We start from the raw sequence: 288,358 nt of genomic DNA on the forward strand, positions 1-288,358 counted from the left end.
GGTCCGTTTGCAGTGGGGTCTGCCTCACGGGACGGGACCACGATGAAGGACATGCTTTACTCCGGGGTGTACAACTCGACCTGCCACAGCTCAGAATCCTTTTTCTTGAACCCAACCAAATTAGACCACCATTTTACGCTGTTTATATTAGATCCTGCTATTGCACTAATATATCCTGGAAGCTAACTAATTAAGTGCCTTTTGATTTGAATGAAGTGAGAACAGTTAAAGAGGCTAATTCTAATTTGCTTTTAAAGTTAATGGAGCCGTGAACTGGTGGGAAGCAAAGGGGATGAAGGGGGAGCTTGGCAGGGGCAGCGAGCCCGAGACCGCCACATGCCCCCAAATTAGGCTGCCCTCTTCACCAGGGAGGAGCACTTGTTAATTGTGAACCACTCATAAATCCGCCTTGACTTAAGTGCTTAAACGCCAGGAATAAGGGAATGAAAAACAATTTAAATCATGTTATGCAGCAAGCCACTGAATAATGTATTTTTGTCCTGTTCAGTGCTTTGCATTAATCAAGGCCCCGTATTTGGTCCGTCACCTTCAAATAACAGAGAGAAACACGCATGGGTCGTAGCGTCTTTATGATTCGTTGTTTCTCAGCAGTAAACTGGGCATTTGCTTCGAGAGTCGTTTTTCCTTTTCAATGACAGCTAGCAATTTATTATTGTTTCTTGGGGGCTTTGAGTATTGATTCTGCTAAAAATGTGGTTATCTTAGAATGTTATCATGAATTTCAAGGAAATGTCCTTTAAGGAAATCCAAATCATATCTTAAAAAGAAAAGAAATCAGTAGTTACGAATTATCGTATTTTCAAGGATATGGCATTGTTATTTTACCCTTTGGGCACTATTAAAATCTATGTGAACAAAATACCCAAACTTTCACTTTGGTATATTTGGTGTACTTTTATGACATTTTTTTCTGTAATATATTATATTGGAGTGACTCTAGTCATCTACTCCTGCTCTCACAGAGAAAATGAATGAGCTTCTCAGAGAAAATCTGCAGTTTTGAGTGGAACTGTCTCAACCTGGCGGATGTAAAACAACTCCCTGAGTGTGATGAATGACTGTTGATTTTCCTGTATGATCAGAAATGACTGCATCTGAGAATCATCGACATTACCGCTGGAAGGAGCCATGAGGATCTCCCAGTCCAACCTCCTCATTCTTCACAGAGGGTGTCACTGAGGCCCAGGGGGAAAAGTCTGGGGCTGGGGTCCATTTCTGACTCCACTTACAGGGAAGTACAGAGACGTTAGCTAGGTTCCATCACTGGCAGGTTGCAGACTAAACGTTCAGAAGAAAGGAAAATTGCTGAATAAGTTTTAAAAAGTATTCTCAATGCATGGTTGAGCTGGCAAAAAAGTACAAATAGTAAGAAAGACAAAAATGATAAGAAAGCATGAGTTTAGAGGGGCATGCAGTGCAGGGGTACTTTCTGTCCCATGGAATCTGCCAATCCTGGGGCCGAGGTCCTGGCTGGAAGATCCATCTACAGAGACTGGATCTGATCAGGGAGGGGACGTGCACAGCTGGACGTGCATCAACTGGGTAACTACAAAAGATGGCAACCCCAGTGTGCTGGTTTGAATGTATTATGTCCCGCAGAAAATGCCATGTTCTTTGATGCAATCTTGTGGGGAGACATATTAGTGAGGATTAAGTTGGAACGTTTGGATTAGGTGGTTTGCATGGAAATGTGCCCCACCCAACTGTGGGTGATGACTCTAATTGGATAATTTCCATGGAGGTGTTACCCCACCCATTCAGGGTGGGTCTAAATTAAATCACTGGAGCCATATAAATGAGCTGACAAACAGAAGGAACTCAGTGCAGCTGAGAGTGACATTCTGAAGAGGAGCTACAGCCAAGAGAGACACTTTGAAGAATGCACAAAACCTGAGAGAGATGCTGCAGATGAGAGACTGTTTGAAGACAGCCATTGAAGGCAGACTCTTGCTTTGGAGAAGCTAAGAGAGGACAAGCACCCCAAGAGCAACTAAGAGTGACATTTTTGAGGAACTGAAGCCTAGAGAGGAATGTCCTGGGAGAAAGCCATTTTTTAAACCAGAACTTGGAGAAGATGCCAGAAAACCAAGAGGTTTTCCGGACACCACTGGCCATCCTCCAGTGAAGGTACCCGATTGCTGATGTGTTACCTTGGACACTTTATGGCCTTAAGACTGTAACTGTGTAACCAAATAAACCCCCTTTATAAAAGCCGATCCATTTCTTGTGTTTTGCATTCTGGCAGCATTAGCAAACTAGAACACTCAGTAATAGGATGAAATAGGAAAACAAGACCACATGAAGGGTGAGAGCTAAAAAACTCACATATCTCAAATTTGGCTCTAAATGCTGGGGAAAATCACACAACTCCTCTGAAGAGTCCTCATGAGAACTCACACCCAGCTTGGGGACAGGAAAGCCACTTGGGGACAGGAAAGCCCTACCTGAAAATGTATTCCAAGGAATCACATGTTGACAGTGTCCCCGAGGATCGAGCAGAAGCAAACCCACTTCCTCTCTGGAACTAAATCTCATGCTTTCTTGTAATTGAAGTTCCAAGGAAGTAAACAAAGGATGGAATAAACCTCCATGAGTGAGACAGCAGAGAATAAATGGGGAAAACATACCTATGGAGCCCTTGGATATTGTATCAGCTGTGCCTGGTGGTTCTGGATATGATCATTATGTTTATTAAAATAAAGATATTAAAGCATGATTGACTAAGCCAATACAAAAAAGAGATACAAGCAGGACTTCCATGAATGAAAAATATAGAGCTTGAAGTTAAAATTCAGTGGAGGCAATGAACAATGGAAAAAGAAATTAAGAAAGCAATCGCATTTGCAATAACATAAAAAAATACTGAAGTATAATTTAATAAGATAAGTACAAAACTGTTTCGGTTTGCCAGTGCTGCCATAATGCAAAATACCAGAAATGGATTGGCGTTTATAAAGGGGGTATATTTGGTTACAAAGTTACAGCCTTAAGGCCATGAAAATGTCCAAACGAAGGCATCAGCAGTAGGCTACCCTCACGAAGGAACACCGATGGTGTCTGGAAAATCTGTTAGCTGGGAAGGCACGTGGCTGGCATCTGTCGCTCTTAGCTGCAGCTGCTCTGAGGTACTTCTGTCTTTGGGCTTCTTAATAGGACTCCAGTGATTAAATCAAGACCCACCCTGAATGGGCAGGGTCCATATCTCCTTGGAAATAATCCAGTCAAACATTTCGCTCAGGGCTGATTGAGTCACATCTCCATGGAAACACTCAATCAAAGGATTCCAACCTAATCAACACTAATACATCTGCCCCCACAAGATTGTGTTAAAGAACATGGCATTTTGGGTGACATAATACATCCAAACCGGCACACCATTCAATCAGGAAAGAATATCCTTTCCCATAAATGGTGATAGGAGGGCTGGATATCTGCATGCACAAGAATGAGGTTGGGCCCCCACCTCACACCATATACAAAAATCAATTCAAAATGGCCAAAGACCTCCATATCAGAGCTGACACTATAAAACTCTTAGGAGAAAACAGTGATAAAATATTCATGAACTTGGTTTAAGCAATGATTTCTTAGCTATGACACCAAAAGCACAAGCAACCAAAGAAAAAAAGAGATAAATTGAACTTCATCAAAATTAAAAACTTTTGTGTTTTAAAGGACCCCATCAAAAAGTGAAAAGACATTCTATAGAATGGGAAAAAAATTGCTAATCATTTATCTGATAAAAGACCTGTGTCTAGAATATATAAAGAACACTTACAACTTGATAATACAGGAAAACTCAATTTAAAACTGGCCAAAGTATTTCAATAGACATTTTTTAAAGGAAGATAATACAAACAGCCAATAAACACACAAAAAGATGTTCAACATTTATTAGCCAAGAGGGAAATGGAAGTCAAAATCACAAGATGTTTTCCGTTCAATAAGATGGCTATTTAAAAAATGGGCAACAATAAGTGTTGACAGGCAGATTGAGGATGAAGATCAGAATTCGAGGCACACCAAACGGCGGTTAGTTTCCCACATTTCCTCCCGTATCCTCCAGCCTGAACACAACGCAGCTGGAGCACGGATTTGGGCCTGAAGCTCAGACAGAGAAGCTCCAGAAGGAGACTCCTCTTCCTCCTTGAGGAGCAGGAAAGCAAACTTCTAAAGCTCCGAGAGCGTGGCTCCCTCGCACTGAGGCCCCAGGCTGACGGCGGGGAGGTGCACACGTGGATTGACGCGAATGGCGCTGCAGGGCTTTGAGAACTGAGCTGACTCTGGAACCCACCACAGAGGCAGCTGAAAGCTGTGGCCTGAGCCTAACCAGGTCTGTCTACTAAAACAGAAATGTCATCGTTCTCCATAGGATTTGCATGAGGCCCAGAGTCTCACAACTCTGTATTTAAAATATCCAGCATATAAGCCAAAATTACTTGCACCAAACAGATTATATTTCTAAGTGTGGCACAAGGAGCTCTGAAACTTGGAGCCAGAAGCTCCAGGATCTGTGGAGGAGAGTGTTAGGGTAAGATGACAGCTTTAGCTGTTGGGGACAGAGCACTGAACATCCAAGGAACCACCTGCAGCATGTGGCTTCGTAAGTGCAAATGTCCCCTAAGAGCTCGCTGCGGAGCCACGCAGCGCAGGGGCCTGGAGCCGGGCCGGAATTTAGAGAGTTCCACGGCGGCCCAACAGCCAGTGGCCATTCTCAGGGGCAGAATCTCAGTGCTTACTCCAGAAACAACACTTCCATCCGCTCTCAGGACGTCCTCGTCTCTATGAGGGTCTCCACACGGTCGGTGAACACATCGTCTGGCTGCATTTTTAGAACTGAGGGAAAAGCCTCTGGTCGACGGTCCATTCAGAAACGCCTGGGCACGCACTGCGGTACCAGCTACTAGAAGGCGAGTGATGTGGATCCCGAAATCTGTGTTGCCGTGGAGGAGTCAGGGAGCAAGTGGGAAGATCGTGTGGATCACGAGGCATGTCTGGGGGTCCCCGGGCAGGGGGGTACAGGGGGCGCCTGGGAAGCACACGTTGCCCCCAGGACCAGCAGCCCCTCCCCAACCCCGCCACGGGCTCGTTAGTCTGGGAGATGCCCGAGCCGCGGGCTGGGGGCAAGTGTGTGCCTGAAATGCAGCAGGTGAGGCGTCTGTGCTTCTGTGTGTCTGTCCATGTGTGTGTTTCTGTGTGTGTATCTATGTTTGTGTGTGCGTGTCGGGGTGTGTGGGTTTCTGTGTGTGTATCTGTGTGTCTGTGTTTGTGTGTGTGTCTGTGTTTCTGTGTTCATGTGTGTATTTCTCTGTGTATGTGCAAGCGTGTGTGTGTTTTGTCCCCTACAGACACATCTCCAGCCCTGTGGGGTCACGGGCGTTGGGGGTGCCGGGATCCCCCACAGAAACCTCCGTGTTCTGTGCTCAGCATCCCTGGCTTCTGCCCTGGAAACGGGGTCCCTGCTTTTCAACTTGGCCACCACCCGGCAAGCTGCCCCTGGCTGGAGGGAGGCGGCTGTCAGCCCTCACCCCTAGGGACCCCCGTGAGTGGGCCCGGCTTTCCGGGAAGGGGGAGCCCAGGGCTCGGAGGGTGGCTGTGCCCCTGGTCACATGGCAGACATGCCCGGCGGGGCGCTCTCGGATCCGGGAGTTTCTCAGGAGACGTGCGTCGACCCTAGATGACCCCGGGTTCTCAGGGGATCGGATTTTTAAGGGAACATGGTTGCATTTGAACGCCGTCCCCTGGAACTGCACCCCGTGCTGTGTCCTGCACAAGCGTTTCCCGCACAGGACGAATCCAGCCCCACGGCCCGGACGCTGTTGCTGTCCCTCTCCTGCTGGCCGGGACGCACAGGCCACCGCACACGGACACCACCCAGGGCCACCGCGCAGGGCCACTGCAGGGCGCTCCCAGGAGAGGGCTGGCGGGACGCCTCGGCTGCCCGCGCGGCCGCTGTGGGCAGGGGTCCCGAGAGGTGGGTGCCCCAGCCCCCCGGAGGGCTCCGTCCCAGCGGGGATCTGCGCGGTCTGGGACACGGCCCCGCTCGGGGGCTCCGGGAGGAGCGGGCGCAGCCCCCGAGAGACGCCGCCCGCAGCGGTGGGCACGGCCGCAGGGAGGGGCGCGGACCCCCGGCCCCGGAACCAGCCCCGAAGGCCCTCGGCGGGGTGGGCGGCCGGGCCGGCTGAGCCCCGGGCGTCGGGCAGGTCGGGGCCTTAACCGGCCTTAGAGCGCGCCGCGGCCTCCGGACCACGAGCCCGGGGAGGGGAGCAGCTCATCCGCAAAGCCGGTTCTCAGGAGGCGCTGTTTTTCCCTACCCTTTTAATGATTGTTTGGGATTGGCAAATTCTACCACATGATTTGATTTTTATTAAAACCATGTGGCAACCAGAGATCACGCAGGGGGAAATAATATAGTTTTAATCAACATTTTCATTTCTTCTAATTACAGGTATATCAGTGTCACTCTAATTTAAACTAATGACGTGTTAACAGCCCTGGGCGGTCAGCAGTGGGGAAGCTACTTCTGCTCCTTTCCTGGACCCCGATGCCCTGGGGGCAGGTGGGGGCTTCTGGGGGTGGGGGCTTCCCAGGGTTGGGGGCTTCTGGGGTGGGGGCACTGACAGCCCCGGAGCCCCAAGGGGCAGCCATCTGGCAGCCTAAGTAAGCCTCTGTCTTAGGTTTAGAAACCGCAGCTGCGTCTCCTCACTTCGGATGTGCCTAGCTTGGGCACGTCTCACCCAGTGCCCCCCCACCCACCTTTATTAGTAAACGCGTTTGTGTGCCCAGCTGCATCCACATGTGAACATGTATTTTATTTATAAATTTAAAAATCATAAACATGACAAAAAGACAACATTTAAAGGGTGAGATAAAAACAAACGCAGTTTCTCTCCCACCTTCTTCCTGCACCTCGCTGCCCTGTCTTGCACGTTTCCCGGCGAGCAGCCCCCCGTCTGGAGACCACTGTTAGGTTCGGAGCCACTCAAGAAGCCACACAACACAGCGTGTCAAAGTTTAAGTATAAAGTTTAAGATTTATTAGAGGAAGAAAGCAGGTGGGAGCCAGCAGCAAAGAAGAAAAAGATAATGGCTCCCTCCCGCTCTCTATCTGACAGCAGCATTTTTTAATGAAAAAAGGAACCCACTTTGGGTAGGGTGTCTGCTGGGATGTTCTGTGCCTCGACTGGGTGAGTGCCTGTCTAGTTTTGGGCTGATTGGTTGCTAGAATTCTGAGACAATATTCTTTTTAGGAGAGCAGCTGCGTTTCTAGCTGGGGAGAGCAGGCCTTCTTGGTTGTTCTCTTACGGGCATCTCTGACCTCACCTTACCCGCCTTTGAGGCACTACTGTGGCTGGAACGGCCTTGAACAGCCTTGAACAGCCTCATTCTTTAGTTTATGGGGCACCTGTTTTCTATGAGATAAGCTGTGGGGCCCCTGGGTTAGAAACCCCTTCTACATGTTAGTTTCTTCTTCTGGGATCTAACCACCCACTTGGAGGCCCGGCGTGGACCCGTGCACACCTGGGGGAGGTGCAGCACCTGTGCAGGTTCCCCGTGACCAGCCTCTCCAGAGCCTCGGTGCCTCGGTTGGCGTGATGGACGCCCAGCAGCGAGGGCCCTTCCACGCTTCTTACCCCAAAACCGCGTCCTTGAAGCCAAGCACATGACCAGACAAGGCCAGGGTGCCGGGAAGCTGCTCCTGAGACGGGGTGACCTGATTTCCCGGCTGCCTTGTCTCTTGGCAGTGCACACCTCGCAGCCTCAGGGGCCCACAAACAGGCATCTCCAGAGCTGTGGGAGTAGGGACCGGGGTTCCCGTGGCCTTCTAACGTGGGGAAAGCTCAGTCAGGTTCTCGTGTTCTCCCAGAGGCCGGTGAAGGGGATGGCAAGGGGCCAGCCGGCTTGGCTACTCCCCCAGCCTGACAACTGGGCATTTGAGCGCCGGCCAAGCCCCAGCCGTGCAGCTGTGCAATAACATACTTCTGGACTCAACTCCTGTGGCAACCCGTGGCCTGAACAAAACAGGCCTGAGATCCTTGGTGCACAGCAGTCTGCATGACCTAGGCAGCTAAATGTTTAACCTATTGTCTTTCTAAGCCAGTAAAGAGAAAAAGGGTAAATTGACCTTAAAATGTAACTTTATGCAACCAGGCAGGAGGTGAGAGGCTCTTAGCCTCACAAAAAGAGCAAAATGTAATTGTTCAAGTGTCATTCTAGTCCTTCCTGCACCACCCCCCAGTTCAGAGTGACCTGTTCCTGCATCTATGCTCCCCCCACCTTTAGGAGGGCCTTTGTCTTAAACCCTTACAAAAGGGCTTGCTGTTCTCTGAATCACACAGCCGATTTTCCCTGCGAAAGCGGTACCTGCCTGGTGAGAGAAAAGCTGCGGGACACTGATTACGTGCTTCAACTTGGCGGGCCTGGGCTGGGGGACCTGATCAGCCCCTGGGGAGGGTGGTGGGCACGGGCGACAGCGCCCTCCGCAGCCCCCCGGGCCTGGGAAAGTGAGGCCGGAGGCAGGCCCCATTTCCTCACCCAAAATACCACTGTTAGGGGAGGCTTGCCGGAGGGAACCGCCTTTTCCCCACCCCCTTGTCTTGCCTGGACACTCCCCGTTGCCAGTGCAACTCCCATTACCACCAGTGCGCATACATTGTTGCCAGACACCGTTACCGGAGCAACTCTCGCCCCTTTTCAATCAACCTCTGCGCCCTCTCAGAACCAATCCAAGCCTTTAACCTCTACAGCTACCCCGCCCTCTAAACACCCGATATAAGCTTGTACTCTCCCCTAATAAACTCTCTTGGCTTCTTCACCCTAAAAGAACCGTGTCCCGCCTGTTCCTTTCTCGCCGCCCTCCATACTTTGCACGCCTACGCCGGGGACCGGGCCCAGTCCCCCGCCTCGCCCTCGCCTCCGGGAAAGAGCCCCCGCCGCCGGTACCCTCCAAGCAATCCTGAGAGCCTAGGATTTAGCAACCGGCCGCCACCTCCCCCCTCCAGACGAGTCAACTGCGACCGCAAAAAGCCATTTGAATTCTGCCTCCCTGTGAGTAAGCCCCAAATAAAGTTCATGTTTCAGCAAATGCTGGGCGCTCTCTTTGGTCTTTTGACTGGTGAAGCCCCCTCGGGCTGTGACAACTCCTGAAAAAGCAGACACACCTGGGAGGGTGTCCCTCCCAAAAGCTAACTGTTGTGTGCTCAAAGATAGTGTCCCCCACATGCCCTCTGCCGCCCCCAGCTGCACCCCCTCTGCTGTCCCCCAGGCTGCAGCCCCTCTGCCGTCCCCCCAGCTGCACCTCCCTGCTGGCCGCCTGGGCTCTGCCAGCCTTCCTGGTCTTGGGTCACTTGCTACTCTTGTCCAACAAGGAGTTCTGGGTAACGGCACCATCAGTAAAGGGGGTGTTTGTGTTCCAGGATTAAGATTCAGATGACGATTGAGGAGCTGGAAGGCTTGACCTTGACTGACCTTGCTCTCAGAGGGACGCAGAGTTCTGCAACGTGCACCGTGGTTTGGGCAGGGGATCGGAGGTTGTGATATTTGCCCGGCTCACCCACGTCACTCCACGTACCGGCAACTTCCCTGTTCTAAGCATTCGTTACAGCCTGAGATCTACTACATTAGGTGGACAGAAACCATCTTAAAGTCATTAATTGGGAAAACTGTTTGGATGTGGTTCTTCGTCTCCAGGGCAGCTGTAACCAAGTATCACACACCAGATGGCTTTAAAATAAGCAGAGACGTGTCCTCTCACAGCTCCAGAGGTGTCACTGGCCGCCTCTTCCCGCCCTTTCCGGCCCCGGTGGCCCTGGCCATCCTCGATGTCCTTGGCCTGCAGATGCAGCACCGTCTCCGCTCCACGTGCACCTCAGCTTCTCCGTGTGTCTGTGGGTCTGCGTGTCCTTCCCTCACACATCAGGACCCCGTCGTGGGGTCAGGGGCACCCTCCTCCAGTGTGGCCCAAAGCCCCCATTTCCAAATAGGGCCTGTTCACAGGCCCGGGCCAGGGCCCCGACACGTTCACCCCGAAACAGGTGTCCCAGGAAAGAGGACACGGAAGGTCTGCCCGACGTGGGAGGCCACATCTCTACATATGAACAACACATTGTTACGGGGGAAAGATCCACTCTTCGGGAATTTTATTTTTCTGACTGAAAGTTACCTCAGTGGTGGTGAATTCACTCACAATCCTCGCTTTGTCCTAATAACAAACACTTTCACACCCAAGATCTTTCTTTTTAAAGATACTCCTTTTTGGAGGTGAAATGATTTTGCTAAGTTTCACTTCATCCAAAACGTGTGAGGCCCTGAAATGTACAACAAACGTGCGTCACACAGGACGTGGACTCCACCCTCCCCTTAGCGTTATTTATAGTTTTGGGTTTTCTCCCTAAAGAATAATCATCATTCATTAGTTTAAGTAGGAGCCCGCGTGGGTCCTGTTCCAGAAGAAGGTTTCCCAGCCGACACTCCAGACGCCTGGAAACTCGGCCGTGGCCACCTGCGTCCGTCACTGATGCGAGGGGGTCTCTCTCCTGAAGGTGGGGTGCTCGCAGCAGCCTGCCCTGCGGCTCTGCGTCTGCCTTGGAGAGCTCCGTGGGCCCAGAGCGCTGTTTACAGGAAGGTTTTTAGTAATCATGCAAATAATGAAACTGTAGATTAAAAGCAATGATGGACAAATAGAGGCCTAAACTCCCAGACAGCAGTGCTCGATCAGGCGGAACAGACAACAGTGAGGCCGGGGCCGGGGGTCGGGGGGACCCTGCGCAGTCTGAGGACCCGGCCTGGCGCACCGCGGACAACAGCGCGGCCGCCTCCCGCTGCCGGAGTCGGGAGAGCCTTGTGCGCCCGGCCCGACGGCCGCGTCCACGGGCGGGACCTCGCTGAGCGCCGCGGGTGGGCTCGGTGCAGCCGCTTTTCAACGTCCTTAACTGAGAAACGGACTGGGAGCTGCAGCCCGCGGCGCCCACCTGGGGTTTGGGGGTTTGGGGCTCAGTCTCCTCCTGGCGGGGGCGAGAGCAAAGCCCCTTCTTGGGGCCAGCGGCGGGTCTGAGGGCGCCTGGGCGCAGAGGCCTCTCCTTCCTATGTGGTCCTTTTTCTCCTGGGGCCTCGTCAGAACTCCCGGTGCGCTCGGAGCCCCTCGGGCGCCCCCGCCCCCTCTCCTCGGCTCTGACGCCCCCGGGCAGGTGGGCAGCTAAGCGGGGTGACGGACACCCTCGGGATCCCGGGCCGAGGTCCGTGTCGCCTGCCCTTGGGGTGTGGGGCCCCGATCTTTCCGCGCAAGGCGCGGGCCCCGGGGCGGAGAGCACCCCAAGGGGGCTGGGGCCGGGCGGTGGGGAGCTCCTGGCGTCTGGGAACACGGTTGCCGGAAGGCCCGCGATAGCGTTGTTCCCAGAGCTCCCCGCAGGCGGGTCCCGTCGAGGGGCCTGGGGACCAAGCGGAGCCCCGGCTGGAGCGGGGGTGTGGGGGCTGCTGGGGTCCAGGACGGTGGAGAGACCACGGATGGAGCCGCCGGGGTCCCCACGTGCCCCTGGGCCGGCGGCGACACAGGCGGCTTGCGAGAAGCGCATCGTGGGCCCTGCCCCGACCCCGGACCCCAGCCTGGGGGCCCCGGCGGCCCCGGGTTTTAACAGCCTCTCTGCGCCCTGACTTTCCAAACTGGGAGAGCCGCCCGCCGAGCCTCAGGCCCGGATCCCGGCTGCAGGGCTGCGCTCGAACCCGCCAGCGCCTCCCGGAGCTTTCCTTGGAAAGTCCGACCCTGCAGTCCCCGCCGTGACTGTCCATCGGCAGCTCAGGCCCGGGCGGCTCAGGTTTACAGGCTTCCCGGGAGTCTCGGGCCCCGGGGTGTCGGGCCGTCGGAGACAGGCGCTGACCTCCGCCTCAGCACCGGGGCCGGACGTGCGCCTCGGGGGAGCGGGAGCCGGGCCCTGGGTCAGCGGGTCTGCGCCAGGAGACGCCAGGGACGCGCGCCCGGGAGGTGGCGAGGCCCTGACACCGCATCGTGTTTCGCCGGGAGGAGCCCCTGGCGCCGGCTGCAGGCCCCTCCCGAGCCCCGGGGGACGTGCAGAGCTGAATCAAGAATGACGTGAGGTTGGTCAAAGCGAAACGAAAGACTCAGGAGCTCCTTGCTGACATCCATTTTAACACACTGGTATTTGTAAACCAAACCGCGCCCCTCCCGGGCAGAGGCGATGGAAACGCAGGGCCCCGGGGGTCTGCGCTGCTCTGGCGGCTCCACGCAGCCACCAGCCCGACGCCAAAGCACCCGATAAGGGGACACTTTAAAAACACAAACGTTAACCACCAAGATAGATAAAACTGCCTACTTTTATGGAAAGAGGATTTTCATTTGTTATCTGGAACTGGTGAGGTCGTCACTTTTATCATTTAATGCTAAGGAAACAGTTTTCATGCATTTGTGTGCATGAATGTATTCAACTATGCATTTGCCCTTAAGGATTCTTCTCTTTACATAAAGAAATACAAGTATGAGACCTTATACATTTGAGAGTTGGTTATTTTTCCAGCATTAGAAATAAGGTGCTAGACAGAGCTTTGTCTTACCCATGAGGTCGCGTCCCGCTGCCCGAAAGGACGCGGCTCCCAGACCTGCTGGGTCTCCCTCTGGCTTTTCCCACCGGCCCCGAGGACGCCGGGACCGGAGCAGCCCGGGCTCGGTGCTGCCACATGTTTCCCGTTTGGTCTTCGTGACAAGCCCTGGACGAGGTGGGGCAGGGGCCGAAATCCTCCTTCCCGGGAGAGCAGGTGGCGTCCTGGGCGGGGGCTCCACGGGGGGCTCCAGCGCTGGCTCTCGGCCTCCCGACACTAACCGTGAGCTGCTCCCGGGCAAACGCGGCCACACTTCGTCTCCTCTGGGTGGTCGCGGGGCTGGAATTACTCGTCTGTAATCGAGATGCGTGTGAAGCCCGACAGGCTTACGTGGTTAATGGAAGATTTTAAAAACCGCTTGAACCAAGTAATTAGGTGGCAAGAAGGCAGGATTCTGGAAATGGGCTGGCTTTTACAACGGGGATTTATTGGTTTAAAATTTATGGTTCTAAGACTGAGCACATGCCCAGTTAAGGACGATACCCGGCGTCTGCAGACAGGCTGCCGCGCCCGGGTTCCTCTGCCCCCTGGGAGGCACACGGCCCCCGGTGCCTGGTCCCCTCTCCCGGGTCTCGTTGCTTCAGCTCCTGGTTCCCGTGGCTCCTCTCTGAGCGTCTGTGGGTCCTCTCTGAGCTTCTCCGGGGCTTTTCTCTCCAAGCTCTCTGGTGTTTCTCTGAGCCCTCTGGCTTTTTTCTGTCCTTTATCCTCCCATAAAGGACTCCAGTAAAAGGATGAAGACCCAGCTTGAATGGGCTGGGTCACATCTCAATGAAACAACCTAACCCAAAGGGCCCACCCACAGCAGGTCTGCACCCACAGCAATGGGTCAAAAGAACACGGCCTTCTCTGGGGCACCGAATGGCTCCAAACCAGCACGGGGGAAAGGAGAAGGCTTGTGAAACCAGCTTTCGTGGTGTCCGTCCTCCTTCTAAGCACTGCTCAAAGCTGGCTCTGGTTCAAATTTCTACAGTTAGCAAATGAGTGTTGTGGCTGCATTTTGGAAAGGCTATTGACATTCTGCTGGGCATACAGTAAAGAATAAAGAAGCACATTAGTTATGCCCACTCCCAATTAACCTCTCTCCCTTATTCTTTTGTTTTCTGGGGTCCATGTATATTCAGAGCTGCAGGAAGTTGCCCTCACTTTGGTGAGCCTGTGGCTGGGTTAAGCTCTGCAGCCCAGGACTGAAGAAATTAACCCCCACCCCACTCCCCCAAACAGTGGACTTTGGGGTCCTTGGGACCCTGCAGGCAAGAGGGCTCTGTGTGCAGGGGTAGAGCTTGGCTGTGGTCAGGTTGGGGTGAGGCAGGGAGGGGAGCAGCTTCCCCCCACTGTCTCTGCACCTGACTGTGAGGGTCGGCGCTGAGTGACCGGTCTGGGCCTGCTGCTTCCGGCCACGTGGAAAAGGGTCACAGCTCTCGGCCTGTTTGCTCTCGGGCAGTGATGGGCTGAGGTGGCGGCGTGTGGGCAGAGCTGGCCTGCAGTCTCTCTGGACCACCCGCCTCTCTCCTCAGCCACAGGGGAAGACGGCCTGTGATCTGAGGGGTCCCTAGGGGCAGTGGGGGAGCCCAGCATGGGGTGCTGGTTGTGCCCCCCGGGATGGCGTGGGGTCAGCCGGGCAGCACCTCCCACCAGCGTCATGCTCCCGAGAGCAGGCAGCTGGGGCAGTGGCTGATTCTGGGGCAAATGAGCAACTCAGGGGGCCCTTCGAGTGTTCCTGAAGGTGCACTCTGGAAATGGCTGCCCTTCTGCTGACATGGACAGACAGACAACTCACGGTCCTGTGCTGAAGCCTGAATGCTGGGGGTCTGTGCCGTGCTTGGGAAGCAGGGTCTCTGCTGGTGGGCATGTTGGCGATGAGGGGGCTTGGCTGCTGCTCTGCTGAGGCTGGGGCTGCCCCTTCCAGCTGCCAGGTGTGGCACGTGGCTGAGGTGCCCTCAGGCCCGTTCCTGCAGGTGGAGCAGGTGCAGTTCCACGAATTCTGCACAGCTCCTGGTTCCACACGGGATGGGACGGGTGTGCTAGTGTGCGGAGGGCACGAGGAGAGGAGGCTGCTGAAGGTGCCAAGTCCTGCTGCGACTCTAGGGGCACATGCACCGGACGGGGGGCTTTTCACATTTCTCTACTAACCCAGAGACTTGAAGGCCATGCAGACCTGTGTACAGAGCCAACTCCACAGTTCTGTAGCTAAGGGAATGAGAGGCAGAAATTAAAAATTCCCTACAGGAGTTCAACAGCTCCCTGCAGGAGCTGGCAGAAGAAAGAAGCACTGAACTTGAAGATAAGATAATTGAAATCATTCCATCCAAGGAGCCGAAAGAAGCAAGAATGAAGAAAAGTGACCAGAGCCTGAGGAGCCTGTGGGACATCATCAGTGCACCAGTATATGTACTGTGGGAGCCCCAGAAGGAGAAGACAGATAGAAAGGAGCAGAGAGAAAATTCAAAGGAAGAATGGCTGAAAACTTCCCAAATTTAACAAAAGACATGGATGTATAGGTCTAAGATGCTCAACAAACTCCAAACGGGATAAACCCAAATAGACCCACACCACAATTTATTATAATTTGACTGTCAAATCCATAGATTGAGAATTCTGAAAGCTGCAAGAGAAAAGCAACGTATCACATACAAGGGAGGCTCAATAAGACTAAGTTCCAATTTCTTATGGGAAACCATGGAGGCAATAAAATGTGGGATGACATATTTAAAGTGCTGAAAGCAAAAAAGTTGCCAACCAAGAATTCTATATCCAGCAAAACCATCTTTCAAAAATGAGGGAGAGATGAAGACATTCCCAGGCAAATGAAATCTGAGAGTGTTTGTCTCCATTAACCAACCCTACAAGAGATGCTAAAGGGAGTTTTGCAGGTTTCAGGGAAAGGACAAAGGCAATAGATCAAAGCCACATGAAGATATAAAGATCTCTGGTAAGCATAAATATAAATGCTAGTACTTTTGTGTTTTGGTTTTGTAACTCCACTTTTTACTTCCTACAGGATCTAAAAGGCAAATGCACAAAATGTAATGATTGATCAGTGGTTTTGGACTCATAATGTAAAAGCACATGATTTGTGACAAGAACTACATAAAGGTAGGGGGACAAAGGGGCACAGGGACATAGTTTGTGTATGCTATTGTAGTTAAGTTGTCATTAAAAAATGAAACTGTTATTGATTTAGGATGTTAACTTTAAGCTCCAAGGTAACTCAAGTAAAATATTGGAGAATATGCAGGCTCATAGAGACAGAAGTTAGAGTCCAGGTTTCCCAGAGCAGGGGCAGGGAAATGGGGAGTTAATGCGTGGGAGGTGGAGGGTTTCTGTTTGGGGCGATGGGAAGGTTTTAGTGATGGAGGTGGGGAGGGCACCACGATAGTCACTCTATTGAATGGTGTGCTCGGGAAGGGCTGAGGTGGGCAAGTTTGTCATAAATATGTTCCCACAATAAAAGAAAAAGAAAGAGCAACTCAAGAGACAATGACAGTTAAATGCAATACATGATCCTGGGTGGGATCTAGCAAGGGAGCAGAGAAGGCTCAGAGGGACATTATCAGGGCACAAGAAAAACTTGGAATATAGACCATAAGCTTTACTTCAGCAGTAAATTTCTTGAACTGGATAAATGCACTTAAAGTGGTCACATAAGGGAATGTCCTTGTTCTTAGGAAACTTACATGAAGTATTAAAAGTTCAAGGATCATGAGGTATACATGCACAGCCTACACGCAAGCATTCAGAGAATGGATAAATAGACGGATAGGCAGAAAGAATGATACAGCAAGAGGGGCAAAAAGTTAGTTTGATGGTACTGGGCATCTGGTTTGTATTATTTTTGTAACTGACCTGTAAATTTGAATGTATTTCAAAATAAAGTGTTAAAAAAAAATGGGCCCATTGGGCATGGCCATTTGGTGTAGGGGTGGGGGGCCAATGGGCCGGGGTCCGGAGGCCGGAGGGGGCTGGCCTGGTGGGGGGGTGGGGTGCAGCTGCACTTCCTGCCGGGCGACTGTGTGCGGCTTCCCACCGCCAGCTCTGCCCCCCCAGGCTGCTGCCCGCTGACCTCTTTCTACATCCAGACTTTCCTGAGCTGGGGACTGGAATCCTACGGTCACGACACCACAGGGGGCTTTTTTCACTTAGATTAGCTGCTGTGTTTAAAAAATTGCTCTGGTTTAAGAAATTTAGTTTACGATAATCATAATTAATAGGTGATCTTACAAGTGGAGAGAAAGCTGGTGTTTCTTAGGAAACTGTCACTGACTATTCATTTCTTCTAATGATTTTTAGTATCCAGGTTAGGAAAAACTCTCCTCGTCAGCAAAAGTCACTTTGTCCTCTGCTCCCCCCCCCCCCGCCCACCCCTTGCCCACCCTGGGAGCCAAGGACCCGCCTTGGGGAAGGGAAGCTAGAGTGCCCGGCCTCGTCACCCCTCACCCCGCTGTGCTCGCCTCTTCTCAGAGGAGGGTCCCCGACTAACGAGAACCAAAGACAATAAACGAAATAAGACCTAAGTGATTCTCTGCAAAGCCTCTCACATTTGACTTGTTCCTAGTTAATTAAACAGAGTAGGAAACACAGCTACAAGGACAGCCCAGCAAGTGTTATAACAAACTTTTAGAAACTGGGAAGTTTCCCATATGGCCAGAACTATGAACGCCTCCAAGTGAATATTAGTCCATTTAAAATAAAGAACAATTTTATTTTTATGGGAAAATACCTAAAGAAATGTCAGCAGCTACTGAATATTTATGGCAGAGATACAGATATATTGAAATTTAGTGAAAACTTTTGCCTGCCTGTGTTTATGTACATAGATAGGTGAAAGCTCTTGAAGTTTGGCCTCCTGGCAGCAAAGAGCAGCGACGCGCCCCTCGTGGGAGGCGTGTGCCCGGCGCGGGGGTCGCGGGCTGGGTGCGCGGGGGAGGAAGGCCTTGGGGGGGTGACGAAACGGTTATTGCGGGGGGCCTGGAAACGGACGCTGCGCGGCTCTGGAGGGGTGGTGGCATTTTCCAGTCTGGGAAGGGGGGGTCTCCAGGCCTGGAGGAAAGCCCGAGGCTTGGCGGCCGAGGGCTGGGAGGAGGTGGCGGCGGGCCAGGAGTGAGGGGTCTGCGGTGCCAGGGGGCGCCGCCTGGTCCGCGGGCGCCTTGGGCCGTGGGGCGGAGGCGCCGCGTCCTGGGGCCGGGCTGGGGGTTAGGGGGGCGCTGGGGGCACCGGGGGCGGGTGGGGCGGCCGAGGTGCGAACCTGCGCGCTTCCTGCCCCACCCCCAGCCCGTGGTGTTGCCGCAGAAACAGACGGACAGACGGACGTCAGTGCGCGCCGGGCCTTGTCTTGTCGGTGTTTTGTTTCCAGTTTTCCGAGCGGAGTCGGAGCCCCTGGCGCCACGCGACACCTGCTAATGGAGGAAAGCGCGGGCGTCGCGGGCTCCGTGGGCGCGCGGCGGGGCCGTGTCCGTCCGTCCATCCGAGACGGCCCTTCGCGGGCCGGGTGAGGGGGTCGGCGCCCTGAGCCCCCGGTGAGGCGAGGGCGGGATTCTGGGGGCGCCTCGGAGGCCCGGGCAGGGGGCGGGCCTGGGGAGTGGGGGGCGCCCCGCGAGAGGGGGTGCAGGGCGGGCGCAGCCGGGACGGGAAGGGACGCGAGCAGCGTTTGGGGCGGTCGGTTCCTCCAGCTCTTCCTGGGAGAGCCGGGGAGGGGCGGGACCTCTGCGCCCCGTGGCAGAGCGCTGGGCCGCCCGAGGAGCGGGGCGTTGACGCGGAGCGCCGAGGACGTCGGACCTGCGGTTCCCGCGCGGGCAGCGCCCTCGGGGGCACCCTGCTCTCCGGGAGCCGCGGGCACCGCGCACCGTCGTGGGCGCCTCCGCTCGCCCGCAGGCCGACGCGGCGCAGGGGGAGGGCCGCGCTCAGGGCCGTCCTCGCACAGGGAAACCCAGGCTCAGGGCCGCGGGCACAGCGCCCTCGGGAGGCCGTTCCGGGCCGGCCGAGCAGACGGCGCACTCGGCGTTCCCGGGGCTCTGTCGGCCGGTGGGCGACGACCCCTCCCGGGCCCCGTGGCTGCCTCCCGGCACCAGCTGTCCGCAAAGAGAGGCCTGGGCCCCTGCGCGCCTCGTCCGGTCCCAGGACAACTGGAAGAGGGAGAGGTTGAACTCAGGACAGGAACCAAGGCCGAACCACCTGTCGGCGTGGAGGCGCTCCGGGCTCTCCCGCACTCTTACGGGGCCCTGGCAGGGCACCGGGAGCGCCGTGCAGCACGCCCTGCCCCCCACCCCCCAGGGTCCCCTCACAGCCTCCCTCTTTGGACCAGCGGTTTGCTTGGCGGAGGGTGGGTGCTTGGGGGTAGGGAGGCTGGGGAGAGACCACCCCTTTGGGGGCCTTGGGAACTGTGGGGCGTTTTCAGCTCTCTGAGCCTGTGGCCTCAGCATCTGCACACTGAGTACATTTTCATTGTAAATCACTTCCATTTTCCATCTCTGGTGTATTAGGACGTTATATTAATTTTTAAAAATGAAATCCTAGGCAAGTTCTACCACCTGCCGGCTCCAGGCCGGGTCCCCACGGGGGGCATCCCCGTGCCTATGGCCAGGTCCCGGGGGTCAGGCCGGCAGCACCCAGTGGCGTTAGAGGGAGGGGCCCCCAGTCCTGCTGGAAGGGCCTGGGGAGCCCTGCCTGGCCTGAGGGCGCCGGGGTTCGCTTTCCAGAGCACGAGCTGCCGGACCCCCGTGTGCCCTGGCCACAGAGCCCTGTCGCCAACCCGGGGACAGACCTGAGAGCTCAATCCCTGCCTGGTCGCCCTTCCGCTCGGACGAAGGCTGCTGCTGGACCATGTTGGTAACTGAAACAAGGTGAACAGGCCAACGGTTAGCGTATTTACGCCAGAACACTGACGTTGAACAAATGAAGACAACTTGAAAACATTAAAATGACTGAGAGGTTTTTTCTTCCTTAAAGGATGTGTTTTACCCAAGCAATATTGGAAAGCTTTTGTTGTAGTGCCTTTGGAAGAGCGCTTTTATACAAGAACTGAAACCCATCTAAGGGCTCAGTGAGCACAGAGAACCAGAACCTTCCCGAGCTCCCGGTGGAGGCACAGGCCCTTGTCTCTGACCAGGGCCGCGCGGAGAACACAGCCCTCACCGCCCGTCTTTTATCTGCCACTTTGTGCTCCCACTTTCTGATGAGAAGCCAGCCCCCTCTGTGACAGGATGGGTATCACCCCCGGGCTGGTGCTCTGCCCACTCCTGCCCGAGACCGTGTTTTCCAGGCCACACGCCTCTCCGAGGCCCAGTGCTGCCCGCTAGGCGGACTGAGGTCCTTTGAAGATGCCTGCTCCCCGCCGTCCCTGGACAGACAGGGCAGCCCACTGGGCACCAGTGAGGGGCTCTCCCAGCCCAGCTGCGCCAGAAGGCCTGGGGGTCCCCCACCCCCACAGAGTTACCAGATACTTGACTTGTCCTTCCCTTTGCAACTGTAGGACTCTGCTTTATCATTTGCTTAGGTTAAACTACTGGGTTAATTCCACAATTCAGAGAAAAAACAAATTTTCCAGGAAAAGGGGTTGTTTGGCTTCAGGAGGGATTATTTTATTTTGCCCAATCAGAGCCCTTCACGTAAAGACACATTCATAGGCATCTATATGAACATTTCCAGAAACATTAACTTATAATACATTTTTAAAAATACCAGCTTAAGGGTATTTACAAAAATATTTCATTACCTAATTTTAACCTTTTCCTGTGACAACAGTCTGTAAAGTACAGGGATGCAAAATAACTACAAAGTTACACTGCTAGTGTTTGCAAAGGGTGCTTTTGTTTTAAATGAAACCGTACACAGCAATGGGTCTGTCACCACGATTAGTCTATACACCCAGGTGGTCCCTGGGACTGAGCACGCCGAACCCCTGGGAGGTGGGCCCCCGGGCCTCCGAGGTGCGTTTTCGGGGAGGCGGGCTGCTCTCTGTTGAGCAGGGGTCACGTCCAAGTACCAGTCCCACTTACTTACAGAAAAAACATTTAAAACATGCTTTTCCCTCCTTGCAGTCCTTTCTACTGATGATATGCTGAGTCGTCCTCCGTTGAAGCGAAGTTTAGGCAACACAAAGCAAATAGCAAAAGTGTAATTATGAAACTCCGAGACAGGGTTCCATCGCCATTAGCCTATCTCCATTTTACACGCCTGAGCCAAACAATCCACCAGAGTAATACTGATTTATTTACATCTCACACACTATAAAATTTCAGTAATTCTAACCATGAGTTTCACTGTGAAATACCAGCAAAGCTGAGATTCACGATTTTCCTGCCAGAGTCAAGTAAGCGAGCACTTACACGGAGCCCTGGTGCTGTGCCCGGTGAACGGGACCCTGTGAGCGACGTGGAGAGTGACGCTGCGCCCTGCTGGCTGGGGAGATGCTGAAGTAATGAAGTAACTGAATTTCGCTGAGAGAGGTAAGCCAAGGCTTCCTTTTTTTTTTGGCAACTATTTTCTGCTCACAGAACCTTAACCACCTCGTGTGGCAGCAGTGAGGTCACCAGTGCTCACAGGAAACAGTCCCCGCGGCACTGCACGAGGTGACCGAGCGGGGACAGTGCAGTCAACAGCATGTGCGCAGCACCCACACACGCTCTCAAACGAGAAAATTCTCTGCGGCCTGAATTTCAATCCAAGAGAATAAACCACCCAAAAGGGAAAAGAAAGAGGAGGCCGGGGCCCAGGAGTGTCCTTGTCCAAAGTAAACACAGAGTAAAAAGTCTGGGAGCACTGACCCAGTATCAAATAAGAAACAAGTTCTTTAAACTACAAAATAAAATCCTCCACTGACAAAAATACATCAACTCTTTCTGTTTTTGGGAATTTATTTTAAAAAAAGGTAGAAGAGAATACCTGGAAAACTATTTAAGTGCCCGTCTTTTTAAAGCACTAGTTAACGGGCGTCCGACAGCACGCTGCAGCACTGACGGAGGTCTGGCAATTATGTTGTGGGCAATTTCCCACCAAATAAAAGTAATGTTTGAAAATGCTCAATAGAGTTTTTTTTTGTCTGTTTTCCTTTGTTTTTTTTAAACCATAGCAACAATATCTTTCCTGCCACATGTAAAGAATTGATGATGTATGATTTTAATTGTATCTCGATATGAGATACTGATATTTCTTATTATAAGCATAAAACATAACTTTTTGTATGGATAATATACATACTTTTTAAGTACTCTGACTTAAACTTAAGTTCACCATTTTAAAAATTAAAGAATACATTTATAAAAATTCCACTTTAAAAGTAAAGGTATTTCTCTAGCAGTGTGTAAAAATATAACGTTACATCTGGTCTCAAAACAAATCTAAAGGTGTTGCAATAATTTAGGACCAAGAACACTGGCACACACAGCAAACGAATTGACTACTTTTTCATCCTTGAAAACTATGTAAAACCCTGGGAAAGGTTTTAAAACCATGCTCAATTTATCTCAGTGTCACTGCCAGCACACTTATGATTTAGGTATGTTTCGTACAGATGTATCACTTGATTTGAACTGAGAGATGTGGCCTTAAATGATAAAAAGTTTTCATTACTTAAAAAGTGCAGAAAAATTCAAGTTTAAAAGTTCAGTGCTCTTTATTTTGCAAAAACAAACAAAATCCCTAAAATTAAAATGTAAAATAAATCTTTGCCACAAAAAAACCTACCTTTGGATGCAGCTCCTCTCATAGCACAAAAAATGCCTTGAGCCAAGTGTACCCAGAACCAGGCCTCAGGCCATGCTCAGGGGCTCCCTGCACAAAGCCCCATCCTCAGGTGCTCACCCGCTTCTGAACAAAGGAGCCAACACTTTCAGACTTGTCTGAAAAACTTCAGAAGAATTAACAAGTCCTAAGCAAAAGAAAAACTTCTTCCTTTACTGTAAAGCACTGCACTTAAACCGTAATACGTGACACACAACAACTTTGACAAGTTAGCAGCATTTTTCACTTCCATGAAAAAAATCAAATTAAGTTAGTAATAACTCACTTGTATCTACAATCATTTTTTGCAAACATTTTATATAATTGAATTGCAAATCAATGTGATTACAATGATACAAAACTCAAAGGGACAGAATGTGTCAACATTAACATGGAATTTCAAATACTTCCCAAAGCAAATGCATACGGTATTCTAGTACGGAAAGTGAAATGGACTGGGTATGTGGTACGTACAAGGAACCACTTCCTGTTGACAGACTGTCAATCAATGGACACTTCAATGACTTGACAGTCAACAACAAATGGAGCGGAGGAACTGTAATTTTCTTATATATTTTCTTAAACTCCATCATCCTTTCTTGGCTTGCTGGTGACTATTACTTTTGCATATAAAAAGGAAAAAAAAAACAGAGCTGTCATCTCCCCAGTTATAATAAATTCCCTGGGTTGGTTATTACTGCAGCCTGTCTTGCAACGACAGACTCAATGAAGTGTAACTAGGAGAAGCTACTTTCTAGACTCAAAAAACACCTCAGGCTTTCTAATCCTAGTGAGCTTCTAGTTTGCTGTGCATGATCTGTAGATTATTTAAAAGTGAAGTAAAATTACACAAACATCCAAATTTCTTATAAAACCCATCTCAGGCAAATGTATCTATTCTACTTGAAAAATAATCACAAGATTGGCTCATTTTATAAACAACAGATAAAATGAGAGTAATGATAAAATTGAAAGCAATTAACACAAAATAACAACATAGCAAATTAGATAACTGGAGCTAACATGGCCTTCCTCGTGGATGGGGTACTTTACTTCAGGCTTCCTGACTTCTTCAAATCCCTAACTGTTGGCTTTATTGATGTTATTCATACAACTGAACCTTCAGACATGGCCTGATACTTCCTGTGACCCATCACTGTAAAATGGGTGTATTTGATACAAATCAAGCAATTTGTGAACTGCTGGATGTTCTTCATACAGATGGCAACTAAAACAAGCTACTCATCAGTCCTTCCTGCAAATTAAAAAACTGTGAACATGCCTGTACTTCTAAAATTTCTTTTGGTTTGATGAATTATCTCCTTCACATACATTTAGTCGTTTCCCAATGATATTTTAAGTCAAAGTTAATGTAAACTTTCATATCCAGCAGTGACTGTTATACAAAGTAAACAGTGAGCTTCACTAACGGACAGATCAGAGAATCGAAGCAGACGCAGAGCTCTGCAAACACCCACCTGGGCATGTGGAACGGCAGCCTCGCCGCATTCGCTCTCAGCGTGTGCTCTGGTTATTTCTTAACAAAGGCAGAGAACAGGTAAGTTCCGTTCCGCCGACGCTCTGCTGCCCACCGCCTGGCGGGGGTCTCCCGGCTCTGCAGCGCTCTCTGGGCACCGGCTGGCACAGGGACACAGGCCGGGTAGGGTTCCTTCCGCCTGGCTTTCCAAGACCCTGACGGGACGTGCATCTTTTACAGAAAGGATTTTGCAGGTCGTCAGACTAGACTGGGGACGACGGACAAGGGACCTGCCACTCCCCACGCGGCAGACGATGCGAGGACGGAACTGGCCCACGGTGCGGGAGCTGCCGCCACGGGCGAGAAACGGCAGTTCAGCAGGGAGCTGAGCCTTCTAGGGAAGGAAGGAAACTTTTTTCTTTCTTTCTTTCTTTTTTTTTTTTTTAACAATTTTAATTAAATAATGCAAAGGTACACTGGGTTAAACATTTTATAAAAATTCAAGCATAAATGAAAAACATAGCCAATTTCAACATGTCTACAAATTTCACCGGTCACCAGTTTGTCAGACCCACCTTGAGCTGACTCAGTGAGGGCGGAGGCCTGGTCCCCACCTGCTCGCCCGTGGCCCCGAGTGAGGGGTGGCCCTGTCGGGCTCCAGTTCTCTTCTCCATGAAAAGGGACTTGTTTTGCTCTTGACAAAATACGGACAAAGCACAAGTGTACAGGAACACGGGTGCACTGGAGGCCCAGACTCAGCCACCCCAGTGTGTGCGGTTATCACCCAAAGCTGCCATCGGTGCCTCTGCCTGAGGACTGGGAGACAGCAGTCTGCTTCTCTCCCACTGTGGTGCCGGCGGCCACCCAGTTTGAGGGAGGGCAAGTCCGAAGACCCGCCCAGGCCCAGTGCCGCCTCTGGACCCGACCTACGGCCTCTCCCCCAGAGGCCACACCAACGGCGGGTGCAGAACTCGCTCTTTTGGCAAATGGGCGTTTAACGCAGGAGGACCCGGGACAGCGGTGGCCAGGACCCTGGCCATCGGTGCGGGCCTCACTGCGGGCCAGGCAGGAGGGTCTGTGCAGGGGGAGACGGTCTCCGGTGGCGGCAACCGAAATGTTCGCTTTCCTAAAGAAATTGGCAAACTTCAACAGGGCGACTTCCCCTTCTGGCTGAAGTTGGACTTGGCTGCAGTCGGGTTGTCAGAACTGGTACCACTTCTTATCTTTATATTTTAACATCATCTAAGGGGAGAACCAATAAAAATAAAGTTAAAAAATGCCAACCGCTTTCCGTATCTTTCAAGCACCTTCCGCCCCCTCCAGCACTCAGCAGACTGAGCACGTTGCCTCCTCAAAGTTGGCTGCACTGAAAGCAACCGGCAGGAGCTGCTCCCTCGGAGGCAGAACTGCCTTCATGTGAAGAACGAACCCAAAGGTCCTCAAGTTTCTTGGAGCTGTGACATAATTAAATCTCGGCTCAGTGAACTTCTTCGGTGACCTAAGTCAATGCCCTCCACGTAAAGTAATTCTCATCTCTCTAATTTGAATTTACAATAATGCTTAAAGAAAGAATTCAGGCAATGGAAGTTAAAACAGCGACACAACCGCCACCTGAAAGGACTGAGCACTTGCTGTGCATTCTGACAGCAGTGTCCCTGATGTGACCTGTGCTCTGCATTTAGGGACAGAGACTGAGGTGATGGGTTGCTATGGCAACAGTGATGGAACCAGCTTCAGCCCAGCTTGCCTGGCTGCTGACCACCGCCTCGGACTCAAACCTGGCTCAGGACCCCTCTGCTGGGAGCATCGGAGCTGTGAGCACCAGGCTGTGCTCTCCGGATGGATTCCGAAACCAACTGCAGGCTGCCTGCTGGGCGGCCACGGGGAAGGGGCGCTACCCGCGTGGGAGGCCTGGCCAGTGAGAGGAGAGGGGTGTACTCCCCCACAGGCCCAGCTGCCCTGCTGCCCCCACAAGGACGTCCGGGCCCAGCCGCCTCTGCCACGCCTTCTCGGTTTCAGGTCCATGCGGCATGGAAGACACGACTTCTGACAGGAGAACGTAAAGAAGAGCAGAAGAGCAATTACTGACAGACGGGCATAAAATATCCAAGGAGGCCTGAAGCGGTCTCTCTGGAGAGCGCAGACCTCCCCAAGGACTGGGGGGCAGCGAGTGCGGAGCAGCTCAGCTGAGGCTGGGAGGGCGGCCTGGGCCAGAGGAAGGGAGTGCTCCCCGAGGCGTGAGCCGCTTCCTGAAAGCACCACCTGGCCACCCAAACGCGCCTGTAAGGGGGTCAACCCGGGGCCTACACGGCACAGCTTCCTCACTCCATCGAGATCGGTATGTTGCTGAGGCATCTGGTTTCCTTCTGTCTGAACTGTCTCCAGGACAGACTGACAACTATGCATCTCAACAGAAATGCCTGCACAATGCAGTGCTGAGCACTACCTGGGAGCACCACGGGGGCAGGTTCTTTCCTTCTCTACAAGTCTGTGGAGACTCCGAGGCATTTAGTATGCTCTGATGTGCCAAAGAATGAATAAAAACATAGCTCAGAGGACTCCAGAACTTAGGAAAGTTAAGAGTGTTATTGCCTCTCCTAAGAAAGAGATGCAGCTACTGACTTTGCTTACAAAGAGCCAGAAAATGGGCAGGTTTCCTTAAAATTCATAAACCTCGGTAAAGAGACCAAGGCTGCTGAATGATACTTTTTAATGATTCCTTCTGATGGCAAACATCAGGAATTTGCAACTGTAGAAAGGATACATGAAAATCTGTGTGTGTAAAAACAGAACAGCTGTGAAAACCGCAACTGCCAGCCGTGCGTGGCCGGAGGCGTGCCAGTGCCTGCGTGAGGGCCGTGCCTCGTGCGCGTGCTTGGAGAAGGAGTCCGCGCTGGACAGCATGGCCGCCGCCCTCTCCTCCAGCTCCCCGAGCTTCTGTCCACGCTCATCCAGGGCCAGCCTGGCACGGGCCAGCTCACCGACGACGCCCGAGGCCGCGCCCCGGACCCCCTCCACACCTCCGGGGCCAGGGATGTGCTGTACCAGGCTCCTGGGGGCCTTGCCCGCGGCCGCTTCTCCAACTGCAGCGGAGAGAGAGAGCAGCAGTCAGGGGGGCACAACCCAGACCCGTCGACCCCACTCACTGCCATCCAGTGTGGCAGTGTGGCCGAAACGCTCACACGGTTCGCTTTATAACTAAGATGTGGTTTTCTTTTACCATGATGTTTTGAATCATCTTTAAATACTTCTTCAAACATGGAAAAGTACAACACACAGTAGTAAGCATTCCACTCTGTACTAGTTCACACCTGGTCTAGGGCAAGCAAGGGGCTGGAAACAACCTGCTGAACTGAATAATGAGTGTCCTGAGCCAGTTTACATAATGGTAGTAATTACTCTTACTGTGCAAAAGTAAAGAGAAAGTAACTTAAAGATAAGAGATTTAAATTTAGAGATTTGATTTAGTTTATTTACTCCATGCTTTCTCTTAAAAAATACGATGTTTACGCTTGAAAGCAGAGAACCCTGAAGACTTCGCTCGGCATTCCATGTCCATCTCCAAACGCCGTGGCCGTGCTGTGCTCTTTTCTCTCCATTTACCTGGTCACTTACCAAACAGACCAACATTTTCTTTCGAAAGCTCTCAGGCCATCACTGTCCCTCTGCCCTAAGCTGAAGTTTGTAAAGGCTGACGTCCCCCCTCTGTCCAACATGCCACGCACCTGACCGTGGGGCCCCTGCCCCCTGCCCTGCTTGCTCACGGCTTCTGTGTCCTCTGGGTCCTCAGTCTGCCCCACAGACTCCAAAGCATGGGCCCCTCCATGTTCTCCAACCCTCCAAGGCGCCTGGCACAGCCTCCTGCCCGGGCCTCCCCCCACCTTGGGGCCTCACCCCCCACCCCGGAGCCTCCCACTGGGCCTTGCCCCCCACTCTAGTCCGACCTGGTGCCCGAGTGCTTCCCCCATCCCTCTGAGCCTTCTCCAGGTGAGCTCAGCCCCCGAGGCCCAGCCAGGGCTTGTCGTGGGACCTGCTGAGGCCCAGAGAGACGACTGCACCGACTTCACCTGAGATATTCTGGGTTTAATAAGTTCTGGATACAGATGCAATTTCTTCCCAATTATTATGAATTAAGAAAAGAGGATATTTTTACATTTAAAAGGAATCAGAGAAAAACAAAGGTCTTACAAATCTAAGACGATTTACTCACCAATACAAAATTTTCTGATTTTAATATTAATTCTTGCTTTCAATTTAATCTTTTTAAATTTTGAACTACAATGTACCTAGGTAAAGCTGAGTAAGGTACATACACGTATCGTTTTACAGATTATAAGGACGCAGACGCCTGTCATCGTCACCCAGGCGGAACGGAGGTCTCTGCGCCGCCCCGGCCGCAGCACCCGTGTCCGGCTCTGCTGTTCCCCAGGCCCGACGCCGGCGCAGACGCCGCGGGAGGCATCCGGACATTGTTTGTGAGGTTCATGAAGCCAGACCCCATGCGCTGACTCCCCCTGGGGAGGCTTCCTCCGTGTCCTGTCGTGCTTTAAAGGTGCGCCGTGCTCTGCCGTGCAGCCGTGGGTCTAGTTTCCCTGCGGCATGGATATCCGGTTTATTCACCTGCTCTCATCTCAGGGACACCTGGGTTGCTTTCAGCTGTCCCAACAATGCCGCCACCGTCACTGTCCTGTTCTGATGCCTGTTGGTGCAGTTCTTCTTAATTGAAACATAATCCATGTACCACGTAGCTCGCCCCCTTCCAGTGTACGATGCAGGGGGCTTCAGTCTCCTCACAAGGCTGAGCAGCCGGCGCCGCTCCAGCACATTCCCATCACCCAAACACACCTGTCCCCTGAAGCGGTAACCCCGACCCCTCCCTCCCCCAGCCCCCGGCAACAATAATCTACCCTCTGTCCCTGTGGACCTGCCTCTTCTGAACATGTCACGTACTTGGAGCCACACAACACGTGGCCTTTGTGACTGGCTTCTGTGGGTTAGGATAATGTTTCCAAGGGTCACCCGGGTTGCAGCGTGTCAGTTCTTGATCCCTTTTCATGGCCAAATAACACCCCCGTACAGAGACCGAACTGAGTTCACCGGTTCACCTGCTGATGCTGAGATGAACATTAGTGTACCATGATTTTTGTGGACATATGATTTAGTTTCTCTTTGGTATACACCCATAGGAGTGGAACTGCTGGGCCACATGGTAACTCTATGTTTAACTTTTGGACAAACGGTTAGACAGTTTTCCAAAGCGGCTGCACCATTTTACATCCCCATTAGCAATGCCAAGGTTTCCAGTTTCCCTGCATCCTTGCCAGTACTCGTCACTGCCTCTCTGATCCTAGCCTTCTGGGGCTGGGAAACGGTGCCTCGCTGTGGCTCTGACCTGCTCTTCCTCGATTACTGAGTGTCTTCTTGGGAGCTTGATGGGCATCTGTGTCCATCAGGATGGAGAACTGCCTGCTCACACCCTTTTCCCACTTTTAAATGGGTATAATATTTGTCTTTCTATTCTTGAGTTGTAGGTTCTTACATATCCTGGATACTAGACCCTTATCAAACATAAGACAGAGCAGATAAATGGTTTGCAACCCATTCTGTGGGTTGCCTGTTCACTTTTATTGTCTTTCAAAGCACAAATGTTTTGAATTTTGACAAGGTTTAATTTATTTTAATTTGGTTGCTTTTGCTTTAGGTGTCATATATAAGAAAACATAACCTAATCCAAGGCCACAAGAATTTCTATCTGTGTTTCCTTCTAAGAGTTTTACAGGTTTACTCTCACACTGAGGTTTTTGAGTTAATTTCTGTACATGGTGTGAGGTAGGGTCGACTTTCTTCTCTCACGTGCAGCTACCCAGTTGTTCCAGCACTACTTGTGGAAAAGGCTGTTTTCTGCCCATTGAACAGCTTCAGTGTCCTTGTCTAAAACCAACACACCATAAATGTGAGGATTCAGTTCTGGTCTCCCACAGTTCCATCCCATACATCTACGTGTCCACCCACACACCCCCAGGCTAGGACTGTGCTGTCTTGAGGACTGTAGCTTTATAGTAAGTTTTGCAACCAGAAAATGTGAATCTTCCAACTTTGTTATCCTTTTCCAAACATGCTTTTTATGAAAAAAAAAAAAAAATTGTATATTCTGGATTCCTTGCATTTCCATGTGAGTTTTAGGATCAGCTTGTTGATTTCTGAAAAACCCAGTGGGGCTTCAATGGGAAGTGTGTCAAGTGTGTAGATCTCACTAAGTCTTCTGAAGCAAGAACACAGGGGGCTGGGCCATTTACTTGTGCCTTTATTTCCTTAGATGATGTTTTGCAGCTTTTAGCGTACAGGTGCTGCACTTCCTTTGTTAAGTTTATTCCTAAGTAGTCTATCTTTTTGATGCTGTTGTAAACGGAACTGTTTCCTAACTTACTCTTCAGATTGTTTACTGGTAGTGTACAGAAATGCAACTGACGTGTTATATTACTCCTGTATCCTGCAACCTTGCTGAACTCATTTATTAATTAAAAGGCTGTTTTGCGGCATCGCACGAGAATCTCTCTACTGAGGAACCTGACAATGAGAACGCTGACTCCTCTCCATGCTGCTCTCAAAAACCACCCGATGCTTTCTGTTCTGATGGTGAAGAACCAGTTATTCCTTCTGATACAGAAGCATATTTAACAGAACTTTACCCCAAAACACTCAAGTACAATTCCCAAATGATAAAGAGTGAAAGGCCTTACTGTAATAACTGGGACAGATGATTCATATCCTTCGAATCCTGTATTAGAACTTGGTACTGAAGGAGAAGCTAAACAGTTAAAAAAGCTGTGACTATTCTCGAGAAAGCAGAAAGCCCTTCTCAGCCTTCCTGGACATAGATCACATGTAATCGCCTGGTCCTCTGTGAAAACAGGTTGGGGCTGCAGGTGTGACTTTAATCATAGGTAAGTCGTAACACTGAATACAGTCCTAATCCAATGTATGTTTATCAATATGATGTAATGGCTAAACCATAGAATAAAATGAGAAAACTATATTAACAAGTTAGAGACAAGTAATAGTAATCTCTTTTCGACTTTATATAAGCATGTTATACTGTTCTTACAGAAGTCATAGCTTAGTTAGTAAAAATGTTATCAGTAGAGTTTTGCAGGCCTTCAAAGCTAAGTCTCTGATGATGTTGTGGAGACCCTTCTTTGATCTTGAACCACAAGTGGATCAAGAAGCTTTGCTTCATGAGTCACTCGTGGTTCATGATGCATCATTTAATGTAAAATAGAGTATGATTTAATTAAAGGTACGCTAAATCAAGACGATATAAATTCTCTGTAACTGAGACAAGGCGGGGCTCTCTGATCTCATGTCCAGCTGCATCTGGAGGAGCGAGGGCTTCCAGGCTTGGTAATGTATCAATTAAGTTTTTACATTGTAAACTTGTTCCTTTTACCTTAAGTGCTCCTTTAGTAAAAATGTTTTAAAGTTGAATTCTTGTCTTGAGTGCTCTTTTCTTTAAACTACTGCTGTCCCTATACTCTTATTTGAGTGCAAGGTTACTTGATGAAGCCCAAACCCGCTGTCAGGACCTGGTAAGGCTCAGGCCTTTTCTAATGGAGATCACAGGTTTGAAGTGTAAAAAGATGAACCTGTGACAATGGACTCTCTAGGATCTTCTAGATACGTGATCATGTCCTCTGTGAATAGAGACGGTTTCACTTCTTCTTTTCTAATCTGAAGCTCCTGTCACTCTTTGTCTTGCCTAATCGCACTGGCCAGAACCTCCAGCAAAATGCTGAACAGCTGTGCCGAGGGAGCTCCCTTGTTTAGTTCTGGATATTAGCGGAAAGCTTTCAGTCTTTCACCATTAAATGTGCTGCTAACTATGGGTTTTTTACAGATGCTCTTTCTCAGTTTGAGGAATTACCCTTCTATTCCTAGTGTGTGGAGTTTTTTTAGATCATGAAATGGTGTTGGATTTTGTCAAATGTTTTTTTGGCATCTGCGAGATGATCATGTGGTTTTGTCCTTTATTCCACCAGTGGGGCTATCAGATTGACTTTGTATGCTAAAGCAAGCTTCCAGTCTTGGTAAGTCCTGCCTGGCTGTGGCGCAGAATCTCTTCAAGTGCTGCAGCCTTCTGTAGGACGTATTCCTAGGGGTATAACTGCCTAATCATGAGGGCTTGGGCACACTCACATTTCCTGAAATGCCAAACTGCATTCCACAGTGGGGACACCAATTCGCAGTCCAGCGACAGCACAGCAGAGCAGCCCTCCTTCCAGTCTGTGATGACGATGGACACCGAACCAACCCAGCCGGGGTCTCAGTGTGGTTTCGAGTCGTGTTTCCAGGAGCTGCTTTTCATGTGTTGGGGGTTGAATCTTGCCCCCACAAAAGGCACGTTCGGGTCCCAACCCCTGGTCCCGAGGGGCTGAAGAGACCTTTGAAGATGCTCTTAGTTACGGTGCCTAGACTGAAAGAGGGAGGTTCTAGGCCAATAGGTCTGCCATCCTTACGGGCAAAGGAAAGGAGACAATGGAAGGAGAAGCCGTGGGAGCAGCAAAAGCTGGAAGTCAATGGAACCCAGAAGAGAAAGGAGGTGCCGCCATGTGTATCGCCACGTGATGGAGAAGCCACGGAGCCCCCAAGACTGTCCAGAAGATGCTGGCCCCGGGAGGACGCGAACCCCCAGCCTCTGAGACGCCAGCCAGCCCATCATGCGGTCTCTGTTTCGGCAGCTGGGAAACTAAGACGATATACCTCATGGCCACTTGGGTCTCCTCTTTTGTGAAAAGCCCATTTAAATTATTTTCCCATTTTCCCACTGCACGGTCTGTTTTTCTTATTGACTCGCAGGGTTTCTTTATATATTCTGGAAAGAAGACTTGTTAGACTTTGTTAATTGTAAATGCCGCCTCCTTTTTCGTGTCTTTTCATTCCTTTTTTGTGCTTTCATTCTGCCTTTTCACTGTCTTTTGAAACAAATTTACCAGTCTTTTCCTTTGTGATTAGTGTTTTGTGTCTAAAGAAATCTTTTCCTACTGTGAAGCCATAAGGACCCTCTCCTATACTCTTTAAAAATTCAGAGATTTTATTAGCTTTGTTCACAGAGCATTTTTTTCAATGGCCAACACCAGGCCACAGTGCCAGTTCCGAGCAGGCGCAGCTTGGCTGCCGGAGCAGCCCCCTCTCACTGCCTCACTCCTCATGAGCCACTCGGGGCAGGGGCCACATCCTGCGAGTGGAGACCAGGCCACGGTTATGGCAGGCCATGGCTGCCGCACGTGTGTATCCTGAGCAGAAAGCGGAGCTGTGGCACGTTGAGGCACGCCCACAGTTGAGCTGTCTGCTGGCACCTTCTGAACACAGATTCACAGCGCCTCGTGGGTCATCCTGTCCACAGCGCAGCAGAGGTTGAGGTGGTGACTGTGCCTCATGGGGTGGTCACTGCTGCCACTTGCTGGTCTTTCAAAATGTCCAAGTAGCCCCTGAGACAGAACTAATGGCAGGACACACACTATACGGGGAACGGAACCTTAGGCAGAAGACACGGACGTGCCCCTAGCATTTTTGTCTCTCGTTGTCATGATCCTTCTCCATGTTATATCTGGATGTGCTGCCATTTCTCCTTTAGATTCTCTGGAATTCCCACCGTTGGCTGTTCTGTAATGTGACAGCGCTCGTCTTCGTTCCAACAGCACTCCATGCATTACCAGGGGATTGGCCCTGCTGTGCTGGCCAGCCCTCCGTGGCTGCCGCCACGACCCCCATGGCTGCCACTGTGACCCCACTGCTGCCGCCACGACCCCCACCCCCACGGCCACCATGACCCCCCCACAGCCCCCGGGCCCCTCCTCCTCCCTGTGCGGCTCGGGCCTCGGCGCCTGAGACTGAGGTCGCAAGTGACTCGACCACGGCACCAGCCACCACCCTGGATGGCCTTTCTCTCATAAAGGTCTACAATCTGCCTGAACGTGGTCTGGGCGTCTGGTGTGAAGGGTTCTACTTCTTTTCTTTCCCCGTTCGCATTCCCAGGAGCCCCTAAACCATCGAACAAAAAGACCGTCGCACCCCAACACTTTCCAAGAAGCCGTGAGCACGTGGGCGTGTGGCCTGGTGCCCTGTCCCGTCTGCTGGCCTGTGGCTGCACCAGGACCACACTGCTTTAATCACTGGTTTTATGGTAAGTCTTGATATCCAGAAAAGCAAAGCCCTCCCAACTTGCACTTTTTCTTCGAGTGTATGTCTTGGACATTCTTTGCATGTTGAATTTCCACATAAAATTCAGAATCAGCTACAAAATGTAGGTGAGTGGGGGGATACTAATTAGAACTGGACCAATTATATGATCAACTTGGGGAGAACTGACATCTTTTATGGAATCTTCTAAGCCATGACGTGGAATAGTCCCCTCTTTATTTTGGTCTCTCTAACTTCTCTCAACAAAGTTGTACAATTTTCCCGTGGAGGTCCGGAAGACCCTCTCAGGCTTCCTCACAGGTTCTGGGCTTACTGGATACTGCCCACAGTGGGCTGAGCGAGGACCCTCCCTCATCCTGGGAACCACGACTGGGTCCCGTCCAGAGGGAAGGGCTCCGGGGGTGGGACCGCAGACCCAGGGAGCAGGCTGCGCTGTGCGGGGGGCGCCTCCTCAGCCCCTGGCCCCTGAAATCCAGGAGCTTTTCTGCCTCGGGAGAGGGAGCTGAGCCTGCAGAAGAGCAGTGGGACGGACACAAGGCTGCAGCTTTCAGGACAGACGGAGGGGCCCGAGCCGAGGAAGCCGGCCGACTCCAGGGGCTGAAGAGGCCACCGATCCTCCCCACGCGCCTCCGGAAGGAAGGCGGCTCTGCTGCCCCCGGCAGGGGTGCTGCCAACCGCTCAGCCGCGGAACTGCGACCAAGCCAGTGTGTCCCTTCAAGCCACCACATTTGTGGTAATTTGCAACAACAGCCACAGAAAACTAAACCCTATTATAAATAGCATTTTCTAAATTTCATTTTAAAATGTTAATGTAGGTAAGTTTACTTTTATTTTTGTATACAATATTATATCCAGTAAGTTTGCCAAATGGTTATTCCTAACATTTAGCTATAGATTGTTGGGATTTTCTACCAAAATCCATCACATCATATCAATCGTCTGAAAATGATCATTCTGCTCTCCCTCCCAAGGGCTCCCCCTTTTCACTGTGCTCCCCTTTCCACACTTTCTCGGAGCATCAACCGGACAGCGGGCGACATCAGGTCCCGTTCCTGGTCTCGAAGGACAAGCGTTTGGGGTCTGCGAACGTGCCAGGAATGTGCCAGCAACATGCCTGCATCACGTGGTCTCTGCTGTGGGCTTTTGCAACTACACAGTGTGTCATGTTCTGTGGCTACAATTCACCAATTTCCCTCTAGGAATTGCTCGCATGAGTAGATATTAAATATCAGAACATTATTTACTTTGCATTTGTTGGGGAGCTCATGCAATTTTTTTCCTTTAATATGTTAAACTATTTTTCCTAATGTTAAACCAAGTCTGAATTCCTGGAACAACCCAAACTTAGTATATTATCCATATTACCTAATGCTGGATTTGATGTATTATAGTTACATTTCACAGTTTGCATCTGTATTCACGAATGATACTTTCCTTTAATTTTCCTTTCTCACACTGCATTTGGTATCAAGTTGTGCTAACCTCACAACATGAATGTGCACTGAAACGGCCAGTTCCAGGTTTCATTAAATCCACATGTGATGCACTATCCTTTGGGATCTCACTTCTGTACGCCCAGAATTTTACGGACCATGAATTTCTGGTTTCTTTGTGCCCAAAACTTCAGTTTTCAGCTTATCTCTTTCCTCTCGCATTTTATTATATTAAGGCACATCTTCCACATATAGTTTGGAGATCTCTTCAGCTAAGCATCCTAGCTCATTGCTTTCAAATTCTGCCTTCCATCTGACAATAGGACTCAATTTCGCCAAATTCCCTGCCATTTTAAAAAAAGGATCACCCTTCTTCCAGTTTGCAACAACATTCATCCTTTCTGTCCAAGGCCTCATCAGAGCTATCTTTGGAATCTGTATTTCTAACAATAGTCTCTTCAAAGCCATCTAGGCCTTTTCTATCAAGCTCCTCACAATTCTTCGAGAATCTTCCCCTTATCCATTTAAAAAGCATATCCAACATGTTTGGTATTTGCAAACTCAGCAGCACCCCACTTTTCTGGTACCAAAATCTGTTCCAGTTTGCTAAAAAGGCTGTTATGCAAAACAGCAGAAGGGGATAAGCTTTTTATAAAGGGGGTTTATTTGGTTACAAATTTACAGTTCTAAGGCCATAAAAGTGTCCAAACTAAGGCATCAACAAGATGATATGAAGAAAGGCTGATGGCGTCCGGAACACCTCTGCCAGCTGGGAAGGCACATGGCTGGCGTCTGCTGGTCCTTTGCTCCCAGGTTCTGGTTTCAAAATGGCTTTCTCCAAAATGTCTCTGGGCTAGCATCTCCAAATGTCTGCCAGCATCTCTAAGCGTCAGCAAGTGCCTGTGTCTGTGTCAGCTCTTAGCTTCTCTTTTAAATACTCCAGCGAACTAATCAAGACCCACCCTGAATGGACAGGGCCACATCTCCACGGAAATGGCCCAGTTTGGTGGGTCACATCTCCATGGAAATACTCAATCAAAAGGTTCCAACCTAATCAAGACTAACACGTCTGCTCCCACAAGACTGCACTGAAGAATATGGCTTTTTGGGGTACATAATATGTCCCCGGCACAAAAGGTAATCTATGAATTTTTTGTAGCCATCTCAAAGATGTTCTCTTTGTCTTTGCTTACTATATTTTCATATGACATATCTACATATGATTTTTTTCTTTTAAATAATACTCGAAGGTTTCTTGAATGTGTGGATTGGTCTCGTTCATTGATTCTGAAAAATTTTTCAGCCATAATCTCTTCATATGTTGATTCTTCTCCATATTTTTTTCTGTTTCCTTCTGGAGAAAGTCTAAACATATGTCAAATTTGCTCACTGCAACTTCTATATTTTTCAGCCTCTCCTCTGTATTTTGTGTTTCCAGATCTGCTCTGCACTTTATTCTGACCTTTCAATAAAGTAATCCTCTGTTCAGCTATTTCTAATCTGCAGTTAAACACATCCACTGAATCTTTTATTTTTATTTCTGAACCTTTCAGTTTAGAACTTCATTTTAATTTTCTTCACATCTACTCCAATGAGCATAATTATTTTATAGTCATTTTTGATCATTGTAATATCCAAAAACCATGATGTACCGTCTGCTCTTTTCCTGTTTTAATATCATGGGTTGATTTCTTATGCTCCTGGTTATTTATGATTATCTGTATGAAACATTATTTACAGAAATAATTTGAGGCCTTAGAATATGTTCTCTTCCTTCAGAGAACATTTTCATCTGCTTTTCCCACGTGCTGGGGGCTCTAGCAATCTGAAACAAACCTTAATCTAGGTTGAAGTTTCCTGGGCCACTCAGATGACATGAAGCTGAATTTACAGGTGTGTGTGTGATATTTTATGCCCAGCTCAAACTTACTCTGAAGCTGTAGTCTTTTCGGGGTCCCTGCATAGCTGGGTAGTTGTTTATCAGGGCTCCCACCCTTGCCAGTCCTGGGAGCCTGACTTGTTGCCCCAAACACGGATTCGTATCTCAGCCTCCGACCCCACCTCAGCAAGCTGCTCCGGGAGACAGTGGCTCAGCACCCCAACCCCTCAATCCCAATCCCCGTGCAGACTCCCTTCTTGAAAACTCCTTACTGCATTATTAGCTCTTTACTGCTCACAGGAATTAAAAAATAGATAAATATTCATAAATATTTTTTAAACATTTATTTAGCATATCAATTGTTCTTGGTGAAAATGTTATTCCAAATGCCTCGCCTCCATGACATGAATAGTCTGCATTTTTTAACTGAATTGAAACTAGGTCAATCATCTGAACAAGTTTTTAAAACTAAACTATGCTGCTACCCATGGCTATTTTTTTTTAATTTTATTTTGAAATAGATTCAAAGTTATAGAACAGTTGCAAAAACAATACTAACCGCATACAAAGAATTCCATCATACCCTAACCCCCCTCCCCTGATAGCTCAATCCATCAACCTTAACACGCTGTCACATTGCTATTTCTCTCCCTCCCTATCATCCATCATCTATTGCTCTGTCTTCTGAACATATGAGAGCTAGCTGCACACATCCTTGAACATACACTATAGTTCACGTATACACTTCCCATGAACAAGAACATTCTTTTATGCAATCCCATTAAGCGCAGCTAAGAAGTACAAGAGATTCAACAATGATACAAAGCTTACATTCTATATTTCCTTTTCCTTATGTCTCAACTGTGTCCCTTTGAGCCACCTGTCCTCTATCCTCCTGTCCCATCCAAGTTCATCCTTAGTATTCAATTGTCATGTAGTTAGACTGACTTTTTTTTTTTTTTTTCAGTGGTGGAAACATATATACAGCCTAAATCTTCCCATTCCACTCCCTCCCTAGCCTTTCATTAGTGGGATTAATCACGTTTAGAATGTTGTAATGGTCTTTCCCACCATCCATTACTAGAAATTTCCCTTCACCTCAAACAGCAACCCTACACTCATTTCTTAACTCCCCATTGCCCCTTCCCCCATTTCTCTTAACCCAAACTCTACTTTTCATCTCTATGGTTATATTCTCCGATAATTTCTTTGTGTTTACTGTGGGGCTTAAAATTAACCTCTTAAATCCATATCAATCTTGTTTTTCTTTACTACCACCTTCACTTCAATAGGACACATAAACTATGTTCCTATACTCCTTCATTCCCCCACCTTTATACAGTTGTCTAAAATTACATATTTTAGATTGAGTTCAAAACCACTGATTTGTCCTTAGAGTTTGTGTATTTTAAATCATGTAGGAAGTAACCAGCGGAATTACAGTTCAAAAATTATTGACTTCTATTTGTATTCCATTGTGGTTGGAGAATGTGCTTTGAGTATATTCAATGTTTTTTTTTTTTAAATTTCTTGAGGCTTGTTTTATGTCCCAACTTATGGTCCCTTCTCGAGAAAGATCTGTGATCACTAGAGAAAAAGTGAGTGTCCTGGTGATTTGGGATGTAAGGTACTATGTATGTCTGTTAAAATTCTCTATATCTCTTTCTCCTTTCCCTGTCTCTCCTCCAGCAGGGCTCCCCTCAGAATCTGAAGTAGGGCAGGTCTTTCATCGGCAAAATCTCTCAGCATTTGTCTGTGAAAAATTTAAGCTCTCCCTCAAATTTGAAGGAGAGTTTTGCTGGATAAAGTATTCTTGGTTGGAAATTTTTCTCTCAGAGTTTTAAATATGTCATGCCACTGCCTTCTCGCCTCCATGGTTGCTGCTGAGTAGTCACTAGTTAATCTTATGTTGTTTCCTTTGTATGTGGTGAACTGCTTTTCTCTTGCTGCTTTCAGAACTTGCTCCTTCTCTTCAGTATTTGACAGTCTGATCAGAATATGTCTTGGAGTGGGTTTATTTGGATTTATTCTATTTGGAGTTTGCTGAGCATTTATGCTTTGTGTATTTATATTGTGTAGAAGGTTGGGGAAGTTTTCCCCAACAATTTCTTTGAATACTCTTTCTAGACCTTTACCCTTCTCTTTCCCTTCTGGGACACCAATGAGTCTTAAGTTTGGACGTTTTATTTTATCTATCGTATCCCTGAGATCCATTTCTATTTTTTGATTTTTTTCTCCATTCTTTCTTTTGTTCTTTCATTTTCTGTTCTGTGGGCTTCTAGGACACTGAGATGTTGTTCGGCTTCCTCTAGTCTTGTATTGCGAATATCCAGAGTCTTTTTAATTTGGCTAACAGTTTCTTTTATTTCCATAAGATCTTCTATTTTTTATTTACTCTTGCTATGTCTTCTTTATGTTCTTCTAGGGTCTTCTTTATGTAGCTTATATCCTGGGCCATGGTCTTCCTGATGTCCTTTAAATCCTTTGCCATGTTTTCGTTCCTTGATTGTAGATGTTTGATTAATTTTGTGAGGTATACTGTATCTTCCGAAATTTTGGTTTGTGTGTTTGGAGTTGGATTCTCTGTATCTTCTGGTTTTATCATATGCATTAAGATTTTCTGTTGTTTTTGGCCTCTTGGCATTTGTTTTGCTTGACTGGGCTCTTTCAAGTTGTAAAGAAAAAGGGATATCGATCTAATTTTTCAGGAACACAGTTTGGTGACATACACTTTCTCTAACCGGCAGATGGCATCTGTGAGTCACCTATATCCCTCGAGTCAGTTCTCAACCTTTTTTCTGCTTTGTGTGGGGAAATGATTCTTGTGGGTTCAGTTGGAGAACTCAGTTTGGGTGTGTTGCTGGAGCTGTCTGCCCTGAATGTGGGGCATGTGTACGGGTAGCCAGGGAGGAAGGGCAGTTCTAATGTTCAAATCCCCCAGGATCCCGGAGATTCAAGGCTGCCGCAAAAGTCTAAGCCTTCATTTCAGTTCAGCCCTAGCCTCTTTCTCTCGCTGATCCATAAACCACCAGACTTGGCGTTAGCATCCCTGGGTTTTCCGAGCGGATCCCCCCTCCCAGCCGTGCTCCTCCAGTAGCTCAGCCAAGGGAAGGCTGTGCTATGTCACCAGTGCGCGCCATCCCACAAGGGAAGCCCCGGGCTGCTGGGCCATGCGGCGGTGCACTCCCAGCCCGAAGCAAAAATGGCCGAGCGGGGCGTCTCAGCCCCCTCCTCCTCGCACCGTTCCTCCTTCCCAGCTCTGGGACAACCGGCGGGGCTTTGGGCTGTGGGCACGGCCCCAGGCAGGAGTTTATCCAGCCTCTGGGGGGCCAGCTGCGAGCCGCAGGGTTTCTTTCTGCTTCCGGCTCTCCCCTCCGTTCCCCCGAACCCAAGGGTATCTGCTGCGGGCTATCTTCCCGGCCAGACAGCAAGAGGCCAGCCCAGCCCCCTCTTGCTGTGTTTTACTGCATGGTTCCCACAATTGCTACTGGAGCCGCTCCTTTTTTTTTTTTAAAAAACAGCCAGCTGGTCTCCATACGCTGAACCCTGGCTTCCCCAGCCCGCCGTGTGGCTGCGGGTCTTCCAGCCAGCTTACTCACTCGTTTCAGAATGCCGACTCCCGGTTTCACCAAGTATATGGCCCCTCTGGAGCTAAGAGCCCTCATCCAGTTGGTGCATCGCTGTAACCGGTATTCTAGGTCACTTTCTGGTTTTTAACTAGTGTTTTTCACGGAGGCGTTTTTTTCGCCCTGTCTCAGCTAGCCACCATCTTAGTCCCCATGGCTATTTAATGTCACAGTTTTTCTAATTAGTCAAACAAACATGAAACCACAAGTCTAAACTGTTTTAGCAAAAAAAAAAAAGAAAGGATAAAAAAAGACAAAAATTCAAGTACTGATAATAGCTCCTATTTGAAGAAAAGGTCAAACATTCACTGATTCATTAGTTCATTCAAGGATTAACTATTAATAGGTTCCAATTACGTGGAAGGTAGTAAAGAACCATATTTTGCTGTTTTAAATAAGCTTCTTGTGCAGTTAGAATAGATCTGGAGGTTCTGTAAGAGAGGATGAATGTTTAGGTGAAACCTTCTTCAGAGTTAGGGTCATCAACCAAAGGCAGAGAATTAAAATAATAATGAAGATTACAGTCAATGAAAATAAAGAAAATATTTTCTACATTATTCTCTTAAAGTTGTGCATCTCCTTTTTAGCTACCTGCAATTACTCTGCTTTTGGATTCCTGAGTAAAATAATCCCATGATTTGGGATAGAATAACAGAAAATAATTTAATGTATTTTACTAAAACCTGGATATTTTAATTATGTCATACCAAAGAGGAACAAACTGAATGAAATTTAAATGTGTAAGACAAATTTCCAGGGCCTGAATGTCTCACGGATACATTACCCACACCAGACACATCAACTCACACAGCTCTTCCCTGTCGAGAGACTGCGCACCGCCTCCGAACAAGCCTCTGAGGAAGCCCCTGTTTGGTGCTTCGGGTGTTTCTACAGGCGTGAAGAGCTCACCCAGCATTTCCTTTAAAATCAAAACAAATTAGAATTGTTAAAGTTTCAGGGAAGCTAAAATTCGCAAAACCATCACTGTAAACTCTTCAACTAAGGCTCACAGAGTTGCTTGTTGAGAATCAGAACTAACGAGTCATTTCAAATGACCAGCTCCAGGACAAACCATCACGGTGCAACAGCAGGTTCCCAGGAGCACCTTCTCCGACCACGGCGAGCCGGCTGCCTGCTCCCGTGACCAGAGAGTCTTCCCCCGTTTGTCAACCAAACGTGATATTCCTGCTGAAATGGTGGGAAATTCTAAAATTTCTATGAAAAAATTTTCACGTAACTCTTATCAAAAATTGATAACTGTAATAATTAGGCCTTCCTATACTACAAGGAGAACATTTTCTACTACCAAGTTTAAAATTCCAGTGTAATGATGATGATGTACAGTTTTCAAATTATAACCCTCAGCTGTGTCAGAAAATTGACAATTTAGAAAATCAACAGATCCTCCCACCCCCCGCAAACATATACTAGAAGAGAATTATGCCCATGTACAACTGAATTCCAGAGATCTGAGAGAAAAATGGGACGACTTCCTTCTACATTGTCAGATTTTTCTGAAATTACTGTCAGTACTCCCTAGCAAGCAGAAAAGGCAGAAGTCAGCCAGAAAGAAGGGCTGCTGACATGCTGGTCGCGGTGCTGCTTCTGCAGGACGAGAGGCAGAGCCTGCGCCAGGCCCGGCGGGGAGGCGGACAGCTGCGGCTGGGGGCCTGGGGGCCTGCGCCACAGAGGCGTGCGCCCTCGGCTCCCGCGGGGCCAGCGCCTCTTCCCTGGGGCTGTGCTAGGAGAGCACAGAGATGCCGAAGCTCTGGCTGGAAGACACCCCCCATCGAGCGGCCCCTGCCAACCAGGTAACTGACAGAAGGGGCCTCACGGACCACAAAGTCAAGGGCAACGCGGCCCACGGAACCTGAATGTGCTCTCTCTCTGTTTCCGTAAAGCGGGGTGCACTTGCAACGGACACTTCCTAAATCCAAACATTCAAACTTGTGAAAACCCACCAGACAGCACAGCGGTAGCTGCTACTACATTCAAATTTAAGTTAGACCCTACAGCAAAGGTGTTCAGGCCTATTTCCAGTCTTCTTTAGGCTGTACCTCACTAACTTAAACTGTACCCATTAAGCTGGCACAACGACAACAAAGGCACACAGCTGCCACTTACTCTTACGGCAAGGAAAAGGGCATCGTGACTCACAAACAGGGATTACATAACACGCTCTCCCGGTCGCTTAACCGCTTTAGAACCGTGGTTTACCCCTTTGAATCCATTTGGATTTTACAAAGTAAGAAGCATAAAACCACAGGTCACAGCCCTAGATGAAGAGGCACCTGTGGTGCTCAGTCAGTCCCCCCAAGAGCTAGTTTCCTCCACCTAAAAAGGGGGACGGTAGGATCCACCCCGCAGGACCATCACAAGGATTAATTAAACTGCCAAAAGCAGACACTCCATGACATACGCCACATACGAGACATGACGTACACTGGAAAACAAGTCACAGAAGCAGAGTCACATTTCGGCATCGTGAACAGACATCTCTAAAGTTCAAAATTACTTGTTTCTCAAAGTCTTACTATTAGGATTTGGAAAGTAAGACTGTTATTGAAAAGGATACATTAAAACAATATTAAATATAGTATTGTCCTAGTTTGCTAATGCTGCAGAATGCAAAACACCAGAGATGGATTGGCTTTTATAAAACGGGGGTTTATTTAGCTACACAGTTACAGTCTTAAGGCCCCAAAGCGTCCAAGGTAACACATCAGCAATCGGGCACCTTCACCGGAGGATGGCCAAAGCTCCGGCCTCAAAACGGCTTTCTCCCAGGACGTTCCTCTCTAGCAAGTTTGCTCCTCTTGACGTTCCTTTCTAGCAAGCTTGCTTCTCTTCAAAACATCACTCCCAGCTGCACTCCTTTCCTCTTTGAGTCAGCTCATTTATATAGCTCCACCGATCAAGGCCCAACCCGAATGGGTGGGGCCAAGCCTCCATGGGAACATCTCATCAGAATCATCTCCCACAGCTGGGTGGGGCACATTCCAAGCAAATCCAACCAGCACCAAAAACGTTTGCCCCACACAAGACTACAAAGATAATGGCATTTGGGGGACACAATACACTCAAACCAGCACAAGTATCTATAGGTATTTTTCACTTGCCTTTAAATAAGGACTTTAACTATGATTAAATTGACTACTAAGGGTGATCAATGTTAAAGACTAACAGCTCCCTACCTCAGCTAATTGTGAACATTTCTGAAATGGTATCTTGGACTTTTTAACCACTCCAAAATATGAATATACAGAAATAAACATACGTGTCAGATGTTAGATCTTGGATCTCATTTGCCCCATGGAAGCCGAACAAGTTCACAAGGTAAAATTTAGAACTCATTACATGGACTGGTTAATGTATGGGATTTGATTATAACTATAAACTCTTTATAGAACATCAAATAATCACTGAAGTTAGTAGTTTTCATTAAAACCCTATTTTGTCTTTGACATTGGACAATCTGATCAGTTAAGTGTCTTGGAGTAGGTTTATAGGGATCTATTCTGTTTGGGGTATGCTGTACTTCTTTGAATCTTTAATTTTCTGTCTTTCATAAGAGTTGGGAAATTTTCAGTGAATATTTCTTCTATTACTTTCTGCCCCTTTCCCCCTCTCTTCTCCTTCTGGGACACCCATGACACTTATATTTGTGCGTTTCATGTCTCACTCAGCTCCCTAAGACCCTGCTCATATTTTTCCTTTTTTTTCACCATCTGTTCTTTTGTGTATATGAATTCAAATGTCTTGTCTTCCAGTTCACTGATCCTTTATTCTGCCTGTTCAAATCTACTGTTGTGTCCCTCCATCGTGTTTTTCATCTCCTTCATTGTACCCTTCATTCCCATAAGTTCTGCCATTTGTTTCTTCAAGTTCACAAATTCTTCTTTATGGTCATCCAATGTCTTCTTTATATCCTTCATCTCTTTTGCTGTATCTTCCTTTAGCTCATTGAATTGATTTAGGAGATTTGTTTGAACATCTTTAATTAGTTCTTCCCTCAGTTCACTGAATTGATTTAGTATTAGTTGCCTCAACTCCTGTATCTCTGTTGAACTATTAGTTTGTTCCTTTGGCTGGTCCATATTTTTGTGTTTCCTAGTGTGGCTCATTATCTTGAGTTGTCTAGGCATCTGATTTTCTTGGTCTATTCTGGAGCTCGTTTTCACTCTTTTACCTAGAGTTTTCCTGTTGGTTGGCTTTGTTCTCTAACCTTTGTTGTTCAGTTCAACTTATTCTAGACCTCTAACTTAGGTTCTATTTAGAAGATTGGAGTTTTTCACCTCTTGTTTTCCTGTTTCTTGCCCTGCCTCTATGTAGGCTTCTTGTGTGATGGTCTCCTCAGATATGGTCAACCTCAGTCAGGTTTTCCCAGTCCAGAGAGGCCCAGGTCTCGGGAGGAGGGTATGGAGTTTCCTTGAGAATGAGACCCTCCTGTGAGGCCTTTAGACTCTGTGCTTCTCCTGTGCTGTCCAGCAGGTGGCACCTGCCAGCCCGCAGCTCCCCCGACCAGTGTAAGGAGGTGGGGAGCCTTTAGTTCTCCCAGTGACCCTGACCCTGTCAGGGGCATGGCTGACTGAAGCCGGAATCTGAATTCCAGCCCCTGGGGTCTGAGATCCCTGAAGGAGGACTGCCAGTTGAGCTGGACCTCCGTCCACTCTCCCAATCCTAAGAACTCCAGTTGTCTCCTAGGGGCACTCTTCCCTTCTCCCTTCTCCTCTTTGGGGCAACTCCAGCTTAATTCCTTGGTCAGCCAAGTTGCCAATTAAAGACAGGGGTGGAGACTTTCTTCAGAAGTGAATCTGAAATTCAAAGAAGTTCCGGGTATTCTGTCCACCGCCCCCAAGATTAGCCTAGACCTTTGACTTGGGCTGTCTGATAGAAAATAACCACGTTCCCTTTAAAGTAGAGAGAGAAAGAGAAAAAAAAACAAACAAACAAAAAGAAGCCCCCTTTAAAAGCCTTTCCCCAGTCTGGAAATTTTGTCAGTGTCAGAATAGAGTATTTAAAGAAGGGCTTTGTGCTATTATCTGGGTAATTACTCTCCAACAGCTTTGATTCCGCCCTTGCCAGGGGGCTACTGAAGTGGAAAAAGATAAGGAGTCAGTAAGAAAGGAAAACGGACAAACTGTCGGTGAAAAAAGTGTTTTTGGAGCCAGGGAATGGTGCCTGCTTCTATGTGTCCCCCCCGTCCTGGAGCCCAGCCCTTCTCTAGCACCCCCAGCTCCAAAAATTAATTAATTAATTTGTTAATTAATTCTGCAGTTGAGGCTGGGTCAAGCCCCCCTTCTTGCTCCCAGATTTTTTTTTTTTTTTTTTCAGGGAGCCAGCTGCAGGGCAGCCCCTGGTATCTGGGAAGGGAGGGGTGCCGGACCCCTGGTTGAGGGAATTTACAAAGATTGCTGCAATCTCAGCTTTTCCACTGGTTCCAAACTTGTGTACGAAGTGTGACCGGAGACCCTGAAAACACTGTTTCATACAGTTCCTGGGTAATTACCAGGTGCCCTAGAAGAGAGACTAAATTCCACACCTTACCACTCTGCCATCTTGCTTCCCTTATATGTGATGGATTGCTTGTCTCTTGCTGTTTTCAGAATTCTCTCTTTGTCTTTGACATTTGATAATCTGATTATTAAGTGTCTTGGGGTTGTTCTAATCAGATCTATTCTGTTTGGGGTACGCTACACTTCTTGGATCTGTAATTTTATATCTTTCATAACTGATGGGATATTTTCAGTGATTATTTCCTCCATTATTCATTGTGCCCCCTTTTCCCTTCTCTTCTCCTTCTGGAACACCCATGACGTGTATTTCTGTGCTTCATATTATCATTCAATTCCCTGACCCTGCTTACATCTTTCTATTTTTTTCCCTACGTGATCTTTTGAGCATAGGAATTCAGATGTCCTGTTTACCAGTTCACTTTCTTTTGCCTCTTCAAATTCCTGTTGTATTTCTACAATGTGTTTTTCATCTCTTCTATTGTGCCTTTCATTCCCTAAGTTGACTTGACAGACATTTATAGAACACTACACCCCACAAGAGCAGGATATATGTTTTTCTCAAGTGCTAATGGAACACTCTCTAGGATAGACCACATGTTGGGTCACAAAGCAAGTCTCAACAAATTTAAAAATATTGATATTATACAAAATGCTTTCGTGGACCAAAATGGAATGAAGTTGGAAATAAGTAACAGGCAGAAGGTCATAAAATTCACAAATAAATGGAGACTAAGCAACACCCTCTTAGAAAACCAGTGGGTAAAAGAAGAAATTACAAGAGAAATTAGTAAATACCTTGAGGCAAATGACAATGAACACAACATATCAAGACTTACGGGATGCAGCAAAGGTGGTGTTGAGAGGGAAATTTATTTCCCTAAATGTCTATATTAAAGGAGAAGAGAGAGCAAAAATTGAGGAATTAACTGTTTACCTGGAGGAACTAAAGAAAGAACAGCAAACTAACCCCAAAGGAAACAAAGGGGAAGAAATAACAAAGATTGGAGAAAAAAACTAAATGAAATTGAGAACCGGAAAACAACAGAGGGAATCAACAACACCAGAAGTTGGTTCTTTGAGATAATCAGCAAAATTGATGGACTCCTAGCTAGGCTTAAAAAAAAAAAAAAAAAAAAGGCAGATGCAAATAAATACAATCAGAAATGGGAAAGGAGACATAACTACTGACCCTGCAGAAATAAAGGAGATAATGAGAAGATATCACAAGCAACTATATGCTAATGAACTAAACAACTTATACAAAATGGACAACTTCCTAGAAAAGCATAAACAACCAACATTGACTCAAGAAGAAATAGATGACCCCAACAAACCAATCACAAGTAAAGAGATTGAGTCAGTCATCAAAAAGCTCCCAAAAAGGAAAAGCCCAGGACCAGATGGCTTCACATGTGAATTCTACCAAGCATTCAAGAAAGAATGAGTACCAATCCTGCTCAAACTCTTCAAAAAAAATTGAAGAGGGAAAGCCAACATCACCCTAATACCAAAATCAGACAAAGATACTACAAAAAAAGAAAATCAGAGACCAATCTCTTTAATGAATATAAATGCAAAAATCCTCAAGAAAATACTCGCAAATTGAACCCAGCAGCATGTTAAAAGAATTATAGATTCTTTTATAAAACCCCAGGTGGGATTTATTCCAGGGATGCAAGGCTGGTTCAACACAAGAAAATCAATTAATGTAATACACCACATTAATAAATCAAAGCAGAAGAACCACATGATCATCTCAATTGAAGCAGAAAAAGGATGTTGTATTTTGTCAAATGCCTTTTCTGCTTCAAATTTGACAAAATACAACATCCTTTTTTGATGAATACACTTCAAAGGATAGGAATAGAAGGCAATATATGAAAAAACCCACAACTAACATCATATTCAATGGGGAAGACTGATAGCTTTCCCTCTAAGATCAGGAACAAGACAGGGATCCCCACTGTCACCACTGTTATTCAATATCGTACTGGAATTTCTACCTAGAGACATTAGGCAAAAAATAAATAAAAAAATAAATAAATAAAAAAAGCATTCAAATTGGAGAGGAAGAAGTAAAACTTTCACTGTTTGCAGATATGATTCCCTATGTAGAAAATCCAGAAAAATCTACAGCAAAGCCATTAGGACTAGCAATGAATACTGCAATGTGGCAGGCTACAAGATCAACAGGTAAAAATCTGTAGTGTTCCTATAAACAAGTAATGTGCACCAACAGGAGGAAATCAAGAGAAAAATTCCATTTATAATAGCTACAAAAAATAATCAAGTACTTAGGAATAAACTTAACCAAGGCCACACAAGACCTTTACACAGAAAACTACAAGAAACTGCCAAAAGAAATTGAACAGGGCTTACAAAAATGGAAGAATATACCATGTTCATGGATTGGAAAACTAAATATAGTTAAGACGGTAATTTTACTTAAACTGATTTATAGATTCAATGCAATATCAATTAAAACCCCAATAACTTATTTTGCAGAAATAGAAAAACCAATAACCAAATTTATTTGGAAGGGCAAGGTGTCCTGAATAGCCAAAAATATCTTGAGAAAGAGGAATGAAGTGGGAGGTCTCACACTACCTGACTTTGAAACATTACAAAGCTACAGTGCTCAAAACAGCACAGTAGTGGCAAAAGGATAGATAACTGACCAACAGAATTGAATTCAGTGTTTAGAAATAGACCCTCACATCTACAGACAATTGATCTTTGATAAGGCAGTCAAGCCAAAGCAACTGGGACAGAGCAGCCTCTTCAATAAATGGTGTTAGGAGAACTGGATATCCATTTCCAAAAGAATGAAAGAGGACTCCTAACTCACACCTTACACAAAAATTCACTCGAAATGGATCAAAGACGTAAACATTAGCGCTAAGACCATAAGACTCTCAGAAGAACATGCAGGGCATTATCTTAAAGATCTTATGATAGGAGGTGGTGTCCAAGACCTTACACACAAAGTGTGAGCAACCAAAGGACAAGTAGACAAACGGGATCTCCTCAAAATTAAACACTTTTTTACATTAAAGGATTTTGTCAGAAAAGTGAAAAGGCAGCCTACGCAATGGGAGATGATATTTTGAAACCACATATCAGATAAAGGTTTAATATTCTGAATATATAAAGCAGTCCTACAACTCAACAACAGAAAGACAAACAATACAATTAAAAAATGGGCAAAAGACATGGACACACACTTTTCTGAAGAGGAAATACAAATGGCTCAAAAACATGAAAAAAAAATGCTCAACTTCACTGGCTATTAGGGAAATGCAAATCAAAACCACAATGAGATATCATCTCACACCTACCAGAATGGCCATTATCCAAAAAACAGAAAATGACAAGTGCTGGAGAGGATGTGGAGAAAGACTTATTCATTGTTGGTGGGAATGTAGAATGGTGCAACCACTCTGGAAGACAGTGTGGAGGTTCCTCAGGAAGCTAAGTATATATCTGTCATATGACCCAGTTATTCCACTGCTAGGTATATACTCAGAGGAACTGAAAGTTAAGATACGAACGGACATTTGTAAACCGATGTTTACTGCTGCATTATTCATGACTGCCAAGAGATGGAAACAGCCCAAATGTCCATCAACGGATGAGTGGATTAACAAACTGTGGTATATATATGTGATGGAATATTACGCAGCTGTAAGACAGAACAAAGACATGGAACATATAAAAACGTGGATGAACCTTCAGGACATTATGTTGAGTGAAGTTAGCCAGAAACAAAAGGACAAATACCGTATGGTCTCACTAACATGAACTAATATTAATGAGCAAACTTTGAGAGTTAAAAGCTGGTTAACACAGGCTACCAGGAGAGAGAAAGAGGGTAGAGATTGGGCATTTCATGCTGAAGGACAAGAGAATGTTCAGCAGGATTGATTGTATAGATCCAGAAATAGACAGCATAATACTGTGTGATGGTAGCACAGTATTGTAAGTACACTGAACAAAGATGTCTGTGAGTAAAGCTGAAAGAGGTGGGATTGGGGAATGTATGACACCAGAGGTAAAGATAGATGATAAAGACTGGGACTGTATAACTTGGCAAAAACTGGAGTGGACAATGACTGTTACTAAATGTACAAATATAAAAATGTTTTTACATGTGGGAGAACAAATGAGTATCAACCATGCAGTGTTGAAACGGGGATGGTATTTGGGAAAAGACATAATCAAAGCAAACTGGAATTTATGGTCAACAGTAACACTGTAATATGCTTCGATTAAATGTAACAAAGGCAATATACCAAAGCTAAATGTGTATGAGAGGGGCATATAAGGGAGGGATATGGGATTCTTGGTAGGGGTTTTGTTTTCTGTCCTTACTATTATACTGTCTTGTATGTCATTTTATTTTTCTTTTTATTATTCACTAAAAAAACCCCTCTTTTTTTCATAGTAATATGTTCAAGTGCTGACTGTGTTGAAAAATGCACAACTATATGATGATACTGTGAACAACTGACTGTACACTGGATAATTATATGATATGGGAATATAGCTCTATAAAATTGTAGGAAAAAATATAAATGGGGTAAAAGTGCTGGAGAAAACATGGAGAGAGGGATGTACGTATCTACTGTTGAAGAGGAGGCAGAATGGTGCAGCCTTTCTGGAGGTCAATGTGGTGGTTCCACAAAAAGCTAAGTATGTGGGGCCATAAGGTCCTGCAGCCTCATTATGGGGTATGTACTTGGAAGATCTGAGAGCAGAGACATGAATGGGCATTTGCACACTGGTGTTTATGGAGGCAGTATTCATGATTTGCAGTGGGTGGAGGTGGGCTAAGGGTACACTGTCTGAGGAACAGAATGGTGAACTGCTGGGTGTGCATACAGTGGAATACTGAGCAATTACGAGTAGGAGTGAAGCTGAGAGACACGCAACGAGGTGAATGAATCCTGCAGACAGAACTTTGAGTGAAGTACGCCAGAAACCAAGGCAAACACTATAATGCCTCACCAATATGGACTAACTAAAACATGTAAACTCAGAATTGAACCTTAGAGCACAGCCTATCAGAGGAACGATTATTGAATGGTCCCTAGATTGTAAGCTCTTACAGCAGTCAAATCTATTCCAGAATTGCAATGGCTATCTCCAAACTCTGAAAGGCTGATCCCTTTGTGTATAACCTGATCGGTCTCTGAAATATTGGGTATCTGTGTGACACATGAAACTCAGAGCTAGAGCTTGGCCAGTATGAATGTCAGTATTAGCAAATATAGCAACTGTCAAAAAAAAAAAAATGCTGAAAAAGAGCTCAGACTTCAATTAGGGATATGAATGAAGCAGATCTGGTTAAGACTAGGGCAAATCGGGCCAAAGGGTAAAGGTTGAAACTGACTGTTTTAAAACTTCAACTTCCATGTGAGACCAAGGGAAGAGATGTTTATTTGGGGCAGGATCTATATTTTCTAACCAATATAATGGTAGACTTGACTCTTGAAGATGATTGTGTAACAATGTAGCTTACAAGGGGTGACAGTGTGATTGTGAAAACTTTGTGGATATCCAGTGTATGGATGGATGAGTAAAAAACTGGGGACAAAAACTAAATGAAAAATAGGGTGGGATGGGGGGATGATTTGGGTAGTCTTTTTTACTTTTAGTTTTTATTCTGATTCTGATTCTTTCTTGCGGGACACTGTTATCGAGTTCCGACTTGGCGGGCCTGGGCCAGGGGAACTGATCAGTCCCTAGGAAAGGTAGTGGGGCACAGGTGGTAGCGCCCTCCACGGCCCCCCGGGCCTGAGAAAGTGGAGCCGAATGCAGGCCCCATTTCCTCACCCCAAAGTACAACCGTTGGGGAGGGCTTGCCGGAGAAAACCCCCCCCCCCCCCGTGCCTTACCCGCACCCTCCACCCTCTTCGTTACCGGAGCAACTCCCGCCCCTTTTCAAACAACCTCCGCGCCCTCTCAGAACCAATCCAAGCCTTTAACCCCTACAGCTACCCCGCCCTCTAAACCGCCCGATATAAGCTTGTACTCTCCCCTAATAAACTCTCTTGGCTTCCTCACCCTCAAAGAAACGTGTCCCGCCTGTTCCTTCTCGCCGCCCTCCACACCTTGCACGCCACCGCCGGGGACCGGGCCCAGTCCCCCGCCTCGCCCTCGCCTCCGGGAAAGAGCCCCCGCCGCCGGTACCCTCCAAGCAATCCCGAGAGCCTAGGATTTAGCAACCGGCCGCCACCCCCCCCTCAGACGAGTCAACTGCGACCGCACTTTCTGGCGTAAGGAAAATGTTCAAAAATAGATTAGGGTAATGAACACACAACTATATGACGGTACTGTGAACAGTTGATTGTACACCATGGATGACTGTATCGTATGTGAATATATCTCAATAAAACTGCATTTAATTTAAAAGATAACAAAAAGAAAAGCAAAAAACAAAACAATCCCCCACAAAACCCTATTGTGTATAAATTGAATCTGAATAATATTTTCAATGACAATAGCAATACACTTCAATACTGAATGTATAGTATATTTAAGGGAAGCTTAATAGTTAACAGCTATCAGATTTTCACAGTGAGTACTTGCCATTTTTTTAATAAATAAGTCTTGAGGTCAGCAAAGTTATTAAGTTAATTGTCTAAATGAACTAATTGGTATATTCTACCTCCTTCTGATTATGCTAGGTGTTATTTAAGGTTCACAAATGAATAACACACTGTCAATTTGAAAAGATAACTTATTGCAAATTTTTGTGTTTTCACTCAAGAGATGAGACTAATGCTTTAGCAAGAAAACCCAGAATTTTTATCTGTAAACATACACTTCTGTGTTACTGCCTCTCAATGACAGTAAAGATCCTAGAATCCATTACTTTTTAAAAACCAGCTTTTTGAGGTGTAACTGACAAGCAGTGATGGCAGGCATTACAGTGTACAATTTATAAATTCTGGCATGTCTACACTGTGTGTTTGCCCATCACCTGAGCCTCCTTGCTCCCCTTGGCAAAACCCTCCTTACCCCCATCTCAGAGTAACTGCTCATTTGCTTCCTCTCACTACAGGTTAATTTGCCCTTTCCTAGAGTTTAATAAAAATGGAATCCTACAATATGCACTGTTTTGTCTGGCTTCTTTCCCTCAGTGTAGTTATGTCGAGATTCATCTGTACTGCTGGGTACATTAAGACCACTCCTTTCCATCGTGAGTAGTTTCCATCGTGTGGATGCATCGCAGTCTGTCCATTCATTTGTGATAAGGACGCTTGGACAATTTCCAGTTTTGGGCTAATACAAATAAAGGAGCTATGAACTTGGGTGAAAAACTAGGAGTAGAATGGCTAGGTCTTCTGGTCCATGAATGTTCAGCTTTTTAAGAAACTGCTAAACTGTTTTCCAAAGTGGCGATACTTATTTTACATCTCCATTAGCAGCGTACAGGAGTTCTAAATTCTCTGCATTTTTGCCCAAACTTTGTCTTTTCTATTTTAGTCATTTTAATAAACATGGCTTCTCATTATGATTTTAATTTAGTTCCCTAATGACTAATGATCAGTATCATTTCATGACAAAGTGTCTGTTCAAATATTTTGTCCATGTTCCTACTGGGTCTTTTGTCTCCTTTCTGCTGAGGTTAAACAACCCTTTCTATTTTCTTGATGTAAGTTCTTTAACAGATACATGCTCTGCCAAGATCTTCTGGTCTGTGGCTTGTTTTTTTATTCAATTATTGTCTTTTGAAGACAGGTGAATCTATCAATTTGTTCTTTCATAGACCATGTCTTTGGAATCATAGATAAGAAATCTTCGCCTAAAGCAAGATAAAGATTTTTCTCCTAAAACTTTCTAGAAGTTTTAGAGTTTAAATTTAGGTCCAGGATTCACCTTGAGTAAATTTTTGTAAACAGTGTAAGGCATGAACCAAAGTTCATTTTTAAATTTCAATGTCTGTTTCAGCATTATTTATTGAAAAGGCAATCTCTTCTCTACTGCATTACCATTGTGTCTTTGTCAAAGATCAGTTGTCCATTTGTGTGGGTTTGTTTGTGGACTCTCTGTTCTATTCTACTGATCTATTCATCCATTTTGACCCCAATGCCCTGACCTTTTGACCACTGTAGCTTTATGATGATTCTTGAAATCAACCTTTTCTTTTTCAGAGTTTTTGTCTATTCTAGGTTCTAGCCACAAATTCAAATTTACAAACCAGTGAAACAGTGATAATTAACTGCAAAAGCTTTCACAATGAAGTTCTTTCAGGTGGTGGTTTTCTTTAAATATCACATAGTCATCTCTGAGCTCAGTATTTCAAGGCACTTTCATTCTAGGAAGTGACGGTAACCTGATCGTTTTTATTATGCAAGCACATAAGACATTTAAACATCTGGAAAGACATGGCTCTTTGTTTAAAAAATTTGTCTGTAGTCTCTCACAAATAAATCAACAAAAACATTCAGAGGAAAAACTACAAAATCCTGTGTTTTTCTTATCTGTGTATATATCCAAATAGATACAATTATGCTTGCACGAACAAACTGCTTTAAAAAATTATGTTTTTTTTTTAAACATGTGTGATAAATGTTTAGTCCACACACAGAGTGGGCATAAATGGATATAGTTTCACTGGAAAGAACAGCTGGGAGTGTGTTCACAGCCAGAGGCTGTCCTGGCAGATCAGGGCGGGGGTTCTCACAGCCAACAGGGAACGAGCTTCTATGGAGGCTCCCTGTGACCTTGGGCAGTGTGAGGGATGGAGAGCATACGGGTGCTTGGAGACCATCTCACCTTTGAAGAAGCTACAGCAACACTGCTGTTACTTACCTGAAGATTCTCACAGGTCTCCTGGCTGTAGGTGAGTCTCTGGATTTCCGTGGGTGAGACAAGATACAAGGCTTGTCCGTTGTTGGTGAAGCAGAATGTCCTGGCTATCCGCATATTGGTGAGGGGCAAGTAATACACATCCAGCAGAGGCCTTAAGCTTGGCAAACTGGAGGGAAAATATCAAGCTTGTTAGTAATAGGCAAGATGGGTTCTAGGCTTGGACAAAGCACTAGGGCAGGTAAAACTGGCAAAGACCTTAGAAACCTTGCTATTTGCTCTGCACACCTGAGTGGGAGATTTTAGAAAGTCTGCATATACTTGTTCACATGCTTGCTTACCCTCAGCTGAATGAACACAAACTCTTAGTGTGTGAGATGCAAGCAGACTGAAGCTTTGGGGCTCACACTCAGCTCAGCCCTGTGGGATCAAGGTGAGGGAGATTGAGGCTCACCTGAAGGTCATGATGTGGCCGTTGGCGCAGAAGCAGGCGAGGCAGACGCCGGCGCCCAAGGCCACGACGTCCGCACGGAGCACGAACGAGGTCTCCACCAGATTCTGCTGATATGCACAGCTCTGCGCTGGCAGAGAGATAACCTTGGCTTGCTTTTCCGAGCATATCACTGCGTACTGGTTTTCGCCAATTTCCTGAGAAGAGGAGGGGGACACAGAGACTGGCAGCAAGTTCTTCGGTTTTTCCTTTTCCTCCTTTTCTTCAGGAGCACTCTGCTCCCTCCAGGGCTGGTGTGGAGGTGGCAGCAGGCAGCCCGCGGCATCCAGGAAAGCCATCCTCAGGACGGCGCCTTTCAACCTCAGGATGGTGCCTGGAACACAGATGCTCAGTGTGTGACCAAACACCTGAATCCAGGGGTTCCGTGCACCTGTCCCAACAGCAACACTCAGCTGAGAGCACACTGAACCGAAACTTGCTCTAAGTGACCCTTGAGGATTTAATTAAGCTCCGCAACCCGCCCCCTGCCCTTTAGCTGGGTGGGCAGCTGGTGTAGCCTGGCCCTCTGCTGCCCAGCGAGTGCAGTGCCAAGGGCTGAGAGGCCCCTGGAGCAGCCCTGGCTACCCGCGGCCACTGAGACCAGAGAGGCGGCTGGGCTGAGCCACGGTGAGCTGTGAGGGCATGACACATGCCGGGCTGTGAAGACCTAGTGCAAAAAAACTAAATGGCAATTTACAAGTATTGATCATGAGTTGAAATGACAGTATCTTGGATACACTGGGCTAAATAAAATATATTGTTTATACTGAGTTAATGCTTTATTTTTTATTTTTTATTTTTTAATGTGGCTACTAGAAATTTAACGTTATATGCGGTTTGCACTGCATTTCTGATGGGGAGTATTGACCTAGGGTGCCAAGGTGAAAAAAAAATTCTACATGTTTCTAAGCATTACTTCCAGAACCATAATTTCCTTTTAACTCATCTACCAATAAATGCCAGATACATGCAAGATACAGTGGTCAGCATATGGTCTATTTCTTGGCTTCTCACGGTGCCACTCTCCCAAGTCCTTGAAATTCTGCAAATGCTTTATGCTCATTTCTTATCGTTAACGTTAGGGATTCGGAAACCGACAGAAAGGAGGGTACCAAGTTCATGGAACATTCTGGTTCTTATTTAAAAATATTTCCATATTTCATTACTCTATAACCACATCATATTTTGCAACTTGCAAATTGCTTACATATTTTCTTTTACTTCCAAGCAGAAGAGTTACTGTCTTGTCTGTAATGGAATTGCTAGACAAAATACAGCACTGCCCAGTTACATGCGAATTTCAGATACACAAAGAATAAAGTTTAGTGTAAGTATGTCTCCAATATTTTTATCTTTCCAAAGTTTGCATGGGACATACTTACATTAAAAATTATTCATTGTCAGAGATTCACATGAAACTGGGCATCTTGTATTTTTATTTGCTAAACCCAGTAACCCTAAAGTTCAAGTTTGACAAGTAGAAACTTTAACTATTTTGAACAGTTTGGTAGAAAACTGCCCGATACCTGACTGATATAAAGTATTTTGATCACTATCTATCTCAAAATATAGTCCAAAACTACTTTCATTTCAAGATCTCTTAGTTTTTATTCTTCCAGGCTGACTTGGTAACTGCTCATGGCATTGCGGTCGTCCCAGTATGTGGACATCCTAAACACGCCCCAAGATCTAATGCAGGAAATGCTGCTCTCCCTGGCAGGCCCTCAGTGTGTCTCCAGAAGGGGAGGGTACTTGTCGGGCCTTCCTCTTGCGGGGAAAAAAAACAAAAAGCAAACCGAGGAGGCCGATGTGGACCACATGGACCGTGTGGACATGTCAGGCTCCCGGGCTGAGAGGGCCCGTCCTGTCCTCCCAGCTCCAGAGCCTCAGGGCTGGTTTCCAGCAGGCACCTCGCTGGGAACCTCTAGGTGCCAGCACTGAGCAGGAACCAGAGGTTCTTACTCACACAGGAAAATTGTCTATACATCCAAATAAGCTAATTTTATTTTTTGCTAGTTGGGAAACATAATAAATATTTTTTAGGTACTTATCTACATTTAACACCTCTCCCTTATTTTTATTTATTGGAAACATTCTTTTCTTATTACAAACTGATGTTTGTGGTAGAAAATTTAGAAACTACAAATCAGTAAAAAGAAGTAAAAATTACCCCCATCTGACAATCCAGTGATAATTACTGTTCACATTTTGATTTTCATCTTTTCAGTACTTTTTATTCCTATGGACATATTTATTGCTTATTATAAGAAGTGAAATTAGTAAGATTATCATCACATTAACCTGTTTTCTTTAATGATTAGGTATGTGTATATATGCAAGTATTTACTGAGCTGAGTGAATAAATTAAACTGTTTTAGAAGTGAACATTAAAGCCATAACTAAATTTAATTCTAAATTCCAAGTAAGGTTAAAATCTCATTAATGAACAAGATCAGGGTTGTTTCTTTCTAGGGAGCACAAATGAGCAGTGAAGGAAACCAAAATCTCAGTTACTTCCAGACCTGCTAGAGCTCACGTATATTTGAAAAAATCTACTTCATTTTCTATATATGAAGACAGTACATTGTTTCCTTTTAAATCGTGTGAAGTCATCTTAGTTCCTAACACTTCAAAGAAGAGAAATAATCTATTCTAAGACTTTACACTCAGAGATTAAAAAAAATAACACCAAGTGTAGAATGTTTAAAAATACAGTTTTGTTTTTTCCTCCTAAAAAACCATCCCCAAAACCATTTCATCCAGAAAACCATCACTTTGCTTGCTTGAAGTATTTGGAATGTAGTATTATAACAACAGGTTTTTTTTTTTCCTTTTTATATGATAATAATCATTTTGGACATGATCCTAGAATTAAAAAACCAAACAGCCTGAACGGCTGTATGAATACCCAATACCTGAAACCCTGTCCCAGGTGGCCTTTTGCCGCGAGCGCAACCGTGCCCATCCCCCAGCCCCTCTGGCTGCAGCGCCCGCTGGCCATGCCCACCACCCAGCCCCTCTGGCTGCAGTGCCCGCTGGCCGTGCCCACCCCCCGGCTCCTCGGCACCTCTGGCTGCAGCGCCCCCTGGCTGTGCCCACCCCCCGGATCCTCGGCCCCTCTGGCTGCAGCGCCCGCTGGCCATGCCCACCCCCCAGCCCCTCTGGCTGCAGTGCCCCCTGGCTGTGCCCACCCCCCCTGGTCGGGACGTACCGCTGGGGGCCGCAGTTGCGGGCTGTAGGTGCCGCTCGCCTTCCGCGGGCAGCCCCAGAGCCAGGACCAGCACGGTCCCCAGGCTGGTGCCGGCCCAGAGGCAGGGCCCGGGCGCCGGGTCTGCCTTGCGCGGGAAGCTCTCGCAGAAGTGCAGCGCCGAGACGGCCTCGCGGGACTCGCGGTCCAGGCTGGTCACACTGGGGCTCTGGGACCGGCTGAAGGTGCCGTCCTTGCCGTCTGCAAGATTCAAAACGCCCAGAGTGAGGGAGGCGCACGGCCAGGAGTACACAGGGCACGCCCGCTGTTTGTATATGTTTGGCCAAAACCTGACAGCGTCTATTTCTGATTTCCTTTTAATCGAGGATAAAAGCAACGCACTTTTATACAGAGCACCAACGGGCGGGTCTGCCCTTCTCAGAAGCTTGTCCTGGGGCCCGGCCTCCCCTTCCCCCCTGCATCCTTCCCCCTCCCCCCTCCTCTCCTCTGGATGCTGGTTCTGCACATGGCAATACTATTTGCAGTTGAGCAGCACAAGAAAAGTGTGGACATTTTTAGTTTTGCACATCTTAAAAATGCATATAAAAGAACCTGGTTCTATTTTCAAGTTTATTATATGATGGATCTTTGTTTTTCAAACTGAATCTGGAAAACCATTATTGATACAGCTTTTAGCTCCCATTTTGCTCGAACGCCACTGTGACTGGCACCGCCTTTTCCCACAGTGTGAACCAGCCCGGCTCACGCTTTGCACGCCAGGCGCACCCCGTTCCCACCCGAGTCCCCCGTCCTAAGGACGCGAGACTTTCTCCCCTCTGCAGCTGCCTCCCTGGGGCTGGCCTCGTTTCCCTTGGAATCACATTTCCCTTGGCTTATTGGGCCTTTTTCCTGCTGTGTTCACCAGGCAAAATCAAAACACACCATTCCCCAAAGCACGGCCTCTTCTGAAGCACTATTTATGCCAGCACCCTTATTCTCCAGATCAACACTGGAGGGAGTCGCAGTTTGAACCCCCCCTTTCCTTTCCTCCTGAGGGGAGGCCACGTCCTCTGCGTTGTTTCCGCCTCCCTGTGACCCTCCCTGGATGCTCCTCACCTCTCACCCGGACCACTGCACGCTGCCCTGACCTCTCCCTGCTCTGACGCAGCCAGCGTGTGTCTCGCCCGGCTGATTTTTAACAGGCTGCTACAACTCTGCCACCTGTCAGCAAAGCCCTCGGTGGACCGTCTGCCTACGTGGTCACGACACCCTCCTGCTCCGGGTTTAAGACCCCCTGAGGAGCTCCCCCTGGCCGGCCCATCCCGTCGCCCTGGCGCTGCCATCAGTGCTTCCAAACACACCTGCACCCACTGGTCCCCTGCCCCACTCGGTCCTACCTGTTGAGGTCACGCCCTGCCGTCTCCAGGGACAGAACCCAAGACCCCTGCCCTTCCTCTCCCACGGCACGCATGCTGCATCTGCTCTGGGTTACGCCCGGGCTTGTCTTACACCTCAGTCTACAGTGACTGCACGTTTCCTGACTGCAAGCACTGCGCCCTGCTGCTCCCTGCGAAGCCAGCTCACTGCCTCAGGTAGCAGACACCTGCTCAAGACAGCGTGACTCGAGGCAGGGTGCTGCTGCCACCGGGAGACACCAGCTTTCCAGGAGCTTCCACTGCTCACACCTGGGAACGCGCTCCTGACACACTTCCATTGCCATCTTGAAAGAAATGACTCATCATGTTGAAAAAGGAAAATGTTAGTTTTTAAAGTTGTATTTTATAAAATAAGAAAGCATGACTGTGTCCTAGTTATATACTCCCCCCAACAACAAAAAAAGAGCTTTTTGTAAGCAAAATTTAGATTTGTACAGACTAGAAAACTTCCCCAATAGTAACACGTGTGCGCCGTGGCTCAGCTGCCGGAGGCGACGGCCCCGCTGGTCCCACAGCATGGCTGCTTCCTGCGGAACTTTCCAGAATGTCGTCATTTGGCCTGAGACTGCGTTTCCTGTTACCAATTATGTCAAGGCACAAAAGAACTACTGACCGAAAATGAAACGCTTTCCATAAGCAGTAGCTCGTTACTGGATGAGTAAATGATACTGATTCCAAATATTAACTCTCTATAGTTTTCAAAGTTATTTTGTAAAATAACAGAACTATTTATTTTCCAATGATAAATAAACTTAATTTGTTACTTACATAAAACATATACACAGTACAAGGTGAACTGGCATATATTTTCAGTTGTGACCTAGTAACAATGAAAAGCAATGATGCAAGACTTGACAAAATAAGTCACCAGTGGGGAAAATCTTCCTGCTATTCATCAAAATTACAATAGGTGATTCACAGCAATCTACACTTTAAATATTAATTCATGGGCCAACTAAACAGTGTTTTAACAGGGTAACTTAACTATGTAAAGTTCATAAACTACAACTGAATTTTTATTATGTTACTTATCTATAAAAAGTAGACAAACTACTGAGGCTCAATCAGTTTGGGAACACGGACTGAATCAGCATCGGTTCTGAACTGGACTGAGTTGGCTTGCTTATATGATCTGCCTGGAACTGTTTGAAAGTTAAGTCAGAGCTTCCAGCAGTTCACAAATTACAACTTGCAGTTACTTCTAGGAAGTCAGATGTCTTGGATCCTGTTGTTTGCTTTCTAGAAATTAGGCAAGCTAAACTAATGAAATAGAACCCCAAATTCTCATAAGAGCAGAAATAAAAATAGCTACCACGGAGCAAGGCTTCCACGTGCCAGACAGTACCCTGACATTTCATGGAATCCACACAATGGCCCCGGAAATCAGTCCACTGCCATCTAACACGACACCCAGAGGCTCTGAGAGCTACTGAATCGCCGCAGAGAGCAGAGCTGGTAGAGCCGGGGCGTATGCCCATGGTCAAGTTGAACTTCCCATTGGCAACACCAGGGAGACACGGGCCAGCGTGCCACCAAAAACCTGCAGCCTGAAGGTTCTGACCATCGTTAAGTGTCACAGTTCAGTCTTTAGAGCTGGAAAACCACGGAACACAGGGCCTTCCTGGCAGCTCTAACCCCAAACACAGCTCCTCACAGTTACAGCCGTTTCATAAATCCACTGCTTTTGTGTTATTCTCTGGATGCTCAGAGAGGCTACCTGTGTGCATCTCCTTCTCCTCCCAAGGCAGAGCCTTATGCTACAAAATCCGCATCCCTAAATCAAAGCATGACGCCAGGAGGAGAGCTGCCTCATGGTAAAAATTAAAACAAGAAACTAACTCACACCAAGGTGGGCAGCAGTGGACACTGCCTCCTTGGCTGACACTTGAAAGGTGACCCATGAAGCAAAGCAATGTTGCCTGGGGTTCCGACCAAGGTCTGTGGACTCTGCCTGGCAAAGCCATGTGAACTGACAGTGCTGCACAGTTTCACGGAAGCTACCTGAGTCGCAGGGCAGCTCAAGAGTCCCAGCTGCTGTGGAAGCATCTCGTGGTGTGAGCCTAGCAATACAGCTGGGTGTTCCCATTACCGGCCTGATCAATGGAAAACAATGAGACTCAAGAACCTCTACCAAAAACTAGTTCCAGTGGCAGGATGACTTGAAGGAAAACAACTTGGGCAACGTAGAGACTGTTTCAAGTTATGCATCAGTCAGTTACATGGGCTTTGCCAGCTAAAACACGGGCACATTCGAACCCTAAGCCAAACAAAGGGAGCCTGTGAAGGCCCGGGGTACAGACTTTGATTCAATAACTTCCAGTATTCACATATCTGAGTATTCCTCTCAAAATGACTGGCTGTGATTTTTACTAGTTTTAAAGTACTTTCACATGTGCTTTCCCAAAAAAATTTAGTGCTACTGAAATCACGAACCCTGCGGCAGTCTCAAGGAAACTGCGCCTCTTCTTGTATGAAAAACTGCACGGTGACCCTCGGCGCCACACGGCTCAGTGTCCGCCCTTGGCGTCTCGGTGCAGGGCCACACCTTCCCCAGCACGTGCGACCCTCCAGCCAGGACCGTCCTACCCCTCGCACCAGTGATCCTTCTGCTTCCACAGGGTAAGGCGTGGTGCTCACTCATGGCCAAGGACCCTACCAGTGCATATGAGACAAAGCAAAGTCTGGACTGCTAAAATCAGTGTGGTGGAATGGACAAACCCCTGCATTTGTACTGTGCACAAAAAGACAGTAAAAGACCACAGAGGTAAAAAGCTGGACACGGGGGCCGGTGGCAAAGTCAAGGGGGAGACCGAGGCATTTCAAAGACAGTCATACTTCTAATCCAAGTAAAGGCAACAGGGATTCCTGAAATGGAAACGAGTTTAAAAAACCCTGCTTTAAATGTTCTATATGAAATCCTATTTTTGTCTTCACTGAAATGTCACTTGTCCCTATCCTGGATATCAGGGAGCTGTTTTGAGCTGAATAAAAAGCAAAAAGATCCTGTGGATCTAGCTCCTGCTCTCACAATGAAAGGGCAGCACAGAAGGTGCGAGAAAGGAACACTCCCAACTTGCTAACACCAAGTCAGTGATGATGACTGATTCCTGATATGGGATATTCATTCCCATATTGAAAATTACTAATTTATTTTTAAAATAATAAATTCATATTAAAATAAGTTTATAAATTTTAGAGCTCTAAGAATGTTATCAGATGATTAAATGGGATAAAAACAGCTTTTAATAAAAATTAATCTGAAATAATACAAATGTTAATCTCATGTTAAATTTTATTTAGATATAAAATAGGATAGGGCTGGAAAATACATAATTTTGATGTGTTTGAATCTGTATTATAACTCTTTTGAATCTGTATTATAACTCTTTTATAATTTGCAGAGAAATCCAGCCACAGTATATAACTTCCACATCTAAAAAAATGACAAATCCAGTGTTAGCAGAATTGATAAGCCAACTGGGTAGGGTTTGGGGGAAAAAATCAGGTTTTTTCTTCCCAGCTTCATTAATCTAATCAGCATTCTTTAAAAAACAACAATAGGTGAAATTTATAAATCAGTTATCCCGTTTTCACTTAGTAATTTTAAAACTTGATTTCCAACGACAACCTAGAAACAGCATTTTAAAAATCTTCTGATTTCCTACCTGTCTTCCCATTACAAGGAGCTGAGTTATTGTGGGTATTTATTTATTCATTTTTTTACTTACCTAAATCAGGCTTTAGGTCAGTAGGCAAGCTCAGCTTCCTTGACATCTTTGCTGAAAAATAAAACACATTTTAAAAATTCTGAAGAATATTTGATACAGGCTTATTAGCACTGACCTTCAAAATAAAAGTAGAGACTTTTATTACCAAATGCATATGCTGGGCTAATTAAAATGAGATTAACAATAAAATTGCTGAAAAGTAAATCTTACTTTCATCTTTTAAAAATGTTTGTACTAATTTGCTCTAGTATATTTGTGTGCTTGTAGCTCTTACTTCAAGGGGGCCTTTTAAATGCTAATGTTTCATTATATCTTAGATTTGTCAGGCTGCTAAGAGAAGAAGAGTCATTTCTCAGGAGTTACTGCAGAAGAGGGCCGTGGAGGCCGAGCACTGAGTTTGGGCAGGTGATGAAAATCTTCCCAGGCTTCACCTTCGGAGCTCAGTAGTTTTCAAGTAAACATTTAGCACACAGGACAAACCTATTTCTGCAATCAAATCAAAGTATGTGGCTGTATCATGAAAATATTTGATCATCTATTGCTTGAGGTAAGTTAACATCTCTACTTACATTTCAGTGAACAACAAAAATTCTAAATCATGCTCAATTCAAAATTATGGTATTTACATCAAATGTGGACTACAGGCATTTCAATTTCTGTGCAATATGAGCCTAACAGAAAAGCATGTGCATAAACCCACTGGAATTCATTTCCCATCCTCAAATTCAGTTACTGCCACAGTAGGAAGTGACCCAGTCAGGGGTTTTTAACCATTAATATGGTGTTAGTGGTAGTGCATGCGTAACAGCACAGCTGTGAAGTGAGATGTTCTAAAAGCTTCTGTTGGTTAATACATGAACGCATACACTGGGTTAAACCGTGGAGTTTAGTTAGGAGATATTGAAAGCACAGACCCTGCTATTCCATAGGGCGCCATGAAAACAAAGAGAAATCCAGCCATAGTATATAACTTCCACATCTAAAAAAATGACAAATCCAGTGTTAGCAGAGTTGATAAGCAAACTGGGTAGGGTTTGGGGGAAAATATCAGGTTTTCTCTTCCAAGCTTCATTAATCTAATTAGCATCCTTTAAAAAACAACAATGGGTGAAATTTATAAATCAGTTATCCCGTTTTCACCCCAACTAATCTTAATTTAAAGATAAAACGTTAATACGAAAGTAAAGCAGACAAAACCTATGGTTAACTGATCCCTTACATGTGGTTGCTACCATATCCGACATCCAATTCCCCCCTTAAAATGAGAAGCTACCCCCCATGACAGCCATCTAGAAGGCGCACCAAATGCCCTGGAGAAGCACCGCTGAGGTTTACCCCGAACTTTGCGGGCACAGCGCGGCTGGCTGGTCAGTGGCCTCTGACGTGGGAACCAGGTAAAGACAACCCTCTGGCATCTGAAGATGGGGCCTGCAGACCTTCGCTCTGAAGGGAACAGGTGATCCTGCCTTCTGTCCCTGCGCCCCCCCCCCCCCCAGCATCTGACAACGGGGTCTCCAGACCCTCTCTCTGACAGGAAAGCTCCTCACACTGGGATGCTCACACATAGACTGACCCTGCACTGCTGGGGGCCTGAACACAGCCCCCAGCGAGGCCACCGGATCCTGGACCACACTCTCCACAGCGAGGAGTCCGACGCAAAATAATCCTTCAAACCCAGTAATGCCTCTCGTCATCCACGATGCTACCTGAACACACATGGTTCGAGTCTGCAGGGCGTGGGGGTGCAAACACAGTGGCTGGGACTGGGTTTGAGGTCAGACCCCAGCCCGCCGTGACCAGTGGCCGGCCGTGTGCACCGGCCCCCCACTGGCCTTGCTCAGCCTCAAACCCTCACGCCTGGGAGAGGGGTTCTCGCCCACCGTCATGCTGCAGAGCACGGAGGACGGTGCTGGGGACACCTTACGGTTTTAACAAACATCAGCTATCATTTATTATGAGTGACCAAACGAGATAATAGGGATCTTTCAAATCTGCAGAACACGATACAGATGAGCTATTAATCTACTCACAAATAACCCAACTCTATGCTAATTAATACTCTCAAATAACTAAAACAAGAAAATTGGAGGGGGGGGGGCGTTAAGACATGAGCACAGGACACCATGTCTCACTCTAAGCTCAGTTTGAAAGGATATTCAATGTCCAGCTAAAGAGAGCAGGGAAGAGAGAGCCTGATGACTTCCAGGATCTGGAGATCAAGTTCATTCCCTTCCAGATGGGTTAAAAGTATACTAAGTATTTTATCCAACTAGAAATGTATCTGTTGAAGCTTTCATTCAATAATCGTACTTAGGTTTCTGCCAAGAAGTTACACCAGCACCAAATTTCCTTCTGAATTTCAGAAGTGCTTGGTTTAGAGCTCCCTTAGGAGTTCTACTAGGAATTATTTTAAACAGCTTCCTAAATATGTTAAAAAACTTCACCTTAACCTCCCTCACAAAACAGACTATTCTGTCTAGCACTTTGTTTCTTCATCCTATAACTGAATACAATAAAGCAGTTTTCAAACAATTGTTCAGTTGATCTAGTTTCAACATCTTACCAATATCAAGAGATTAAAGTCACATATAAAAACGACGAGGCAGATTGTCTGGATATAGCAATGCTATTATGTTACAACCCGGTGCTGGAGATCCACTACCTGATCACTAACTCAAACCCCACTGTTTATTCAAATGGCAGCTGTTTAAAGCCACACAGCTGCCACATCTGGATATAATTTTAGGCAGTCTCCTTGAATATAGCATTTGAAATGACAAGTGATGCCAAAAAACTAACTCTGCTATTTCGTATTAATTCTAGCCATCAAGTGACATAAGGAAGACAAGGAGCTGCTGGCTTTGAGGAGTCCAGGTGGAGGTGGGCTGGGCCAGAGGGGCTCTGCTCACTCACCCACAGCTGTTTGTGGGTGCCCGCAGCCCTGTCCCTTCCGGCCACGGAGGAAACCAGGGACAGCAAGGCCAGGCAGCAAGCACAGCCCACGGCCGTCAGCAGAGGTGGAGACAAAACCACCGGCCACATTTTCACAAAGCCTAGGTTCCTCAAACACTTTCTGTTGATATTGTTTCACGAAACACTTACATGCAAATGCACAGATCTTCAATGTATATTGACTGAGTTTTGACCATGTTTACACCTGTGTAACCCAAACCTTTATCAAGACACAGACCATTTGCATCACTCCAAAATGCCATGCAGGCTCCTTCCCGATCAATCCCTCCCCATCCCAGACACAGCCACTGTTTTGACTTTTTTCCACCTCAGAATATTTTTGCCTTTCTAGAATTTCAGAGAGATGAAATAACAGTATAAAGTCTTTGTAAGGCATCTTTCACCGAGGATTTTTTTTTAGTTTCTTCACAAAATATTTTAAAACTTATGTTCTCTTTTCAGTGCAGAGAATGAGTTTTTTAGACCAAAAAAGACATAAATATCTTAATAGATTGATAGACAGTATCAGATTAACATTTGCTTACTGTCCCCCCAAGCAAATTTGTTTTTATCTTTAATAAGCTTTTTTTAAAACTACGTGTTCTTCACAGAAATCTTGGAAAATAAAGACAAAGGTCACCACCAATGCCCACAATCAAGAAGCAACAGCTTTGCATATTTCATGCCAGGCATTTTTTAAAATCCTCTTTTCTTTTCATGTTTGAGATCAGTTATAATATATCAAGTCCGTATCCTGCTCTTTTTTCTTATGTCATTATCTGTGAGTACATTATAATAGCTGCATATTTATCTATATGATCACTCACTACACATTTGGGTATTGTCCAGTTTTGCAATAAAAATTGTTGTACATAAATCTATCCAAATCTTTTGGATTATGTTCTTAGCATGGTGCTCCATAGGAGGAGACCTCAAGCCAGTACAGAACCCATCTCCATCCAAGGTCTTCAAAACTATGGTTTAGGTTTGCTTTATTTATTTTTTTTCTTTCTCAAAAAGAAGGGCATATAAATCATATTTTATAAACTGTTAAGCTGAAATCAAAGAAAAACATGCAACAGAGAATATCTGGCAAAGTGTAAAAGTCACAGTTCCCGTGGTATCTCTCCAAAACTTGGGAATTTAGTGTTGCTGAGAAATGTGGAGCCAGACTGACGGCTGCAGCCTCTGAAGGGAACCTGCCTGACTGCAGTCACTTACTGAGGGAGAGAACAGTTAAATCCTTGGAGCTGAAGCGCTTTTACCTTGAGTGGAAATAAGAGGCCCCCTCGAAACCTTCCCCCCCGGTGAGACGGGGCAGCGTGCAGTGGCCAGCCAGATCCACCCAGCAGCAGCACTGGACATGGGTCACCAGCCCTCACTGGATTCCCGAAACTGTGGACATCCAAGTTCTCCTTTAATTCCAGTGAGAAGCAGTGACAACCTGAGGCAGCACTGTTAACCAGACATAAGAATGTCATTGCTAACATTTAAACTAGATTTTTAAGATTATGTCTTATAAAAGAATTCCTGTTCTACATAAAGAATTAAAACACTAAGTCACCAACCAGAAATAATCATTAAGATTAGTTGAAAATCCCTTCTGATATCTTTCTTTGTATAGATACACATAGATGGCCACTGATTATTTTTCATTAAAATGTATACAAGATAATTAATAATTTTACTTAAACTTAACTAAAGTAAAACTAAAGGAACTGCTGTTTTTTCAAAAATATTTTACTATAAAATATATTATTTCTTCAAAGATCTTCATAAGGGTAAGAAAATGCTTCATGAAAAGCATTACGGTGGATGCCATTTTTGTAACTGTGTTTCAGTGTTAGGTTGCACGGACGTGGCTCTCGGCTGTGACAGGAAAGTCGCTCTCTGCCACGTGAAAGGACAAACACTCCTACGCCCTGGTTTTTATTAGCTACGCTGTTTCCCACACTTGTGAGTTTTAGACACTGACACTCCATATTGTAAATGTAATTTGCACAAAGGTTTAGTGTTGGCTGCATGCTTAGATGGATTTAAAGCTCGACATTAGCTTTTTGCCACGGCTTCTCCATTTGCTGAGCTCTGCTCTTTGGTTCAGGCCACAGCCACTCCAGATTCGACTCGGCGCCATCGGGACACGCCCCACCGCTCCCCGGCGGGAGATGTGCTTTTTCCTCCCAGATGCCTGATTTGGGCCCACTGTTCTTGTGTCCTGCGACCTTATTACATTCACTTACTTTTAGTGTTTTTTGCTGTAGATTTCATAGTCTCCTGCGTAAACAATCATGTAATCTCTGAATAAGAACCGTTCCACTCTGTCCTTTCCAGGCTTTTCCTTTTCTCGTCTTTCTGCATTTGTTCAAGCCCCCGTGCTACGGGGAGTAGGAGTGGTGAGGATGTACTTGCACTGTTCTGATTTTAGGGTGAAAATGTTCTGTTTCATACTCATTTCTGATTTCAGCTATGGATTTTTTGTGCATGCTGTTAGATTAAGAAATTCCCCTCTAATCCCAGTTTGGTGAGAGGATTTTCATGCGTCATGAATGGGTGCTGTATCCTTCACATATACTGTTTTACTCAATTTGCTAATATGTTAAGATTTTTGCCTCTACGGTGAAGAGTCTGGGCTGTAGCTTCCTTTTCTCATCTTGTTGGTCAGGTTTTTAGTATCAGGGTTGCGCTTGTCTCATAAAACGAGTCAGGTTTCTCCCTCCTCTATTTTACCAAAGATTGATATTACTTATTCATTAAAATTTTGACAGTATTTGTAAAGGAAACCATCTGAGCCTAGAGTATATTTCTTTATGGAAGGGTTTAATAAATACAAATTAATCTTCTTAAAAAAGATATAGGGCTCTTTAGATTTTTCCATTTCATCAGGTGTCATTCATGTGTTGTAAAAAATCCCACTTCATTTACTTTATCAAATTTACTGGGCATGAAGTTGTACACAATAGCCTTTTATTATATCTTGAATGTCTGCAGATGTGTGGTGGCATCTTTTCTTTTATTTCCGATATTGGTCATTTCTATTTACTCTTTTTTGTTCAGTAGTTTTGCTAGTTTTATCAATTAAAAAAAACACAACTTTGGGCTTTGCTATTTTCCTCTATCGTTTATCTGTTTTCTATTTCATTGAATTTTGCTATTTCATTCTTTCTACTTAAGGTAGAGATTTAAGATCACTGGCTTTAAATTGTACTTTTCTAACATAAGCACTCAAAGTATATATTTTCCTTTGACTGCGCCTCACAAATTATGACGTATTTTCATTATACTCAGCTCAAAATCTTTTCAAATTTTTATTTCCATATTTGGAAAGATTTTGATCATTATTTCTTCAAATATTTTTTGTCAGATTTTTTTCCCCTGGGAGTTCAATGAAACCACATGACACTTTTCCACAGGTCCCTAAAGTTCTTTCCATTTTTCTCCCTCTCTTTTTTCTCTTTGTTCTTCAGATTGCATAACTTCTATTTATCTGTCTGCAGCCTACAACCCTTCTGTGATCTCCGTCTGGTGATACTAAACCCATCCAGTACTTACGATTCCCGATAATGAACTTTTCAGTACCAAACTGCATTTTGCTCAGTTCTCAGGCCATGGCAAGCACTAGCTGTCTGCCTTGTGCATTGGGCCTGCCCCAAGCAGGGGCAGGAGCCAAGTGCCCTCCGAGCTGCCCTACTCTCCGGTGCCTGCTCCACAAATCCCATCCCTTCGGCAGTCCACAACCTCTGCTGTCTTGGCTGGGTGACCTGCCACCCAGCTGGGGTGCAACCCGCCCTGGGCAGCGACAGAAAGGCTGGGGTACCGGGAGGTCACGGTGCTTGCCTTCCTCCCAGGACAGCAGGGCTGGGCCTGTGCTCAGCCGGCTGACAAAGTCTCATGTGTCCTGACCAAGCCGGTGATGCCATGCATCATCAAGCTGAAATTTAGGCTACAAGCCTGCATCCTTTGGCGTCTGTGGCTCCCCTGGGAATATGCTTGCTTCCAGGGCTGCTCAGTCAGGCCCCAAAGAGGCAGAATCCCCGCCTATACGACCTGCGTCTGGTCCTCCTGCCTGCTCCCGTACTCTGGCACACTTCTGTGAACATCAATTTTCTGGCACTCCCGTCCTTATGTCTCGGGACACACACAGGTTATTGCCCAGCTGGCTGACTTCACTGCACTTATCAAGAAACTCTGCCCTCACCGGGGCCCGGCTCGCCTTCTGCCATGGCCTCTGTCCTGAAGGTGAGCCAGGCAAGTGGGGTCTTGGACACCTGGTGTCTCTGCTCTTCTTCTTTGACTCTTGCCCTTTGTCCTACGTATCTTCCCTGCTCCTACCTCCTGGGCTGCTGGGACGTGTGATGGGCCCCACTTTTCTGGGCCTGTGTCTACAGCAGGGACGACAGAGGCAGAAGGGCTCCCTTCAGCCCGGGAGCCCTGGTTCAGACGTGCTCCAGCCGGCTGACAGCCTGGCCGAGCAGGGCAGAGTGTGTGTGGCTGGAGGGGCTGGGCCTCTGCTTCCGGCTGCAGCAATCTGGCCTGTGACAGCAGCTCCCACCAAGGAAAGGGTCTGATGCCCAGGGGAGCTGGGTTCGGACCACCAGACAACGAATGGCAGTGCCCTTGCAGTTGGTGCTTTCTAACTCTCTGCACCTGGAGAAATTCCAGCAAGGTTTCTGAGTTATGGAGATTTTCATTGCTTCTTTGAAATTAAGCACACTGTTTGTTCCATATCTCACTTTTCTAAACAATAATTATAAAAGAAAGACAAACAGAACTGTAACTCCTGATTCTAGAATGTGACATTTATAGCAAAATACAGTTTAATAGTGATAAAAGGTCAAAGAACTTATTATCACACAAGCAAACTGATGGACAAAAAGCAAACTGATCTTTGTTTATGCTGAAAGACGTTCAATAATTAAAGTTACAAATCAACGTTCTCACGTCACACAGAGAGCCAATGCCATTCTTCTGTAAGGGATAAAGACAAATGTATGCATATTAAATAAAACCAGGATGGTGAAGGGACTGAAATTCACCTTGGAAGATATGACAACAGAGAAGAAAAAAGATTCATGTGAAATACGATAGCAGTTGTCAAGGATGTGAAGTGATATTAGGTGGAAAGGATTAGATTTATTCTTTAAGGGACCAAGGAGGAAACCAGGACCAAGAGAACTCTCTTGGCACTTATTTTAATAGCCATTAAAACCAAGGATATCAATGTCTAATCCCCATACTGGAATGTAAATTCCATGATTTTGGGAACAGAATCAACCTATCCTGCAAAACAGCATCTCTCTGTAAGCACCAAGCACTCAGGGTGTATGAACCCAGTGAGCATCGAGAAGTGTTGTCACTGGAGCCTGCAGAGATACAAAGGAGCTGCATTCCTTCCCAAGCGAAATGGCACAAAGAAAATAAGGGAACACATTAAATAAAGGTCCATTCATCAAAAAGGTGATTTTTAGAAATACTCACAGAACACATACTCATTACCTGAAATGGATGGAAATCTGTAAAGAGGCACCAATACCTGTCTGGTAAAGATTTGGCTATAACAATTCTTTTTCATTTTTGAACTCCTAGTGCTTTTGTTTTCAACTTCTTTCCCCTGCCTCTGTTTTATAAAAACTCATAAAATTTATTGTCAGTTAGGTCTAGAATATTAAAAATTACATAAGACTCTTTGTATTATCTCAAAGAGCATTTTCTACAGAATAAGAAGTATTACATAAATCTAGCATAACAATAATGGCAGAACATAAATTGCCACATTTATAGTTCTGCTTAAATAATAGTGGACAGAGCCATTATTTCAGTAATACAACCTTAATTAGGACTAGGCTTTCTTTAACTGTGTTAGGAAGCAAACATAGCAAGTTATTTCTAGAAAGATCCTTGTACATCATTCTAATGGGAGAAAAAGGTGATTTTACAGAGTACTGAACGTACTCAAGAGGAGGTGCTGGAATATAAAACACAGACAGACCTTGCTAAGCATACTTTATTATGAAACTTGACAGAAAATACATTTAGAAATAAATTTAAAATTTGAATATGCAATATGCCATTAATCTTCATATTTTAGTCACCCTGAAAAAGAAAAAGAATTCATTAGAAGAACTCAGACTAGAACAACTGCTTTAAAGTACCTGCCTGTGAAAATTTAGGTCTTGACCACACAAAGATTAAGTAACCGTTGTTTAAAGCAGGAAGTATTAAGGTTACCTGTTAAAACAGCACACTGCACTCTTGACTCATCTTCTCTTCCAAGATGAGCTGCTATTCCTTCGACAGTAAATACAAAGAAGAATTTCTACAGATTCAACAGCCACATTTTGGGTTGAATATTGGGGAATATAAAGTAAAAACAGCAGCATCAATTTAATTGAGTTTCATAATGATTACAATAATTTTATAAAGTAAACTATTTAATTAATTTGATACATACCTTTTCATTCATATGGCAGCAAACTCCAAAGGATCCCCTGTGAATTTACTCTACAACTTGTGAATGTGAAAAAAGTAGGAAAACAGCACAAGAAAGGGAGACCATGTAAGAGAAAACCTGGACGCTGCGCTCCAAGGACGGAACGAGGGGCAGCTGCCGAGTGGGACCTGGGCTCTGGCCCCAGGAGGCCGTCCCCTCTGCAGAGACCACCGAACTTCAGGTCTCAAAAAATAAAGGGGTTGGAACTCCTTTGAAATGGTATGATTTAATCAGTTAGTGGTTTAGAATGAAATGACAAAGAATGGATTTAAGTTGTCTTCGAATACTTCAAAAAGGAATCACTGGGACTTGCATATAAGTGAGCGAATGGAAACGGCACTTGGACTTGGATCAATGAATGTTATCTTCATTTAAATTGACTTCAAACATTAGGTTTTGATGATTAAGGAAATTAAGCAGTGCTCAAATAACTACTGACTCAGAGTGTGAAAGACAGTGGGGCCTTGGGGAGGGATCTTCCTGGAACCAACACCCCGCTTGAAAAGCACCAGCGTTGGGCTCACGGGCAGGGGCTGCCAGCAGGCGCAGCTGCTGGTTCTGCAGCAGCAGAACTCAAGTCACCATAATTTGAATCCTTATTCTTTAATCTTTGTGTTAGTTTCCCCTTATAGCTTCACGTAATCAGCAAGTTTATTAGTAACCATACCTTCTACATGAAAACAGGCAATGGAATGGGACGCGGCCCGAGTTGCACCCCATGGGCTCCAGCTGGAAACCACTTTGAGAAGAAGGAGCACCATCAGGGAGCAGACACAGGACCCACAGCCTTTAGAAACAACCACGTGGCTTCAACCCCGCAAAGCATGCTAGCGCATGGTAAGGACATCATGCCAAATCTGATGAATGCTTTGTTAACAAAGATACATTTAGTACTATTTATATACAAACTTAAAATAACAAAAAATCTTAGAGTGTTGTATAGTTCCGATTGTTAGAAAATATAAATGAAAAAATAAACTGATAACCAATCCTATTTCCTCGGTGATTGCCAGAGCTGCCATCACTGTGAGGAGCCGGTGGCTTTGGGAATGCTGGCTGTTACGGCTTTACTAACAACGCGAAACACGAGGCCTGCGTGGCACAAGGGAGAGCCGTGTGTGTGCTGCCCCCGTGCCTCTCCCAGGAAGCCGCCGCGGGACCTTCGCCCAAGTGGGCTGTGAACCAGCCAGCAAGTAGGGAGTTAGCCTTGGGGGGCCAGGGCACCCTCCTCTCCCGGCAGCGCCTACTTGAGCAAAGCAGACCCCCAGGATCAGGTGTTAGGTCCTGAGGCTGGGTAGGAAAGTGCAGCACTGGGCTAGGACGTGCTGGCGTCCTTGGACCCTCCACACCTTGTCTGGGGAGGCGCCCAGCACGGGCTGGGGGGACACAGTTCTGGGTGCACCCGTGGGCTCTGTGCACGTCCCCTTGCCCCTGACCCAGCTCCTCGGGGTCACTGAGTGGCCACATGGGAAGGATGATTTACAGAGGACCAGGGAGATGGTAACTGTGGAGCCACCTCAGCAATCCTGCTTTCCAGGCAGGTCAGAGGCCCCAGTGGGAGCCCCCGCCCCAGCCCCCAAGGAACAAAGGGGAGGGTGTACGGCCAGCAGCAGCCCCGGCGGCTCTGACGCTGTCCTCACGTGCTGCCCTACGAAGCGGAGTGACGCCCACAGATGAGGTGGACAAAGGGGAGTCCACAAGGCCGTTTGGAGCCAGGACAGATTCCCGAACCCCGAGTCATGGGCCTGGTGCCGAAACGCCCGCTTCTGGCAGAGGGCTCGGGGATCTCTGAAGGTTCTTGCAGGGTTCTGTGACAGTGCATGTGCTTCCAGCCTGCTTTACGCTACGCCTTAGGACAAACTAGTCATGTCAGGGGATAAACTAACGCACCACTGTTCTTAAGACCGAAAACCTGAAAGCCTAGATGGGTCCATCTTCCTCAAGTGCAGAAAAACGTGGGAAATCAATCAGCTTTCCAGTTCTAGATGCCTCAATCTTGGGATTAATGAACATACTCAAAGAATTCAACAGAATACACACACTCCATATAAAGCAGGGGCTAGATCAACGGCTCCTAACATGAAAAATAATTATGTATTACGTGCACAAATATAATTTTAAGAAGGTAAATAAACAAGTTTTCCCAAAAATGTAACTATGAAAACTGGCATGACAAAAAAACTGGCCAATAACTTAGAAAGCAAGGAAGTTATCAAAGAATCATTCTTTTCAAAGTGAGCTCAGCCCTAGCAACTTTGTTAGTGAAGTCTTTCAAATATTTAAGCTTTGCTATTCCATATACTATCCAAAACACAGAAAAAAATTATGTACAAATTCCCTTTCACATGAGGTATGATTTCTAGGTAACTAAATTCTAAAAGTTGTTCAGTAAACTGCATGTAGGAAAGTCCTTTCTAATTTTTTACATTATGTGACAATAAAAAAACCTCTAGAGTACAATTAAGATAGAGTATCTTATAAAGGAAATTGGTTGAAAAGGTATTCTGCTGTAGTACCAGCACACAATTAAAGTGATTTAACTTTTACCAACTGATTCACCAAAAACCACACAAATACAAAGAGGTAAATAATTGATTCTCATTACACAAAGAGCCCTTTGCCCAGGAATAGACAATCTTATTTTAAATGACCCCATTAAAATCACAAAACAGGGTTCAACTTACAACATGGATGCTACTTTTAAGACTTTTTTGAAAATTTCATTTAACTATATATATATATCAAGCATTACCTGTTGAAAAAAACTAAAACTATTACAACTTCCCAGAAATTCATCTAATTTAATACAATTCAAGGAATATATGGTGGGACTTTTGGGGGGAAATAGGGAATTTAATAACTGTACAATAAAATTTTTGGATTTAAATCAAACATTAAATTTATTCTTTTTTCTAAAAGTGTTTTCCAAGCCTTTTAAAAATTTTAGAGACACAATCCACCCCAAATCTAGGTTGATTGTACATTATGCACCCAAATTTTGATCATATATTGGTTCCCCAATTTTAAACTTTAGAGTAATTTAATCTGAAGGAATAGTATAATTCTCCATCCTTCATATTTACTTTTGGGTGTGGGCCCTAGAAAATTCCCATTTAACCCAATGGTAATTCAGACTGTAGACTGAAAAGTCAATCCTTTAGAAAACCATTTCTCTGAAATGTGAGGGAGATGGAATAAAGGTGTGTGGGGGGAACTATAAAGGAATAAATTCCTTTAAAACTTAAGAATAATACAGTTGTGCTATTCATGGAATAAATTGAACCATGCTTTATCTTACACCAAAAATAAAAACTAATAGAATTCACAGTGTAAATCAGAGAAAGAACCAAAATTGATTTTTAATGATTTTTGTAATGAGTTTAGAAGAGACACAGCCCAAGAAATTACTGCTTAGCACAAGGAATAACAAATTAATATATACAAAACACAATGCACTGGATAATCTTCTGGTGTTGGGTTAGCATTGCATATAGCAGGGCATTAGATCAGAAACAAAATAGAAATTTCTATTTCCTACCTATATCATTGGCTACCATCTTGGAAAACTTTCTGCTTTGGGTTTTCACTGAAAATAATATTTTGATATAAAATGTCAAAACCTATTCAAAGTAAATTAAATGAATTAGACATAAATGAAAGAAAATGCTTTAAAATAAAGATACTTGATACCCTTTTCTATAAAATTATTCACCGTTCATCACCTGAATTTGTGGCAATGAAAACCTACATGAGTGAAGACAAGGGTCAGTCACAGACAGCGGGTGGGAGTAGGAAAAATATAAGGAGATAATCTGGTAGCCCCTAAACAAGCTCCCACATTATGGACAAAAAAGACCTGTCGTGTACACAGTTACCCACCCATGCAAGGGTACAGAGAAAACGACGACTGGTGGTGCGGAATCCTTCCACGGCAGGATTAACCCCCATATGTGAAAACAGTAAATGTAGAGAAACAGTACTCAATATTTCAACCCATCATAATCATTTGATTAGCATTCTATCAATGTGAAATTATACTATGAATAGGTCTGTCATTAAAGATCAAAGATAGAACTATTTATTTTGACCCAATCACCTTAACTGGGGTATTTATAATTTTACTACCTGTAATTTTAGGGATTACTTTAACTCTGCTGTTTTCCTACCAAAAAATGTCCTATTTTTTTACTTCTCATGCCTAAAAACAAGTAGCTGGAATTCCGATCTTGGAATTTTTTTGTTGTGTTTAAAGAAATAAATAAAAGTTCTTTAAATGGGACTTAGTTTGCCTCAATGAAAACATAAATACTCTCGTTCAGCTAGAAACTCCAGTTTTGTATAGCATAAGAAATTTACAAATCCTAAATTATAAAACTCTGGTATGGTGGTTTGGAGCTACATACCCTAGAAAAACATGTTCCTAAACTTAAGCCATTCCTGTGGCTTAAGTAGGACTTTTTGATGAGGCTACCTCAGTTAAGGTGTGGCCCATTTCACTCAGGATGAGCCTTTATAAGCAGAATGAAATTCAGTCAGATGGAGAGAAAGCCACAGTAAGCAAGAAGCAAAGGTTGTCAGTGGAGCCCAGAAGAGAAGGAGAGGCTGGAGGGGCCGCCATGCGCATCGCAGAGACAGACACGCCCAGGGACGGAGGCAGCAGCCCCAGAGCTCCAAGGTCTTTGGGGAAAAAGCATCGCCTTGAGGACGCCTTGCTGTAGCCTTTGTCCTGGCCCCAAAACCCTGAGCTGCTAAACTCCCACTGTTCAAGCCAGCCCATTGCATTGGCATTTGCTTGAGCAGCCAGGAAACTAAAACATTTGGTATTGCAAGAGATGCTACGAGTACGTACAAAGAAAAGGAGCAGGTAATTAACTGTTTTTTAAAGAGTATTTAAAAGTTCTTGATATTAGTTAACTGAGTAAAATTCATCTACTAGAGCTAAAATCCTGCAGTAGTACCACAATGGCAAAATTTTGTAATCTTAGAGTTAGCCAACTAGATAGGAAGTTCAAAACTATATATACCTATCCCACTCTATACGACAGGAGCTTTAAAATACTGAGGATAATAGTTATATTTTTAGCTATGTTCACATTTTGTTTACTAAGGTAAGAAATATTTTATTTTGCCTGTGACTTTCAATTTTATCATATAAGTTTATCCAATGTTTTTGTACTTAAAATTGTCATTTTTCCTTAAAAAAAAGTATTTCTAATTTCTCTTCACATTTCTTTAATTTCTACCATGAACCTTTTATCATAAATGTAAGAAATATTCTGGATGGCTAATTTACAGTCAAACTCCCTACTCCTTATAGGCACAGCTCAACTTCACTTCACCACAGACATTTTCACCCCTTCCCTCCTCTCATTCCTTACAGCGCTCAGGCTGCTGACTTTTGCACCCTTCACCCTACATCTGCGCACGCATGACCCATCCCCTTGGACTTCTGAAAGGGGGGTCTGCCCTGACTTGATTTTGGGTCCCCCCGGCACTCGCTGGAGTGCCTCACCTACAGGCGGTTCTGAACGAGTAACTGCTGAGGGAAGGAAGCTTTTCTGTTACAGGCAAGCATCTAGAGCACAGCTGTAAGGAAATACAAAGGATCCTTTTTGTGCTTTTTTTGGTCCCAATAAAAGCACTGACTCTTAAAGAGTAAGGTCAAGAAATGACACCTGCCAAAAACTGTCCTTCCCTTCCCTGTCCAGGTGGCAAACGTGCTTGCCGTCGCTTCCCTGAGGAACACCAGTTACTTCTGTAACGTTCTCAGAGATTCCTCTTTAAAATCCATGCCAGTTTCACATCTCATACTGAAAATATCACACACATCACCATGAACTCAGTAACACTTTAAGAAACAGAAATTAGTTGTTTTTCATGTAAACATAATTAATATTTAAAGGAAATAATGGTTTTGATATGATTTACACATATATTAAAATATCAGTGTCACCTCTGATACTAAATGGCCACATGAATGTAAAAAAATCGGCACTAGTTTTATCTGACGTATTTTGTGAGAACGATGGCATCACAGCGTATTTATACATGACTGTGAAATTCCGAAAATGTTTGATATTTTCAATGCAGAAAGAGACAATATAAGCCATAAATTTAAATCAAACGAGCAGGGTAACGTTTGGCCTGGCGCCTACCACTGGCTGCTGTACCTTCTGTGACAGTGCAGGCAAGACCCCCGCCTGCGTCCGTGCCCCGGATGACTGAGGTCCAGGTCCCACCGGCACGGACACCCCTGGGGTCTGTCTCTTCAGTGGGCAACAGTCTAACAAACGGGTCATGATCTTAACGTGCCATGTATATCTGATGCAGTATATTTTGAGCAATTACTAAACTTCTCAGTGAAGCAACCTGAGTTCCCTGAAATGAAAGTCAGATGTCAGCGACCCCCTTCGTGGGCTCAGGTGTACGATGCTCAGGAGGCAGAGTCAGCTCCCTACGTCAGGGACAATAAAGGCAACGTGCAAGCTATACTTATTGCTTTGATTTTCTCAGCAAGATTACTGGATAGGGCTTTGAGAACACAAAGCCTGATTACAGGATTTACATGTTTTTCAAAAAAGTTTCTCTTCATTTATATGACTCACTGGGGAACTTAGAAATTGTCAGTCTGGCCCTCACAGCAAAAAAGCTGAACAAGCCGAAAATCAACAACTCTGCTTAGATCCCTGGGAGAACTGCGGCCACACGGCCACGGCCACCCCCACGCTGGAGGCAGCGGCAGGTCAGGTCCCTGCCCACCAGGAGGGGAAGCCACTGGAGCCAGCGTGGGTGGGACGGGAAGAGCCCACGGAGCCTGGATCAGCTTCGGACAGAAACTCCCCAGACCTTGGGGAGCCCCAGACTCGGTGAGTTTTACCCCCAGGAGCCACAATGCAGAATTATAGTTACTAAAAAGTAAAAAAGCAAATTACCAGAAGTCGGAGATTTGCAGCGATCATCTGGAGCCACAGTCCCTTCAGTAATATCACACAGGCCGGCTGGACAAACAGAAACAGAGAACACGTGAGCTGCACGCAGATGCACGTGCGCACACACACTCATCTCCTGCTACAGCACAGGCCGGCTGGAGAAACGAGAACGCGTGAGCCACACGTGGATGCACACGCACACACTCAACTGCCAAATGCACACCCCACACTCCTGGCTGAGAGGGAAGCCCACAGGGGCACACTGTGCTGACGCCATTCGATGCCCATTTGGTGTGCACAGGAACACAGGGGCATTGACATTAATACACTTCAAATGAATAGGGCAATTACCACTTGAACAAATAACATAGGTTTGACATAGGATTTCCAAAAGAGATGATTTGCTAATCTTTAAGAACATCAGACACACTGCCATATTTTGTTTAAAATCAGAAATCTGGGGGTATATATTCTCTTGAGGGAGAATAAGCATTTGGCAAACGTTTGGTAATCTTGGCTCCGTAGGAACTCTCAACTCAAACATCCAAGTGGCTTCCCCTGAGTATGTCTGAAACACCTCCTTACATCTTTTTTTTTTATAAATTCAATTTCATTGAGTTATACTCACATACCCTACAACCATCCAAGGTGTACAAACAACTGTTCACAATACCATTATTTAGTTGTGCATTCATCACCACAATTTTTGAACATTTTCATTACCACGCAGAAAAAAAGAATAAAAGTTAAAGTAAAAAGAACACCCAAAACATCCCATACCCCTCATCCCTCCCTATTAATTCATTCACTTTTGGTCCTCATTTTTCTATTCATCTGTCCATACATTGTGTAAAGGGAGTGGGAGCCAAGAAGTGTTCACAACCCAGCCACAGAGTGGAAGCTATATAGTCATACAACAGTCTTCAAGGATAAAGGCTACTGGTTTGCAGTTCAGCACTTTCAGGTACTTCCTTCTACCTATTCCAATACACTAAAAATTGTAGGAAAAAATATAAATAGGGATAAAAGTGCTGGAGAAAACATGGAGAGAGGGATGTACCTATTTACTGTTGATGAGGAGGCAGAATGGTGCAGCCTTTCTGGAGGTCACTGTGGTGGTTCTATAAGAAGCTAAGTACGTGGGGCCATAAGGTCCTGCAACCTCATTATGGGGTATGTACTTGGAAGATCTGAGAGCAGAGACATGAATGGGCATTTGCACACTGGTGTTTATGGAGGAAGTATTCATGATTTGCAGTGGGTGGAGGTGGGCTAAGGGTACACTGACTGAGGAACAGAATGGTGAACTGCTGGGTGTGCATACAGTGGAATATTGAGCAACTACGAGTAGGAGTGAAGCTGAGAGACACGCAACGAGGTGAATGAATCCTGCAGACAGAACTTTGAGTGAAGTACGCCAGAAACAAAGGCAAACACTATAATGCCTCACCAATATGGACTAACTACAATGTGTAAACTCAGAACTGAACCTTGGAACACAGCTTAACAGGGGAATGATTATTGTAACGATCTCTGCATTGTAAGCTCTTAAAGCAGTCACATGTATTCCCAAATCGTAATGGCTATCTCTAAACTTTGAGATGCTGATCCCCTTTGTGTCTAACCCCATCGGTCTCTGGAAATTTGGGTATCTGCGTGACACCTGAAACTCAGAGCTAGAGCTCAGCAGTTATGAATGTCAGTATTAGCACATACAGCAACTGTTAAAAAAAGCTGAAAAACAGTCCAGACTTCAATTAGAGAATGAATGAAGCAGATCTGGTTAGGCCTAGGGCAAATCAGGCCAAAGGGTAAAGGATGATACTGTGTTTTAAAACTTCAACTTCCATGTGAGACCAAGGGAAGAGATGTTTATCTGGGGCAGGATCTATATTTTCTAAACAATATAACTTCTACAATCAGTTGGTTCAAACACCACAATTACATGGAACTTTGAATAGGAAGTGAGATCTGGTAGGTTGGTATAGGTTAGAGAGAAATAGTGACACATCCCAGAGTAATTTGGGTGGAGAATAAAAATATATATGCAGGGCCCCCGAGGAGCTGGGGGAAAATGCAGAGGTGTTGGACTTCCTCACCTGGCTTGTTGCTGATGTTCTCATAAGCACTGAAGACTGGAGGTCTGATGTGCTGAGCCTCTATCACAGGACTTGAACTTATGAAGCTCCTTACTGCAAAGGAGAGGCTAAACCTGCTTATGGTTGTGCCTAAGAGTCTCCCTGAGTGCCTCTGTGCTGCTCAGATGTGGCCCCCTCTCTCTCTCTTTCTAGCTAAGCCAACTTGGCAAGTGAACTCACTGGCCTCCCCCCAACGTGGGACCTGACTCCCAGGGGAGTAAATCTCCCTGGCAACTCAGGATAGGACTCCTGGGGATGGACCTGGACCCAGCATCGTGGGATTGAGAACATTTTTACCAAAAGGGGGAAGTGAAATGAAACAAAGTTTCAGTGGCTGAGAGATTTCAAATGGCGTTGAGAGGTCACTCTGGTGGGTATTCTTATGCACTAGATACATAACCCTTTTTAGGTTTTAGTATATTTGGATAGCTAGAAGCAAATACCTGAAACTATCAAACGCCAACCCTGTAGCCTTGACTCTTGAAGACGATTGTATAACAATGTTGCTTACAAGGGGTGACAGCGCGATTGTGAAAACCTTGTGGATCACACTCCCTTTATCTAGTGTATGGATGGATGAGTTGAAAAATGGGGACAAAAACTAAATGAAAAATAGTGTGGGATGGGAAGGATGATTTGGGTGTCCTAAGTAAACAATCAATGGTTTTCTGTATAATCACAGTTTTGCATCACCACTACTATCTATATGAGGACATTTCCACTTCTTCCACAAAGAGGAAGAGGCAAAAAAAAAGTAAAAAGAAAAAAGAAAAAGAAAGAGAAATGACATCTAAAAAACAACAAAAGAAAAAATTAAAATTAAAATAAGACACAATAAAAAAGTCAGACAACGACACCAATGCCAAGAACCCCATACCCCTCCCTTACGAACCCCTCTTACAGACATTCAGCTTTGGTATATTGCCTTTGTTACAATTAATGGAAGCATTTTACAATGTTACTGTTAATTATAGACTCTAGCTTACATTGACTGTATTTTTCTCCAGTACCACCACATTCTTAACACCTTGCAAAGCTGACATTTATTTGTTCTCCTTCATGTAAAAGCCTATTTGCACATTTAATCACAATCAGGGATCACTCTAGGCTTCACTAAGTTATACAGTTCCAGTCTTTATATCTTTTATCTTTTCTTCTGGTGTCCTATGTGCCCCTAACCTTCCTCTTTCAACCGTACTCACAGTCATCTTTGTCAGTGTACTTACACTGCTGTGCTACCATCACCAAATACTGTGCTCCAAACCTCTCTCATCTTTTCCTATCGCCTGTAGTGCTCCCTTTAGTATTTCCTGTAGAGCAGTTATCTTGTTCACAAACTCTGTGTCTGTTTCTCTGAAAATATATTAAATTTTCCCTCATATTTGAAAGACAGTTTTGCTGGATATAGAATTCTTGGTTGGCAGGTTTTCTCCTTCAGTATCTTAAATATATCATACCACTGCCTTCTTGCCTCCATGGTTTCTATTGAGAAATCTGCACATAGTCTTATCGAGCTTCCTTTGTATATGATGGAAGATACACCCTTTAGGGAGTTATTTTCTCCACTTGAATTCCTCCTTTGTCTCTCTGACTTTGTTAACTCTACCCGTGCCTGGGTCAGCCCTGACAACTGAAAATTCCTAAGGCTATCTCTAATGAGCTACTTAGGATGAGAGGGGTAAAAAAAAGGGAAAAAGAGATAAAACTCCTTTTCAGGGCCAGTCCCCAGCTACTCAGTTTCGCCAGTCAACTGTTGTTGCTACCCGGTTCTCTGTGCCACTTTCCTTGGGACACTGCCATTTTCCAGTATTCTGAGCTCAGCCATCCCCAAAGCCTCTGTTTTTATTCATTTTCTTTTTTTTCCATCAGCTCACCTCCTCTCTGCTGGGAGCAACTCAGGGCACTTTCCTGCTTGCTCTGGGTTGATCTGTCCTTGTAGCTGTATTCAGTAGTCCAAATTTCTTAATTAAAACTGTAATTGGAGCTTGGTTGAGTTACTTTCCCTCGCTCCAGGTAACCTGCCGCTTTTTTCCACAGGGAATGTTTTAGTTCAGCCTGTCATGCCAGTGGGGAAGGGGTGCCAGCTCTGCAGTTTGGGGAGCTTTCCTTACAGTTCCAAGCTGCCATCTCAGCTGTTCCACCCATTCCAGGCTGGTGTATGATGTGTGTCCAGTCATGGATGTTCCCCAACAGTCGTTCCAGACTATTTACTAGTTGTTCCTGGCTATTTACTAGTAGCTCTAAAGGATTAACTAAATTCCACACCTTTCTATGCTACCATCTTGCCCCACTTCTACTCTATCCTTAATCTTTTTCAGTAATAATTTTGGAAATATTTTGTACTTTAAAATTTGCAGTTTTAAAACTACTGCAGATTACTTATCTCATAAAGTAGCTTTTGAAAAAACATACCATTTTTTTTAAAAGGTCTAAAGAAAAAGTTTCATTAAGACTACCTCACAAACAGTAAAGAGAGAAAATTCTTAATACATCTGGGTTTGCATGAATCAAAGCCATCCAAGGAATCTATGTTTTTGAAGATCTGAATTTACTTTTAGTTCAACATTTTTTTCACATAGTCACATTTCTTTTGAATTAAATGGCTGAAACAATGAACTGCTGGTCTCACAGAGACCAAACAATAAAAAGGGGCAAAAACTCTGAAATTAACTTACGTTCTGTAACAATGAGACAAATTTTCCTGTCATAATAATTTAGCCAAAGAAGTTTGCCACTGTGGTTCTTCCACTGTTAAGTTATCAAAAGCAAAAGCAAAAAATAACAACAGAAAACTAAAAACAGAGACCTGCCTCTTACTTGTTTTTGACAGTTCACCTGTACAGACTAAATCAGAGGCGCTGCTCACCGCCACAGAAACCACCCTGCACCCAGTGCCCTCCCTACCTCCCGAGGGCTGCCGGGACTTGCGAGGGGACCGGGGCTCCCTCCGGTGAGGGTCGCTGGAGCTGTGCAGCTCGGCTGCACCCAGGCTGAGGAGCACTGCTTTCTGGAGGTAGTCGACCACCACGATGCCATCGCAGTTGCCGAAAGCCACCCTGGACAAGGGAGAAGAGCAAATGTTTCAGGGGAAAAGGGGCTCTTCAGGAAATTCCTCTGTGAATCAAATGACAGTGCAGGGCATGGCAGAGCAGGTGCACGGCCGTCTCCGCCCTCCCCAGGGCCACTTATCCAGCACGTCTGGTGCAGGCATGGAAACCTGACTGGAGACCTCAGTGCCCTCACAGGGCCTTCTGACTGGAGAAGCCCGAGTACTGCAGGGCTCCCTTTGCGGTGTTCCAGCTCACGTCTCAATTTTGGGTCAGGAGCCACAAGCCATGCAACCACCAGCTGGAGCACTGTCTTACGACAGGTGTGGGAAGCTGAAACACTCCAAAGAAAGTAAAACAGCCAGGACAGGCTGCGGGAAATGCAGAGAGCACCCTCCCAGAAGGGCCCGTGTACTCCAACCCTGCAGCGGCCGTGTGGGACGGCAGACAGGACAGATGCCAGGTGTTTCACGGACACTGTAAATATGGATTTCACATTGAACTAAACCTTGGCAAGGAGCTCAAATTGTAAAAACAAACAGCAGGGCCAGACAGAACCCAGCTGGGTGCCCAAGGAGGCTTGTGCCCAAATGAAGGGTGGCTTCCCTGGGGACTCCCTTGGGACTGGCCTCCTGTTGCTCTTTTTCTCATTCCCACTCGATTCCTTGATGGTACTGGGCAGTAACACGTTACAAGGACAGCTGTGTTCTCACACTGTGGGACAGCAGAGGAGAGGGACGGGGGAGACTCAGAGCACAGCCCGTCCCCAGCAAGTGCAGAGCTGTGAGTGGCAGTGGGCAGCACAGCTGCCAGGGGCCAGCCGCTTGGCTGGTGGTGGGGTCCAGCTGTCTGGTCAGGCAAGCACTGGCCTAATGTCACTGTGAGGACACTGTGTGGACTCAAAGCGTCTACGGCTGATGACGTCTACAGTCAACTGAGGAGAGCGTCTTCAGCACTGGGAGTCTCATCCCGTTAGCTGGAGGCTTTAAAAGGAGACACGACGACATCATCAGTCAGAAGAGAGTTTCCACCTCCACTTCAGCCGGCCCACCTCTCCTGGGGAATTCCTCGAAACCTTCTCCGAGTTCCAGCTTGTGGCCGGCCCTATGGAATATGGACTTGCCCATCCCCACATCTGCATGAGGCAATTCTTTTAAAAATCTCACAATATTTACAGATACCGCTTGTTGGTTCTGTTTCCCTAGAAAACCCACTAGGAATGGTTCTTCAGAAACGAAATCTTAAGGATGAGACTTTGGAACTGGTTTGGGGCCTTTTTAGTTGGTTCTCCACTCTGATTAGAGTCAAAGGCAATAACGACGATTTCCAATAATCAAGGTGGCACTGACACTGCAAGGCGTGAGTGGGCAATAGAGATGCAAAGTATCACCATGGGATATGGCTACTCATAGGCATGTAAGAGGAAGCTTGGGTGGGTGTTCTGACACCTCAGCAGAGTTTTGTGGTGTTAAAAGGTACAATGATGTTGACTGGTTTTTTCTCAAGGTGCTGGACAGAGTTGTAAAGAAAGGATTGAACTCAAGGTTTCAAATTCTCTACGTAAGTGTCACAGGAAGGATGTGTAAGTTTCTGTGTGTGCCCTGAATGAAAATCTTGTTTTGTGTACCTGCAGACTTGAGATTTCTGAAAACCAGACACAGGGTCTCATAGAATGAGTGGATGAATTACGACGTAAACTGAATTCCCAGCCTGGCAGGTGTTTGCTGTTAAAATGAGGGCAGTAATTGGAAAGCCTGAAAATTGGGATGGGGACATATGGGTTGATGACGGTGGCTAGGGACACTGAAATCCTAGATTCTGCTGAGTCTTTGCTATAATGGTCTGCCCTGAGGTTAAGAGCCACCCAACCTCTAGTCTGCCCTGAGGAGCCTGCCATCCAACATCCACCTGAAGAGATTAACCTTCAGTGCCTGTTAAATCCGTAATCACCTCCCGAGAAAGCAGCCCTCATTCCTCTGGAGACATTAATCCTACTCTACCAGATGAAACCAATGGAATGCCCTGAGGTAACTGCCTTGAAGGATACTTCTAATTCTTTTCATGACCTACCCCCACCACTCTTTTCTTCCAGGCCTATAACTAGACTAAAGTCCCAATAAGCCCCAAAAGGTGAGGTACAAAGTGTAATCCAGAGGAAATATGCTACACTCCAAAAGAACTGCATGAGTTTTCCAGTTTATATAGACAGAAATCAGGGGAATATATGTGGGAATGGATATTAGGGGTGTGGGATAATGGTGGAAGGAATATAAAGTTGGATCAGGCTGAATTTACTGATATGGGCCCACTAAGCAGAGATTCTGCATTTAATGTTGTCGCTCGAGGGGTTAAAAAGGACGTTAACAGTTTGTTTGGGTGGCTGGCTGAAACAAAGATCAAAAGGTAGCCGGCATTACCAGAGGTTGAAATGCCAGGACTGCCCTGGTATAACATGGAGGAGGGGATTCAAAGGCTTAGAGAGACTGGAATGTTAGAGTGGATTTATCATGGAAGACCTGCTCACACACCCCTGGAATGTCCAGAGGACACACCTTTTACCAGGACTGTGAGGAATAAATTTGTGAGACTAGCTCCATCATCCCTGAAGAGCTCTGTAATTGCCCTTCTCTGTGGGTCAGATATTACTGTAGGAACTGCTGTCACTAAGCTAGAATCCTAAAACACCTCATGGTATTTAAATTGCAGGATTTCAAGTTTTAGAATGAATATTACCCAAGCACTTATACCCTATTATGGGGAAAGTCAGTGTGTTTCCAATAGTATGCAGGATAGTTGAGTATTTTTAGATGAAAATATGACTGTTATTGTTTTTTATTTAGAGATTAAGTATCGTTTAAGGGGATGTGCACAGCTGCCGAGTTGACAAGGGGTGGACTGTGATGGTTAGATTCATGTGTTGACTTGGCCAGGCGATAGTGCCCAGGTATCTGGTCAAGCAAGCAATGGGCTGATTGCTACTGTGAGGGCATTTTGTGGATTCAATCATCTGTAAGTTGATTAATCTATGGCTGTTTACATCTAGTGTCAACTAAGGGAAGTCCCTTCTACAATGAGCGATGTCTCATCCAATCAGTGCGAATTAGAACGCTACACCTGGGCAGTCACAGACTTGGTCTTCTGCATCTGTGCTGTTAAACCTCTACTATACCAAGCTGTAATAAAAAAACTATCTCAGGAGAGCAGATATGAACTTCAAAACTTATCTCAAACAATTTACTGGCCTACGAGTGATGTAACATTGTATCAGGAAGCAGTGTTTGCACACCCAGAGTGAGTCCTTCAGAACAGGATTAGGTTCCAAATAAATGCGGAATTTGGTCTGAAATTGAAGACACCATTTTAGGTGATGCCATGACAAAGGCATCCGCTCCTGTTTCTACAGGTGACGTGCACCTGGGCGAGCTGAAGGCGGGGAAGGCACAGTGTGTACTCACAGCCCATAGGAGGAGTTGACGGCCAGGCTGGTGATCTGCTGTGGCGGCTCTCCACCCACCCACACCAGCTGGATAACCAGTTCTGTCTGATAACCTGGAGATTGCTTGAGTGGTGAGGTTTTGACTCTGAAATAAAGGAAAACACCGTATTACCTTTTAACCCATTTTAAGTTATCTAATTAAACTACGGACATACAAAGTCATGCATAAACAGCCACACGAAAACAACTTTATACACCAAACTGTACTTGATATAGAAAAATGCATGAATCAGAATCCTGTAATCCAGAGTATTTATACTACTTCCTTTAGCTGGAGAGACCGAGCATGCATGGAGGCAACAAAAATATGAAATGCTATGTGTGCTCCACATATGGGGAGGGGGAGGGGGAGAGAGAAGGGGGAGGAAGGGAGGGGATGAGAACACAGATGGAGGAGGAGAAGCAGCCACCTGGGAATTCAGGAGGAGGAAAAACCCAGTCAGGAGGAGTTGCATGTTGGAAAACCTCGACTAGAAAAGCAGACCTAGACTTAGACATATGGATCAACACGTGGAAACCTGCCAAAAGCATGTGGAGCTGGGGACAGCGGCAGGGAAGAGACAAGACGCAGGCGTCAGCACGGGCAGAGCAGGTGGGTCTGGCCTGGGTGGGGGAGTGGGTGCAGAGGGCCTGAGGCTGCAGGAGGACCCCCTGCTCACAGGGGGCCGGGGCCTTCTCATCTGCGAACCCAAGGCACTGCACCTGTGAGAGGTCTGTGCTCAGGGCCGCCGGGTAACAAGTGAGACCCCCTCGGTGGATGCAGCCCAGCACTGGGAGCCAACTGGGAGCAGGCAGCAGGCCCAAGGCTGGCAGCGGGGAAGTGAGGATGGAGCCCAGGTTCAGGGACCCCACAGGGCTGCAGGCCGTGAATCCCCGTGGGACGGGGGCTCTCAGGAGGACTTCCGGTGATGGTTCATAGGTCAACTGGCCTAACCATTACTGCAAGGAGTCTGTGGCCGGTTGATAAAGCAGAGGGCTGGCTTATTAAACCATTAGTCAATTGGCTACAGTTGTGACTGATTACATTAACGAAGGGTATGTCTTCGGCAATGAGAATACAATCAGCTGGATTTAATCCCATCAGTTGAAGACTTCTTAAGTGAGAGAGCTGGAGGACCTTCACTTCTTCTTTGGCGGACCAGCAAAGCATTCCCTGAGGAGTTCATCGAACACCTTCACCAGATTTGCCAGTTCGCTGCCTGAGGAGCTCAATGAGCACTTACATTGGAGTTGTCAGTTTGCTGCCTGCCCTGCAGAACTTGGATTCGTGCATCCCCCACAGCTGCATGAGACATTTTCATAAAATCTTATATTTACAGGTATCTTTTGTTGATTGTTTCCCTAGAGAATCTTTACTAATACGCTTCCTGAGGACCGTGGCCCTGGAGACGGCAACACCTGGACGCTTGTGTTGGGAAACTTCTGGTGGGTTTGGAGGCTGGAACTGAAGAAACAGGAGCACCCTGTGTGCATGTGGCTTTCCCCAGGAAGGAAGGTGAGAGCACTGAGGGCTGCAGGCCCTTCCCACCCGCTCTCTTGCTTGCTGACCCTTCAGCTCCGTCATGAACTAAGATGATATCGAGCCGCCTCCTGAAGTGGTTTTTCTCCAGGACTCCAGAACCCGGGGTGGGGGCTGTACTGCTTAGACCCCCAAGGAAACAGTGCTGGGGGCCAGGTTCTGGCCAGGCTGCCCCGGAGCTCCACCCCCCCACCCTGCAGCACAGGAAAGGGCACTGTGCCTGAACTCAGAGCCAGATGCTGCTTCCAAGAAGTCCTTCCAATCTAGAGGCTAGCAGGCTCAAAATAAAACAAACTCATACATTCGAACCAAACTGCACACCAGGCTAGTGTCACACAAGCAGGCACCAGGCAGGCACCACACAACCCTCGCAGAAGAAAAGTTATCACAAGTAACCGAAAACAAAGTCATCTGCTGACACCTCACTTGAGAGACATGTGCCAAGGGAGTCTGGAAAGCTGCATTTCATCATTTATCCAGTAGTTTCGGACTTTTTTCTTACTGGAGAAAAACTGTTAAAGGGATAATTCCAGATCAATCATATTATAGAAGAAGAGTAGTGCAGTTACAATTTGAGGAAAGCAGTTTAAGAAAGTCAACTTGTAACCTTATAGAGAAATGTGAAAATTCAGTTAAGAAAACAAATGACAGAACCATTTCTTCCCAGCTTGTGTCACAGGTGGCACCTATCAAGAACAGTGCCGAGAGTGCAGCTGGGAGTGATGTTTTGAAGAGAAGCAAGCTTGCTAGAAAGGAACGTCCTGGGAGAAAGCCGTTTTGAGGCCGGAGCTTTGGAGCAGATGCCAGCCACATGCCTTCCCAGCTAACAGAGGTTTTCCGGACACCATTGGCCATCCTCCGGTGAAGGTACCCGATTGCTGAGGTGTTACCTTGGACGTTTTGTGGCCTTAAGACTGTAACTGTGTAGTGAAATAAACCCCCGTTTTATAAAAGCCTATCCATCTCTGGTGTTTTGCATTCTGCAGCATTAGCAAACTAGAACAGATTTTGGTGCCGGAGAAGTGGGGTGCTTTTGCTGCTGAGTTTGCAAATATCGAACATGTTGGAACGGCTTTTTAAATGGATAATGGGGAGTTTCTGGAAGAGTTGTGAGGAGCTTGATAAAAAAGGCCAAAACTGCTTTAAAGAGACTGTTTGTGGAAATATGGACTCTAAAGATACTTCTGACGAGGTCTTGAACAGAGATGATCAATGTGTTGTTGCAAACTGGAAGAAAGGTGATCCTTGTTTTAAAGTGGCAGAGAATTTGGCAAAATTGAGTCCTGGTGTCAGATGGAAGAAGAATCTGGAAGCAACAACCTGGAATACTTAGCTGAGGAGATCTCCAGACTACATGTGGAGGATGTATCCTGGCTTCTCCTTGCAGCTTATAGTAAAATGCGAGCAGAGAGAGATAAACTTAGAACTGAACTCTTGGGTTCAAAGAAACCAGAAGCTGATGGCTTGGAAAATTATGAGCTTCCAGGGAGTGGAATCCCAGAAGCTACAGCCCAACGTGAGGATGGAACTAAACATGGAACCCAGCTGCCATTTCAGTACAAGCCAGGATTGGAGATGGAATTATCCAGAAAGGATTTGTGGAAAGTCCTATTGTCTGATGGCTTTGACCCTTGCGTGCTTCATGCAAAGCCAACAGAATTTTTGCGAGATCTTTATAGACAGAGCCATTGCTGGTCTGGACTGGAGGAGACAGACAAGGAAAAAATTAAAGGAAAAATCTCTTCAAAGACAGAGCCATGGAGGTTGAGGTCTGGAGTCAGGAGGTCTACGGCTGGGAGAGCGGAGCAGCCCACATGCATGGAAAGGGCAGAATTCACGGCCATGCGGGAGCAGTACATGCGAGGTGGGGAGGGCTTCATCATCTGCTACTCTGTCACTGACCGCCAGTCATTCCAAGAAGCTGCCAAATTTAAAGAGCTCATTTTCCAGGTCCGCCACACCTATGAAATTCCCCTGGTGCTGGTGGGCAACAAAATTGACCTGGAACAGTTTCGCCAGATCACAGAACTGGGAACTGAAAATGGCTGAGGCTTTCTCCACTGAGTCGAAAAAGGAACAGAGTTAGTCCGAGGCGACCCTCGGCTCTCCAAGGGAGGAATGCAGACCCGGCGTCATGGGATGGAGAACATCTTCTTGACCAAAAGGGGGAAATGAAAGGAAATGAAATAAGCTTCAGTGGCAGAGAGATTCCAAAAGGAGCCGAGAGGTCACTCTGGTGGACACTCTTATGCACAATACAGACAACCCTTTTTAGGTTCTAATGACTTGGGGTAGCTGGTGGTAGATACCTGAAACTATCAAACTACAACCCAGAACCCATGAATCTTGAAGACGATTGTATAAAAATGTAGCTTATGAGGGGTGACAGTGGGATTGGGAAAGCCCTAAGGACCATACTCCCCTTTGTCTAGTTTATGGATGGATGAGTAGAAAAATGTGGGAAGAAAACAAACAAACAGACAAAGGCACCCAGTGTTCTTTTTTACTTTAATTGCTCATTTTCACTTTAATTATTATTCTTGTTATTTTTGTGTGTGTGGTAATGAAGGTGTCAGGGATTGATTTTGGTGATGAATGTACAACTATGTAATGGTACTGTGAACAATCGAATGTACAATTTGTTTTGTGTGACTGTGTGGTATGTGAATATATCTCAATAAAATGAATATTAAAAAAAAAAAAAAAAAAAAAAAAAAAAAGAACAGTGCCATACTTGTTTCTCGCCAGCATATTTTGGTCTGTTACTCTGTTCTCTACCAAAAGAGCCAGGTGTGGACACTCGCTGACCCACCTGTCACACTGGAAAGCTGCAGGACAGGCCCAGGACGTCTCACCTACAGAAACCAAAGCTATTACCAGAACTGTGGGTGGCCCAGGGAGGGCGCGGACCCCAGCCTGAAAGGTGTCCACTGGCAAACTGTGACAAAATTAAACCTAACCAAATTAAGTAAGTTAAAATAAACTGCCTGTACAGAAACTAGGAGACCATAATGATGTGAGAAGAAACAAAATAATTTATCCTCACCTCATGCTCTGGTTAATCCAGTTCAGGAAGGAATTGCTCCTACAGAAGGAATTGCTCCTACAGAAGGAATTGCTCCTACATCACTGTGCTCTATCCCAGGAGAGGTAAACCATATCCACACACAAAAGCCAAGGCCGTTCATGGCACCAACAAGAAAAGGACCCTCATCCCCCAGGTTCTCAGGAATCGTTAAGGGACCCCTGAACCCACCAGCCAAGAGCCCCTCCAGCACCCACTCGGCGGTGCCAAGCCCCCAAGCAGGGGCGGTGGCGCCCTGATGGCCGAGCGGGCAGGGCCAGCCTGGCCCCCGGGCTCCAGGAACCGTGCGCGCAGCATCACTGTCCTCTCTGGCCGGTGCTTTCCGGGGCAGAGGGAGGACGGGGTGCCCCACGCAGCCTGTTGCATGCGCTTCAGGGAGAGGACTAATTAATGTTCTAGACTGCTGGAGCTCCTGCCATAAGCCTGACAGCTTTGGAGGCTTAAGAGATTATAAAATGTAAATTATACAAGGTGTTTTAATTCTAAGACGATGTATTTGCATGCAATTATTGTGTTGTCAAAATGCCCCTCAGCATTTGATAAGATTGTCAAAGAAATCCAAAAACATTACCACAAAAAACAAAGATTGACTGTACTTCGTATGTTTATAAAAAAGTTAATAAAGACGTAGAGAAAAACATGTGAAAAGTCAGAAAAAAGGGCATTCATTGTACTTTCACAATTTCAAGTTTATAGTAAAGTAGCGAGTGAGTAACAAAGGGTAAAAACACAGAATTCTGTATTCCCAAGTCTAGTTCTAACTAAAACTGGGCCAGAACTGTAGATAAAAAGAGGGGTGTAGAGACAGACAGACAGACAAAGAGAGAATGAAGGGGGGCATTTGAGACCTTTCTGAGGATGGGAGCTCCGGAGCGCCAGGCTCGTGGACTGTGGCCCTGGCTGGGCCCCATCTGGGCACTGCGTGGGCCCCATGTGAGCACCATCTGGGCCCTGTCTGGGCCCCGTGGGCTGTCGTGTCCCCTGCAGGGCTGAGAGCACCACTCCCACCCCCCCCTCGCCCCCACTGCCAGCTGTGAGGACCAAGGACGTCTCCAGGCTTCACCAAACCCCTCGGGGGCAGAGCCAGTCCTGGTACAGAGCACTGGCTAAGAACTAATAAGCTCAAGCCTATGCAAAGACATGGAGAATATTTTTTAAATCTATACTTCTAAAATGCTGTGATATAAACAAACCTCTCAGCCTTTTCTTTGGAGTGAGAGCCTTTCTGATTGCACAGACTCTGTCCACAGCAAGGGCTGCATATCGGCCAACAGAAGCAACTGCAGCTGATACAGAAAAGCAGCGAGAGCCTCCCGCCAGCGCTCTCGTCCCTGCCCCTCCCAACCTGGCCCTCCACCGAGCTCTCGCTCCAACTGGACAACAGCCTTTTCCAGTCACTGCCTCCACTGGCTTCTCAGGAAAGGTTGAACCACAGTCATCAAAGAATTCTTTACTCATTCTAACTCCTCACTCCTTGTACTAGTGCTCTGCCCGTATTTAAGGTGCATCACCTTTAAAAAAACTGAACGACTCGATAATATAAATTGGACAGAAAAGAGGAAAAGAAAACTTTTTAATTTATCCCTGTATAAACCAAGATGCACCTAAACCTGGAATGCTACATTAAAGGCATTTACAAGGATACTGATGCTGGAGAAGATTTAGAAAAAGATGAGAAAGTGGTTATAAAATGACTGGATCTCTACTTACCAGAGTAGTAGAGAGCAGCATGACACAAATCTGATGCACACATAAACCCAGACGACCAGCCACTGTGGCTTCAGAAGCCTTGGCCTTAAGTCAGGATATCCCTAGCCGTCTCCCAGTAAGGATGGAGAGACCTCAGCATCTCCCAGTGTGGATGGAAAACCCAACTTAGCATCTACCAGTTTGGATGGTGTGCTGGTTTGAAACTGCTATGTACCCCAGAATATGCCATGTTCTTTTAATCCATTCTTGTGGGCACAGACCTATCTGGAAGGAGACCTTCTGATTAGTTGTTTCAACTGAGATGTGACCAGCCCATACAAGGTGGATCTTAATCCTTCACTGAAGCCCTAAAGAGAGGATAAAACGCAGAGACATTTGGAGAGCTTAGAGAGAGAAACGTCCCGGAGATGTTAAGAGAGAACCCACAGATGCTCAGAGTGAAAGCCACTGGAGTCAGAAGCTGACAATGAGGAAACATGGGAGGGAAGGACCATCCATGTGCCTTGCTATCTGACAGAGGAACCCCATATGCCAGCAGCCTTTCTTCAAAGAAGGCATCTTCTAGTTGATGCCTTAATTTGGATATTTTCACAGCCTTAGAATCGTAACTTGTAACTTAATAAATCCCCATTGTTAAAAGCTAACCCGTTTCTGGTATATTGCATTCCAGCAGCTTTAGCAAACCAAAACAAATGGAAACACCCCCATCACCTACCAGTGTGGATGGAGAACCAACCTTAGCTTCTTAAGAATAAAGTTCTGGAACACATCCCTATCTCCTGTGATGCCACTGGCACACAAAGACAAATGAGTTGGATTAACCATGGGCAAACACAGGAAGAGATATTCTTACGTCACTCAACTTAACCGCAAGACAATGTTATAGCAGTTTTATTGAGGCTCACGAAGTATCTAAATGGAAAGATGTCTAAAACACCTCTAATATTCATCACTTACTTTAAACAAGGGGCGTGGTCGCGAAGCCCACCTGATGAGCTGCTGCTGGTGGATGGGTGGGACTGCAGGGGGACGGGCTGAGGACTGGAGGTCCCCACCGGCGTGGGCAGAGGTGGGGCTTGCTCGCCTTCTGGGGATCCCTCGTCGTTCACCTCCCAGAACAGTCGGACTTCCAGCATCTGCCGTGAGAAAAGAACCGTTTACCTACTCCGAATCGTTACTGCTCATTTTACTACAGTTTGCACACACACACAAGAATGCTTCAGTGGAAAGAATATTTTTAAGGCAAACATTTAGGAAGATTTCTGCAGGTAAGGATTCAGCAAGAAAAGAAAACTGGTGTTTCTGACTCAGCGTTTAAAACTGTGCAAGGGTGTGTGCTGGCGACTGTGCACATGTATACACACATCATAATTTTGCAATTGATGAGACTCCTGTTAATGCCAAATTAGAGGCCATTCATTGTTAGTTTCCTTTAAAAGAAAAATACACTGTAAGTAAGGATTTAAATGTTCAATTAAAAGATATGCATAAAAATTATGCTATTTTTCATCAAAGACATATAGCGAGGCAAATACAAATGTGCTTTCAAAAATTCTAGACAAAACTGACTGGAAATGGTCTCGTAAATACCTCACAAATTTGAAAATGTCAGACATCTGAGTCTGAAAGTAAGGAGAGGTGCACTGTACCGGAATGACCTCCGGCAGCGCCTCCTGCTTGCTGAACCGGTAGAGGATGACGTGGGCCGAGACGCCCGCTACGCCCAGCACCCGGCTCCCAGGGCACCAGGTCAGCATCTGGACGGCGAAGGGGTCCTCGTCGGCGACGTCGGTGTTGGGCCTGTCGTCTTTATTTCTCAGCTTCTCGAATACTTTAGATGTCTTCAGTTTATACAACACCTGCAGAGTGACTAGAAAACAGAGATGCTGGACACTTTAACACAAAGATAAAATGAAAAGTAACGTTCAATCAACCGAGCCGTGTTAGAAACACAGCCTGTTTTATCTGAACCATATCGTCATTCCTAATTCTACATTTCTCTGATCCTTTAGATAAACTACTCATTGTACATACTGATGGTAAAAATGTGCCCTTCATTTTTTCTCAATAAAAAACAAACAAATACCATTATGATGGATTTAGATAATCTGAAAAGATAAGTAACAAAAAGGTTTTGGGAAAAATGTACAAATGCAGTGAAAATAATAAAGAATAATTTTACTTCCGAAAATTATTTTCTATATATTTTGTCTAAACATGGCATCAATATCACTCACGTGATAAAACATAACAGACATGTTGAGTCCACTGGACTCCGACTGGGTGCTGCCATGCGTGTTGTGCCAACATTTGCCATTAAAAGCAATCTTTCCTCTTTTTGCATCTATGTAACCACCAGATTATTTCACAAAGACAACACACCCCTTTGGAATCAGGAAATAAAATTACTCCAGAAACTTCTGTAGATTTGGAACATGTGCCTGATTCTCTTAGCTCTGAACTAGCTAGAGCAAGTTAAGAAATTCTGAAGAAAGGATCTGAACGGTTCTGCTGAGAATTATTCTTGATTTACTAATTAAATCCTTAAGGACATATTTAATCTGTTAAAATTTATACTTGCTATATCATCAGTTATTAAATCTATAGCTTCCCAAATTTCAAATTAAGGGTTGGATATGCAATTATAAAATAGGATGTACAAAAGCAGTGATTGTGCAACACATAGTGGATACAAATATTCAAAATACTTACTTGCAGAAGCATCCCAGAACTTAACTGACCCATCAGCATGTCTACAAAAAGCAAAATGCATTAAGAATGTGAAAAAGAACAAGAAAAACATGTACATATATTTTTTCTTTCATTAGAAGTATATTCTCATTTGAAAAGACAGTCACCAAAATAAGTAAAAATTAAATTGGCAGGTTCTTAAAAACTTGTTTCTGATTTTAATACAGCACAAAGCTGCACAGTAAATTGAAGTTCATGGAGTCTTAATAAATTACATGTAGCTCTTATTCATTTAGTTTGTGGAGACAGACTTTTGCTTACCCTGTAATAATTATTTCTGGGTAACTCTGAGCGCCTAAGCCCCAATTCCCCCCATTGATGGGCCATTCCTACAAGGAAAGAAAAATCATTATATAAAGCAACTTCCAAGTTCACTTTACACTTTCATATATATGAAAACAGTAGACAACATGTTGTGCTCCCCCAAGTTATTTTCTATACATTTCTTAAGAATAAACTTCAATGTTAGCACACGCCCCCAGGTGACAAATTCGCACGCTGCAATGCAGCAGGAAATGCTGAACCTCAGGCCCACACCTTCTTGCTGTAGCCTTGGCGCTTCTGTCTGGCCCCGACGGAATACAGTGCAGGGATGAGGCCCACCGGGCAGTCGGCAAAGTACTCGCAGCAGGTGACAGGGGACTCGTGGATGCCCAAAGGGTAGGGGTTTTCAAAGATAGGGTACCTTCAGTGAGAGCAAAGGGAAAGACTAATTAGTGTAATGAATATAACCTATCGGGAACACAACAAGGAAATATTTTTTTATATTGACACATTAGGAACTGAAACATTTTTTAAAATAAAATTTGATTTTTTTTAACATCTTTGAAGAGCCACACGACAATTAACCTGAACTAATGCTTTAACTTTTTGGAAAGGATGCTCTTCTCCACACAATCTTACAGATCACAGAGGTTAACCTGTTTTAATTTATGCAAGTATGTAAACAATGAGTCTGTTATGTTGGAAGACGGACTCCTGGGAAAGGACAGTGAAGGGCTGCCATCGCTCTGCACAGCTCATGCCACCAACGGGGCCACATCCTCCTAGAGATCTACAGTCACCCTTGCCGCATCGCAACTTTCCCCATCGCAGTTTCAACATATCATGGGTCGGCATAAGAAATTAAATGGGAATTTGTTGGGAGACAACAAAGAAAAAGTTCAGAGACTTAGAAATGCATAAAAAAATATATAATATTGTATAATATCACTTTTTCTTAAAAATACCAATAAGGTAAACACCACATAAAAGAAAAATAAAAAATTCAGACTTTTCTGTACAAAGGGAGGGACAAAAATTCTTGTGTGGATTTTCCAGATTGCAGGGACCTCATGCCCCTAACCACTGTGGTGTGGAAACTTCTTGAACCACGCTCAGGATGAAGACATTTTCCTGCAAAGCACAGGCTTAGCGAGTCAGTGCCAAGAGCATGCGCCGGCCAGCGGCAGGCACCTCAATCTACAGTGGAGCGGAGGCAAGTTTTCAACCCTCCTTTTCAATCAACGCAATTCCTAATACAAACTTTAATCTAGAAACATTCCATTTTAATAACAGAAAGTAAAATTTCATCTTAAATGTTTTCTAGATATGAAATCATTTTATTGAAAAAGGCAAAAATGATTTTTTTAAAATCCTGAAATTTAGTGAAAACCTAAATAAATACACAATGGTGTTTGTTCTCTGGCATTGAAGTCGTTAGAATGAGAGTAATAAAAATATCTAGAAAACCAGAAACCGGCCAAAAAAATCTTACAAGTTTTATGTTGCTAAATCTGCAAAAGTAAGATGAATTCATCAGTGTACCATTGACAAAAAACTAAAATAGAGAAATTTCAAAAAGTTCTTTATAGATTTCAAAATGAATTCAACTTTCTACCCCGAGCACACACACACAAATCAGCAGACGACACAGAGACCGACAACAATCTGCATTCATAAACTGCAGCAACTTTTCTCTTTTTATAGACAGGCATTTCCTTAGCTCAATGATCCTACTATTACTACACTATACATCTATAATTGATACTTTTGTTAAATAAAGTGACGCCTAATTACAAGTTACTTGAATAGTATTTTTCTTGACTTAAACATGCATCACTACAGAGCACACATGAAATGTCTCACTTATGTAAAAACTTACCTAAGAAGGCAAAACAATTTATTTTAAGAATAAGATATTCTAGGACTGTATAATTTTTCAAATTCCTTTGTTCCATGATGGCTTTGTTATTTAAAAAAGAAAACAACACAATCGATAATTACAAGTAGCAGTTACTGGGAGAAGCAAATTCAGGAATGTCCTGTCCCCGACTGCCAGCTGCCTCTCTCTCAGCCCCGTGGAAGATCTGGACCAGAGAACGGCAGTGGGGAGCTGTCCTGGGCACCGTGGGGCGTCCACCAGCGGCGGCCCACCCTCTATCCTCTGGATGCCAAGAGCTCACTCCAGCCTCCAGGAGAAAATGTCTCCGTGGCCGCCGAGACTGAGCGCTAGAGCTGCTCTGGGGACGCAGTGGGGCTGGGCATGGACATGCCATGTGCCCTAGGACACCCGTGTGCCAGCCTGAATCACAGGAAGTCTCAGAAATTCAATGCACTTTGACTTAAAGTAGAAAGTCTTTATGATTCTGCCTAACCGAGAAACCTGGCAGGCAGGCAGAAATGTGGGTCTGTGGTGTGAAAAAGAGGCCAAGGTCATAAAAAGTGATTTTTCAGAGAAAGGAAACAGCTGATTCCAAGCTAAAAGGGAGCATGTTTTACCACATACTAACAGAATCACCCTTGAGTTTTATTTCTTACCCACTTTGTGCGAGGTCTATAAGTACCAAATCCTTTTCTAGAAGAACCACCACAGCATAAGGATCTTGAAAATCTGAAATGGGAAAATAATGCAAGAACAATAGTAAGAAGACAGCAAATCAGGTCAGAAACATTTCTTGCTTGGATTTTATTTTATTTTGCATCACTCTTTCAAAGACTTAACTAACATTTTGACCCTACAATACTTCATATATTTTAAGGCTTGCATGTCTCAAATGAGGAAAATCTATTTAATAAGCTATTCAACAATTTTTTACTTTTGTAAAGATAAATAAGACAAGTACTTGCCTTAAAGAAGCTCACAGTAATGTGTATTGTATTGCAAATATCAAGGCATAACCAAGAAAACCCAAATTTAAATCCAAATACCCCTGAGAACAATGGCCATTACTGGATTTCCGGGGAACTCAACAGAGTTCTACTAGGACACCAAAACCCCTTTCTTGGGTTTTGTATGTGCTTCTTAACCACTATAAAGTAGCTTAATCTTTATGCCTCAATGAGCTTCAAACGAAATAAAAAAGATCCAATTTAAATTCCTTCTGAAATCAAATATTCTTGTAGTTTACAGCATTTTAAAATAATTCTTCACGTGAATGCTTCCGTGCACCCTTCAAAAGCACTTACGACCAACCAGCAATGCCAGACAGACCAAGCTGACTTTGGAATTAGATCCCCAAGGTCACGGGGCAGCAGGGCAGCCGGCCGGCCAGTCTCTGCTCTCAGCACCAGGCGTCTCGGGGAACAGACGCTGAAGCCGCGGGCCTTACCGTTTGGGTACGGCGTCTCACACAGCGTGAGGAAGTCCACGATGGAGTGGTCCATCTCCAGCACGGCCGTGCTCTTGCCGTGCATGACCGTGAGGCAGGGCCTTCTTCCCACGGTGTCATAGGACAAGCCTCCCGACAAGATGATAAAAGGCTCCCTGCAAAGAGAACACACCGTGCGTGATGAAAGAGCACAGTGAAGGCCAATTGCTTTTCTTAAGACTGCGATTTTTTAACTTGGTGAAATAACAAAATCTTAAATTCTAACATTTTAATATATCACATGAATGAACACTTGAGTGTGGCGTTAGGCAAGGCCCAGGCGAATCCTTGGAAAGTCACCTACACTGGAACGCACACCCGCCACGTTCAGCGGGCGCCCTCCCTCCCCCAAAGCCTCTTCCTCTGTCCTGACGTGCGGCTGGGTTCTGTGGAGGAGTCTCTAGGACTCATCCCCCGCGGCCTTCCAGCCCTAGGTGCCAGGAGAGAATCCGAAGGCCCCAGGGCCTCCACTGTGCATGCTGGACAAACCACCCCAGGCAGCAGAACTGCACCAGCCACACACTGCCCTCCAGACCTGAGGCGCCTTCCCGGGGCCGCTCGCCACTTCCACCTGCTGCCAAGCTCGCTCCACTCGGTCTTCCCGTCCGTGATTCCTCTAGGCCCACTCTGAAAAGCTGCACCCTAAATACCATTCCAATGTTACGGTCTGGGTGCACTTCTGTGGTTCTGACCTAGGTCTCTGTTGGATTGGCCATCGTTTACTTATTGGTCTCTAAGAAGCCTGTGTGTACCTGGGAAACCAGCTCTTGACCTGCCATCCGTGTGGTCCCATTTGTTGGTGGAGAAGTTGTTATGGGAGATCATGCAGAGTTTTCTGTAATTTTTTTTAAATCTCTTCATTCATGCTTTCTTACTGTTTGTTTTTAATGCTTCCTCTCTATCATCATCCTCTGCTAGCCAGCTGCCCCTTTTTTTGCATTTACCAAATTCCCGGAGTCTTCCCGCCTGGCACACGTGACAGGAGACAACCAACAGTGCCAGTGCAGGGCCCACGCCTCCTGCTCGGACCTCCGCTCCGCCTTCACCTGCTGCGTGACCCGGGCAAGCCACCTCGCCTCCCGGTGTGCAGCCTCCTCGCACCGAGACGGGGCTGGGCGAGGACCCGCACCTGAGCCCCGGGCACCCGGATGCGCACTCCCTGTCATCGGCACCACCACCCACCCTTCTTGTGGTGCGTGGAAACGAGAAACTGCTAACTCTCATTTATTTTGATATAAAAGAAGTAAAATTTAACTAAATAGATTGGCAGGAGCACAGGTGTGTAATTTGTAAGTAAAGAGAAATATACAGGTGAATTACAATTGTTTTCCAATAATGAAATATTTTACCTATTTTAAACACAGAATAGCATACATGTATGTGTATAACATGCAAGCGTATGTGATATGTGTTTATGCACGTGCCACGTGCCTGTATGTATAACATGGGCACACATAGAGCGTATGCATACAAATGCTCACTGTGTGTACAACGTGCCTGGATGCATGGGTGGAACATATGCACCTGTGATTAAGTATATGTGCATGACAGATGAATGTATATATAACGTGCACACAGGTTTGTACACAGCATATGTGTGTGCACAGATAGGCAATGCGCATGTGTAAGTTATTAAAACCACACCCTCATGCATTCCCTTTCTTCATTTATTTTCCCATAGCATTTATCACGGAGAACTATTTTATTTATTGTGCTTATTGTCTTCTTTTTTCATTGAAATTTGAGCTCCAAGAGAGCAGAGATGTCTGTTGGTTTCTTCGCGGTATCAAACTGCCTTGGGCAGTGCCTGCAAATGGCAGGCACTCGTTAAATGCAAGTTTGCATGAGCGAACAGAGATGCGGGTTGCACCACCCATTCTCCAACGAGCCATGGCTGAGTTTTCATCCAGCCCTGACTGGAGCGCTGGGCTTCTCCAGCTGTGCTGACCGCAGCCCATCCCTTCAGCCTGCTGGCCAGCACGCACCAATTCTCATGACTGTGGTTCGGAAAGGGCACTTAACTTCCTTCTACTTACTATCGCCTACCGTGAATGAACAGCACGGTCTCTCTTCTGCACCTTGAAATACAGCACACGACTGGCTACGAGATACCGAGCAGAGGGGCAGGGTGGGGCATCCGACAGAACTGACACCTGCCAGCCTTTTGCGGCACAGGAGGCCTGGACCAGGCAATTTATGGAGTGCTTCAAGCATCCCTTAATGTTTTCTTGACACATAGTCAACTCAGAAACACACACAAAAAAACACGTATCACTTGAGAACCATGACCAGGGAGGTTCTGAGTTCCATCCCCAAACACAATGCCCAGCAAGCAGCCTGGAGGGCACCTGGGGAGCACCGTAGGGAGGAGGAGCCTTAGGGACAGCCCAGGGAGCACCTTAGAGAGCACCCTGGGGAGTACCCCAGGGAGGAGCTGGGGAGCAGCCCTGGTAGGTGAGCAGCTGTCTTGGGGCAATCGCCCTCCCACAGCTGATGACTGTTCGGAGGCCTCCGAAGCCGCCCGCAGTTCTTCTCTAAACTTAGGGGAAATGTGAATAAAAAGAGAAAACAAAGGGAAAGGCTTGCCAACCGGCCACCGTTACGGGAATTTCTTCTGCACAACAGTAAATCTGCCAAATCCAGCCACCAAAGCCTTTACTTTCTTTTTATACTTTCCCTACTTACGTGCTGTTACTTTAAAATTATCTAGATGCCTGCAGACAAAACTCATCTGACCTAAGAAACCTTCTCAGGTTACACTTTTTTCATTATAAGGCCCCAAAACGTGAATCAAAATATTAACTAAATGAATCTTACAAGAAAAATCAGTCATAAACGCAACAACAAATTGAATTTAAGTATTTTAACACTAGACAGCAAAAGTTATAAAAAATCAACGTTTGTGTTGGTATTTAAAATTGTATTAAAAGTTCTAGAAATGAAGATTATTTCTAGGCAATATGTGAAAGAAGTTGGGAATCTATTTTCTTCAACTTCTAAAATGAAAGGCAATCCTTTTTGAAGGCTTCATCTCTCTCCCTTTCCGCAGAATCCCTTCCAGCATGATTCGCGGGAGCCAGGACCCTCCCTGAGGTCCTCAGGAGCGGGGGTCTCAAGCTGAGTGGGGCCCTTGGGTGTGCAGCCTCCTGGGGAGCAGTCTACCCAGACAGACGGCGGCACGTCCGGAGCATGGCAGGACAAAGGGACATGGCCGCGTGAGGGCTGGAGGGGCGGGCGGAGGGGTCAGAGTGGAGGAAGGGGAGGGGCGGGGCCAGCAGAGGACGACCCTTCAGCAGGAGGAAGGGGTCCTGGGTCTGCAGAGACCCCGGCAGGGGGGTGGGCGGAGCGTGGGGACCCCAAGACCAGTGTGGCCGCCCCCAGGGGTGCAGCATGCTCCAGGGGCCGACCCCGTGAGGCCCCACCCCACAGCCCTCATCTGCTTCTCAGCAGCAGCTGCACATTTTCCACCCGCTCATTCCTGCGCCTCCTCCACCAAGCAGGCCAGTCGTGATCGCCTCAGAAAACCTGTCCCGTGTCCTGTTCCTGGGCGCCACCCAACGAGGAATGAGGGGTCCCCCGTGTCCCATTCCTGAGCACTCCCTGACCGAGGGGTACCTGCTGTGTCCTGTTCCCAAGCCCCACCCCCCGATGAGGGGTCCCCTCCCGGTCCAGTTCCCGAGCGCCCTCAGCAGTGACCTGCCACTGAGTTCAGCCCCTGCTCTGTACTGCACGTGCCTCCAGGGCAGCTCTGCACCCCAGACCCCAGCTGGGAACCCCCAGGGTTTGCAAAGTGTCCGTTTTCACAAGCAGCTCCCTGCCCTGGGCGCATGCCCGGGCAATGATGCGGGGGCAGCCGGCATTAAAGTACTTGTGGGTTCCACACGAACGTCTAGGGCTTCTCTGTGCTCTGTCCCCTCTTATCAATCACTCTATTTTAAACACTGGGATTTAAGCTCTACATAGTCCCCTGTGCCGTTAACTGTACCCTCACTAACTGCTGGCATTACTAATCCACTCATCCAACCCTCCCACCACCTATCTTCAAGTGGGGCCACGTATCCACAGGTCTGGAGAGCGCCACGGAGCACCCTGGCGACCCACCCTGCACCTCAACCACTCGCTTCAAGGCGTCTTCATCGCCAAGCAGGTCCCATGCACCTCGTCCATCCCACTTACCCCTGTACTTAGTGTGATGGCCGGTAACAAATAATGAGGCCCTGTATCAAATTCCTAAGAGTCTGGTTCAGACTTCAAATGGAAATCATTATCTAATTTGAATCATCTAATGTAAATCCATGCAACTGTGATCTCAAATGTGGTGTCAAACTGTCTATTTTCACATAAAATGAAAGTCAAGAGTCTAGATTTATTTTGCTGATTGTGGGTCAATTATTTCAACAGATGCAGCAGATGCATCTGCATAATAGAATGAAAAATGAACTGTGAAGCACACAAAAAATAAAGATGAGCTCGTTTTAAGTTTTTTTAAATCTATCAAGTAAAAAAGTAATAATCAAAAATGAGTTTCAAAAATTTGTTTAATTTCAGGGCTGGTAAGCAAGTGAGAAAATAAAAACTGAAAGCATGGGAGATGAATTAGAATTCTGTCTAAATACTCTCAGTGTGAAGCAGCCTGGTGCATGTGTGAGACTCCCCAACACACAGGCAAATGCTGCTGCCACGCCCAGGGGCAGGAAAGCTCCCAAACGGGTCCTCTTCCTTCCCCACCCACCTGCGCTCAGACGGAGCCCCCTAAGGCCACGGCCGAACCCCTGACTCTCAGGGCTCCACCTCGCTCTGAGATGGGCACGCAGGGTGGAGACCTCGAGGGTCATCTTGCACAAAGGTGGGGATGGAGTGCCTGGCGAGGGCAGGTTACCTCGGGGTCCTTCCACACTGACTGGGAAACAGCGGTCAGCGTAGGACCCGTCACCGTGACCAAGACATGCAGGGAAGGGCTGTGAGCACAGAGCCCAGGCTGTGCAGGCTCAGATCCCGGTGCACTGGCTTGGAGTCCGTGGGCACTGGGCCAGCCAGACTCTCTGTACCCTCCTCAGTAAGTCACACCAAGTGCTGCAGTGAGGGGACAATGTCATGTGTACACAGCCCATTCCCATGCCCAGTCCAGAGGGAATTCTCAGAGAGGGGGCTGTGGCCTGGACTCAGGAAGCCTATACTGCTTGCTGTGAGCCTCCTGGGAGTCATTTCCGGTCTCTCTGACTCCAAAAGCACCTTCCCTTCTGCTCCCAGCCACACTGCTGACTCCATAGCTCAGAAGGAAACCAAAGCTCCGGGTCTCCCGCTCCCTGAGAACACACAATTGCTACTTACAGCTCCTGCTGAACTCACTGAAAACATTTTCTAAACCAGTATTTTCTATTGCAACTCGACTGTTCCTTTTTCTTTCTTTCGCTGTCCCTGTGCCCTGGCTTGTGTCTGAAATTATGCTAAGTGTTCTGATAAATTAATCCTTCTGTCTTTCAGTAGCACTGAGCAATGCACACCCGCCCTCTCCCGTAAACTCCTATTTCTTGGCTTCACGGACAGGATGGCGCCCTATTCTGTATCTGTTCAGAACACCCTGGTCCTCCTCCTTCCCTCTACTGGACAGCTGAGCCGCGGGGCCCCTCTCCATGCCCCCCCAGGGTTCAACACGTGTGGACAGTCCGAAAGGCTAACAAGCACAACTTGCCAATGACATCAAAATGTTAAACAGCAGACTTAAATATGTTAGCATGTAACCAGTTTTAATTTGGCCATAATGAACCAAAAACTATTTAAAATAGGGAAGAGGTGGGTGGGGATCTTAGCACTCTAAACTGACAAAGGCTGTGGACAATCTCCATCTTGGGCACATACCTATATTACTTATGTAGCTACAAAACAAGGCATTCTAACAGCAGAGGAGAGCTGTCAACCTCCCTGCCACAGTTCTCATCTGTGCGCGGCTGTGCCACAGGCTACGGGGCTGCTGACCTCAGCACGCAAGCTGGCTCGACCACTGCCTGGATCCAACCGGCTGCACACGTGGAGTTACTCTCCAGCGCCTCTGGAAACGCCAGGCCAGTGCTCCCTGACCATCACAAAAGTGAATGATGACAGAACCTTGGTAGGTATGAGGTTTGGGAAATAAGACTGGGAGACAACACAGTTTTGAGGAAATGACGATAATACAGATCAACATGGATGGCAAGTAGGAAGAACTGCCTCTGAAGATACAGACAGAACAAGAACTGGCTAGCTGAAGACTAAAACTTTTCAACCTACACGGTCACAGAGGGAAGGTTACCTGACGAGACATTCGGATTGTAAGAGCCTGTGGACGCAATGCCTTCTCGCATCAGGTACCGTTGAATATACACCTGCCCATGGGCTTTCCTCAACAGTTGTTGTTTCCAGTGCCCTCCCCGCAAAGGGGAACCTGCGATCAGAACTGAGATCTCCTCAAATCCTGGAGGTGATGGAGGGGCCTCTGGCCTGCAGAGGGCCTGGGGACCGCGAGTTGTCCAGCTCGTCAGCGCCCAGGGCTCGGCAGGCCGTGCCTGTGGTCCCAGGGTCGGGAGGTTACTCTGGCCCGGGAGGCAGCCTGGGCACCAGGCACAGCTCCACCCCTTCCTGGGGCACGTTACTTAACCCCTCTAAGACGCAGGGGCCAAAGTGCCATCCCACGACGCATGCAGCTTGTGTGGCAAAGCACCTGCTGCGAGAACCAAGCAACCATGCATGGGCACTTACCCACCGTTCTATTGCGTGTGGTGTTCGGGAGCCACATCAGCTAAGATGCTGTCTTGTCCCAAGTGAGGACACGAGGACCGTAGGACGACACAGGAGGGCGCGTCCCTCCCTGAGGCTCGGCTGGGTGAGCACGGACCAGCTCACAGCAGGGAGGGATTATTAAAGCACAGATGAGCCACAGAAGGTGAAATGAGAAAACACCAGCACAAGCCAGCAGGGAGGCTATTCCCGCCCAGGCCCCAGTGTGAACTCTCGATGGCTGGCGCCTGCAGCTTCTGCAGGTCGTGCAGCACAACTGCCACAGGGCACCTGGGGGTGTCAGCTCTCGGGGACCGGTGGCGGATGTGGACCTAATGGGCTGAGCTCTGCTTCTTCCTGGCTGTGTGTCCCAGGGTGCGTGTCCTAACCTCTCTGTGAAGCAGGGGCGGGAGGGACAGCTGCCTTTCACGGTGGCTGCCAGGACCCTGTGCACTGAGGCGTGTCGGCAGCTGGGGTCGCGCCCTTGCCGCCAAAGGTAGGGCCGTGTTTGGGTGAACCAGCCTTGGTGGCAGGCCAGTCTACTCCCGGCCTTCGGGGGGTCACAACTCCCTCGTTTGGAACAAGGCCCTGGAAGCAGGGAGGGAAATTCAGGGGTAGAAAGTCTGCAAGCAACACTGAATTGGGCTTCAGCTGTTTTCAGAAAAGAGTTCCCATATGTACCCTGGGCTTTACCACAGCCCATGTTTTCTCACATTCTTATACAGGCAATTCACATACAGCCTTCAGTCCATGGTTCAAATTAAAATTTAAGAACTCATCTTACCTCCTAAACCACCTGGAAACAAATACAGGCACCATGGGGTAGGCGGGCACGCACAAAACCCCACAACTTCCCTACAGGTGGACCCAGGGTAGGTGAGACTCCCCGGAGCACACCTGCACACACACCCAGCCTGTCCGCCGCTGCTTGGGGCTCCCACGCAGAACTGGGAAGCTGTGGCGGTGACGTCCTGGCCGCAAAGCCTCCGCCTGACTCCCAGGTCCTTCACCACAGCCTGCCGCCCCAGGGCACGGTCTGAGATGCTCTCTACCACCGAGGCCGGATGCCACACCCAGCTGTGCGCTGTGTGCCTTTAGAGGCGGTCATACGAGAACGTCACTCCCAGCTGGCAGCCCGAGCGGGGCCGGGAAACTGACTCTCCAGGGATCCACGGGACAGGGCTCAGCTCGACCGAGCACCTGATGAAAAGCTGTTTTGCACTGAAATATGGCCCTGCCTTGGGCTCTTTATGTCGCCCACCAGAAAGAGGAGGGGAAGTGGTACACGGAGAGGGAACGGGGCTGGATTTACCAAACTCCCGATGCATGCCAGGCACACTGGACTAGGTCTTTGGTTCTTCACCATCTTCTGAGGTAGAATCTCCCATCCCTGCTGTATTGAGCTAAGTAAGGAGACAGGCTCCGTGAGTTAAGCAACTGGTCAAAAACTTGACAGGTATAAATAGCACAGCTGGGATTGAACCCGGGTTTCACAATCCAAAGCCTCTGTTATTTCAGCGGCTTTCAGATACTTTGATCAAGAGCCACAGAAGAAGTACATTTTCCTTCATCATCCAGTGTACAGATACATAAACATACACAAATGAACAAATGTTTGATGAACAATATTTACCCTTAGAATGTGCAGCATACTCTATTTCCTAGTGCAGTCTGTAATATAAAAATCACTGGACAAAACTGACAATTATTTTCAGAACCCATTATGCGTTATGGTTACCTGGTGTTAAAAACCCGCGGCACCAAATCTTAGTGTTCTGTCAGAATGAGGCGGCCCTCCCTCCAGGGAGGTGGGCAGCGAGGCCCTTGAGTTATTACAAGCTCCGCCTGCCCTTGCTGCTTGCACACCTGGACTGTGACAGCAAAATAAGGGAATACGGCATCAGAGATGGTGGCAGGTTGTCAGGCGCTGCCTCGGGGCACCTGGCGTGGGAAACTGGCTCCCAGGGCATGTCCCCAGGGTTCTGTGTGCAGCCTCCTTATCGTCCCAGCCCCAGGAGGCAGCCACCCTTGACTCGCAGTGAGTCCTCTCGTGCGGACTCAGCATGGTGGGCAGCCCAGGGGCCCCTTGGCTGCTCCAGCTCCAGGGACTTCACTCCTGGGTCATATTCGTTTCTCACAGAAACAACTTTGTCCAAGGCACTTCTGCTTTTTCATAAAGAAATGCCCATGCAAAGGGAACTTCCATCTTTTTAAGAAAACTGCTACTAAACTGCTACATCCTATTGTCACTGTCCTTACGTAAGGGAAAACCTAATTTACTAGGAAATAAAAGCCATTTCACCTCTGTAAGCTACACACAAGCCCCCAGCCGAACTTTGCCCTCCCACCTCTGGCCCCCACTCCAGCAGCAGCAGCCCAGGGCCGGACACTGGGCAGTGAGAAGGACACCTCACGCTTCCGTGGAGCTTGGCAGTGACGGGGCAGGCGTGCACCGCACGGACCACCTCACCCAGCAGGGCCCGTGGAGGAGGGACCAGGGTGGCAGGCTCCGCGGGTCATCTGCTCCTGGGCCGGACAGCCTCATCCCCAGATGACCTGGGGCCTCTGCCCACCTTCCCAGAGAAGATGGTAACAGGAAGAGAACACCTTCTGTTGGCACCTGCCCAGCATACCCGCTGGGAACAGGAGGTGGGGAAGCCGTGGAGCCCATCAAAGATGGGGGCTATGACCCGGCGGGGAGTGAGGGAGAGGAGCCCTGCTCCGTTTACCAACTGTCCTCTCCCAGGTGAAAAGAGAAACTGGGAAACTGGGGAGCCTGTTTTAAGAGGGTGTTCCTATACAGACCTGGTCAGTGTCCAACCTGTCCACAAAGAGCACCATGGTGTGGTTTTTATTTTCATTTCTGATCCTAGAAAAGGAAAGCACCGCTGCCATCATGAAGCAACCTGGGACCCATAGAGGAACACCACGTGGGAGCGAAGCCGGGAGCAGGTGCAGCTGAGAAAAATCACCCCCCGACGCCTGTCGCCAATCAATATTCAGAAGTCAACTGACTTTATGTTGGTTTATGTTTTCCTTTTCTTGTTTCCTTCCTTCCTTTTCCTTTTCTCCACCCCTATCACCCCGTACCCCACCTCCCTTTTTGCTGCCCTGAGACAAATGGGGCAAATAAACATCAGGTGGTGGCAGGGGTTTTCCATGAGAAACGAGAGTGACCACCGGGTTTACACTGCAGGGACCGTGCGTGCGCTGTGCCACCTCAACCGGCCCTCACAGTACGCGCTGACCCGGAACACGTGGGTGCCAGTCAAGGGGGCTGTGGCACAGGGTGGGGGGCCGCCACGCAACGGGGTGCTGAGGCCCCTTCAGCCCAGGCCACGGCTCGGGGTTGCTCCCCCTGCTGCCCGACCAGCACAGCTTAGGGCCCGGCCACTCAAGCCGTTTCTCCAGGGGGACAGTGCTGAGGGGGAAGGGGCGGTTCTCGTGACCCCTGATCCGGGGTGCTGGGCGTGGGTCTGGCTGAGATCCTGGGGGACACTGCTGGCCCTGGGGCCAGGTTCTGAAGACATTGCTCCAGTCTGACCCGCACAGCTACTAGAAGACGCTTTTCCTGGGAAACCAGAACAGGGACAAAGGCTGCTTTCAGCAGGTAAAAAGCCGTGGGACGGTCAAAGCAAGATTTTAAAAGTGTTTCTCTTTATTGTATTTTAAAATGTAACATCTGATTTATTCAAAAATACAGGTGAGATATAAATTTTAAAAACCATAATTCTCAGACCTAATTCGTACAATGGCAATCGACTTCAAATACAACCAATGCCCCTTAATATTAAGCAGCATTAAAAAAATAATTGCCAATATTAAGATGAGATTTAATTTTTGAAGAATGTATGTAATTTTCATAAGTAACATACATAATATAGAAGGTAAATTTTAAATATTTTTTCTTCCCTGCTTATAATCTATAATTTTCACTAGCAAAGAAGCATATTGTATTGTTACTGGAAACTAATCCAACAGAATGTATGAAGTTTGACCAGAAAAATACTTCAAAGTTTCCAAGATACACAGGAAAATTACTAGAGCAGAAAGAAAACAGAGAAGTAGTTTACCTTAAATTTATCAACTTTAGTTTTTTTTGTTAAATAAGGTCTTCAAAAACAACGACGTAGCCTTCCATGTTGTTTCAGCCATTACACACAGTGACTATTGGAAATGAGGTAAATCTTACCCAGATCTTGTCGTCTTGAACTCCACCTTGAGGATAGGTTTGCATGGTTCTGGCTTCTTCCCATCCTTTAACTGTTTTCCTAAAATATATTTTCCTGCATTAAATTCTAAAATTCTAAATTACTCTAAATTCTTACATTGAAAATTTTATAAAATACAAGTGAAATATAATGAAATACAAAATGAAACATTTTTAAGTGATTCTGAAAGAAACATTTAATACAAAATAAGATATTTAAAAAATTATCAAGGAAACACTGTTTGAAACAGTGCTAGGGCAGAATAATAACTTAGTAACAACAATTATGTGATAAAATTCTAGTAAGAGATATTGACAGTAGTCTTCCCAATGTTCTTAATTGCAGGTAAGAAAAATAGCATTGCAATTTTCTAAGTGGACTCAACCTTTAAAATAAAAACTAAATTTGAGAAAAACAAATCCAAAATACATTGTCACTTTCAAGTGTGACAGGCTGGAAAATTAAATGCTATGTTAAGAAATTCACTTTTATGTATTCATTTAAAGTAAAACCCACCAGTTACAGTGTCCAAAACTGCTACCACACACCAACCTCTTCAAAATGTGTCAGGAACTCATGTTGTCAAAGAATTCTGATTGCCTTAAAAACTTGATTTCTGTTATCTCTTTCTACATGTTCACTGTAGAAACTACAGAAAACTCAGAAAAATATAAAGGAAATATCTATCTCCCATTTCTTAGAGATAACCCATTCTCAACATATTTCTTTCCATCTTTTATATATATCTAAGCCTATATCATGATAAGCTAAAAATATACACATACATACTCTATAAAACATGGATACTGATCTACTTGTACTCATCCAAAACCCTATGTACACACATACACCAGCTATGTGTAGACATGTGACCATATGCAAATACACGTGCATTTGAAAAGCCCAATGCTGGCTAACAAAATCGGAACTGTGCCAGTGAAATGCAGCCTTTTCAAGTGAAACTACGGTGGCATTTCCTCAGCTCATCCTGTGGCCCTCAAGGCAATCTGAAGGACCACTGACACTCCTCCTATGCGTGGGCCCTGGCCTGTGCACTCCTGTGTGCTGGGTGACGGGCTGTTTTCTGTTTGCCATCAATGGCCGGTCCCCACCTTGGGGCAATGCAGACGAAGGATGACGACGCCCTGACATCTGTGCCCTTCTGGGCCCAGCTCGAGGGCACCCTTGTTCTCTCGGCCAGAGGACCAGGCCCCGGACCTACTCCCTCTCCTCCGAAGGCTTGATTCAAAACACACTGTTGTGCAGGTGTCGATGTCCCCAAGCAGGACAGCACTCACCTGTCGGGCTCGATGGCCCTCCTCACAGGGGCCAGGTGCTGGTGCCTGGGAACCTGCCTCCTGGGGGCTCCCTGAGCCTCAACAATTTGTGCAAACAATGTGCTTTATGCCGAACGCCCTCGGGGAGGCAGGGCCAGGCAGAGATGCCCACGGGACCAGCCCCCAGAGAGAAACCTGGGCGCCCAGGCTCAGGCGAGCTTCCCCAGTTGACGTATTGTCCTTGCTGGGGGTCTCCACTGGGAGTGAGCCTCGGTAGCATGCACTGTCCTCCCGGGACCCTGCCTTGTGTGCCCGTCCCTCTGCCGAGTCACATATGTGAGGACCACCACGCGCCATCCTGGGCACAGTCCTGGAGAGTCAGCGACTCTGCGACGCAGCTTCGAGGGTTTCAGGTGCACTGTCCTGTTTATGAGTGGCCTGCAGCTGATGACCCCGAGAGGCCGAACGCCATGAAGGAAGACCTCCAACCCATCATCCACAAAAGTACAGCCAATCCCCATTATTCACAGGTTCTGCATGTACAAATTCACCTACTCACTAAAATTCATTCGTACCCCCAAATCAGTCCTCAAAGCACTTAGTGGTCATTCGCAGACATGTGCAGGGTGGTGAAGAATTTGAGGTGCATGTTTCCATTTGACTCTGCCTTCTTGGTTCAGAAAAGTGTCCTTTTCACAGTATATCCAGTGCCACGTTTTTTCACATACTTATGCCTGTGGTTATTTCACTGTCCAAAATGGCTGTTTCACGCTCCAGTGCAGTCCAGTATTCCTAAGTGCAAAAGGCTGTGAGGGCCCCACAGAGTTAGAAGAGCTTCTCCTGGGCACGAGTCACCGAGCGGCTGGCCGTGAGTTCACGTGATAATCCAAGAACATACACTGGAGAGGGTGTCCTCAAGCAGGAATGTACATAAAACAAAGTAACGTTCAGGCTGGGTGATGAGTGGCTCTGTGGCCAGGGTCTCACGGGACCCAGCTCTGTCCTGGCCTAGGTCCCCAGCATTGGGCATTTGCTCTCTGGGGGATTGTGGAGACTTCACAGAACACAACAACTGCAAATAGTAAGAATCAACTCTGCTCACTGTTTGGACCACTGGAAAAATGATATTTAGAGATTCTGTGATGTTCATTTTCCCAAAGTTCAAATTGGCAATTTCAACTGTAAATATGTTTAATTTCACCTGGTTTCTTAAGTGTTATTTGCATATGCCTAAATATTTTTACTTCCCTAAAAATGAAAGGATGCCAGCTAAGCCCTGAAACCCAGAAGCACCAGCCTCTCCAAGAACATCAACCAGTTTCATTCCTCTACTTCTTAATGTCGACAACCCTTTTCAGCACAAAGAAGTTAGAACTATCATTGCCCAGATATCCCTGAAGACTAAGAGAATGATCAAATGACAGGGAGGCACTGCAGAGAAGAAGTTAGGATTTAATGAATGAGTTATGACTACTGACTCAACATAGAGATATTTCTTTTTAGTTTCTAGTGTATTAGTATAGCAAGAAGGAAATACCTGAAATTGTTGAACTGTAATCCAGTAGCCTTAATTTTTGATAAGGATCGTATAACTATATAGCTTTTATCTGTGACCAGGTAATTATAAAAACTTTGTGACTAACACCCCCTTTATCCAGTGAATGGGTAGATGAGTAATATAGTAAAAACATGCATGAAAAAAAAAAAAGTAATAGACTGGGAATATGGGGAAAAATACACCCACGTAAACTATGGAAAATAGTTACAGTACTATTTTACTAATCTTTCATCAATTGTAACAAATACAACCACTGTTAAAAAAACAGAATTACAAAAAAGAGTTATCATCAATTATAACAAATTTTCCACACTAGGGCAAGTGGTGGTGGTGGGGTGGTGTATGGGAACCCTGTGTTTTATGAATGATTGTTCTGTAAACCCAGAAATTCTCTAACAAAAAAAGAAAGAAGAGGTAACACCTGTAATTCACCCCAGCACATGCACTTTGTATCCTGAGATTAATGAAAATACAATAAATCAAAATATGCTCTTAAAAAAAAATGAAAGGAAGCCTTGCTCACCCTCAAAAGTGAGCAGCCGCAGACGAGGGCAGCTGCAAACCCGAGGGGCAGTGTCCGTGGGCCCTTACCGTGGGGGGTGATGGTCTGCACCGGCCGCGAGGGGGACCGCACGTGCCACAGGGTCAGCGTGCCATCAGAGTGGCTGCAGAGGAACTGCTTGCCCTCGTGATGCCAGGCCACGGAGTGGATGGCCTGAGAATGGGAGAAGGCAGCCGTTAGAGACGGGAACGGATTCAGACTCACAGCCATGCACACTTGCTTTTTCCCATTTCCCAAGCATGAGTCAGCATGTTATCTTCCATTCCCACAATTTAGCCCTCTTGCAATACAAATGAGATTTAATTTGAAATTGACACTGCTTTAATTCCTTCTCTGTTTTGTTCCTCGAGTTGGCCTAAGGAAGGCATGACGGTGATCCTTTTGACAAGTTCAGGAAGGAAGACAAAATATATTCTCATAGATATTTAGAATAAACCATACTAAACATAAATCACCAAGAAATTAAAACCAATATCCCATCAGAAAAATGAATTGTGCTAACAGATTAGAAAATATTTATGAAAGTAACCAAAATTCTAAGGAGGTAAAAATGTACATGTAGAGTAAGATCAATTACGAACACCTCAGGGTGAGCTTCACGACAGGCACCCTCTCTTGTAGTAATTATTGAAGCAACTGCTAAAACTCAAAGGAGACCCTTTTCTGACCAGATATTTATGTTACAGCTCTGAGACTCTTAAAGAAAAGCTAACTGGAAATTATTTTTATATATTCAAAGTGTGTCATCCCACAATTGTATTGCTTTATTGTTATTATTTTTTTCCCTGTAAGGAGATACCACAACTTGAGCAAGTCCCCTTGGAATGACTTCTTTTTGACTCAAGTTGAACCACTTTTGGTTCTTAAGGGCCAATGTCCTCCACACTGCCCCCAGGACATCGGATGCACTGAGGTCTGCACGACACGGACCATCGGCAACAGTGACCATCATCTACGTTCCTTGTAGGCTTATAAATTTAAGTTTTGTGAAAACGTTAAAATTATAGGTCAGATTAAATAACTTGAATGATGGCTGATAAAGCTGCATTTTTAAATGCCAATATTTAACAGTATGTTTTTGATTCAAAGGATCTCCAACAAAATTGTAACTGCCATCTTCCAACATAAATAAATGTAATCCAAAATGTATATTTTAAAATAAGCAATCCTTTAGTAGACTTTACAGATGGAATTATTTCTGCAAAATATGAGTAGAATTAACAACTGCTAAGAAACTCTTAACCAAGTTATTTAAACAGTTTTTAAAAAATAATAAGGGAAATACAAGAGATGTTTATGGTACTGCCTGGAACCCAGAAATAAAAACATTCTAGTCATATACATAAATGTATACCGTGTAATAGAGAAATAATATTTCTATTATGTTAAAGAAAACTGCACACATCTCTTTTTAAAAGCACCTCTTCTACTTACTTAAGCTAACATTAAATTCTTGGCCATTCTAAAAATGAAAACTTCCTAATTAAAGGGAAGAATGGTTTACATTTATCCAGATAAGAAAAACAACAGAAAACATCCACATTAAATGCAACATGTGAGCTATTTTTTTACTCTATTATTTCTGAAATTTTCTGACTAACCAAGTTTGCCACATGCTCAAAACCAGAAGCAAGTTCAGACAGTGGCAAACCTGAATAATTCATGGGAGAAGATATGAGACATAAAGCTAAGAAATAAGGGGCTTTTATATTTTTCCAAGGAGAGGATACAGCATTTCCAGCAGATTTTAAAGAGGTTATTAGTTTAAAGTTCTTTGAAAACTGTAGATACAGAGGATTCGGGGAGAAGCAGGAAGAAAGATACAGGGCAGAGTGAATGGAAGGCAGGGACACAGGGAAGACGAGTACACAAACGTGGAGGGGCACGATGAAGCAGGACAGGGGGTCACGTGAGGACAGAAGAGGGAGGTGCGAAGGAGCAGTGCACACATTCCAGTTCTCCAGGGGACAGAGGGTCTGCACATTCAGTTCTCCAGGGGACACAGGGCCTGCACATCCCAGGAGTTTTCCAGATGACACAAGGTCTGCACATCCCAGTTCTCCAGAGGACACAGGGTCTGCACATCCCAGTTCTCCAGAGGACACAGGGTCTGCACATCCAGTTCTCCAGGGGACACAGGGCCTGCACATCCCAGGAGTTTTCCAGATGACACAAGGTCTGCACATCCCAGTTCTCCAGAGGACACAGGGTCTGCACATCCCAGAAGTTCTCCAGAGGAAAGAGGGTCTGCACATCCAGTTCTCCAGGGGACACAGGGCCTGCACATCCCAGGAGTTTTCCAGATGACACAAGGTCTGCACATCCCAGTTCTCCAGAGGACACAGGGTCTGCACATCCCAGAAGTTCTCCAGAGGAAAGAGGGTCTGCACATCCAGTTCTCCAGGGGACACAGGGCCTGCACATCCCAGGAGTTTTCCAGAAGACACAGGGTCTGCACATTTCAGTTCTCCAGAGGACACAGGATCTGCACATCCCAGTTCTCCAGAGGACACAGGATCCGCACATCCCAGAAGTTCCCCAGAGGACACAGGATCTGCACATCCCAGTTCTCCAGAGGACACAGGGTCTGCACATCCCAGAAGTTCCCCAGAGGACACAGGATCCGCACATCCCAGTTCTCCAGAGGACACAGGGTCTGCACATCCCAGAAGTTCCCCAGAGGACACAGGATCCGCACATCCCAGTTCTCCAGAGGACACAGGGTCTGCACATCCCAGAAGTTCTCCAGAGGACACAGGGTCAGCACATCCCAGAAGTTCTCCAGAGGACACAGGATCCGCACACCCCAGTTCTCCAGAGGACACAGGGTCGGCACATCCCAGAAGTTCCCCAGAGGACACAGGATCCGCACATCCCAGTTCTCCAGAGGACACAGGATCCGCACATCCCAGAAGTTCTCCAGAGGACACAGGGTCAGCACATCCCAGAAGTTCCCCAGAGGACACAGGATCCGCACATCCCAGTTCTCCAGAGGACACAGGGTCTGCACATCCCAGAAGTTCTCCAGAGGACACAGGGTCAGCACATCCCAGAAGTTCTCCAGAGGACACAGGATCCGCACACCCCAGTTCTCCAGAGGACACAGGGTCGGCACATCCCAGAAGTTCCCCAGAGGACACAGGATCCGCACATCCCAGTTCTCCAGAGGACACAGGGTCTGCACATCCCAGAAGTTCTCCAGAGGACACAGAGCCTGCACATCCCAGAAGTTCTCCAGAGGACACAGGGTCTGCACATCCCAGAAGTTCTCCAGAGGACACAGGGTCTGCACATCCCAGAAGTTCTCCAGAGGACACAGGGTCTGCACATCCCAGAAGTTCTCCAGAGGACACAGGGTCTGCACATCCCAGAAGTTCTCCAGAGGACACAGGGTCTGCACATCCCAGAAGTTCTCCAGAGGACACAGGATCCGCACATCCCAAAAGTTCTCCAGAGGACACAGGGTCTGCACATCCCAGAAGTTCTCCAGAGGACACAGGATCCGCACATCCCAGAAGTTCTCCAGAGGACACAGGGTCTGCACATCCCAGAAGTTCTCCAGAGGACACAGGATCCGCACATCCCAAAAGTTCTCCAGAGGACACAGGGTCTGCACATCCCAGAAGTTCTCCAGAGGACACAGGGTCTGCACATCCCAGAAGTTCTCCAGAGGACACAGGGTCTGCACATCCCAGAAGTTCTCCAGAGGACACAGGATCCGCACATCCCAGAAGTTCTCCAGAGGACACAGGATCCGCACATCCCAGAAGTTCTCCAGAGGACACAGGGTCTGCACATCCCAGAAGTTCTCCAGAGGACACAATGTCTGGCAAGAAGTCATAACTTTGGAAGAAAGCTCATGAGCCAGTTACTGGATTAATAAAGGCTAGCATTAATATTTTCATTTTACTAAAATGAAATAAAATCAAAGACACTGGTACACTGATATTTTAAAAAAGTAGTATCTATCAATAGCATCAGGCTTGGGTCCAGGCAGCACATATGCTCGTTGTGTTCCTCATCAACCAAGAGGGCTATCTTGAAGGATGATTTTCTTCAAAGACAGAACAGGCTAGCTGTTCACCTACTAAATTTTACACTCCCTATCTCAAAATAGAGGGGAAATGAGTACCTTCTCTACCTACTGGCTTGCAAACAAATTGGTATTATTAAAAGGTCACTTTGCTATAGAAGTTACATATAAATCTTACCCTAGACTGCTCCTACATACACTAATTAAGACTTTTTAGCAAGGTTATTACACCAGAAACAGTTTTTCTCCTTGAAAATAAGATAAACATTTAGCTTATCATTCTATTCTAAAGTAACACTGATTCCTAGTGTTAATTATACATTGTTGCTAAAACCATAGAAAACTGTTCACAAAATGATAAAAGAAAAATAAATTTTATAATGTAGACATTGATTTTAAATTATAATGCTTGCAAATACAAGAAAAAGAAATATTGAAAATTCTCTGTAGTTTTATTATCCTCATGTAATCAAATAATAAAAAGAATGCCTGGACCAACGAATACATTATTTCCCATATCCCTGAATAAAGAACTAGGCTGCAGAGTTTTTGTTCTAGTATTAAAATTGTGAACATTTCAATAGTATTTCCTCTACAGGAGGGAGAAAACATTTAAAACTGTATAACTGAACAAGATAACCACTGAATGATACATTTTATAAAATAGTTGATTAAAAAATCATTAGATATTGGATATTAAATGATTTATAGCTTCTCTCTCTCTTTAAAGACTTCAAAAAGGCTTAAGTTCAAATACTCCAATTTCCATTAAAAATAAAACCCAAATGGAAATTTCTTAAACAATCTGTAAATGAGACCAAATTACTTATTCTTTTAAGTACAGCTTTATATTTGGTGACTGTGGGTAAGAGTGAAATCAGCAGAAAATCAGCTGTCCTGGACAACAAGCACCAGTCTGAATTTGGAAGAAAAGATCTTGAAGGAATAAATGTTTCCATTAATACCTGGAGTGCTGAAAACCAGTTCTGTCAACATTACCTCCTCTCATTTCAACACTCCCTCCAAACAGGGCTCTGACAGTCTTGAGATACAAATGTACTAACAAAGGTGCCAAGACACAAACTTTTCTTCTTTATATTTCATCATCAATACTCGTCTATCAGTTGCTGTCCTATCTATCAGGAGGAAGCAACATGCAACCAAAATGCAAAAGCTGCTGAAAAATGACCCTAGAACTGCAAAGCATAACGATTAAGATACAGAGGGTCGTAAGTTTTTGATTTTAGCCACTACTTTGATTACTTTATAAAGAATAGTGATGTTTTAACACCAGTTCTAGCCTAAAAAGGAAAGAATGTACAGTGAAAAGACATACCTTTCTATATAGAGTGACGTCTCATACGCAGGCAATGTCCGTAGGTAACAGAGAAGATGATTCAAGTACACTCAAAACCTCCCACATCGGCCCGCCCAGGCAGAGGAGCGTTTGTCCTTAGAGATCGAACAGTGGTCCTCGCGCCTCCAAGCTCGGGCTGCCCACACGGGCGGCTGTCCCAACACCACGGCCACCAAGGAGCCCCAAAGAGAGCAAATGAGCAACAGGGCTGTGCCGAGCAGAACTGCAGCTACATTTAAAATGCTCTCAGTCGGCATCATCACACCATTTAACAAGCCTGTGCCAGTGTAATGAAACGACCTTGGCTAGAGCACTTTCCCAAGAAATGACAGAACATAAGCCTTTGCAGGGCCAGAGGACAGTATTTTGTTAAGGTCTTAAATTCTCAGCCTCACTCGGTATGATAATTTCTTAAATGTCTAAAATGTACACTTGAGAAAACCAGCATTGAGAATCAAATATATTTTAATATAAGCCAAGAGCAATGACAAAACAGCATGAACCAATGGAAATAAAGCCAGAAATCTTCATTTCCGTTTACTTTAGAACAAGTCAGTTTAGAGGCTAGATCTTAAAACTACAGCAGTATCTGTCATTTAAAACACAAAACTTAGTCATTATGTACATTACTATTTCTTAACAATGATTTATGAATTTTGCATCTGTATTGGTAAAATATATTGGTCTGTAGCTTTCTTTTCCTCCAATGTTTTTTTCTGGTTTGCTGGCCTCACAGACAGATTCTGCAAGTGTGGACACTTCTATTTCTGTGAGGAGTTTAGGTAGAACTGGTATATTTGATAAAATTCATCAGTGAAGCTTTCTGAGCCTGGAGTTTCCCTGTGGGAAACATTTTAATTACAAATTAAATTTTCCTAGTAAATATACAGTTACTCAGGTTAAGTACTTCTTCTAGAGTGAGTTTTGGCATTCTGTGACTTTTAAGAAATTTGTTCATTTCACCTGGTTTTATTCATTGTCATAAAGTTATACTATTTATTTGTACACATTTCCCCTTGTTTTTCTGTAGATATTGAAGTGATATCACCTTTTTACGGGTAATTTGTGTTTTCTCTTTTTTCTCATTACATGGGCTACATGTATGTTTACCCATTTTATTATCACAGAAATTTCAGCTTTTGCTTGAATCAACTTTCCATGTTGCTACTGTTTTCCATTTCATTGATTTCTGCTCATTATTTTGATTCTTTGGCATGCTATGGATTTAATTTGCTCTTCTTTTTCCTAGTTTCTTGAGGTAAAAGCTGGGGCTATTGACTTGAACTTAATTTTTTTAAATTTAAATGTAAAGCATTACATACTCCAAATTTCCCTCTTAGTACTGCTTCGGTGAAATCCCATAGGCTTTGATATGTTAAGTTTTCATTTTTATTCAGTTCAAAATACTTTGTAATTTCTCTTGTGTTTTCTTCTTTGACTCCTAAGTTATTTAGATACATGTCTTGCTTTCAAATATTTGCAGATTTTCCCATATAGCATTTTATTGTTAATCTAATTTAACTCTCTATGGTAAAAAGAATATGTCTTGTATGATTTCAACCTCTTAAAATCTCAGATTGATTTTATGATGCAGATACATGGTCTGAATGTCCCATGCACACTTGAAAAGAATGTGCATTCTGTTGCTGTTAGGTAAAATGCCCCGGTATCTCCACTGCTATTAACATAGCCATTCCAGCTTTCTTTTGATTAATGCTAACATGACTTTCTTCATCTGCTTTTGAATTTAACACAGATTCACCTTTATGTTTCAAGTAGGTTTCCTATAGGCAGCATATAGTTGGATCTCTTTTTTTAATCCAATCTGACAATCCCTGCCTTTTCATTGGGGTGTTAAGACCCTTTACATTTAATATAATTATTGTTTTAGATGGGTTTAAATCAACCATCTTGCTATTTGTTTTCTTGTTCTCTGATTTATTATCTGTTCCACTTTTCTTCTTATTCTGCCTTTTTATGAATAGAAACATTCTAAAATTTCCTCTGATTCTCTCTTTGGCTTACCTCTTTGATTGCTGCTGTTGTTACCTTGGTGTTTCCTCTAGGATTTACAGTATACACCTTTATCTTATCACAGTCTACCTGCAAGTAATATTATACCACTTCATTTACAGTATAATAATCTTACAACAGTGTCCCTCTTCACAACCTTCATATCATTGCCCATATTTTACTTCTACATGTCATAAGTCTTACAATGTATTTTTATTATGCTTGATTTGAATAATTACCTCTTAAATGGATTTTCGAAATAAAGTCTTTTAAATTTACCCAAATATTTTCCACTTCTGATATTCTTCATTCCTTTGAGTAGATCCAAATTTCCTTCTTGTGTCATTTTGCCTTCTGCCTGAAGGACTTCTATGCTAGTCAGCAAGTGATACGAGTCTGCAAGAGATGAATCTGTTCACCTGTTTATCGATAAAAGTCTTCACTTTCCTTTTGTGAAATGAAATTTTTGCTGAGTACAAAATCTGGTTGACCTTTCAGTACTCTGAAGGTGACATTCTGTGTGTTCTGGCTTGTATTGTTTCTTAAAGGAAATTTGGTGTACCTTTTTCTTTGTTCCTCTACATGTAATATGTGTTTCCTCCACTCTGGCTGCTTTCTAAGATTTTCTCTATCACTGATTTTATAAGCAATTGAATTAAGATGTGTTTTTGAGTAGTTTTCATCATGTTTCCTCTACCTGGGACTCATTGAGCTTTTTGGATATTAAATTAGGAAATTTTATTTTTTCAGCCTTATTTTCTGTCCACCTGCCATTCTAGTATTCAAATTACACATGTATTAGTCTGCTTGAAGTTGCACCACAGCTCACTGATGCTACATTCATTTTTCATCAGTATTTTTATCTCACTGTGTTATTAAACAGGTTCAATTGTTAAATCTTCAATTTCATTAACCTTTTCTTCTGTAATATGTCATCTTTTGGTAATCCCACCAATCTCACCCAGAGTGTTTTATCTCATTTTACTTTTCAACTCTAGAAATTTCACCTGTGTTTTAAAACAAATTTTAATGCCATTTTATTGAGACATGTTCACACACCATACAATTCATCTGAGGTATACTATCAATGGCTCACAGCATCATCATATAGTTGTGCATTCATCACCACAACCAATTTTAGAACTTTTTCGTTACTCCAGAAAAAGAAATGAAAATAAAAAGAAAAACCAAGAACACCCCATACTCCATTTCACCCCCTACAATTGACCCCTAGAGTATTGGTATGGTACATTTGTTACTGTTGATGAAAAAATATTAAGACATTACCATTAACTGTAGTCCATAATTTGCAATAGGTACGTTTTTTACCATATGCCCCTCTATTAGTAACTTCTTGTAATAATGTCGTACATTTGTTCAAGTTCATGAAAGACCTTTTTTATATTTGTATGGTTCATCACAGTCATTGTTCACCACAAGATTCACTGTGTTATACATTCCCATGTTTTCACCTCTGGCTTTTCTTCTGGTAACATACATGACTCTAAACTTCCCCTTTAATGATATCCAACCACAATTCAGCACTTTTAATTATACTCATCGTAACATGCTACCATCAACTGTATCCATTTCCAGAGGTTTAATTTACCTAGTTAAGCATTCTGCACATAGTAAGCAACTGTTCCCAACTCTTTAGCCTCATTTTACATCCTGATAACCTACACTCTATATTTTATGTCTATGAGTTTACGTATTATAATCAGTACATATTAGTGAGGTCATATAATTATTGACTCTTTGTGTCTGACTGATTTCACCTAACATAATATCCAAAAGGTTCATCCATTTTGTCACATGCTTCAGGACTTTATTCCTTATTACTGATGAATAATATTCCATTTTATACCACATTTTACTTATCCACTCATCTGTTCATAGACACTTGGGCTGTTTCCGTATTTTGACAATTGTGAATAATGCTGCTGTGAACACTGGTGTACAAATGTCTGTCTGTGTCCCTGGGTATATACCAAGCAGTGGGACTGCCAGGTTGTATGGCAACTCTATACTTAGCTTCCTGAGCAACTGTCAAACTGTCCATAGGGGCTGCACGATTTTACATCCCACCAACAGTGAGTAAGTGTTCCTATTTCTCCATATCCTCTCCAACACTTGTAGTTTCTTGTTTGTTTAATAGTGGTAATTCTTGTGGGTATGAAATGGTATCTCATTGTGGTTTTGATTTGCATTTCCCTAACAGCTAGTAAAGCTATACATCTTTTCATGTGCTTTTTAGCCATTTGTATTTCCTCTTTAGAAAAATGTCTACTCATGCCTTTTGCCCACTTTTAAACTGGGTTGTTTGTTTTTATTGTTGAGTTGTAGGGTTTCTCTATTTATTCTGGATATCAAAACCTTACCAAATATGTTATTTCCAAATATTTTCTCCCATTGAGTCAGACGTCTTTTCACCATTTTGACAAATCCTTTGAAGCACAGAAGTATTCAATTTTGAGGAAGTCTCATTTATCAATTTTTTCTTCCAAAGCTTGTGCTTTGGGGGTAAAGTCTAATAAACTACCAACTATAACTAGATCTTGAAGATGTTTCCCTACATTATCTCCCAGGGGTTTTATAGTATTGTTTCTTAGATAGGTCTTTGGTCCATTTTGAGATAACATTTGTATAGGGTGTGAGATAGGGGTCTTCTTTCACTCTTTTGGGTATGGATACCCAGTTCTCCCAACACTATTTATTGCAGAGATTGTTCCTTCCCGGTTGAGTGGACTTGGGAGGCTTGTCAAAAATCAATTGACCATAGAGCTGAAGGTCTATTTCAGAACTCTCAGTTTGATTTCACTGATCAATTTGTCTATCTTTGTGCCAATACCATGCTGTTTTGACCACTGTGGCTCTATAATAAGCTTTAAAGTCAGGAAGTGACTTTTTCTCTTTCAGGATGCTTTTGGCTATTCGAGACACCTTTCCCTTCCAAAAATAGTTAATAACTAATTTTTCCAAGTCTGCAAAGAAAGTTGTTGGAATTTTGATTGGTATTGCATTAACTCTGTAGATCAATTTGGGTAGAACTGACATCTTAACAACATTTAGCCTTCCAATCCATGAACACAGAACACATTTCCATTTATTTAGGTCTTCTTTGACTTCTTGTAGCAATGTTATATAGTTTTCTGTGTACAGGCCCTTTACATCCTTAGTTAAGTTTATTCCTAGATAGTTTATTCTTTTACTTGGTATTGTGAATGGAGTTTTTTTATTACCTACCTGATAGTTCATTGCTAGTGTTTATAAACACCCCTACTTTTTGTATGTTGATATTGTATACCGCCACTCTGCTGAACTCGTTTATTAGCTCAAGTAGCTTTTTCATTGTTTCTTCAGGATTTTCTAACCACAGAATCATGTTGTCTACAAACATTGAGACTTTTACTTCTTCCTTTCCAATACGGATGCATTTTATTTCTTTTTCTTGCCTACTCTAGCTAGAACTTCTAGCACAATGTTGAATAACAGTGGTGACAGTGGGCATCCTTGTTTTGTTTCCAATCTTAGAGAGAAAGCTTTCAGTTTCTCATCATTGAATATGATGTTAACTGTGGGTTTTTCATATATGCCCTTTTATTATGTTGAGGAAGTTTCATTCCATTCCTACCTTTTCAAGGGTTATTATGAAGAAAGGAAGCTGAATTTTGTCAAATGCTTTTTTGCCTCAACTGAGATGATGTGTGGTTTTTCCCTTTTGATTTATTAATGTGGTATACTGCATTAACTGATTTTATTATGTTGAACCACCTCTGAATACCTGGAATAAAACCCACTTGATCATGGAGCACAAATTTTTTGATGTGCTGTTGGATTCAATTTCCAAGTATTTTATTGAGGATCTTTGCATCTATATTCATTAAAGAGATTGGTCTGTAGTTTTCTTGTAGTATCTTTATAAGGCTTTGGTGTTAAGGTGATGTTGGATTCACAGAATGAGTTAGGTATGTTTCCCTCCTCTTCAATTTTTTGGAAGAGTCTGAGCAGGAATGGTTTTAATTCATCTTGGAATGTTTAGAAAAATTTGCCTGTGAAGCCAACTGGTCCTGGGATTTCCTTTATTGGGAAGTTTTTGATGACTGATTCAGTCTCTACTTGTGATTGGTTTGTTGAGGTTTTCTATTTCTTCTTGAGATTGCTTTAAGCTCTTAGGCTGGGCTAGGCCAGCCTCTGGTGCAGGGCTAACATGGCCCTGGCCCTGAGGGCTGCACATCTGGGTGCCATCCCAATGCCCCATGCAATGAGGCTCTCCCAATCGGTGGGGAGCGTGATCTACTCCCAGCTCTGCATGAGCTATGGGAATTGTTCTCTCTGCTCCTCTCCACTGGTTCTTTGTCAAACTTCAAGCACATGGGCTAATGAATATTCAACTGAAGACCTGGGGGGAACGGGGAGCCTCTACAGAGCTCTGTTCCAGATGCCTTGGCTTCCCCAGTCCTCCAGTTCTGGCTCCTCAACGCAGGGAGACTGCTGGGATCCCCTGGGTTCCCATTCCCGGTGCTGAGACATGGAAATCTCTGTGCAGTGAGCTGAGGCAACGGAAACGTGCTCCTGTTCAGTTCCCCTTTATGCACCTGTTCAGTTCCCCTTTCAAGAATCCCTACTCTGCACACCTGCTGCCTTATTTCTCAAAGTGTTTTTTCATATATTTTGTCCAGTTTATTTTTTTAAAGTGAGAAGTTAAATCTAATTCTTGTGACTCCAAGCTCACTTTTTAAATTTATAAGATAAGCAAAACCAAGTCAATTTTTAAAATATGCTTCTATTTCAATGTAGAAAATAGATTTATAGGGCAAAACCTCCAGAGAAATAATAGGGACTCTTTTCAAATAATATTTGTGGTGGTGGTGTTTTTTTTATTCCGAGACCTTGACTAGTATGCTTGACAATAATTATTAATTGAAAAGCTCTAAAAACTGTCCATCTATAAAAACAAAGGATATTCTCTTTTGGTCATGCTTACAAAGATAAAATACAGATATTTACAAAGTAGTCCTAATGTAATTTGCTGTTCAGGCAACTGGAGACAGCAATATGGAAACATGTTGTGGTTCATCTTGCACAACCACTTACACACTTCCTAGTTCTAGCTCTAGTCACTGACTTGGAAACAATGAATCTTAGTATACAAATTATAGTTGCCAGATACCATTTCACATTCAAAGAAGCCACAGTTCCATGGAAAACTATCTCATTCTCAATCTGGGACAGAAATAGACAAGATTAGTAGGTACATTTTGTTACAGGAAGCTATCAAGGTTACTACGGGGGTCATCAGCAACGGCCTCGGGAACTACCCAGGAAGCTCACTCGCCACAGACGGGCGACGTGAAACTCAACACAGTGACAACGTCACTGGATTGAGGCACGTCAGGTGGATTTAAATCGCTGAGTTCATGATGAGATCTCAAACAAAGCAAAGTGGCCACCCTTGAGGACTCAGGGAGAGAACTCCTGCTTTCCATACGAACTGTGGTTTTATGTAACTGATGCAGTATAATCGACATGTTATAACCAAATAGCAGATAAGGGGGTGGTGCTCTTCGCTGAAGTGTACAAGGTTGGAACGTGCGTTTGCCACTGTCACTGCACTGCTGCGCGGAAGCTGTGAGCATCACTGTCTGCCGACCCACCCAGGGACACGCCGTCCCTCCCGAGAGAACAGCAGCAGCACCAACTAAATGTGAAAATGAACCCAAACCTGATAAAGCCTCAGCAAACTCCCCAATCTATGGGAAATCTGAAGGCTAGAGAAGAGGTCAAACCAAACAGGATGCAGTCTGAAAAATCCAATCTTTGGAAGATTCTATCTCCAAAAGGTAATTGATAAGAAAGCAGGAATTAAGCAAAGAAACAGAGCAGGGAGCAGGCCTGCAGAGCAAAGCAGACGAAAAACACTTATTAATCAATCACAATCAATCCTTATTTGGGTCTTCAAGCAAGAAAACAAACTATAAGTATCTACAGTATACTACCATTTGTATAAAAATAAAAAATAGATATATTTATGAATTTGCTTGTGAAGGCAAAATCCTGGGAAGAACAGAAGAGAAACTAGCAACTTCGGTGCCCGCAGTAAGGGCAATGGATGGCCAGTGACAGGGGGAAGGAGACCTCTGTATCTTTTGAGCTGTATGAATATATTTTCTATTATTAAAAAAATTTGCACTATTGCACTTACAAAGATTTCCTAAACTAAAACCACCAATTAAGTTCTTAGAAAAGCTGCTCTGAATAAGAGAAAATGACAGCTCTTGATAGCAAAGATAATATCATTACCTCATCGTATGTATATCTGTAGTCTGCTTTCTTTGATTTGAGGTCCCATAAGACTACTATTCCAGATTCAAAGCCAATCAAAAGCTGTAACAGAAAAAAGGCCACATTACCTAAGAATGATTTCAGTTATATGACATCTATTTGTTGACAATAAAGATAAATATTATTTGTATACTTTAAGTATGAATTTATAATATATTAACCATCTTCACTGTTAACTACTAATCGCACAGATGACAACTGGCAATATTACACAGCCTATTTACACGTCTTTGACGATGAGGGACTCAACATACATCATACAATTAATTTTTCAAAAGAGAAATCAGCACCATACAGTAACTGTGCATATTCAGTAATCAATTATTATAATAAAATACTGATTAAAATTAATTATGTCCTTTAGAGTTTACAAACTTTCCTAATTCAACCCATTATCAGATGGTCTCACCAGCTGCATGTCTACACTGACTCGATCCAAACTGCACCCAGCCTGGTCCCTCTCCCGAGACATGGGCTCCTCGCCTCCACTTCTCCACCCATGAGAGCCTCTGTGTGAATGTGCCCGGGGTGACCCACACTCGCAGGCCTGCTTCTCTATTGTTCCTGCTGGCCTCGCCCTCACCGTTCCTTACACCAACATCCACCCAACTGCTGAGGCCACCAGCTGGAGTTACCCTGAACACGCGTCTCTCCCCCAGCAGGTAAAACCACCAGGTGCTTTAAAAGTCAGATCTAATCCCCTCTAATTCACCTCCCTTCATCCCTAACAGCTCACTTTCTTCAGGACAGAAAGACCCTTTACCTGGTCTGGCCAGGTAAATGCAATCCAGATTACACACTGTATGGCTCCAACTCAAAACTGTTTCATGCCTGCCACTATTTTAGGTTAAAATCCAAACCCAGCACAAGGAGCCTGCGCAGCCCCCCACTGCTGCCCTCTGCTGCCCTCTCCAGCCCCTCTCACCCCATGAGCCCTGGCCTATCTCTAGGTTGGGCCCACACCCTGAGCCGATCCACTCAAATGCTATCCTCTGTCCAATGGTGTCATTTCATTTCATCCCTTTAGTGTCTCTGATACCCCAAATGTAAGTCAGTGCCCGTCCTAGGTGCTTCAATAGCATTCTGTACTTTCTCAATCTGAAAGGCACCACACAACATCGTAATGTCCTTTCCCTTATCCGAAATCTCTTCAGACCACATCACTTGTCTCTCTAGATAAGAACCAGCTCCATCTTGCTGACCCCTGTATTTCTGACACCAGACACAGGGACTTAAGAAAGTATCTGCTGATGAGCCAGCTCCTGAGAGGGCTCCATGCTCTTGCCTTAGAAAGCATCTGCTGATGACCCAGCTGCAGAAAAGACTCTGCGCTCTTGCCTTAGAAAGCATCTGCAGATGAGCCCCAGTTCCAGAAAAGGCTCCATGCTCTTGCCTTAGAAAGTGTCTGCAGATGAGCCAGTGTTCTTGTTTGCTAATGCTGCAGGAATGCAAAGCACCAGAAATGGATTGGCTTTTATAAAAGGGGGTTTATCTGGTTACACAGCTACAGTCTTAAGGCCATAAAGTGTCCAAGGTAATGCATCAACAATCTGGTATCTTCACTGGAGGATGGCTAATGGTGTCCAGAAAACCTCTGTTAGCTGGGAAGGCACGTGGCTGGCGTTTGCTCCAGAGTTCTGGTTTCAAAATGGCTTTCTCCCAGGACGTTCCTCTCTAGGCTTCAGCTTCTCTCCAAAATGTCACTCTTAGTTGCTTTTTGGGGCATTTTTTCTCTCTTAGCTTCTCTGGAGCAAAAGTCTGCTTTCAATGGCCATCTTCAAACTGTCTCTTATCTGCAGCTCATTTCTCAGGTCTTGTGCATTCTTCCAAGTGTCCCTCTTGGCTCTAGCTCCTCTTCAAAATGTCAGTCTCAGCTGCACTGAGTACCTTCTGTTTGTCAGCTCATTTATATGGCTCCAGTGATTCAATTTAGACCCATCTTGAATGGGTAGGGTAACACCTCCATGGAAATTATCCAGTCAGAGTCATCACCCACAGTTGGGTGGGGCTCATCTCCACAGGAACACTCAAAAGAATTACAGTCTAATCAACACTGACATTTCTGCCCACACAAGATTACATCAAAGATAATAGCGTTTTGGGGGACACAATGCATTCAAACTGGCACATTCCACCAGCTGGACCCAAAAATGACATGATCTTTCCATATACAAAATACATTCATCCCACCACAATATCACAAAAACTTAAATCATTTCAGTAACAATAGTTAAGTACAAGATCCCATTAAATTAGTTACAGGTGTGGTCTGTCTAAAAGCAAAATTCCCCTCTGACTGTGGACCTGTACACTTAGAACAAGTTATGTGCTTCCAATTTACAAAGGAGGGACATTCAGAGGATAAACATCCCCATTGCCGTAAGGAGAAACTGAAAGGAAAATGGTTCACAGGATGAAAACAGTTCGTACAACCCACAGGACAAACTCCATTAGATTTTAAAGTCTGAGAGTCATTTACAGAACAATGTTGCATCCTTGGGGCTTGAGAGAGCGGGAGTCTAACCCTTCCTAAGGGCTTTTGTGGCAGCCCTTTCCTCTCCAAACACTGGGGTGAGTTTCTCCAACATATCCACACATTGGAGACCACCTTCTCAGCCCCACCCTCCTCAAACATCGGGGCAGCACTCGGATTCCCTTCCATCTCCGGCCACACACACAACCCCTTCAAAACACTGGGGTGGCAGCCAGGCTCTCCCCAATTCCCTGGGAATATGCTTCACCCTCTTTGGGTCCGGGGTGGCAAAACTCTTCTGGAGCATCGAGGCGGAGGGTCCACTCTTGACCTCCAGGGCAAACTCACCCTTTCCATGCGTGTGGGCCACTCCGCTGTCCTAGCCCAAGGCCTCTTGACTCCAGGCCTCAACCTCCATGGCTCTGTCTTTGAAGAAATTTTTCCTTCAGTTTGTTCCTTGTCTGTCTCCTCCAGTCCAGGCTGGCAATGGCTCTGTGTATAAAGATCTCACAAAAATTCTGTTGGCTTCACATGAAGCACACAGGGGTCAAAGCTGTCAGACAATAGGATTTTCCACAAATCCTTTCTGCTTAACTCCTTTTCCAATCTTGGCTTGTACTGAAATGGCAGCTGGGTTCCATGTTTGGTTACATCCTCATGCTGGGCTGTAGCTTCTGGGATTCCACCTCCTGGACGCCCATAATTTTCCAAGCCATCAGCTTCTGGTTTCTTTGAATCCAGGAGTTCAGTTCTAAGTTTATCTCTCTCTGCTCGCATTTTACTATAAGCTGCAAGAAGCAGCCAGGGTACATCCTCCACATGTAGTCTGGAGATCTCCTCAGCTAAGTATTCCAGGTTGTCACTTTCAAATTCTTCCTTCCATCTGACACCAGGACTCAATTTTGCCAAATTCTCTGCCACTTTAAAACAAGGATCACCTCTCCTCCAGTTTGCAACAACACATTCATCATTTCTGTTCAAGGCCTCGTCAGAAGTATCTTTAGAGTCCATATTTTCACAAACAGTCTCTTCAAAGCAGTTTAGGCCTTTTCTATCAAGCTCCTCAGAATTCTTCCAGAATCTTCCCCTCATCCATTTAAAAAGCCTTTCCAACATGTTTGATATTTGCAAACTCAGCAGCACCAGCACCCCACTTCCCTGGTACCGAAATCTGTTCTAGTTTGTAATGCTGCCAAAATGTAAAGCACCAGAAATGGATTGGCTTTTATAAAAAGGGGTTTATTTGGTTACACAGTTACGGTCTTAAGGCCATAAAGTGTCCAAGGTAATGCGTCAACAATCTGGTATCTTCACTGGAGGATGGCTAATGGTGTCCAGAAAACCTCTGTTAGCTGGGAAGGCACGTGGCTGGCATCTGCTCCAGAGTTCTGGTTTCAAAATGGCTTTCTTCCAGGACGTTCCTCTCTAGGTTTCAGCTTCTCTCCAAAATGTCACTCTTAGTTGCTTTTGGGGCATTTTTTCTCTCTTAGCTTCTCTGGAGCAAAAGTCTGCTTTCAACGGCCATCTTCAAACTGTCTCTTATCTGCAGCTCCTTTCTCAGGTCCTGTGCATTCTTCAAAGTGTCCCTCTTGGCTGTAGCTCCTCTTCAAAATGTCAGTCTCAGCTGCACTGAGTTCCTTCTGTTTGTCAGCTCATTTATATGGCTCCAGTGATTTACTTTAGACCTACCCTGAATGGGGGAGGTAACACCTCCATGGAAATTATCCAATCAGAGTCATCACCCAGAGTTGGATGGGGCGCATCTCCATGGAAACTCGAAAGAATTACAATCTAATCAACACTGATATTTCTGCCCACACAAGATTACATCAAAGATAACGGCGTTTTGGGGGACATAATGCATTCAAACTGGCACACCCAGCTCCTGAGAGGGCTCCGTGCTCTTGTTTTATAAAGTGTCTGCAGATGACCCAGCTCCTGAGAGGGCTCCGTGCTCCTGCCTTAGAAAAGTGTCTGCAGATGAGCCAGCTCCAGGAAAGGCTCCAGGCTCCTCCTGCCATCCAACCCTCACTGCCCAGCCCCCACCCAGGGTGTTCCCGATCTTGGAATCTCCTCTGCTTGAAACATGTCCCCCTTTTACTCACAGGTCCTCCAGACAGACAGAGACACTCCATGTCCTATACCACAGGCGTGCTGATCCTCAGTCTCTGATACCGAACACCCACCTGGTCCACAGCAGACACTCACTACATTCTTTTTTAATGAGGAAATAACTGATTAGCAGGTGATCAATAACTGTTCATTTAATCTGGGAATCAGAGCAAAGGAATTTTAATAAAACAGTACTTTAGTGGATTTGAGACTACAGGGGACTGCAGAGAGGATAGTTACCGAAGCTGACAAAACAGGTTTCCCACCTTGGAAGGGAACAGTCAACCCTTTAACCCAGGTTCTTCTTTCCTAGGCAATCTAAGATCATGACAACTTCCAGGAAAGCCTGGCATCCATTTCCTTTTCTTTTTCCTAGTCCTTCCAAGTATCTTTGACCTCTAATCTTTAGGAACAGGGAGAAGTCTGATGTAGTAAAAGTGGGTTTTTCTACTGAAGATCAAATCTTAGACAACATAATCCACTCTAGCATCTGAATATTTCAAAAATGTGAGGCTGAAAGTTGGAACTAAGGAGAAATATACATTCCAGATTAAAAAACAGCAATGAGGATGTGTGCTGGTTTGGGTGTATTATGTCCCCCAAAACACCATGTTCTTTGATGCAATCTTGTGAGGGCAGACATATTAGTGTTGATTAGGTTGGAACCTGTTGACTGAGTGTTTCCATGGAGATGTGACTCAATTAACTGTGAGTGAAATGTCTGGATAATTTACATGGAGGTGTTTCCCCACCCACTCAGGATGGGTTTTAACTGAATCACTGGAGTCCTATAAAAAAGTTCACAGACAGAAGGAAAAGCTACAGCTAACAGAAATATTTTAAAGATGGCCACTGAAAGTAGACTTTTGCTACTTCAGTTTACCTGGGAGAAACTAAGAGAATAACCCCAGATGCCTAAAGAGAAATGTCCTGGGAGAAAGCCATTTTGAAACCAGAACCGCAGAGCAGTCACCAGCCACGTGCCTTCCCAGCTAACAGAGGTTTTTTCAGATGCCATTGGCCATCCCCTGGTGAAGGTACCTGATTGTTGATGCCTTACCCTGGATACTTCATTGCCTTAAGACTGTAACTTTGTAACCAAATAACCCCCTTTTAAAAAAGCCAATCCATTTCTGGTATTTTGCAAAAGGGCAGCATTAGCAAACAGTAACACGATGATATAAACCGTTATTAGATAACTCACTCAACAGATCAAGTACATACTGAGCAGTTACTATTTTTAAGTTACTATGTAAAGTGCTATGAAAAATACAAATCTGTATGTGCATGTGTGTGTGTGCGCATGTGTAGGTGTAGATGCAGATGTAGATGTAGATGTATAGATACAGATACACAGACAGATGAAGATACAGAGACGATACAGATACATAACTTCTGTGATGAAGACGTCTTCCAAGTTCAGAGGAGTCTAATCTAAGGTAACACAAAAATCACACCATCAAAAATTGCACAACCATGCAGGCAAGCATTTGGAAGTAAGAAAAAACATTTCTCTCGGGCTCCTCAGGGCAGACACCACGAGAGGGACATGAACCTGGGCTGCGGAATGTGGGTCAGATTCAGCAGGCAGACGGTGGTGGGCAAGCCCAGAAGAGGGGCTCATAAACAAGGCAGCAAGCAGCACGGAGCCACTCCTCCCCAGGAGAGCATGGCTACCACAAAAGGCAATCTGAGAGACGTGGAGCTGGGGCCACTTTATTCATCAGACACTGCACAGTCCCCGAGAGCTTCTGGGCAGGATGGCAATGGACTCAAATGACTCTCGAGGTGGATGGGCCTGGAAATGATTCCCAAGTGGGCTGGAATGCCATGGTCACTGGGAGACTGGACAGAAAAGGGACCCTGCAAAGGGAGGACACACGGCCAGTTCCACAGGGGGTCAGCTAAAGGTGGAAGGAGGACAGAAAAGAGACCCTACAGAGGGAAGACACATGGCCAGCTCGGTGAGGCCAGCTAAAGGTACAGGGAAGTTTTCACTTCTCCCACACAAAGGCCTGTACTGCACAAAAGAAAATAAAGCTTCATGAAGTTTCTTTTGAAACATCCAGTTCTCTGATGGCAAGTTCGGCCACCCTGGTGTCTTCTAGCGCACACCAAGAGGGTAGCATTAAACCTGAAGGCTGGGGTGCTCACCAATGTCCCCAAACTGAGACACCCCCAAACTGAGACGCCCATTGGACTGGGTCCTGAGAGCAGTTAGATCTTCCCAGTATGCACTCAGGCGACCAACATAAAACTCTAAGGTAGAAAAACGCTACTATGAAACTGAACTTCCTCAAAGACTACTGCTTTTAATTAGCAAATGGATTCATGGGAGAGGAAATTGTATTCTTTATAAGCATACTACAACCTACAAGAGCTAGATACCAACTGTATGGAACTAGTTTCAGAATTTAAAGATGATATATAATTAACGTGGGATGGTTAAAAATGTTACATTAAATAATATATTTTAAAATCTACATTATTAACTTGAGCTATTTATGAAGAAACATTTAGGGGACATGAGATAGAGATGACGCTAACATAAGGCAATATGCGATAAGCACCATAAAAACTGATCCAGTGTTGAAAATAATTCAAAACCATAAGAGAACAGTTTTAGTCAGGGTTATCGGAAAAATCAGGGAAAGTATTCGGAATAAGCCAAATATAAATAAACAACTTTTAATTTTATTTAACTTTACTTATATTTTAGGGTACTTTGGTTCCTTAAAATGTTAAATGATTCTGATTTTTTCACTTGTCCTTCACAGTGCATAAAGAGGCCATCTGGTAGAATCTGTAAGCAATCTCAAGTTTGACAAGCACAGTCCTGGAATAGTTTACATACTTAAAAATACCAAGATTCATCCTTTTAAATCATAAATAAAACTTTTAAAAGAAATTCTACCTTTCCCTCATCCATTGGATTGTCACTTATATGGACAACTGGTCCTGGGTGAGATTTAGATGACCTAAAAAAGAAAACAGGTAATAAGACATGTTTCTCAATTAAAATTGCCAATACAACTACGTAAGAACAAATGGATGGGAAATAAAGAAATCTGTATACAGGATGGAAACATTTTGGTAATTTCTTGATATGGGTCAAATTAGGGAGAGGAGAAAAAATGGAAGTGACTTGCATGTTGATAAAAGCCAGCAGAAGTTACAATAAGAAAGACTTCACTTTAGTCAAAGCGTTCTGCACACAGAAACCTGTCCTCCAGGCAGAACCCTCTAAGCTAATGTCGCCCCCGACACTGCTCTCGCCCCCACGGGGGCGCCCGGCTCAGTTCGCGGCTCACCCTAGAAATGCCAACGGTGCTGCCCTGCTGGTGCCGACACCGGAGAGGACGGAGCCCCGGGGAGGACACGGCGCAGGGAGGGGCCTAGCCGAGCCTGGAGCTGCCAGGCCGGACAGAGCCACGTCCCTTCCCCAGGCGGCCCAGTGACAGTCGTGCACCCAGGCACCCAGGCCAGGCACAGGCTCCACTCACTCTGGCAGCACCGACACACTGCCTGGGGACAGGCAGGGCTGGCCTCAGGTCAGAGGTGTAAATGCCGTGAGTGAAGTTTACCAAGAAGAGAGGAAAGAACAAAACAAAAGGCTGCACTGAAAAAGGACCTGGCCAAAGTGGGGTTCTTAGGACCCTATAGTTTTTGTTGTTAAAATTTTTACCATCAGTGCACCCAAACGAAGTAAAATCAACCTTTGAGCTAATTCCGCAGTATGCTGACCTCAGCAAACACTCACCTCATCAGCATCAACTATTAAACACAGCAAGTAGTGGTTCAGATCAGTATTTTCAACACCAGCGGCGACCCATTAGTGGGTCCCGACCAGCATTCGAAGAGAAAGGAACAGAGAGACTGGGGGAGCTTCTCACCTTGCAAGAACAGTGACGGTTCCATCCAACACAACACGGTCCAGGCCGTGTGAAAACACGCACTACTGCGTGCACATGTGCACCTACACACACACAAAGCACTTAAACCTGCAAATGGCTGTGAGGATGGCCTTCACTGGAGCCTACGAGAGCCGTGCTCTGCGGGCCACAGGCTGGCACTGCCCTGCAGGAACAGGCACTTCTGGGCAGGGAGAGGGTGTCGGACTCACAGCTCAATGGCTTTGTTCCACATGATGACGTAGCCGGAGAGCGAGAAGGACTCCACGTTGACGATGTGTATGTTGCCTCGCTCGGTGCCCACATACAGCCACTTACTCTGGAAAGGCAGGTGGCAGAACGTCACCCTGCAGGAGAAAAACACCCAGGAAGGAAACTGGTAAAAAGCCTGGCAATCTGACGAAGCGCACGAGAGAGCTGACCACAACCTGCGTGACTCAGGAAAAGTGAGGGAGCAGGCAGCCACCAGCTCTGCCCACTCGTGGTGACGGCACCCCAGAGGCTGGTACAGCCCACGTGGCTGGGATGTCTTGGGGCTGCCTGGGGCATCCACGCGCCAGGAGCACCAGCATCAGCCGCCATGCCACAGCCTGCCAGCAGTCACAGGCTCACATGCCACTGCCCTCCTGGGTTCACGTTCCTTCCAGGCGAGATGCTCCTGCCCCTGGTTTTATTCAGTCAACACCCAATTCTCATTCAAAGCGATATCCCAATGCCCCCTGGATCTTTATCAGGCTCAGGCGCCCGGGCCAGTGACTGGTTCTACTGCCTGGCCTGTGGGCACAGGCACTCTGCACTTAGCCCACTAGAATGTTCACCTGGGAGTCAACTACAGGTGCACACAGCCCTCTACAGTGTTCACCTGTGGGTCAATTACAGGTGCGCACAGCTCTTTACAATGTTCACCTGGGATTCAACTACAAGTGAGAACACCCTTTCTGCAGAGTTCACTTGGGCTCAACTACAGGAGAGCACAGCCCTCTACAGTGTTCACCAGGGATTCAACTACAAGTGAACACAGCTCTCTACAGTGTTCACCTGGGAGTCAACTACAGGTGAGCACAGCTCTCTACAGTGTTCAGCCAGGAGTCAACTATAGGTGAGCAGACACCACGATCTCAAGAATTATTTAATGAGCAGATGTCAATGACCCTGAACATGTAGAAGAGCAGAAAACACAAAATTCAGGCCACAACCAAATAAAATAATGCCATGCCAGTGATATTATGGAAAGGGCCATGAGGAATCGAGGCTCCCCAAGATATACCACTAGAATGCATCTCAGTCAGCAAGCTTTCAAGAACTGCAAGATCTCAAACACTGGGCAACTAAACCAGCAGTTACCAAAATGCAGCACCGGAGGCTGCGAAAAACTGGGCTCATCTTTCTCTATCTAACAGCATGCCTTCAATTTGTTATTTTTACATGACCGTATTTCCTCATATACCAAAAAAGAATCCTGGCCTTCTTTACTAAGGGTTTAAAGGACAAAGTAATTAAAGAATAACCTAGCAAGCTTCTATATAAAAATTAAAACTAAGAACACAATTATGTTGATTTATTAAAGGAATAACATACTGGAACACTTTATATCTATGTGTGTGTATATATATTGCCATAATTACAGACACAGATTTACTGCTGTCATATAATGACTCTAAGAACACATCTAAGGTGAAATTTATTAGTTTTCAGGAAGAAGTCACAAAACTAATGGCACTGGACATTTAGTCATTGTGGTGCCTTGGAGTTCTGTACCCCAGAAAACATGTTCTTAAATTTTATCCATTCCTGTGGGTGTGAATTATTATAAATAGGACCTTTTGATGAGGTTACTTCAGCTAAGGTGTGGCCCAGCTCAATCAAGATGGGACTTAATCCTATTACTGAAGGTCAGAGAGAGTGAGAGATACATGGAGCAGCCAGAAGGAAGTCAATGGATCCCAGAAGACAATGGAGAGGCCAGGGCAAGCCACCATATGCACTGCCAAAGTGACAGAGGAGTCAAGGACCAAGGATCATTGGCAACCAGCCCCAGACCACCACAGTCTTTGGGAAAGAAAGTATTGCCTTGAAGACACCTTGATTTGGACTTCTAGAAGAGGGCCCTTGGCACATGTAGGAGGCGCTTGAGGATGGAGAGGGCCCTTGGCACATGGAGGAGATGCTCAAGGATGGAGAGGGTCCTTGGCACACGCAGGAGACACTCAAGGATGGAGAGGGCCCTTGGCACAGGTAGGAGATGCTCGAGGATGGAAAGGGCCCTCGGCACATGTAGGAGAGACAGGGATGGAGAGGGCCCTCGGCACATGTAGGAGAGACAGGGATGGAGAGGGCCCTCGGCACATGTAGGAGAGACAGGGATGGAGAGGGCCCTCGGCACACGTAGGAGAGACAGGGATGGAGAGGGCCCTCGGCACACGTAGGAGAGAAAAGGATGGAGAGGTCCCTCGGCACATGTAGGAGACATTCAAGGATGGAGAGGGCCCTTGGCGCACGTAGGAGATGCACGAGGATGGAGAGGGCCCTTGGCACACGTAGGAGAGACAGGGATGGAGAGGGTCCTCGGCACATGTAGGAGAGACAAGGATAGAGAGGGCCCTTGGCACACATAGGAGATGCACGAGGATGGAGAGGGTCCTCGGCACATGTAGGAGAGACAGGGATGGAGAGGGCCCTCAGCACATGTAGGAGATACGAGGATAGAGAGGACCCTCAGCACACACAGGAGATGCTTGAGGATGGAGAGGGCCCTTCGCACATGTAAGAGAGATAAGGATGGAGAGGACCCTCGGTACACATAGGAGATGCTCAAGGATGGAGAGGGCCCCTGGCACTCCACAAACAGAGCTGACTTCTAAATCCTGCACTTGACTTACAAACAGTGTTACTATAAACACCATCCTGGAGGCTCAAGGAGGCGGGGCAAGATGGCAGACTGGTGAGCTGTAAGTTTTAGTTACTCCTCCAGGAAAGTAGGTAAAAAGCCAGGAACTGCGTGGACTGGACACCACAGAGCAATCTGTCTTTGGGCATACTTCATACAACACTCATGAAAACGTGGAACTGCTGAGATCAGCGAAATCTGTAAGTTTTTGCGGCCAGGGGACCCGCGCCCCTCCCTGCCAGGCTCAGTCCCGGGGGAGGAGGGGCTGTCAGCTCCGGGAAGGAGAAGGGAGAACTGCAGTGGCTGCTCTTATCGGAAACTCATTCTACTGATTCAAACTCCAACCATAGATAGACTGAGGCCAGACACCAGAGACTCTGAGAGCAGCCAGCCCAGCAGAAAGGAGACAGGCATAGAAAAAAAACAACTCGAAAAACTCCAAAATAAAAGCAGAGGATTTTTGGAGTTCTGGTGAACACAGAAAGGGGAAGGGCGGAGCTCAGGCCTTGAGGCGCATATGCAAATCCTGAAGCAAAGCTGATCTCTCTGCCCTGTGGACCTTTCCTTAATGGCCCTGGTTGCTTTGTCTATTAGCATTTCAATAACCCATTAGATCTCTGAGGAGGGCAGTTTTTTTTTTTTTTTTTTTAAATCCTTTTTTCTTTTTCTAAAACAATTACTCTAAGAAGCCCAATACAGAAAGCTTCAAAGAATTGCTATTTGGGCACGTCAAGTCAAGAGCAGAACTAAGAGAGCTCTGAGACAAAAGGCAATAATCCAGTGGCTGAGAAAATTCACTAAACAACACAACTTCCCAAGAAAAGGGGGGTGTCCGCTCACAGCCACCATCCTGGTGGACAGGAAACACTCCTGCCCATCGCCAGCCCCATAGCCCAGAGCTGCCCCAGACAACCCAGTGTGACGGAAGTGCTTCAAATAACAGGCACACACCACAAAACTGGGCGTGGACATTAGCCTTCCCTGCAACCTCAGCTGAATGTCCCAGAGCTGGGAAGGGGGAGCAGTGTGAATTAACAAAGCCCCATTAAGCCATCATTTGAGCAGACTGGGAGCCTCCCTACACAGCCCAGCAGCCCAGAACTGCCCTGGGGGGACAGCACTCACCTGTGACATAGCACAGTCATCCCTCAACAGAGGACCCGGGGTGCACAGCCTGGAAGAGGGGCCCACTTGCAAGTCTCAGGAGCATACGCCAATACCAAAGACTTGTGGGTCAGTGGCAGAGACAAACTGTGGCAGGACTGAACTGAAGGATTAGACTATTGCAGCAGCTTTAAAACTCTAGGATCATCAGGGGGATTTGATTGTTAGGGCCACCCCCCCTCCCCGACTGCCCAGAAACACGCCCCACATACAGGGCAGGCAACACCAACTACACACGCAAGCTTGGTACACCAATTGGGCCCCACAAGACTCACTCCCCCACCCACCAAAAAGGCTAAGCAGGGGAGAACTGGCTTGTGGAGAACAGGTGGCTCGTGGACGCCACCTGCTGGTTAGTTAGAGAAAGTGTACTCCACGAAGCTGTAAATCTGATAAATTAGAGATAAGGACTTCAATAGGTCTACAAACCCTAAAAGAACCCTATCAAGTTCAGCAAATGCCACGAGGCCAAAAACAACAGAAAATTATAAAGCATATGAAAAAACCAGATGATATGGATAACCCAAGCCCAAGCACCCAAATCAAAAGACCAGAAGAGTCACAGCACCTAGAGCAGCTACTCAAAGAACTAAAGACGAACAATGAGACCCTAGTACGGGATATGAAGGAAATCAAGAAGACCCTAGAAGAGCATAAAGAAGACATTGCAAGACTAAATAAAAAAATGGATGATCTTATGGAAATTAAAGAAACTGTTGACCAAATTAAAAAGATTCTGGACACTCATAGTACAAGACTAGAGGAAGTTGAACAACGAATCAGTGACCTGGAAGATGACAGAATGGAAAATGAAAGCATAAAAGAAAGAATGGGGAAAAAAATTGAAAAACTCGAAATGGACCTCAGGGATATGATAGATAATATGAAACGTCCGAATATAAGACTCATTGGTGTCCCAGAAGGGGAAGAAAAGGGTAAAGGTCTAGGAAGAGTATTCAAAGAAATTGTTGGGGAAAACTTCCCAAATCTTCTAAACAACATAAATACACAAATCATAAATGCTCAGCGAACTCCAAATAGAATAAATCCAAAAAAACCCACTCCGAGACATATACTGATCACACTGTCAAACATAGAAGAGAAGGAGCAAGCTCTGAAAGCAGCAAGAGAAAAGCAATTCACCACATACAAAGGAAACAGCATAAGACTAAGTAGTGACTACTCAGCAGCCACCATGGAGGCAAGAAGGCAGTGGCACGATATATTTAAAATTCTGAGTGAGAGGAATTTCCAGCCAAGAATACTTTATCCAGCAAAGCTCTCCTTCAAATTTGAGGGAGAGCTTAAATTTTTCACAGACAAACAAATGCTGAGAGAATTTGCTAACAAGAGACCTGCCCTACTGGAGATACTAAAGGGAGCCCTACAGACAGAGAAACAAAGACAGGACAGAGAGACTTGGAGAAAGGTTCAGTACTAAAGAGATTCGGTATGGGTACAATAAAGGATATTAATAGAGAGAGGGAAAAATATGGCAAACATAAACCAAATGATAAGATGGCCGATTCAAGAAATGCCTTCACGGTTTTAACGTTGAATGTAAATGGATTAAACTCCCCAATTAAAAGATATAGATTCGCAGAATGGATCAAAAAAAATGAACCATCAATATGTTGCATACAAGAGACTCATCTTAGACACAGGGACACAAAGAAACTGAAAGTGAAAGGATGGAAAAAAATATTTCATGCAAGCTACAGCCAAAAGAAAGCAGGTGTAGCAATATTAATCTCAGATAAAATAGACTTCAAATGCAGGGATGTTTTGAGAGACAAAGAAGGCCACTACATACTAATAAAAGGGGCAATTCAGCAAGAAGAAATAACAATCGTAAATGTCTATGCACCCAATCAAGGTGCCACAAAATACATGAGAGAAACACTGGCAAAACTAAAGGAAGCAATTGATGTTTCCACAATAATTGTGGGAGACTTCAACACATCACTCTCTCCTATAGATAGATCAACCAGACAGAAGACCAATAAGGAAATTGAAAACCTAAACAATCTGATAAATGAATTAGATTTAACAGACATATACAGGACATTACATCCCAAATCACCAGGATATACATACTTTTCTAGTGCTCACGGAACTTTCTCCAGAATAGATCATATGCTGGGACATAAAACAAGCCTCAGTAAATTTAAAAAGATTGAAATTATTCAAAGCACATTCTCGGACCACAGTGGAATACAATTAGAAGTCAATAACCATCAGAGACTTAGACAATTCACAAATACCTGGAGGTTAAACAACACACTCCTAAACAATCAGTGGGTTAAAGAAGAAATAGCAAGAGAAATTGCTAAATATATAGAGACGAATGAAAATGAGAACACAACATACCAAAACCTATGGGATGCAGCAAAAGCAGTGCTAAGGGGGAAATTTATAGCACTAAACGCATATATTAAAAAGGAAGAAAGAGCCAAAATCAAAGAACTAATGGATCAACTGAAGAAGCTAGAAAATGAACAGCAAACCAATCCTAAACCAAGTACAAGAAAAGAAATAACAAGGATTAAAGCAGAAATAAATGACATAGAGAACAAAAAAACAATAGAGAGGATAAATATCACCAAAAGTTGGTTCTTTGAGAAGATCAACAAGATTGACAAGCCCCTAGCTAGACTGACAAAATCAAAAAGAGAGAAGACCCATATAAACAAAATAATGAATGAAAAAGGTGACATAACTGCAGATCCTGAAGAAATTAAAAAAAACTATAAGAGGATATTATGAACAACTGTATGGCAACAAACTGGATAATGTAGAAGAAATGGACAATTTCCTGGAAACATATGAACAACCTAGACTGACCAGAGAAGAAATAGAAGACCTCAACCAACCCATCACAAGCAAAGAGATCCAATCAGTCATCAAAAATCTTCCCACAAATAAATGCCCAGGGCCAGATGGCTTCACAGGGGAATTCTACCAAACTTTCCAGAAAGAACTGACACCAATCTTACTCAAACTCTTTCAAAACATTGAAAAAAATGGAACACTACCTAACTCATTTTATGAAGCTAACATCAATCTAATACCAAAACCAGGCAAAGATGCTACAAAAAAGGAAAACTACCGGCCAATCTCCCTAATGAATATAGATGCAAAAATCCTCAACAAAATACTTGCAAATCGAATCCAAAGACACATTAAAAAAATCATACACCATGACCAAGTGGGGTTCATTCCAGGCATGCAAGGATGGTTCAACATAAGAAAAACAATCAATGTATTACAACACATTAAAAACTCGAAAGGGAAAAATCAATTGATCATCTCAATAGATGCTGAAAAAGCATTTGACAAAATCCAACATCCCTTTTTGATAAAAACACTTCAAAAGGTAGGAATTGAAGGAAACTTCCTCAACATGATAAAGAGCATATATGAAAAACCCACAGCCAGCATAGTACTCAATGGTGAGAGACTGAAAGCCTTCCCTCTAAGATCAGGAACAAGACAAGGATGCCCGCTGTCACCACTGTTATTCAACATTGTGCTGGAAGTGCTAGCCAGGGCAATCCGGCAAGACAAAGAAATAAAAGGCATCCTAATTGGAAAAGAAGAAGTAAAACTGTCATTGTTTGCAGATGATATGATCTTATATCTAGAAAACCCTGAGAAATCAACGATACACCTACTAGAGCTAATAAACAAATTTAGCAAAGTAGCGGGATACAAGATTAATGCACATAAGTCAGTAATGTTTCTATATTCTAGAAATGAACAAACTGAAGAGACACTCAAGAAAAAGATACCATTTTCAATAGCAACTAAAAAAATCAAGTACCTAGGAATAAACTTAACCAAAGATGTAAAAGACCTATACAAAGAAAACTACATAACTCTACTAAAAGAAATAGAAGGGGACCTTAAAAGATGGAAAAATATTCCATGTTCATGGATAGGAAGGCTAAATGTCATTAAGATGTCAATTCTACCCAAACTCATCTACAGATTCAATGCAATCCCAATCAAAATTCCAACAACCTACTTTGCAGACTTGGAAAAGCTAGTTATCAAATTTATTTGGAAAGGGAAGATGCCTCGAATTGCTAAAGACACTCTAAAAAAGAAAAACGAAGTGGGAGGACTTACACTCCCTGACTTTGAAGCTTATTATAAAGCCACAGTTGCCAAAACAGCATGGTACTGGCACAAAGATAGACATATAGATCAATGGAATCGAATTGAGAATTCAGAGATAGACCCTCAGATCTATGGCCGACTGATCTTTGATAAGGCCCCCAAAGTCACCGAACTGAGCCATAATGGTCTTTTCAACAAATGGGGCTGGGAGAGTTGGATATCCATATCCAAAAGAATGAAAGAGGACCCCTACCTCACCCCCTACACAAAAATTAACTCAAAATGGACCAAAGATCTCAATATAAAAGAAAGTACCATAAAACTCCTAGAAGATAATGTAGGAAAACATCTTCAAGACCTTGTATTAGGAGGCCACTTCCTAGACTTTACACCCAAAGCACAAGCAACAAAAGAGAAAATAGATAAATGGGAACTCCTCAAGCTTAGAAGTTTCTGCACCTCAAAGGAATTTCTCAAAAGGTAAAGAGGCAGCCAACTCAATGGGAAAAAATTTTTGGAAACCATGTATCTGACAAAAGACTGATATCTTGCATATACAAAGAAATCCTACAACTCAATGACAATAGTACAGACAGCCCAATTATAAAATGGGCAAAAGATATGAAAAGACAGTTCTCTGAAGAGGAAATACAAATGGCCAAGAAACACATGAAAAAATGTTCAGCTTCACTAGCTATTAGAGAGATGCAAATTAAGACCACAATGAGATACCATCTAACACCGGTTAGAATGGCTGCCATTAAACAAACAGGAAACTACAAATGCTGGAGGGGATGTGGAGAAACTGGGACTCTTATTCATTGTTGGTGGGACTGTATAATGGTTCAGCCACTCTGGAAGTCAGTCTGGCGGTTCCTTAGAAAACTAGATATAGAGTTACCATTCGATCCAGCGATTGCACTTCTCGGTATATACCCGGAAGATCGGAAAGCAGTGACACGAACAGATATCTGCACGCCAATGTTCATAGCAGCATTATTCACAATTGCCAAGAGATGGAAACAACCCAAATGTCCTTCAACAGATGAGTGGATAAATAAAATGTGGTATATACACACGATGGAATACTACGCGGCAGTAAGAAGGAACGATCTGGTGAAACATATGACAACATGGATGAACCTTGAAGACATAATGCTGAGCGAAATAAGCCAGGCACAAAAAGAGAAATATGTGCTACCACTAATGTGAACTTTGAAAAATGTAAAACAAATGGTTTATAATGTAGAATGTAGGGGAACTAGCAGTAGAGAGCAATTAAGGAAGGGGGAACAATAATCCAAGAAGAACAGATAAGCTATTTAACGTTCTGGGGATGCCCAGAAATGACTATGGTCTGTTAATTTCTGATGGATGTAGTAGGAACGGGTTCGCTGAAATGTTGCTATATTATGTAACTTTCTTGGGGTGGAGTGGGAACATGCTGGAAGTTAAGCAGTTATCTTAGGTTAGTTGTCTTTTTCTTACTCCCTTGTTGTGGTCTCTTTGAAATGTTCTTTTATTGTATGTTTGTTTTCTTTTTAACTTTTTTTTTCATACAGTTGATTTAAAAAAGAAGGGAAAGTTAAAAAAAAAAAAAAAGGGAAAGAAAGAAAAAAGACAAACAAGGAAAAAAAAAAAAAAAAAGGTTGTTGTGCCCCCTTGGGGAGCCTGTGGAGAATGCAGGGGTGTTCGCCTACCCCACCTCCATGGTTGCTAACATGACCACAGACGTGGAGGACTGGTGGTTTGATGGGTTGAGCCCTCTACCGTAGGTTTTGCCCTTGGGGAGACGGTTGCTGCGGGGGAGAGGCTAGGCCTCCCTGTATTTGTGTCTAAGAGTCTCCTCCTGAATGCCTCTTTGTTGCTCAGATGTGGCCCTCTCTCTCTGGCTAAGCCAACTTGAAAGGTGGGATCGCTGCCCTCCCCCCTACGTGGGATCAGACACCCAGGGAAGTGAATCTCCCTGGCAACGTGGAGTGTGACTCCCGGGGAGGAGTGTGGGCCCGGCATCGTGGGATGGAGAACATCTTCTTGACCAAAAGGGGGATGTGAAAGGAAATGAAATAAGCTTCAGTGGCAGAGAGATTCCAAAACGAGCCGAGGGATCACTCTGGTGGGCACTCTTACGCACACTTTAGACAACCTTTTTTGGGTTCTGGAGAATTGGGGTAGCTGGTGGTGGATGCCTGGAACTATTAGGCTGCAGCCCAGAACCCATGAATCTCGAAGACAGTTGTATGAAAATGTGGCTTGTGAGGGGTGACAATGGGATTGGGAAAGCCATAGGGACCAAACTCCACTTTGTCTAGTTTGTGGATGGATGTGTAGAAAAGTAGGGGAAGGAAACAAACAGACAAAGGTACCCAGTGTTCTTTTTTACTTCAATTGCTCTTTTTCACTCTAATTATTATTCTTGTTATTTTTGTGTGTGTGCTAATGAAGGTGTCAGGGATTGATTTGGGTGATGAATGTACAGCTATGTAGTGGTACTGTAAACAATCGAAAGTACAATTTGTTGTGTATGACTGCATGGTATGTGAATATATCTCAATAAAATGAAGATTTAAAAAAAAAAAAAACAAAAAAAAACACCATCCTGTATTTTGCTCAAGGGACTTAAAAAAAATCTAAGTGTTAAGTGTTAGGGGGTAAATATATTCTAATCGGTAGTTAGTCTTAGCCGTAGTCTGTCAAATACTAAATAGTCAAAGAGCACCAAATCTGAAAGATTTACTATCACAAATTTTCTGTCAGAAAACCACATACAGCCTCCTAAGTAATGTTGAAATAATCATCTATAAACAAGAGCATCAATATAATGTAGAGAACATTACAATTCCACAGTTTAATCCCCAGAAAAGAATATGAACCAGTAAACCCATCTGCAGCTGTCACCAGATTAGCCCAACGTGGCAGAAATTACGTCCTCCCTCTCACGTTCTCAGCTAACACCACAGTGCCTGGCCCCTAGTAAGTGCTCGGAAATACTGGCTGCATGAGAAAGGAACTCTTCCATGGGCAGGGACTTCCTGTTAGCTAATAAACAATTGCCAGCGATTCCTGTCCTGCTACCCCTCTGCCCCCGTGGCCTAGGTGAGTGAAACCATGTCGTGAGCCACCTCTCCAAAGCCAAACGTGGCCAGCATGATCTCACTTATCGACCTAAGCCTTCCGCCTCCTGCTGTGGCGCCCGCAGTGTGGTGTAGCGGAGGCCCCTGTGCGTGCACCTGGGAGGGGGTGGTGGAGCAAGGGGTGCTGGTCGGCACCCAGCCACCTCCCCGCAGCTCCCCAGCACTGCGCACTCTGGGAGCTGAAGCAGAAGCTCCCCCTAGCAGAGCCCCTATAGCTGCTTCCCACGCTGCATCTGTGCTCTGCTGACCGAGGAGGAGCAGGGCTGCAGTGAGCTGACGCGTCCACTCGGTGGGTCCAGCACCTCCCAAACACGCAACAGCCACACCTGCGCTACGTCCCTGCATGCCCACAATATCAGAAGTGGTTTCTGACCTGCTGAACCCTGACTGACACAGCAAGGAAACGCACCAGACTGGAAAGCCTAGAGATCAGAAGGCACCCGCTGAGGCAGCTCTGAAGCTGGTGCCCTTCACTCACGGTCCTAAAGCAGAAGCGGGTGGAGGGCCAGCCCATCTGGCTCGGCCCAGCAAGGCCGTGTCCTGTGCCTGAGCCTAAGGCGCAGCCCCCTGCCCTCGGGCGACACAGGAAATCCCCTTGAGTACTCCAACCCAGTTCCCGAGAGCTCCCATGTAATGCTTCACCCAAGACCCAGCCCTTTTCCGGTTAATCTTTAAAGCTTCATAGCAAATCTCATTACATTCATATTACAGAATGTTTTCCATTGCAGTGCAACTTACTGCTACATCCACCTTACTCAATTATTAACTTCCATATCTCAGAATTTATCACACTATTTGCAGGGATCAGATACTCAATGTTTATAAAATGAATGAATGCTCAAGGAAACAGAAAAAAAGCAGATATTACTTGGTACATTTATTAAATTAATTGTACCTTATACTGTCTTGCTATAAATGAAAATTTAATGAACATGGAAATGTATTAAAAATAAAACAGCAGGATCAGTTGAAAATACTTTATAAGCCTGCTCAAAGGATTTCCTTTCTATTTATCATCCCATATATCTTTTCCGATCAACCGTCGTAGCTACTTTAGAAAAATCTTCATCATTATCATTATTTACAAACCAACAGTACAATGTAAATGTTTCACAAAATAAGCTTCAGAGGTCTTTGAAAGTTGTTTTACACCAAATTAAGTTACTTTATTTCTTATTAATTACATCTCAATTTTATAGAACATGTAAAAGGTTTTGGAAATACATCCAAATAAATCACAACAGTCGCCTTTCTCGGGGAATGAGACCCTAACATAACAGCGTCAGCAACTATCAGGAAACTGAACATCAACTGAACATCAGGAAGTGAAAGAATGACTATCAAAAAGGAAAAGAGCACAGATTAAACACACAAACAATGAATAACACCTGGAAAAAATTGTGTGTAGTGGATTTCTTACAGCTCTGTTTCTAATTATCTTGCTTTGGGGATGAAGATGTCCGGTGTTTTTGAACAACAAATGCACAATAAAAGTAACCTGGTTCTCATCAGCAACTGTACTCATTTTCTGTGAAATGCCTCCTTATCATCTTTTTCCATTTTTACATAAGATTTTTATCTTCTATTTTACCTTATCAGATGGGTAAAACGTAAATATCTTCCAGTACATGGCTTGTATCATTTTTATTATTAAAAGTCTTGTCCATGTATACACACACACAAATACAATCCTATTTGAGTATTTATGCAAACTTGTAATCTTAAATTATTTTTATTAGGCTTATATTATATGCTTGTCTCTCCCTTCCTCAAAGTTTAGTCTCTCCACAAACCATATTAACAACGTGGAAATTATCCTTCAATATTTTTCTTCATGTTCATAAAATAAGTAAGGCATGGGGAATTTTGGGGGGAAAGGAGTCATTATTTTTAAAAGGAGACAAACCATCTGAACCTTTTTTCCTTATCCACCAGTACCTGCTGGATGGGGCTTGTCCTTTTGCTTTGCAGAGCTTTTAGTTTTTCATTAGACACCACAACTCCTTTCTTCCTCCTGGCCCTTGTCTTACAGATACTCTCTACATCATTTTCTTCCAAGTTTGTTTATTTCCTGTGGCTGTTTCACATTTAGGTCTTTAACCCGTTTGCAATTTGTTTTAGCTATGAGGTAGGGACCATTTCTTCCATTTAGATAGGAGCTGTCACAGCAGCTTATTTAGTGCATGTCTTACTGTTTGCAATGCCACATCTATCCTACACCAAGTCAGGCTCTCTGTCCACATGTACATGGTTTCTGGTAGCCTCATACTGTTTTGGGGTCCATTTGTCTACTACTTGTAATTACTAGACCTAGACCATTATACAGCATTTCTACAGCTTTATAATAATTTTTGATATACAATAAAATAAATCCCACCATCTCATTTTCTTTTTGCAAAATTGCCATGACTATTCTGGAACTTTTTTTTTTCCATATGAATTTCAGATCTGCTTATAAAGTCCCATGAACAACCCTTTTACAATTTTTATTAAACAGCACTGCATTTACACATGACATGTATGGGAAATAGATGGATTTTAATAGCTCTCCATTGGTTTAGGTCTTCTTTTATTCCTTCAAGAAAGTTGTAATATTTTCTCCATATAAACATTACACTTATTGCTAGTGTTACTTCTAGGAACACTGTAGTTTTTGTCATCATTATGTGTACATTTTTTCTTATCTTTTTTCCTCTGTTCTCAAACGTAATGTGTCACTGCTGTATCTGTCATAAACTGTTTAACAGCTGCATAATGTTTAGTTGTTTTTAAATTCAATTTGAAAAATCCTAAAATCTTAGTAGCTGAATTTAATCCATTTACAATTATTTAGATTACTGGGATAACTGAATTTATTTCTGCCAACTTATTATTTCTCCAACTCTAATGTTGGAGAGGATTTCTACCCGTTTAGTGGTTACCCTCACACTCCTAAGACACATACTTAACTTCAAAGCTTTCTAACAAAGTTTGAAATTATTTCAATATTGCTCTCTCTTCCTAACATTCTTTTAATTATTCTCAGAGAAGTGTCCTAACCATCTTATCTTAAATTACAAAAAATATTGTCTGCCATTTCTGTCAACTGGACATTACCCTCTTCTCTGGCCAACATTGCATGCATTATACTTATCACCTCTAAATTCACTTTCCCTCTTGCATGAGTATAGCCTTAAGTAGTTCTCTGAACAAGCAAGTGTAGATGGAAAACTCTTATTCTTTGTATGTCTGAATGTGTTCTTTATTATATGCTCAGTATTTAACGATAACAAGCTGTAAACAGAATTCTTTCAAACAGCATACTGGAGATCCACAGCCTTCCAGCATCTACTGAGCTAATGCAATCTGCTAATAAATCAGTTAAGTTTGTCCATAATTTGTAGGGTCCAAGGATGGGCATGTCCATCATGCTACTATGTACTTCTAAAAGCTTCACGTGTAATAATCCTTCAATTCTGGCAAATCATCAGTCACTATTTCTTCAAATATTTGCCCTCAAACATTCCATCGGTTCTCTATTCCTATAGCTCTTATTAACCTCTTTTATATTTTCCACTTCTAGCCTTTACGCTGCACTCAGAATGTATCCTTCAAAACTTGCTACTAACTCACCAATTCTCTCTTGAATTCAGTCTGATCTAGTGCTTATCAAATCTATTATCTCAAATGATGACACTTTAATTTCCAAGCTTGCTAACTGGTGCTGTGCAGTCTCGTATGGCACGCATGCATGCATATATATGTATTTGTTTAGTTTTTGTTTTATACTGCCTTAGTACCTAGGAGCAGCCTAAGGTCTGCATTTTTTAAAAATCCGATCTGAGCCTAATGATTATGTTAACATAAACACAAAAAGGATGTCCATAAAAACTATTAGAATTACTAAAATTTATCAAGGCAGCCAGATGAAGAATCATTATAAAAAGGAATCAAAGGTATATTCACCAGGAATAGTTAGGAAATGAATTCTAAAAAAAGACACTATTTATAGGTCTATCAAAAAAAAAAAAGGTACATAGTAATAACACAAAAAATACGATAAACCTAAAAGAAAAATTTTAAACCTTTTTGAAATACATTAATGAAGCCACAAATGTTGAAGTATACCATGTTTATAAATCAAAAGCCATATTACCTTAAAGACCTAAATTCTCTACCAAGTGGATCTAAATTAATGCAACTCCAATCTAAGTGATAGTGAACTGTTCTCTTAACAAACCACACCGTTCCTTCACACCACAGACATTCTAAGACACAAGGCCTTCTGACGAGCAGGATCCCTATTCTCAAGACCTGAGCTCAGTCCTTGGGATGCTCACGGTCAATGGGAGGAGATGCGCAATGGACCCACACCAGCCTATACCACAGACAAGGAGCACAGGATGAGCACATAGAGGGCCCTCGAGAAGGATGACACCTGAGAGGGAGCCACCAGCACAAAGACCTGCTGGGAAACCGAACACTTCCCCCAACAGCAGTAGAACACACTTGCTTCTCTACTGCGGCCTGATCATTCTTCAGGAGAGATAAACAATAAGTCACAAATCTCAATAAATTAGAAAACTTCGAAATCATACATAGTTATCTGCTTTGACCACAATGGGAATGAAGCTAGAAATCAGTAACAGCAGGAGAAATGGAAAATTCACAAATATGTGGAAATTAAACAACATACTCTTAAACTACCAATACATCTAAGAAGAAATCATAAGGGAAATGAGAAAATATCTGGAGGAAAATGAAAATGAAAATACAACACACCAAAACTTATGGGAAGCAGAAAAGGAACTAACTGCTGGGAGGGAAATTTACAGCTTTTTTATAGACATTAAATAAGAGGAAAGATCCCAAACCAGAGATCTAACTTCAAAATGAGGAATCTAGGAAAAGAACTAAACCCAAGTTAAGCATAATGAAGGAAATAAGGATCAGAGAAAAATGAAATAGAAAATAGAAAAACAAGAGAGGATCAACAAAACCAAAAGTTGGTTCTCTGAAGAGAGCAATAAAGTCGACAAATCTTTAGCTAGATTGGCAAAGCAGACACAAATAACTAATATCCAAAATGAAAAGGGAGACATTACTATCAACCTGACAGAAATAAAAAGGACTATGAACTGTATACCTAGATATTAGATAACCTAAATGAAAAGGACAAATTCCTAGAAACCTATAAACTACCTACAATGACTCAAGAAGAAACATAACAACAAACCAATAACTAATAAAGAGAGTGAACCAGTGTTTTAGTTTCCTTGGCTGGTCAAGCAAATACCATGCAATGAGTTGGTGTCAACAATGGGAATTTATTAGCTCTTTGTTTTGAGGCTAAAAGAAAAGTCCAAATCAAGGCATCATGAAAGCAATGCTTTCTTCCCAAAGGCTGGCACTCTGGGAATGGCTGTCAGGGATCCTTTCTCCTTGACTTCTCTGTCACATGGCAATGCACATGGCGGCCTCTCCTGGCCTCTATTCTCTTCTGGATTCCAGTGACCTTCAGCTGCTTGCTTCCTCAGGCTTTCTCTTTCTTCATCTGAATTTCATTCTACTTACAGAGGACTCTAATAGGAGATTTAAGACCCATCATGACTGAGGTGGGCCACAACTTAACTGAAATAACCTCATCAAAAGGTCCTACTTAACAATAGGTTCATAAACTTAAAATCAACTTTAAGAACATGATTTTCTGGAGTAGATACAGCTCCAAACCACCACAACCAGTAATCAAAAACCTCCAAACAAAGAAAACTGAAGACTAGCTGGCTTCACAGGAGAATTTTACCAAACATTACAATAAAAATTATCACCAATACTGTTCAAACTCTTCCAAAAAAACTGTGAAGAGGGACTCTCCCTAAGTCTTTCTATGAGGCCAACATCACTTTCACACCAAAGCCCAAGCCAGATTAAAGATACCAAAAGACAAAAACAACAACAACAAAAAAAAACCCTACAATGTAATATCCCTTATGAATACATGCAAAAATCCACAACAAAATATTTGTGAATCGAATCCAACAGCACATCAAAAGAATTATACACCATTATCAGGTGGGTTTTATCCCAGGTATGCAAGAGTGGTTTAACATAAGAAAATCAATTAATGTAATACACCACACTAAAAATACAAAGGGGGAAAACCAAATGATCTTCTCGATTGAGTAGAAAAGGCATTTGACAAAATCCAGCATCCTTTCTTGATAAAAACACTTAGACAAACAGGAAAAGAAAGAAACTTCCTTAACTTGATAAAGGGCAATATGAAAAACCCACAGTTAACATCATTCTCAATGGTGAAAGACCTGAAAGCTTTTCCTCTAGGATTGGGAACAAGACAAGGACACACACCATCATCACTGTCATTCAACATTGTAAGTAACAGTGTTCTAGCTAGAGTAATTCGGCAAGAGAAAGAAATAAAAGGCATCTGTTCTAGTTTGCTAATGCTGCCAGATCGCAAAACACTAGAGAAGAATTGGCTTTTATAAAAGGGGGTTTATTTGGTTACACAGTTACAGTCTTAAGGCCATTAAGTGTCCAAGGTAAGGCATCAACAATAGGCTACCTTCACTGGAGAAAGGCTACTGGCATCCAGTAAACCTCTGTCAGCTGAGAAGGCACGTGGCTGGCATCTGCTTGCTCCCAGGTTGCGTTTCAAAATGGCGTTCTCCAAAATGTCAGTGTCAGCTTTTAATGGCCGCCTTCAAAATGTCTCTAAGCTGCTGAGTTCCTTCCATTTGTCAGCTCTTTTATATGGCTCCAGTGATTTTAATTAAAACCCTCCCTGAATGGGTGGGGTAACACCTCCATGGAAATTATCCAGTCAAAGGTCTTTCCCACAGTTGATTGAGTCACATCTCCATGGAAACAATCAACAGGTTCCAACCTAATCAACACTAGTATGTCTGTCCCACAAGATTGTATTAAAGAACATGGTGTTTTGGGGGACATAATACATCCAAACTGGCACACTAGCATAGGCTTGACTATACTACAGTACCAGAAAGGAAGGAAAAGAGGGAAGGAGGGAGGAGAGAGGGAGGAAGGAAGGAAGGAGGGAGAGGGGGGAGTGAGGGAGGATACAGGACAGAGGAGGGAGCTGCTCACTGGTGCAAAGCTGGGCGCCCCATCAAGCGATGCCGAGAGCGCAGCTCCTTTCCCCGCCTCCTCCTGGGTTCCTCTGGAAGGCCTGAGCTGCTCCCAGGTGCCCCGGCCAGCGCCCGCAGAGGACTCACAGGGATCATGGGGACCAGACCCCTCCGGGCCTCGGACTGCGCAGTGAAGCACAGCCTCTGGGTGTGGTTCCATAATTTCGGGTGCTCGATAATGAGGTATTTAATTTACCAATGGCACCCAGAACGTTCCTCTCTAGGCCACCACGCCTCTTCAAAATGTCACTCTCAGTTGCTCCTGGGGTGTTTGTCTCTCTTAGCTTCTCCGGAGCAAAAGTCTGCTTTCAAAGGCCGTCTCCAAAATGTCTCTGTAAACTGCAGTTCCTCTCTCAGCTCCTGTGCATTCTTTAAAGTGTCCCTCTTGGCCGCAGCAAACTCTCTCCTTCTGTCTGAGCCTATATAGTGCTCTAGTAAACTCATCACTCGTCAAGGCCCACGCTGAATGGGCGGAGCCACACCTCCATGGAAATTATCCAATCAGAGTTATCACCCACAGTTGGGTGGGTCACATCTCCATCGAAACACTCAATCAAAGAATTACAATCTAATCAACACTAATATGTCTGCCCACACAAGATTGCATCAAAGATAATTGGCATTTTGGGGACATAATACATTCAAACTGGCACAGCATCCAAATTGGAAAGGGAGAAGTCGTATTTGCAGAAGACATGATCTTATATACATAAAATCCTGAAAAATCCACAACAAAACTACTAGAGCTAATAATTCAGCAAAGTGGTGGGACGCACGATCAACATCCAAAAACCAGTAGTGTTTTCATACACTAGTACTGAAAAATTGGAAGAAAAAAATGAAGAAAAAAATTTTATTTACAATAGCAACAAAAATAATCACAGATCTAGTAATAAATACAACCAAGGATGTAAAGGTCTTATACACAAAAAACTCCAAAACATTGCTAACAGAAATCAAAGAAGACCTAAATTAATGGAAAGGCATTCCATGTTCATGGATTAAAAGACTAAATATTAAGATGTCAATTCTACCAAATGTGATTTACAGATTCAACGCAATCCCAATCAAAATTCCAAAAGCCACCTTTGAAGAAATGGGAAAGCCAATCATCGAATTTATATGGAAGAATAAGGGGCCCTAAACAGACAAAGCCATTTTGGAAAGGCAAAGTTGGAGAACTCACACTTCCTGATCTTAAAATTTTACAAAGCCACAGTACTCAAACAGCATGGTATTGGCACAAGGACAGACATATAGACCAATGGTATCAAAATGAGAGTTCAGAAATCAACCCTCACATTTATGGCCAACTGACTTTTGACAAGGGTGCCAGGTCCACTCAACTGGACTTCAACAAGAAAAGGAGGATCCCTACCTCACACCCTACCTCACACCATAAACAAAAAATCAACTCAGAATGGATCAAAGATCTTAATGTAAGAGCTATCTCCTTGAAGAAAACATAGCGAAGCATCTTCAGGGCCTCATATTAGAAAAAAAGAAATTCTACAACTGAACAACACAAAGACAACCCAATTCAAAAATGAGCAAAAGACTTGAATAGACATTTCACCAAAGAAGATATACAAATCGCCAAAAAGCACATGAGAAGATGCTCAACATCAACTATTAGGGAAATGCAAATCAAAATCACAATGAGATACCATTTCACAGCCACTAGAATGGCTACTGTTCTTAAAATAACAGAAAATTACCAGTGTTGGGGAGGATGTGTAAAAATAGGAATATTCATTCATTGTTGGTGGGAATGTAAAATGGTGCAGCTGATGTGGAAAACAGTTTGGAGCTTCCTCAGAAATTTAAGTATAGAATTGTCACATGATGCAGTAATCCCACTTCTAGGTATATACCTAAACGAAATGAAAGCAGGGACTCGAACTGCTGTTTGCACACCAATGTTCTTAGCAAATTATTCACAATTGCCAAAAGACGGAAGCAACCCAAGTGTCCATCAACTGATGAATGGATAAACAAAATATAGTCTATACATATGAGGACTATTATTCAGCTATAAAAAGGAAAGAAGTTCTGATACATGTAACAACATGGATGAAGTTTGAGGACATTATGCTGAGTGAAATGAGCCAGGCACCAAAGGAAAAATACTGTATGATCTCTCTGAAATGAAATAATTAGAATAAGCAAATTCCTAGAGACAGAAATCAGCACACAGGTTACCAGGGACCAGAGTGACTACAGGGAATGGGAATTTAATGCTCAACTGGTACAGAGTTTCTGTTTCAGGTGATGGAAAAGTTTTGGTAATGGATGCTGATGACAGTAGCACAACATTGTGAATGTAATGAACATCACTGAAATATATAATTGAATGTGGTTAAAGGGAAATTTTAGGTTGTATATATGTTTACATATAATATGTTCCTAGAATAAAAATTTTAAAAATAAAAAGCATAGGACTGTAGAACACAGTGAACCTTCATATAAACCATAAACTATAGCTGATAGTTCAATTATAAAAACCTTCTCTCATCAATTCTAACAAGTGTACCACACTAATGCAAGGTGTTACTAAAATGGCATATGGGAACGCTGTATTTTATGCACAATTTGTTTATAAACCTACAAATTTATCTTTAAAAAGACTATCAAAAGATGATCCTAAGACAACTCAGATTTGCAAGTACCAGACAAGAACCTTAAGGCAATTATTAGATACATGTTAATGGGCTTAAAGGAAAAATATGATTATGATAATTGAGAATCTCAGTGATTTCAAGGAAACCGTGGAGCCAGCCTAGAGTCTGAAAGCTGGCATCAGTGCAGACAGTTGTGGGCTGGGAGGGTCTCCTGGCACATCGGCAGGGCCTGCCTACAGGTGTGCGAACCTTGAAGGTAATCAGAGGCACGGGGGCATCAGAAGGTGGGATGAGTCTCTGTGGATTTCTTTCTCTCTTGGGGTTCTGAGAAGGTGGGACAGGTCCCCATGGGTCTCTCTCTGTCCCCCTACTGCTCATCTCTAGACACAGGTGCAGTCACAACAAGTGTATAGCACAACAGCATAAAAAAGCCCCAGCTTGGGGAGAGAGGGAACCCCAATAAAGTCCTGAGGAAACAGAAAGTTCCAGGAAGATGGTGGACAGGGAACGGTACAGAAAAGCAACCTCCTGGAATTGTTAATGAGCTCACGGGCTCACCCCTGAACTGTCTACGCAGGGATCTGATCTGAACCAGCAAGCCAAAGACTGAGAACTAAGTAACAGACAGACCTAGACTGACCCTGGGTGGGACACAGGTAAGGAAGCTCAGAAAGCACTCCATAGGTTTTGAAAACAGAGCTGATAATGAACACACAACTCAAAGAAGGCTGGTTGGAACTTGCTAAGACAAGAAATTCCCCATAGAATTTAAACAGACCCTGAGTCCCACAACATAAACTTTAAAATGTCCAGAATACAATTCAAAGTCTTGGCGTATGAAGACCCAGGAAAATCTCAACATGCATGGGAAAATAAAATCAACAGATGCTTACAGATGTTGTATTATCTGAAAAAGAAAGCAGCTATGATACAAATACTCCAAAAAGTAAGGGCACATATGTTTAAAACAAAATGAAAGATAATACATCTCTGAAAATAAATATAAGATATATGAAGAACTAACTGGAAATACAGAAAAAAAAATTTAAAGAAAAAAAGTATTAGGTGGGCTGAATATCTGAGAGGAGAGACAGAAGAACACGTCAGCGAGCCTGCGGGTAGGGCAAGAGAAACGTCCAATGCCAGAGAGAAAAAGAGAAAAAAACAGAGCCTCAGAAGGCCTGCCATTCATGTCATCAGAGTCCCAGAAGAAAAAGAGAAAGGCTGCAGTGTAGAAAAAAACATTTAATGAAACAATGGCTGAAAGTTTAGTCTCTAGTTTGGCAAAATATTAATCTACAGAATGAGGAAAAGCCATGAACACCAACCTGATAAACCCAAAGAAATCCATGCCCACACACATCAAAACTGCCACACCAGGGACACCTAAAGACAAAGACAAGCTCCGGAAAGCTGTCACTAAAAGGAGAACAACAATGCAAATGATGGCAAGTGCCTCTCCAGCAACTGTGGTGGACAGAAGGAAGAGGAACCTTTTTAAACCACCAAAAGAAAGCCATCGGCCTGGAGTTCTACATCCAGTGAATGGATGTAAACGGAATTTGTCGCCAGCATATCTGTTGTAATACAATTGCTCAAGGAGGTTCTTCAGACAGAAGGGACATGATGCCAGGAGGAAGCCTGGAGAGTCAGGAATGAAAGGAGAGCAACAAACAGAAAGGGGTGTGAGCATTGGTCAGATGCCGAATAACAGTACACAAAAATAAAACATTAAACAAGTCAAGGTCAAGAAAGAAAAATAAAGGTTGGAGAACTGTGTCACATTAAAAGAAACTAAAGGGAAATGGCAGCTAAATGAAATTCATGATCCTGAATCAGATCCTGAACTAGGGAGAGAAATAGCTATATGGAAGACTGTCAGGAAATGAGAGAACTGAATGTGAACTACACCTTAAGTAACAGGGTTGTATTGTTGCTAAATTTTCTGTTTGAAAATCATACTTTGGTTATAAAAGAGAATGTACCTATTCTTAAGAAATATACAAACAAGTATTTAGGAGTATAAAATAGTGCAAAGTTCCGATCTTACTTTCACATGATTAAAAAACCAAAACTAATGAGCTTAACAGAGCGCACAGAATCCAACCCATGTTCTTATATAAATGGAATCCGTTACAAAGCTTGTATTATGATCACTGGGAAACAAAGATGAACTATTCAAATAATGAGGGAACATGTGCTTTTCCATATGAAAAAAATAAAATTGGATTCCTATCTCATACCGTATCAGAAACCAAATTCCAGATGGAGTTTAAGTCTTAAAAGTGAAGGTCAAAATCTTAGCATTTTTAAATGAAAATACAGGATAGTATCTTTATGATTTCAATACAGGGAGAGATCTTCTAACACAAGGTGTGCACGCATGTGCACACAAACACAAATACACGACCATACAAGAAAAAAATGATAAATTCAGTAAATTCAAAGTAAGAAATTAGATTCATTAAAAGTACCATAAAGGTTTTGAAAAAGCACAATGTGCATAACTGAAAGAATAATCTAGATTAAAGGAAAAAAGAGAACGGCTACAAATCAATAAAACACAAAAAATTTGAGAATATGGACTTTGGGATTATTTAGATAAAACTTCTCTACCAATTTTAATTTTCCTCAATTTGATCACTGTACTGATGAAAGTGAAAAGGGACTGTGACGGTGCGGTTCGCGTGCCCGCTTGGCTGGGTCGTGGGGACCACGTGTTGTGCAAGCACGCCCTGGCCTGATGGTCACTGGGAGGGTATTTTGTAGGTGGCTTAAATCCGCAGTCAGCTCCTGTGTCTGCGGCTGATAACATCGGCCGTCCCTTCAGGAGACGCCTTCCGCAACGAGAGAGGCATCATCCAATCAGCTGGAGGCCTTCAAGGGAGGACGTAAGATCTCAGCAACAGCAGGGACTGGCTGCTCCTGGGAAATTCATCCAAAACCTTCACAGGAGTTCCTCACTTGCAGCCTGTCCTAAGGAATAAGGACTCGCCCATCTCCATGTAGATCCTGTAGGTTCTTTCCTCTGGAAAAAGCTGGCTAATACAGGGACTCAAATTCAACAGCAATCAGGAAAACAGAAAGTAAAGAAAAGACACCCAAGTGGAACTGCAGAACTTCGGTTGGTCAATACTGAACGCTGACGGCAAGGCGGGGCGTGCTGGCAGGAGTGTGACGGTGTCCAGTGGAGGTGGAGCACCACCTCTGACCTGGAGATGCCCGAGGGGCTCTCACGCCTGCGTCCCAGGAAACATGCACAAGTATGTAGAGCAGCAAGAAACAGAAGCGATCCAAGTGTCCACAGATGGAATTAACAAACTGTAATACAGTCACACGATAATTTACAGCAGTGGGAAATAAACTGCAGACATCAACAGAAACAGCACTGACAAACACCAAATAAAGGAGGTCAGAAAAATGGGCAGTGTGATTTCATGTACATCATGTTTCAAAACTGACTAAAGTAAACCACATCTTGCTTAGAAATACAGATATGAGTAGAAAAATATGAAAAAAGGGGAAAAGAATAACACAAATTCGAATTGGTAGTGATATTTATGGGGCAAAGGGGGTGGGATTCAAGGAGAAAAACAGGGTCTCCAAAAGCTACCACCAACAGCCCACTCCCCAAGCTGGTGCCTTCTGTCTTGCTATTTAAAGTGTACAAATAAGTCATGAGTATTCTTTTGTATGTACAACATATTTCAAAACAAACCAACAGGCACATATTTCAAAATAAACCAAGAGGAAGCAAACTCTTTACCAGGGAAGGCTAATCCATTTGAATTTACTGCCCTTACTTATATGCTTGGATTATTTCTGTCACCTTTTTGGTCAAGTGTGTGATTTCTTGCTGTTTTCACTATCTGCTTTCACTCTATAGATAATTTAGTTTGCTTTTAATTTCTGAAGTGATTTGTGAAGAATAAATCCTGGCTTTAATTCAACTAGAATTTACCTGTACCAAAAACACACTTACACCCATAGTTCTCAAAATATCCAACTCATGAATAAAATACGATATTTTTACATCATCATAATCATCTTTACTTACCCAGACAATGTTGCCAGAATATAACTGCAAAGGTATTTTTAATCTGTTAGTTATTTCAGGATTTCTGTGAGCATTAGTCAGCCCTTTTAAGAGAAAGAATCAGATTATTTATTCAGCTTTGCAAAATTTTCTTCAGCTATGACTTTGGTCACTACTTCTCTCTCGACTGTTCTGTTTTTCCTGTCTTCGCCACCAAAATCCCTGTAATTTTTAGACTGAATTCTCCATCCTCTGTCCTTTTGTCACTGTCTCTCTCATCAAATTCATCCCAACACCCTAAAAATTTTCAACTGTAAGCAAATTAAAATACATAAATTTTAATTTTAACTCAAGAATTTTTTTTTAAAAGAGAGGTAACAGATATTTTAATAAATTAGATAAATACATGAAATGCTTCTTTAAGAAGACAATTAGACCAACTTCTAGCAAATCATATTAATAAAAATAAGGTTCAATAAAATAGAATGAGAAAGAAAATGATTACAAAAGTGAATATAACTATAACACAATCATAAGTACAATATACTAAGTATAATATAATAAGTATAGTGATTAAGCATTGTGGGTATAAAAATAAATATAAGCACTCAAGAATACAATGGTATACAAGCCTCTAATCTCAATGAAATGGATGGTATTTTGAATCACAAAATTGATTCAAGAAGGTGGAAAAGCTAAAGGATCAATAGCCATGGATGGAACTGAATATATTTAAGAATTATGTACAAAAAAGAACTAGTCTTAAAAAGTTTAAGTACACTCTCAAAAATTCGGGAAACAGGTAATTATTAATTTCTCTATCTTTTTTTGGAACAACAACAAAAAAAGGGACACAGGAAGGGCAGGAGGGAGGGCTTACTCAATTTCTTAATGAAGGAAGCATGCCTGATACCAAAATTGACAATAACAGAAAAAAAGTTATATTCTAGTCTCACTTACTAACAGAGGTAAAAGTCCTTTAAAATACAGTAAAAAAATATAGTAAAAGGAACTGACAACCTCAATCATAATTTTTCACAGGCATGCAGGAATGCTTTAGCATTAGGTTTCTATCTATGTCAGAGATTAAATCAACAGGAAGGGTGACAGAAAAATCACATGACGATCCGAACAGATGCTATAAAGGCATTCAATTAAAATCTAACACTCGATAACCAACACTTAGGGGAAAGAAAGTATTCTATTTTGAATCAACATACTACATTATGCTTAACGGTAAAACTATAGAAGCAGTATTATTAAACTAAAAACTGAGAAAAAGACTTTCACGATCAACATCATTTGACACTGTTCTGGGAATTCTCACCAATAGAGCACAGCAGGAAAAGAAAAAGGGAACACTCGCCTTCCCCTGGAACCATGGCAGAGGAATCACCCCGCAGGCCAGACACACCGCGCACTGTTCCCACCTCATTCTTTTTACCAGAAAAAAAGGCAAAAGTGAAGGAGGCTTGATAGAGCCAAGGACCTAAGGGCACCTGCGACAATCAGAGAGCAAGCTGGGTTTGATCCCCTGGTGGGAACGCAGAGCTGCACACAACGGCGAGGGCCAGGCCTTCTCTGCCAAGGGGAACGGGCAAAGGTGAGCCAGCTGTCTGTCCCTGGAGGACTCCCCATCTGTTGAGCCCCGGGACTGCTGCTGGGAAGGGAAGCATGTGTGAAAAAGACGGGGTCCACAGTCTCATGGAAAGGCAGGTGAGCGGGGCAGTAGGGGCAGGCATGGTGCCCAGACGATACGGAGCAGGCACACAACCCAGCCTTAGGATTCAGAGAAGCAGCTGGGAAGACCTGACAACAAGCCTTTAAAGACAAGCAGAGTTGTGTTCTGAACACAGGGTCAGCTCATACAAGAAGGCGGCAGAGAAGACAGAACACTAAAAACTAGAAATGCCGGCGGCTAGAGTGCCTGAGGACAGGGGAAGCAGGAAGGGGATGCAGCTGCAGGTCCTGCAGGACCTCTTAGAGAATGCTGGTTAGCCAAGAGGTGAAACTCCACTCTGAAGGCGGTGAAGTGTGGTGGACCACACCTGGCTGTTCACCCACTCACCAGGTGCTCCTCAGTCCACTCCCCTGACTGCACCCAGATGTTCATCAACGTGGCCACGTCTTCCTCTGTCACCTATATGCCTCGGGAGGAACTTACACCAAACTCAGGTCCAGAGCTGAGCCAAACCAACCAGGGCAACCCCACTCTCTTGCTGCCAATGTAATCCAGTATCCAAGCCTAAAGCCCATCAGATAATCTCCCCATAGTCAGGCCAACTGATTTGGGATCTCAGTTACATCTGAAAAGCGCTTTATAGCAGCACCCAGGTTTGCAAATGACTCAACAACTGGGATAAGGCTTACATAGGCCAGGGGGTGGAAGACTTAGAAGCCTGCCCATCAGTCTGTCCTTCAGTTTCCGCAGATTCATGCCCCTCCCAAATGCCAAGTACACTCACCCCGCAACATTCCCCAAAGTCTCAGGTCCTCAGGGCATCCATTCTTGGATGAGTCCAAATTCTTACCTCAACATCATCAGCTCAAGAGCACCAAATCCCATCATCTAAATATGCAGCAAATGAGGCTCCAGGGGTATAATCCCCTACATTTAGCTCTTAGGCACAATTCCCCCCGTCGGTAGATGGGAGAGACTAGAGACAAATCACCGCCCCATCACCCCCAACATGCCAAGGTGCAACAGGCAGAGGACAACAGCTATAGACAATTCCGTCCAGAACAGGGAAAGTGGACGGTAAAAAGGAAGTCAAGCTGAGCACAACTGGATTCCTGCGCTAGGTCTCAGGTGTGGGAGTGGCCTCCGAGGCTCAGCCCTGCCCTCTGGCTTCTCGGCCATCCTCCAGGCAGTGCTCCTGGCTTACTACGAGGACAAGCAGGGCTTGCCTGCTTCCCAGCGCTTCATTCAGCCTGCGTCTGGCCGCAGACTCCTTCCATCTTGAACTTTTTCTGTCCAAGCTGGCAATGCCTCTACAGATACAATTTTCTGAAAAAAATGCATTGGTCTTGCATCAATTCCACTGGGTTTTGGTACATCAGACAGAAGCCACACCCGCGGCTCTCCTGAGACATCGCAGCTCTCCTGAGGCATCCCGCCTCTCGGCTCCTGCTCAGATGGCTGAGGAACAGGGCCCTGGAGCTTCCCAGGGACAAGGCGGCGGCTGAGAGGATCGGGGGGCCCACCTCTGGGTGACTCAATACTCTTACCTTTCAGTGTCTCTGAGATTTTTATTGACATCGGTACAGCCCCACCAACACATTTTCCTCCAGGCCACGTTTCTGGAAGCAATCTCATAATTCTGGTATCCAATGCCAGTGGGAACGGCTGAGAATTTCCCAAATCATCAAGTCCTGGCTCCTCTGATAATTCCTCCCTTAAATTCTCTCTCCTCTCTCATTTTACTATAAGCAGCAAGAAGAAACCAAGCCATGCCATCAACACTTTGCTTGGGAATCTCCTCAGCAAATTCCCAGAGCAATTCCGGGATGTCTAGGCAGAGCGGCAGGTGTGGCTTCTGTCTGATGTACCAAAACCCAGTGGAACTGATGCAAGACCCACACATTTTCTCAGAAAATTGTATCTGTAGAGGCATCGCCAGCTTGGACAGAAAAAGTTCAAGATGGAAGGAGGCTGCGGCCAGACGCAGGCTGAATGAAGCGCTGGGAAGCAGACAAGCCCTGCTTGTCCTCATAATAAGCCAGGAGCACTGCCTGGAGGACGGCTTTGCAAGCACAGGAGGCCACTCAGCTAAGCTTCTGCACTTCGTCACCAGCATCGCCCTTCCTCCAGTTCCTAGGAATGGCCTCCTCAGTCGGTGAGGCCCCCTGGACACCGGCTCCCCATTCGGGCTCTCTCCACACTCGGCCTCCAGCCATTGCCCAGGCCAAAGCTGCCAGCATTCTGGGCTTAGTTGTGGCAGCATCTCCCCTCCAGGTTCTAAGATCTGCATTTGTTCTCTGTCTCTGCATTAACAAGTTACCACGAACCACGCGGTATAACTGAAATGCAGCTAGAGGGACCACATGCCCTAATCTGCCTGCCATTAGCCTGCTAGCTGGCTGTTCCTACATAAGAGAGGGCGCCCGCATGTCTTCACTCTGCTTTCCTTACTGTTTTTCACAGGCCCTGGCTCACTCCATCCAGGGGCAGAGCTGGCACACGCGTACGCTCACCTTTGGTTACGCGTGTGGAAACCGTCCTCCAAAGGACTTCTTATGCCTGAAGACACTGGTCTGCAGCCGTGCCAGCCGGAGTATCCCTTCCTTGCCCAGGTCAGAATTTCCTGCTTACATTCACAACATCATGCCAGGAAGTTACCCATCTTTCCTCGTACACTGTCTTACGGTCGTCAAATCACAACTGTCTTTCCTCTGAGCAGTCAGAGGATATGGTTTTTCTTTCAAACTCTGAGTACCTGGTTCTCTACCTACAATCCCCCAGGTTGCTCATCACTCCTGCACCTGCCACCGATTCTCACTGTGGACGCCGATGAGGTCCCAGGTGGCAGAACCCTGGAAGGCCTAGGCATCTGTCCTTCCTGACCCCAGTCTTGACGGCCGCCTGCCAAATCGCTCTCATTGATGCCTGTACACGCCTTCTAAGCTGCTTTCGAAGAAAAGTATGTAGCCACCACGACACAACTACCACAGGAAGTGGGACTCGAGCTCTAATGTGTTCCAATGTCGAGATTAATTTTTTCTTAATATGTGCAGTGAATTACTTCAGAAACTTTGGAAGACCTGCATGGATTTTGGGGAGCTGGTATTTGGCCAAATGCTTTTTTTTTTTTTTTTTTAAGTAATCAAACTTTAATAGAATTGTGGCTGTCTATTCAAGGGCATGGCTCTACTTCAAGGTTTGTTGGCTCAAAGATGGAAAATTATAAAGGGAGAGAATTGGCCTTCCTGTGGCTGGGATCTTGTTTCCAGGAGAAATGGGGCTGTCTGGGATATTGCAGTGCAGATCAACAGACATTTCTGCCATGAGAATCCAAGACATTTCCTGATTCTCCAAGCAAGGCTTTGCGAGCTGGTGATTTAGCCAATATACTGAGAATTCCTTGAAGATAAGAATAAAGCAATGTTCCATTTCTGCTGTGGACACCTCGTCTGGACCCAGCAGGGAGGGGACATGGGTTATAAATGGCTTTGTCCTTGGTAGGAAGAGGCTTCTGGGCCGGCCATGCCCTCATGGTCTGCACACCCCCCCCATCCCCCCACCCCCCAATGTATGCAGGAAGGCTATGGGAGGAGAGCAAATTCCACCCAGGACCTTAATTTTGCACAAAGACAGTGAGCAGCCAGCAGAGCTCTGGCTGCTAACGACCCATCATCCTCTGTACCCACCAGGCAGGCACTACAGCTCTAATGTCCCTGACGAGGCTCAGAAAGGGAAGCGACCAGCTCAGGGGACCCAGCCAGGGCTCACAGCAGGACTCTGCATTACTCATCCAGGGTGCGGGTCTGCCTCCCACGTGGAAACATTTTGACAGAATGGAAATCATGCTGCATTGGGAGACGCGAGACCTGGATTGGGAGCCCTGGTAGCCCTGGCTCAACTACGCATGAGCGCTCGTGACCCCAGCATCACCATTCAATCTCTCTGGCCCTCATGGCAAGCTGCTGCTGCAAAAACGCAAGGTGGTGAAATAGTCATGGTAACTGTGTGTGGTCGGCGGGCCCCAGAAGGACATCTAAGGCTGCAAGCTGGCGGACTGGCCAAATGCTCTTTTACAGCTGGCTATTCAAGTCCGCGTCCAGTTCATGCGTATATATACTGAGCAAATTATAAATATGCAAAGCACAATATACTGGTAATAGTCTTAGTCTAATATTACTCATAAAATAAGAATAGAGTGGGATAACTGAATTTTTGTTTCCACATTATTTATGCTACTGAGAACCTTGGGGGCTGGGGCAGCAGGCACTTCCAGAAGCTCCTTCTTGGCACAAATCTCCCACTACTGCGCTGGTTTCTGGGTGTATCACTTCATTCTTAAAACAGCTTCTATCTTAGGGTAACTTTAGACATTAGTGCTCCACTGACAACTAAGTTAAAATGAAGTTCTGATCATTAATGAATGCCATATAATACTGTATTTCATAAACACTACTTTAGAATGCATGCATAATTATTTTATTCTCCAAATCTAATAGAGGCACCCATCATCAAATGAAACAGCCATATATAAACTATAAATTGGACTATTAGAATCAAGGAAAAATACACATCTTTGGAAATACATCAACTTCAATAAGGCTTTGCTATTCAGGTGTTTAACATATGCCTGGGGAGAGGAATTTTTCTTGACCCCTGAGAATAAATAACATTTACGTGAAAGTGTTTTATAACCAATAAAGAGCTATACAAATAAGAGATACAATCATTACACAGTAATATAAGGTTCTAAATTAGGAAAGCCCACACATATAATTTATCTCTCAGTCTTAATGTGATTCAAATATTATTATTTAAAAACTGATATTCAAAAATTTTAAATGTTGAGAATACTGGTCATGCTAAGTCATCATGATGAAAAAAGACTACTGGATAAGTTGAGTTGCTTATACACCGTTAACTTCCCCCAAATTAAACTTCCTTCAAAGTGGGGAAAAAAGAGCACCACCTACATGAAACACACTCTGATACAACATAACTACCAAACGGAATTTTCCCTAATCCATTGACCAGTTCCTACCAAAGCCCAAGAACCTCTCCAGTGTTCAAAACTGATGGTGCATGACAAGCAGGCCCCAGCCAGAGAACAAGGGGCGGCCCACTGTGTGCAGAAGCTTCTGGCTGGCGACTCTCACCGGAGCCACCTGCTAACCAAGCAGGACAATCTTCAAGGTGTGCTTATGTCTACTTCTGTTTCCTTCTTGTATCCGGTTGGTTTAGCCTATTTTACCTTTCGTGAGTATAAAATCTCTTTAGGGGACGGGGGGTGAACTGCCCTGCTCCCTAAAAACTCCCTCCACCCATCAAGTTTCAGAATGCACAACTGGGAGTTGGAGATGGGAGGTGGAGTGGAAGCTTCACACTCTGAACTGTCCATAGTTTAAACAGATTTGATTTAATAGTCAATATCACTGGCTCTAATGAGGCTCCTGTTCAGTAAGTTCTTTCTACAAAGACTGATTAGGTCAAATCTCTGGTTCAGTTAATGCACGTATTTCAAGTTACAAAGTTACTACTTAACATAAATCCAATACTTCTAAAAACAAAAAAACCCAGCCAGGTGATTTCTTCAGCTCCACCTTGTCCTAAGTGCTTTACATTCACTACCTATTTTATACACATTATCTTTAGAGTATGCCCCTCGGGGTTTTGGAGGGTGATAACTGTCCACTTTGCAGGTGACAGCTCGTGACTGAGCAGTGAGTGAGGAGCCCGCACAGACAGCCTGCCTGTACTTCCAGGATCCGATGGCAAGGCCCAGTCCGTTCCGTATATGAATCTCTGTTCAGCAGCTGGCAGCACCACAGCATACAACAGGCATTCGACAATTGCCTGAATTCATTTTAACAGGTAAGAGGGTAAAAACTACATGAACCCTGGGAGTCAACATTCTGCAAATGGGAAAACCAGCACACAGGTGATGAAGTGACTTGCCTAAGGTTACAGAGTTAAACCAAGACCTGAGGCTCCATTCCTGTATTTCTTCTTAAACATTGTAAAGGTGAAATCATGTCAAAATCCCCATGCTACAAAAAGTTCCAGTTAAGTGACTACACGTAATTTCCATTATGGTTACATAAATTTCTACTAAAATAAAAAAATCTAATTACTTATGAAAATAAGATAATAAATGCAGTTAAAAAACAAGTTTAAAGTATCAAGTTTAACAAATGTTCAGAATCCAATGAGGCAGCATTTTATACAATTCCAATATTCTTCCTACCTTTCCAAGTGGGAGAAGTAAAAAGTGAGCAGCAGAAAAGTGAAACTTGGTAATTTATCAATTGTTAGCCCAAAGGCACTGTGGAATGAGGCAAAAAAAAAAGGGGGGGGGGACCAGCTAGGCTTCCCGCACTCATACATCCACAGTTAAATGCGATGTGGTCACGGTCACCCTCCTCAAATACCCCAGCTTCCTGTCTTCCTGGCACAGGACGGAAAGCAGGGATGGCCCAGAGCTCGCGCTGGCCCCAGAAGCGTGAAGGGAGGAGGCCGGTATCACACCCAGACAGAAGCTCTAAGAGCCAGTGTGTGCTTCTCCACGTTCTCTTGCTGATGGGCTAAAGATTGGTTATTTCTCAGCCAGAATTCTGGAATAAAGAGGACCAACTACAAGAGAATGACTCAGTCATCAAAAACCTACCAACAAAGAAAAGCACAGGACTGGAAGGCTTCACAGGTGAATTCTACCAACTATTCCAAAAAGAACTAAATCCAATTCTGCTCAAACTCCTGTAAAAAACTGAAGAGGAGGGAACACTCCCTTTCTCATTCTACGAGGCCAACATCACCCTCACACCAGACCCAAAGCCAGGTAAAAACACTTCAAAAAAAGAAAATTACAGACCAATTTCTCTTATGAATATAGATGCAAAAATCCTCAAGAAAATACTTGCAAATAGAATCCAATAGCATATTAAAAGAATTATACACCATGATCAAGTGGGTTTTATCTCAGGTATGGAAGGGTGGTTCAACATAAAATCAATTAACATAATATACCACATAACAAAATGAAGGGGATAAAACACATGATCAACTCAATTGACACAGAAAAGGCATTTGACAAAACCCATCACCCTTTCTTGATAAAAATACTTCAGAAAAATAGGAATAGAAACAAACTTCCTCAGCATGATAAAGGGCATATATGAAAAACCCACAGCTAACATCCCACTCAACGGTGAAAAACTGAAAGCCTTCCCTCTAAGATTTGGAACGACACAAGGAAGCCCACTGCCACCACTGTTATTCAACACTGTAATGGAAGTTCTAGCCAGAGCAGTTAGGTAAGAAAAAGAAATAAAAGGCATCCCAACTAGAAAGGAAGAAGTTCTTTTGCTAATTGAAGATGACAAGATCTTTTCTAAATATTGAAAAATTACAACAAAGCTAATAGAACTAACAAGTTCAGCAAAGTGGCGAGGTACACAATCAACACCCCAAAATCACTAGTGTTTCTTCAAACTCGTAATGACCAATCTAAGAAGGAAATCAAGAAAAAAAAATCCATTTACAATAGCAACTAAAAGAATCAAATATCTAGAATAAACTTAACCGAGACTGTATAGGACTTCTACACAGAAAACTACAAAACATTGCTAACAGAAATCAGAGAAGACCTAAATAAATGGAAGGACATTCCAAGTTTACAGAATGGAAGAATAAATATTGTTAAGATGTCAATTCTATCCAAAATTATTCACAAATTCAATGCAATCCCAATCAAAATTCCAAAAGGCTACTTTGCAGAAACAGAAAAGCCAATTAGTATATCTATATTGAAAGATAAGGGGCCTCAAACAGCCAAAAAAGAAGAAAGTTGGAGGACTCACACTTCCTGACTTTAAAGCATATTTCAAAGTTACAGTGGTCAAAACAGCATGAAATTGGCCCAAGGACAGATATACAGACCAACAGAATCGAACTGAGAGTTCAGAAACAGACCCCCAAATTTATGGCCAACAATTTTTGACAAGGATACCAGGTCCACTCAATTGGAAAAGAATAATATCTTCAACAAATGGTGCTGGAAGAACTGGATATCTATTGTATTAGTAATGGTTCTCTAGGCAAACAGAATCAACAGGAGATATCTGTAAATATGAGATTTTATACAAGTGTATCATGCAACTGACGGGATGCACGAGTCCAAATTCCATAGGGCAGCAGAGCTGGCAACTCCGATGAAGGTCTTCGATGAACTCCCCAGGAGAAGCCGGCTAGCTAAAGAAGTGAGAGTTCTCCCTCTTCTCCCTTAAAGTATTCAACTGATTGGATTAAATCCAACTGACTGAATTCTCTCACTGCTGAAGACACTCTTCATTGACACAATCAGCCACAGATGCGATCACCTGTCTGATAATTTAATAAACCAGCCTTCTGGTTTTTTAACCATCCACAAATGTCCTTGCAGTAACGGTTAGGCCAGTGCTTGCTTGACCAGACACCTGGGCACCATCACCTGGCCAAGTTGACACATGAATCTAACCATCACAATCCACCCCTTCTCAACCTGGCAGCTGTACACATCACCTTAAACCATACTTAATCTCTAAATGGAACCCAATAACAAACATGTTTCGCCTAACAATATTCAGCTGTCCTGCATATAACCAGAAACACACTAAATCTCTCCAAAATAGGCTGGAAGTCTTTGAGTAACATTCACTCCTAAACGTGATATCCTATAGCATTAATACTACGAAATGAACAATACAGCTTATTGGGATAAGGGAATAAGATAGAGAAGAAAACAAAGATATTTGCTTTATATACAAACACAAACATACTCGTAAAGAAACAATGAAGAAATATTCATGGCATCACAGTCCTCATTTCTGTAACTGTTCACATGGCTGTAGTTCATATATATATATTTTTTATTAAATTCAGTTTTCTTGAAATACATTCACACACCATACAATCATCCATGGTATACAATCCACTGTCCACAGTATGATAACATAGTTATGCGTTCATCACCACAATCTATCTCTGAACATTTTCCTTACATCAGAAAGAACCAGAACAAGAATAAAAAATAAAAGTGAAAAAGAACACCCAAATCATGCCCCCATCCCACCCCATTTGTCCTTTAGTTTTTATCCCCATTTTTCTACTCATCCATACCCTAGATAAAGGGGGTGTGATCCACAAGGTCTTCACAATCACACTATTTCTCCTTGTAATCTACATTATTATATAATTGTCTTCAGGAGTCCAGACTGCTGGGTTGGAGTTTGGTAGTTTCAGGTATTTACTTCTAGCTATTCCAATACATTAAAACCTAAGAGGTGTTATCTATTTAGTGCATAAGAATGTCCACCAGAGTGACCTCTCGACTCCATTTGAAATCTCTCAGCCACTGAAACTATTTCATCTCATTTTGCATCCCCCTTTTGGTCAAGAAGATACTCTCAGTCCCACGATGCCGGGTCTAGATTCATCCCCAGGGGTCATATTCTGCATTGCCAGGGAGATTTACAACCCTGGGATTCAGGTCCCACATGGGGGGAGGGCAGCGAGTTCACCTGTTGAGATGGCTCAGTTAGAGAGAGAGGGGGCCACATCTGAGCAACAAAGAGGTACTAACGGGGAAACTCTTAGGCACAATTACATGCAAGTTTAGACTCTCCTTTGCAGTAACAAGCTTCATAAGGGCAAGTCCCATGATCGAGGGCTCAGCACATCAAACCGCCAGTCCCAATGTTTGTGACAACATCAACACCAGTCCAGGTGAGGATGTCCAACACGTCCGCACCTTCCCCCAGATCCTCGGGGCTGGGGAGGGAGAGGCTGTAAATATATTTTTTATTATCTGCCCAAATTACTCTGGGATGTGTCACTATTTCACTCCAGCCTATACTAACCTACTGTATCTCACTTCCTATTCAAAGTTCCATGCAATTGTGGTGTTTGAACAAATCGACTGTAGAGTTGTACCGTTTAGAAAATTTAGGTCCTGTACCAAACAGATATCTCTTCCCTTGGTCTCATATAGAAGTTGAAGTTTTAAAACACAATTAGTTTCAACCTTTACCCTTTGGCCTGGCTTGCCCTGGTCTTAACCAGACCTGCTTCATTCACATCACTAATTGAAGTCTGGGCTCTTTTTCAGCTTTTTTTTTTTTTTTTTCCTTTTTTTTGACAGTGGCTGCATGCACTAATACTGACATTCGTATCTGCCGAGCTCTAGCTCTGAGTTTCAGGTGTCTCAGAGATATGCATTGTTCCAGAGACCAATCAGGTTATACGCTAGGGGATCAGCATCTCAAAGTTAAGAGATAGGCATTACAATTCAGGGATAGAGTTAACTGCTGTAAGAGCTTACAATCTAGGGACTGTTACAATTATTATGTCCACATTAAGCTATGTTCTAAGATTCAATTCTGAGTTTACACATCGTAGTTAGTCCATATTGGTGAGGCATCATCCCTCTCACCATGTTTTCTCCAACACTTTTACTCCTATATATATATTTTCCTACAATTTTATAGAGTTATATTCACATACCATACATTTATCCACAGTGTACAATCAGTTGTTCATGGTATCATCATAAAGTTGTACATTTATCACCACAATCAGCAATTGAACATACTGATTACTACAAGAAAAATTGTTTTGTTTTTTTTTTAAGCAATAAGAAAAAAATGATAAAAAGAAAAACATGTCATACAATACAATATACTAATAAGGACAGCAAATAACACCACTACCAAGAATCCCATATTCCTCCCCTATGTCCCCCTCTCATATACATTTAGCATTGGCATATTGCCTTTCTGACATTTAATGGAGGTATATTACAATGTTACTGTTGACCATAGACTCCAGTTTGCTTTGATTATGTTTTTTCCTGAATACCATCCCCTTTTCAACTCTCTACATGGTTGACAATCATTTGCTTTCCCATATGAAAAAAACATTTTTACATTTGTATATTTAGTAACAATCATTGGCCACTCCAGTTTTTGCCACATTATACAGTCCCAGTCTTTACCATCTATCTTTACCTCTGGTGTCATACATTCTCCTATCCCACCTCTTTCAGCTTTACTCACAGACATCTTTGTTCAGTGTACTTACAATACTGTGCTACTATCACACAGTATTATGCTATCTATTTCTGGATCTATGCAATCAGTCCTAAACATTCTGTAGTCCTTCAGGATCAAATGGCTGGTCTCTGCCCTCTTTCTATCTCCTGGTCGCCTGTGTTGTCAGCTTTTAACTCCCAAAGTTTGTTCATTAATCTCTGTTCATATTAGTGAGACCATACAGAATCTGTCCTTTTGTTTCTGGCTAACTTCACTCAACATAATGTCCTCAAGGTTCATCCACATTATTACATGAGCCATGTCTTTGTTCTGTCTTACAGCTGCATAATATTCCATCATGTGTATATACCACAGTTTGTTTATCTACTCGTCCTTTGATGGACATTTGGGCTGTTTCCATCTGTTGGCAATTGTGAATAATGCTGTAATAAACATCCATTTACAAATATCTGTTTGTGTCTTAAGTTTCAGTTCCTCTGAGTATATACCCAGCAATGGAATAGCTGGGTCATATGGCAAATCTATACTTAGCTTCCTGAGGAACCTCCATATTGTCTTCCAGAGTGGTTGCACCATTCTACATTCCCACCAACAGTGAATAAGAGTGCCTCTTTCTCCACATACTCTCCAGTACTTGTCATTTTCTTTTTTTTTTTGGATAATGGCCATTCTGGTAGGTGTGAGATGATGTCTCATTGTGGTTTTTATTTGCATTTCCTTAATAGCCAGTGAAGTTGAGCATTTTTTCATATGTTCTTAAGCCATTTGTATTTCCTCTTCAGAAAAATGTCTGTTCATGTCTTTTGCCCATTTTTTAATTGGATTGTTTGTTTTTCTGTTATTGAGATGCAGGATTCCTTTATATATTTGGGATATTAAACCCTTATCTGATATGTGGTTTCCAAATATTATCTCCCATTGTGTAGGTTGCCTTTTTACTTTTCTGACAAAGTCCTTTGATGTACAAAAGCGTTTAATTTTGAGGAGATCCCATTTGTCTATCTGTTCTTCGGTTGCTCGTGCCTTGGGTGTGAGGTCTAAGAAACCACCTCCTTTCACAAGATCTTTAAGATATTGCCCTACATTTTCTTCTAAGAGTTTTATGGTCCTGGTGCTAATGTTTAGGTCTTTGATCCACTTTGAGTTAATTCTGGTATAAGGTGTGAGATGGACATCCTCTTTCATTCTTTTGGAAATGGATATCCAGTTCTCAAAACACCATTTATTGAAGAGGCTGCTCTTTCCCAGTTGCTTCAGCTTCACTGCCTTATCAAAGATCAGTTGTCCGTAGATGCGAGGGTCTACTTCTGAACACTCAATTTGATTCCATTGATCAGTATATATGTCCTTATGCCAGTACCATGCTGTTCTGAGCACTGTAGCTTTGCAATATGCCTCAAAGTCAGGTAGTGTGAGACCTTCCACTTCCTTCCTCTTTCTCAAGATATTTTTGGCTATTTGGGGCACCTTACCCTTCCAAATAAATTTAGTTATTGGTTTTTCTATTTCTGTAAAGTAAGTTGTTGGGATTTGAATTGGTATTGCATTGAATCTGTAAATCAGTTTAGGTAAAATTGCCATCTTAACTACATTTAGTCTTTCAATCCATGAACATGGTATGTTCTTCCATTTTTTTAGGTCTTGTTCAATTTCTTTTAGCAGTTCCTTATAGTTTTCTATGTAAAGGTCTTTTGTGTCCTTGGATAAGTTTATTGCTAAATACTTGATTCTTTTGGTTGCTATTGTAAATGGGATTTTTTTCTTGATTTCCTCCTCTTGTTGCACATTACTTGTGTATAGGAACACTACAGATTTTTGTGTGTTGATCTTGTAGCCTGCTACTTTGCTGTATTCATTGACTAGTTCTAGTAGCTTTGCTGTAGATTTTTCTGGATTTCCTACATATAGAATCATGTCATCTGCAAATAGTGAAAGTTTAACTTCTTCCTCTCCAATTTGCATGCCTTTTATTTCTTTTTCTTGCCTAATTGCTCTAGCTAGAACTTCCAGCACAATGTTGAATAACAATGGTGACAGTGGGCATCCCTGTCTTGTTCCTAATCTTAGAGGAAAAGCTTTCAGTCTCTCCCCATTGAGTGTGATGTTAGCTGTGGGTTTTTCATATATTGCCTTTATCATATTGAAAAAGTTCCCTTCTATTCCTATCCTCTGAAGTGTTTTCATCAGGAAAGAATGTTGAATTTTGTCAAAAGCCTTTTCGCCATCAATCGAGATGATCATGTGGTTCTTCTGCTTTGATTTATTGATGTGGTGTATTACATTAATTGATTTTCTTGTGTTGAACCAGCCTTGCATACCTGGAATAAATCCCACCTGGTTGTGGTGTGTAATTCTTTTAATGTGCTGCTAGACTCGATTTGGGAGTATCTTGTTGAGGATTTTTGCATCTATATTCTTTAAAGAAATTGGTCTATAATTTTTTTTTTTTTGGTAGTATCTTTGTCTGGTTTTGGTATTAGGGTGATGTTGGCTTCATAGAAAGAGTTAGGTAGCTTTCCCTCTTCTTCAATTTTTTTTTGAAGAGTTTGAGCAGGACTGGTACTAATTCATTCTTGAATGCTTGGTAGAATTCACATGTGAAACCATCTGGTCCTGGGCTTTTCCTTTTGGGGAGCTTTTTGATGACTGACTCAATCTCTTTACTTGTGATTGGTTTGTTGGGGTCATCTATTTCTTCTTGAGTTAATGTTGGTTGTTCATGCTTTTCTAGCAAGTTGTCCATTTCATCTAAATTGTCTAGTTTATTAGCATATAGTTGCTCATAGTATCTTCTCATTATCTCCTTAATTTCTGCAGGGTCGGTAGTTATATTTCCTTTCCTATTTCTGATTGCGTTTATTTGCATCTGCTCCCTCTTTTTTTTTGTTAACCTAGCCAGTGGTCCATCGATTTTATTGATTTTCTCAAAGAACCAACTTCTGGTTTTGTTGATTCTATTGTTTTCCTGTTCTCAATTGCATTTATTTCTGTTCTAATCTTTGTTATTTTTTTCCCTTCTGCTTGCTTTGGGGTTAGTTTGCTGTTCTTTCTCTAATTCCTCCAGGTGAGCAATTAACTCTTCAATTTTTGCTCTCTCTTCTCTTTTAATGTAGGCATTTAGGGCAACAAATTTCCCTCTCAGCACCGCCTTTGCTGCATCCCATAAGTTTTCATAAGTTGTGTTTTCATTGTCATTTGCCTCGAGGTATTTACTGATTTCTCTTGTAATTTCTTCCTTTACCCACTGGTTTTCTAAGAGGGTGTTGTTTCGTCTCCATATGTTTGTGAATTTTATGACCTTCTGCCTTTTATTTATTTCCAACTTCATTCCATTGTGGTCTGAGGAAGTGTTTTGTATGATATCAGTATTTTTAAATTTGTTGAGACTTGCTTTGTGACCCAACATATGGTCTATCCTAGAGAATGTTCCACGAGCACCTGAGAAAAAAGTGTATCCTGCTGTTGTTGGATGTAGTGTTCTATAAATGTCTGTCAAGTCTAGTTCATTTATCATACAATTCAACATCTCTGTTTCTTTAGTGATCCTCTGTCTAGATGCTGTATCCACTGATGAGAGTGGTGTATTGAAGTCTCCAACTATCATTGTAGAGGTATCTATTTCTCCTTTCAGTGATCGCAGTGTTTGCCTCATGAATTTTGGGGCATTCTGGCTTGGTGCATAAATATTTATGACTGTTATGTTTTCTTGATGAATTGACCCTTTTATTAATATATGGTGTCCTTCTTTGTCTCTTTTAATTGTTTTGCTTTTGAAGTCTAACTTGTCTGATATTAATATAGCTACTCCCACTTTTTTGTGGTTGTTGTTTGCATGAAATAGCTTTTTCCAACCTTTCACTTTCAGTCTATTTTTGTCCTTATGTCTAAAGTGAGTTTCTTGTAGACAGCATATAGATGGGTCCTGTTTTTCAATCCATTCTGCCAGTCTGTGTCTTTTTATTGGGGAGTTTAATCCATTTACATTTACTGTTATTACTGTAAGGGCAGGACTTTCTGCTACCATTTTGTTTTTCGGAATTTATATGCCATATCTTATTTTTTCCTCTCCTTTGACCTTTCCTGATAATCTTCATTTCTGCACTCGTTCTCCAACTCTCTCTCTCCTGTCTTTTCCTATCAGCCTGTAGCACTCCCTTTAGTATTTCTTGCAGTGCCGGTCTCTTATTCACAAACTCCCTCAGTGTCTGTTTGTCTGAAAATGTTTTAATCTCTCCCTCATTTTTGAAGGAAAGTTTTGCTGGATATAGAATTCTTGGTTGGCAGTTTTTCTCTTTCAGTATCTTAAATGTATCATGCCACTGTCTTCTTGCCTCCATGGTTTCTGCAGAGAAATCTGTACATAGTCTTATTGACCTTCCCTGTACGTGATGGATCGCTTTTCTCTTGTTTTTAGAATCCTCTCTTTGTCTTTGACATTGGACAATCTGACCAGTAAGTGTCTTGGAGTAGGTCTATTGGGATCTATTCTATTTGGGGTAAGTTGTACTTCTTGAATCTCTAATTTTCTGTCCTTTATAAGAGTTGGGAAATTTTCAGTGAATATGGCTTCTGTTACTCTTTCTGCCCCTTTTCCCCTCTCTTCTCCTTCTGGGATACCCATAACACATATATTTGTACGTTTCATGTTGTCACTCAGCTCCCTAAGACCCTGCTCATATTTTTCCATTTATTTTCACCATCTGTTCTTTTGTGTGTATTAATTCGAATGACCTGTCTTCCAGTTCACTGATCCTTTCTTCTGCCTGTTCAAATCTACTGTTGTGTCCCTCCATTGTGTTTTTCATCTCCTCCATTGTGGCCTTCATTCCCATGAGTTCTGCCATTTGTTTTTTTTAAGTTTATGAATTCTTCTTTATGGTCAGCCAGTGTCTTCTTTATATTCTTCAGCTCTTTTGCTATATCTTCCTTCATTTTATCGAATTTATTTAGCATTAGTTGCCTCCAGTCCTGTACCTCAGCTGAGCTATTAGTTTGTTCCTTTGGCTGGTCCATGTTTTTGTGTTTCCTGGTATGGCTTGTTATCTTAAGTTGTCTAGGCATCTGATTTTCTTGATTAGTTTATTTTGGAGCTTGTTTTCTATCTTTTACCTACTGGTTTTCTTGTTGGTTGACTTTGTTCTCTGGCCTCTGTTATTCAGTTCAACTTATTCTAGATTTCTAACTTAGGTTCTATTTAGTTGATTAGAATTTTTTCCCCTCTTGTTTTTTCTGTTTCTTGCTCTGCCTCTATGTAACCTTTTTGTGAATGGGTCTCCTCAGATATGGTCGACCCTAGTCAGATTTTCCCAGTCTAGTGAGCCCCAGGTCTCATTGCGAGGTTATGGAGTTTTCCTGAGAATGAGACCCTCCTATGAGGCCTTTAAAATTGGTGCTTTTCCTCTCCTGTCCAGCAGGTGGCGCTGGCCAGCCCACAGCTCCCCCACCAGTGTAAGGAGGTGTAGAGACTTTAGTTCTCCTGGTGACTCTGATCCTGTCAGGGGCGTGGCTGACTGAAGCCGGAATCTGAATTCCAGCCCCTGGGGTCTGAATTCCCAGAAGGACTACCAGTTGAGCTGGACCTCCCTCCACTTTCCCAATCCTAGAAACTCCAGTTGTCTCTCAGGGGCACTATTCCCTTCTCCCCTCTCCTCTTTGGGGCCTCTCCAAGTAGATTCCTTGGTCAGCCTGAGTTGCCAATTAAAGACAGGGGTGGAGGCCTTCAGTAGTGAATACGGAACTCAAGGACACTGTGGGTACTCTGTCTCCCCCCAAGCCCAGCCTAGTCCCTCAACCTGGGCTTTCTGATAGAAAATAACCACATATATTACTTTTAGATTAAAAAAAAGTCTCTTTTAAAAGTCTTTCCCCAGCCTGGAAGTTTTGTCAGTGTCAGAATAGAGCATTTAAAGATACGCTTTGGGCTATTGTCTGATAATTACTCTCCAACAGCTTCAGTTCCACCCCTGCCAGGGGCTATTGAAATGCAAAAAGATAAGGGATCAGTGAGAAGCCACAAGGGACAAAATGTAGGGAAAAAAAATGGCTTTTTTAGAGTCTGGGAATGGGTGCCCGCTTTTATGTGCCCCCACTTCTCGGAGCCAAGCCCTTTTTTAGCACCCCAGCTCCCAAAATTAATTAATTTGTTAATTAATTCTGCAGTTGAGGCTGGGTTGAGCCTCCCTTCTTGCCCTCAGCAGATTGCTGCTTTTTCGTTTTTTTTTTTCTCCCCCCTTTCAGGGAGCCGGCAGCAAGACAGTCTGTGAGGTCTAGGTGGGGAGGGGCGCCAGACCCCTGGTCCGGGGAACTTACAATGTTCGCTGCGATCTCAGCTTTTCCTCCAATTCCAAACTTGTGTCCGATGTGTGACTGGTTACCGGAGACCCCGAAAACACTGTTTCATATAGTTCTTGGGTAATTGCCAGCTGCTCTAGGGGAGAGAGGAAATTCTGCTCCTCCTGTAGTTCATATTTATCACTACCTTCTTCCACTACCCATTCCATGTTCCCTTTACCCTCAGCAAGCACTTCAGCTAGTCATGGTTCTTTGCCTGGTGGGGTGGCCCAAACCTTCATTCCTGAAGTTTCTGGGCCACTGGTGGTCCTGCCTGGATTGGGATGTTGCAGTTTTCCACTGACTTGAATCATGGGGCATGGTAGTACTAAGAGACACCCTAGGGGATCTCCTGTATTCCACGAAAACTCTGTACCTCCATTGTGTAGTTGCAGTGCTATTTCCCCTTGATAGTCAAGATCAGTTACCCTAGCCAGTACAGTAATCCCCTTCCTTGCCTGTTGATTCAGAGGCATGAGAAGTCCAAAGTGGCCAGGTGGCAGTCTTAACTTCCAGTTCAATGGATACTGTTGTGTCTCCTGGTGGGAGCATTCTTCCTTTTGGAACTAAGACCTGCAGACCTGCAGAGCTTAAGGTTGAAGGGACAGGAAGCAAAAATTTTCCTAGTGTATCAATAGGGGTGATAGTGAGTGGTGCCACTCCTGTTTCCATCCCTTGATTCCTGAACCCATGAATCCTGGCTATGGGAGAAACAGCACCATAGAGTGGATGCTGATTCAGAGCATACACAGCCTCCTGGAGAACACTGCCCCAGTCCTGCAAGGTATTGCCACCTAGTTGGTGCCATAATTGCATCTTCAACAGGCCATTCCACCGTTCTGTCAACCCAGCTGCCTGTGGATGATGGGGAACATGGTAAGACCAGAGAATTCCATGAGCATGTGCCATCCCCGCACTTCATTTGCTGTGAAGTGGGTCCCTGGTCAGAAGCAATGCTGTGTGGAATACCATGACAGTGCATAAGGTGTTCCGTAAGTCCACAGATGGTAGTTTCTGCAGAAGCACTGCATGCAGGGAAGGGAAACCCATATATAGAGTATGTGCCTATTCCAGTGAGAACAAATCACTGCCCCTTCCATGATGGAAGTGGCCCAATGTAACCAACCTGCCACCAGGTAACAGGCTGATCACCTTGGGGAATGGTGCTATATCGGGGACTGAGTGTGGGTCTCTGCTGTTGGCAGACTGGACACTCAGCAGTGGCTGTGAGCAGGTCAGCCTTGGTGAGTGGAAGTCCACGCTGCTAAGCCCAAGCACAACCTCCATGAGTATTTTGTTCATGAGCTCACTGGGCAACGACAGGAGTGGCTGGGGAAAGAGGCTGACTGGTATCCACAGAACAGCTCATCTTATCCACGTGATTATTAAAATCTTCCGCTGCTGAAGTCACCCTCTTTAGAGCATTCACATGAGACCCAAATATCTTCATGCTTTTTGTCCACTCAGGTCTATCCACATACCTTTTCCCTAGACTTCTTTGTCACCAATTTTCCAATCATGTTCCTTCCAAGCCCCTGACCATTCAGTCAAACCATTAGCAACAGCCCATGAATCAGTACACAAATGCACCTCTGGCCAGATTGCCTCCCAAGCAAAATGAACAACCAGGTGCACTGTTCCAAGTTACACCCACTGGGAGGATTTCCCCTCACCACTGTCCTACAGGACACCCCAGAAAGGGACTGCAGTGCTGCAGCTGTCCATTTTTGGGTGGTACCTGCATATCATGCAGAACGATCTGTAAACCAGGCCTGAATTTTCTCTTCCTCAGTCAGCTGATTATAAGAAGCTCCCCAAGAGGCCATAGCTCTGAGCTGGGAAAGAGAAGGTAATGTGGCAGAAGTGGGGGCCATGGGCATTTGGGCTATTTCCTCATGTAACTTACTTGTGCCTTCAGGATCTGCTCGAGCCCTATTTAGTATATACCATTTCCATTTTATGATGGAGTGCTGCTGCACATGCCCAACTTTATGGCTCGGCAGGTCGGACAACACCCAGCTCATGATAGGTAACTCAAGTCTCATGGTAACTTGGTGGCCCATGGTTAAGCATTCTGTCTCTACTAAGGCCCAGTAGCAGGCCAACAGCTGTTTCCCAAAAGGAGAGAAGTTATCTGCAGAGGTCCAAAATCCTAAGGGGCTGCATTGTGATTCTCCTACAGGAGCCTGCCAAAGGCTCCAAACAGCATCTCTATTTGCCACTGACACTTCCAGCACCATTGAATCAGGTGGATCAGATGGTCCAAGTGGCAGAGCAACTTCCACAGCAGCCTGGACCTGTCGCAGAGCCTCACCTTGTTCTAGTCCCCACTCAAAACTAGAAGCTTTTCTGGTCACTTGGTAAAAGGGATGGAGTTAGCACACCCAAATGAGGAATACATTGCCTCCAAAATCCAAAGAAACCAACTAGGTGTTGTAATTCTTTTTTGGTCATAGGAGGGGCCAGATGCTACAGCTTATCCTTTACCTTAGAAGGGATATCTCAACATGCTCCACACCACTGGACACCTAGAAATTTTACTGAGGTGGAAGGCCCCTATATTTTTCTTGGATTTACCTCCATCCTCTGACACACAAATGCCCTACCAAGAAGTCCAAAATAGTTTCTACTTCTTGCTCACTAGGTCCAATCAACATGATATCATCAATATAATGGATCAATGTGATGTCTTGTGGGAGAGAGAAGCTATCAAGTACCCTGCGGACAGTGTTATGACATAGGGCTGGAGAGCTGCCATACCCCTGAGGTAGCACAGTGAATGTAAACTATTGGTCTTGCCAGCTGAATGCAAACTGTTTCTGGTGGTCCTTACTAACAGCTACTGAGAAAAAACATTTGCCAGATCAATAGCTGCATACCAGATACAGGGGATGTGTTGATTTGCTCAAGCAATGATACCACATCTGGAACAGCAGCTGCAATTGGAGTGACCACCTGGTTAAGTATATGATAATCCACTGTCATCCTCCAAGTCCCATCTGTTTTCTGCACAAGCCAAATAGGAGAGTTGAATGAGGATGTGGTGGGAATCACCACCCTGCATCCTTCAAATCCTTAAGAGTGGCAGTAATCTCTGCAATTCCTCCAGGAATCTGGCATTGCTTCTGGTTTACTATTTTGCTAGGCAGGGGCAGTTGTCAGTTCTAAAGGCTTCTACCTGGCCTTTCCCACCTGTTCTAGTTTGCAAATGCTGCCAGAATGCAAAACACCACAAATGGATCAGCTTTTATAAAGCGGGTTTATTTGGTTACACAGTTATAGTCTTAAGGCCATAAAGTGTTCAAGGTAAGTCATCAACAATCGGGTACCTTCACTGGAGGATGGCCAATGGTGTCCAGAAAACCTCTATTAGCTGGGAAGGCACGTGGCTGGCGTCTGCTCCAAAGTTCTGGTTTCAAAATGGCTTTCTCCCAAGACATTCCTCTCTAGGCTGCAGTTCCTCAAAAATGTCACTCTTAGTTGCTCTTGGGGTGTTTGTCCTCTCTTAGCTTCTCTGGAGCAAGAGTCTGCTTTCAACGGCCATCTCAAACTGTCTCTCATCTGCAGCTACTCTCTCAGCTTCTCTGCATTCTTCCAAGTGTCCCCCTTGGTTGTAGCAAGCTCACTCCTTCTGTCTAAGCTTATACAGTGCTCTAGTAAACTAATCAAGGCCCATGCTGAATGGGCGGGGCCACACCTCCATGGAAATTATCCAATGAAAGATCTCGCCCTCAAGTGAGTGATCACATCTCCACAGAAACATCCAATAGAAGTCTGCAACCCAATCAACACCAATACGTTTCCTGCCCACACAAGACAGCATCAAAGATAATGGCATTTTGGGGGACATAATACATCCAAACCAGCAAACCACCATAACAGTGCTCACTCCACGAGTCAGGGAACCAATGTGGGGATTCTGCCAGTTACTGTGTAAGTCTATTCCAATTATGCATTTTGGAACTGGGGAAATAACCACAGAATATACCAGAAATGGGTTAGCTTTTAAAATGGGGATTTATTAGTTTACAAGTTAATGGTTCTGAGTCCATGAAAAACGTCCAAATTAAGGCATCAACAAAACAATACCTTCTCCCTGAAGAACCGGCTACTGGCAATCCTCAGCTCCTGTCACACGGCCAGGCACATGGTGGCATCCGCTGGTCCTTCTCTCCCGGGTTTTGCCTTCAGCTTCTGGCTTCGGTGGCTTCCTCTCTCACTTCTGTGTGTGTCCCTGTCTTTCAGCTCCTCTGGTTCTCTTAGCTTCTCCTGGGGCAATTTCTCTAAACTTCTCTGGGTTTTCATCTACTTATAAAGGATCCCAGTCAGAGACTTAAGACCTACCTTGATCTCCTAGTTTGCTAATGCTGCAGAATGCAAAACACCAGAGATGGACAGGCTTTTATAAAACGGGGGTTTATTTCACTACACAGTTACAGTCTTAAGGCCACAAAGCATCCAAGGTAACACCTCAGCAATCGCGTACCTTCACCGGAGGATGGCCAATGGCATCCGGAAAACCTCTGCTAGCTAGGAAGGCAGCTGGCGTCTGCTCCAAAGCTCTGGCCTCAAAACGGCTTTCTCCCAGGACGTTCCTCTCCAGCAAGCTTGCTCCTCTTCAAAACATCACTCCCAGCTGCACTCTCTTTCCTCTCTCTGAGTCAGCTCATTTATATAGTTCCACTGATCAAGGCCCACCCTGAATGGGCGAGGCCACGCCTCCATGGGAACATCTCATCAGAATCATTACCCACAGCTGGGTGGGACACATTCCAAGCAAATCCAACCATCACCAAAACGTCTGCCCCACAAAACTACAAAGACAATGGCATTTGGGGGACACAATACATTCAAACCGGCACACTTAAATAGGTGAGTCACATCTCAATTGGAATAATTTAATCAAAACATGCCATCCAGAATAGGTCCATACCCATGGGAATGAATTAAAAGAACATGATCTTTTATGGGATCCATAACAGCTTAAACTACCATACACATGGTTTAGGAACACCACTCAATCCCTAGATATGGCCCTGGGAATGCCTCCCGATCTCTGGAAGTGGCCCCGGGAACAACCCAATCCCCGGACATGGCCCTGTGATAGCTCCCACCCCAGTCGTGGACGTGGCCCCAGAACAACCCGATCCCTGGATGTGGCCTGGCACTCTGATGCTTGCTTCCCAGACTCAACCACACACTGGACTCCACTGCGTTAGACATTGTCTCAACCAGGGTTTCTGACTTAGCAGCACTGACATTTTGGACCAGATCATTCTCTGTAGTGGGGGATCAGGTGGGGACCAGGCAGGAGTCCGTGGCAAGTGCCTGGAACGCTGACACGCATTCAAGGCTCACCTCGATGGACTGGCTGGTGTATGAACATGTAAAGATGATTGAAGAAAAAGGCTGAGACAAAACTAACAGAATGAAGCAGTATCTTTAGCTTAGAAGGCAGCGTAAAGGAGGGGAAAAAATCCAGCCTGTGAGTCCAGGACAAAGAATCTAGTCCTTATTTTAATGCCACCAACTTCCTTGGAGAAATCACTTAATCTTATTCCTCAGTTTCTCAGTTTCAAACAGGGATAATGACACCTGTCTTACCTACCTATTTTAGGACTCTAACAAAACAATTGATATGAAAAGTATGAAAAGTTAAATAAGTAATAACACATATTAGTGTAAAGTATCTTTAAACTTCTAGGCTAGTTTTACACATTAATTCAAATGCACTTTCAAAACTATATGCCTGATAACCATTTCTGTAAGCACCATCTGGAGGGCCCACTTCTAGTAAGGGTCAAGAAAATGCCCTCAGATAACGACTACAAGCTCTTGACAAAATGCCAAACAACTACCTGAAGACAGTGGAAAGCAACCAAAAGCTGAGCCAGGAGGGAGCCATTCGAAAGAGAAAAGCCACTGAGGGACGTGCCGCAAAGCCCCAGTTTGGACCTCGCTGGGTGGCTAAAATTCCAATAGAAAAAACACTGTTTTTCTAGCCTAAAAAACAAAGGTCAGAGATTGGGGGACAATGGAAAGGGAAGGGAGACAGCAGAAAGGGAAGCCCCAAATTCTGTGTATAAACCCCATCCACATCTTTGGCTGCAACATGCTCAGGGCAGACTCTGAGCTGCCTCGCTATGAATTAAAAACTTGAACTGAGATTTCAGCTGCTTCGCAAGAGAAAGTTTACAGTCTGAGTAAAACCAAGTTAACTCCCTACTGAAATGAACATAAAAATCTACCCTTCAAAAGAATATAATTGAATTCAGCATGTCCATAATATAAAATTCACAGTATGCAGTATACAATACAAAGGTACTCGACAGACTTAAGAGCCAGGGAAATGGGGCCCATTCCCAAGAGAAAAGACAATCAACAGAGACTCAGCCAGAGATGACCAGATGAAGGAATTATCAGCACACACGGTTTTTAAAATAGCTATTAAAACTATGCTTAATACAGCAAAGAATAATCTGTTAGCAATGAATAAAAAGCCAAGAAATCTTGGTAGAGAAATAGCAAATATGAAAAAGAATCAAATTCTGAAAATGAAAAACACAGTATTTGGAAAAAAACTGACAGAATGGGTTTAAGAGAAGAAAGGAGATGACAGAAGAAATAATAAGTAACCCCAAAGACAAATCAATGGCTGTTATCCAACCTGAAGAACAGAGAGAAGAAAGACTGAAAAAAGCAAACAGTCTCAGGAACCTTCGACGTGTAACTGAGTCTAGAGGAGAGGAGGGAGAGAATGAAGCAGAAAAAGTATCTGAAGAAATATGAGCAGGACATTTCCCAAATTTCATGAAAAATATAAATTTACAGATTTAAGAAGCTCAGCAAATCTCAAGCAGGATAAATATGAAGAAAACCATGGCTCGGCACATCATCACCAAAGTGCTAAAAACCAAAGATAGAGGCAATTTTTAAAAAGCAGTCAGAAAAAAAGGACAATTTTGCAGGACACTGATTACGTGCTTCAACTTGGCGGGCCTGGGCTGGGGGACTGGATCCACCCCTGGGGAGGGTAGTGGGCACGGGCGACAGCGCCCTCTACAGCCCCCCGGGCCTGGGAAAGTGAGGCCGGAGGCAGGCCCCATTTCCTCACCCAAAATACCAATGTTAGGGGAGGCTTGCCGGAGGGAACCGCCTTTTCCCCACCCCCTTATCTTGCCCGGACACTCCCCGTTGCCAGTACAACTCCCATCACCACCGGTGCGCATACATTGTTGCCAGACACCGTTACGGGAGCAACTCTCGCCCCTTTTCAATCAACCTCCGCGCCCTCTCAGAACCAATCCAAGCCTTTAACCTCTACAGCTACCCCGCCCTCTAAACCGCCCGATATAAGCTTGTACTCTCCCCTAATAAAGCTCTCTCTTGGTTTTCTTCATCCTAAAAGAAACGTGTCCCGCCTGTTCCTTTCTCGCCGCCCTCCATACTTTGCACGCCTCCCGCCGGGGACCTGGCCAAGTCCCCCGCCTCGCCCTCGCCTCCGGGAAAGAGCCCCTGCCGCCGGTACCCTCGGAGCAATCCTGGGAGCCTAGGATTTAGCAACCGGCCGCCACCCTCCCCCAGACGAGTCAACTGCGACCGCAACTGGCGCCCAACGTGGGGCCCCTGGAATTAAAAGTCCTCTCCACGCAGCGGTCCAGTAAAACCACCCACTCGCCCGGACGCCTCTCCAGCTCCCCTTCTCCTCGCCTGCAAAGTAAGGGCCGCCTCTCCCTCGCCGCCCCGCGGAGCCGCCTCTCCCTCGCCGCTCCACGTCCGGAGCCGCCTCTCCCATGCCGCTCCGCGCCCGGGCCGCTCTTCCTTTCCCGCATTAACCTGGCTTTTGCCCCCGACTACCTTTCGTCTTCTCTTCCTATGTCCCCCCATTCCTCCTAACACTCTTCCTCCAGTAGCTTTCCCTCTTCCCCTCCATTACTTTGCTGTGGTCCTTTGTGTCTTTGTTTCTTTGTTTCGCGCGGTGTGCCTCTTTGCGACCGCCCCCCCCAAACTGCTCTCGCTACTAGAGGCTCCTGCCTTCTATTCTCGCCGTCTCCTTCGGCCTCGCGACCACGGTTTACCTCATTTTCTTTACTCAATAATCAACCCCCCCTTTTTCTTTTCTCACTCCGCTATGGGTAATCGTCTATCTGCACGCCAAGCACCCCAAGTTCGTGCTCTGGCTGGTCTCCTAGACACACATCGCTGTAAAGTGTCTGTCCGGCAGCTGCAGGTATACTGGGACCTCCTGCTGCCCTTTAACCCATGGCTCACCACTTGCCATCTTTGGGACCCTGTTACTTATGATCGCCTTATTGATCGGGTCACCAACGCCATGGAACATGAGAGCAAGCGCTTCCCTCCCGGCTTGCTCCCCACCTTAATAACCGTCCGCTCCTGCCTTCAAGGCTCCCTCCCCCCTGATCGAGGCCCCATTAAATCCAAGGAGGCCCTATCAACCCAGCCAACAGATTCAGACAGCGATACTAATGTAGACCACGATTCGGACACAGAATCCTTAGTCGAGCAAATTAACAACGCGCTCGAAGTCGCCCCCCAAAAACAAAGCAATACTAAGCCTCGCCAAGATGGCGAACTTCCTCCTTCTTCTTCCATCGAGGGGAGGAAGTGCTCCGGCGATGACGTCAGCCCTAAGCTGGGCCGGAAACCGCATGCGCTTTACCCCGCCCTTTCACAGGACGGAGCTAGTCCACCATCTTATGCCTTAGCCACTCCCACCGCGCCGCCGTCTTGCGACGCTTGGGGCCTCCCACTTCCGCCTCCCCCTCCGTCAAGCTCCCCCTCGGAGCCGCTACCGGCAGCTGCCGCCGCTCCTCCCACCCTGCCGACTAACAACCCCTGGCTGCCTTCTACACCTCAAGGCAACCCTTGGGGCAACGCTCCCCCTACCCCCACTCCCGCGCCAAGCCCTCTGCAAGCGCGTCCTCCTTTCTCTCGTGCTTTTCACTGCTTTCCTCTTAACCTTATCCCCACACCACAGAAACCGTATAACTGGTATCCCATTGACTCTGATACTATTAAGCAGCTTCGCAGGGCCGTCAAGGAGGACGGGTTAGGTAGCCCATACGCTTCCCAAATACTGCAGGATCTCGCCATGGACTTTTGCATCCCCCAAGACTGGGCCTCGCTTGCCCGTACCATTCTTAACCCCGGCCAGTTTGTTGATTGGCGTGCTCACTTCCAGGCGGAAGCAGCTAAGCAAAGTGAGCAAGACGCAGCCACTGGAGTCTATCATCACCCCGAAGCCTATCTAGGCACGGGAGCGTTTCTAAATGCGTCTGCTTATGTTAATGTCCCTGCCACCTTCTGGACTATCCTCAGAGGCATCGCCTTACGCGCGTTTGCCAACTGCTCTGCCCGTCGACCTGACAACTTTACCAAGCTCCTCCAGGAGCCAAACGAACCTTTCGCCACCTTCGTATCCAGGGTCGAAGAAACCTGCGCTAGAAAAGTTAGCAACCCCCAAGCCCAGCTAGCTCTCACCCGGGAACTCATTCTAGAAGGGGCTAACCCCCCCTGTAAGCAAGCCATTCTCCCCTTGCGGGAAAAAAGTCTAAATGACTGGGTTCTCGCCTGCAGCGCCTTTGACCCAGCTGCCGCGTCCCTAGCCCAGGCTGTCTCTGGCGCTGTCACTGCCGCCTTAGCCGCCACCACCGGTTGTTTTAAGTGCGGGCAGAGCGGTCATTTTGCCCGGGAGTGCCCCAATGCAGAAGTCAAACCGCCCGCCTTTCATGCAGCGCAATGGGCGCCCCCCTCCCACTCCTTGCCCACGCTGCCAGCATGGCTATCACTGGGCGTGCGATTGCAAAAAAAACCCCCCTGCCATTAGTCCCAATAAAGTCATTAACCCCCTTTTTCCACAGCCCCCCAGCCGCACCTCGAGTACAAGCAGCACACCCGAAAACCGTACCTCGGCTGCAAACAACGCATCGCCAACCCCACCACCCCGACCTCCTCTACCCCCCTCTCGCTACTCCTCTCGCTACTCTTCTCCCCTCCTCGACCTTATCCAAGCAGCCTTCACCTCAGTGAATTCCTCCAACCCCAATCTTACCTCCTCTTGTTGGCTTTGCCTCTCCACTTCCTCCCCCCTGTATGAGCCAGTAACCTCCAACCTCTCCTTTTCAGAAAACACAGAGGACAGCCCCTCGGAATGCAATTGGAATACCTCTGCCGTCCCCCTAACCTTTCATTCAGTCTCCTTTACAGGAAAGTGCATCCGCCCTCGCTCAAGTAACTCTCCCAACCTCACAGCTTGTGCCGACTACTCATCTCCCAGCAGCTCTGCAAAATTTCTCATTCCTCATAACTCCTCCCAATGGCTCTGCTCCTCTACAGGGCTTACCCCCTGCCTTAACGTGCAAACCCTCAATACAACTAATAAAACTTGCCTCCTAATTGTCCTCATCCCTAGGGTCCTATACCATAGCGAGGAAGACTTCTTCCTCCGCCTGGAAACAACTGCAGCTTCTGCCCCACTGCAAAAGCGAGAGCCCATCACCGTCCTCACGATTGCCTCCCTCCTAGGTCTTGCAGGCGCTGGCACCGGAATCGCTGCATTAGCCAGTCAAGGCTCCGCCCTAACTCACCTCCGGGCGGCTGTTAACAAGGACATTCGTCACCTACAAGACGCTATTTCCCATCTTAAAAATTCCGTCAATTCCCTCTCTGAGGTAGTGCTCCAAAACCGCCGAGGTCTCGACCTTCTCCTCAAAGAAGGAGGCCTTTGCGCCGCCCTAGGAGAAGAGTGCTGTGTATATACCAATTCCACAGGTCTCGCCGAGGACAGCCTAAAGAAGGTCCGAGAGGGACTGGAACAACGCAAAAGAGACCGTGAAGCCACCAGCTATTGGTCCCACATCTTTACCCCCCTCCTCCCTTACCTCCTCCCTCTCCTCGGCCCCCTACTAATGATTATTCTAGCTCTCACCTTAGGACCCTGCATTATCCGCAGAATTGTCCAGCTTGTAAGGAAACAAACGGATGCTATTTTCTCCTCGTTCGTGCAAGTCCAGTACCAGCGACTCGCCACCTCTGACGCTCCCTACTCCGAGATGACAACCAACCCTCCGCGACCTCACCGCCACCGGTCAACCCGCCGACCGCGAGGCCCTTCTCGATCGCCTGAACATCGCACCAACCTCGAGCTCCAGCTTCTCTGAACCTCCAACTTTAAACCCCCCACCCTCGTCCATCCCGCAAGCAGCAAGGCCCCTGTCGAGCGCCCGGGCGCCACACCAACGCCGAGCTCCAGCCTCGCTGAGCCACCGTCAACCCCTTTTCCCCTCCCCGGCCTCCCCCTTCCCTCATCCCTTAGCGGACCTCTCTGGTAAGCTTCTTCCTTTAATTAGAAAAGAAGGGGGAAATGCGGGACACTGATTACGTGCTTCAACTTGGCGGGCCTGGGCTGGGGGACCTGATCCACCCCTGGGGAGGGTGGTGGGCACGGGCGACAGCGCCCTCTACAGCCCCCCGGGCCTGGGAAAGTGAGGCCGGAGGCAGGCCCCATTTCCTCACCCAAAATACCAATGTTAGGGGAGGCTTGCCGGAGGGAACCGCCTTTTCCCCACCCCCTTATCTTGCCCGGACACTCCCCGTTGCCAGTACAACTCCCATCACCACCGGTGCGCATACATTGTTGCCAGACACCGTTACCGGAGCAACTCTCGCCCCTTTTTCAATCAACCTCCGCGCCCTCTCAGAACCAATCCAAGCCTTTAACCTCTACAGCTACCCCGCCCTCTAAACGCCCGATATAAGCTTGTACTCTCCCCTAATAAAGCTCTCTCTTGGTTTTCTTCATCCTAAAAGAAACGTGTCCCGCCTGTTCCTTTCTCGCCGCCCTCCATACTTTGCACGCCTCCCGCCGGGGACCTGGCCAAGTCCCCCGCCTCGCCCTCGCCTCCGGGAAAGAGCCCCTGCCGCCGGTACCCTCGGAGCAATCCTGGGAGCCTAGGATTTAGCAACCGGCCGCCACCCTCCCCCAGACGAGTCAACTGCGACCGCAACTGGCGCCCAACGTGGGGCCCCTGGAATTAAAAGTCCTCTCCACGCAGCGGTCCAGTAAAACCACCCACTCGCCCGGACGCCTCTCCAGCTCCCCTTCTCCTCGCCTGCAAAGTAAGGGCCGCCTCTCCCTCGCCGCCCCGCGGAGCCGCCTCTCCCTCGCCGCTCCACGTCCGGAGCCGCCTCTCCCATGCCGCTCCGCGCCCGGGCCGCTCTTCCTTTCCCGCATTAACCTGGCTTTTGCCCCCGACTACCTTTCGTCTTCTCTTCCTATGTCCCCCCATTCCTCCTAACACTCTTCCTCCAGTAGCTTTCCCTCTTCCCCTCCATTACTTTGCTGTGGTCCTTTGTGTCTTTGTTTCTTTGTTTCGCGCGGTGTGCCTCTTTGCGACCGCCCCCCCCCAAACTGCTCTCGCTACTAGAGGATCCTGCCTTCTATTCTCGCCGTCTCCTTCGGCCTCGCGACCACGGTTTACCTCATTTTCTTTACTCAATAATCAACCCCCCCTTTTTCTTTTCTCACTCCGCTATGGGTAATCGTCTATCTGCACGCCAAGCACCCCAAGTTCGTGCTCTGGCTGGTCTCCTAGACAAACATCGCTGTAAAGTGTCTGTCCGGCAGCTGCAGGTATACTGGGACCTCCTGCTGCCCTTTAACTCATGGCTCACCACTTGCCATCTTTGGGACCCTGTTACTTATGATCGCCTTATTGATCGGGTCACCAACGCCATGGAACATGAGAGCAAGCGCTTCCCTCCCGGCTTGCTCCCCACCTTAATAACCGTCCGCTCCTGCCTTCAAGGCTCCCTCCCCCCTGATCGAGGCCCCATTAAATCCAAGGAGGCCCTATCAACCCAGCCAACAGATTCAGACAGCGATACTAATGTAGACCACGATTCGGACACAGAATCCTTAGTCGAGCAAATTAACAACGCGCTCGAAGTCGCCCCCCAAAAACAAAGCAATACTAAGCCTCGCCAAGATGGCGAACTTCCTCCTTCTTCTTCCATCGAGGGGAGGAAGTGCTCCGGCGATGACGTCAGCCCTAAGCTGGGCCGGAAACCGCATGCGCTTTACCCCGCCCTTTCACAGGATGGAGCTAGTCCACCATCTTATGCCTTAGCCACTCCCACCGCGCCGCCGTCTTGCAACGCTTGGGGCCTCCCACTTCCGCCTCCCCCTCCGTCAAGCTCCCCCTCGGAGCCGCTACCGGCAGCTGCCGCCGCTCCTCCCACCCTGCCGACTAACAACCCCTGGCTGCCTTCTACACCTCAAGGCAACCCTTGGGGCAACGCTCCCCCTACCCCCACTCCCGCGCCAAGCCCTCTGCAAGCGCGTCCTCCTTTCTCTCGTGCTTTTCACTGCTTTCCTCTTAACCTTACCCCCACACCACAGAAACCGTATAACTGGTATCCCACTGACTCTGATACTATTAAGCAGCTTCGCAGGGCCGTCAAGGAGGACGGGTTAGGTAGCCCATACGCTTCCCAAATACTGCAGGATCTCGCCATGGACTTTTGCATCCCCCAAGACTGGGCCTCGCTTGCCCGTACCATTCTTAACCCCGGCCAGTTTGTTGATTGGCGTGCTCACTTCCAGGCGGAAGCAGCTAAGCAAAGTGAGCAAGACGCAGCCACTGGAGTCTATCATCACCCCGAAGCCTATCTAGGCACGGGAGCGTTTCTAAATGCGTCTGCTTATGTTAATGTCCCTGCCACCTTCTGGACTATCCTCAGAGGCATCGCCTTACGCGCGTTTGCCAACTGCTCTGCCCGTCGACCTGACAACTTTACCAAGCTCCTCCAGGAGCCAAACAAACCTTTCGCCACCTTCGTATCCAGGGTCGAAGAAACCTGCGCTAGAAAAGTTAGCAACCCCCAAGCCCAGCTAGCTCTCACCCGGGAACTCATTCTAGAAGGGGCTAACCCCCCCTGTAAGCAAGCCATTCTCCCCTTGCGGGAAAAAAGTCTAAATGACTGGGTTCTCGCCTGCAGCGCCTTTGACCCAGCTGCCGCGTCCCTAGCCCAGGCTGTCTCTGGCGCTGTCACTGCCGCCTTAGCCGCCACCACCGGTTGTTTTAAGTGCGGGCAGAGCGGTCATTTTGCCCGGGAGTGCCCCAATGCAGAAGTCAACCGCCCGCCTTTCATGCAGCGCAATGGGCGCCCCCCTCCCACTCCTTGCCCACGCTGCCAGCATGGCTATCACTGGGCGTGCGATTGCAAAAAAAACCCCCCTGCCATTAGTCCCAATAAAGTCATTAACCCCCTTTTTCCACAGCCCCCCAGCCGCACCTCGAGTACAAGCAGCACACCCGAAAACCGTACCTCGGCTGCAAACAACGCATCGCCAACCCCACCACCCCGACCTCCTCTACCCCCCTCTCGCTACTCCTCTCGCTACTCTTCTCCCCTCCTCGACCTTATCCAAGCAGCCTTCACCTCAGTGAATTCCTCCAACCCCAATCTTACCTCCTCTTGTTGGCTTTGCCTCTCCACTTCCTCCCCCCTGTATGAGCCAGTAACCTCCAACCTCTCCTTTTCAGAAAACACAGAGGACAGCCCCTCGGAATGCAATTGGAATACCTCTGCCGTCCCCCTAACCTTTCATTCAGTCTCCTTTACAGGAAAGTGCATCCGCCCTCGCTCAAGTAACTCTCCCAACCTCACAGCTTGTGCCGACTACTCATCTCCCAGCAGCTCTGCAAAATTTCTCATTCCTCATAACTCCTCCCAATGGCTCTGCTCCTCTACAGGGCTTACCCCCTGCCTTAACGTGCAAACCCTCAATACAACTAATAAAACTTGCCTCCTAATTGTCCTCATCCCTAGGGTCCTATACCATAGCGAGGAAGACTTCTTCCTCCGCCTGGAAACAACTGCAGCTTCTGCCCCACTGCAAAAGCGAGAGCCCATCACCGTCCTCACGATTGCCTCCCTCCTAGGTCTTGCAGGCGCTGGCACCGGAATCGCTGCATTAGCCAGTCAAGGCTCCGCCCTAACTCACCTCCGGGCGGCTGTTAACAAGGACATTCGTCACCTACAAGACGCTATTTCCCATCTTAAAAATTCTGTCAATTCCCTCTCTGAGGTAGTGCTCCAAAACCGCCGAGGTCTCGACCTTCTCCTCAAAGAAGGAGGCCTTTGCGCCACCCTAGGAGAAGAGTGCTGTGTATATACCAATTCCACAGGTCTCGCCGAGGACAGCCTAAAGAAGGTCCGAGAGGGACTGGAACAACGCAAAAGAGACCGTGAAGCCACCAGCTATTGGTCCCACATCTTTACCCCCCTCCTCCCTTACCTCCTCCCTCTCCTCGGCCCCCTACTAATGATTATTCTAGCTCTCACCTTAGGACCCTGCATTATCCGCAGAATTGTCCAGCTTGTAAGGAAACAAACGGATGCTATTTTCTCCTCGTTCGTGCAAGTCCAGTACCAGCGACTCGCCACCTCTGACGCTCCCTACTCCGAGATGACAACCAACCCTCCGCGACCTCACCGCCACCGGTCAACCCGCCGACCACGAGGCCCTTCTCGATCGCCTGAACATCGCACCAACCTCGAGCTCCAGCTTCTCTGAACCTCCAACTTTAAACCCCCCACCCTCGTCCATCCCGCAAGCAGCAAGGCCCCTGTCGAGCGCCCGGGCGCCACACCAACGCCGAGCTCCAGCCTCGCTGAGCCACCGTCAACCCCTTTTCCCCTCCCCGGCCTCCCCCTTCCCTCATCCCTTAGCGGGCCTCTCCGGTAAGCTTCTTCCTTTAATTAGAAAAGAAGGGGGAAATGCGGGACACTGATTACGTGCTTCAACTTGGCGGGCCTGGGCTGGGGGACCGGATCCACCCCTGGGGAGGGTAGTGGGCACAGGCGACAGCGCCCTCTACAGCCCCCTGGGCCTGGGAAAGTGAGGCCGGAGGCAGGCCCCATTTCCTCACCCAAAATACCAATGTTAGGGGAGGCTTGCCGGAGGGAACCGCCTTTTCCCCACCCCCTTATCTTGCCCGGACACTCCCCGTTGCCAGTACAACTCCCATCACCACCGGTGCGCATACATTGTTGCCAGACACCGTTACGGGAGCAACTCTCGCCCCTTTTCAATCAACCTCCGCGCCCTCTCAGAACCAATCCAAGCCTTTAACCTCTACAGCTACCCCGCCCTCTAAACCACCCGATATAAGCTTGTACTCTCCCCTAATAAAGCTCTCTCTTGGTTTTCTTCATCCTAAAAGAAACGTGTCCCGCCTGTTCCTTTCTCGCCGCCCTCCATACTTTGCATGCCTCCCGCCGGGGACCTGGCCAAGTCCCCCGCCTCGCCCTCGCCTCCGGGAAAGAGCCCCCGCCGCCGGTACCCTCGGAGCAATCCTGGGAGCCTAGGATTTAGCAACCGGCCGCCACCCTCCCCCAGACGAGTCAACTGCGACCGCACAATTTCACATGGGGCAATAATTCAGATCACCACTGACTTCTCACAGAACACAAGGAGAGCAGAAGAGGAACAAGAACTTCTCAGTGTAGAAGAAATCCAACTAGAGGTCATAAAGTTCATAATCAGGTTTCAAAACATTTCTAAGGTTTCAAAACAATTACAAACTACCTTGCTTTTCAAATATCACTGAATCTAATATGTAGATTCTAATATATGCCCATGTTTTTTAGCATTAACAAAATCTGTACATTTCCATTCATTATAAGAAACATCCCAATTTCAGAGAAATTAAAATGTTAAAAACAAAAATAAATGAACATCTTAAAATCGGTCAACTATGAAATAGAAATCCCCAATCAAATTCCCAGCAAGTTACTTTGAAGCTCTCTTCCAGCTGGCTCTAAAGTCTACACGGAGGGGCAAACGACCCAGGAGAGCCAACACAGCCGTCAAGCCTGATGTTGGAAGACCGACTCCACGCAGCTTCAAGACTTAGAGCTACAGTTGTTCCTTCAAAACAGTGCAGTGGTGGTGAAGGAACAGACCACAAGCAATGGAACAAAACAGAGTGCTCAGAAACAGACTCACGCAAACAGGCCGTTCCACGACAAAGGACCGTCTTTTCAACATATGGTGCTGGAACTGGATATCCACATGCAAGCCAGTGAACCTAGACACAGACCTTACACCTTTCACAAAAACTAACTCAAAATGGATACACAGACTCAATGTAATAGGTGAAACCATAAAACTTCTACAACACCGGAGAAAACCTTGGGTTTTTCTTGGGTGAGCTTGGGTGATGACTTCCTACAACCCTAAAAAGTGTGACCCTATGTATTATACTAGGGTGGTGAGTACAGGACATGATGCATTTGTCAAAGCCCACGGGACTGTACAATACAAAGAATGAACCCCAAAGTAAACTATGGAGTTCAGCTTCCAATAGTCTGTCAATATTGGTTCACTGACTGTAACATAGACACTGCACTAATGCAAGATGCTAATAATAGGGGACACTGTGTGTGGCAGGAGAGCCAGGAGTAATATATGGGAACTCTTTATAATGCTACCCAATTATTCTGTCAACCTAAAATTGTTCTACAAAATAGTCAATTAATTAAACACAAAAACAAAAACAACATAAAAAGTTATAAAAATCAATGGAATATAATACAGTCCTAAAATCAAGGCAATGTGATATGGGGTATCATTATAAGATAACTGGAGAGAGACCCAAGAGTATTACTAACACCGTGAGAGATTCTTTTTCTATTTAACAATCAAATACTTATAGAAACCTAGTAAATTAGCAAACGTCATACTCTTTCTTCATTTGAGTCAGTTTTTAACAGATTTATTTTCCTTTGCATCTTCCACCTCTTTAGTCTCTATGCTGCTTTCTACCCTTGACCTTATTTCCAATATTGGGTACCAACCCAAGTCCCCCCCAGACTCCAAGAAATGCAGCGAGAATCCAGTAAGATGGTAAAAGTCAAGTTTGGAAGACGCAGGTTTCCTTCCTTTACTCTAGAACAAACATCTTACTGCTACTAGAGCAGCTCCCACAGCCACTCCCAAAGGTCCAGTGGGAAACCTCTCATGGCCCTTTCTTCTAGCTCCAATGGAAGAGCTCTTATGGTCCCTTCTTTCAACTGTACTGTCAAGCAGTTTCAATTTATACTTTAATTAAAAAAAGGAATTAGCTAGAAAAAAGTAGCTCTTCAGGCAAACATCAACTTTTCTTTGGAAATTAAAAGGTAGAGCGGCAAGCATATATACACATTTATGTCATCATAAATGCATCTCACATGCTAACTGGAGGAATGGGTGTCTGTAATCTCATTCATTCTTCACTGAGTTCCAGAAGGATCAAAAGATTACATATAAAAAATGAAACCTTAAAGAAAAGAAAATGTGAGAGCTTTGAGCAAAATTGGGGTGCAAAAGGCCTTTCCAATCAAAGCACAAAACTCACATGTCACATAAGAGGCTGATAAATTTAACTTCTTTTAAAAAGTAAGGAAAAAAAATATGACCAAAACTATAATAATAATGATGATAACGACAGAAGAGAGATAGCATATGGGGGGGGGGCACATAACAGAAAAAGAACAAAGTTCTTTAGTATATCAAGAATGCATGTATTCATGAGAAAAAGAATAACTCAATAAAAATAAGCAAAGTTCAAGAAAAGAGAAATACAAATGTCTTATAAATACAGAAAAGACATTGACTCCACTGAAAATAAAAGATTGCAAATTCCAACAACATGGTGTCCCTTTTCACTTGTCAGACAGACTAGGAACCTTTAAGTAGGGAATACAGAGAAATCAGCACTCTCATATACTATTGGTAGAAGTATTAACTGATGCCATCTCTTTGGAAGCCAATAGTTATAAATTTCTAAAATACAAATCCTCTTGACCAAGCTATTCTCTTTCCGTAAATTTATCTTATGGATATACTTGTTTATGCGAACAAAGACATATATGTCACAGAACATGAGAGCAAAATGAATACCCAAATGGAAACAATATAAATGCCCACTGATGAGGGCTGATTGAGTAATTACGGCACTTCTACAGAATTGAATACTGTTAAGTTTTTAAAATGGCTGACAATTCAAATGTGCCAATATTAAACAATCTATCTGATATATTGTTAAGTGAAAACAAGGTGCAGAAAGAATGTGTAATGCTCTCCCTTTTGTGCGAAGAAGAAAAAGGGGGGAGTAAAATGGAGAGATTTTTGCTTGAGTGCTTCTAAAAGGACACATTGGAAATTTATATGGTTGCCTGTAGAGAAGAAAATGGGTCTGGAAAGGAAGGAAACTTGCTTTCACTGAATATCCTCTGAAGTTCTGAATTACTTTTTTATAGCGTGCATAAAGTCCTTAACTTGCAAAGCAAAGCTGAAGTATAAAACTCAAAGAAAATACATTTCAAAATACAACAGCAAATATCCTATTATAGGATAATTGAGACAATTCTTACCTTTCTCGGCAAAATTTAAGTGAATGCAGGATGGCAGGCCTCTTTTGACGTAAATTCCACAAGTGCAGGGTGTCATCAGCCAAGGCACTCACGAGGGCTCCCTGAAAAATAAACCACGATAAACGTCAGATATAATACATGTTACAGACATCAGTGTCACCAAACAGCCGCCAAAAAACCTTCCCAAATCTCAAATCTGCTGTGAACAGATTTGGTTCTGAGAAACATCTGCCTCACCCAAATTCTAAAGAGCAGATGTACATGAGTGCGTTAGGTGCACAGGTATGTGTGGGTTTAAAGGTGTACGTTTTAACTGCTTCAATAAATTAAAGTACAATTTAGCATCTTATAAGTCAAAACCAGGCTAGGATCTAGCTGGATACTAGGGTTGAGATCCAAATACGGAAAGCTAAAGGCCTCACCTTTGGTCAGCGGGTCACGACTGTAACTGAAGTAACCTTCCCACTTACTTGGCTTCGACAAGCCCTTACAGAAGTCCTTCACCCAGATCACAGTTCTTCTAGCATCAGACAGACAATAAAGATACCATTCAGCATAAATGTCCAATGGGCTGAAAATTCTAACATAGAAAGTCTCAGCAGCTGAAACTATTAAATCCCCTTAGTAAGGAGGACACCCTGGCAGTGTGACAATCACTAGGCAGCTGGACAAGTCACAATCTCCACAGCCAGGACCCACGCAGGCACATTTTTACAACCTCCAGAAGTAACTGACACATGAACAGGGCTAAGAATCTCTAGCCTACGGGTTCAGTTATTAGGATGCATGAATGTATTTCCTCAAAGGAGAGGATAAAAGTTGTAAATGAAGAATTGTATTGGTTTCAGAAGAAATCTGCAATCTCAATTCTTTAGGTTACAAGAGGTCTTAAAAGCTCCCTCCTTTAAAGTAAGAGTTTCTCCTCTTTCCAGAAAGACTGAACAAGCTCTGACGACAAGATTTATGTGATACGACCTCTCCAGGCCCTTTACAACTCCCGGGTCCATGCAGCCCCCCGGCTGAGTAAGTGCATGAAGCTCAAGCAGAAGAGAGCATCCTTTCTGTATCGTGTTCAAGCACAGAAAGTCAGAGCATTCTGGAGATCAAAGACTTGTACTGTTCTTCTTACTTCCATCAAGCTTTCAAGCCAGGTCATCTTCACTCTCAAGATGCTTCCTCACCTCAGGAGCTCGAGGGCAAAGAAGACACAGAGCCAATGGCAGTAACAGCAGCCTCCTACAGGGGCCCTTTACCTAGAGGCGATTTTCCCAAATTTAAAGCAATGGGGTATTCCCAACTGTCAGATTTCTATGGCCATCCATGGAATTATAACCATTTTGAAGCATTTAAAATAAAATATTTAAGCATGTAAAATGAAACAAATTGGTCTTTTCAAAGAACTCTATGATGAATTTGACTGAAGTGAAAAGAACTCCCCACTAGGGTGAATAACAGGAACTCAAATCATCTACAAGTTCTAAAATTTAGGTGTCAAAGTACCTGATTTGCACTATGTTACACATACTAGCTAATATACTGCTTTACAAAATCATCTTAACCCAAGTGTAAAGACGGAGAATAAATTAGTGGTGCCAGGGTTGGGCACGGAGGGCAGGGTGTGATTTGGGATCTCTGGGTGGCAGGACTGCTCTGGGACTGTGGTGGGAGGAACATGAACCTCCACGTGTGTTAAACTGCACCCTTCACACACACACACCCCACAGAGTACATATCGATACGGAGCAGTGACAGCTGGGTCGGCCGGCCACCCAGTGACGGTGCTCCAGGACCCTCTCCTGGTTTCCCTACCCCATCAGCGTCTAAAGGGTTCTGGCTGGGGGGAGGGGCCAGGGGAAAGGGAGATGTGACTTCTCTGTAAGTATTTACTAGCTCAATTGTGAATCCAATTATTTCAAAATTGAAAGTTTAAAAAAAAAGCAAAAAATAATCTTGAGTCGTCATAATGGAGGTTGGACCACTTTCTACACTGACCTTTTTGTATTTTAACATCTTATGATGCCTGTTACGCAGTTCTATCCAGAAAACTGAAGTTAATGCCTCTGACCCTGTAAAATCTACATGTTTGCATACTATTCGGATTACATTTTACTGATTTTTTTATATTATCATCTTTACCCCTTTACACCCATGATGCCACCTTCAATCCTGATACAACTACACTGGTTTTATATTAAGAAGCCAGGGGTAGTTTTTCTCTCACATTCATTTAAGAATTTATTCCAAGGATCCCAAGGATTTAAGGGCAAAAACAATGCCCACAAAATATCCTCCTGTCTGAAGATACCAGAGCGTTTTCTTGAGTAATTTCTCTAACTTCCTTCTATGGCCAGATTTGTCTGCCTGCCACTTGCAGAAAATACCCAATCTCAGTGTTGCTCATACTTTTTTAAAACCTGCAAACAGTGGATCCTCTGCTGATATTAATGGTGTTTTCTCCAGCTCCTTCCATAATTTATACTCTAACTAAAGGAAAGGCAGCATGAATTACTTCAACCAATTAGAGGTCCGACTCAATTACTTAAGAAATTCAGACACTGACCAGTTTCCAATGGACTTTGGTTTCCTGGTTGAATTTCAAAACAATTCATTAAAAAGTATATTCTGTTATTAATAGTAAGTGCAATCTTTAAAAAAATTATTTAATATGAATGATGATACGTTACATGATTTTCAATATCCCTGAAATAAAATTTATATTCAGCACCTTCTACCAAAAATATTTACCTAATCCATGTTCAATAGTTTTGAGGAAATATGAAAGCATCCTACATTATTCATGTTACTGTTCACAAGGGAGCCATAAAGTGAATTACTGGTTTCCCTGACCCATAGGATATTATCTTTTGCTCAAATCTGTAGCAGGAGCACACACAGGAAGTCTCAAGGACACGGCATGGCCAATTCCCTCCACCAGCGGAGGGCCAGAGCGGCTCACTGACCTCATTAATCAGGAACTGTAGCTGGATGACTGCAGCCCCGCTGTCGTGCTGGCAGTGACACTCCACTCCCGGGCGGCCGAAGCTGCAGGGGCCTGTTAAGGAAGAAACAGCAAGTGCGAGCTTCCTCCAGATGCTGGAAGGTTCCGCAACAGGTCAAGAACCACGGCGATGGCCTGCAGGTCATGCAGGCTGTTTGCTCAGGTCGTGATTCAGAGCTGGGCTTATTATACACCAATCTCATCAGCAAGCTAGTCTGCTGGTAAGTGGAGGTCTCAAAGATACAGGACAAAAAGGACTGAGACAGTGCTTTCTTCTAAGTACTAAGATCAGCCATGTGCAGAAACAAGATATATACAGTTAAAATATTTTACTCTGGCTCAAATTTTTTTCCTTGCACTTAAAATAACACAGAGGAGAATAGGCAGCTCGATCTGTAGAGCATCTGATTTTGCCCAGGTCAGGAAACAAATATGAAGTAGACAAACGTCATTTTGGAGTACTGTTTCTAGAAACAATAGTCCTTTTACTGCCACTTTTTGTCCCTACAGGGTCATTTTTTAGTAGTGCAGGCTAAACATATTATGACAGACCATATAACTATATTTCCAATTGTAGCCTGATGTTATATCACCAATGAATGTATTAATTTTTAAAAATAAGCATGAATATGGATTAGGTAAGTTTCTATGGCTTTGCATATAATAGCAACCATTTACATACCATTTTCTATGTGTCCAGCATCTTATTAAACATATTACATGTATTAAGCTCATTTAATACTCATAACCCATGAAGAATGTACTATTTTCCCCCATTTAAAAGGATAAAGAAACTGAAGCACAGGGAAATTCAGTAACTTACACAAATCACACAACTACAAAGGAGCAGAGATGAGAGCTGAATGGAGGCATTTTAGTTCCTGAGTCTACAGTCTTCAGTACTAAGCTATGCTGACTCACAAACGAAATATGAAAACATACAAATTAAAAAAACCCACACTTAAAACACTGTGTTTTACCTTCATTAACTTGAAATAAGAAGTTATTAAAATGCTGCACTAATCTACTCACTAGTTAACAAAAATTAAAAGAAAATGAAAAGCTAACTCTAAACAATAAAATTCGGTGGGATTTAATAAAATTATAACTCTTCTACAAATTGATATTCAGGTGTTTTACACTGTCTCTATGTTCAATTAATACATGTTCTGGGGCTCATCTTCATTAAAATATAATTGTACCATAGGTTAAATTCCTCTTTTCTATGTAGTATTATTTCTTTCGATTACTAGAAATTTTTCTGGGTGAGATTTCCAAGGGATTTTTTTTTCTGTTACTGCTAGAAATTAACTCTCCTGTTACGTTGTAAACTAACAGACGGATGAGGCATGTTTAGCCCGCAGTCCCTACCCTGACACACAAGGAAAGGAAACTAGATTTCAAATGTCTGGTCTTGGCCTGTGAGAACCACACCCTGGAAGGCCAAGGTGAGTGATGCCCTCGTCTCTGCTCAGCCATTTTCTTTCTTCAGGTGAGAACACAGACCCTGCCCTTCCTCCCCGTTCAGCGAGTCTGTCTAACGCGACTCTTTCCAGTTACTCCTGCTGGAATCACGTGGCATGCTTTTCTGGTGGAACTTTAAGATACTGTTATGCAATCCGAGTACAGTACTCAGGGAGAATCTGTTTCTTTTCAAAAATTGTCTACATTACCTTATCCACACATAATCAGATGGGAAATTTTTAGTGATTTACTTCATGAAGTCTTCCAAAGTACTCATCTTAGTTTTGATAAAACACTTCTCATTTTGCATTCATATTTCATCAGTTTATATATCAAAGTGAATCATTTGATTTGAAAATCAATTATAACTGGCAGAAAAAGATCTAGGAATGCACACAGCTGAGTCCTGGCAAGTAAGGAAGATGCAGACAGCTCTACCAAGCCCTCCTGGGCTGCTGGTCGTAAACCTCCGGTGTGCTGGGCACCAGCCCATGTCTTACACAGAGAATGAAAGTGTCACTAATCCCAGAAGTCAGTTAACAGAGGTCAAGAAAGGCTTTACTCTTCTATGTGGCACACTAGTCCAGACAAAACTGTATTTTTATGATATAATATAGTGACTTAACTTACAGCTAAGATGATTAAAGTCTTTTTGTAATAGAACAGTAAGAACCACTCACTGAGTATCTACTAAGTCTCAGGCACTGGGCCTTAAATACATAATTGCACTTAATCTTCACAGCAACTCTGAAGGATAGTTACTGTCCACATTTCACAGATGGCAGTTCTGAGGCTCAGAGAAATTAGAAGATTTTCCAAAGGTCACTGATTTCTCTCCCTTTTCCTTTGGACAGGGCAGCCCTGTGCAGCTACTGCCAACCCTACAGAGTCCTCCCACTAACATGGCCCTAGGGAATGGGGAAAAACTAATTTCCCAACAACTCATTACTGCACATAGCCCTGCTTATGCGTGGTCCCGGACAGTGGTGGGGAAGCCATGATGGCAGAGCAGAGTGCTCTCTCTGGGCAGGCGATGAGTTTCCTCTTCTAAGAGCTGCAGGAACACCAGGGGCATGGGAAGGCCAGAAAGGATGCAAGGCCTCTGTGCCCCACTCCGCACCCCCGCACCCCACTCCATGCCCCACCGCCATGGCGTGGGGTGACATGAGCCTTCTCCACTTCCTAAACTGTGCAGAGAGTGCTCAGGAAGGGCAGCCGCCACTGAAACCTGCACCTGCACCCAGGGGACCCATACATGGGGGACCTGCACCTGCACCTGTACCAGGGGGCCCACACACACGGAGGACACACCTGCACCCAGGGGACCCACATATGGGGGACCCACATCTGCACCTAAGGACCCACACCTGCACCCAGTGGACCCACACACAGGGAAATGCACCTGCACCGGAGGACCCACACCTGCACCCAGTGGACCCACACAAGGGGGACTCACACATACACCTAAGAACTTGCACCTGCACCCAGGGGACCCATACATGGGGGATTTACTCCTGCACTGGAGGAATTGCACCTGTATTTGGGGGGCTTTCCCCTGTACCCAGGGGACCCACACTCACACCAGGGGATCTGTGCCCAGGGCACCAGCACATGACTGAGCCAGAAACGGTACACAGGGAGAAACTTTACGAGGCAGGCTCCGGCACACTCTGACTTCCTCTGCCCATAAACACAAGGTTAGAAAACTATGATCAATTATGTGCATCTGCCTCTGTAATCTCTGTTGTGGGCAAACTTCCTGAGCACAGAGACTGCGTTCTGAATTATGCTCGAGGAGCTATAACTCAAAATAAACTACTCTGTGGGCTTACATCTCCTCCTTAACCACATCACCCATGGAAAAGTCAGATCCTTTCACAACTGTAAGAATTATTGTTTCTTGGCTGCAGTCAGTCCTTCCTAAAACTGTCACTGTGGGGACTTCACAGTTTCACTACAAAAGGGCCAAATGCTGAAACGAAGGTCTGCTTGATAGAGTGCTCCCAGTTGTCAGGGCTGTGCTCACAATTAAACAAGGAAGCCGAAAATGTCAAATTAAATGGAGACTAATCAAAAGAAAAGATTACACGTTGAACAATTATACAGAGATATGTTAAATGGAAAAATATCCATTTATTATGCCGATGTCTTCCCTTTTATATATGCATAAATAAGTCACACGGCCAAGTGGGTATTTCCAGTCTCATCTGGGTGCCGCGCTACCTTACCTCCTTACTCCAAGTGCCAACGCATTCTTTTGAGAATGGTTCAATCCCCTGTATCAGACACCTCTCATCTCAGTTCTTTACTGCTTGCCTAATTTATCCCGCCCATGACACCGTCAGATACTTCCTGGACAGCCAGCCTCTGTCCAGACAAGCGCCACCGTAACTGGCACATTTCTGAAGAGAAGCTGTAGACAGCAAGGCTGAAACACTAAGTTGAAAGCAGGGTCTTTGAGTGGAAGGCTAGGAAATTTACACAAGATCCTTTATGGAAGCAAAAGGGAACAAAAAAATACTTAAGGAAAGAAGTAACATGAAGAAGCTGGCAATCCATGAAGAGTAACTGGAAGGGGTGGAGGATGGGTGAGCAGGAACAAGTACAGGGGCAGGAAAACCGCAAACTTTCCTTATAATACTGCACCATCAAACTTGAAATATGTGCCCACTGTTGCCTAACGGCTGATCTGAGAGGACACGGAGGAAGGGGGACAGGAGGCCTTCGAGCACATCAGCGTCACCATGCTGCTAGACTAGTGGGATCGTGTGTCGAGCACAATGTGTGCATCACCTCACAACGGTGACACTCACGCCAATGGGGTGAAATAACTCGCCCAAGACCACGCAGCCAGTCAGCAAGAAAGCTGGGATCTGAATCCAGGCAGACCAACACCAGGACCCATGCTATAAGTCACCAGCCTTACTGCACAGAAAAGCACATTAAGACTCAATTTTCTTTTGCAAATGTCACTTTCAGCCTTAACTTAAGTCCCCTTAAAACTGGAGAATGAGCATAGAAGAAACATTTATAATTAATATTTTGCATTTGAGTACTTAATAAAACCAGACCAAATAAGACTTTTAGTAGCAAGCAAACATCATAAACCAAAAAGGTGGTAAAAGACATGCCAATCAAAAGAAATATTAGTCTAGAGCTCACTTTTCATGACAGTTATGTAGCAAATACCTACTAATTTTAACAATGAAGGACTACAGCCAAGCAGGATAAGCAAAATGTTGGAGCTGTGTTTTCTAATTCTAGCTGTAACTCTGAGGCAACCTCCTTGCCGAATGTCTTCACTTTGAGGTGATGTGCCAGCAGCGGTGCTCAGTAATGCTGAACACAGAACAGAAATGAGTGAACCACGCTATCATCAAAAAACTCACAGTAGTAGAGTAGGAAAAATAATTACGAAAGACTGTAATCAATGTTATAAAGTAATGGGTATACCTACAATGGTTCTAAGAGAACAACATACCCTGGCAGTGGACGAAAAGAGAATGGCCCAAAAGAGGTTTAACAAGAGAGATGTCCTTTAACCTGAGTCATTAAGGACCCAAAACGGGAGACATTCTTTAAGAAGCTACTGAACTTCAACCAACAGGGCTGCAGTAGGTGTGGAATAGCACAGAACAGTGCAGGATCCCTGCTCTGCGGTGGGGTCGGGGCCTTGCGGGGAAGTGGTGGAGAGAGGGAACTGGAAGGCTGCTGAGGGATAAATGGAAAAGACATTTAAGAACTGGCAATCGTTTTTCTAAATAATAATATCCACAGGGATTCCGGGTCCTTGGAACCTTCACACACTTCTGAGGCAAGTATAAACTGTTACAACCTGTTTGGAGGATAATTTAGAAAAATGTATGGAGTCTTATAAATATTCATAATCTATCAATTCCATTTCTATAAATTTTTCCCAAGGCAAAGTTGCAGCTCCAAGAATGCCGACCACAGCAGCGTCTATAATTGAAAAATGAAAATGAAACACATGAAAGGACTGGTGAGACCTGGAAAATACTGGTGAGGAAGAATATTCTTCCTTGTGAATATAACCTATGAAAGCATCAAAAAAAAATTAAGATCATCAGCCTCAAAGACATGGCCAGAAAAGAAAACAAGAAAAATCCCTCAAGAATATAATCACAAAAATCCTCAACAAAATGCTCACAAAATCAAAGCCACTGACACATGGAAAGAATGACACACCACGGCCGAGTGGGGTTTACTCCGGGACACGGCCTTTCCACACCTCTGGCTCTTAAGCCCAGAGAAGTGAAAACGTATGTCCACACAAAACCTACACACACACGTTCACAGTAGCTTCATCTGTAATACCTAAAAAGCAGAAGCCACCAGAGGTCCGTCCCCTGATGAACGGATAAATAAAATGTGGTATATCCCTACAGTAGGGTACTCCTCGGCCACAGAACGACGGACCTTGAAGACATCACGCTAAACAGAAGACTCCAGGCTCGAAAGGTCATGCATATCGCACAATTCCATGCATGCAAAATGCCCAAGACAGGCAAATCCAGTCACCAACAGGAGAAAACTGTTACTACGGGGTGGGGGGCAGAACGGGAAACAACTGCTAACCAGAACAAGCTTCCTTTTGGGGTGATAAAAATATTCTGAAATTAGGCAGTGGCTATGGTTGCACAGCTCTGTAAACATACTAAAAACCACTGAATTGTATATTTTAAAATGATGAATTTATGGTAAATTCCCAATAAAACTGTTACTAAAAAAAAGAATCAGCCTAGATAAATGATAAATATTACTACCAACACACATGAGTAGCCCAAAATAAAGACTATGAACTCACACCAAGAAAATGATTGCAATTATTAATGGAAACAAGTTAAAGTGCATTATATCCTTAAACATACTCCCTTGTATCTGGAATTTTTAAATATTTCCCATAAGCAATGAATGAATTCAATTATTTGACAACCTGAATTACATGCAACATATTAAGAGGAAAAATAAAGACTATAGTTTAGTGTTTTTGCAATTAAACTCCTTATCTCCTTTTGTCCTATTTTCAGTTTTAAATTTTCATTTCATTCAAGATTTAAACACAGAAAGTGCTTAAGAGATAAAAAAACAACAAAGAAAATGCAGTGTTCTCTTAAATGAAAGGGAACTTTGATCACCTAAAGAAATAACAGGGTTTCGGAAATAAATATAAATTAATATCCTAAGAAAAACACACTTTTTCCTTTGTGAATTTGATCACTTACATTTCCATCTAGTAACTTAAAATACACATTCACCCCTTAAAATATGCTGATGAAAACTATTCAGGAAATCCCATTTTAAAATATTATACATGGATTAAAAAGTAGGGAAAAGAGGCTCTGATTCAAGGTGGCAGCTGAACAAGCAAGTCTGCGGCCACTTCTCCCAAGATGCCACTGTACGAGTACAGCCAGAAGACACGGAAGGGGACATACAGAAAGCAAGTAAGCAAAGATAAGCAACATACCTCACTGCTGCAGAACATCAGGCATCTAACAAGGAGGATTTGAAGAAAGAGAAACAATGAAAAATACGAAGAGAAAAGTGAGCAAAGAAATAACCAAAGGAAATGCCCGTCGCTTAGCTAAGGAACATGGCCCGCAGAGGACATGCCCGGCCTGCTCCGTGACCTACCACCCGCACCTGAACACACCTCCTAGAGGGTGCAGAGAAGGCACTTGATGAATTTTCCCACTGAGTTTTTTAAAAGTCCTAGCAACATGTTTATGTCCAGTGCCATCTTCTCAGGTAAGAAGAGCTCACTCTTCTGAAAGCCAACGAGTGGAGGTCAGCAGAAAGGGCCTGGCTGTTCTAGCCCTGCCTCCACGGGGGCCTGAACGATCACCTCGAGAGTCCCTAAAAGCCCTTAAAATCCCACGGATCTCCTCTCCCAGGCCATTCGTGCCCCCTTCTAACTGTCAGGTTGGCCTCACAGCCACGGCAGCAGTTCCCGTTGCTCATTCTCCCCTCCTGCACTGTGCTGCACTACCAGCAAGGACCAAGCCTGTCTCCAGCCGAGCTTCAGACCCGAGCCTCCTAGTCCAGCTCCCAGCGTCCGCATCACCACTGCGTGTTACCTAAAATGTCCAACACACCATATTAACAACCTCTGCTTTTAGGAAGAATGTGATGATACCAAGACTGGTATATACTGAGTGGATTATTAAGATTTTTAAAGATTATACATCTTCTCAGAGAATCTGTTCATCAATTCCTGTCAACGAGGAAGAAGACAAACAACACAGTGGCGTAATTCCAACCGCCAAAGAAGTGACAGACTCAATTTTCCAATCTAGGATTGGGAGGCTGGAGTATATATAAAATGGGAAGCCAGTGGAGAACTTTGGAATCTTGTGCAGTTTCTGAAAATATATTCATATGCTGCCAAGTTTGAAGATAAGAATAAGGATGATGACATTTTCCACGAACTCAAATAGCTAATGACTCACGTGGTCTTTCCACTGCTGGTTCTTGTGCCGGGATATTCTCCCAGAAAGGGGACACACTGCACCTCAAACCTGGAACTCCGATGCTCCAAAGCTCCAGCAGTTTTTCATCTCTCACAGCTCCACGGGTCTCTCTCCAGAGGCGGCAGCCAAGCAAAGCGCCAGGTCTTTCCAGGGGTCACGCCACGGCCCTCGAGATGGGAGGGCCTGAAGCTTGCTCCAAAGGAGCACCCCTCTAAACACACCATGTCCAGCACGCTGCTGACCTCCCACCCTCCCCAGACTGTCCAGTATGAACACCAGTGCATCTCAATCCTGGCTCTGCATCAGAAGCATCCAAGGAGATTTAAAGACAAACAAAACACAGATGCCACACCCCAGGCCAGGCTGAGTCACGATCTCTGGAGAGCAAATCCAAGCACATGCCTGGGCACTATCTGTACGTCTTGTTTTTTTAGCCCCAGAAATGACTGTAATGCACAGTCACAGTGGGCAATGGCAGCAGCCCCATAGGACTAAGTATAATCAAGCACTATCATCCTTAAAATTAATTTATATATATTTATAAAAGATTCATAAAGTAATCTCAAATCAGTTACTCATGAATTCCCTTAGTATCTCCTCATAGGTCTTATTTTCCAATTTGCTACTCCTCTCTGATTGAGCTTCTAATTCAATCAATAAGTATATGCTCAAAACAACCTTTTAATGAGTCTTTACCAAAGTTTAATACAGTGAAGTACATTCCATTTTGTATTGTATGACATATGAATATCTTTGCAATACAAAGCCTTTGTTAGTAACAATCATTTACACTATTAGAGTCAAGAAACCATCCTATAGTTTTATCTACTCAGCAAATATCAATTTTAAAACCTCTTCTTGAAGACCATGTATTTTTTGCCTGCAAAAAGTAATGTATTAAAAATGAAGACAGTCACACCTCATGCATGTAACAGATTATACTTCTGCTGCTGCTGACTCACAGACAGCATTCTGGTGCTCTCCTACTCGAGAGAAACTGTAATGTGAACTATTTCTGCAGTAAAATTTAACAAAATGCTAAGAATAACTGTGAAAAATCCTTAGGTCAACATTTAAACTTAACTGGAATTCTATTGCAACATTTTATAATAAATGTCCAATAGTACTTGAAAACCCGTCAGTCAGCAGCTTCTTTTAATGTGACTTGAAGCAAGCATCAAAACAAAACAAGTTAATTGTGGCATCTGGACCAATACATGATTATAGTATTAACTGGGTTGAAACAGGTCACTAATCACCTCTCCCACTATTATTTTGAATAATAAATTCCTTTTTTTATAAATACATTAGAGTAGCTGAAAATATTCATTCTCACTATTCACAGATTTAGGATTGTCCTTTAGAAGGTCAAAACAAATTCCACTTACTTTACAGGAAATTCTTTAGAATGGCTTTTGATACGTAAGTATACTTTTAAATGAAGTGCCTGCTCAGCCTACTATGAAATACAGTCTATGAAATAGCGGTCTAGGCTAAACGAGCAAGGAGAAACATACATCTCCAGAACAAGAAAAATCAATCTTGTATTCAAGCATCCATCTCAGATGCTTAATGGTTAAGTTCTTTTCTCAAGTACAGCAAAGTGAATTTTAAAAGAAAAACACAACACATTATAATAAGTACAGCACAAAGACTAAATAGATGGAAAAACCTGCTTCAATACTATTTCCCCTCGTCAAAATAAAACAACAGACACCTGGAAGGAAATCCGCTGAGCAGAAGGCTCCGCAGTGGCCGAGGCCCCAGCACTGCCAGGAAGGGCAGGGGAACCGCGGCCGCAGGAGAAGACCCTGCGCTCAGGACAGCGTGACAGACCGTCCGCGAACAGCCTCCCGGGGAGGGGCCGCAGAAGTTCCAGGTGCACTTATTTGGAAGGGAAACAGGACCAAAAGCTATTATTAAAATATACCTAATTGTAAAAAAGACAAAAGAAAACACAAAACATTATTTAACTATAACTACCACACAATTTCTAAGAATACTTCCTTATCTGCAGATATCATGTATTAAGTAAACCTAAATTTTCAATTCAAGATAACTGGAAAACCAAAAGAATAAGCTATTTTCTATTTAAAAACTATTATATTCTCCCTCATTTTAAGAGGATCTAAATCATTCTGGATTAACAGGTTTTCAAAGCATGGCACCAATAAACAGAGCGAAGGGGCTCCTGTATCGCCACTCCCAGTGCCTGCCTCACAGAGAAACGTCCAAAGGGACTGACTCGGGGCAAAGAAGGGAACCCGCAGAACTCAGCCTTGTTCACAGAGTAACACTATTGCAGAAAAATGATGCAAAGAGTGGGCAACTATAAGTTTTTTCCAGAACTATAAATGATATCAGTTTCCAATTAAGGCACTCTATACCCTCTTTCCCCAAAGGCAGAGGTGGGAGCTCTGACTCCAAAGAAGACAGCTGATCTGCTCCTAAGAGCCTCATGAGTTTTTACCCACATAATTCATTTTTCAAATTGTTTTTGTTCCCTAAGTGAAAACAAGGTTGTTGGGTTGTTTTTTTTTACCAAAATGTTCACACATCTACAAAGTCACAATACTTTTTTAAACAAAAGCCCACATTCACTTTTATCTCTAAAGGTATCTACTGCATTAATAAAAATATTAAGGAAAATCTACAAATGCAAAATATTTAATTAAAATCAGGAAGAAAAGGTCTCAAACAAGCAGAATACTTCAATGACAGATGTATCATCATTAAATATATCCCCAAAGAATGCCTAATTAAGCAACTTTATTAATATACTGCCTGTAATTAGTAAAGATAACGCTTCTTTCACAGGATCAGAAAGTTCTCATGAAAATAACTGACCCTGGTACACATAGGTGTGCACTCGTGGACTCCAACTTGGATAGCAAATGCAATCAACAGTGAGAAGGCCACGGGGCTCAGGGTGCATGGGGGCAACGCCCCCTTCCCCAGTAACAGGTGCTCAGAACCGCTCAGAAGCCCATCTCAGACAGACGGGGCCAAATCCTCCACCGGGGAAGAAACGCTAAAATCCCACAGCTGAAGAACTCCTGACAAACCCTGCAAGCCAATGTCCTCATTTGACAAGAATGGAAACCGGGCCCAGGGACTGCAGTTTATATATACAAAATTCATCTGAAGAATAGAAAATGAATCTTCTAAAAATAAGCTAATCCTTCCCAAACTCCTTTTTCTTTTTTCTTCAGGATGGCAAAGTCAGTTTCAAAATGGATTATACTGAAAAACAAATGGAAAATAAAGAAAGTAACACAAAATACCAAACAAAAATAAAAACTCATCCTACGTAAAGCAAAAAGGCTTTACAAAGCACCGGCCTGACTCCCCAACATGCGCACGCCCTTTCAACCCCACACCTTCCTCTCACATTTCGTTTCCGTTCACAAGAAATCCACCGCGGAGTAAACTCTTCCAGCAGACCCCATACCCCGGTGGTCTCTAAAGCAAGCGTGCAGGTCTCTCCCGCCACCGCGCCCGTGCCCACAGCCACACTGATGGCCTACGCAGCACTCCCCCTTCCTCACCAGGTCTTCTATGACAAGCGCATTTCAAGGTACGCATTTCACCTCTACACACGGAAATTCAAATGACTAGCAATCCTCTTTCCATGAACAAAAGGGGGATGGATAAAAACTTGGCTGAATTCTAGCTAAACAAACTAATTCATTTTTAACTATTTCAAAGGAAATCACATTTCCAAATTTCGTTCCCAACAGTGTAAGGACGTTTTGTAAAATCAATAAGCAGCAAGTCAAACCCTCCCAATGCTACCGTGTAGAAAGCCATCCAACTCTTACTGGGCACTGACCACGTGTGAGGATCCTTCACATTCATCATCTTATTACATCCAAACTACTGCATGAGAAGCACACAACCATTTTAAAAACTCACTTGAAAAAAGCAGCACTCTTCATGACCACATCTTCAAAGACTGCATTGGCTACAAAATAAATAAAGTCCAGCTGGTTGTCTGTCAGTAAGTAAATATTTGCTGAGTAAGTGCAGGATCTGAAAATTACAACCACAGGAGAAACTCTTGTATTAATAATCACGTTCTGCCTATTCACCAAGACAGCCCATGCACAGCCTTCCACGCTACACACCTATTGCTGCATCTGTCCCCAGCACGGTCTGAGCCAGGTGGTTACCACTCCCGAGGAAGACAGGAAGAGCTTCAAACTCAGGGCAACGGTCCTGACAAGGAGCACCTAGAGAGGGCGGTGGGGGTGTGCACAAGTATGTGTGCATGCATCCGTGTATGTGTGCACCTGCACCCGTGTACGTGTGTGCTTGTGTGTCTGAGCACAGGCTTGGTTACGATGATGCGGGAGGCAGCACTAGCATCTAAACACCTTGCCACGTGCTGGACAGACCCACAGCATTATCCTGCCCCAAATGCCACCACGATGGAGAAACCCCAACAGAGGACAAATGGACAAACCCAAACACTCCATAACAACTTTACACCAGTTCAGTTAATGACAAAATTCAGGAAACTCCCAAGGACCAGCCCAAAGAAAAGAAAATGTAAATGTGCGTCAAATTCTCAGGCTAAGATAAGGCTATGCTACTTTCTCAAAATGGCATAACTCCAAATGCAACTCTCCACCAACACTGGGGAACAGGCCCGCCTCTCTGCAGAAGGAGAACAGGGTGGGCCCACTCTCTCAGTCTGAGAGATCTTTTTGGTCCAGATATCTGCTTCCATGGCTCTGCCCTGGAAGTCTTTCTTTCTTCAATTCACCCCTTCTCCACCCTTTCAGTCCAGGTTGGCAGTGGTTCTGCTCATACACAGTTCACAAAAACCTTGTAGGCTTTGCATGCAGTTCTCAAGGGTCCAAGTCATCAGACTACAGAACTTTCCACAGCTCCTTCCTGGAAACCTGCATTTCCAATGCTGCCTGGTCCATGTCCAGCCACATCCTCTTTAGCAGAGAGCTGTCCCATCAACCCTTCACATGGAGCCCTGTCCTCTGAGAACTCACTCCCCAAAAGCTCAGGGAGGGCCCTGACAGAGCTGCTTCTGGCCCCAGTCTCAGAGCACGCTACCTGGATAGGCTGAGAATTTTCCAAATTATTAACTGCTGGTTTCCTTGCTCTTAACAGATCAATCCTCAGTTTCTTTCTTTCCTCTCTCATTTTACTACAAGCTAAAAGGAGAAGCCCAGCTATACCTTCCACACTTAGCTTGGAAATCTCCTCAGCTAAATATCCAAGCTCACTGCTCTCCAATTCTGCCTTTTATCTGACATTAGAACCCCATTTTGCCAAGCTCTCTGCCATTTATAACAAGGATCACCTTCCCTCCAGTTTGCAACCACACATTCATAATTTCCTTCCAAGGCCTCATCAGAAGCACTTCTAGCATCCACATTTCCACCAACAGTGTCTTCAAAGCCATCTGGGCCTTTTCTATCAAATCCTCATAATTCTTCCAGCCTCTACCCATGACCCCATCCCAAGGCCGTTTCCATATGTTTAGGTATTTTTCATAGCAGCACCCTACTTTTCAGTAAAAACTGTTTTAGTTTCCTGGCTGCTAAAACAAGCATCACACAACGGGTCAGCTTGACAACAGGAATTTTCTGGCTCCCGGTGTCCGAGGCTAGAGGCTCGCTGGCTCCGGGATTGTCATCTTCTGGCTGGCTCGTCATCTATAGTGTTCCTGGGCTTTCCCATCGTCTGGCAACACACGCGGCAGCCTCTCCTTTCCCTTCCGGTTCTGTGACAACATCAGCATCAGTCCCGGTGAGGATGTCCAACACTTCCGCACTTTCCCCCAGCTCCTCAGAGGGGCCCTGCAAATATATTTTTATTCTCTGCCCAAATTACTTTGGGATGTAAACACATTTATTTTGCCTCATGATTAGTTAGATATCATGGATTCAGATTTTCACTAATTCTTATCATCTGTAGGCATTGGCTCTAACTTTCCTCATCTGGATTCTTTTTTTCCTTCAATGTAGACGGACGGCCTCAGTGTGGTCCTCCAACATCGAGGACACCCTACTGGTCAAATCGGACACGTCCTGGGAAGCCTCAGAGCTCAGTCCTGCTTCTGAAAACACCTCCTCCTCTCTGCTCTGCAGCTCAGCTGGAAGTATCTCGAGACCCATTTTAGGGCAAATGTATTACAAGTTACAAGAATCTAATATGACAAAAGAATAAAAAGGATCAAAAGAAACCAACTGTAATAGGGAGAAATACAAAAGAGCGAAATTAATAAAACAGACTTGTAATAAGTGCATGTTAAACCTACACAGAGCTTGAAATTAGAATCATAAATTTTAGATTGCCTATCTCTGAAAAAACGACCAGGAACAGAGAACATAACATATATCATAAATCACATATGTAGAAAATCAAATAAAAATAAAAAGTCTTAGGTATTCTCTATAATCCAAAACCATAATAAATGAAGCTCATATGCTATGTAAGCCAAATAGAAGGAATTAATAGGTGGAATTACTGGTAGGCAAACCACAACTTGTCAACCTGGAATGTTCACACAAATCTCATAAAAATGGAAAACAGAAACAGATTTGCTAAACAAGTTTCCTGAACATCATTCTAAATATATTAAGACAAGTTTTAAAAAAAAATGTAGAGTGTAATTGTGAACTAGAATTACAGGTTTTTCTTTCGTGTAATATTAAACTATAAAAAATACATACAGCAGAAATCATGTACAAGTGATAATTCTGGACACCCGACCCTTGCTTTTAACTGACAATTAGCATCACAATAACATTTTACTTCTGCCCTATGTGTCAACTTGCTGGTTAGTCAAATGCATTAAGGGTAAAAGTCTTGTGTAAGAAAAATAATAAATCTAATTGGTTTTATGAGTCTTGCTAGTTATAATTACCAACAATTATATTAAACAAAACAGGGTCAGGCTGGCTGTAAAAATAAAAATGGAGGTAGGTACAATGAGAAAACCCAGACCACATTGGGAAAACAGTAAAAAATTAACTCATTTAAAAGAAAAGCAAATAATTTTAAAAAACTGATATAATTCAATTTTTTCTTCAAACCCAATGATATAATTCTTTTGCTGTAAAAAAAAAAAAAAATCTCTGCTTTTAGTTCCAAGAACCCATCCAGATCCAACAACACACAAGTCTCATCACTACACAAAGTTTTGCTGAACGCTTGGTACCCAGACTCACAAAATTAACATTATTCCCACTCCACAAGATTACAATCGGAACCCTAAACCAGAAAGCCTTGAGCACTGGGTTCAGGAATACAGCCCTCTGAAGACTGAAGCCCGAACACTGCACCTCAACTATGCGGACACTGTGGGAAGAGAAGCGGGGACCCGGCTCCAGCGCGCACCTCCGCGGCAGCGGACTTCACCTGCACCACGCCGCAGCCGCCCATTTGGAAACATCCCTTAGCATTCTGAAGGCAGCACACCTCAGCGCAGTGAAACCTAAGGCATGTTCTGACGCCATGTAGTACTCCCCTAGAGGAAGATTTTAAGAGACTGCACATGTTTAACTCAAACAGTTCCCTTTCCCCCACTCAGGAGCCAGATAAACCTAAAATGTAAAGGGGTAAAGCACCTCTTCTACTTTTTTTTGTCTGAAGAATAGAAGTGCCTACTGAGAACATCTAGAGACCTTTTTCCTACTTATTAACAAGTTACCTCTATAATAAGAAAAACACATAGGAAGCAGATATACTTCAGGGTGGATGAACAAAGTATTTATTTTTAAAATACTGTAACATTTAAGTTTAAAAGTAAGAACATTTGGGCAAAGTATGGTTAAATACTGTAGTAAAAGCAAAGGCATAATTTTTATTTCAAGCTAAATAGTTTAAAAGAGGAAGTGAGAAATATTCTCCAATGTTCAAACTAAAAAAGTAATCTTGACGAATGAGTAGGTATTTGAAAAAAATCTTATACCAAAACTACAACAATTCATGGATAACCGGGAAAAATAATTCTCTCTACACTAATAAAGTACAACTGTTTTAGTGTATCATAACAAATGTAGATTATAAGAGGAAAAACATATTGAGATCATATTTATCCATATGCACTTGACAACAAAATGCTCTGAAACTTCCAAAACTGTCAAAGCTTCATAAATATTTATATAAAGTTAATATTACATTTTCTGCTAATGATTTCTCTAGATGATAAGTCAGAAACAATCAAATTCAAATTCAACACTGATTCATTAGAATAATAAGTGGGTCATAAGTTTAACATCTCCCATGCACAATAGTTTTAAAAAGCAACTAAAATGCAGGCCGTGCTGATGTCTTTTAAGCTCATCCCTCTTCCACAGACGCTTAGAAATGTCCAGCACCTCACAAAGAAAGAAATTACTATAGCAAAACTCGAGACCTCTACTTAGATGTTTGACCCTGTAAAGATGAGTCTAACTCTGAGAGGAGAGAATGTGGGACCAGGGGAAAAGCCAGCACCCCGGGTTTCACTGACTGCAGACCTGGCCAGCCACTTCCCTGCCATTAAACCAGCCCAGGGACCGAGGGCGGAACCCACAAAGGATACAGCCGCAGAGCGCCGAGCTGAGTCCCCACTGCCAGGATCTTCTGCACAGGGTCGAAGGCCAGGGCCGAGGGCCGGTAGGGAAATCCATGGCGGACAGTCTAGGGGTGGCAGGTGACAGCACAGCCCCAAGGCAGCCGAGACATTCGGAAAGAGAAAATCAAGGAGACATCAGAATTAGGGCCAATTATAACTGACATGCACATACTGCTATAAAAAAAAAAAAAAAAAAAAAGAAAAGAAACCTGAAATCTACATTAACAAACAAAAGTTATTTGACCAAATATCCATACCAGTGTTAGGCACTTTAATTTCTGCATTTCCATAGTACTTGCATTCCACAGAAGACCATTTCTCACTAATATTCTATACTACGCCTAACACCAAATCACTCAAGTTTGCAGTAGTCAAAAAATTCTGTAAATTCATTTTAATTGTAATTCATGCTTTATGTCAAATATGATCACTTCCTCATTACTTTATTTGGATACTAAATGCAAATACTAAGGAAAAGCTGCCATATAATTACTTTCTTGGAGGATTCTGGAAAGCAATAAACAAATCTCTACCCCAACATTTTACAATTTTAACAATACTGAAAACATCATATTTTTGCATTTTACCCTTAAGTCCACCACAAAAAGTCAGAGCAAAGTATAGGAAGATACTTTTAAGAAACGCTGAGGATATGGCCCATGGTGTTTAACATGAGCTTGAGTTTCTCCTCGAGCAGCTGGTGCATTAATTCGCTGCATCATTCTTTCTGAACTACAAAACGCAAGGGAATTACCGTGCCATTTACAGGCAAAAAAATCACAGAACTAACTTCTTAACCGAAAATAATGCAATTTCCTATTCTAAGCCACTCATAGCACATTTTAAGGGAAAGCGATGACCAAAATCCAGTCGGACAGGTTTGGCTTTTCCATAAGCGATACCCATCAGCGTTTCCAAAGGGAACGTCGGAGTCAAACGCTCGCACAGAAGGCTTCCAGGCCACGGCCGCGGGGTCACGACCCTGCAGCCACCGCCAGCAGGCCCCCTCCCAGGGGGAGCCCGCGCCCACCGCCCGCGTCCGCGGCTGCCTCCCTACGCCCCGCGCCCACCGCCCGCGTCCGGTGCCCCACTCCACACTCCCGGCGCCCGCTCCCTATGCCCTACGCCCCACCACCTCCGCCGGCGCCCGGCTCACCTTGCAGAGCTGGAAGTGCTCGGCCTGCAACGTCTCGGCGACCTCGGGCTCGCGACTGCCGGGCGGCGCGGGCGGCGGCGGCTGCGCGGCCGAGGACGATCCGGCGGTCAGGCCGTCCAGCACCTTCCTAATGTTAAATTTCCTCATGGTCTCGGCGGGGCTCCCACCTGAGGGGACGAGCGGCCCCGGGGCGCGCGCGGAACCCGCACAGAAAACGCGGCGACGGCGGCCCCGCGCCCGGCTGACGGCTCACCTGGCCGCGGGAGGGCCCCGCGCCGCCCCCGCCGCCCGCGCGCTCATGGCCCGAGCCCGCCGCTCCCGCTCCGGCCGCCGCCCTCGGTCGCGGCCACCCGGCCCCACGCAAACGCCCGCGCTCCCCGGCTGGGCCCGCGCCGCCGCTGACTGGACCGCCCGCTGCTCCCTGACGGGCCAGCACCCGGCACCAACGCCCGCCGAGCAGCGACAGACACCGACGGCCGCGACGAGCCCACGGCGCCAGGGGGCGGCAGCGGGGCCTCGCAGAGCGGGCGGCCGGCGTGCGCAGGCGCGCCACGACCCCCGCAGACCCCTGGGCGTGCGCAGGCGCCTCACGGTCTCACCGACGGAGCAGGCCGCCAGGTGTGCGCAAGCGCACCGCAAGGACCCCGCGGAGCAGGCTTTGGACATGCGCGTGCGCACTGCCCGTCCCCGAATGTGGATCCGGCTGCCGGGCGTGCGTGTGCGCGTGCGCACGGCGATTCCTTACCCGCTCCCCGGGAGCTCGCTGACGAGCCTGCTTATCTGCGAAGATCCGCGACGACGGCTGCCCTCGCCCGCCCGAATCGCTTGGCCAGACCGTGCCGCGGCTTCTCCTGCTGCCGGGAGGGTGCACAGCGCCGGCCCACGAGCAGCGGGCCGCCTGACGCCAGCCTGCGCCCGGAGCGCGTTGCGCTCCCACCTGTGCGGGTGCACCTGCGGCTCCGCGGGCTCCGCGGCGGGCGAGGGTCCGAGCAGGGCGGCCAGGCGCGGCCACGTCGGGGCCACGAGGATGGCAGCCCGAGAAGGGCGATGGGAGAGGAGCTGAGCCCAGGAAACCCGAGGCTGGCGCCGGGGCTGCTGCTGGAGTCGCGGCCTGAGAGCCGCCGCGAGGGCACCGCCCAGGGCGGGGTCTGCCGGCCACGGACCCCCACCCCAGCCTGCCCCTTCGCGGGGTGGGCGAGGATGGGCCCTGCTCGCCTGGGGACCCGCACCCCTAACCCGCCGCACACCGCGTGAGCAGGGCCTTGAGGGGTGGAGGCCGGGCTGCGGGCGTGTTCTCCACCCACCGGGCGCACCCACCGAGGGACCCTCGGGAAGCACAGCGGGGCGAGGTCGGCCCCACCTCCCGCCGCCTGGCCGGCACGTTTCCTGGGATGCTCGGGGACGAGTCGGGGTGTTCAGGAAGGCAGACTGATGGAGCGCGCCCACCTGGAGAGGAGGGTGGGCGGGAAAGGCTGCAGGGAGGTTGTGGGGATCGAAGCGGGACAGTTGCATTCTCCTTCCGGGGTGTGGTGGAGACAAGGAAGGGCTCTTTGTTCGGGAGACCAGAAGTACCGGCCTCCCCTCGGTACCTGGGCCCGTGGGTGGCCTTGGCCTCCCTTCCTTGGGGAAATCCCCGTCCACGGGGGTTGCACTAAGGGACCATGCTTATGCTTGGAATCTGTGACCTTGTTTTGTAAAGTAATATTTAGTGAACTACACAATTAGTTCATTTTGTGCACCAAACAATAAAACAAATTTGAGGGCCTTCAACTGTTTCTAAATGGCTTTGGACTTTTTTTGCTTAATAATTCAGTTCACACCTTTTTGCTGAGTGAAAGGTACTGTGCTAGGCTCTGAAGACACAAAAATGCCATCCTTGCTTTTTGCAAGCTCAATGGGGGTGACCTGACCTGCATACATCCTCGTCACACCATGCAGCGGGTGCGTGATGGGCCAGCACGGGAGAGGGCTGAGGGCAGCACCCCACCGCCTGGGAGGAACTCCTGGGAACGCTGGTGCTCGTTATCCTGGGGTCCGGGGCAGTAGGACTCAGCCAGGTGGAATTCACCGGGAGAGCTTTTCAAGCACACACATGCCTCCACAGGGGAGGTGGCAAAACAGAGTGCTTCCCCCGGGATTTTACCATCCCACCTTTTCATCTAGGTTTAAAATAACTTGTTGGATAGTTTGTCATCACTGGATTATAAAGCTCTTTGGAAAAGGCACAGGTTCTTGCTGAGAGGCCTCATGGTATACTGGAAAAATCCTAGACCTTGTCATCTGCCAGATTCGAATGCCAACCCTGACCCCGTTAATAATTGCCTTGGGCAATCCCTTAATTTTTCTGTTGGTCATATTCCTCATTAATAAAAAGGATTCTACTACCTTTTTCCGGTTCCACAATAATAAACAAGCTGGAAGAAATGAAAGAAGAAACAAAAGGATGTAACATTCATGCTGCATTGCTTAGCACTCCGTAGACACTGCAGGTACTCAAAAACGTTGGTTTGGTTGTTGTGCAGTCAGGGTCCTTGAGCCAACGGCCCTCAAGGGGTCAGTCCCCTCTGTCTGACTTTAGACTTCTGCTTTGATTTCTGCACTGCATCCCTCTCAGCAGGTGAACTCGTTCTGCCACTCCTGAACTTCGGTTTCTAGAGGATAAGTGGGATTTAAGACGATGGGAGCATATCTGCTAATGCAGGTTAGCTTTGTAAGCTTGCCACCCTTTCTCTCCCAGCTCTAGAAATCCATTCAGATCGAAAAGAACAGGGCACACAGATACCTCCCTGTATGACAGCAAAGGTGAAATAATGGGTCCTCAATTCATGGTGTTTTTTTCTGTCACTTTCATTCAGTCAACTGATTGTTTAAGTAGGATAGAAAATTTAAGAATTTAGTTATTCCTGTTATTCATTTCAACATTTAGCACATAGCAGAGAGTTTTAGCTCTTGGCAAGGTTTTATGTTTTTTGTTCTGTTTTGTTTTAATCGGTGTCTTCTTTCCAGACCTCTCAGCCATGTTCTGCCTTTGGGCCCCCGGCACTCAGCCACATGGTGTTTCTTCTCACCTCTTTAGTGGAGACTAGACCAGGGGCGGACGGTAAACCACTGACGAGTTACAGACAGCTGTACTGCATTTAGCGGGTCAGGGCTGGCACTAAATAATACTTGGTTATTGAAATGAAAATAAAAATGTAAATTAAAAAGAAAAAGCAGAATCCACACACACCTGCAAAAGAAAGACACCCCACTAAATAATCAGTGAAGGAAGGCCAGAGCCCAGGAATTTGTTAATATCCCTGAACCTGGCAACCCTGGAGCTCGGGAAGGAAGCCTCAGGCAGTGGTCTCGCAGGGCAGCTGGGTGCCATGGGAACAAATAAAATGGAAACTGAAACATTTTAATGAGAAATTATGTTATGGCTAAAACTTTTTGGAAGGCTAACCAAATCTGCCTCATCTACTAGCATTCGTTTTTATATCCACCAAATTTCATGTTTTGTTGAGTCCTGAAGGGTGTGTGTATGGCAATAATTGATTCCTACACCATGTAACAGAATATAGAGTTTAAATGACTTGCAAATTGCAGTAGAAATGGTTCTGTTTGCCGACTTGGAGCCCCCTTTTCTGACAGGGCCCCCGCCGCGCTGAAACGTTGGGGCCTGCCCTGTGGAGCCGAGGCGGGTCTGACGTGGGCGACTGGGGCCCTCTCCTCTCCCGGCCTCTGGAATTGCGTCTCGGATCTCGGCTGCCGGGCCGGAGGGGGCGCACAGCTGGGGTGCCCTGAAGCCAGGGGTGCAGGAGGGGACGTTCGGCCCAGCTGCTAAGGGGCAGGGGAGAGGGGTCGGACCAGGACATGCCCCGTGGTGGAGCCAAGAGGATCCGCTGATGCCGCGTGGGGTCTCAGGAAGGCAAGGGGCAGGGGTCCGGCCTGAGCGCGGTCCTGCCCTGCACCCCAGCGCCCTGAAGCTGACTGGGCCCTTGCCCTCGGTGCCAATCGGCTCGGCTGTCGGGGCTGGACCCACGGCCTCCCCCGATCTACTGGTCTTCCTGAGCGTCTGGTGAGCCGCAAGGAGCCGAGGTGGAGGTTAGCACGTCCCAGGGAAGGGCGAGACACACGCACACAACCAAGCAACAGTGCGCAGAACAAGAGGCCTGATGGAGTGAGGGAAAATAGGCTCAAATCCTTAAAACCTGGGACTGACAAGGTACCGGGGGATCGGGAATTCCTCCGTAATTCCTCATACACTCTGCACTGCTTCTGCAGTGGGAACAGCGTCCGAGGGAAGGAACAACGTTCCCAGTACTTTGAATTCCAGCATTTTATTTTACGATTTAAATGTCGTCATGAACATTCTGAGAATTGCTGAAGTTTTACCAGAGGGTTAGCTTTTCTTTTCAGATAACGCTTGGTGTGTGGCCTGGGGCACTGCCCACCCCGTGGCATCACCCTGTGCTCTTCTGCGATGGGCTCTGCTGCAATGGGCACTGGGCGCTGTGGTGGGGACTTGCGCATGATCGAGTGTGGCAGCACCACGAGGACGGCAGGGCCGCTACGCGGAGTGGCACCCTGAGGGGATGGGCCTTCCGCTGCAGGACCCGCCCCTTGTGGCATTTCAGGGTCTCTGTCAGGGCCCCGCATCCCCGCGCCTGGGCCTGGAAAGCGACTCTCCGTGGAAGTGGTACTTGGGTGCGGGGGACACGGAGGGCTGGGGGGCAGAGGCACTGGTGTTCACCCAAAACCTCAACAGCTCCCCCTGGGTTTCCTCCAGACTGCAAGACCCAAATATTTCCACCGAGGCTTAATCTTACTCAGCGGGGGCAGACGCAGTGCCCCGTCCCTCGCTTCCCCGTGACCGGGGCCTTGTCATGGTGAGCAGGGCACCTGCGCCCGTTCGCCCTCGGCCGCACTGCTGCGCCTCCTGCTTTGTACAGCAACAGGGTAAGTGGGCCTGGGTGGGGGGGCAGGGAGGACAGGCTTTTCTTTGCTCACATTATTTTCTAGCTTGAGATTGTCAGTTAACCAAGAGCCCCGTACTTCGGGCCGCGCATTTGGGAGATTAATGTCACACTGAGAACTGAGCTCCACTGCAGTCACGTCGAGGCCACGTGTTCTCCGGGGTCTGCGCTGTGTCGGTGGTTCTGGGTCCTCTGCAGCAGGAGGCTCCTTCCTCTGACCTGACATCGGTCACGTCCAGCCACCCGAAAAGTGTCCAGCCTTGGGTGACCTGATGCTCAAACCACACAGCATGTCTCCCGGGTGCAGTTCCTCGGCCACTGCAGCCCCTTGGGCTGCCCTTGAGCAGAAAAGTTCTGCTCACTCCTGATGAGGGAGTTTGCAAAGTTCAGGAAGTTGAGGGGAAAGTTCCACAACCACTTTATCTTGGCTCTCCATTCAGTGGTTTCCCACAGAGGCATCTCCCGGCGGCAGAGGCCTCAGGATGTGCAGTGCCTGTGGGCTGCACTGGGTGCTGGGCTGCTGCCATCCCTCAAGCTGCAGTCTGCCAGCGCTGGCCACCTGGAGTCCATCGCTGGCCGCATCACCCCATCTGAGTTCTCATTTCCTCCTGTGCAGAGCGGGCTGACCAGGACCCACCCGCAATGGGCTGTGAGTATAAAGTTCCTGGCCCAGAGCAAGTCCCACGTGCTGAGACGAAATGGCCCATCCAAAGCGTTCGCTGAGGTCTGCACGAGAGGTAACTTTGCTCTGTCCTGACAGCCTGGCCATTACTGAACCCTGATGACCCCACCTGCTTCAGACCTCCTGGCTCAGTTCCCGAGTGCACCCTGGACACATCCATGTGGACGTCCAACAGGCATCTGAAGTTTCACGTGCAAACGGAACTCTCTACTCCACCCCCACCCCTCGCCTCGTGCTGCCCGCGGCCCTCCCCACAGCTATTCATGGGACGCTGCCCTCCCAAATGTGCAGGCCCAAACCCACGACACACACGCATGCCCCTTTCTGGTTCAAGTTCACCAGCAATTCTGGTCACTCCATCTTCGCAGGGTACTCGAATCTGACCAGCTCCCCGATGCCCCCGTGCCTTGGTTGGGTCCGAATCCTTGGCTTCTGGGCCTCGCAGTGGAGTCCCTGTCCCTCTCGCAGTCAGCTGGGGCTCCTTGCAGGGCCCACGCGGCCCCTGGGGACCCTGGCTCCCAGCTCCCGGCCCCCCCGCCCCTGCCTCCCCACGTGGCCACTCTTGCTCAGTGGTGCTCCGTGGGTACAGTGAGCCCACCTGTGCCTTGGGGCTCTGCGTCGGTGCTTCCCTCTACCTGCACGGGGTCAGCAAACTTTCTGTAAAGGTCCATGTGGTGAATATCTTCGGTTTTGCACGCCACACGCAGCCCATCCCACCTCCTCAGCTCTGCTGTTTCACCGGGAAGGCAGCCATGGGCAATTCAGAAATGAGTGGGTGAGGCCGTGTGCCAACAAAACTTTATCTATGAGAACAGGCGGTGGGCCGGATCCAGCCAGCCCCTGGCCTAGCCCAGTCCTCCCTCAGATATTTGCATGGCCCAGTCCCTCGTTTCCGTGTTGTCCCTGCCCAGCTGTCCCCACACCTGCTCATTTGGCTTTGATAGCTTTCGGGTCAGATAGGAGCAAGCCCACCCCACCCCCAGGCGCTCCCACCCTCCCCGGACCCTCCCCCTTTCTCCACAGCACTCGCAGCCCCGACACACCACGCATTTGTCAGGGACTTTGAAGGCAGGGGCTTTGTTTTCTGCCCTGCTGTGTCTCTGGGTGCAGAACTCTTGACGTGTGAGTCGGTGGCCCCTGGCCGGAGGGCAGGAGCTCGGGCTGGGTTCCCGCACAAGGCGATGTGGCACTCGGACGTCACCTACCTTCTCGGGTCGTCGGCTCCCTCTGTAAAATGAGGAACAATAAGATGTACTACAGAGGTCAAATCCAACAGAAAACGTGAAAAAAGCACAACTGAAGATGTAAACATGATAAAAATAGGGTTTTGTTTGTTAGTTGTTGCAATCTAATGTCTTTCAGGAAAACTGTAAGTAATCCTCTAGTTCTAGTTTTTTGTGATTTAATTCTAATATTAGTGCTTATAACACTCAGCCTCTCCTGTGGAGACCTTGGCACGCCCAGGTGGAGCGGAGCCAGGTTCCCACGCGGGGAGACCGGGGTGCACGGGCCGTAGTGCCGCTGTCCCAGGCTGGGGTCCCTGCACCCAATCAGCAGACCCAGATGTGAGCTCGTGGCCTTCACAGTGGCCAAATGACCCCCAGAGCACCTCGGGGTGAGGACAGAGACCCCCAAGGAGCACTTTCAGAACATCATTTTGATAGCAGCCGGCACCAAGTTCTCAGATGTGGAACCTCGGTTTCAAACGCAGTTGAAGCGCACCATGCGTTGTCTTCTTTTCCCTGACATAGAAGATGAGTCTAGTCCCATCTGGCAAGCTTGGGGTGGTCTGGTTTTAAACGCAGTCACCCCAGCACATTTGGCATTGCTCCCGTCACAGTGCTCCCACGGGGGAGCAGGGCCTCGGCCTGATGGTGGACAGTGGGGGATGTCCCTCCAGGGAAGCCCCGGGCCTGCGGGGGGCTGCCTCATGGTCCGTCTAACGCAACACCCGTCCGTCCCGTGGCCACAGCCCCGCCAGCCTGATGGGTTCTCTTCCCCCTCCTCTGGTCAGGGGGTTCCCTCTGGGGAGTGATCAGCTCCTTGGGCCCCTCCCACAGGAGGCCCAGGGTTTCCCACAGGGGTCAGCAAACCCCGCAGGAGGGCAGGGAGCAGGAGGAGCCCGGGGAGAGACACTGACAGTGGGGTGGCCCAGGGACAAGGGCAGGCCCGGCTCACCCGCTCACCCTCCTCCCTGCTGCTCCTGCCTGGATGGTGGAGAGCAGCAGACAGCATTATTGTATTTTTTTCTGGTCAGTTTTGTCATCTCTTAAATCTTTCGCCACTAAATTTAAGCTGAAAAATGAAGGCATCATCTCCCTTGCTCTCCACCAGAGTCCTCCCCTCCCAGCGGCCCCCCAGGGCCCCGTCCATGCCCGAAGGCAGGAGGGCACTGGGGGTCTGGCCGGCGAGCGGGCGAGAAGAGCTGAGGACCACCTCCATCCTTATCCCACCACGGTGTCTCATCCTCGACACCCTCGTTATATTATTATTTGCCAAATTTGTATAAACTCCAGAAAGGAAGAAGCCCTCAATTTTATTTTTAAAACAGCAATATAATAATCCTGAGATTCACACTCAGCGTAGTTCTCCCTCCACACTTAGAAAAGTGCCGTGTTGTTGTTGTTCTTGTTTTTTCTGTAATTAGGGGAAAAGAACCAAAAACGCCAACCTCCAGCTTATCTGAGGTTGTGAACTCGAGCAGCTTGCACCAGCCCTTTGCACCAACAGCCGAGGTTTCTCTGGCACAGCCGTCCCGCCCGTCCCTGCGGCTGTGCGGGCACCCTGGGCCCAGCATCCCGGCCTTCCCGTTCGCTTCTTGTTTTACCCGGCAAACAGGGCGGGGTGGGTGAGCCTCAGCCTTTAGGACCAGCGAGCATCGTTTTGTTTTCTCCATGCGGTCGCGGTTACTACTTCTAGGGGGAGAGGCGGCCGGTAGCCGAGCCCTCAGCTCTCGGGGCTGCTCAAGGGGTACCGGCGGCGGGGGCTCTTTCCCGGAGGCGAGGGCGAGGCGGAGGACGTGGCCAGGGTCCTCGGCGAGAGGCGTGCAAGGAGGGCGGCGATAGGGACAAGACACTCTTCATCCAGTAGGAGTATGCGCCAAAGAGATTTATTCAGGGGTGATTACAGGTTATATAGGCTGGTAAGAAGGGCAGGGCTGGGAAGGAGGTGAAGCAGCCTTAAATGGCAATATTGAAGGGATAGGGGCTAGGATTGGTTCTGAGAGAACGCCGGAACCGTTGCAGCGGGGCGGGGGTAGTTCTGGCCACGGGCATGCGCGCTGGCGGTGGCAGGAGTGGCCTTGGCACCAGGGAGGGAGTGGGTAAGATAAGGAAGTGGGGAAAGGGCAGTTGGGAGAAAGGCGGTTTCCTCCGGCAAGCCTCCCCTGCCAGTGGCATTTTGGGTGAGGAAAAGGGAGCTGCCTTGACCTCGCTCCCCAGGCTCGGGGGGGCTGCAGAGGGCACTCACGCCCGTACCTACTACCCTCCCCAGGGGGTGATATCAGGTCCCCTGGCCCAGGCCTGGCAAGCCGAGGTACAAGCTCAGACACCCGCAATTCCCCTTTCTTTTCTAATTAGAGGAAGAGGCTTTACCGGAGAGGCCCGCTACGGGTGAGGGAAGGGGGAGGTCAGGGAAGGGAAAAAAGGGGTTGACGGTGGCTCAGCGAGGCTGGAGCTCAGTGTTGGTGTGGTGCCCGGGCGCTTGACAATGGCTTCGCTGCAGCGGGCTGGGCGAAGGTGAGGGGTTTAAAGTTCAGGGGTTCAGAGAAGCTGGAACTCGAGGTGAGAGCGATGTTCAGGTAATTGAGAAGGGTCTCGCGGTTGGCGAGTCGACCGGCGGCGTTGAGGTCGTGGAGGGTTGGTTGTCATCTTGGAGTGGGGGGCGTCAGAGGTGGCGAGTCGCTGATACTGGATTTGCACGAACGAGGAAAAAATGGCATCCGTTTGTTTTCTTACAAGCGTTGCGGTCGCGGTTACTACTTCTAGGGGGAGAGGCGGCCGGTAGCCGAGCCCTCAGCTCTCGGGGCTGCTCAAGGGGTACCGGCGGCGGGGGCTCTTTCCCGGAGGCGAGGGCGAGGCGGAGGACGTGGCCAGGGTCCTCGGCGAGAGGCGTGCAAGGAGGGCGGCGATAGGGACAAGACACTCTTCATCCAGTAGGAGTATGCGCCAAAGAGATTTATTCAGGGGTGATTACAGGTTATATAGGCTGGTAAGAAGGGCAGGGCTGGGAAGGAAGTGAAGCAGCCTTAAATGGCAATATTGAAGGGATAGGGGCTAGGATTGGTTCTGAGAGAACGCCGGAACCGTTGCAGCGGGGCGGGGGTAGTTCTGGCCACGGGCATGCGCGCTGGCGGTGGCAGGAGTGGCCTTGGCACCAGGGAGGGAGTGGGTAAGATAAGGAAGTGGGGAAAGGGCAGTTGGGAGAAAGGCGGTTTCCTCCGGCAAGCCTCCCCTGCCAGTGGCATTTTGGGTGAGGAAAAGGGAGCTGCCTTGACCTCGCTCCCCAGGCTCGGGGGGGCTGCAGAGGGCACTCACGCCCGTACCTACTACCCTCCCCAGGGGGTGATATCAGGTCCCCTGGCCCAGGCCTGGCAAGCCGAGGTACAAGCTCAGACACCCGCACTCCATTTCTGTCTGCCATTCCATTTCCAAAAATTATGATTTGAGGTATCATTTTAGAACATTTTGTCACATTTTTATGTTCATACCCTCGTGGTTGCAGTTTGGGGATACACAACCCAGCGAAGATGTCCGATTCTGGATCGAGGTTGACAGTGAAGGTTCTGTTACTTCCCCCTGACTGTCCTTCCTCCTGGGTTTAGCTGACCGTCCACCAGGGTCAGTGGCTTGTCATGAGATTTCCGCCGTGAGGTTTCCACAGGTCAGCACCTCCGGCTGGCTTTCCACGCTCCATGTCGCGTCACCTCTGCCTTTGGACTTTTCCGTTGTCGGCACTGCCTTCTAATTTATGTTTTCATCATGATCTTCTACATCAGTAATTTGGGGAATGTGGCATGGAGTCCTGATTGTCACCTTCCAAACATCGAGGCTACCCCGGCAGCCCAGCAGCGGGGGGTGGGCGGGAGGGTCCTCAGGCTCAGCCATCTGGGCCCCCATGGGAGCATGGCACGCTGTCCCCCTTTGCCCCGGCCTGGCCTTGCCTCGCCCCTGAAGCCCCCCGGTGCAGTTTCAGAACCTGGCTGGACTGTCCCTCCCGTCATCTGCCTGGTCTCGCTAGGCTGGCCCGGATTCCAAGTTCCGAGGCCCAGAAACTCCGTCCCTCTCTGCCATCTAACTGCCTTTCTGCTTGAGACTTTTTGAAGTTTAGCAGAGCAGTTCCACGCTGATGCCAGGGCACCTTGCTATGCCAACAATTTTTCTCAACAAGGAAAAGGTCAAGGGAAGGAAGAATAAGGTTCTGTGGCTGAGCCTGCGGATAAGCGGCCGGCGTCTTCCGCGTGTTTGGCATTCCGTGCTCTCAGCCTGTCCTAGCTCCTTGATGCTCACAGCACCCGAAGGGGCAGGGTCCTGCTGAGTGGGCAGTGCCCCACCTGGACACCCTGGGTCCCGCTGCCTTGGGACCCAGGAGAAAGGGGCGGGAACAGGGCGGCTCTGCTTCTCTTTGTTTCACCCTGAGCCCTCCTCCTCCAGATTCCCCTTCCCCTGCACGTCCTTCTCCTGTGCACCCATCTCAGTCCAAGGCCCGGCCTTCCTTCTGCCGAGTCGTCTCCTCGTTCAAGCTGCCTCCAGAGCCGTTAGCAGTGGCTGTCCCAGAGGACCCGCAAACCCGTTTTTGATACCGGATTTCAAGAATTGACGTTTTCAGGCTGCATCTGTCCCTGTTGGCACTCAAAGCACATCATGTGGTATTTACCAGGAAAAATTTCAGGGTCTAAAACTCCAGACTGTGCTCATTCCACACCTGCAGGCACCGGCCTTGGGGCTCCAGGGTCTAAAGCAGTGGGTGAGTGGGCGAGAAGCTCGGGGCCCGCACGCGGGACATGCGGGTAAAAGTCGTTCTCACCAGTCCTGAAACAGAATAAAAGAAATGAAGTCCTCTGAGGTCAGATTGGGGAAAATTGAAAAAATTATTCAATTCAAGGTTGCTCTTCTAACTTGTACATTAAAAAAGTTAAGACAACTGCCTTTGGGTAATCTTTAAAACTTAACATTATTGTTAACGTTTACAAGGAGTGACGGAATCCCAGCCTGATATTTTCTACACTTTGCTAAACTGGGGGTCTCCCTCTGGCTGTGACTCTGCCCAGAGTACCATGGTTTTGTGGCAGAAACACTGGGGTGTTGACAATGTCCTGGATTCCCTTCAGTCCCTATTTTATTTTTCAATCACCAAGGATATCTGTGTGGAAACACTGCTCGTTCAGGAGTCCCTCTGCCCTGGCAACTTGTTTCTCTCACTGAAATAAATGTATATTTGCATTTGTAGGATGTGCGTGTTTAAGCACCAAGCCATCCTTGAAAACTGAGCCCTCACAGTGGAGAGAACAGCACTCAAATTGGCTTCAATCTGAAAATTACCTAAGAGGACATCACTTCTGTTGGAAGCTGTCACGCGGGCGCTTCTGCCAGCTCACCTGCATTGTGCCGTCCGAGTTGGCGCACGTGACGTCGAGCGCAGTCACTGAGTCGGTGGTTGGGGTCATCGTGAGGGCTGCCCCCCAACAAAGGACCCCCCAGATCCAGGACGTCCTCTGTCCCCAGCACAGTGGCCGCTTCTCCTCACGTCACCCCTTCCTTCCCCGCCGTCCACAGCCCTTTGCTGGGGGGTCCTCCCATCCCGGGGAGGAAGTGGAGCGCTGGCCTGTCCTGCCCTGCCTGGGAAACAGCCTCCCTGCCTGGGGTGGGGGGGCCACACCTCTTGGATTCCCAGACTCCCCTAGAAGGCCGCACGTCTTCACTTGTGGCCAGGTACACCCGCGGGGGTGTTTGTGGGGTCTTATATCTGCAGCGAGTTCTGCTCTCCACGTCCCGTTGGACGGTGGCAGGATATCACGGCTGTTCCCGTGTGCGCCCCAGGCTTATCCCCCATGGCTGTTTGCCCAATGCCAGCGTCAGGGACAAGTGCTGCTTTACTCGTCTTTAGATGCTCGCTGCAGCCCCTTCCTGGGGACCCCTACGCTCTCTGTGCTCAGCCCCCTCCTCTCCGTGCTCCCTGCCTCTGGGGAGAGATGGGCTCTGCACCCCAAGGCCAGGCCAGGGCTGCTCCAGGGCTCCTGCTGTCCCCCGCAGCAGTCTGGGCTCTGGGGTCCATGTCCCTCATAGCCATGGCCTCCTCCCCTCTGCTTCCCCCAACTCCCACCTCCCACCCTGCTGTGACTGTTATGGGTTGAACTGTGTCCCCCAAAAACAGATGCTGGAGTTCTAGTCCCCAGAACCTCCAACTGCGACCCCATCTAGAAAAGGAAGCCCCATGGGTGGAATTACGCGGGGTAAGCTGAGGCCGCCCGTCATCCAGAGCGACTGGGGGCCTTGTAGGAGGAGGGAATTTGGACAAGACAGACAGACGGGGAGGAGGCCACCCCAGCAGGAGGCCCGAATTCAGAACAGTGGGAGGGCACCTGTCTGCCATCCTAGTGGCCCAGCTCGTGGTGCTGTCACGGCAGACCTGGGAGATGGGACAGGCCCCACAAGTGCCGCCTCGGTCGCTGCAGCCCCATCCGGTCGGGACCCCCCACTTGTGCCCAAGGACGTTGAGCAGCTCTGAGTTCTGTCCCCCGTGGTGTGGGCTGCCCGTCGGCGAGGGGCTCGGCAGACACTGGAGCCCTGGCCTTGGCCTCATCGTTTCACCTGAGGATGACCCGGAGCCGCTGGGATGCCGGGGCGAGCGTCAGCTCTCGGGGCGCACAGATCTTAGAACCGTCTCCAGTCCAGGGCTCCACTTTCTTTACCCTTTGAAATGCCGCTCCTGAAAGCTCACTCCCCAGCTTCTCGCTGGATGAGGATACCCCCTCCCTCATGCAGATTGAAACCTAAACGACATCAGACCAGAGCACGGGGCTAATTTCAACAAAAACTTAATAAGCAAGTTTCTTTTCCTCATATGTGCCAGGTGGAAGTTCCCAGATTAGTGGTTCATGCATCTCTGGATTTGGACATACTTGCCAGATTCAGAAAACAAGCTCTTGCTAACTGCTTGGGTCAGATTCAAAAGTTGATTTTTATTTTATTTTTAAATTCTAATTTTGAGATAATTTTATATTTAAATTTACAAAAGTATTTCAAAGAACTGTTGTACCCAAATTCAACAGTTGTTGCATTTTGCCCCATTTACTTTAGATTTGTCTCTCCCTCTCTCTGTCTCTCTCCTTTGTTCCTGAACCATGTGTGAGCACTTGCAGACATCATGTCCCTTTAATGCACAAATAATTCAGTACATTTTTCCTCAGGGCTGTCTCTTACATAACAGTGTGCTTTGACTGAAACCAAGAAAGGTGACGTTGACACAGTGCTATCATCCTAGTCACCCTCCATACTCACATTTCACCAATAGTTCCCGTAATGTCACAGAATGCTCTTTTTTTTCCCGGCTGGAGATACCTTCCAGGATCACACGTTGCTTTCATTGTCGGGATTCCCTAGTTGCTTTAGTTCTTTAGCAGCCCCACAGCCTGTCCTTTCCTGACGTTTTCGAGAGGTCAGTGATTCTGTAGTCTGCCCTTCAATCTGGACTTGGGTGTCTCTCGCGGTGAGCTTCAGGCTTTATGTTTTCTGTGTTAACAGCAAAGAAGGGAGGTTAGGGCCTGCGTGGGGCATCGCATCGGGAAGCCCGCGGTGTCAGTGTGTCTCATTACTACCAACGGTAACTTCGGGTACTTAAATACATCCGCGTGTGCTAGGTTCATCTATCAAGTTACCGTTTGTCTCTTTGCTGTTAATAAGTAAACTGCTGAAACTATGTCAACATCATCTTGCTCATCAAACTTTCATCCCCTAGCTTTAGCATCTATTAGGCTGCACCCTGTGTCTTTTTGGCATCTCCGTATTGTTTATTTTGTGCTTTCTGGCACAGCAAAATGTCCCAGGCTCATTTTATAGCTTCCCTGACCCACACCTGAATCGGCCGTTCCTCTGGAATCCCTGGCTCCTTTTAGAGAAAAATGGTGTTTGGGAGCCAAGGCCTGGGGTTAGCTGTGCTCAAAGCTGCTGTGGCAGCTGCTTCTAGGTGGCCGAGACATGCGCAAACACAGATTTATATAAACACACACACAATTATATACAGGCACCCATGATCATGTGCACATGTATGTGTGAATGTGTGCGTGTGTATAAAACAAGTTCACACTGATGCCTCCAATTCCAATCCAACACCCCAGAGTTCACAACATCTAAGGGGTAGACAGGAGTGACGTTACCTGGATGTGGAGGGAGAGGAAGAGCCAAGGTGACTAGAGGTTGTAAATGCTGGCACGGCACTCCCAAGGGCTCACGGTACTTTGTGAACCACCGTTCTTTGTTTTGTGGGCCAGGCCTACTCATAAAATCTAACACTGCATTACCTTCTAGCAGATGACTCTCCATTTTCCTGTGTCTTGATCGTGGGGTCAAATAATACTCTGGGACTTTTCATAGTAATTGTTTGGCAAGGTTTCCTACTCCATCCTTATGAATTTAATTTGAAACTATACTATGTGCATTCCTATGAAATTTTATCTTATTTGTATTGGACCATCCCCTTCAAATCCTTTTAACCCTGATTTAGCTGATTTACTAGTTGTCTCTACCAATTACCTGTTATTTCACCTGTGTGATCTCACACACACACACACACACACACACACACACGCGCGTTAGAGGTGTTACGATACGCCCACCATGTGTCAGGCAGAGAGGAAATTCAGGGAGGTCACTCCGTAGCAAGCTGTTGTGGGAACGGTGGAGCCGGCCAGCGTGGGCTTTACAACCCCAGAAGTGGACCTAGAGTTGGAGTCACTTCTTAGCATAGTGTTGTATATTATGAACTGAACCAAATGCTTTTAAAAAGAGTAAGATAGGAAATATGATTCAAGATTGAAAAAAGAAAGCCTGGAGAACCGGAATCCAACTCCCTGATGGTTCTCGTGCAGCCTGAAGAGGACCAATCCAATCTGTCCCACGCTCGGCTCTCTTCCACATTGTCCCCAGTGAGCTAATCTGTTCCCTGTGGCTTCGAACTTGCCAGCTCCTCTCCTGCAGCAGAGGATGGCAGCTATTGGCTACAATCCACACGTCCCTCTTCCTGAATAGTGGAGTCTTAGCTGTTTCGTGCCTGCCCAGCTACATGCTGCATTCCGAAGTCCCCTTGCAGTGGGTTCCTCCACGTGGCGCGGGGAGATATGCAATTTTCCCTCGCTTGCTGAGATGGTCCGTTTAAAGTGTCGGCTTGGCTGGGTTGTGGTGTCCAGTCGTTTGGTCAGGCTTGCACTAGCCTGGTGGTTACTGTGAGGGTACTTGTGGATTTAAATCAATAGCCAGTTGATTACATCTAGTGTGTTTATATCTACAATCAAAAAGGAGATGGCCTTGGATGATGAGAGAAGTCTCACCCAGTCAGTTGGAGGCCTTAAAGGGAGAACTGAGGATTTCAGCAATCGGAGAGAGAATTTCTGTCTCTACTTCAGCCAGCCAGGTCCTCCTGGGGAAGTCATCGAAAACCTTCACCAGAGTTCCCAGCTTGTGGCCTGCCCTCAGGAATGTGGACTTCCTCATCTCCACAGTCATGCGGCAAACTCCTGCACTAAAGCTAACAATGCTTACATTTTATATCATATATATATATATTTCCTGGAAATTCTGTTTCCCTGGATAATCCTGACTAATACACTTGCTTAAAAGGATACCTCTGAACTTGAAGTCCCCTTCTTTCTTCTAAGCAGAGATTAAAGAAACCACACGTCGAGCTCGGAAAAGTCACCATCGTCCTGGATCCCGGAATGACCACATGGAGGGAAACCACCCACCAGCCTGAAGTCCTGTCCTGGAATTCTGCGTGAGTGAGAAACACCTTCCATCTTGAATGAGCAGTTACATTTTTTGTGACCCTCTTGAGCACTTGCCCACATATCCAAGTCCCCACTAGTTAAATCTCCATTTTCATACCCCACGGGTACCTCAAATCCAACATTCTTCTCTGCAAATTCACTTCTCCTTTTGGACGCCAGCAGAGGCCCAGCACGGAAACGTTGGCCTTGTTGTTGACCAGCCCGCTCCCTCTTGCCCGCATCTAATGGAACAGCTCCGTGGACCTGACCCTTTCTTGTCCTCTCCGGCCCCATCTCCACCCTCTTGTCTGTTGTTGACGACTGAGCCCTGGTCTCTCAGGCAGATTAATCAACAACCCAGTAACTGTTTTCGTGGTTCTAATCCTGCTTCCTGCCTTTTCATTCCTGACTATGGTTCCCTCGCTTACTAGCTCAGAGATCTCATCTGGGAAACAGGGATATTAACAGTACCTGTCTCATGGACATTTGGGAGAATTAAGCGAGACGATGCATGTCAAGCATTCAGCATGGAGCTCCCACTCAAAGTGTTAGCTGTTGTTACTGTTGTTGGTATTTTCATGTCATAACTCTTAACATTCCTCAGTGGATTATAACTGCCTCAGTGAGCACGGCTGATAAGGCCTCCGTGCTCTGGCTCTCCCCTAGCTCTCCAGCTCCACCTCGGCTTGCTCTCCGCTTCACAACCTGTGCTCTAGTCGCGACAGCTGTACCTGCAGTCTCCGCAGACACCGCGCTCTTCCAGACCTGTTTGCGCATGTTAACTGCTTTGCTGCAAACTCGGTCCTCTGCCGTCTCTCCGTGAGTCGTATCCTTCAACTCTCACCCACCTTCTGCCTCCTCCAGGAACTTTCCATGGCGCCCTCTGGTCTCGTATGAGGTGTGTTCCAGAAGCGTCCATAAGACCCTGCGTTTCCCTTCATGGTGGCAACCAGCACAATGTTCCGTAAATGTTCACATCAGCAGACATGCTTCGGGTGCCTGCCTGGCCCACCTGCCTTTCTTTGGGAATTACCCTGAATCACTGAGCTTTTGTGGTGTCATTATTATAGATGATCTTCATCCTGTTATCAGATCTGATTGGAAGATGCTCAAACCCTGGGCTGAACCAACTTGATTTGTCAACTGGGAATCTGAATTAGGAGACAAAATTATGTCCAGTTAATTTGGGTGCTAGACTAATAAACATGCAAATTTGGGAGCAGAATCCATGCTTTAGAAAGGAAAGAAAAAGAAAAGCTTACACATACAAAACCACAAACAGAACATGGAAAAACAGTGACAATGAAGAGGCATAGAAAGTGGGTCTCCAGAGAGGAGGATAAACTAGACGTCTGGAGAGAGAAGGAACGGAGGCTCCTCAATCCTGCTGAGCAAGAGAGCAGCTGTCCTCTGGGTTTGAGCTTGGGTTCATGCATTCAAACTGGAGAATCTTTGTAAATGACAGAGAAAAGAACCACGTTGAAAAGAACCACGTTGCCAAAGTAATTTGACTTATCTTTTAACTATATGAAGTTATAATAATAAATGATAAAAAGCCAAATGATACTGAATAAAAAGGAACTCCAAAGGAATGGCTATGCTGGTTTTACTTTTGAATTTATTCATCTTGAAAACCTAAAACAGCTGAAATGTATGTCATTTTTTACTGAGACTAGGATTTTCTTGTAATTATTCAATCCAGAATTGGCAATGATCAATAGCTATTGTTTACACACAAATTAATTCTTTCTGCAGCCATTATAAGATAACACAAGCTTGTAGCTGCAAACATGTTCTGTGGTTCAAATACCAGGCATATTACAAATTAAGGAGCAGGTCTCCTGAAGATCAGCCTTACATATATTCCAGGGAATGTGGTTTTTCTGTTGATTGTTTATAACATGGTTTTGAGCTTATTATTTCTTTACTTTGTTTCTCCATCTCTTTTTACTTTCAGCTCAACTGTATATTCCACAGAGAACTGTTTATTTCTGGAAAATTAACAAATTCTCCAAAGTTCTAATTATGGAGACAGAATGACCAGAAGGTTAAATGATATTCAGTGGGCATTCTGCTAGAGAATCATCGACTGGGCCGTCAGACAGTCGAGGCTCCAGGCTCAGCTCTACTGATGTTTAACTCTCTAACCCTGGCAGAGTCAGTTGGCTGGAGTTCAGCGTCTCGTCTCTAAAGCAGGAATGGAAATCTCTTTCATGCTTACCCTGGAGTTGTAACAACTACACTTGCTCTTGGAAAACACCAAGGGCTGATGGACAGCATGACCTCATTGATAGCCTGCAGGAGAATATTGGGTAGGGCTGGCTGGACTCATGTGTCTGTCCAAAGGTGTTATTTGGCTAGTCAATGGTTTGTCCACCCAAGAAAGCAGGTTTCCAGTCACATGGCAGAGTCACAAAGAGCACAGGCACTAGCTTTCTCAACCATAAAGTGAGATTTCATAATTATACACACAAAAGGGATGTAAAGAGTTTAGCACAACTCCTGGCACAAAATCAGGGCCCCGTAGATGTTAGGTGTAGAAGTAAGCGCTCTCCCCTTTGACCCAGACGGCCCTGGGAGAAGGGATTTTGATAAGACCAGGTGTGGAGCTGACCAGGTGCGGCTCCAGGTGGAGAGCGTCCCAGCAGTTCACCTCTCTGCATTCCTGTAGCGCCTGCGGTGTGGGGACACCTGGACTCTTGCCCTGGTCTCCTGGGAGCCACGTGTTAGCCGTTATTCACTCCTGCTCAGGGCCAGCCAGTCAGGTGGCATTCCCTGCCTCCATCTCACAACAAAAAATTTTTAAATACAGGAGTTTTTAACCAATGTTTTGATGAAACATTGTAGAACAATTTCAGTAAACATTTAACCAGCCCTACCTAGTCTATTTAAAGTCTTTCTACAAATATTTACAGAACGCTATTATGGAAACCCAACCTATGTCCTAATTTTATAATGGTAAATCAAATGTATGACTTGATATTAGATATGGCTGTGGCTTTATATGACAATGTACAAAAATGCTTGGAAAAAGTAATGAAAATGTTATGCATAATGCACAGTAGTTTATAGGTATATGTTATCTAAAATGGCCACAGTAATTCACAGGGGTACTTTTAACTTCCTCCAGCTCCAGGCTATTGTGAACGTAATTTTGGCTCTTGAACCGAATCTATTCATTATCGTCTATAGGATGTAAACATGGCTTAGTGAGAGCCTGGCGCCTGGCCAGTGTGGGTGGTGGGGGTGGGGGGGATGGGAAACAGCCCGGTGTGTTATGATAACAATGAGCGGTGTGTGATGGACGTTCGTTGAGCAGAGCCACCGCACAACGATAATAACACTGCAGCAATGTGTTGTAATATAATACAGTATCATTCTCAGAAAATGGGAATACCCCCTTTGGAATGAAATACTGGGCACTTCCAATCATTATTGTTTCAAAATGAAAACATGAACTTTTTGTTTTATGAGTCTTCAAATAGAGTCTTGTAAAGAGTCCCAGTTTGCTCACAGGGTACCTGGAGTGCCAGGTGTTCACTAAAAGATGCTGATGGAAACTGGAGGCTTCAGGACAAGGGAGAGAGTTCCAGACCATCTGATGTGGATCTTGAGTACCTGAAATGGCACTTCCTGGTTTAACCCATCAATTTAAACTCTAATCTCTATTAGTGCTTATTTTAACTATGGTTTGCATATTTTGGAATAAAGAATAAATTAAGAGGAAAACGGTGTAATACAAAACATTACCTTCAGCTGATCATTTCTAGGCCATTCTTTGGTTTTGAAATGCCCACGTGTGTGGCTGCAGTCTCCTTTCAGAAACTCTCCAGGACTAAACGCTGGCTGTGCAGCAAAGTACAGCTCACACCTGATATAAGCCAAGTGCTTTCGTCCACGTCTGTGGCAGTCTCTTCCTTGGGACAAGCTGAATGAAATAACCAGAATTATGTTTATGGGTTGCGATTGCCTCTCCTGCCTTGGGAAGGGAAAATCTGGAAGGATGAACGCATGGTAGGTCTGACAATTTTTCTTATTTATAGGAAGACAGGAAATAAAACTGAAAGCTGTGGAATCCTTAAGGGGCAGGCAGGGCATATCTTGAACTTCCTGTGCAAGCAAATACATTTGTACCACAAACAATGAACTTTGTGTCACCACTTACTGTTTAAGAACTTGATGATTATTTGAGTGAAATAGATAAGGTGATATGTGACCTGTTTCTCTATTTTTACCAAATAAATTTTTTGGTACTTTTAAAAATAATAATAACCTCCAGAATGACTTAATGTGAAATGAACTTGCAGCATGGCAACTTACATCTAGCTCAAGCGTCTGTCAATAGGTTTCATGCTTCACTAACCCATAAAAGAGGAAAATAAATGTTCTTTGACTTTTATGCCTTCCAACTCTGGGACAGAATGTCCCTGACTTTAAAATGGATGATCTCCAAAGAGGCAAGAATGTAAAGATAGCTTGGCATACTCTTCGCCACTAATATTAGTAATCTTTCAGAGACTCACTGTGTATATCCCTCTCGTTGAACTATGTGATTTGGATATTTCCAAGAAAGACTCCATCCCTGCTCTGTCTAAAGAAAAGTTTCTTGCATTACAGAGTCAGACTGTTTTCTAACAGGAGATGGACAAGTAAATGTTCATTTCTCTTCCCCTCTCTAATTTGCAAATAATAATAGCAAATAATGGAATAGCGATGACATAAATGTTCCTCAAAACCTGTCGTTAACTCCGTGCTACAGGTGTGAAACTGATCCAGAAGAAAGTAATCCACCTGCCCCAGATCACCCAGCTGGAAAGTGACCGACAGAGCCAGATTCCAGCCCGGGCCAGCTGGCTCCTGACCAGGACACCTTTCAACTCGGGAGACAGGTGTCCTGCTGCATAGACAGCCAGAAGCCGTCTGTGTTGACGTCGGTCACCTCATCCTTGGGCTGCCCCAGACGCTGGTGCCTTCGCAGCCGCCCCCGCAGAGGACACGCCTCCAGCAGCTGAGCCGGCCACGCAACGAGGAAGTAAGCGGCCCGCGGATATGCTCGGTTTGGTCTGTGGTTTTGGTCTCCACAGTCCATGCACTTTAATTCATTAGCAAAATAAACAGCATTAAGTGTAAAACCTGACGTGAAAATCTGAATTGCTCCCCACAGCACTCTCCCCACCATGTCCCCCGGCCCGGGGCCGAGGGGCGTTCCTGTGCTCTCCGCTGCAGGCGTCCCATGCCGGGAGGGTACCTGCCTGCCTGCCGGCTGCAGACCTCCGATTCTGTGACACCTGAGCACTGTTTTCAGAGCGTGATGGAGACAGAAGCACTGAAACGTGGACGGGCATTTTTGGAAGGGCAGCTTTCTCACCGGGCGGGCGTTTCCCACGCTGTGCTTTCACGTGGGTGCATACCTCCCCATTTGGGGTGCCACGTTCACCACGAAAGGACAAAGGGAGAGTCCTTCATGCCATGATGAGTGTGTGTGATTGCGGATGAAATCAATTGTCAGCAGAGTGAACAGAATACGCGTTCCATGGCGACACGTGCCCGAGGAGGAGACGTTGACACATCAACACATGGGATCCCTCGAGCAGCGCCCGCAGGAGCAGCCTCACACACACAGTGTCACGGGGTGTCAGGGCACAGATGTGCTTCTCTATCACTGCTACTTTTATCAGGATTAGCAAAGTGCTCACCAGCAGCTCTCCCACGCGGGGTTCTGCAGCCACATCTTCTCAGGACCCTGTCGTTTAAATGGTGCCTCATCCCTGACATGCAGGCGCCTTTGTGCTCCATTCATCCGCCCCACCAGGTGCCTGCCGCTGGCCACCTGGACCCCAGGCGCTTGGCGACGGGTGCTCACGGGCTCGCCCGGCTGCGCTTGCCCGGGCCAGGCTCTCCGCGTAGTTTTCCTGCTTCGTGGCCGTGGCCGCCACAGTGGGGGCACAGATTTCCACGTTACTCTAAGGAGGAGGCTCTAGGCTCGTGGCTGTGTTTTGAGGTTCAATCTTCCTGAAGAAATATCTCCACATATTGGGGTTCCAAAATGAGCAGCCAAGTGGCAAGTGTCCAGCCGTAGGTGCCTGTGGCCTGGCTGGGAGGAATGTGGAATCTGCATCAGCAGAGATTTTGAATAATGGATTCTTCTCCCTTGTGAAGAGTACCCGCTGGTCTCCCCTCTGTGATTCCTCGGCATCTGGGAGGGCCCAGGTTCTGGTCCATTCTCTTCCGCAAATGGTCGGGCCCGTGGATGTGCCTTCTGTCCCCTTTCCAACTCCGGCTGCCCGTCTCCTCGGGGCCCAAGGCCCAGTGCGCGGCGGAGTGAGGGGTCAGCGCCGCACCACCTCCTCACCCGAGACCGGGAGGTGGGGTCCAGGTCTGTCTGTGCTGAAGGCCCCAGTGTCCGCCTGGGACAAGGCGCCAGGCGATTCATCTCCTCCCCAAGAGGGAACGGCTAACCCTGCCGACGGTGCCGGCTGCGATTAGAGGAGCTGCGCCCGCTGCCCTCCCGCCTCCCTCCTGACCACCGCGCGTGTGCCCTCGGGCGGGACACCGGGGTTGTTCTCCACAGAAGAGACCAGCCACAAGGAAAGGCTCAACGACGCTGACGTTTGCTGATGCCCCACTGAAATTTCTGCAGCACTCCACGTTACTCTGAAATATTTTTAAGTACAAAAAGTGAGAGCCTGGGTCGAGAGCTGGACTTGGAGATGGGGGGTGATGGGGTGGGACATGCTAGTTCGATGCTAAGCCTTGTAATTTCTGTTTTGGTTTTAAAATCCTGTATGCTTATCTTCATAGGTATAAAAATGCAATTAAAAAGAAAAAAAGGAAAGTAAGCTCCTGGTGGCTCCTGAGTCCAAACTGTTTGGCCCGTCACACAGGACACCATAACTGGGCTTCGTCCAGCTTTCTGGTGTCTCCAGCACACACCAGGCAAAGAGCTGTTCCCCAAACCTCCACCCGCCGTGCACCATCTGGTTCTCTGCCATCCTCCAGGGAACTACTCATCCCTCGGAAACACCAGTGCAAGTGCCACCTCCTCTCGGACCTTCCCCAGACCCCTGGGGAATCCCAATCAGCTGTTCATGTCGCCATTTCCCCACACATAGTGGGTGCTCAGATGATAGTTTGATTTAAAGACACATCTGTCTAGAGTCAGATGCTAAAGAAGGGAGAGCCACAGCTCCACGACTAGCCCACATCAGCGGGAGAGCAAAGGTCAAACATGACTTGCTTTTTATCAGTTGGTCACCAGGAGACTGATGGTGCCAAAGATGGAAGCAGGGTGGGGGGTTCCTTCTGGGCAAATAGGACAAGTCTGGTTTCATTCTGCCCGGGCTGTGGCTTGACAGTGAGAAACCGGTTGACTTTTGAGAGAAAAAGTCATGTAGCTTGTGTTGTCCTCAGCATAAGAGGTGATCCGCAAATCCACGAGAGTAGATGAGATTTCTGAGATGATAATTGCATCAATGGCAGTTCTCAGTCTCAGATGTGCACAGAAACAACCGGGGGGGCTTGAGAGCACATTCCTCAGATCCCACTTCCCGAGGTTCTGAGTCTGAGGAGCTGGGTGGAGCTCGGGAACCCGCCTTCTAGCAGACACCTTTCGATGGTCCTGAGGTCACAGCCACCGTCTCACTCCGGAGAGTCCTGGCACAATGCAGGGGAAAGGGCTGGAGAGATTAATTCGGGAGAAACCTGGAAGGCTGGGGGAGATGTGTCCTCAAGAGACGGAGGGAAGACTGCAGCAATTCCAAAACAGTTTTGCTGCTGTCTGCAGAAAATGCAGGAATTAGAATTTACTAGAAGTCTCCAAAATGACTTCTGAGCCACGGTTTGAATTTTAAAATGTCTCTCTGTCACAGAGCACACAAGCAGCTCACGGTGAGGCCCAGAGGACCTCTGGGAACTCAGGTCACTGTTACACTTGTGTTGACTCTTGGAATCGTGCTGTTTTCTTCCACTTACAAATGACTGCGCAACAAGACTTCACAGAGACGCACACTGTTTGTCAGTATGTAAATATCCCTTGGTGATGATTCTCTCCTATGTGCAAAACTCAAAGGATCTGTATTTTACAGCGGGAATTATTATTGAAAACCTTGCTTTTATTTTAACTCTGGAAATGAATGAGGCCTTGTGAGTATTTTCCTTTGACAATCTGCGGTAGATGGAGTTATATCCCAATTTAGGGACGTTCTGACCCTTCATCCGCCCTTCTGTGGTGTGAACCAGTGTAGACGGGAGCTCTTGAAGGGTTGTCATTAGTTGGGGTGTGGCCAGAGGCTCCAGGTGGATCTTGGTTCGGTCACCGGAGGCCTCGCTGAGAGAGCCACGTGTCTCGCCGTGAGGAGGGGAGGCTCTCACCTGTGCAGCAAAGCCGGGGCGCCCCAGGGGTCCCCGCAGCCAGCACCGCAGGGGCACCTGGGGAGGGACTGGCCTGGAGAACACCGCGACTGCGGCTTCTTACAGCCTCAAAACTGTGAGCCCACGAATTCCTGTTGTTTACACCCAAACCGGTTTGTGGTATTTGTGATAGTAGCTCGGGCAAACTAAGACAGAATCAGAATTCTGTTTTTACTAGAGACACAGCTAATTCTACAAAGGGAAAAAGCCCAACTGAAGTTTTTAATGACAAGACAACAAGTAATTATTTATTAAATTACTTATTTAATTTAGCAAATTATGAATACACATTAGCTAAATAAGTTTCTGTATAACTTGCCAACTGCTTCATTATAATAAATATTGAGGAAAATTACCATTGCTCACTATACAACAATATCAATGATGTTTTAAAAGAAAATCATAGGTAAATTGGATAGATCACTAAGAACTGCTAGAGAGCAACAAAGCAAGCTGAAGACAGGTTCATGTGTTAGTATGTATATGTTATTAATACATATGTTATTATTTATTTTTCTGGTTTGCTAATGCTGCCAGAATGCAAAACACCAGAGAGAGACTGGCTTTTATAAAAGGAGGTTTATTTGGTTACAAAGTTACAGTCTTAAGGCCATCAAGTGTCCATCAGCAATCGGGTACCTTCACTGGAGGATGGCCAATGGGGTCCGGAAAACCTCTGTTAGCTGGGAAGGCACCTGGTGTCTGCTCCAAAGTTCTGGTTTCAAAATGGCTTTCTCCCAGGACGTTCCTCTCTAGGCTACAGTTCCTCGAAAATGTCACTCTTAGTTGCTCTTGGGGCGTTTGTCCTCTCTTAGCTTCTGCAGAGCAAGAGTCTGCTTTCAACAGCCATCTTCAAACTGTCTCTCATCTGCAGCTTCTCTCTCAGCTCCTGTGCATTCTTCCAAGTGTCCCTCTTGGCTGTAGCTCCTCTTCAAAATGTCACTGTCAGCTGCACTGAGTTCCTTCTGTTTGTCAGATCATTTATATGGCTCCAGTGAGTTAATATAGACCCACCCTGAATGGGTGTGGTAACACCTCCCTGGAAATTATCCAATCAGAGTCATCACCCACAATTGGGTGGGGCGCATTTCCAGGGAAACAACCTAATCCAAACATTCCAACTTATTCCCCACTAATATGTCTGCCCCACATGATTGCATCAAAGAACATGACTTTTCTGGGGGACATAATATATACAAACTGGTACCTTTATGTTATGTAAAAAGAATGAAACAGAAATGGGCACCTACCCAAACGATACTATAGATGTGAATGCATATGTCTAGAAAAAAGTCTGGAATGTTAGACAAAAATAACATAATGGAAACCTGCAGGGCCCCTGCAAAGCTGAGAAAATGCCTGAGCTTGTTCCTAGGCCGGAGGGTGGAAGCTGGGGGGGGGTCTCCACTCACACGGGGAGGGGTCCTCGGCACTGCAGGGGGCATCTTCTATGGGCAGCAAAGGGGCTGGGTCTGCCCTCTTACCCTACATATTCTGCAGAAATTCTGAGGCGTAGATTCTAAATTTTAACTTCTAAGCTCTAAATTCACCTTCCGGGTAGTTATGAAGTCTAGATAGAAGGATAAAGTATATCTTATTGAACAGTATTTGCTTAATTTACAATTTTACAACTTGCAGCGTTTGGCCTTCTGGGTGTCAGGGTGGGGCTCAGGCCTGGGGGCCCTGGCTTCTGGGGACCCAGTGTCGGTGCTGTGGAGCTGGAGCCCGGGCAGGGCTGCCCCCACTCTCCCTGCCACCCAGGGCCACCCACCCACCCACAGGAAGCCGGGGCAGCAGGGTGACAGCCACTTCTGCTCCTCTGGGGAAGGCAGACACAGAGCTGGGTCTAAGAAGCAGGCAAACTGTCCCACACATCCTGTGTCCCTGAACACTGTGAAATCATCCCACTCACAATTTTTTGTTTTAATTCTAAATGGAACGGAAAACTATCGGAGGGTTAGGAAAAAGGGACTTTCATTATCTAATCTGACTTCTTTTTCTTTTCTGGAAACACTCTCTAGCTCTCTGGAGAGCTGAGTCTCTTGCTGCCGTGTGACAGCTCATGCCGCCGGGACGGAACGTTCTTCTGCAGGACTGGAAACCGGCACCGGGACACACGCGTGGCGGGCGCGGCCGCTCTGCTCCTCCCCCCGCTGGGTGCCAGCCGCCCGGCAAGGACGCGATGCCCAGGCCAGCAGGGTCCCCTCCTCTGCCCGGAGCCCTTTCCTCTGGAGCCCGGCTCCATTCCCGAAAGGCCTCCCTGCCCCTCACATCTGCACGTCCCCATCGGGGCTGCGTGTGAGCTGTGATGTCGCCCGGGAGCGTCTGTCCCCTCCAGCACGTAGTGGGTGTTCATACAGATTTATTAAATGGCTGAATATGTGAAAGAATGAATAAAGCATCAGTATTCTTTCAATGTTTATGCAAATAAAACTGATATTTTGCTCAAGCTTTCAGTGGCTGGAACCACAGAGATGAGCATTTTGGAGTCTTGGGCTCCCCCAGAGAGAAACCTAATGAGAGGTGGTGTGGAAAACAAAAGCCAATTTATGTACTGGGATCTGATGTTAGAGCAATGGTTTCACCAGAACGAAAACGTAGGTTTTCCTTTTCAATGTACCTTTTGTACCTGAGAGGGGGCTATGTGTGCTGCTGTGTGTCATTATGCTTTGTAACTGAATTAGTGGGAGTGTTATATGCTCCAATAGACGAGAGGAAACAAGTCCATCTGAACTGTGTCCACGAGAACTTCTCTTCCAGTAGTGCCTGGAGATGGGGCCGGGGCTGGGGTGGCCCCTGCACACAGTTTAGGGTTCAAGTCGGCCCCTTGCACCATCTGTGCTTGTGAAATTCATTTAAAGGGACCCTTAAATATAAGTGTAGGACGGTCACACGCAGCAGGCACTAAAGGAGACCACCGGCAGGTAGAGTTTCACCGTGTTCATCTAACCTCAGAGGCCACAGCCAGTTCCCCTAACTGAATAAGTTGGTTCAATCCTTCAAAATGAAATTTTCACTGAAAGAAAGATTTTTAAAAAAAGGCAACCGTATCTCTAGTTGATGTTGCTTCCTGTGCTTCCTTCCTGGTCTCGCAACCCATCCACCAAGACAAACGGAAAGCAGACAGACGGTGCTTTCCAGATCTTGTGTCTGTATTTTGACGTTGTCAGATCTGTCATCTATCTCTACTGGGCCCCTGAGTTTATAAGGATGTCAAACTGGAAAGTGCTCTTGGTTGATAACATTTTGGGGGAGATGGAAGGAAAGGACTTAGGCGGTGCTGTTAGATGAAACGGCACGGCTCTCGGCCTCCACCTCAGTTTTGCTTCGGTTTGTTTTTCAGGGCTTCTGGCGAAGGGGGGAGATTTCACAACGTCTGTTACCTAAACACGGCTCCACTGCAGCAATCCCTCACTTTGCAGACGGGCTGCTCGGCTGTTTGCTCGTCTCTGGACACCCTGCTGGGGGGAGCGAGGGCGCGCGGGGGCGGCCTGGGGCTCCACAGCCCGATCGAAGGCTGTGGTCTGTCTCATCGAGGTGCCTCCCCCCTGCCGTGACCAGCGGGTTTCTCCACCACATCCTAAACTGACTTACAGTTACTGGAAATTTGCCATAAGGGAATTGCTGGTGTGAATTAGCTACACAGAAACCACTTCTGCTTTTAGAAAAGAAAAACATGACCAAAAAGAAAAGTTACCTCAATCTGCACTCAGATCTAGCTATTTGCTCTGGATGTTTCCATGTATTTTGGTGAATGTGTTGAACAGACATTTGTGGAGGGGCTACTACGGGTCAGAGAAGTTGGAAATAAGTCAGACAGTCTCTCCCGGGCGACGTCCCAGCCTCGACTCGCACACACGCGCCTGGCGTCTGGGTGCCACCTGCTCGGCACCCCGTGCTCTCCAAGCGCCTCGTCGTGGCTCTCCTCGCCACTCCCAGTAACCACACGCCTTATAAGAGGACCCGGTGGGCTATCAGCAAATTCCCTGGCCAGCCTGCAAAGAAAACATGAGTGACGATAAATCTCCTCTTAGAAAATTCATCCCCCTGTACCATTTTAACAGACTGCTGCTCTCCCACACACCAAAAACAGCTCAGATTTTCTTCCTTTATTTTAGTTTTGTGAAAACAAGTTGTAAAAGGTAGCCCAGAGAAAATAAACATCATCAGAAAATAATGATAGCGTAGAACAAAGCGCCATGCTCTGGTGGTTTTCTGGTGGTGGACTTGAGGATTACTGTGTGGAATAAAAGGAAAGGACACTAAATGCAACGCTTACATGGTTGTGGCTGCTGCGTGGACAGAGCCCGTCAGCCGGGTGAGGACCTCGCCGTCTGCGAGCGGCGCGGGATGGGTGCCCATGTGCAGTCCCCTCCCGGGTCCTCCTGGAGCCCAAGCTCCCCGATTAGGAGCTTCCTCGCATGACGCCAGCCGCTGCCCCCCCCCCCCTCATAGCAACACCTCCCATGAGGTTTTATGAAACTGCTGACGAGACCCCCAGGGAGCAGTGTGCGCGCCGACGCGGCTGGAACGTCCACGCCACTGGCACCAAGGCCCCGTGTGGGCCCATCAGCGTTGCCGGCCCCGGTGGGAGGACACTGCAACTGCCCAGAGCACCCGTGATTCCGGATGCCACGGTCCTTGCCGGCGTGTAGAGGAGCAGGCCGTGCCGAGGGGAGCCGGCCCCGTCTGCCTCTCGTGCCTCGCGCTGATCTCATCTTACAGCCCATCTTCACGCTGCCGTCCCTTCCCCACCCGCCGCGCGGGGACAGCCCACGAGCAGTCCTGCCCAGCTCGACAAGCCAAGCTCTCAACACTAACCGCAGAGCTGGGGTGCTAAGGGCTGAGGGGGACTCTGAGGACTCCAGAAATCCCCGGCTCAGAAACCACAGGAGAGCTTCTTCCAGGAGCCCCTGGGCGGTGTCTGGAAGGTTCCACTGGGTTGTGGGGCCTCCCCACCTGTTTCTGGAAATGGCTCCGGGCTCCTCACGCAGGATTCCTTGCCGTGCCCCCTTCACCCCCGAACACCCCTCCACAGGGGAGGACTGACCGCGGCCACCGGCGCCGGGGCTGACGCTCCAGGACCCCGGGGGTCGGAGCCCTGGCTGCTCAAAGGTGGACGCCCCTCAGCCGGCCTCTGCCTGGCTACCACCCCCCTTCCCCGCTCCCTCTCTCTCTCCCTCTCCTTCTCTCTCTGTCTCTCTCTCTCTCCCTCCCTCTCTCCACACCCCGTCTCTCTCTGTCCCACCTCTCCGTCCCCGTCTCTCTGTCTCTGTCCTCTGTCTGTCTCTCCAGGTGGGGCTCATTCTGCTTCTCCGACGGGGGTGCAGGACCAGGGCGAGCACAGCTGGGAGGGTCCAGGAACAGCGTCCTGGGGGCAGCAGACAGGAGACCTGGAGCTGCAATTCCTGCGAGGCTGCGCATGCGGCTGTGAGGAGGTTAACAGGGTTGCAGTTGGGCCCTGCCCCGGCCGCGTGTCCCGAGGAGCACAACTGGGCAGGTGCCCCCCGGGGGTCCTGGGGGTCCTGGGTACAGCCCTGGGGGGCACGAAGCAGGGCTGAGGGCCAAGGAGACCCCGCCTCAGGGAGCCATGGGTCCCAGGAAGACGCTCCCACCCTGAGAGCAAAGGAAGGGGAGGCCAGTGGGTCGGTGGAGCCTGGGGTTGGGGGCTGTGGGCTTCCAAAGGCTCCTCTGGGAGGCGCCTTCACCTGTCCACCCCCAGCCCTACCTGGCCCCAGAGAGCAGAAAGGGCACCGGGAGGAGCGCGTGGGGTGAGGGGCTTTCACGTGCAATGTGGCCTCTGCCGAATCCCCAAGTCCCCACATCACATCTGAGGGGCCCATGGCTATGCACTGGGGCCTGGGGGGCCGGGGAGGGGCTGGCGGAGAGGCAAGGGGAGATGGGAAATCCTCAGGCTTGTATGGGGAGGGGGCGACTATATACAAACCCCGCCTGCCCCCCAGCCAAGACGCCCCTCCCGGGGACCTGCTCTTGCACAGACAGCCTTGGTCCTGTCCCCACGCCCCTGCTCTGGGGCTCACCAGTGGCCTGGGCCTGCTGTCCCCACTAGACCAGAGGCCTCCTGAGCTGTCGCCATGCCCCCCAGCCCCTCACACACCCCGGAAGAAGGAAGCCACATAAATGGGAATTTACGGCCAGGGTCAGTGCCATATACGAGAAGTCACAGGCCTTAGGACCCCCAAACTGCTGCACCAGGCCGAGCTTGAGGCTGTGAAGGGCGGGGCGGGGGTGTGTGCCGGGGGTGCCCGTCCCTGCCACTCCACTCGAGCCCCGGCCCTGCTCGCCTTGTATCACACGGGGTGGTGCTGGCGGCTGGATCGGACAGTCTGGGTGGGTCACACAGAAGGGGTGTCCCCAGGATGGTGACTCGTCTACCTTTTAAAATTAAGTCAGAATAAATTCAGAACGAATGCCGGAGTAGTGCCCCCGGCTCCCCCAAGCCCATTCAGCAGGGAAGGGGGGACTGCGTGGCTCGCACACGTCCTTGGGCCCCAGCCCTGGGGTCTCGGGGAGTGAGTCTCCAGACCCCGGCCCGGTGGCACCGCGCTTGCGTTTGCCGCCTTCCCGCCCGGCGTCTCCCCGGCTGTGCCCGAAGTGCCCGAGGCAGGAGCCCCGGTGCCTCCCTCCGCGCCCCGCGGGGCTTCGCGCACAGCAGGTGCTCGGGAAAGCGCCGTCCGCCCAGACAGGTCAGGAGGCCGGGACGCGGGCCCCGGCGCGCTCCCGCCCTGTCCCTTCAGACCCGGCCCCGACGACGCCCCCGGGTGAGCGGCCCGGCCGTGCTCGCGGTGCGCACGCAGGGTCACCCGGCAGGCAGGGAGTGTCCGCGCTGAGGGACGGGGAGACCCTGTGTCCCCAGGAGAGCTGGCCGCAGCGCGGACACCGGCCACACGCTCGTGTCCCGTCCGTGGCCTCGGCCGCGTCAGGAGGCAGCGCGGAGCGGCCGAGCAGGCGCCTGCAGCCCGGCTGCCCAGGGGGCCTGCGCCACGGGGCCACTCTGCGGTGGGGGTCTCCCTGCCTCAGCAGGCCTGGGGTGTCGGCAGAGAAGACGGCCCCTCTTTCCATTTCAGTTCCGAAACGCTAACAATAGCATCTGGTCAGGCAGTTAAAGCCCGAGTTTACAGTTATTCAGCCGGGTTTCCTTCTTGCTAAGAGAGAAAGCCTTTGATGGAAGTAACTGTTTCCCTCCCTGGAGTCTATGTAAACTGCTCTCCTCTCGGTTTTGGTTGTTTCCCACTTGGGTTGCAACCGGAGCCGAGCTCGACGCTGCGTCCGGGGCGCTCAAAACGACGCCTCTTCCCCAGGAGACCTGCGGTGGTGTGGGAAGGTGCACGGGCAGCAGGGGCTGGGGTGGGTTTATAGTCTACAGACAATAGCATTTCTCATTTTACATTTCAGAGTTAATTTTCCTCCAGTTTTTCTATTAGCCTTATCAGTTCATCAAATGTACACTTACCTTTTATTCAGAATATGATGCTTCCTAAATTTTGACTGGGCCACACCCACTTTGCTCCTCTCCTTTCAGGGTGTGCCCTTCTCTCCTGTGCCGTGGAAGGGCCACTGGACACTCTTGCCTCACGGTGGTGAGGGCTGTGTGGCGGAGGAAGGAGGCCAGCAGCTTTGGGCCCCAGCAAACCACAAGAAGCTGTCCCACCAGCACCGAGTGTGTCCACAGGTATACCGGAGATGGGCAGTGTGACAAGTCACAGCTCAAGGGGGTGGGTGGGCGGGGAGTGGGTGGCTTTCCAGAGGAAAACCAGGCAGTGTTGAAGTGTTAGAAGAAGGAGTAGTGGATGTGGGCTCTAGAGTTACCCTCTGGGTTCCAATCCTGCTTTCTCATTCACCAGCTGGCCCCTTGGGGTCACCACTTGATCTCTCAGGACCTCAGTTTCCTCATGGGGAAAATAGGGCGGCGCATTAGACAAAACCATCCACATAAGGCCCTCAGCTCAGAGTCTGTTTGCTGGATGAGGAAGGTGACATGATGATGTGGGCAATGATGAAGATGATGAAGATGAAGAAGATGATGATGGTGATGGTGATGATGAAGATAAGATGATGAAGATGATGGCAATGATTGTGATGATAATGAAAAAGATGATGGTGATTTTGACAACAATGATGAAGATGATGAAGAAGACGATGATAGCAATTATTTTGATGATGATGAAGATGATGACGGCGATGATTTTGATGATGATGATGAAGGTGACCACAGTGTGGTTCCAGGCACTATGGGAGGCCTTCCATATTCACATGGTGGACGAAGAAACACATGCTCTCTAATCTAACAGAATGTCAGACATGTGGCAAGGTAATGACTCTGCGATGCAATGAAGTAAGCGTGTTGTAACAGAAGTAGCTTGCAGAAGGGTCTCCCTCCACAGCTGGGGGACCAGGGAAGGCTTCCTAGAGGAATAGTTAAATATTTAAACAGGAGTTTTAATTGAGATGAGCATAATCCAAGCAAAGGAGACGGGGTTGGGGTGGGAGAGAACAGAGGAAATTCTGAGGCCCCGAGGAAGCTTTCTGACAGCTGAGCTCGTGGGAGCCTGGGCTGGAGTGCAAGGTGCAGATTCTGTCCTGCCCCTGGGAGGCCCCAGAGCTCCTGTGGTTTTAAGCCAAGGAGCAACAACCGAATTCGCATTTTTGAAAGCTTCCTCTAACGGCAATGTCAGAACTTCTTGAAAGGGCGTGAGACTGGGAGGAGGAGGCCGGCTGAGACGCTGCAGTGACCCAGGGGAGGTGGCGGTGGCCTGAGCCAGGATGGTATTCACCATGCAGAAAGCAGGCAAATGCGAGTGATATTTAAAGGGCAGAATGAATAACACTTCACAGCAGATTTCTTGTGTGCAGAAAGGAAGAGTTTAGGATGGGACACAGGTTTTGGTTTTGGCAATCAAGTACACAGTTCCATTTATCCAGTAAAATACTTTTGGCTGGAGGTAGTGGGAATCCCTGTGTCAATGATGAAGCCAGCGGTTCTCAAAACGGCTCCTGGTACCAGCAGCACCAGTGGCACCTGCAGCACCTGGGAACTCGTTAGAGATGCACATTCCTGGGCCCAATCTGGACCCACTGACTCAGACTTCTGGGGGTGACTAAAGCAATCTCCACATTAGACTTATGGATGATTCTGATGCCTGCTAAGTTTGGGAACCACTGATTTGAGCCATGGTTCTAAGAAGCGGTGTCGAGGAGTGGTTCTCTGGTTTTCTCGGGCTTCCTCTCAACTCCGCCTTCTACTCTATCTTGTGTTTGCTCTCAGGCAAGTGCCAACCGAAGACAGAAGATGCTTGCAACCATGGCAGGTGTCAGTCCAAGCCCACCATCGTTCAAGGACACTGTCAGCTTTCTCCTGTTTTTTATTAAGGGTGAGGACCCTTTTCCCAGATGCACCAGCAGACGTACCCTCATGTCCCATTGATCACAGCTGTCTCACATGCCGTGTGAGGCCACTTGCTAGTAAGGGAAGCCAATCCATCACTATTGGCTTAGAGTATTTTCTACCAACCAGGACACACTAGGGCTAGAGCTCAAAGGTCTCATGGTGATAGGGGAAATCTGAACAAACTGGGGCTTTAAGAGGAAGGAGAGAGGGGCAAGGATGGCATGCAGGCTAGCAAAATCTTCTGCAGCTTCCACAACAACCAACTGCAACAACTGCGATAGCTCATTGCAGTGTAATTCTGACTCTACCTGGAGTTAGGGCAGACTCCACAGGTAACGGGAAATCCTCTACAAGAGAGCCCGTCAAGCATCACTGCAAGTTGTCAGGCCCAGGCCACTTCTGACTTACGGGCTACAAATTGGAGGAGTTCCCCCCACTCTCTTGGATTCACCAGTTCTCTAAATGAATAGCAGAATTTACAGAAAGTGCTATACTTACAGTTGTAGTTTTATTATAGTAGAAGATACAAATAGGAAGAACCCTGAGGAAGCATTTCACAGGGTGAGGTTTGGGAGGGTCTCAGACAAGCCTGTGTCCTCTCCACGTGGAGTCAAAACGTCACCCCTCCACCTCCCGGCTGGCCCAGCAATCCTATATTTTCTCGTGGGAGTTTAGGGTATCCCGAGTTTCCGGGGTCCTTATGTAGGCATGTTTGGGAGAACCAATGCCCCACGGTTGAGGGGAGGAGAGAAAGGGAGAGCAGGGGGTGATACAGAAAGTTAAGACTTCAAGGAGCGTATAATCTTGTTGAAAAGACAAAGTTAAAACACACAAAGCGGTAAATGAAAATGGAAAATGAAAGCCTTTGCTTTCATCTTGATGAGTGTGATTTACAAGTAGAATTTACTCTTAGTTTACTGGCTGCATAGAGAACAATAACGTGCTCGGCTGTGTAGAAATTACTGTAATTGCAATAGGAAGACAGATAAGTGGGAGATTAGGCTAACCCACGCCCTGATGGTATCGGGGGAAGCGTGGAGGGGATGTTCGCTTTTGAAAGCCGTGTGGTGCAACTGAGAGGATGATGGGTGTAACGGCAGGTCGTTGAGGGGTGATCTAGGGGTCCTGGTGACTTTGTAGGAAGGACTCATCACTGCGGATGCTTCGAAACTGCCCTCCATCCTCATGCACAGTCATCAGCTAAACGTCTTTCTGTCTGTGTCCCCAGAGGAATCAAATTAAGGTGGCCATTTAAATGCTGAATGATCCAACTGAAGGAGAACCTAGTCCATGCCATTTTAAGACTTACTTTATCATTTAATTTAGAATTCTGTTTATCCTAGAATATTTCTATTTATCTCATCCACCTCTTTGATTGATATGAGAATAAATGTGAAAAATATGAAGAAAATTCATTTCAATGAGACAAGTTAGAGAAGGGTGATTTTAAACCTAAAATTCCTGATGGATGAAAGAAAATTCAAGGATATCAATACAAGAATTAGCAAATCAATTTTGTTTTCACATATAGCATTTTCTGAGATTGTGTTTGCCTTTGTACAATATACAGTCAAATTTGGAAGCTTCTGTGTTTTTCCACTATGAATTCATTCCTTGTGTAGTAGAATTTTTTTCTTTGTAGAGTCAGCAAATGTAAGTAGAGTCACACAAATACATGTTCTTCTTACTTTTCTAATATCAATCGTCCTTGATGAAAACTTAAGTACAAAGTAATTTTAATATTCTCATGTAGCCAGTTTCTTGTTTTCATTTTGATAAGTGTGATTTATAAGTAGGGTTTTCTCTTAATTTATTAGCTGCATCTTCTACTTTATTGTCCCAATTTTAAAAATTGTGATTTATTCTTTTAGGTTTGGGAATTGCTATTGAACAGTGTTTCCCTTAAGTAGTCACCCAATACATACATGCTCAGATTTAGTTGTTCTTCATATCTGCGGAAGAAATTCCCAGGCCATTACCTGGAGTCATGTTTCATAGTTGAAATATTCAAATGCCTGATTTGCTTTAGTTTTTATTTTCCTCTGTTAGGATGCAAGATTGAGTTGTCCTGAAATCAGTGTCAAGATTGGTGAATTAGCTGAATTTGACTAGTTCAATTATTTTGGTTTGGTTTTTTTAGTTGTTTTTTTTTTCCAAATTTTTAATTGAGATATATTCACATACCATATAATTATTCAAAGTGTACAGTTTTTCACAGTATCATCATATGGTTGTGCATTCATCACCACAATCAATGTCTGAACATTATCATTACTCCAAAAAGTAAAAAAATAAAAATAGGAATAAAATTAAAGTGAAAAAGAACACTCAAAACATCCTATCCTCCATCCCCTCCTATTATTCATTTCCTTTTTGTCACCCTTTTCTACTCATCTACTGTCCCTAAATTGGATAAAGGGAGTAGGAGCCCCAAGGTTTTCACAATCACACGGTCACATTGTCTAAGCTATATACTTATATGATCGTCTTCAAGAATCAAGGCTACTGGGTTGCAGTTTGACAGTTTCAGGTATTTCCTTCTAGCTATTCTAATACACTTAAAAACTAAAAAGGGATATCTATGTACCACATAAGAATAACCTACAGAATGACCTCTCGACTCCATTGGAAATCTCTCAGCCACTGAAACTTTCTTTCATGTCTCTTTCCCCTTTTAGTCAAAAAGTATTTCTCAATCCCATGATGCCGGGGCCAGGCTCATCCCCAGGAGTCATGTTGTATGTTGCCAGGAAGAAATACACCCATGGGTGTCACGTCCCACTTAGGGGGAGGCAGAGAGTTTACCTGCTGAGTTGGCTTAGAGAGAGAGACCATATCTGAGCAACAAAAGAGGTTCTCTCGGGGAGACTCTTAGACACAATTATATGCTTAGTTTCTCCTTTGTAGTAACAAGCTTCATAAGGATAAGCTCCAAGATCGAGGGCTCAGCCTTCTAAACTTGTAGATCCCAATGCTTGCAAGAATATTAAGAATTTCCCAGCTGGCGAAGTTTAATATTTCCATTATTTTTCCCCAGTCCCTCAAGGAGGCATTGTAAACACTTTTTATTCTCTACCCAAATTACTCTGGGATGTATTGGGGCTTCACAGTAACCTGTACAAACCAACCAGATCTCACGCCCTATGCAAAGTTCCATGTAATTATGGTGTTTGAACAAACTGACCATACAAGTTAAATTGTGTAGTGTGCTACAGAAAATATAGATTTTGCACTGAATAAACATCTCTTCCTTAGGTCTCACACAGAAGTTGATGTTTTAAAACACCATCAATATCATCCTTTACCCTTTAGTCTGGTTTACCTTAGTCTTAATCAAGGCCATTTCATTCATGTCTCTAGTTGAAGTCTGATCTCTTTTTGAGCCTCTTTAAAATTTGCTGTATAGGGTAATGCTGACACTCACAGCTGCCAAACTCTGGCTCTGAGTCCCAGGTTTCACACATACACCTGAAGTTCCAGGGATGAACACGTTACACACAAAGAGCTCAGCATCTCAGAATTTAGATATCACCATAACAACTCAGGAACAGATGCATCTGCTGTAAGAGCTTACAATCTAGGAACCTTACCATAAACCTTCCCTGATAACCTGTGCACTCAGATTCAATTCTCAGAGTTTGCATATTATAATTAGTCCATATTAGTGAGGTGCTATAATGTTTGCCTTTTCATTTCTGGTTTATTTCACTCAACATACTGGCCTCAAGGTCCACTCACATAGCTGCATACCTCACAACTTCATTTCTTCTTGTCGCCATTCAATATTCCATTGTATGTGTACACCACAGTTCGCTATTTCATTCATCAGTCAGTGTACCCTTAGGCCACCTCCATCCATTGCAAATCGTGAATACTCCCGCCACAAACCCCAGTGTGCAAATGTCCATTCCCCTTCTCTCAGTTCTTCTAGGTATACACCCAATGACACGGCTGCAGGACCGCACGGCAACCCCACACTTAGCTTCATGTGGAGCCACCACACTGCCCTCCAGAGGGGCTGCGCCATTCTACTTCCCTACCAACGGTGAATAGGTACATTTCTTTCTCTACATTTTCTCCAGAACTTGTATCCCTCTGTTTATTTTTTAAACAATTTTATTCACACACCATATATTCCCTCCTAGTTAAACAGTCAATGGTTCCCAGTATAATCATACAGTTATGCATCCGCCACCACAATCTATAAGAGAAAATTTCCATTTCTTCCACAAAGAAAGTGGAAGAGGAGAAAAAAGAAAAAAGAGAAAAAACTGATGAATAAAAAATAAAAGAAAAAATAAAAATAAAAAAATAAAATACAATAAACAGTTCAGACAACACCACCTCCTCTAAGAATCCCACACCCCTCCCTTATATCCCCCCCTTATAGACATTTAGCTTTGGTATATTGCCTTAGTTAAAATTAACGGAAGCATATTGCAACAGTACAGTTAGCTATAGACTCCAGTTTGCATTGATTGTATTTTACCCAATACCATCCCATTTTCAACACCTTGCAGAGTTGACATTTATTTGTTCTCCCTCATGTGAAAACATTCTTAAATTTGTACATTTAGTCACCATCATCTACCATTCTAGGTTTCACTAAGTAATAAAGTCCCAGTCTTCATCTTCTGTCTTTCCTTCTGGTATCATACATGCCCGTAGCCTTCCTCTTTCAACCACACTCACAGTCATCTTTGTTCGGTGTACTTAGAGTATTGTGCTCCCGTCACCCAGTATTGTGCTATCTATTTCTGGATCTATACAATCAATATTCTAGAACATATTATACTCTTTATTCTACCCTCTTTCTATGTCCTGATAACCTGTGTACCCCTTTAGTTACCCTTACCACTCATCTTCACTTCTACACCTTTTTCCAAGCCTCTCTCCTGCCTTTTCCTATCTGTCTGTAGCACTCCCTTTAGTATTTCCTGTAGAGGAGGTCTCCTGTTCACAAACTCTCTTGGTGTCTGTTTATTTATAAATATTTTAAACCCTCCCTCATTTTTGAAGGACAGTTTTGTTGGTTATAGGATCCTTGGTTGGCAAGGTTTCTCTTTCAGCATCTTGAATATGTCATACTGTTGTCTTTTCACTTCCATGATTTCTGCTGAGAGATCATACTTGCTCTTATTGAGCTTCCCTTGTATGAGATGGATTGCTTTTCTCTTGCAGCTTTCAGAATTCTGTCTTTGACATTTGACAATCTGATTAGTAAGTGTCTTGGTATAGGTCTATTTGGATCAATTCTGTTTGGAGTACACTGTGCTTCTTGTACCTGTCATTTTATGTCTTTAATAAGCGCTGGCAAATTTTCATTGATTATTTCCCCTATTTTTCTTTCTGACCCCTTTCCCTTCTATTTTCCTTCTGGTACACCTATAACACATACACATGTGCATTTCAAGTTGTCATTCAGTTCCCTGAGACCCTGCTCATATTTTTCCATTCTTTTCCCTATCTGTTCTTTTGTGTGTAGGATTTCAGGTATCTTATTCTCCAGTTCCTGAGTGTTTTCTTCTGCCTCTTGAGATCTGCTGTTGTATGTCTCCATTGTGTTTTTCATCTCTTCTATTGTGCCTTTCATTCCCATAGGTTCTGCCATTTGTTTTTTCAAACTTTCAAGTTCTTCCTTATGTTCACCCAATGTCTTCTTTATATCCTTTATCTCTTTTGCCATATCTTTCCTCAACTCATTGATTTGATTTTTGAATTGGTTTAGCATGTTTATTTGAACATCTTTAATTAGTTGTTTCAACTCCTGAATCTCAGTTGGGGTGTTCGTTTGTTCCTTTGACTGGGCCAAATTTTTGTGTTTCCTGATGTGACTCATGATTTCTTACTGTCTAGGCATCTGATTTTCTTGATTAGTTTATTCTGGAGGATGTTTTATGTCTTTGTCCTGGGTTTTCTTTTTGATAGTCTTTGATCTCTATCTATTCTTTGTTTCTCTCACTGGCCAGTTGTCAGATTGGCTCTTTCCCCCAAATCCCACCCCCCCAAATCAGGTGACCATGGTGGCCCACTACAGGGATGGGAGGTAGGCACTGGGCACCCCAGCGAGTTCCCTGTGTGTGGTAAAACAAATCTGCTGGCTTTCAGTGGTGCTATGTTTTCCACTGGCCCACAGAACCTGGTTTGTTTTAGAGCCCTGCTTTAACAGTTGGGTCTTCCACATTTCTCAGCCAAAACAGGGCCAGGTTTCTGTACAGAGTGTGTAGACCAGCTGCCGTGGTCCTACGAAAGGGTCTGGAGCATCTTTTTAAGTGTTTCAATTCCCTTGCACCTTCCGGACTGTCCAGCAGATGGCACAGTACTGTCCCTCAGCTCTCCGGTTCCAGGCACGGGCCCCGCGACAGCAGGATTGTCAGCCTCTGCCCCCTGGGGAGCAACTTCATCAAGATATTTGCCTTCAGCCTGACAGACTCCACCATTTCCCAAAGTCACTCGGGTCGGCAGCCTTCTCCCACCCTCTCAGTGAGGCGTTTCATATGTTTGCAATGCAGTTAGCTTTGTCACATCTTGCATTCCTTTATGGGATACTCCGACCTTGCAAATAATTTTTTAGCATTTGCACAGAGTGAGGCTCACTCTATTTTGTGACGTTCTGTGGGTTTTGACAAAAGCATTGTGCATGCATCTGCTTTACAGGGTCATGCGGAATAGCCTGTCCATCCCCAAAAGAGCCTGCTGCTAAAACCCTGCTGAGCCTACACACACTTTAAGAGGAGCACGACCTGGCCTTTCACACATCCCCTGTGGCTCCTAAGGGTGCATCTGCTCCCGGCATCAGGGGAGCAGCACCTAAGACGTGGGTGTGCCTGCTTGCTTTCCTTACGGTTACCACACATGCCTTTGTTTTAAATACTTGTGTTTAGCTTTTTGATATAATAAAGAGAGTGGAAACTTTCGTGACTTGTCTTAGATCTACCTGTGCTGAGGCGAGCAGGTGTCGCTCACATTCTCACTGTCCCGTGCCAGCCCCGGGTGGGAATGCACCGAATGCACGTGTTCTTTTTCTGTCCCAGGCATTTGCGTTGTTTCCTTTTTTCCCTCGATCATGAGGAAATGCTGATGAGTATGTTCCCGTCGGTGTGTCCTGGTGGCTGTGGTGGGGGTTTCTCCAGGGTAGACACATCGGCTTGGAATTGCTGGCCGCAGCAAGGGGGATGTTTACCATCTATGCACGGCTTCCTGCTGCCTCACCACCCAAACTCCACGTGGCCTGTTAGTAAATGGTACTTCGTCGTGGCCCTATTTCACATTTCTCCGATTCTGAAGACTGTTGAGAATTTTTAGAAATGGTCGGTGGTCAGACCTGAGTCGCTGTGAGGACGGCACCTGGCACTCAGCACGCGGCAGAAATGCTTCATCATTGTCACGAGCGCGACAGGATTAACTCCCCGTGTGTGAGCGTTTTGCAGGAGGCACTGTGTCGCATTCATCCAGTACTTGATGGGCTGCACGTCAAACCTAGGGCCCAGCTCACACGTCTGCAGAACTCAACCAAGCTCCCCATGTTGAAGACGGTGGGTAATTATCACAGTAAAAAGGGGCTTGGAGGAAAAGAGACCAGGCTTTGTGAATTTTCAGCCATGCATTTCAAAATCATGCTACAAAATGTGGAGGCTAAACAATATTTCTGAATATCTCCTTCACAGGGAGGTAGATGTCACCATTTAAATTGAGGCATCTGCAAAAATATTCTAGGGAAGGATGAGTATGTGCAATAAAAAAGGTGACCTTGACTACCATTTTATTAGAAAGAGGCACAAGAGCTGGGAAAACTTATCCTTCTCCTCTGAAAGTCTTTTAATTCATACAATTCGGTGAATCTTTTTATAATTCCTGTAACGGGGGAGCTGGATGTCAGGCTTTTAGGAGTTTGTGCATAACTGGTGATGCAGGATGTTAGTGACATGTAGGATGACAAGCACAGGGTGATCAGCTCTGGCTAATGTTATGTCAGAATGTCAGTGGCAGTGCTGCTTCTATTGGCAAACTTTGCATCTTGTAAAAAATGAACAGCATATTAGAAAAATAATGACTTTGAATAATGACATAAAAACATAAACATAAATTCTGCACCTATTGCAGGAACCATAAAACATCTTCTGCACCAATGCTCGCCATGATCCAGGCTCACCGGGCCGGTCTTGTGCGTCTCTGCTGAAGCCTCGGTTTTGAGCCCACACGGAAGCTGTGATTCCCAAGGAAAGAGTTGCCATAGCAACCCACGCTGACGTCAGACCTCAGGCCTCTGACCTCACTGCACAACAGGAGTGACCAGACCCGCGGGAGAAACACCTTGTGAGGGACAAAGATGACAAAGGGGACAGCAGCTGTGGGGGCTGGAGCCCGGCCTGTGAGTCAGGGGCCCGCGTTCTCGTCCCAGCCCCTCACTGCGGCCTTGTTTTGAGTGATTGTTACATGGATGAACTGAAGTTTGGAGCAAGAAATCTCCCGTCTCTGGGATAGACACGGCAGCGAAGTGTCAGGGTACCTGATGCTCTGCACCTGGTGGGCACTCGGGACGGCGAACTTTGGGTATGATGCTTCTCATGTTTATAGTGTATTCATTAAATACATAAATGTTTCTAATTTTACAGTGCAACTGCTGATCCTCACTAGAAAGCAAGTGGATGCCAAAAACTGCTGTGCTACTTTGAAGTTTCTAAAAATCCTAAAGAGTTACTGATCTTTTTATTAGGAAGCTCTAATCCTTCATTGGAGTCTATAGCCTGTTCCTTCTTTTTACTGTAATAGTTTTTCTATTATACACTAATTTTCAGAATTGAGTTATATGAGTTTTGGAATTTAAAAAGGCCATTTAAACCAACGAACTTCCTCACCAAAAACTAAGGTGAAAATATTATGTAGCTTATTATTTCTCTTGTATCTAAGGTAGTGATGTTGGGTGTCATGGTAAACAGCTGGGGCCTTCTTCTCCCCTCTAAAATGGATAGTAAACGTCCTACAATTATCACAAATTATCAGGAACGATTTAACATGCTATAAAACTTCATTGGCTCAATGCCACACTGAACAACCCTCAGGAGGACATATTTAATTTGTCACTCTTAGGTAAATTTTAAGTTACTTTTGAGAATGTGGAGTGAGGTAGAATCATGGCCACATTTCTGATGTGCACAAGTGCAACTGGGCCCACGACACACAGCAGCACAAGTTATCCCTCTGAGTCTCAACATCTTTCAAAGTCTTTCCAAAAATAGACTGGTGCATAGTGTTTCCTAGATTGCAGAGGGGTGCAGGTCAGTTCTCTCATTGCAAGCACCCATTCCCATCCAATTAGCTGATGGGATATTTCTTTTAAACTGGGAAAAATACTTGTGTGCTTCGTGTGAATTTAACTCAACAGATATTTATTGGTTTTACTGCTATGAAAAGGTCCTGAACAAATGTAAATATTTTAAGCAAAGAGCCCCTAAGTGGTTAGCTGCTGCGCTCCCCCTGCACCCCGCCCTACGCCCACCGTCTCCTCCATGCGACCCCCTCTCCCGCCCCCAGCAGAGGCCCTCGCCCCTGCAGATTCCTGCGCGTCCTGGAATCCTATCTCCGGAGGGTGGCGAGTTTCCTTAGCAATCCGGGCCTGGTGGACACAGCTGCTCTCCCGAGGCGGCTGGGAGAGGGGGGCCCAGGCAGGACCTTGGGCCGCGCTGACCGGCCCCGGCCCACCCCCCGCCCGCCTGCCCGCCTGCCCGCCTGCTGGCCCCGCGCCCTTGCAGCGTCTGCGCCGCAGACTGAACACGCCGTGCACGGTCTAGTCAAACCCGCCTGGCATCTGGGCACGTCCGTGTGGCAGAGCAGGGCGCGGCAGCGCACAGACCCGGAGGGAGGGCAGCCAGGGGGCCTCGGTGGGCAGCGGAGAGCGAAGTCGAGCCCGGCGCGCGGCGACACGCACACGGGGCGACCCCTGCGTGAGCCCCCTGGTGTGAACGGATAATGATAGCACAGGCCCCTGGGGGCGCGCCGGGCCGGGAACAGGGATGAGGCTTCACGTGCACAAATCAGCCCGCGCCCCGGGACTGCAGGAGGCGGGAGAGCGGACCCCACCGGGCGCGCCCGGGTTCCAGCTGCTGATCCCCGTCCCTCCGCTGCCCTCCCCGCCTGGCGTCTCTCGTACCTCACAGATAACCCGTGTTTACTGCAGAAACAGTAGAGGGAATGTTTAAGCAAAATAAAATAGAATTATAACCCTATGAGCCAGACAATCTGTAGCATCTTCCTGCGTATCCTTTCATAAGACTCTTTGGGCTGATACGTGGGTTCAAACATCATTTTTAGAAAAATGGAAGCTATTCTGCATACTGTTTTGTAGCTTACTCTTATATGACACTATTTCGTGGCCATCTTTCTATGTTAATAGAGATTTATCTGAACTTAAATCCCATAAAATTCCATTGTATGAGTATGTCATAGTTTATTTATTCATTTTGCTACTTTTAGACTTTAGTCAATTCCCATTTTTTTGCAGATATAATTTAGATACGTTTTAAACATTCTTGTATATACAATCCTGAATCATTTGTCCAACTGCTTTTTTATTCAATTAAAAAATTTGTTGAGCTTTATCAAAGTATAATTTACATAAAGCCTTTTTTTCTGATTATAAAATCCTAGAAGTGAAATTGCTAGATCAAAGGGTATAACTTGTCTTAATGGCTTTAATACATGTTTACAAACTAATTTCCAGAAATATTCCAATTGATAACTTCAAGAGAAGGGGATCTATTTCCCCCCACACAGACCACTGTTGGATTTGAGCATAATTTTTGATAACTGCAGCCTGCTAGAGGAAAAGAATAATATCATTTTAAAAATTGGTTATTTACTTGGGACGTTGTGATGTTGAACAGCTTTCTGTATTTGAACTTAATATTCAAATTTCTTCTTTTAATTGACTATGTCCTTTGATCAGATACTTTATCTTACTGATTTATGTGTTACTTTTATATTAAGTTCATAATTGACATATCCCTTCTAATGTGTGTCCTAGTAGGTTATTACTCTTTTAACTTTGCTTATGATTTTCCTTTGTTCATTTAGTGTTATTTCTCGTCTTTACATAGTTAAAACAGTTAATCTTTTTATCCATAGTTTCTTCATTTGGTGTCATGCCACCCAAAGATCATATAATATTCACCTATTTTTTCCTAACATTGATTTTATTTCATTTATACTATTTTTTTATCTGGAATTACTTATTTTGACTTAATACGTGACATATAGTTAGACTTTATTTGAATTTTTCCCAAGTGTTTCATCTTTCCATCTTTCTCATATGATAAATTCACAGATGGTTTCTCAGATTCAGTTTGATGATCTAGTAACAGTATTATATTGCTTTATTTATTCATTTAACTATAATTTAAAGCCTTTGGTATCCTATTCATGATATTTTAAAAAAATGAATTAGAAAATTTTCCATTCTTTCAACGGGCTTAGAAAAATGGGATATTATAATGTATTGTTTTCTGTGACTTGCTGTTTTCACTCAACTCTTTCTGAATTTCATCTTTGTTGCATATAGTTGAGTTCATTTTAACTGCTATAAAGCATTCCTTTCATATATAAATACCTATGTATAATATATAGGAATATATAATATTTACCTATATACTTAATAGGCAAATATATAGCAATTTATTTACTTATTATCCTTTTAGTAGGCATTTGCATAGTTTTTTCACAAATGCTTTTTACACATCAACTAACATAATTTTATGCTTTTATTCTTAAACTGTTAACAGAGATAAATTATATTAATAGAATTTCTAATAATAAACCACTTGCATTATTGACATAAACCCAACATAGTCCTACTACCTTTGTACACATGGTTGGGTTCAACTGAAGGATATTTTATTCACGATTTTTACGTCTATATTTTCCAGGGAGGTTTTCTTTATTCATAATCCCTCTTACAGAATGAGTTTGGAGAGCCCCTATTTTCTTTATAAAATAATTTTTTATAGATTGGGGTTGTCTGTTACCTGTTCCTTGAATTATGATGATTTAATTGCCTGTGACACTGAGGAGGCTTTTGAGGCTGTTTTCCCAGGTGGACGTCGAACACGGCGGCTCGGGGCTCTGAGAACGTTCCGAGAGGCAGGAGTGTAACGTCCAAGGCCTCTGTAAGGCCAGACATTGACGGAGACTGCAAGCATGGCCTGTCCCACCGTCTCATCACAGCAGCTGCAGGACACAGGTTCAAGACAACGAGAGCAGCCCCCACCCCCGGGTGATCATCGGAGAACCGTGGCCAACTCCGGTCCTCTGTTACACTTAGTTTTCTGTTTCCGTGATCTACCCTTTTCTTTACATCTTCGTTTTGTACTCTTTGTCTATATTCTTTTTTCTCCCCTTGACTTCAAAAAGTGACTGTTTAAATAATTAATTTTCACCCTTTCTTCTAATATAATCACAGAAGTCTGATTTTTCTCAAATTATTGCTTTATCTGCATTTCAAAAATTTAGCTAAATTTACTAAATAAGTAAATTTACTAAAATATTAGTGTTTTCCTCTTCATTTAGTTATAAGTATTTTTAAGGTTCTGTGACTTACAAGTTTTTGGTAAGGGTGGTTTTAAAATTTCAATCATACACGGTAATAACATTGTATATCCTTGGGGATGAAGAGATCTATCCTTCAATTGCAATGTAAGATCATTATTTGGATCTTGACTTGAACAAATACAAAAATTACATTATTAGATAATTAGGGAAATTTGAACACTGGATATTTGATGATATTGTGCAATTGTTGGTTTTAGCTTGCATGATATTGTGGTTGTGTTAAAAAAATAATCCTTCTTTTATAGAATAGAGAATGAAATATTTATGGATGAGTTTGCTTTGGAATAATCCAGATGGGATGGGTGTATATATGATAAAAGGTTGGCCCTCAATTGAATAATCACTGAAGCTAGTTGAAGGATACGTGAGGATTCCATAAAGTGCTCCATTTATTTTTGTATATGTTATACTTTTTTCATAAGAAGCAGCTAGAAATTGATCTCCTTGATAATTTCCTTGATTTAGTTGCACCAAAGTCAGAGAATATAGAAAAAAATGAAATGTAAATATATTTTACAATTTGTTGAAACTTGCTTCTGGCTTAATATATTCAATTTTGACAGATGTATCATTTGTGCTTGAGAACAATATGTAATCCCTAAATATCTCTTTCTTTCTTTCTTTCTTTCTATCTATCTATCTATCTATCTATCTATCTATCTATCTATCTATCTATCATATCTGTTTTCATCATCTCTCCAAACATATCAGTTAAAACAAGTTTGGTAATGTGAATTTTCCATATTTTTTCTTAGTTTTTTTTTTTTTTCCTTGACTTATCAATTTCTTTCTGTAGTTTCATAAATGTTTACATTATGCAATTTAAGATTATCTTCTTAGATGAATATTGCATATATAATTGTTATATCTTTTTGGTGAATTAAAACTTTAATCTTTAGAGAATATCCCTCCTTCTTCCTGATAATGTTTATACCTTAAAGACTAATTTTTATATTAACATAGCTCCCCAGCTTTCTTTGGGCTTTTATTTGCCTGATACATCTTTTAATAATTTTCTGTATTTATATTTTAGGTGTGTCTCTTATATATAGCATCTATCTATAGTTGAGTTTTTATGTTTATTAAGCCTTAAAACCTTTTTTTAGCTGGCAAGTTGGTCTATTTACATAAATGTTGATACGTGACACGTTTCCACTTGTTTCTGTGATCTTAATTGGTGACCTCAGTTTGTCCACTTTTTCTATGCTGCTTTCTCCTTTCCTTTCTCTTCCCTTGTTTCCCCTTGTCTTCTCTTCCCTTCCATTGCCTTCCCTTCCTCCCTCCCTTTCATTCTCTCTTTCTCTCTTTCACTTCACTTGTATGTTTTCTTATTCCATTTTTCTCTCTCTACTGATTAGAAATTATCTATTCTATTCTTATTATTTTAGTATTCTTGACATTTTAGTGGGCATCTGTTAACCATGTCTGAATTTAGTCAGTCATTTACCCCCACTCCCCCACCCCTTTATGAATATACAGGGGTCCTGGAACAATATGACTCAAATATCCCTCTTGACTTCTATGCAATTACTCTTTAAAATTTTGTCTTTAAAAATACCAATTACTCATTTTAATTACTATTTTATAAGAAAATTTATTTAGATTTACCTACTTATTCACCAATTTCTGCTCAGCCTCCTTCTTACACTTGCCTTTTAGAATCATTTTCCTTCTTCCCGAAGTACATTTTTAGAAGTTCCTTATGGAAGTATTCAGTTTATAACTCAGATTGCTTATCTGAAAATATATGAGCTATCTTTAATAATCTCTCAAACTTGAATAAATTTTCTAAGTACAAAAGAATGGGCTGACAATTGTGTTTTGGAGTTAGTTTCTTGAAGAGAGTGTTCCACTGCCCCTGGCTTCCACTGCTGCTGGTGGAAAGTCTGCTGTCTGTCTAACCATCCTTCCCTTGCAGATTTCTTCTCTCTGGTTACTTTTAAGGTCTACTCTTCTGCACTTTCTCTACAATGTGTGCAAGCATGGATATCGTTCACTTATCTTGAGCCGCTTCCCGGGTTGGGGCCTAGTGGACGAGCCGCGACCTGCTCTAGAGTTAGGGCCTGTTGGACACGCCGAGACCTGCTCTCGAGTTACCCCCGCCCATCGAGTGAGCCAAGATGGCGCCTGCATCCCGTTTCCGCATATGACACATGAGACCGCGGTTGCTGCTAGCCTATTGTACACGCTTACGTAGTGCCTGCACATTGGTTGTAACTATTGTATATAAGAAATTGCCCGGGCTAGCCTCGGGGAGACAGCCCACAGGGAGCCGTGCCTGACGGCCGCATAGAGGTTGTTCTCCCACGGGGTGTAGGGCCTCGTGTGGAATATGTAACAGAGAAAGTTTTCTTCCTGGCTCCAGTAAAAGGCTTGCATTCACTGCCGCTGTGTGCCTCAAGTGTCAGTTTGTCTGTGTCTCTCCCTCTTTCCCTCTGTTCTCCTTGCCGGCCGAGGACAGGACGCGTGGGACCGAGCGAGAGGGCGCCGGACAGTTTCATAAATGTTTACATTATGCAATTTAAGATTATCTTCTTAGATGAATATTGCATATATAATTGTTATATCTTTTTGGTGAATTAAAACTTTAATCTTTAGAGAATATCCCTCCTTCTTCCTGATAATGTTTATACCTTAAAGACTAATTTTTATATTAACATAGCTCCCCAGCTTTCTTTGGGCTTTTATTTGCCTGATACATCTTTTAATAATTTTCTGTATTTATATTTTAGGTGTGTCTCTTATATATAGCATCTATCTATAGTTGAGTTTTTATGTTTATTAAGCCTTAAAACCTTTTTTTAGCTGGCAAGTTGGTCTATTTACATAAATGTTGATACGTGACACGTTTCCACTTGTTTCTGTGATCTTAATTGGTGACCTCAGTTTGTCCACTTTTTCTATGCTGCTTTCTCCTTTCCTTTCTCTTCCCTTGTTTCCCCTTGTCTTCTCTTCCCTTCCATTGCCTTCCCTTCCTCCCTCCCTTTCATTCTCTCTTTCTCTCTTTCACTTCACTTGTATGTTTTCTTATTCCATTTTTCTCTCTCTACTGATTAGAAATTATCTATTCTATTCTTATTATTTTAGTATTCTTGACATTTTAGTGGGCATCTGTTAACCATGTCTGAATTTAGTCAGTCATTTACCCCCACTCCCCCACCCCTTTATGAATATACAGGGGTCCTGGAACAATATGACTCAAATATCCCTCTTGACTTCTATGCAATTACTCTTTAAAATTTTGTCTTTAAAAATACCAATTACTCATTTTAATTACTATTTTATAAGAAAATTTATTTAGATTTACCTACTTATTCACCAATTTCTGCTCAGCCTCCTTCTTACACTTGCCTTTTAGAATCATTTTCCTTCTTCCCGAAGTACATTTTTAGAAGTTCCTTATGGAAGTATTCAGTTTATAACTCAGATTGCTTATCTGAAAATATATGAGCTATCTTTAATAATCTCTCAAACTTGAATAAATTTTCTAAGTACAAAAGAATGGGCTGACAATTGTGTTTTGGAGTTAGTTTCTTGAAGAGAGTGTTCCACTGCCCCTGGCTTCCACTGCTGCTGGTGGAAAGTCTGCTGTCTGTCTAACCATCCCTCCCTTGCAGATTTCTTCTCTCTGGTTACTTTTAAGGTCTACTCTTCTGCACTTTCTCTACAATGTGTGCAAGCATGGATATCGTTCACTTATCTTTCTAAAACTTTCATCAATTCTGGAAAATTCTCAGCTATTATGTTTTTGAATATTTTCTCTCCTCTATTCTTTCTGTTATCCCTTTCTAAGATTTTCTCATGCTATTCTTTGTGTTTCTTTAACTCTCTTTCACATCTTGCATCTTCTTTTCTCTGTCAGCTTCATTCTATGTAATTTGTTTAGGCCAATTTCCTAATTCTCTCTTCAGCTCTATCTAAGCTGCTACGTTACTCCTCTAGAAAGCTTCTAATTTCAGTGATTACAGTTTTCATTCTAATACCTTACTTTTAAAAACATGCCTGATCATTTTAAAAATAATTTCATCTTGGCTGTTCCCTTTTTTGAATTTTTTAATTTATTCCTTTCCATTTATTATTTATAATTACTTTATATCTCATATCTGATAAATCTGCAACTTAAAAGTTATTAGGGGTCAAAATACGTTGTTTATTTTTAATTTTCTTGTTGATTAATATGCATGGTGTACTGTATGCTTGGACACTTTTAATGGTGATCTTATATTTAATTGAATGTAATGAATTTGAATTTGTAATGAATTTGAATGTAATGAGTGATTGAATTTGATGATCTCATATTTGATTGAATGTGGGGATCCTGGGAGTTTTATTTGGAAATATTTCCCTTTAAAGATGAGTTGTGTGTGGTTCTGCTGAATGCCAGGGCTGCTGCTAATGTGGGCCATTTTGCTCCCCATAAAGTCCCCAAGCTAATGTTGGGGTTTCACATCCTTTCCCCCAACATTGAGAGAACGCCAAGTATCTTGGTTTTCACATTAGCACCAGCAATTACCCCAGGGTAACTTTAGCTTCTGCCTTTTTTTGTTATTGCTCCCATCTCTAGTTTCAACTCTCTGTTCTCTCTCTGTGTGTGTCCCTGGTAACAGAGCCCTTGCTTCCTTGTTGATCCATAAAAATATTTTCATTATTGCTATAGTTTATGCAAGAACCTTGTGGAACTCTCTGGGCATAACAATTTCTCTGACCCTCTGTTGGTTAATTTGAATTGTGGTCAATATTTTTCTTAATCTGATCTAGCATGAACCATATTTTTTAGAAATTTCTAAAATTTTCTATCCTTTTAAGGAAAACTTTCCATATTTTTTAATACAGATTTCTTTTATCCTTAAACTTTAACCTTTTTTGTTTGGACCTTTCAGTAGTTATAGGGTTACAAAATTGTCAAACATATGAAATCAAATGGTGTTGTTCAAATTGGAAGCCCATAAACTTTTTTAAAAAAACAGGTTTGACGGTGAAGTTCTAGCTAAAAAGCATGAAAGCTGAAGTGAATTTAATATTGATGGACTGATGGGGAGGAGAGATACTTAATGTTACATATATCCAAAAACTACAAGTTATCAATCTTTTCTCATAGAAGAAAAAATGATTTGATGCTGTCAGAGAAGGATGGCTATTAAGAATGGAATGAATTGAGTTACGAAAAGGCTGAGATCAGGGAAACCGGGTTAGAAACTATCAACCAACCAGATACAAGGGATAAAGGGCTGAATCAGGTGGTGACTTGGGAGGGAGGTAAAGCTGCTCTCTGAGACTCAGTGCATTTGGTCTCATTTGAGAAGGACAGAGGGAAAGCGAGGGAAGCAACTCGCTGCAATAATGCTGATGATGGCCCTCGATTGTTGGAAGTCCGGATGCAATCCTGAAGTCTCAGTGTCACTTCCCTGCCATCGGGAGTGAGTACAAACAGAGCCGTCATGTGGGTTCCATACCAGCTCTGCTACTTAGGAACTGTGTGACCTCAGATATTTGCTCAGCTTTCTCTGGGCCTTGTTTTTTTTTTTTTTTTTTTTTTTTTTAATTCAGTTTTATTGAAATACATTCACACACCATACAATCATCCATGGTATACAATCCACTGTCCACGGTATGATAACATAGTTATGCGTTCATCACCACAATCTCTCTCTGAACATTTTCCTTACATCGGAAAGAACCAGAACAAGAATAAAAAATAAAAGTGAAAAAAGAACACCCAAATCATACCCCCATCCCACCCCATTTGTCCTTTAGTTTTTACCCCCATTTTTCTACTCATCCATACACTAGATAAAGGGGGTGTGATCCACAAGGTCTTCAGAATCACACTGTCACCCCTTGTAATCTACATTATTATATAATTGTCTTCAGGAGTCCAGACTGCTGGGTTGGAGTTTGGTAGTTTCAGGTATTTACTTCTAGCTATTCCAATACATTAAAACCTAAGAGGTGTTATCTATATAGTGCATAAGAATGTCCACCAGAGTGACCTCTCGACTCCATTTGAAATCTCTCAGCCACTGAAACTATTTCGTCTCATTTTGCATCCCCCTTTTGGTCAAGAAGATACTCTCAGTCCCACGATGCCGGGTCCAGATTTATCCCTGGGAGTCATATTCTGCATTGCCAGGGAGATTTACACCCCTGGGAGTTGGGTCCCACATGGGGGGAGGGCAGCGAGTTCACCTGTCGAGATGGCTCAGTTAGAGAGAGAGAGGGCCACATCTGAGCAACAAAGAGGTACTCAGGGAGAGACTCTTAGGCACAATTACATGCAAGTTTAGACTCTCCTTTGCGGTAACGAGCTTCATTAGGGCAAGTCCCATGCTCGAGGGCTCAGCACATCAAACCGCCAGTCCCAATGTTTGTGACAACATCAACACCATCCAGGTGAGGATGTCCAACACATTCTGGGCCTCGTTTTTCCTCACAGGCGAACAGAAGGTTTAATGTGTACCTCATGGAGCTATTTTGAAGGCAAAAATTTATATAAAGCATGTAAAAGTGGACGGGGAAGGTCCTCAGGAGACCCGGCTGGCTTTGAACTGGCACGTGGGTGTGAACCTGGAGCTTGGTGAGTGCTGAGCACGTGGCCACATTCCCTGATTTGTGAGAGCTTCAGCTTTTCTTCTACTAGTTCCTTCGTGAACAGACATGCACAGTGGGCTTGTGAAGGAACAGGACAAGAAACAAGGTGGCCCTGTCCATGATGGCGCCCTGTGGACGGCATGAGCCTCTCAGCCAGGGCAGAAGCACCTGAGGCCACTCTCCCACCGGGCGCCTTGGAGAACCACGAGACCGGGAGGTGGCCTGAGGTCCTGCCACTTACCAGCGAGAGACCGTTAAAGTCCTATGAACAAGACCCTGGGGCGCGAGAGAAAAGGCCAGAATTTTATATGTGAAAGGTCCAATTGAGGTTAGATATGACATTTTCCAGCTGGGCCTTATCAGAAACAGGAATTGGGAGAAGATGCAGCACGACCTGTGAATGTTGGAGGTGGCATATTTACATGTGTATCATGTGCATGTCTATTAAGAAAGGACTAGTAAGGAAGGAAATGCAAGTATTCGTCCTAACAGCTAACCACGGGCTCTCAGCTGGGCAGGCAGAAACGCCAGGGGAGCGAGGGAGTGAGGGCGGATGCGAGCAGACGGAGAAGAGGGTCTCCAGGGATTGAGGGGCTGGATGGCGGACAGAGGCTTCTGAGGCGCAGCAGGGGAGCGATGTGGGGATGTGGGCGGCTCATGGTGTGTTTTATTGTTAACTGAGGGGAGTGTGGTGGTCGACGGTCCTGTGGATGGGTTGAGGAAGTGCTGCGGGTTCTTGGCTACAACTGCAGGGGGAAGCATCTAGTGCAAGGGTGGGTGTTAAAATGAAGGTGGAGAGTGGGAGGAAAGTGCCCTTTTTCATTCAGAAAACCATATGAAGCTCCCATTATGGGTACACACTCAACAGGTGCTCTGTCTCCCTCGACAGGTGCACACACACAGCTCCTCCCCTCTCACTGAGGGAACCTGGCGTGGCTAATCCACCCCTAGCTACTTTCCCCTCATTTTCCATTTCCCAATCCCCTGCAGAGGAACCTGATCTGCTTTCCACCCAGGCCCTGCGTGCTGGCTGCCAGCTCAGGTGGGGACTGGGAGCTTTTGCATTAGGTGTCCGTCTTGCTCAACCAGCTCTGCAAGCAGGCAGGATCCTCTGACGGCCTCCGCAGGGCTGTGGTTTCGGTCGTGTCTTAGCCTGAGCACCTCAGAAAGCAGAGCCTGATGTCAGGATTGTGGTTGAGGGAGGAAGGAGTGGGTGTGGATGGACCTGGAGTGGGGAACGGGTGAGAGCCGGCGGGATGTGTGCTGCTGAACCACCAGCTTCTGCTCCAAGGGTTGTCACACAAAAAGCCCTGTGGTGGTAGAGGGGACCGCGGAGGTGGTCAGTCATGGCCGGGGGTGTTGGGCACTTGAAGTGAACGGGGCGTCCTGGCGGAGGTGAGAAGAGGCACTGTGGGGCTCCGCCTGTGTGTCCTTGGTCTCAGCCTGCCCCGGTGGGTCACGGCAGCTGCACCTGACACAGAAGACAGGGGAGTCTGCACGAGGGGGTGGATTCGGAAAGCAAAGGTGGACATTGCCAGGCCCTGGCGGGCTGGTCAGGGGTGCACAGAGCAAGGGGGGGTCATTAGCTCAAGCTTTCAAACAGTAATTCAAATAGACCAACACATATTTATGGAGACCCTACTATCTGAAGGGTCATGAAGCCAGGGAAGACGCTTTGCCCTCAAACGGAGGAAGCAGATGGCCTAGATGTGTAACAAGGGTTCTGTCAGCTGTGGGAAGATCGTGCAAGAGCGATGCAGAGGAGACAGGGATCAGTTATGCTTGGAGAGCGGATGGTCTTTGTGTAAGATTAAATGTGGCTTCAATGATTAAATTAAAATTTCAGAAAAAATGTAGGAGCTATTTCAGTATAAAATATTTACAACAAACCTTTAGAGCAACTTTATCTGCACATCTTATTTTACTAAAATGATACTTCACATTTTAGAGATTTCATAGTTAAAATGGAGATTAAAAGAGTCTAAAAGCAGCATATTTTTCATTTTTCAGAAAGAGAGTAGTAATTTTTTCATATTACAGCACAAGGGATTGAAGTGTGTTTTGGACATGGTAGTCCAGAATTCCTTAAAATGGAGTCAGTATTAAAAACTGCAGGTGGCCCATACATGGTTACAAGTCTCCTCCCCGCCCCCCCCCCCCAGCTCAGGACTGAAGGAGGGAGCGGGGGTGAGAGTGGCGGCTGCAGGCACAGCACCGGCTGGGGACCAACGAGGGAGGCTGGGGATTTCGGGATTTCGTTTGCTGGATCAGAAGCTGATGCCACATCTAGGGGACAAATTCCTTCTCTTAAAGAACTAGAATAAGGGGGAGATGTTAGAAATGGGATGGAGAGAATCCAGACTTGGGAGACACACAGAGAGATAGAGAGAGAGCAGGACAGATGGACAAAGGCGGGCGCAGGTTCGACTCCCGGCTCGCAGACAGTGTGGGCGCCGTGGCTGTGCGCGTGGCCAGAGCTGCGCCTGGAGCCCTCCAAATGGGGCCCGCCTCTGGCTCCCCCCGCCCCTGGAGCTCCCTCACCACACAGGACGAGCCGTGCAGGAGCGCTGCACCTGCTTTAATCGCAGCCTCTTTACACATGCAGGTGCAGCCACGCTGCGTCACCAAGTGAAGAAACAGACTAAGCGGTGAGCACACAGCAGGGCGGGCCGCTCCATCAGCGACCCCGCAGCGTGCGTGTGGAGGCGGGGGCGCAGTTCCCACCTGTCTCCGTGGGTTATGGCTTCTCGCTGCCTTGCTGCCAGTCTAGTATTGTATCTGGATACTCACACACACACACACACACACACACACACACACACACACACATGTGCACACACACACAGGGGATTCTTTTGGAGAAAACACGGATCCTAAACTCCAGCCAGCTGGTTCTTCCAGGACTCAGCCAAGGAACCGGCACCTGTTGCAACAGTGGATGGAAAATTTCCCTGTGCCGGGTTGCGCTGGGTGGTTGGTGTCCAGCACTGAACCTTCCTAAGGGATTTTGGACGTGAGGGTGAGGGGGTAAATTTGACCATGTGAGGTTTCCACCTTTGATTCTGACTTTAGAACCAAGATGGAGCTTTAGAGCATAGTGCTGAGATATTACAGGTTGATGCCAGAAAGAGTACGATGCTAGAACGGCTTGAAGAGAGAGAGCTGTGGTAATAATGAAATCAGCTTCGCGGTGGATCCCCAGGGCCAGGACGGGGAGCAGGTTTGCTAATCGGGCCCACGACTTTCACCTGGAGAGTTCCCTGCCCGCTCTCCCTCCGTCTCCGCAGCCAGCTCCGGCTCGGACTTCACCTTGCGTCCCGCGAAGGCGCTGGAGGGTCCCCCGGTGACGGGCGCCGGGCCAGTGCTGCCCGCGCCTCATGGACCCTCCTGTGGTGGCGGGGAGCTGTCATCGCCAGTGACGCCCGAGGGGCTTTGGGGTCTGGCGGCCGGCGGCTAACAGGCGAGGGGGCCGGGGCTGGGTCCAGGCAAACCCCGGACAAGAGCCTGTCCCCCCACCCCCGCTACCTCGGCCTCCACTTTCAGAACCCCTGCTCCCGCCAGCGGTTCCCGGGCCGAGCTGGGACGGCCTTTGGAGGGCGAGGGGAGAACGGAAGTTTCCTCCCCCTTATCCGAGAAGGCGCTCCCGAGAGCCGGCGGGTCACCGGCCGGAGCAGCGTGGACTCGGGTGGATCACAGGGGGCCCCCGCGGCCGCGGCTCCCTTCCCCTTCCTGGGAGCTGCTCCGGCGGGTGGTTCGCGCGCAGCGAAGTGGAGCCCACCCATGGAAGAGGAGGGTTAGTGCCCTGCCGGGACGCGCAGCCGGGCAGACGGGGCAGCCCTGGCCTGGGGGGCTTTACTCCCGAGCAGGCAGGGCCGATGCTCGTTTATATTCCGCGGTGGAGAAGCAGCGGCTGGTAGTGAGGCCACTGGCTCCTTTGTGCGTAAATACACGAGTCTACCAAGGAACCTTTAGTCGCGCACAGAGAGAGCGCAGTGCTGAGCACTAAAGGAAAAGGTATTGGTCTGTGACGTCCGAGTTTTTAGCGTCTACACCAAGTGCAGCAGCAGCAGCCGCCATTTCTGAGAACTTACCACGTGGCATTTCCCTCCCTTCACCTCATTTAAACCCCGACAACCTCACAGCTCAAGCCCTGTGCTGGTCCCAGAGTACAGGCGAGGAAACCGAGGCACAGAAAGGCCGTCCCTGGCCCGTGGGCTGCCCCGAGCGCTCGGCCAGGACCGGGAGGCCGTCGGGGGCCGAGGGGAGGCTGCGTGCGCCGCAGGGAGCTGTGCTCAGAGACGGTTCCTGGTGTTTATTTTTCGGGGAAATTCATTTGAGACCGTGGTGCTGGGAGAGTCGCGGGTCCCTGGCCATGCCCACGGTTCCCTGGCGCTGTGGCGGGAAGGGGCGTCCTCCCGCTGGGACCCGACAGAAGGAGGGGGACAGGCCCTCCGTGCTGGCCTCGGGGCGCATCTCGTGTGGAGAAGTGAGGGGAGGAGGGAGAGGAGGGAGGGGAGGAGGGAGGGGAGGAGGGAGAGGGGAGAGGAGGGCCCCCGCGAAAGCGGCCACAGTGTCCGGCGGGCCTGGACCGAGCCAGGCGCCCCTCGAGGCGACCCCGCGGCGGCGGAGCCCCTGCCTCTGGCGCGCACCCATTTTGGTTCTCGCCACGCAACGGAGCCCCTCCCCACAGCAGTTTTCAGCTTTTACTTTCTGAACTTGGGGTGACTGTCCTGAAGTCCCCCTGCCCCCTTCATGAATTATGAGTCCCCTGCCTCGGCCTTGGGGTGAGAGGGAGACCACGACCGCGCACGGCGTCCCCTCCGGCAGCCTGGGGGCCCTCGCGGGGCGTGGACCCTAGCTGGGCCGGGTCTCGGCTTCAGGGCAGCTCCGACGAGAGGAGGGTGTGCAGGCGCGTCCTGCCTGTGGAGGGTGCGCGCGACGGTTGCAGCCAGTGGAACCCTTTGGAGAGTTCTGGAAGCTGGCAGCTGTGGTCCATCATCTACCTCCCCTGTGTTGGCGGGAGACAAGGCAGAAGGGGATAAGTTGCTGGAGCAGGTGCGGGGGCAGGTGGGAGGGCGCGGGTAGGGGCTGAGCAGGACCGGTCCCTCCAGCGGCCCCGCGCCCAGCCGAGGGCTCCAGGCCCAGTGGAGGACCCTCCATTTGGTGAAGGACTCTGTGCCTGCTGGAGGGCTAAGCGCCCAGTGTAGGACTGTGCTCCCAGTGGAGAGCTCATGCCCACAGTGGACCCCCGAAAGCCCAGGGCAGCCGCGCCCTGCTCCGCAACCTCTCTCCACGCGCCTCGGCCCCCGGGGCTGCTGCAGCCTCGGCCCGGGTCCCCCCCACGGGCGGCAGGTCCGAGGACGAGAAGAGGGAGGCTCACTCTGCGGGCGCGCCTGGCCGCAGCAGCTCTCCTTGTGTTCCTGCGCTGTGGGCCGACGTGGGCACAGCCTGGTAACAGCCCCGAGCTGGAGCTCACCGCTCCCTTTCCTAGTTGAGGAAACTGAGGCTGGAGCTAGAGGACGGCAGTGGATTTGCTCCTGGTGCCTGGGGTGTGGACCAAGCAGCTGCCCCTGGGTCCAGAGCCACCACCTCTGCCCCGCCCTGCTTGTCCGAGTCCTCCTTCCTCTGAAATTCTCATCGTGGAGTCCCCCGAGCCAAGGAGAAAACGGGGTGTGTTGTGTGACATTTAACTGAATTTGGGGACAGTCGTCCCCCTGGAGCAGAGAGCTGCTATTCCTTCTTGAGAAGACACCACGAAGCTGGCATGGCCCAGGCATGACTCGATGGGCCGGAGTGGCTGCCACCCCACCCCGCACAGTGGCTGGGGTCTCCGGGAGCAGCCCCCCAGGTCTCGGGGCTGGGTGGGCATAACTGCTGCTGTAAGAGCAGATGAGACCATCTCCTCCCGCAGCCCTGGCTCTTGTTTCACAGCAGGCGTTGGGTCCCAACATGTCTTTTCTTTTGGCAGCTTGGTTGTTGGCTTATTCTTGCTTTTATTGGAAAAATGATATTTTTGTAGCATCAGTTTACTGACATATTCCTTCTTCTGCCAAACCCAGGGACTGAAGCAGATTGAAAGCAGTATTTATTGATTTTAGAGTGAATAGCTTTATTGTGCCTCCTTTATTCTTGAATGGGTTAATTTGAGACAAAGAAACCAAACAAAAAGCCCCAGTGGAGTTAGACAATGTCACTAGCAAATATAACTTACCTAGTGATTTAGAGCAGGTTGTCGTTCTCTTAGCTGCGGCATGGACGTCCCGGCTCTGCGCTCTCCTGGAGGCTGTTCACCGGCGCTGCCTGCTGAGGGCTGCAGGGGGCTGGCGGCTTCTCCGGCCGCAGCTTCTCTCGAAAGCCTGAAGGTCAGGTGGGAAGTGGTCCACGGCACTGTCCTCGGTTTATTACTGGATCTAAAAAGAGCTTCTGAGGGGTTGTGGGTGCAGGGGTCCCCTTGAGTGCGTGTCCTCCCTGGTGGGCTTTCTAGGGCGAGCCCTTCTGGGGGAGCCAGCATGGTCCTCAGGGGTCCCCTCGAGCGCGTGTCCTCCCTGGTGGGCTTTCTAAGGCGAGCCCTTCTGAGGGCAGACCTGGTCCTCGTCCCTGTAATTACGTGACAATTAGGGACAATGAGCCCCTTCTCCAAGGTGCCTTCGCCTCTCAGTGCAGTCTCCGCATCATGGTCTGTTTGTTTCCACGTCAACCCCGGGAGATAGGAACTGTCCTCATCCCCGCTTTGCAGATGAGGACCCTGAAGCACAGAAAGTTTCGGTGGGAGCCCAGGTCCAGGGCTGGGCGGGCCCCTCTGCTGTGGACCAGCTCCAGGCCGCATGGTCACGCCTGCTGCCAGACACGGGGGCTCCAGGGAAGCCCCCCGAGGGATCTGCAGTCAGTGGGTGCACCCAGAAAATGCCATCTCCTCCCCCCTTTCCAGGCCACTTTTCAGTCTCCTGCTGCCGGCCGGAGCTGCCGAGGCCTTTGTCAGGGACCCCCTGCCCCCACCGCAGCCCGCGCCCTGCAGGGTCCGTCTCCCTGGCTGACCCCAGGCCCCCTCCTCACATACACCCAGAAATCAAGCCCAGCCCAAGCTGGCCCGCATCCGTGAAGTGTGTGTGTGTGTGGGAGATGGCTCGTGTCCTCACTGCCCTGATGGTTTCGTCTTCACACTTCTTTGCATTTCCCGGTTTCACTGAGGACAGAAAACCACGCGCCCAAATCGCAGGAGCGTCCTCATCCGGAGCGGCCCCTCACCTGCGGACAGGGCTCCCTTCATCTCACCCGGGAGACCCAGAGGCCCCGCAGACTTGCTCCCTGCCTAGACGGGCGAGCTTGGGAGCCTTTCCAGAACCTGGGGCCAACATCGCAAGGCTATAGAATTGCTTTAAGGGTGGCCATCGACGCCCCTCTTGTCTCAGCTGTGGGAGCTATGACCTTGAGCTGAAGGACGCCAGGCGGTAAAGAGCCTGGTACGCCTGAACAGCCCAGAGGCCCATCGTGAGAGAACTGTTCACTTGTGCCCCCGGGAAGCAGGGGGAGGGACCCCTAATCCAGAAGACCCACGCTGGAAGGACCCCCTGCTGCTGTGGAGACGGCTCGTGTGGGGCTCCACAACCTGGCGGAGAGCCTGGAGAGGCCTGTGCCTCGTGTGCTACACACAAACGTGCACTTGCACACACACGCACACACACAAGGGACGTACAGCAGCCGATCTGGGGGAGGCTCACGTCTGTGCACGTGCACAGTGTTAGTGTTTTGAGATCCCATGGATGCTCTCTGTTAAGGAGACCGAAATCCTTATTCGTCCTTTGCTGGGACACGAGAGCCGTGTCTCGGGGAGTGTCAGCTGTCACCCTCAGCTACGCTCCTCTTGGACAGCGTCCACATCTGCATAAGAGATTCTGGAACACTCCTCACACTAAAGCAGCTGTTATCTACCTGCCATGCTAGCGACAAAATAGTTTTTGAGTGATTTTATAATTATGGTTTTTAATGCTGTAACTTTGGCCGCCAAAAGACAGGCCTGCCAGGCTAAGGTGCATTTAAACATTATTTTTGCATATAATTTAAGACAAAAAATGGTAGTTTTAAAAAATGTTTTCATTTCGTTTTGTCACCCTTAGTAAAAAGGGAGCTCCAGAATGGGTGTTATGAAGACGTCCTGGCAGGCAGTTTTCTGTGGCCGCGCTGTGTCCCGTGGCAGATGTCAGAAGAACACAGAAATAAAGAGCTGAGAGCCTTTGGAGTCTTTTAACAGCATCTGTTTTCCACAGTTACACAAATGCAAGAACACATACGATTTTCCTTTTGAAGAAAAGTGGTTCTCATCTAAGTAGTTCCTCGTGTCCCCTGGAAGGGACAGGTTGTCTTCGCAGCATCCGGCTCCGCTTTGCATCCCTGCCCTTTGGGGAGTCACACCTTCTGGTTCTCACATATTTATACATCGTGCTTTCTCTTTGGAATCCTCTGATGAAACCACTTCCACTTCCGTGTTCATATCTGAGACTGTTGTCTTCCTCTGGGCAGTGTATTTTTAAGTCAAAGGATTAAATCTCTAATGGCTGAATTCTGCACATCAGGAAATAGATAGTCTGGGTGGAGGCCATTACCCAGTGCCTCAGAAATCATAAAATGTGTGCGTCAGAGCGTGTTTTATCTATCTGGGATCTTTCCATAAAGTGAGTTTTGATAGCACTATTAGAGAAAGAGTATGGGTTCAAAGGAACGTCTATTGTGTTACATTCTGGTGATGAAATATTGTGATGTTCCATTTTTTGTTATATTTCATTTGTTGCTAATACCATTGCTATAATTTTAAGGTTCAGATATTTACCTGTGGTGGTTGAGAATCTGAATTAAATTAAGAACAAAGTAGCTCAAATAGTCTTTACTCAATATCTTAGTATTTAAAACATCCAAAAACTTGTTCTCACTCCTGCCTGAAGTGCCTGTCTAAAGCATCCAATGGTGTGAATAATGACATAAAATATTTATTGAGCACTTACAATGTGGGACTCTGTGCTAAGTTCTTTTTGTAGATTACTTTTTAAATCTTCACAGAACCCTGTGCAGTAGGAGCTCTGGTTTCCCTCTTTCCAGAGCAGGAAGCTATTAGTTCATCCTCAGAACCGTCAAGTGGCAGAATTAGAATTTGAACCTGGCTCTGACTCCACAGCTCGGCCCGTGGAGTCCTCACTCTCTAAATCTGGTTACCTGCCTGCCCACCCTCAGAACTGGGCACTGACCTGGACATTTCATACCTCTCCCTCTCATTTAATCATATTTCAGTGGCCTGTTCAGTTTTACACAGCCCGAAGTAGAAGTGCCAGGGCTCAAATGCATGTCTCAGGGCTCCACACTGAGTCTGTTTCTATCGCAGGAAGATAACCCTTCAGTTAACACTTGTGTGACAGCAGGAGGAGAGTCCAGGGCTGGGCCTTGGATGACAGCTCATCCAGGAAACCCTTAGCAAGGAGTGTCTGCCAAACAAAGGGAATACGTAATTCATTATTTTGCACTTATAGAGTGAGGCAACAATTTAAAATCATAATGAAGAAACTTTACAGTTGCCAAGCATAATTTCTAGGGTAAATGAGATCTAGCCTTTATTTTGTAGCAATTTAGAAGACATTTTTTTTTTTTATTATTTGCTTGAAACTGACGGCACTCACAAACTCTACCCTTGATTTAGTAAAATGATTCAGTCAACATTAGAGTTTAGCTGTTGAGGTGTTTTGAGGAACGGATGAGGAGTGTTCTTCTGTAATGACGTGAGTGACAAGGTGTGGATTTAAGGGAGAGAATCCGGCTTTCCTGACCGGGAAAGTAGACACACGAGCCTCGGAGGAGACGGCAGACTCTAACGCCGCCATCCCAGGTGGACCTCACCCAGGGGAGACTCTCAACCTGGAAGGCGCGTCACCTGGGCCTCCTGTAACTGTTTTAAAGTGATTCTTTCTTTCTTTTTTGCGTTTCACCCCCTTTGCTCTCTCCTGTTCCCTGCTATCCCCCCCCCCGCAGCCTCAGCCTCACCCCACTGCCCTCCGAAGCAGGGTCTCTGTGCTGCTGGAGACCCCACCGTCCAGCCCTAAGCCCCGGACTCGAGGAGCAGGGGAGGCCATGGGTGGGGGGCGCTTGGGGGCTACCAGGTGGGAGGCAGCCCCAGCACAGCTGTCTTCCTCCGTGGGACCCCAGCTAGGGTGACTTGATCACTCAGACTAACCACGCCCTGTGATTCACTGATTCCTGAACAACACACTTCCTAAAGCAGCTGGAGAAGGTGGTTCCCACCGTTTAGAACATAAGGTGAATTCGTCTGAAGGATGAGCACTTTCAAGAATTTCCTAATGAGTCTTAACCTCTAGGGCTCTCCCCTCGTCTCGGGTTTTGATCTGGGTGCCTCAGGTGTTTTAGCCTGTTCGGAACTCCGGGTTCGAAGAACTCATTTTCAGCCCCCGAATGCCTGGGGCCTGTTGACACCGTGACTTGTGCAAGCTGAGAACATCCTCTCCGTCCTCCCCACCAGCCTCTGCTCGGTCGGCTTTACTTTTCCTTCTACACCTGCTCAGACACACCCTCCGTGAGCCCCTGAGGCTGTGCTCCGCCGTGACCCTTCTCTAGCTGAACTGTGTCGTTGGTTGGCTCCTTTTTAGCTCCCTCTTGACCTGTGTTCCTCAAACTTCAGGTCATGAAAACAATGAAGTCATCATTTGGCACTAGCAATTAAAAAAACAGAATAGAATAGAAATTATCCAATGTATTATGTGAGTATAGAAAAGTACTTTGTTAAAGTTTTGTATCTGTGTGTGTGTGTGTGTTTATGGGTGTGTGTGAACATGCATGGTTGCAATAATAAATGTATCTTTTACTATAGATTATGGTCAATGCTACTCTTCTGGAAGGATCATAACTGGTAACTTTCTGGGAATGAGAATAAAATTATTTTTTGCTTATGGTATCCATATACTAATTACTCAAAATGTTAAAAGTAAAAGTGTGTTAGATGATCAGAGAAATTTGAACAAGGTCTGGATATTTGATGGCTTGAGAGAAATTAGTTTTACTTTCTTTAGGGGACAAGGATAATTCTGTGGCCTTTGGGAGGTGTCTCAGTCGGCCAGGGCTGCTGTGACGAATACCACAGGCCAGTTACCTGAAACAGCAGAAGTGCGTTCCTGCAGCTTTGGAGAGCAGCCGTGCAAGGCTGCGGAGTTCCAGGGAGGCTGGCCGGCGTCTGAAACGTACCTGCGCCCTGTCCCATGGCCCTCTGGCTCTTCGGTCCTCCACTCCTGGTGGTGTCCAGGCTCCCGTTTTCAAGGACCCCGGTCACGCTGAGGTAAGACCCAGGCTGGCCTGGCCTCACCTCACCCAGTAGCATCTTCAAGGCTCCCACTTACCAGCAGGGCCACACCCTCCCCGGGGTCAGGACCCAGCTCGTCTCTGTGGGGGACGTGATGCAACGCGGAGCAAGGTGCTCGCTGAAATATTGATGAGTGAAATGACAGTGCAGCCCGGATGTGCCTGAGAATGTTCCAGTCGTTTTGGCGAGGAAAGAAGCAGGTGGGAGAGCAGACGCAGCAGGCAGAGCCCGAGCTGCAGCCGACGGCTCAGGGCCACCGTCTGACTCTCCCGGTTCATATTCTCTGCTTTTGCCAATGAAAGTTAAAAGAAGGGAAAAAGGATTAGGGGATAGAAAAGAACCCTGCTTGTGGACCCCTGCATCTTATACTTTGCGGTCAGTGGTTTTGGGCTCGGTGCTGGGCAGGGCTTGTCCCCCAGGTGGCTGCAGTGTCACAGGGCAGGGCCACGGCACAGGTGCAGGCCGGGCCTCGGGGGTCTCCGTGGTGTGGCCTGCCGAGGACCACAGCGACGGTGAAGAAAGCCACGTGCCTCCAGCTGTGCCCACTCCCCTGCTCTCTGA

The 288,358-nt window shown here is 45.9% G+C and overlaps 2 protein-coding genes across 9 annotated transcripts; both read right to left on the reverse strand.

The window, feature by feature from the left end:
• Positions 1-20,172: 20,172 nt before the first annotated feature.
• Positions 20,173-223,244, reverse strand: STXBP5 (syntaxin binding protein 5). Of its 6 annotated transcripts, none has more exons than XR_005218010.1 (26): positions 222,821-223,244; positions 221,632-221,729; positions 205,085-205,166; positions 202,125-202,225; positions 138,690-138,824; positions 137,481-137,544; positions 129,940-130,023; positions 116,263-116,386; positions 112,818-112,896; positions 101,834-101,988; positions 101,043-101,115; positions 98,781-98,928; positions 98,505-98,572; positions 98,205-98,245; positions 97,142-97,362; positions 96,450-96,628; positions 89,138-89,263; positions 85,540-85,691; positions 80,501-80,566; positions 64,130-64,180; positions 58,990-59,226; positions 55,743-56,112; positions 55,292-55,457; positions 41,763-41,874; positions 24,396-26,903; positions 20,173-24,211 (listed from the first exon to the last, which is right to left on the reverse strand). XR_005218010.1 is itself a non-coding variant. In XM_037844020.1 (26 exons), the coding sequence occupies exons 1-26, from the start codon at positions 222,965-222,967 to the stop codon at positions 25,021-25,023; spliced, it is 3,342 nt and encodes a 1,113-aa protein (XP_037699948.1). In that variant the 5' UTR covers positions 222,968-223,243; the 3' UTR covers positions 24,223-25,020. The 6 variants fall into 6 exon arrangements, 3 of the variants coding, with proteins under 3 accessions (XP_037699948.1, XP_037699947.1, XP_037699949.1); XR_005218009.1 differs by having other exon boundaries at positions 20,173-24,214; XM_037844020.1 differs by lacking the exon at positions 20,173-24,211 and having other exon boundaries at positions 24,223-25,062; positions 26,683-26,903; positions 222,821-223,243.
• Positions 117,540-123,462, reverse strand: LOC119540043. 3 transcript variants are annotated; one of them, XM_037844023.1, is made up of 3 exons: positions 119,175-123,462; positions 118,797-118,964; positions 117,540-118,217 (listed from the first exon to the last, which is right to left on the reverse strand). In XM_037844023.1, the coding sequence occupies exons 1-3, from the start codon at positions 120,072-120,074 to the stop codon at positions 117,993-117,995; spliced, it is 1,293 nt and encodes a 430-aa protein (XP_037699951.1). In that variant the 5' UTR covers positions 120,075-123,462; the 3' UTR covers positions 117,540-117,992. The 3 variants fall into 3 exon arrangements, with proteins under 3 accessions (XP_037699951.1, XP_037699952.1, XP_037699950.1); XM_037844024.1 differs by having other exon boundaries at positions 117,540-118,732; positions 118,937-123,462; XM_037844022.1 differs by having other exon boundaries at positions 118,797-123,462.
• Positions 223,245-288,358: the final 65,114 nt, after the last annotated feature.

The sequence above is a fragment of the Choloepus didactylus genome, chromosome 7 (genome assembly GCF_015220235.1).
Source record: "Choloepus didactylus isolate mChoDid1 chromosome 7, mChoDid1.pri, whole genome shotgun sequence".
In the NCBI taxonomy this organism is placed as follows: domain Eukaryota; kingdom Metazoa; phylum Chordata; class Mammalia; order Pilosa; family Megalonychidae; genus Choloepus; species Choloepus didactylus.

Excerpts from the sequence above, each read along its gene's own strand:
- LOC119540043 (XM_037844022.1), bottom strand. The coding sequence starts at position 120,074 with ATGACTTCTTGCCAGACATTGTGTCCTCTGGAGAACTTCTGGGATGTG. Across the intron at positions 118,218-118,796 it reads TGTGTCCTCTGGAGAACTGG|ATGTGCAGACCCTCTGTCCC; the intron begins GATGTGCAGATC and ends CTGGAGAACTGA.
- STXBP5 (XM_037844019.1), bottom strand. The coding sequence starts at position 222,967 with ATGAGGAAATTTAACATTAGGAAGGTGCTGGACGGCCTGACCGCCGGA. Across the intron at positions 101,989-112,817 it reads TTCAAGACGACAAGATCTGG|GGAGCCTTTTATCATCTTGT; the intron begins GTAAGATTTACC and ends TTCTCTTTGCAG. Across the intron at positions 98,246-98,504 it reads CCAGAAATAATTATTACAGG|ACATGCTGATGGGTCAGTTA; the intron begins GTAAGCAAAAGT and ends TGCTTTTTGTAG.